This window comes from Elgaria multicarinata, chromosome 7 (genome assembly GCF_023053635.1).
Source record: "Elgaria multicarinata webbii isolate HBS135686 ecotype San Diego chromosome 7, rElgMul1.1.pri, whole genome shotgun sequence".
NCBI classification, from domain to species: domain Eukaryota; kingdom Metazoa; phylum Chordata; class Lepidosauria; order Squamata; family Anguidae; genus Elgaria; species Elgaria multicarinata.
The window spans coordinates 4,394,727-4,627,150 of NC_086177.1; the positions used below are offsets into that span (position 1 = coordinate 4,394,727).

The following is a 232,424-nucleotide window of genomic DNA, read 5'->3' on the forward strand; positions in this document are numbered from 1 at the left end:
CAATCTTGGATGAACCAATCTGAAATAATTAGGTTTTTGTAATCTTTGAAAACCACTTTAAATCTGGAAGGAGGTTAGTTCATACAACTTAAATTTCATTTTAATTTCTGTGACCTTTTTTGATGTTACGTTTTTATTTTATTAGTCTTTATTTAAAAACACTATTTCTCATGACAGGATGAATCCCAGGCTCTCAGAATTACAATTGACAACTCATTTTTAAAGTTGAACACAAAATATCTCATCTAATTTACTACTGGGAAACTATAAAAATCAAAAATTGCCAGATAAAGTGTGTAGAAGAGAAAGAGAATGATAAGGTTTTTGAAAATGCACTGATGTGTGTTATATTAAACCCAATTTAAAAAACTCAAAATATTTTTTAAAATGCATGTGTAGAAAATATTTGGCTGTATCTGCTGAACCAGATTCAAATAGATCTACAACACAATGTTATACAAAGATATATACAAACCTGGACTTGTCCACTCTGTCTTTGTGCTTTTAACACAAATGGGCAACTCTTTAAAACAACAATGACACCCAACCACATCCTTAATACTATAGTTCTTTACTGAAACTTTATTGAATTTTCCATGACAAAATGATAATTTGACTAAAGCTAACAGACAACTACTTATTCTATTATAATATAACGTATAAACTAAGAAGCCTCTCAACTCCTAAGCTTTCAGTAGGAATAGGTGATGAAAAAATCTCAAACTTAGTTCAACCAAATTAGAAGCAGTTATTTTTGTTTTGTGTGTGCTAAATTAGAATAAGTACTAATTTACCTTATTATTCTAATTACAAAATTTCATGCTGCAGATCTAGATTTTTAAAATGCAGAATATGAATAATAAAGCATATACAACCAGGGACTGGGGTGTGGGATGTGTTTATTGAACAAATAAGGTATATAACATTAAAACTGAAGAATAAAAAGTTCATTTTAGGAACATTTAAAAATACACAATGTTGACATGGCATCTAGAGTGACTTCAGGTTTCATAAATACAAAAATATATATCATTCAAACTTGTAATAAAAAACAAGACAATCCCATGATTGCATATGGTTCATAAAATATATTGCTGAGTTATTTGGGGGGGGGTTGCTTATTAACTTAGAAAATAAGCAGCATAAAACTGTATGGACTAAAAGTGCAATATTTAAGAACATAAATCTTTAAAGAGCTCACAGTTACTTTTGAAGTTTCAATGAAAATTAGATTTCTTAAAGGAACTTTGTCCCAGATCAACCAACTGGTGTGCAACTGAAGGAAAAGTTAAAGTAGCTCTGCTGAAATAAAAAGAAAATAAAGAGTCTCATAACACACTGATAGTTAATGTTATACTAAGGTCTAATTTTAAAATAGAAGAATGACTTGATTTCATGTACAGCCAACAAAAACTCCCCCCCCCACTAATAATAAAAAGTTCCAGTTGTTATAAAAGTAACAGATATTGTATGACATGTAGATTTGCAACTTTGCTAAAACAGAATGCCTTCAACAAGACATTACTAACTTATTCTAACCAGGATAGAATAAGTTAGTAAAATATATTTCTTTACTATGTTTGGCTTTAAAATGTTGATGTAAATGTAATACAATCAAGTTTTAATTTCAGAAATACTTGTAATTAATTTCTACACTGTAAAAATGTCACATACAAAACATTTTAATTTTCAATATTATTTGGAAAAGCTGATTTAAAATGTACTCTTATAGCCTTAATAACTCTTATAGGGTTATTAAGTAGAAGCCTGAACCCCTTAGATACTGGAAAAGAGTAGAAATTCCCAAATATTAGAATGTAGTAAAATGATTTAGTTCCACTAAGTTCCACTCTATCATTTTAAATCCTACAGTTTTACTGTGATCACAAACTACTTGAGATGTCTCACATCTTACAGATCTGGTAGGTTTTATAAAAGACAAATTCCTGTTGAGCCACCAAACATTGGTTTAAGACATGTTGTGATCCTAAACAAGTTTGCTTTGGAGTGAATTCTAGAGCACTGAACAGCTGACATGAACAAGCATCACTTAGGACCACCTTGCTAGTGGAAGTATATTTTTACCCATAAATACTGCTTTTATCAGAGTCAGTCTGAAAAGTTCAACAACTAATAAAATGTTTTATAGACCTGAATGAATGAATGCACTATTGAAAACAATTACAGAAAAGACTGAAAATTGACAGAGTGCATACTGTGCACTTTATTATAGTTACTTTATCTTGATAACTTGTATTTTTAGTTAAAGTAAGAGTAACATTTGAATGCCTTCAGCCTCAACATATAGTAGCACTAAACAGTCATCAGCAGGCAGTATTTCTCACAAGTGTAAATAAACTAAATTAAAAAGTTAGCAATCAGGACAAATAATTAAATTATTTTAACATGTTGAAGTAAATAAATTTACATTCCATTATTTGAGAAATTCCAGTTTCTCCTAGTATCTAAGGGGAACACGCTCTTGGGGAGGTTCATCAAATCTCTTTTATATGTTGGCTTTGAAGAATCAAATAGATTCAATTAAGAAATGATGGTAGAAGACCCATGATTCCCACAGCTGTGATATGTTCTGAAGACCCATGTTTCCCCACAGATCTGTCTGAAGTTTTCTTAACAGAACACTTACACTGATTACATTAAAAAAAAAAAAAAGCCCAGTACATCCAGGTCTCCTAAACATTAAAACTGGTACTTATGAACTACTTTTATATATTGTAGCCAAGACATTTAAATCCTTAAAAAAGCCCCTTTAAAATATCCAGCTCCTATCATCTTTGTAAAAACATATGAAAAGCTGTAGATGGGCACGAATTTGGTTGCAAACATTTCTGCCAGTATGAGGCACAGCGATGCAGAGGTTTGGGTGTGGGTGTGTGTGTGTGTGTGTGTGTGTGTGATATATATATATATATATATATATATATATATATATATATATATATCCACTTGCAACATTCTACCTTACCAAGGAAATGAATTCTTTTTATTATAATTGCCAGCATAAGCGTTGCCATTCTTACAAACCGATCCAATACATACTTACTCGGAAGTAAGCTCCATTGAATGCAATGGTACTTACTTCTTCCAAGGAAGTTGTAAAAGATTTTGGCAATTCTATGCATCGGCTGTCAATCACACTTAATCCCAGGAAAGTGTGTACAGGGTTGCAGTATTGATTTCTAGAACGCCAGATAATGACGGAGTCTGCCGTCTACATTAGGCTGCTCTGCCGAAAGTGACCAAAGGAAGCATGGCCAAATGCGATTCCTTCAGAAGAGGGGCGGAGGTTCCCTCGGGGCATTTCCCGCAGCCAGCCCTGCCCTGTCTGGATCGCCTGGCAGCTATCCGAGGGAGGCAATGCAGCACTTGCTTACCCCGGCTGGCGGGCTCACCAGCCGGCAGGGTTTTGGCGGCGGCGGCGGCAACAGCGGCGGCACGATTCCGTGAGCGTCCCTGCCTGCCCAGTCCAGCCAGAGAGTAGCGGAAAGGGAGCGCCGGCTGCCGAGCAGGCCTAGGCAGCCCTGGCCCTCCAGCTTACTGGGCTTAGTCCTCCTCCTCCTCCTCCTCCCAGCGAGTCGTGGCAGGCAGCGGGCAGCGTCACTCTGCGCGTAACCCGGCGCTTCGATCTTGACGCCGCCGTCAGCACGCGGCCTTCCGCTCCCTCCGCCCCGTTTCCAAGCTCGCCAGACGGTGTGTGCCGTAGTAGTGGCCGAACCCAGAAGTTCCGATTGGACGGAGCTGGCCCGGCCTGTCCACGGTCTGCGTCTCCGGGGTAAGGGGCCTCTGCCGCTGAGTAGCTGCTCCGGCCGCGCGCGCTCAGGGTTGCCGTGTTTGCCGGTCGGGAGCCAGGCCGCCGCGACGCGTCTCCTGTTACGCGCGGGCCAAGCCGGGCTCTCCGGCGCCCAGGGCCTTTGGGGGGAAGGCGAAAGAGGACGAACGTCGCCATGCAAGAAATGCCCGCAGCGGGGAGTTTGGCCTGGATTATGTGATGCGCGATTCTGATGAGGAGGTTCTGGGAGAGGTCCGACGCCTTCCCCGCTCCCCCCGGCCTGCCATTGTGACTGAGAGTGCAGGTGCGAGTGGCAGAGGCGCCTTTGGTGCACACTTCAGGTTGTATCCACTGTGAGCCCTACTTAGAGTAGAACCATTAAAATAAATGGGGCTTAAGTTACACTAGCATTGGATACAACCCGTCACTCCCTCATGCAGCGTTCTGTTTTTCGTTCTTTAAAATAATAAAAAAAATAGTTTTCAAGAGGCTTGGCACTCCCCACTATACCAGCAAGGCTGCCTCCCATATTTTTTCAGCCATGTTCTGTTGAGTAGAGGTTGGTGGCTCCGATGCCACTGGGGCAGTAAATCTGCTCTGGGGTTAAGTCAGAACCGTCAGAACTCTAAAAGCGCTTTCCAAGGTGTTCTGCAGACTCTAAAGGTGCTATCCAAGGTGTTCTGCAGAGCCTAAAGGCGCTATCCAAGGTGTTCTGTAGACCCTAAAGGCTCTATCCAAGGTGTTCTGCAGACTCTAAAGGCGTAATTCCAAGGTGTTCTGCAGAGCCTAAAGGCTCTATCCAAGGTGTTCTGCAGACCCTAAAGGCTCTATCCAAGGTGTTCTGCAGACTCCAAAGGTGCTATCCAAGGTGTTCTGCAGACTCTAAAGGCTCTATCCAAGGTGTTCTGCAGACCCTAAAGGTGCTATCCAAGGTCTTCTGCAGACTCTAAAGGTGCCATCCAAGGTGTTCTGCAGATTCTAAAGGTGCTATCCAAGGTGTTCTGTAGACCCTAAAGGCTCTATCCAAGGTGTTCTGCAGACTCTAAAGGCGTAATTCCAAGGTGTTCTGCAGAGCCTAAAGGCGCTATCCAAGGTGTTCTGCAGACCCTAAAGGCTCTATCCAAGGTGTTCTGCAGACTCTAAAGGCTCTATCCAAGGTGTTCTGCAGACTATAAAGGTGCTATCCGAGGTCTTCTGCAGACTCTAAAGGTGCTATCCAGGGTGTTCTGCAGACCCTAAAGGTGCTATCCAAGGTGTTCTGCAGACCCTAAAGGCTCTATCCAAGGTGTTCTGCAGACTCTAAAGGTGCTATCCAAGGTCTTCTGCAGACGCTAAAGGTGCTATCCAAGGTATTCTGCAGTCCCTAAAGGCGCTATCCAAGGTGTTCTGCAGAGCCTAAAGGTGCTATCCAAGGTGTTCTGCAGACTCTAAAGGCTCTATCCAAGGTGTTCTGCAGACCCTAAAGGCTCTATCCAAGGTGTTCTGCAGACCCTAAAGGCTCTATCCAAGGTGTTCTGCAGACCCTAAAGGCTCTATCCAAGGTGTTCTGCAGACTATAAAGATGCTATCAAAGGTGTTCTGCAGACTACAAAGGTGCTATCCAAGGTGTTCTGCAGACTATAAAGGTGCTATCCAAGGTGTTCTGCAGACTCTAAAGGCTCTATCCAAGGTGTTCTGCAGACCCTAAAGGCGCTATCCAAGGTGTTCTGCAGACCCTAAAGGCTCTATCCAAGGTGTTCTGCGGACTCTAAAGGTGCTATCCAAAGTGTTCTGCAGACTCTAAAGGTGCTATCCAAGGTGTTCTGCAGACCCTAAAGGCGCTAAAGGTGCTATCCAAGTTCTGTCACTTTCCAACTTTTTTAAAAGGCATAGAGGAGAGCAGCTGTTCTTTGCAGGCTGGTACCTCTCCTTTAGCAAGACAGAGCAAAGTGTCAACATGCAAGGCTCAAAGTTAGTTCATCACCACCATTTTGATCAGAACAGGCCATCAGAAACGGTACTGTGCCTTACCCTGCCAGAGTGAGGTTCTGGTAGACATTTTGCTTCAGTCTTATGGATGGGCAGACACATCTCTTGTAAACCAATTTGTTCAATCTCTTAATAATTATTGACAAGTAATACAAGGTTTTTTTTACACCGCTAATCTTTAGGACACATTAATATTCACTAGCAGTAACTTCTAAAGATGTAACGAAAGTGAAATATCCTTATTTCTAAGTCTTTCTTCCTTGTCTGTCCATACTCTAATTCTCATTGTTCAGTTCCAATATAGCTCTCTAACAGTACAATCATATGCATATCCACTCAAAAGTCAGATTCAGTGGAAGTTACTCCCAGGTAAGTGTATATCAGATTGTATACTAATTGACATTCCTAGCTATCAAAAGCAAACTCCATATTAGGCATTATTAGAAAAGGAATTGGGAATAAAACTGTTTTAACATGCCATCTTGTTACATTTAGTTTGAAAACTCCTGTGTCACAGGATAAAGGCTGACAGGGGAGCCTGGATTCTTAACCACTGAAGGTTGCTGGCATACATGTGTATTATCCTAACATCAAACAGAAGCACACAGGGTATGCCAAATTACCTGATGGCAATAGTCCATCAGGTAAAGTCACTTTCCTGGACAGTGATGAGTTTAGAAGGCCAGTCTCCTGGCCTGGGACCTAGCATTCTGTGTCCTCTCCATTCGTTCTCTCCTGATTGGGTGCTTGCAATGGGGGGGGGGCTGGTAGGGAGGTGGTTGATTTCTTAAGGGGTGTCAGGCTCAGGAATTGCAGCCTCTGGGGATCTCTGTTTAGAGTCCTGTTCTCTGGCAGGCTTTGGCTTAGGCCCAGTGACTGTGTCTTCGTCTTGCATGTCTCTGAGCTTCTAATCTGGTTGGCCCCAGCTCATGTAGACCAGGTCCTGGATTGCTGACTAGAGTGGTAGCATGACAGTACCAGACTAGAGATGTGGAGGCCCAGGAAAACAAACAAGTGAACAATTCAACACACCGCCCACCCCAGTTTTCCCCCAGGTTTTTTTCAAGGACTGTTTTTGTTTCATCCCGGAAAATTAGAATTTTTTTTAAACAACTTTGGATTAGTTGGCCAATTAGTTTCCAGGTGAAGTATAAAGTGTTGGTTATCACCTTTAAAGCCCTACATGGTTTGGGTCCAGGCTACCTGCGGGATCGCCTTCTCCCGTACAATCCGCCCCGCACACTCAGGTCCTCTGGGAAGAATTCACTCCAGCCAACAAAAACAAGGCTGACAACTATTACCCAGAGGACCTTTTCTTCTGCCGCTCCCAGTTTGTGGAATGGCCTGCCGGGAGAGATTCATCAACTTACCAGTCTTCCAGAATTTAAGAAAGCCATAAAGACTGATCTCTTCCGACAGGCCTACCCAGCTGAATTTTAAGATGCCTTTTTTAATGGTGTGCTGCTTTTAATGATGCACCGGTTTAAAATGTTTGAATTAGTTTTATGTACTTTATGTTATTTTTAATTGTGTTATACCCCATCTCGATCCAGAGGGAGAGGCGGGTAACAAATAAATATATTATTACTATTATTATTATGATTATTATTAAATATTTTCTTTTAAAATTTAAGACATGGGGTTATATATTTTTACCCAGGCTTTACTGCCCCCAAAATGATTTCTAAAAACCAATAAGAACGTTGTTATAGAACGTTTAGAGATCTACAATGTCTGGAAATAATGAATCCATGGGGAAACCGTTCTTTTTAATCCTCTCCGTAATATTCCCAGCATACTTATTTCTTCCTTTCCTTATTAAAATTTTTGATCCAATGTATCTTTTACTGATAGACTTTTAGGAATGCTCCAAGTCATGCTCAGTTTCCCAGCATGTGAGTAGAATCACTATATCATAATATGGAAAATGTACATTGTTGACAGTTTGGGTTCTGTTCTACAGAGTCTTGTGTTTCTGGGCTTGTTCTGGTTAGATGCTGTAGCAGTCAATTAATGTAGTTTATCCCACCACTGTCACCAGATGCAACAGGACACTATGTGGGTTATCTCACCTGGGTTACTTATCTTTTTTAAAATTAACTCTTAGGCTTGGGCCTACAGAACTCACTGCTCACTGCCAGTTTTTAATATGGTTTTCAATTAGACCTCCTCACTAGGGAACACTGCCTCAGCTATAAAGCCTTTTAACTGCTGCCTCTAGAATAAACTCTCCCTACTTAAAAGAAACTCAGTAACCTGGTTCCTGTGGCATTGGCATGGGATTGATACTTTTCAAAATAAACAGAAAATTATTTATTTATTTATTTATTTATTACATTTTTATACCGCCCAATATCCGAAGCTCTCTGGGCAGTTCACAAAAATTAAAATCATGAAGAGCATGAAAACAAGCAACAATCTAAAAACAGAAATACAAAATACAATATAAAAAGCACAACCAGGATAAAACCACACAGCAAAAATTGATATCGGTTAAAATATGGAATTAAAACAGCAAAGTTTAAATTTAAGTTAATAGATGTTAAAATACTGAGAGAATAAAAAGATCTTCAGCTGGCGATGAAAGGAGTACAGTGTAGGTGCCAGGCGGACCTCTCTGGGGAGCTCATTCCACAACCGGGGTGCCACAGCAGAGAAAGCCCTCCTCCTAGTAGCCACCTGCCTCACTTCCTTTGGCAGGGGCTTACGGAGAAGGGTCCCTGTGGATGACGTTAAGGTCTGCGCAGGCACGTATGGGAGGAGGCGTTCTTTCAAATAACCTGGCCCCAAACCGTTTAGGGCTTTAAATGTTAATACCAGCACTTTGAATCGGGCCCGGACCTGGACTGGCAGCCAATGAAGTTGTAGAAGGACTGGTGTGATGTGGTCTCGCTGGCCAGTCCCTGTTAGTAGGTGGGCTGCCCTGTTTTGTACCAGCTGAAGTTTCCGGACCATTTTCAAAGGCAGCCCCACATATAATGCATTGCAGTAATCCAAACGAGAGGTTATAAGAGCATGGATAACTGTAGCTAGGCTCTCTCTGTCCAGATAATGACACAGTTGGTATATCAGCCTAAGCTGATAAAAGGTGCTCTTTGCCGCTGAGTTCACCTGTGCCTCAAGTGACAGTTCTGGATCCAAGAGCACTCCCAAACTACGGACCCGATCCTTTAGGGAAAGTGCAACCCTGTCCAGGACAGGGTAAACATCACCTCACCGGACAGATGAACCACCCGCTAACAGTACCTCCGTCTTGTCTGGATTGAGTCTCAGTTTGTTAGCCCTCATCCAGTCCATTACCGTGCCCAGGCACTGGTTCAGAACAGCCACTGCCTCACCTGGGTTTGATGAAAAGGAAAGGTAGTGCTGGGTATCATCCGCATATTGATGACACCTCAGTCCACATCTCCGGATAACCTCCCCCAGTGGCTTCATGTATATGTTAAACAGCATAGGGTATAAAATTGAGCGCTATGGAACCCCATGACTTAGGTACCATGGCACAGAGCCATAATTCCTCAGCACCACCTTCTGAAAATGGCCATCCAAGTAGGAGCGGAACCACTGCAACGCAGTACCTCCAACTCCCAGCTCAGACAACCTGTCCAGAAGGATACCATGGTCAATCGAAAGCTGCTGAGAAGTCCAGGAGAACCAACAGGGTCACACTCCCCCTGTCTCTCTCCCAGCAGAGGGCATCCCACAGGGCGACCAAGGCAGTTTCTGTTCCAAAACCCAGCCTGAAACCCGATGGAAATGGATCTAGATAATCCGTTTCATTCAAGAGTGCCTGGAGTTGTCCTGCAACCACCCGCTCAAGCACCTTTCCCAGGAAGGGGATATTAGCCACTGGCCTGTAGTTGTTAGCATCTTCCCGGTCCAGGTTTGGCTTTTTTAGGAGTGGTCTGATTACCGCCTCTTTCAAAGAGGCCGGCACCACTCCCTCTCTCAAGGAGGCATTTACAACCTCCTGGACCCAGCTGGGGATCCCCTCCTTATTTGATGTAATAAGCCATAAAGGGCAAGGGTCAAGCACACAGGTGGTCGACCGGACTTGGCCAAGCACCTTGTCCACATCCTCAGACCTCAATAACTGAAACTCATCCAATAAAACTGGCCCAGACGGCACTCTGAACGCCTTTATTAGTGGAACTGCATTAAGCGTGGTGTCCAACTCAAGACGAATCTGAGCGACTTTATCTTCAAATTGCCGTGCAAACTCGTCACAGCGTGCTACCGAGGGTTCAACAGTCTCACGCCCAGACCCAGAGTGTAACAGGCCACAAACCACCCGGAAAAGATCCGCCAGGCAACACTGAGAAGATGCAATGCTGGTGGAAAATATGTTAATAACATAATTTGTAAATAACAAATTATTTACAAAAATAAATACAATTTTACTCTTTAAACAGTAGGTTGAGATTGCTTTAAGTTTCTTAAATTAAATATAATTGCTTACCATTCTTAAGCTGAGACTTTCCCAGTTACATAAAATCTCAATAGCTTTTCCATCAGAAAAGCTAAGCTCCACCCCACAAAGGGGAACAGGTTTAGGAATTTCCCTAAATTTTCTTCCAAATAGGAACAGATGCTGTAGATCAGTCTTCCTCTGCCTCCAATTTTTCCTGCTTCTTATTTATTTATTTATTTAGAATATTTATATACCGCTCCCCATTGAAAAATTTTGGAGCGGTGTACAAGGTAAAATGAAAATAAAAACAGAATAAAAACAGTTAAAACAAAATTTAAAAGAAGCAATAACAGAAATCCAAGGCTGCATGTTAGAGAAAGGCTTCTTGGAATAAAGATGTTTTCAGGAGGTGCCGAAAGGAGTACAAGGTTGGCGCCTGCCTGACCTTCAGAGGCAGGGAATTCCACAGGAGGGGCGCCACCATGCTGAAGGCTCTTCCCCTGGTGGATTCCAATCAGAGGATGGATCTATGTGGAACCACCAGGAGCAGGCCCTCGGGTGACCTCAGTGACCGGGCAGGTTGGAAAGGGAGAAGGCGCTCTCTCTTCTTCTGGCTTCCAGGATGCTTCAGATGTTCCTTGTGATCAGACATTAAATAGGAACCTAAAATATGTTATATTATCTTGGTTTGCTCATAAAATTATCAGGTTTAGTATATTAAATTTTAAAGTATAGGTTATTCAGACAATAATTACAAATGTACCATGTTTACTTTTTAAAGTTTTTAAATATGATAATTTTATGAGTAAACAAAGATATACGTAAGTTCAGGAACATGTTCATAAGGTAGCCTTTCTCAATTTGGTGACCTCCAGATGTTTTGGACTACAATGCCCAGCTTTCCTGACCATTGGTCATGCTGCCTGGGGCTGATGTGAGCTGAAGTCCAAAGTACCTGGAGGGCCCAAGGTTGGGGAAGGCTGTTCTAAAGAAACAAAGTGACTTCAAATTTGTGAAAAATACTGCGGCTTCAAAAATTTCTGGAAATTTTACATTTCTATACCAGACTGGTATCCCAGCTTGCTTGCTGAGCACTGTGGGAAGCAGCAAGAAGTGGTACCTCCTTCCTCACTCAAAGGAGGTGGCCCTTTGACAGCAGGCCCAGGAATCACTACATTAGTACGTAAGGCTTGCCTTGTATCAAACCAAGGCGTTCTGTCAGCTAAATGCCTCTGGCTGTCCCTACACAAAGGGCGATGTTTTCCATGCACACGGAGAATGATGAACTTCCAAGGGGAAGGCTCCATACAGCTTAGTAAACAGTTCAGTTAGCACCTAATTGGCTAGGGCTTGAGTCGGGTTACAGTAAGTACCACAAGCTCACTATGCGTTTTGGACTAGTAACCTCAAGAGAATCAGCTTATGTGGAGATTCAGCTTATGTGCCACTATCAGCTCTTGAAAAAAAGAGGGAACTACTAGGAGAGTTGCTCTTTCTAGTTATTATCCTTGGGTTCTATTTTCGTCTTTGCAAGAATTGGCTCTTAAACCAACAGAGAAGGTGAATGAGACCCTAATGTGGACAAAGCTGATATTAATGGTTTATTCACAGAGATGCAATTATTGTCTCCATTTCCTGACATGGAAGAACAGCCATTTTAGCCCCTGATACACACTGATGGCAGCCCAACACTCATTTGCAAGAAGTTCATGGGGCAGATTTTGTGTGATCCAGAGAGTTTAGGGGACATACCTTCATTGAATAAATGGTAAATAATGTCTGCTAATTGTGGTGAGGCCATGGCCACGAGAGGTTTGGGTGGAAACAGTTCCAGCAAGAGATGTCAAGTTGCTAGTGAGAGCAATGAATAAAGCAGTGACTGAGCCAAGGACTGATTACATGATGGCAAACATGGTGGTCAGTGAGAAGTTCAGCACCCTGGATAGATCTGTGAGAACAACTAACTTGCCACCAGACATCCTCTCCGCCTTCTCTGTCAATGTTCTGGTCACTGCTTGTGGCTGAGGGCCATGACAATGTCTGCTTAACTGGGTGGGGACCAATGACCATGAGCACAGGAGAAAGCTTACAGCTCATTATTCACGGAACCCTGGACTAGGAGCAGAGCCATTTATATATGGTATGTGTCCCTTGGAGGATGCAGTGGACATAGTTTGCACAAGGAAAGTTGCTTCTATGTGTCAATTGCTCCTTCGTCTACTGTATTCTTTGTACTAAAGGGGCAATTGAAATCAAGCTAGTCCAATATAGTAGTCATAATATATGCACTACAAAAGTCAAAGAAAGTAGGGAGTGGATTGTGAAACAAGCTTGTCTTCAGTAGTGCTTGCTTGCTAGAAACAAAATCCGCTCTATTGAGGCAACAGTGTCAGTTGAACCATATGCAGTTCTAGTGAAATTAGTGGCTAAATATGTAAAGGCATGTTGTTGAGAAACTCGTAAGATATAAAGCAGCAATATAAGTCTCTAGTCACACTCCTGTGGTACTAAGCATTTAACAGTGTTCAGGGGCGTATGCTTCTCAATTTCCAGGAGGGTGGGCATGGGGCTAAACCTGGAAAGGGGGCTAGGCTTATTTGTTTACATTTTTGTATATATATTTCTATTTATATTTCTGGAAACCTTTCAGCAATGGATCCTAGAGTGTTTAAAGCAACATATTAAATTAACCATTACTCAGCAAAAATATTACATTTTAATTATTTTATTCTTATAGTTTACACACTACCCCACCATCTATAGTCCTACACTATACCATCCAGGTATAAGATAAAAACCAACCAACTCTTTTTATGAATTAAAATAAATGTAGTATAGCTAACCAGAGGGAGCACTGAAGGGTAGATAACTAAACAAAACACCAACCAGAAGAAATACATACAGGTTATGCACTGCTAGGATTCTTCCACACTGGATGTATTTCTTCTGATTGGTGCTGCCTGGATGAATTCATTAGCTATAATGTTCAGATCCATCTCCAAACTGATCTCTTTATGTCCATGTAGAACAGACAGGTGATTGAGCTTGGCTTGCCCTATGCTTGGTTGCAGAAAGGTCTTTATTCTATGAAGGCATGAGAACAACCTTTCTGATGAACATGATGAAACAGGTATTGTAAGGCTGATTTTGATCAGCTTTGTCAATTCTGGTAGTAGGTGCTGCAGATGTTTGCCTTGCGTCCCACCACATCCTGAAGAGCTGAAACTTTAACTTTCCTCTCCCTTGCAATATCCAACAGCATATCATGATGAAACTGTAATCGAGAAGCATCCATGTCAGTTGGATGCATTGGATGTGCTATCAATCTCTCCAATGACAAACTTTTCAATTTTGCTTATGTATTTGCACACGTCTGAGAAAAAGCCATTGTGTAAACTGCTGCTGACATTATCAATCACATCATAAAATATTTTCCTGTAGAATCCTTCAGGAGTCTCAAACTGGTGAGGCTCACACCCAGCTCAGCATCAGTATGTTGTGGAGGGCCCACAGCGGGAGCAGAATCCCGCCTTCTTCTTTGCAAGAAGATTGGGATTACTCCCACCTCAGCTGCCCAGCCAACCCATGGTTTTCTCTCCAGCTTCTTTACTTACCCAGAGCGGTGGCGTTTCAGGGACACCAGAAAAAAAACTTCTCTCCAATTTTTCTGCTAGCAGGAAGGAACTGCGCCTCCTGCTGCCAGGGCAGGTCTTCTGGAGCCCAGACCTCGGTGATGGGTGGAATTCAACAGCTCTGTTTCCTCTTCCCTCCAGGTAATTCTCATTCCTCCATAATCTTTCTTCATAAAGATTTCCCCCAGAAGATCCCCCCTGGCCCCTCCCCCTCTTATCTGTGCATAAATTTCTTTCTTTCTTTCTTTCTTTCTTTCTTTCTTTCTTTCTTTCTTTCTTTCTTTCTTTCTTTCTTTCTTTCTTTCTTCCTTCCTTCCTTCCTTCCTTCCTTCCTTCCTTCCTTCCTTCCTTCCTTCCTTCCATTTTTATACTGCCCAATAGCCGAAGCTGTCTGGGCGGTTTACAAAACAAGCAAACAAACCCATTGGTGTGCCTCCAAAGAACCTGCTGCACATACAGACAACTGCAGACTGACTGATGAATCTGCCAGCCACGCCGTGAGCTTACTGATGTTACCGATGGTTCCTGCACCCCAGTCCTGGGAGGGGTGAACTTGCAGGGGCTTCAGCGGTTGCTCAGACTTTAGTTTCCTAGGAGGAGGACACTGGAGACTTGTGGTGTTTCTTTTATGAAGAGGTTTTTTTACACTCTGTTCAGATCAAGGCCTACAGCAACACAACTCCAAGCAAACCCTGCTTCCTCTTCAGCTGCCCAGCAGAACTCTTTTTGCAAGACAAAAGCCACTCTCCTTATCTGTCTGGTTCAGCCTTCCCAGATTCATTTCCTTCTACCCCCTCAGGCCTTGTAGGACAAAAGGTTGCCCATTTAGGAATTATAGGGAGGAGGGGAATCAATCTTTCTTACTCAGAGACACTGAGTTATAAGGGATCCCTGGAAGTAATTTAGACTGCTAACACATAACACCTAGTTGCCTGGAGGGGGCATTACCACCTCTGGGAAATCCTAGAGGAGGCACTTACTCCCCAGAAGGGGCTTGATAAATAATAGTTTATCTGAGATTTCAGAACACAGGTACCGTTTTTCTTTTAAAGGGACACTGTTCAAAGGAGCAAAAACAAAACAAAAAATCCCTTGAATCTCCAAGAGATATACCAATAGCAAACTTGGGTGCTGGCTACTATGCAATGTTTCTACATAATCATGATGGGATTCCTTGGGTATGCAGGAGTACATACATCATTAAAAACCACACATTTAAACAAAATAACAAAACCCAAAGGCCTGTGGGTTTCCTGGATGTATAGAATATTTATAGCAGTTGAGCCTGTAAGAATAAAAGAAAAGAAAAAAATAACTAACCCATAGGCAGGAGATGGAACGTCCAGATACACACTGAGGCAGGATCTACACTACTGCTTTAAAACAGTTTATAACAGTAGTGACAACTGTTGGGGCCCATGACACACTCCATAGACAGCTTTCAAACCATTTTCAAAGTGTCATATCCTGCTTGGTGTAGATCTGGCATGAGTGCCAAAGACAGGATTATCTATTATTATTATTATTATTATTATTATTATTATTATTATTATTATTATTTCTGCCTTTTAGTTGGGTGAACATTGCTGCTCAATCACACTACTCTAAAATCCTTGATTTCTTCATGATTTTCTTTGGGCATATCTCACTAGCATCCAGGGGGCAGGAAAGCAGAAGGCTACAAGTTAAGAAAGAAAAAAGCTTTAAAATGAAGGGGGGAGTCTTTGGAATCTCATATTTGATTTGAAATTAGGGTAACACCCCCACATCAGCAAAGGGTCATTAATCTTTAGAGGACATTTTTGCCCTGACCTCCCAACTCTGTAAATGGTTAAAAAAGCTGGGTTGAACCTTTCTAGTCCCTGCTATGGCACAGCCAGTAGCATTCCCGCTATTAACTCCTCAGGCACCCCCAACAGGCAGGGGGAATCAAATCTCCTTATGCTGGTCACAATCACTGTTTCCGTGAGCATAACACTCAAATGGGAGAAAAAGGAAGATACAGTGAATACATATCGTTCCCTGGGCAGGACAATTGCAGAGAGTACACACTGCCCCCTCAGACGCAGGTTCAAGAGCCGTGTGTGTATCTTGCCAAGCAGGCAAGGGGAGGAGCCAGAATGCACAACAACGAGAGACACAGACGGTTCTGCTCCAAGCTATGGCCAAAGCAGTTCTCTTCTCTTCTAAAGCAACTGCTCAGGTAGGGGAGGGTGTGTGTGTTTCACAGCAAGAGAATTCAAGTTCCAGCAAAGCAGAGCTAGGTGAAGAAAAGCCTGGCAAGGCAGATAGCACCCTGGACAGCACCATTGGGTAGTCATATCTGAGGGCAAATCTCTTCCATCTCTCTCTCTCTCTCTCTCTCTCTCTCTCTCTCTCTCTCTCTCTCACACACACACACACACACACACACACACACACACACACGCAACTTCCCATGGCTTCACTGCATGAGGGTTGGGAAACAGATGTGTATGTTCAAGCCCCATCAGAGGCAAATATATCCCATTCATCTTTTGCATGCTCCATAAAAATGTAATGTCAGGGGGGCTTGAACCCACACTGCAGAGAGTTTCATAATCACTCAGCCAAAGCAGGACACAGAAATCACTCAGATCATGGGGCTTTTGCCCTTGCTACAGCCTCTATGTCTGATCATAGATGGGACTACAGGTTAGAACAGCTCATGCAAGTATTCCCTGTTCAAATCCATGGTATACTACCACACAAGGAAAGATGGGGACAAGGCATGGGATGGATCCTGTACATGTGGGAGAGTAGCCTGTGCTGAGCATGGGAGACTCAGAGATAGAGCAATGAGCCATAGGCAACAGCTGGAACACATCATCTCTGAACCCACATGCCTTGTAGGTGCTTGTAAGGGAATTGGAGAGAAGAGGGAGTGTTGCCATTTGAGTGCTCAGGCACCCACCAACTGCCCAGGGCAGGGAGGGTGTGATGATAGTGATGGTGAGTATAATCCCATCTTCCTCCTTGAAGGTGGCCATGAAATCCTGTGCCTGTGGTGTCAGCTCGTTCTACTTCCTGCATCCAGGCTGCAGCCCTGAAACGCAAAAGCACTCATGAATGTTTGGCCAGCAGTGGCAATTGTTTGATTATTTATTTGTTGCATTTATATCCTGACTTTATTCCAAGGAGCTCAAGGGAGCATACACAGCCCACCTCCTGCTCTCCAATTTATTGTCATAACAGCCCTGTGAGTTAGGGTAGGCTCAGAGTCAGTGACTGTCCCGAAGCCACCATGGCTCATCCATGGCTGAGAGGGGACTAGAACCTGGGCCTCCCCAGTCCCAACCCAACACCCTAACCATTACACCACAGTGGTAGCAGCATATCTGGATTTCCATAGGTGTAGTGGGGCTTCCACCAAATCTCTAGTCTCTCAGCTGGTGAATCTTTCTTATATGATTCTACCCTGAAATACATATTCAATACCTATAAAGCTCTATATGGCCCGGGTCCAGGTTATTTGAAAGAACATATTCTCCCTTATGAGCCTGCCCATGCTTTGAGATCTTCTGGAGATCTTTCAGTCCCACCTTCTTCACAGGCACGCTTGGTGGGAATATGGGAGAGGGCCTTCTCGGTGGCTGCTCTGGTGCTCTGGAACTCTCTTCCCGGGGAAGCTAGGCTGGCTCCCTCCTTGATGGGCTTTCGGAAGCAGGCTAAAACTTGTTTGTTCCAGCAGGCCTTTGGAGAATAATCTGGCCCTCCATCTATGTTAATGTCTTATAATTTTGTTGTGTATTTTTTAAATGTTTATGGTTTTGTTCCCCCATTCCATGTATATTTTAAACTTTGTAATGCTGGGCCTTGAGGCCCTGCATTGGGCAAAAGGCGGGATACAAATAATAATAATAATAATAATAATAATAATAATAATAATAATAATAATAATAATAATTCTACTTTTCCTCCTGCTTCCATTTCAATCAAATATACACATCTTCATAAGGACCTAGCTAAAATCAGGTTTAGTGAGGAAGTAAACATTTAAAAAGGAAAAATTAAAAATATTATAGAGTAACTAATTTAATATGCCCAAAGCAGAACATAAATTGAAAACTGGAAATACATTTAGACCATGTACACTGATGGTGCTATATAAATAATAATAATAATAATAATAATAATAATAATAATAATAATAATAATTAGAAATAAAATGAATTGTTTATACTACCCTCTAGTGGTAGATTAAAGCAATTTCCATTATTAAAACATGAATGTCACAACAGAGCTGGAAATCATTTTCGTTTTGCTACTGCTGCAAAGTTCCTCTGTTGTTCAGTAGAAAAAGGAAAATTGGTGAGAGAGGCAGCTGAAGAAGATCTGGTGAAGAAGCCTGGTCCATTTGGACTCCCCCACCCCCATAGCATGCCTTGTGGGAGGAATCCTGTTGAGTTTTTATTTATTTTTTAAATATTGTTTATAGTTATTTTATTATTTTTATGTTACTTGTAAGCCACTTTGGTATGATTTATATCCTGAAAGGTATGTTATTATATAAGGAAAAATTCAAAATTCATAGTGTGACTATACCTGTATTAGAACCAACCACAATGTCATGAAATCGTGAGTTTTCCAGAACTCTTCATCAGGCTAGATATCAAGCAGCATCCAGGGTGCAGGTGTGTGTGTGTGCGTAAGTGTTGGCCTGGAGCTGAAGCCTTAACATCTGCATTGACCACTGTGTTAAGATGGAGTGGATGGAGGAAATGGCAGACTTTGGCCTAATCCACATCAAGCAGGATATAGCAGTATGAAAGTGGTATATGGCATGTGTCAATGGGCCCCAACTGTTGTTAGTGCACTTCAGTACCACTTTGAAGCTGTAGTGTGGCTCCTGCCTTTTATATACCACTTTCATAGTGCAATATCCTGCTTGGTGTAGATCAGGCCCAGGTCTGATTCAAACAAAGTAAGCCATGACGGTCTGTAAGAAAAAAAGCCAAAACCCCTTGTCAGGCAAAGCCTTCATTACAGCCTTCCCCCCAACTGACACCCTCCAAATATTCTGGACTACAACTCACAGCATTCACAGCCATTCCTGCTGAGTGGGACTGATGGGAGTTAAAATCCAAAACATCTGGAAGGCACCAGGTCGGCTGCTTTGTTAGAACCAGGGGCACAATATTGCGGGCAAGCTTTTAAGCACTCCAGAAGTCTTTCACAGGCTCCTACGTGTTAGACAAGTTTCAGACTATACTTGCTGGGACACAGGCGCAGAATGGCTAATTTCCCATTTTTAAAAATATAAAACCCACCTCTTACTTGTCTGTCTCCAGCCTTCAGTGAAAAAGTAAGGTTCCTTGTTAGGAACTGGAGATTAATTTTAGGTGGATACTACATAGAAACCAAATTGCATAGCAGTGGTTTGAGGGAATGAACCTGAAAGAATAAAGGCCTATTCAGGTGCTGGAAAACCCTTTCCCTCCAGTTTAAGAACCCCACTATTAACAAGGAGGACATGAATGGAATAGCATCGTAGCAACTTGCATTGAGAAGCATACTACCTCTGATACTGGAGGTAACATGTAGCCATCGATAGGCTTAGCTTTCACAAATTTGTCTAATCCCACTTTAAAGACATCCAAGTTGCTGGCCATCATTACATCTTTTGTGAATTTCATATGCACTGTGCATAGAAGAACTTTCTGCATCTCCCAGCAATAAGCTTCATTGGAAAACTCCAGGCTCTAGTATTAAAGTTCTCACTATCCATGTTGTCCACATGTTGCATAATTTTATACAGCTCTATCATGCTCCCCCTTTCTAAGCTAAACAGTCCCAGCCATTGTAAACTTTCTTCATGGAGAGATTGTTTTGGTTGCCCTTTTCTGCACCTTATCTAGCTCTACAGTATCCTTTTTGAGGTGAGGTAACCAGAACTGCACGCAGTATTCCAAGTGTGGTTGCACCATAGTTTTGTATAACGGTATTATGATATCCGCATACTGGGCTGATGTTCTCATCAAGCTATTCACCACAACCCTAAGATCCCTTTACTCCAGCTGCAGCTCAGACTCCATTAGCATACATGTGAAATTCGTATCTCCGACCTCATGTGCATCACATTACAGTTGCTTTTATTGAACTGCATTAGCCATTTGGATCCCTATCCCCCAAGTTTGGAGAGTTCCTTTGGGGGCTCTTCATTGTCCCTTTTTGTTCTAACCACCCTAAATATCTGGGTGTCATCAGCATACTTTGGCCATCTCACTCATAACTCCAGATCATTTATGAATACATTAAAAAGCATTGGTTCCAGTAGAGCTCCTTGGAGAATCTTTTGGTTTATACCCCTCAATTACAAAAACTGTCCATTGATGTCTCCTGTTCTTTAATCTTCCATAGACACCTCCCCACTTTTTCCATGGCCGCTCGGTTTGCTTAAGGAGTCTCTTTGGCGGGGGACTTTGTCAAAGCCTTTTGGAAGCCCAAGTAAATAATGTCTACCCGACCCTCAACCCCCATCCCATCTGCAAGCTTTTTGTCATCCCTCAAAGGTCTTTAAAAGGATGGTGAGACAAGACTTTTCTTTGCAGAAGCTATGTTGCTTCTCCTTCAGCAAGCCTTGTCTTTCTCTATAATTGATGTTATCCTTAATAATGCTTTCCACCATTTTACCCAGAACAGATCTTAAGCTAACCAGACCAAGACCACCTTCCCCCAGCAGCGATATTTCAGTCTTCGTCAGTAAACTCTTGACTAGTGTTTGTATATGCTAGTTTACGGCCTCCGATGGATGTTTACTTGAACACGAGTGCCACAAATCCCACTAAATTCAGTGGGGCTTACTCCACTTGCAGCCAAAATCTGGAGGACAGCCATGGGCTTTGTGTTGTTTTTTGTATCAGCTTTGTCTAATATGCCAGCTGCGCCCCTTCCTAGAGTTGGAAGACCTAAAGACGGTAGTGCACACACTGGTAACTTTGAGGCTCGACTTCTGCAATGTGCTCTACATAGGGCTTCCTTTGAGCCTAGTCTGTAAACTTCAGCTAGTGCAAAATATGGCAGCCAGGCTGGGAAACCGATACATCTAGGGGTGACCATATTACACCAGCTTTAAAATAATTACACTGGCTGCCAATTAGTTTCTGGGTGAAATATAAAGTGTTGGTTATTACCTTTAAAGCCCTACATGGTTTGGGTCCAGGTTACCTGGGGGATTGCCTTCTCCTGTACAATCCGCTCTGCACACTCAGGTCCTCTGGGAAGAATCTACTTCAGCCAGCAAAAACTAGATTAACAACTGTTACCCAGAGGACCTTCTCTGCTGCCATTCCCAGACTGTGGAATAGCCTGCCAGGAGAGATCCGCCAACTGAATAGCCTTTCTGAATATAAAAAAGCAATAACGACTGATCTCTTCCGGCAGGCCTGCCCAGTCAAATTTTAAGATGTCTGGCTGGCTGTTATTTAAATAATGTATTTGTTTTTATATGTTTTAATCAGTTTTATGTATTTTATAATATTTGGTATTCTATGTTGTTCCCCGCCTCAATCCAGAGGGAGAGGCGGTATACACATACACACACACACACACACCAGGGCCGGCACCAAATATTAGGCCAACTAGGCAGCCGCCTAGGGCGCAGACCTCAGAGGGGCACAGTACTGCCCTTTAAGGGTCACAGTTTTATACAAATGAACTGTTTTAAGAAAAACATAATAAAAGGAATATATAATAGGTCAGAAACTCTTCTTGAACAGCTGAATCGAAGTTGGCAATTTGGGGGTGGTGGTGCAAGTACCTTGCCTAGAGTGCAAAATAGTCTGGCACCAGCCCTGACACACACACACACACACTCACACCTATCCCTTTAGAATATTTCAGTGTTTTACACCTCCTGAGGCTACCAGACCGGGGGTTAAACTGTTATTCTCTGAAGCTTAAAAATAGGAGAAATCTAAAGGTACAGAAGGATGTATTTAGATTTCCAGAAACAAAGCTCTGCTCATAGCATTCATTTGCAAGCAGCTCCTGGTAGAAGAATAGCAACAAGGATTCCCCCTAAATCTCAGATTGCATTTTTAGTAGTTTACTCCACTAAGTAGCTCACCATTAGCTAGTGTTGTGGGGGTTTTTTTAGTCCAACATAAAGTATATTGTTCTAAAAACCTGTTTAAAGACGCAAAAATGCTCTCCCATTGGTTGAGGAGATTATGCCATCAGTAGTTCTCAACTCCATCACTCTCTCCTGCAGTGTATAGATAAGATTGGGCTGCAGGTGAGGCTTGCTCCTGAGGTGTTTTACGGTGATTCATTAAAATGACCAAGAAAGATTTATTAAAGGAAATTCAGAAAATCTGCTATTAGTAGCATTTTTCTTTACTGACAGTGAAGATTACATAGGAGTGGAGATGCGGGTAGTGAAGACCACAGGGTTGGTATTAAAGCTAGTTTTATCATTCAGATTAAAATTTCTCTCCCCCTTTTACAAAAGGAGTGACTGCATGGCGAAAGATTTTTTAACTTTAGCCCTGGGAAAAGCTAAGAACAGCTGCTGTAACAGCTGATGAAATCTCCCCCCCACCCCACACACACACCTGCAAGGGAAAGAGAAATGTCTTGAAAATGAAGGGCAACCATTACACTTGTGTCTGTAACTCATTTGTCTGAGGTAGATTAGGCTAGTTTCCTGCATAGGTCTTGTCTCTTAGCAGTCGTGGTGTGACTGCTTCTATTTGAGAGTGGTGGCTGCCTCCTTCCATTTGATGATAATGATGATGATGATGATGATGACCTCCAAATGGCTAGATCTACATTCTGATGTTTGGCTTTTGCAACCCTCCAAGCTTGTACTTCACAAAGGGAAGGGGCCGCTGAGTTCTTTTAAGGGGCAGTTAGAAGAGCAGTCACACTATTACTGCTAAGAGATGAAGCCTATGTCGGGAATTGGCCTAATCATAGAATCATAGAATAGCAGAGTTGGAAAGGGCCTACAAGGCCATTGAGTCCAACCCCTTGCTCAATGCAGTAATCCACCCTAAAGCATCCCTGACAGAGGGTTGTCCAGCTGCCTCTTGAAGGCCTCTAGTGTGGGAGAGCCCACAACCTCCCTAGGTAACTGATTCCATTGTTGTACTGCTCTAACAGTCAGGAAGTTTTAATCTACCTCAGACACATGAATTACACCAAATGTTTAGCCTGGAGAAGAGAAGATTGAGGAGAGACATGAGAGCACTCTTCAAATACTTAAAAGGTTGTGACACAGAGGAGGGCCAGGATCTCTTCTCGATCCTCTCAGAGTGCAGGACACGGAATAACAGGCTCAAGTTAAAGGAAGTCAGATTCCAGCTGGACTTCAGGAAAAACTTCCTGACTGTTAGAGCAGTACGACAATGGAACCAGTTCCCTAGGAAGGTTGTGGGCTCTCCCACACTAGAGGCCTTCAAGAGGCAGCTGGACAACCATCTGTCAGGTTGGTTGTCCAGGAATCCAGGGTGGATTCCTGCATTGAGCAGGGGGTTGGACTCGATGGCCTTATAGGCCCCTTCCAACTCTGCTATTCTATGATTCTATGATATCTCTCAGTGAGATCTGAGCATCATTCTCTCTCATAATGTTTAGATGAAGTTTTCATCAAACAAGCATAGATGCCTGTTTCCTGTTACTGCTCGAAATGCCACCCAATCTGAGTTTGATTCACTTGTAGGAAGCAGTAACTAAACTGGCCCAGACCAATATCGATACCATATGTGACTTAGCTCATTATGCACTGGGATGTGGTTCTATTTTGTTCTGACTGCGAGATACAAGACCGTCCCATTTTATCTAGGAATCTCAGCCCTCTACGACAATGGGATTGCTCCTCATTGAATATAAACCCGAATTCCCGTTTATTCAAACCTAGGCAAAGAGCATCACACTGCAGCAGCAGCAACAGCAATATATCGCCTGATTTTTTTTTAAGTGTAGTTATTAATGCGCACATAGAATGATATGGAGCACAGATGAGCGAAGCTATAAATTTTATCTGTGGAGCGCCGGGGTGGGTGGGGGTGGAAGGAATGAGGCAGCAGAGGAGGAAGCGAGAGGGGAGGAAAGCAGCGCGTTGCAAAGGACAACCCTCCGAAAAAAAAGGTTTCCCAAAGGCAGGAGAAGCGCAGGGCGCGGGTGGAGAGGCGGTCAGCTCAGGCGGGTGTAGCATTTAAACACACTGAGTTTTCTCCCATAAGTGAGAGCGGAACTGAACAGTCTCCTCTCTCTGGCTGCCCGTTCCCCCCCCCCCTTTGTTTTAATATTATAAGCTCTATCTGCGGCGCTCCGCAGAATCGTATAATTCAAACTGAAAACGGTGCGAAGGAACGAGGGAGCCAGAGGAGACGTGATAGGCGGGAAAGCAGCCAATCACTTTGTCCTGCCCTCAAAGCTATGCTCGCAAGTCAAAATGCGATTTATCTCCCCTCACACATAACTATAACCAGGTGTTGAACCAAAAGTCGTGGTAAATCGCAACTACGAATATGTGCATTATTGCGTTAAAAACCCAGCGCTGCAGGGAATGGAGGGCTGCGTCATGTGTCCTGAAACGCGGGTTTTGGTGGGGGGAAAGGACCCTCCAGACGTCCCCTCAGTATCTTGGGCCACGGATGCTTCAGTTTTGTTGGAGGCCTCTTGTACTTTGACCATGTGGGTGCTTTAAGACTAGGACAGTTCTCAGGTCGGACTTCCCCCTGAGCGAATCCCTGGGGAGGCGCGGAAGCCCCCGAGGCAACAGACCCAAAGAACGAGCCGCTCCCCGCGAGAGCAGCCCGAAGGCTTCCGCTCCGCTCCCAAGAAAATCACCGCCGCGGCCCGGCTCCAACCCGGCCAAGCCGGCGCGAGGCTTGCAGTGGCTCGACGGCCGCCCGCCCGGGGAAGGCCTCGCCCGCCGGGGCCAGGAGGTTCGGGGGCGCCCAAGGAGGGCCACTTGGCCTCGTGGCTGCCTTGCCCCGCCCTCGGCTTGGCGGTCTGCGCCCTCCCCGTCCGCCGCGCGTTGCTCCCCCTTCAGAAGGGAGCGAGCGGGACCCAGCCGGGACTTGTAGCAGCCCCCCCGCCGCCGCCTCCCGGGTGCAGGCACCTGCTCCTCGCCTTCTTCGTGCGGCAGCAGGCAGGCAGGCAGGCAGGCAGGCGTCGCCGCCACTCCGGCCGAGCAGATGGACTAGAGGTAGGTCCGGGGAGGGGGCGGGCAGTGGGCGCCTCGCCCCGCCCTCCCGCGAATCGTGAAGGGGGTCGGGACGGAGGGACTCCCCGCGTCCTGGGCGCAGGGCAGGGGTGGGGGAGGCCCCGCTGGGGCAGGGGCGCGCGCGCGCGCGGGGTGGCCTGCCCGCCCTGGCTGGAGCCCCGCGGCGGGAGGGTGTGGCGCGGGGAGGCGCTGGGCCTGAAGTCGCGCGCCCCGCCCCGCGGCGCAGGGGTGTCCCGGCCCGGCCGCGTGCGGCGGGGGAGGCTTCCGCAGCCCCTGCGTGGCGGAGCGGGCGGGAGGCCGGCCGAGCCCCGAGCTTACGCCGCTTCCGGTTTCGCAGCTGGCGCCTGGTCGCCCCCCAAATGGCCTGGCCAGATGCGGCAGGTCTGGTGGTGCCGCTCAGAGCCGCTCCTGGAGGAGGACGAGGACGGGCAGGCGCCGCGCAGCAGCAGCAGCACCGCCAGCAGCAGCCTCAGCCTCTAGCGGCATCGCGGCGGCGGCGGCGGCGGCGGCAGCCACAGCAGAGGCGCCCGGCCTGCTGCGTGCCCCGAGCAGGGCCGCGGGCCGCAGCAGCAGCAGCAGCAGCAGCAGCAGCACGAGCACGCGGCGGCGGCGGGGCCCACGGGCGAGGCGGGCCGGGCCCGGGCGGCTCTGGGGCTGCGGCTGACTCGGCATGAGGCGCGCTCCGACGGCGCCCGGCCTCTGCATGCTGCTCTTGGGCGTGTCGCTCGCCTGCTACTCGCCCAGCCTGCGCTCGGTGCAGGACCAGGCGTACTCGGCGGCCGTGGTGCTGGAGGGCAAGGTGCAGGCGCTGCCGCCCGCCGCCGCCGCCTCTCCATCTCCCACGGCGCCGGCGGGCGGCGTCAACGGCAGCCAGGCCGAGGGGGCGCCGGGCGTGGTGGTCAAGGTGCTGGACTTGTGGCCCTCGCACAGCGGCGGCCTGCAGCGGGAGCAGCTCATCCGCGTGGGCTCCGCGCCGGCGCCCTGCTTCCGAGTCAAGCGCAACCACCGCTACATCTTCTTCCTGGAGCCCACCGAGCAGCCGCTGGTCTTCAAGACCTCCTTCGCCCCGCTCGACACCAGCGGCAAGAACCTCAAGAAGGACGTGGGCAGGATCCTGTGCGCCGACTGCGGTGAGCGAGGCCGCCGGGGCGGAGCGGGGCGCGGGTGGGGGGCCGGGCGAGGGCCGTCCCGCCGTCTGGAAGCCGCGCTGGAGCAGGTCCTCGCGCGGTGCTCTGCATTGCTGCAGTCCCCCGGGAGGCGAACCTCGGCGGCGCCCTTCGTGCTGGGGACGCGCGAGCGGCTCCTGTGCCTCCGGCCGCGGCTCTCGACTCCTGGGCTCCTTGCGGGGGGCGGGAACGGAGGCGAGGGCCGGCCGGCTTACTCTGCCGCCGCTGCTTGGCCGGGGGCTGCTTGCTCTGCCGGCGGAACTCCGCGCGTCTGCGGTGTAAGGCAGCGCCAGGAGCAACTGCCTCGTGTAAACAACGCGCCCCTGCCCCCCGTCCCTTTTTAATTATTCCAAGTGGGGGTTGAGAGCTACATGGACCGGGTCCGTGGCAGCATATTTGGTATGCAAATCATTTCTGTGCGTTCTCAATGGGAAAAGCGCTTCTTGGTGTGCTTGTTTGCTGTGCAGATAGATGCTGACTTGTCATCCCGAATTCTATTTCCCAGATGCGTGTAAATTTTATGCTGGATTTTCCTGAAAAGAATTACTTGGGATGTTTCCCTGACGGATGTTGGATCATCCCACTGAAGAGTAAAGGGATGCTCTGATAATCCTTCTGTGGCAAAGTGTCCCCTCTCTGCTGGGCGCAGGTGATAAATAGGATAAAGTTACAGGGTTGATGTAGACCCAAGTATGTGGTTTTCAGAAAGTTCAAACAAGCACCTGAGTTCTGGGCCAAAAGAGATAAGATGCAGAAGATCTAGGACGAGGTCCTGGTGTTTTCTTAAATACCTAAAAGCAGTCATGATGTGCTGGTGGCTTCCAAATTTGGTTAGGGTATTAGAACTAGGAGAGTAGGGTTTCATTTTAACCTTTTCCCTCCGAGCTGTTTCTTCACTCTAAATCACACACTCGCAGAACCGTTATTTGCCCTGCAAAATATCAGTGACATGAACAGTGGCTTCAAGAGATTTACATCTAGGGAAACAGTGCTGTAGCAAAGGGGTGACCCCCTGCCAGTGCCATTGCTCTGATCAGATTTGGAGACCTTCCAGCTGCTTGTAGGCAGCAATGAAAAGATGGGGAGTTCTAAATGTTTTGGATTTAGTTGCTTCACTAAGATAGTTGGCTTCTGAAGATGTTTCAAAATTGGATTGCCTATTCTTTCAGATAAATTAGATAAGGGGTAAATATTGTTCATGTTGTATTTTCCCACACATATTCTCCTTTTCCTTGTTCTTGACCCCGACCCCCCCCCCACTACAATTCCAGTTAGGCTTGTTAAGAGACACATTTCGGTGGTATGCAATATAGATTATTTTCTTCTCTAACTCCAGCTGATGCATTGTATGTATGTAGCATTAAAAACCGTTAAAAAACTAAACATGTGGGTGATTAAGATGCGCCGCCATATGCCTGGGCAAAGAGGAAAGTCTTAACCTGGTGCCGGAAAGACAGCAGCGTTGGTGCCAGGCGAGCCTCGTCAGGGAGATCATTCCATAGTCTGGGGGCCACCACCGAAAAGGCCCTATCCCTCGTTGCCACACTCCGAGCCTCTCTCGGAGTAGGCACCCGGAAGAGGACCTTAGATGTTGAACGTTGTGACCGGTTATATTCACGTTGGGAGAGGCGTTCCGTCAGGTATTCTAAGGCTATCATCTTATGCATGCTTATTTGGAATAAGCCCTACTAAAACTAGTACGCCCTACTTCCATATAAATATGCATGGGCTTGGGCTGCAGCTTGGTTTGTTTGGGATTGGACTGCTGGCTTAGTTTTCATCTCTACTAACCTGAGGAAGCCCATGTGGCAAGGAAAAAAGCAACTTCACCAAGTAATTGAGAATGAACTCAGATGGTTCTCCTCTAACCAGTCCTTTGCAAACATGCCCAATGTAAAGCTCAAAATAACTGCTTTGTGGCTTGGTTACCACTTATGATTTGATTGATGAAAGTGTTGCCTTGTTTGTGGCACCCTGACTTTGGACTGTCCTTCCCTGGTAGACCTGCCTGAACCTGTCTTTGCAGAAATTTAAATATCAAGTGAAAAATGGTTTTATGTAGCCAGTGTAGGCTATGATATTTTTCAGCTGCTCTCATTCAAGTCTTGCTCTGATCTGATTTTGTGTGTGTGTGTTATGGTTCATTTTAGATTTGTTTATTGATGTTTGTTGTGAACTGCCTTATGCAAATAAATTGTTTAGGAAGGCAGGCTGCAATTTATTTTTTAATAATAAAGGGCAATTATCAAGCTAAAATTAAACAAATGCTTAACTCTGTCATATTAAAATAATGGGGCACAAATGATTTGACTTTGCTTTACATTGTGTTCATTATTAATTTGGGTTGGATTGCATTTATTATTACTTTCCAGCGTTTAACCACACCTTCCCAGTCATAAGTGATGTGTATCACTGTGATTGCCCATTACAGTCTTCACAGAGAAGTCAGTAATTTCTTTTCCTTGAATGGTTACTAGGAATAGCTTTGCAGATCAATAAGGAATTTTAAGCCTGCACTTTTATGAATATACTGCAAAAGTCCTTTAGAAAAAAATGGGTAATTCTATGGTGAGAAGCTTTATTACATACAGAATATGTGAACAAGTCCTTGTAACTGACAATATCGGCATTCATCATGGTAATGTTGTATGCATAATCAAACAATTCTCCACTTTTAAAAACCTAGATAATTTGGGGGCTAGCATTTTGCCATTTAAGAGGGTTGATCATAGAAACTGATACTTTAATAATAGTAAAAAAAGTATTCCCTTGGAATTTCAGAAGCAATAAGCGTGCATGCTTATACTTTTAAATTTATGCCTTGCCCCTAAAAGATAGGAGTAACATTCATAAGTGAGGTGCTTTATTTTCAGTTAGCAGTCTAGGATATTTAAAGAAGTAATTGCTTAATAAAGTTGAGAAGAGGTTTTAAAGTCTTATCAGTATTCCCATTTAGGATCCATAGTAAATTTATATAACTGGAAATGGTTCAACTTCAGGGATGAGCAGCAGATATCCTGAGAATAATCCATCTTTTTCCATCTTGAATGATTGAGATATCACTCAGGTCATACACATAAAACAGGATGCATTGACATAGCTGATAACATTAAGAAAAGCAGTGATAGATGGATCTGAAAGGACTAGAAACTGGGTGACATGACATCAGCCAACATATATTTTTTTGTCCTATATCTGGAAAAGAGTCTCATCCTGTGCAGTTTTTCTAAGAAATCACAGGAGAGTGCAGTGAAGGGTGCTCAGACTGAATTCTGAAGTGTGAAAAGCAAATGTGTGGCTGATACAGTTAGCAAGGGAAGAGCTGTAGTTCTGACCATGATACCTCAATGCAAACATGTTTATTTCTATATTTTAACAGGTTGAAGGAATGCCTCCTGGCTAAAACATTCTTTAGGATTGTCAGGAACACTTTATCATCACAGCTATGCTGCAGATTGCATCATCCTATCCCCCTATAACTGGCACTTTGCTAATTGTCACAAAAAAGGTGATATTAACCCATTTAAGGTGAATGGCAGCTTTGCCATACTGGGCTTCTGCGCTACCCTGGTTCTATTCCAGGACGTTCAGAACTTCAGGGTTATCCACATGTTCAGGGCTACCTATGATCCAGCCCTGCACAGGACTTGATCACTTCATGAAGCATGTGGTTAGGGATGCTTTCCCCATTTGAAAGATTCAGATTCTCCCTGACCCTGCAATGCTCCCTGACCCTTCACATCAGCGAGAAGACATGTCCTGTTACAGCAAATTCTGCAACAATCAAATAATATTTGTGTGTGTGTGTATATATAATTCCCACAACCCTGGTTATAGTGTTAACCTATTTTATATGTGTTGTGCTGTCCTTGTCTGGCTGGGGCCCACAAGGGGTTCAGATGATGCTTAGCAGGGATCCTAGCAGGGGAGCTGCACCATGGTCAGCTCACTGTGGACTCAGTAGGTCCACAGGATATAAGGAGAGCAGGACCATGGTCAGCTCACTCCAGAGCTGGGCAGAGTCAGTTGGATACCAAAAGCTAGGAGCTGCGTCAGCAACCATCTGGAACTGATTGAGCATAGTTCTGCTGTCAAGTTTGTGGTTCTAGTTCCATCCTCCTCAAAGTAAATGGTGCTGGCGCTTAAAGGGGCTTTGCAATTTCATAGGTACTGGCTCTGGGTTGCTTTCTGTTGCCCCTAGAGGTTGTTGCATAGACCCGATATGCTGTCATGGTGATGCACTAGAAAGGGTTCTGAAGAGGAGTCCTCGGAATTGGAGGAGAGAGGCATGGCCACCTCTGGCCATACAGGTGAAGACATCCTGGCTCCTGGTGCTCACCTTCCATGGGAGACTCTAGTGGGCTCTTTCCAGGGCTACTTCCTGCACTGCCAGGCTTCCCCGTTATCTGAATCATCACAGCCTTCTGATAGAAGGGGTTCCAATTTCTGGGTCTTGCTACTGAGCAACAGGAGTTATGGAAATGGAAATCTTTCTTGTGTGGGATTTTGTGTTACAAAGTGTTACAAAGAAAGACACAAACAAATATCTCATGTTTCTAGAGATGTGGACCAGATACTTCCAAGTCAGTGCTGATGTCTATGAAACAGCTATTTTCTTAAAAGACTGCTAACGGCTAGATTTCATTTCAGGTCCCAGATGATAGAATGCTAGTTTGTATTGTGCTCCTTATGAATGACTCTCAAAACACTGATCATGAGGATGGGCATTCTGTGCACAGGAAGATTAATTGCATTCTATGTGAGCTCCTGGTGGTCGAGTCCTGGGCTACTGGGCTGTGACAAATACAGTCTCCCCCCTCCCCTTTAGTGCATCACGGACATAAAAAGGAAACATGCTCAGACCTACACAGATGTTACCAGGCAGCCATAGGTGCTATCATCTGCATACTACACATCTAAGACTGATTCCCCACAACCCTGCAATTACTCAGCCTTACGTTAAATAAATATATGTAGGAATCACCTGGAAGACACATTATCATGTCATCACAGGCCATAGCTAGACCGAAGGTTTATCCCTGGATTGTCCAGGGGTCAAACCTATTCATCTAGGTGACACACAGGGGATCCAGTGCTCAGGCAGGGGCAAACCCTGGAGGATCCCAGAATAAACCTTAGGTCTAGCTGTGGCCTCAGGCTATTGATGGATCAATTTGAATTTCCAACCTCTCTTCCGGAGTTCCTCCCCCTCCATAGAAATACCTCTGCTTGTAAAATCTGGCTTTGTCTTTGAGCAGCTGACAAAGAGTCAAGACTAAATCATACTGTAGAGACCCCATGCCCCCACTCACCTGTAAGCTGCTTTGGTGAGTTATTCTTAGGATTTAGGTTTCTGATTATAAAGTTTCAGCTAGTTAGCAGTGCAATCCCAGTGCAATACATGTATACCCCAAACTAAGTCCCGTTGAATTCAATTGAGCTTACTCCAAGGTAAGTGGGTACAGGATTGCATCCTAATTCTATGATTCATTTTATTTTAAACCCAGTCAACAAATTCTGAACTTTCTTGAACAAATATATTCAATTGGAGACGAATTGATTTAGTTATTTTGCCTAACCTGAAGTTATCCTGCCTAGACTACTTGGTACATGCTGTCTCAGTTTTTAGGTGTTTAAAGGAAACTTTGGAAAAGGATGTGTGCACATGCTTTACTGTACAAGCCATCGGCCTGGATTTTCACTTGTCCAGGTTAAAAATTAGTAATCACATGGGAGGTGGCAGATATAGCTTTGAAATAGAAAACAGCTTGTCCTACCTTGCAGGGCTGGAGGTGCACACTCCCATTTGTCACATAGGCCCACAGCAACATTGTTACTAAGTTCAGTTATTTGCTCTCCCCGATATTAGTAAGTAGTTGACATTTATTCATATGGTAGAAATTAAAGTACTGCCCAAGAGGTCACTGTTGTGATAGGATTTGGTCATCCCGCCCCCCCCCCCCCGTGCCTCTGGTGATCCCTCTATTTGAGATAGGGTGCAGGTTTTCCCATTTCTCAACAGTGCCCCCAATAGTCCTGCAGTGGGAGTTACTGAAAACTGAGTCAACCCTTTCCTTTATAATGCTACCCCTTAATCTGCATTCCTTCATCTTGTGAAATTGAACCCATTCCTCTCTAGAAAGAGGGACAATTTTGAACACTAGCAAGTGTGGTGGTGGTCTGTCCCTGGTGATCACAGTGCCCATGCAATGCACCCTACCACTTGTCTACTTCACCTCATTGGGTGGTTGATAATATCTAATGGCAGGCAGGCAGATAGATGGGGGAAGGGGACCATCTAGGTCAAGAATGTGATAAATGCTTCAATGAAAGAGAGAGTACATCTGGCCACCCTGAGGGAGGCAGAAGTGTGACTTCACCTTAAGAAATCCTCCTTAGACCTAGATAAATATCACAACTTTGAGTTTAGCAATCAAAACGTTGAAGAGTATTGCGTCCAGTTCTGGGCTCCACAATTCAAGAAGGATGCAGACAAGCTGGAGCGTGTTCAGAGGAGGGCAACCAGGATGATCAGGGGTCGGGAAACAAAGCCCTATGAAGAGAGACTGAAAGAACTGGGCATGTTTAGCCTGGAGAAGAGAAGATTGAGGGGAGACATGATAGCACTCTTCAAAGGTTGTCACACAGAGGAGGGCCAGAATCTCTTCTTGATCCTCCCAGAGTGCAGGACACGGAATGACGGGCTCAAGTTAAAGGAAGCCAGATTCCAGCTGGACATCAGGAAAAACTTCCTGACTGTTAGAGCAGTACGACAATGGAATCAGTTACCTAGGGAGGTTGTGGGCTCTCCCACCCTAGAGGCCTTCAAGAGGCAGCTGGACAACCATCTGTCAGGGATGCTTTAGGGTGGATTCCTGCATTGAGCAGGGGGTTGGACTCGATGGCCTTGTAGGCCCCTTCCAACTCTGCTATTCTATGATTCTATAGAGAAATTTCCAGCCACTAATGAGTGCAAAGTTCCTTTGGCTAGCATCAAGAGCCAGGTTATGTAAAATATGTAGAGAGGCCCATTTTGAGTGATTAGGGTTTGAGTGTCAAATTGGAAACAGAAAATGGAAGGACAGAATGAGAATATGGAAGCAGTACCTGAAAGCACACTGGTCGCACCTGTGAGCTTAGGTCTCTTGTATTAGAAGGGAGAGGTTGACATGGGTAAGTACTAGGTATTTATTTTCTCACATTTTTTTTTGTTAGGCAGTAGTGATAATTGCGTTCTGTACATGGATGGTCCATTTTCAAAGAGATGTTTCTGTGACAATGCTTGGTGTGAAATGAAGTAGAGAAATTATAACATCCTTTGACTCCTAAGGAGGGCAACATGAAATGCAAAACAACATCCCAGTCAGGAACAACATATCCAAAGGGCAACACCCACTCCCCATAAACAGCTTAAAAACGAAATCAATCCCGGCTTGAAACTATTTGTGTCGTCTTCAAGCCAGCCACTGAGTGCAACTCAAACACTCAGAGAAGGTGCATGATTCAGTCTCCGTGGAGGTGTACCAGTTTAGAATGCCAATCGCGTTTTTATATTTTTGAATGCCGTCTTTGGTAAAATTCTTTGCATGTGGAAAGCTAGCTCCTCAGGAATACAAAATGCATACAAAATACATGTTTCAGGGTCATATGAGTACATAAATACATATCTTGTGAAAAATGTGTTTAAAATAATATGCATTTTTGTGTCTTTTAAAAAAAGTTGTTACAGGCTGAAAGTAGACTGTGCAGTCCATTCTTAGACCTTTGGTATGAGTTGAAATCAGAACTATGGATATAACAGAAACCTTATAGTCTCTGCAGTGCAGACTTTAGCTTGCATCTACAATGAAGCATCTCAATCTTCTAATCTATAAGGTATTTAGTTTCCAGCGATGTGCCTCTCAGTTATGAGGAGCAGGGCCCACATTTGGAGAGGGGTGATAGGTCTGTCCTGCCTTCACCATCTATGCAGCTGCACCATGGGAGAATCCTTGTTATGCTGCTGGTTGTAAGGTGGGGTGTGAAAGAATGTGATAACAAGGGTTTAGAAAGAGGGGCTGTGAGTTCAAATTGAAAAGGGTTTCTGCTTCACCATGCACTTGTTGGCTGGGCTAATGGTTTACTGTAGCCGCCAATGTAGCAAGATCCCAGGGTTGGACCTGTGACCTCAGCAACCTCTAGGCTCTCAGCTCAGTTGACTTAAAGCAAAGATGGTGGAAAACTTAGGAAGCTGGCAGCTTAATTAAAGCTTCAAGAGCTATAGTGGCAGCCAATAGATTTTGCCTCAAATGCAGCTTGAAACAGAGCAGGAACTAATAATATATGGGAAGAAAACCTTAAAGGCAAAAGTGTTGTAGCCAGCTGGGTCTTTTTGAAAAGGGAATTAAGGAGAGCACAGTCTCAAACAATACCAATGAGGAAGAAAATGAGACATCAGAAGAAGCCAATGTGGTTGAACAGACACCTCACGAAGTAGTTGATACTAAAGAAGGATGCTTACTGGAATGGAATGGCTTACAGCCAAGGAAGTCTACAAAGCTTTAGCCCTGAAATGTAGGAATGAAGTCAGGAAGGCAAAGGCAGAAAATGAGATAAGGCTAGCAAGGGCGGCAAAATCTAGCAAGAAGGGTTTCTTCAAATACGTGAACAGCAAGAGGAAGACAGTGGAGATGGTGGGCTCACTGCTTACACTAAATGGAGAAATCTTAACAGAAGCCAAGAGAAAGCAGAGGAACTCAACTACTATTTTGCCTCTGTTTTACATCCAAGGGAAATGATGAGTTGAGAGGAAAAGACTGGGAACAAATACAACAGGGGAGGATGTGGTACAGGAACTTCTGGCCAATTTGAATGCCTTCAAGTCTCCAGGCCCTGATGAAATGCACTCTAGACTATTGAAGGAACTGGCTGAAGAGTTGTCAGGAACTCTGGCCTTAGCTAGACCTAAGGTTTATCCCAGGGTCATCCCTGCTTGCTCCCAGGATATCCTGTGTGTCATTTACATAAACAGGGATGACCCTGGGACGATCCTGGGATAAACCTTAGGTCTAGCTAAGGCCTCTGTCAATTATCTTTGAGGAGTACTGGAGAGCTGGGGAAGTGCCAGAGGACTGGAGAAGAGCAAATGTATTCCCCCCTTCAAGAAAAAAGAAAAGAAAAAGAGGAACCCAGTAATTATTGACCAGTGAGCCTAACACCATTCTCTGGAAAGATGTTTGAGCAGGTAATACAGCAGGCCATTTGTAAGCATCTTGAAGACAATGCTGTGATTGCTAAGCATCAGCATGACTTTGTCAAAAATAGGTCATGTGAGAGAATTCTTGTCTCCTCCTTTGACAGAATAACTACTCTAGTGGACAAGGGAATGCTGTGCACATAATCTACCTTGATTTCAGCAAAGCTTTTGACAAGGTTCCACATGGCACTCTCATTGACAAGCTCCTAAAGTTTGGCTTGGATGGCATTACAGTAGGGTGGGTCCACAAATGGCTGGCTAACTGCACTCAGAGTCAGCATTAATGGCTATACATTGAGTTGGAGGGCAGTAACCAGCAGGGTACCACAGGTTTCTATCCCGGGGCCAGTATGTTAGCTGTTCTGTGCTTCCTTTTGGAGGTAAAAAGTAGTGTACAAATAAATTGTGATGGTTATGATGAGTAGCATGATATGAAAAATGACCAGCTCTTCCAGTTTAAAGAAGTGTTCCGCCTTGTTGCCTGAAAGTGATTTACAGACAACCATGTGGGTTGTTGTTTATAAGAATTGTCTTAAAAGACTTTCCATGTCCTGTTTCCCCATGGCTTCTCATCCAGGATCCTCACTCCCAAACCTCCTCCAAAGCATGCAATTTTTTTTAAGGAATCAGTATAACAGATGTAGCACAAAAGTTGTATCTAATGAAATATACAAATTACACGAAGGTAAGAAATGGGTTTGTGCCAACTACTGAATGTCAGATAATCAGCTATTTTGGAGGGAGTGTAAACTATTCCAGTGCAACAGCAGTAGTTAGCTGGTACACTGATTTCCCAGGGTAATCGATACAACAGCTAATGCTATTGGTGTTGTGCTAGAATAGTTTATGCTAGTAAAACACAATTTACATTAGTAGTTGCACCATGTTAGATACTGCCCCTTCATCTCACCTCTGAATCCCTGAATAGCTAGAATTTGAAATTTGGCAAATTTCTCTTCTAGTCAGAAATGAAAGAATTGGAGACTTATATTTAAGGATGCACAACAGTGCGTCCTTAATTAAGGTTCAAAAGGAAAAAGGTTCCACCATTGAAAAGAGGAATTGGGGCGTGTGTGTGGCTATTCTAACCTTAATAAAACAGAAAAGGTTTCAACTCTTTCTGAAATTTACATATGCCAGAAAAAAATGCCTATTTTACATAACCTGAAAATTTCAGGAAGATTGTTTAAAGATTGAGGGAGAAAGAGCAATTAACAGAAAGAGAAAAAAAATCTTGGTCACACAAAAGGGTTTCTGAAAACATGTTGGCAGCTGTTTCTGTCCATCTCTGGTGGGGCCAGGATGACTGCCTCGTGTTAACCATAATTGTTTCTGTATTCCTTTTCTACTCTAGTTGGTGGAATTGATTTTTTTTAATTCAGTTTACTTATTTTTAAAACATTTTTATTGCTAATAAAAGCCTATGGAAGCTCTGAAAGTGGCACTCGGAATGTTGAGGGTGGGGGGATAACTACCATCCAGAGCAAAAGCAGCAGAAGCAGCTGTGAATTTCTGGGGTGTGTGTGTGTGTGTGTGTGTACACATGGACAAGCAATCCCCTCAGCATGACCAGACCTTACCATAAGGAAACTATGGAACTGAATGGGAGTGAAACTGTAGTTCATAAGAAGGCCTGTCTTTCCTTGAGGGCAGAGAGTTTTGCTGCCTGCGGTCTGAGAAGCAGACTCAGCCTGGTTCTTGCCTCCCTTTTGATAGAAGAAGACTTCTCTTTCCTCTTTTGGAACATGTTTTCCCTTGGCTTTGAGACTATTTTGGGCTACCTTTTCCCAAATGCAGTTTCTCTGACCCAGGGACCTGGCACCTGAGCAGCTTGGTATAATTCCCCCCCCCCCCAATTTGATTTTACTCACAGGTGAAGGTTGGGCTTCACAGCACTTTTCATTTTAAAACATTTTCTTCACATTCTACCTGAGTTAATTTTCTGTACCTGGATTTTGCTGAGTTCTACACCCTGGATTCTAGGAGCGATTTCTTTCAACCTCCCTATGGATCCATGATAACCAGGTCTTTAGAGCTCTCCTTGGGGATAGGTAGTTATACATTCCTTTTAATTCCCCCTTTTTTCTAAAAGTTTGAACCATACTGCTATAAAGTTGAAAGCTTCAAACATGTCATTATCTAGTTTGGAAACTTTTGGAGTGCTTCTGGGCCTACAAAAATTGTTTTGGGCCTATTTACATCGGTTTTCTAATATGCCTTAGCAACAGTGTATTTTGCATAGTGTACAGAAGTATTTTCTTTCTAATCATAACATTTCACTTCTGTATCTGATAGTCTTTTGCATTTTTCTTTATAAACCATATCTTAAGACTTCTTGTGTGTCACGTTTTCATTGGTTTAACAATTTAAAAGGGGTATTCACTGTTTTCCTGCTTTTGTTTTAAAATCTATTTTCAAGTAACTTCAAGAGTTACTGAGTTGGGGGAAATCGTCAATGCCTTTACGATCAGAGGCACTGAGTAAGGGAGCCCTGGAGATAATTTAGATTGACCCCAACCACATAACACTATTTATTTATTTATTTATTACATTTTTATAATGCCCAATAGCCGAAGCTCTCTGGGCGGTTCACAAAAATTAAAACAATTAAGAACATAATAAAACATCCAACAATCTAAAAACCCAAATACAAAATACAATATAAAAAGCACAACCAGGATGAAATCACACAACAGAAATTGATATAGGATTAAAATACAGAATTTTTCCCCCTTCTGAAGGGGTCCGGACCACAGACTACTAAAGACAAATGAAGTGGCAGACCATAATAACAGTTTTCATGTGCCCATTTGCTTTATGAAGCAAGTGCTCCTGCAGGCTACCAAACAGAGGGATGAACAGGCCATAAAGTTGCCTAGCTGGGGTCTGCTAGAAACCCGGCCTCACCACTCCTGGCAGGTCCACGTTCTACAGCAACTGCTCTTAGCTGAATGTGATGGAGTCCCACCCACCACTCCTGGGTTTAATTTACTGACCTTGCCTGGCTGGGCCTTTCAGGGAACTATAGGGACAGATGGAGCAGGCATACATAGCACACATAGAGTGGCAAATCTAAAAGCAAGTATGTTGCTTTTCAAGAACCGAGGAAATTCAATCGGTCTTTCTTTTGAGTCTATTTTCCACCTATGGATGGAAATGCAGCCTGTGCAGGCTTGAAACTTGACCACAATCTACTACTTTAAGCTCAAAAGAGGAAGAAAAAGGATGTAGTATAAAATGAGCTATAATAATTAACATAGTAAACTCTAACTTATTCTAATATACAATATTTTCCTTTATCATCTTGTGTGCTTCCAGAATTAATCAGCAATTTTTAATTCCAATACAACAATTTTCCAAATTGTCTCCAAAACATACACAAACATTAAAAGCTTTTATCACTGGACACTGGCTATTGAAAAATTCAAATGAGTATCATCAGGTTGCAAGTCAGAGAGCATAACTTTTCGTACTCATTTATTAATTTGAAAAGTGGGTTCAGCACATAACACTAGCGTTGATTTTATATTGGATGTCAATCCAGGCTGACACTGGCTTGGCTGTCAACTGTATAATATCCAGTCATCCGTTATACAGAGGCATGCAATTCATTAAACAAAAACCCTACGGTTACAAAACAACGTTAAGGCTCTAGAGCTTTCAGGAAAGGAAAGGAAGCTCTCGTGCAAGCACTGAGTCATTACTGACTCTTGGAGGGACGCCAGCTTTCGCTGACATTTTCTTGGCAGGCCTTATAGCGGTGTGGTTTGCTGTTGCCTTCCCCGGCCATTATTACCTTTCCCCCAGCTAACTGGGTACTCATTTTACCGACCTCGGGAGGATGGAAGGCTGAGTCAACCCGAGCCGGCTGCCTGAAACCAGCTTCCGCTGGGATCGAACTCAGGCCGTGGGGAGAGTTTCAGCTGCAGAAACTGCTGCTTTACCGCTCTGCGCCACACAAGGCTCTTTCAACCAAGCACTAAAAAGCCGGGAAATTGAGTGTCAAGGCTCATAAGCCTTAACACCACATCCTCCCTAAGGAGGCAGAAAGTGCCAGTGAAATTCTCATTCTCCCAAAGCAGATATGAACCATGAGGACAGGATGGAGAATAGGATATGCAGAGGTGACTGTGGGGTTGTGGAAAACTGATGACGAACAACTTAGCACCACCTACTTTTCTTTTATTTTTTTAGAACAGTCCTCCCAAGCCGTCTAGGACCCGATCCATTAACCTTTGGAAGCAAGCCGGTGCAGATGAGAGCCCGAAAGGAAGAACCTTAAATTGGTAGTGACCCCGCGGAGTAGAGAAGGCGGATTTGGCGGCCGCGTCCTCATCCAGCGGCACTTGCCAATATCCCTTAGTTAAGTCTAACGTCGAGATAAACTTCGCTTTCCCCAAAGTTTCAATCAAATCATCAGTGCGAGGCATCGGATAAGCCTCCACGGTCGTCACACTGTTTAATTTTCTAAAATCCACGCAAAAATGGACAGAACCGTCCTTTTTTGCCACGAGCACAAGGGGAGAGGACCAAGAGCTCTGACTCTTTTCAATCACCCCCATAGCTAACATTTCCTCCACTTCCTTATTCACCACCTCCAACTGTCTTCCGTTTAACCGGTGAGGTGGCGTGTGGATCGGGGGGTGTTTCCCAGTATTAATGGAGTGTCTAGTCAATGATGTTTGCCCGGGCAATCCCGAGAACAACTCCCTAAACTTTCCAAGCCGCTGCCGCAACTGCTTCCCTTGCAGGGCGCTCAGCTCCCCGGGAACTTGAATTTCTTCTACCCCCTCCATTCGCCGATAATGGACCAATACATCCAGCCCGGCTCCATCTCCCCCTTCTTCCTCACTACCCACCTGACCAACGTGCACCCCACGCTCCCGAAACGGCTTCATCATGTTTACATGAAAGACAGGGCTCCTGCACCTTTAACAGTTGCATTGAAAAGGGAATTTCAGCAGGTGTCATTTGTATATATGGGGAACCTGGTGAAATTTCCTCTTCATCACAACAGTTAAAGCTGCAGGTGCCCTGCCCTCTTTTAAATCTGGTCACTCTACTATAGCTCCCCTTTATCTTGGAAATCAAAGGAACATTGAGCGGGAGTCAAAGCATGGCAAAGCAATCCAACTGCCAGGTTTTAAATCCAACTGCCAGGTTTTATCCTCTTAATACTACTCCATCCATTTCATGCCAGTTTCGTAAGTGTGAGCTTCTTTTTTTTCACCTAGCAGAGGGAGAGAAATATCAAAGGGTGGGTAAAGCAGCAGCAATTAAAGGGCTGCAGACATGGATTCTACACTCACCCCTCTCTCTCCCATAGTACCTACATGAGGGTTATGCTGCTGGTAAAAGCAGTGACTGGAGATGAGATCTGAGGCCAAGTGGACACTTGTTGGCCCTAGCATTTCCATTTGACATGTTTTGCCTGCCCCTCAAGAGGATGAAGCAGCAGCACACTGTAAAGAGACCCAGGAGGAATCATAGAATAGCAGAGTTGGAAGGGGCCTACAAGGCCATCGAGTCCAACCCCCTGCTCAATGCAGGAATCCACCCTAAAGCATCCCTGACAGATGGCTGTCCAGCTGCCTCTTGAATTCCTCTAGTGTGGGAGAGCCCACAACTTCCCTAGGTAACTGATTCCATTGTCGTACTGCTCTAACAGTCAGGAAGTTTTTCCTGAGAAGGGCTAAGTGTGGCCAACAGAATGGAGAACATGGGGAGGGCTCATTCTCTTCCCTCAGAAACCTAAGAGATGGAGAGGATATGAGAACCGTACCAACACAGACGGCTAAACTGGCCTGTCATGTCAATGTCCCTTTTCTACCCTCGGCAATTCTCTCACTTCTTACAGCTCGCTTGGACACCCAACAGGAGGCTTGGCCTGGGTAGCATTCTGGATTTCCCACAGGCCCAGCTCCTCCCACCACCCTGTCTCCCCTGCCCACTCCCCTGCACTCTGGGGCAGTCAGTCAGCTGCATTCCACAACACTCCTTACTCGTCCATCTGGGCCGCTGACAAAGAGCATCAAGCTCAATCAAGCACTGCGGTTCCCTAGGACTAGGGGGCAATCTACACAAGCAATTTAGTGTGGAGTGAAAGCAGTTTGAGGGTCGTTGTAATACATGATGCTGTCGCCAATTCGCAGCATCCTGCAGCTTCCCTCTGGGAAAGCCACCCTCTTCGGAAACTCCCTTTACTGTATTGCTTTACTTAAAGCAGCTCCCATGCAGGTCCGCTGCAGTGTGCTCAATTCCCCCGCATTAAGCCCTGAGTGTGCCTCTGTGACGTGGCTGTGACCTGGCAGTCAAGGGGTGGGACTGCCCTTCTCCCATTTCCTGTTTTTCCCCACAGAAGATTTTGCTTTTGTTTGCTTTGGAGGAGGTGCAGGTGCCCAGTGCATCCGCGCCTCCTCGCATCCAGGTTTGTTTTTGTTTTGTTCTTAACTTTTGGGGAGGCTTCTCCCTGTGCCAGAGAAGGGCAGCAGCTATTAGAATCATAGAATAGCAGAGTTGGAAGGGGCCTACAAGGCCATCGAGTCCAACCCCCTGCTCAATGCAGGAATCCACCCTAAAACATCCCTGACAGATGGCTGTCCAGCTGCCTCTTGAAGGCCTCCAGTGTGGGAGAGCCCACAACCTCCCTAGGTAACTAATTCCGTTGTCATACTGCTCTAACAGTCAGGAATGCTCCAACAGTCATTAAGCTCACTGGCCCACCCCTGCCCCCATCTGGGGAGATAGTGACCAATCAGCATTCACCATCTGCTCAGACACGCCTCGGAAGCAGCTCCAAAACAAGGTGACCGATGGCAAATGCACATCTGTAACTTGCTGAAAGGGAAAAGTCAGGGTAAGCGACTGACATTTTTAAAGCGGAGCTTCGGGGGTTTGCCCCTGGGTGCTTCGCAATGGCGGCTGCGTCATGTAGATGACCTGCCGCCATTCCAAATCCACCCCAGGGCAAACCCCTAGTTGATGGTCAGGAAGCAAAGGCAACACCAGCCATGCTGCTCCCACAGGGAAAATGATCAGATTACTTCCCCATGAAACATCCCCGAGCAGAAGAGCATGGAGAGGGGCAATGGAGCAAGCATTTTTCATTGGCTGAGCAGCATCAGTGGGGCTGGTGGCATTCACTTCTACTAGAGACTCTGCCCACTCTCCCCCTAAGTAAGGCAGTTTCAATGGCAATTTGACTGTTGTAAAGCGGGTTTTTAGGTATGGTTTACTCTGCTTTTCTTGCTTTGTATGCCATTGATGGACCTAAGCTGATTCCATGAATATCTGAATTATAAGCCAATGCAATTCTCATGTAGATACCCCCCACGACATTCCAAGCATGTAGATCCCTAATGGAGAGGACAAACCCATACACCTTTCTAAATACTCCTCCTCCAGGATGGCTAATATTACAACAATGTTTTTAATGTTTTAGTTGTTTCTTTGCTCTTAGAACTCTATACACAACATCATTTGCACTGAGAATATAATGAAGGGGCGGCTGTGCTTCTTAGCCTAGAGAAAGCTATTATTACTTGATGTGACTTAATATAGGACATACTAGAGCATCATAGTTTGTTGATCTGCAGATACAGCTTCAATAATCAGGATCATTATTTTTTAAAAAAACACGTTACTTTGTTTTGACAGTTAAAGTTATATGCATAGTAATGTTCACTAGAAAAAGGAACAACTTTCAGTATTCACAGAGGATGGTATTTCCAGGTCCGCTGGGAATAATAATCTTTCAAAGGAGCCTAAATCCAAAGAGGTGCATCCACATAGGTATCCTCAGCCTGATAAGAAACTGCGCACACAAATGGGTGCAGGCACATATTTCTCAGCCTTTTCCAGCTGCTGCAGCTGTGCATGTGTAGCCTCATCAGATTTTCTGTTTATTGAATATCAGATATATGTTGTTGGGGGACTAACATAAAGGATTTTTCTTACATGTTCAGCAATGTGAGATCAAAGGCAAAACTGGCACCTAATACTTTCATGCGTAAAGATTATTTTAAAATAAATGATGGAAAATATTTCTGTCTTCCCCATAACACATAACATGGGAGTTGCAGTGCAACACATCTGAAGAGCACCAGGCTGGAGAAGGTTGATTTGCACTTGGATCCTATACATATCTTCTCAGAAGTTAGTGCCAATAAGTTCAATAGGGTTTACTCCCAAGTAGTATAGAATTGCAAACTAATTTTATCTGAAAGGAGCTCTAGACAGCCAAACTAAAACTTTTCTGCTCCTCTGTCACTTTGATGAGATGATGTATTGTGGAGGAATTGTATATTTTGTATAAACACATTTTAAGGAGGGGAAAAACACCTTTGGCTCTTTGTAGAGCAGAGTATTGACCAAAATTTGAAAGTGCCTGGCACATGCTCTGGTTCTAGTTCTGTAATGAATAGTGCCCCTTTTGTCATCAATCCTGCTGCGATATGGGAGATGTATGTGAGAGAAAAGTATTGGGCAGACCCTATATTTGGTAAGAATATAGAACAGCGTCCCCCAACCTGCTGCCCTCCAGATGTTTGGGATTACGAGTCCCAGTGTTCCGGAACATGAATTTTCTAAAATCCACGCAAAAACGGACAGAACCGTCCTTTTTTGCTACGAGCACAAGGGGAGAGGACCAAGGGCTCTGACTCTTTTCAATCACCCCCATAGCTAACATTTCCTCCACTTCCTTATTCACCACCTCCAACTGTCGGTTTCCATGCGGCTGGTGACTCCAGCGCAGCTCCGGTGGAGTCGTCGCAAATTCTGTGAGTGCGTGGTGGTCAATGGGAAGACAATTCGGGCTCAGAGAGATACCGGCGCGGATTTAAGTTCGGCCCATGTAGGACTGCTGAAACCTGGACAAAGTTTGGTGGGCCGAACCATAAAAGTGACCCCGTATGGAGCACCTCCCTTTGAGGCGCCGCTGGCCCGAGTGAAATTGGAGTATCAGGGATGGAAGGGGGAGCTAATTATCCTTACGCATCAGGAAGGGCCAGCTTTCCTTCTGGGCAACGACTTGTGCTTTAAAGTAACCCAGCTAACGGTCACGACCCGGGGAAAAGTGGCCCGGGAGCGGAAGGATTCCCCGGGAAAGGAGGGAGCCCCTGCTACCCAGGGAGAACCGGCGCAGGAAGGCGGGGGGAAAGGGGAGGAGGTAACCCCAGAATTCCTCAAAGAAGTGCAACAGACCCCTCTCTGCAAGAGTGTCGGGATGCCACGGAAGGTCCCGGGGGAGAGAGAGGAAAAATGGGAAAAGCCACGTTTGTGTGGGAACGGGGCAGGCTATACCGCAGGTTTTCACCGAAAGGAGGAGGGGGAGCGGAACGAAAACAACTGGTGGTGCCCAAGTCAGAGCGCGGGAAGGTGCTGGAAATGGCCCATGAGAGGTTGGGGGGGGGGCATTTGGGAATCCGCCGCACACTGGAGCGGGTGAGCCAGGACTTTTACTGGCCAGGGGTGGCTCAGGAGGTAAAAGATTTTTGTAACTCCTGTGAAGTTTGCCAACGGGTGGACTTTCCTCGGGATCACCCGAAGGCCCCACTACACCCGTCCTTGATTATGGAAGTACCCTTCGAAAAGGTGGGGGTGGATATTTTGGGCCCCTTTAATCCAGCCATCCGAGGGGGAAAGAAATATATTTTAACCATGGTGGATTACGCCATGCAATATGCGGAGGCAGTGCCGCTCGCAGTTATTTCAGCCCCCCAGGTGGCCAAAGCCCTGATGTCTATATTTACCAGGGTGGGGGTCCCTAAAACATTGGTGCATGACCAGGGAGGAAATTTTATGTCAGCCCTGCTAAAAGAGCTGTGGCGGTTGGCGGGGGTGCAACAGTGTGTGGCGGCGGTGTATCATCATGAAGGGAATGGGTTGGTGGAACGGTTTAATCAGAGCCTGGGGAAAATGTTAAAGGCCTATGCGGTGAAGCACGCAGCTGACTGGGATCAGGCACTGCCCTACCTTCTCTTTGCCGCTCGGGACTCGAAAAGCGATAGCCTAGGGTTCTCGGAGAATGAATTGGTGTTTGGGAGGGAGTTGCGAGGAAGCTGTTGCGGGAGAAGTGGGAGGACGGTGCCTCCCCGGCCCCGGTGTCGGTAGTGGAGTATATGCAAAAGCTGCAGAATTTATTGAAGGAGGTAGGGGAAGCCGCACAGGAGAATTTGGAGCAGGCCCAGCAGACTCAGAAGCGGTGGTACGATCGGCAGGCCAGGCGGCGAGTGTTCCAAGTGGGAGAAAAGGTGTTGGTGTTGAAACCTGTAAAGCCCGAGAAATTGGCGGTGCTTTGGGAGGGGCCCTTAGTAGTGGAGAAGAAGTTGAACGAAGTGAACTATTTGTTGCGGGACGTAGATAAACAACGGTGGGCGAAAGTCTTTCATGTAAACATGATGAAGCCGTTTCGGGAGCGCGGGGTGCATGTGGGTAGTGAGGAAGAAGGGGGAGATGGAGCCGGGCTGGACGTATTGGCCCGTTATCGGCGAATGGAAGGGGTAGAAGAAATTCAAGTTCCCGGGGAGCTGAGCGCCCTGCAAGGGAAGCAGTTGCGGCAGCGGCTTGGAGAGTTTAGGGAGTTGTTCTCGGGATTGCCCGGGCGAACATCATTGACTAGACTCTCCATTAATACTGGGAAACACCCCCCGATCCACACGCCACCTCACCGGTTAAACGGAAGACAGTTGGAGGTGGTGAATAAGGAAGTGGAGGAAATGTTAGCTATGGGGGGGGTGATTGAAAAGAGTCAGAGCCCTTGGTCCCCTCCCCTTGTGCTCGTGGCAAAAAAGGACGGTTCTGTCCGTTTTTGCGTGGATTTTAGAAAATTCATGTTCCGGAACACTGGGACTCGTAATCCCAAACATCTGGAGGGCAGCAGGTTGGGGGACGCTGTTCTATATTCTTACCAAATATAGGGTCTGCCCAATACTTTTCTCACACATACATCTCCCATATCGCAGCAGGATTGATGACAAAAGGGGCACTATTCATTACAGAACTAGAACCAGAGCATGTGCCAGGCACTTTCAAATTTTGGTCAATACTCTGCTCTACAAAGAGCCAAAGGTGTTTTTCCCCTCCTTAAAATGTGTTTATACAAAATATACAATTCCTCCACAATACATCATCTCATCAAAGTGACAGAGGAGCAGAAAAGTTTTAGTTTGGCTGTCTAGAGCTCCTTTCAGATAAAATTAGTTTGCAATTCTATACTACTTGGGAGTAAACCCTATTGAACTTATTGGCACTAACTTCTGAGAAGATATGTATAGGATCCAAGTGCAAATCAACCTTCTCCAGCCTGGTGCTCTTCAGATGTGTTGCACTGCAACTCCCATGTTATGTGTTATGGGGAAGACAGAAATATTTTCCATCATTTATTTTAAAATAATCTTTACGCATGAAAGTATTAGGTGCCAGTTTTGCCTTTGATCTCACATTGCTGAACATGTAAGAAAAATCCTTTATGTTAGTCCCCCAACAACATATATCTGATATTCAATAAACAGAAAATCTGATGAGGCTACACATGCACAGCTGCAGCAGCTGGAAAAGGCTGAGAAATATGTGCCTGCACCCATTTGTGTGCGCAGTTTCTTATCAGGCTGAGGATACCTATGTGGATGCACCTCTTTGGATTTAGGCTCCTTTGAAAGATTATTATTCCCAGCGGACCTGGAAATACCATCCTCTGTGAATACTGAAAGTTGTTCCTTTTTCTAGTGAACATTACTATGCATATAACTTTAACTGTCAAAACAAAGTAACGTGTTTTTTTAAAAAATAATGATCCTGATTATTGAAGCTGTATCTGCAGATCAACAAACTATGATGCTCTAGTATGTCCTATATTAAGTCACATCAAGTAATAATAGCTTTCTCTAGGCTAAGAAGCACAGCCGCCCCTTCATTATATTCTCAGTGCAAATGATGTTGTGTATAGAGTTCTAAGAGCAAAGAAACAACTAAAACATTAAAAACATTGTTGTAATATTAGCCATCCTGGAGGAGGAGTATTTAGAAAGGTGTATGGGTTTGTCCTCTCCATTAGGGATCTACATGCTTGGAATGTCGTGGGGGGTATCTACATGAGAATTGCATTGGCTTATAATTCAGATATTCATGGAATCAGCTTAGGTCCATCAATGGCATACAAAGCAAGAAAAGCAGAGTAAACCATACCTAAAAACCCGCTTTACAACAGTCAAATTGCCATTGAAACTGCCTTACTTAGGGGGAGAGTGGGCAGAATCTCTAGTAGAAGTGAATGCCACCAGCCCCACTGATGCTGCTCAGCCAATGAAAAATGCTTGCTCCATTGCCCCTCTCCATGCTCTTCTGCTCGGGGATGTTTCATGGGGAAGTAATCTGATCATTTTCCCTGTGGGAGCAGCATGGCTGGTGTTGCCTTTGCTTCCTGACCATCAACTAGGGGTTTGCCCTGGGGTGGATTTGGAATGGCGGCAGGTCATCTACATGACGCAGCCGCCATTGCGAAGCACCCAGGGGCAAACCCCCGAAGCTCCGCTTTAAAAATGTCAGTCGCTTACCCTGACTTTTCCCTTTCAGCAAGGTACAGATGTGCATTTGCCATCGGTCACCTTGTTTTGGAGCTGCTTCCGAGGCGTGTCTGAGCAGATGGTGAATGCTGATTGGTCACTATCTCCCCAGATGGGGGCAGGGGTGGGCCAGTGAGCTTAATGACTGTTGGAGCATTCCTGACTGTTAGAGCAGTATGACAACGGAATTAGTTACCTAGGGAGGTTGTGGGCTCTCCCACACTGGAGGCCTTCAAGAGGCAGCTGGACAGCCATCTGTCAGGGATGTTTTAGGGTGGATTCCTGCATTGAGCAGGGGGTTGGACTCGATGGCCTTGTAGGCCCCTTCCAACTCTGCTATTCTATGATTCTAATAGCTGCTGCCCTTCTCTGGCACAGGGAGAAGCCTCCCCAAAAGTTAAGAACAAAACAAAAACAAACCTGGATGCGAGGAGGCGCGGATGCACTGGGCACCTGCACCTCCTCCAAAGCAAACAAAAGCAAAATCTTCTGTGGGGAAAAACAGGAAATGGGAGAAGGGCAGTCCCACCCCTTGACTGCCAGGTCACAGCCACGTCACAGAGGCACACTCAGGGCTTAATGCGGGGGAATTGAGCACACTGCAGCGGACCTGCATGGGAGCTGCTTTAAGTAAAGCAATACAGTAAAGGGAGTTTCCGAAGAGGGTGGCTTTCCCAGAGGGAAGCTGCAGGATGCTGCGAATTGGCGACAGCATCATGTATTACAATGACCCTCAAACTGCTTTCACTCCACACTAAATTGCTTGTGTAGATTGCCCCCTAGTCCTAGGGAACCGCAGTGCTTGATTGAGCTTGATGCTCTTTGTCAGCGGCCCAGATGGACGAGTAAGGAGTGTTGTGGAATGCAGCTGACTGACTGCCCCAGAGTGCAGGGGAGTGGGCAGGGGAGACAGGGTGGTGGGAGGAGCTGGGCCTGTGGGAAATCCAGAATGCTACCCAGGCCAAGCCTCCTGTTGGGTGTCCAAGCGAGCTGTAAGAAGTGAGAGAATTGCCGAGGGTAGAAAAGGGACATTGACATGACAGGCCAGTTTAGCCGTCTGTGTTGGTACGGTTCTCATATCCTCTCCATCTCTTAGGTTTCTGAGGGAAGAGAATGAGCCCTCCCCATGTTCTCCATTCTGTTGGCCACACTTAGCCCTTCTCAGGAAAAACTTCCTGACTGTTAGAGCAGTACGACAATGGAATCAGTTACCTAGGGAAGTTGTGGGCTCTCCCACACTAGAGGAATTCAAGAGGCAGCTGGACAGCCATCTGTCAGGGATGCTTTAGGGTGGATTCCTGCATTGAGCAGGGGGTTATTATTATTATTATTATTATTTATTTATATAGCACCATCGATGTACATGGTGCTGTACAGATAACACAGTAAATAGCAAGACCCTGCCGCATAGGCTTACAATCTAATAAAGTTGTAGTAAACAATAAGAAGGGAAGGAGAATGCAAACAGGCACAGGGAAGTGTAAACAGGCACCGGGAAGGGTGAAGCTAACAGTATAGAGTCAGAACAAACTCAAAGTTTAAAAGCTATAGGGAAAAGAAAAGTTTTTAGCTGTGTTTTAAAAGCTGTGATTGAGTTGGTAGTTCTCAGGTGTTCTGGAAGAGCATTCCAGGCATGAGGGGCAGCAGAGGAAAATGGACGAAGCCGAGCAAGGGAAGTAGAGACCCTTGGGCAGGCAAGAAGCATGGCATCAGAGGAGCGAAGAGCACGAGCGGGGCAATAGTGTGAGATGAGAGAGGAGAGATAGGCAGGAGCTAGACCGTGAAAAGCTTTGAAGGTCAACAGGAGAAGTTTATATTGGATTCTGGAATGAATTGGGAGCCAATGAAGAGATTTCAGAAGCGGAGTGACATGGTCAGAGCGGCGGGCCAGGAAGATGATCTTAGCAGCAGAGTGGTGGACAGAGACCAGCGGACTGATGTGAGATGAGGGGAGGCCAGAGAGGAGGAGGTTGCAGTAGTCCAACCGAGAGATAACCAGTGCGTGAACGAGAGTCTTGGCAGAAGAGACAGACAAAAATGGTCGAATCCTGGCAATATTATACAGGAAGAAACGACAAGATTTAGCTACTGCCTCGATATGAGGAATAAAGGAGAGCGAGGAATCAAATATAAAGCCAAGGCTACGAGTTTCCTTGACCGGAGTAAGCGTGACATCGTTGACAGTAAGAGAGAATGAGAGATGAGGAGAAGGTTTAGGAGGAAAAACAAGCAGTTCAGTTTTTGCCATATTGAGTTTCAAACGGCGATGAAGCAGCCAGGCTGAGATATCTGAAAGACATGCTGAGATACGATCGTGAACATCAGGAGAAAGTTCCGGAGATGAGAGGTATAGTTGTGTGTCATCGGCATACAGGTGATATTGGAGGCCATGAGATTGAATAAGTTTACCCAAGGGCAGCATGTATAGAGAAAACAGCAGCGGGCCAAGCACCGAGCCTTGCGGAACCCCTACTGAAAGGAGAAAGGAGGAGGACGAGCTGCCGTTAGCCGACACGCTGAAAGAGCGACCCTCTAGATAGGAGGCGAACCAGTTATAGACAGAGCCACAGAGTCCAAGGTCATGGAGGGAATCTAAGAGAAGATCGTGATCAACCGTGTCAAAGGCTGCAGTTAGATCAAGGAGAATAAGGACGGAATAATGGCCCTTAGACTTGGCAGTGAGAAGATCATTGGTGATCTTGGTAAGGGCTGTTTCAGTGGAATGCAAAGGACGGAATCCAGATTGAAAGGGATCCAGAGCAGAGTTACTAGAGAGAAAGTCAAGACAGCGAGAGTAGACCACACGTTCCAGAATCTTTGAGACAAGGGGCAACAGAGAGACAGGTCGGTAGTTAGACAGAGAAAGTCGATCAAGAGTGGGTTTTTTGAGAATGGGAGAGACAGTAGCATGTTTAAAAGCAGAGGGAAATGAGCCAGAGGACAGAGAAGAATTAATGATGTGAAGCAAGGACGGGAGGATAGCGGGGATAAGATTAATAAAGACGCGAGAGGGAATTGGATCACGGGAACAAGTGGAAGGCTTCGACGAGCGCAGTATTTTAGACAGTTCATCAGCTGAGACTGAGGGGAACGCCGAGAGAGTTGCAGGAGGAACTGACAGGTGAGGCACAGGAGCTGGGAGCGGAGCAGAGCTGGCCAGATCGGAGCGAATAGTTTGGATTTTAGCATTGAAGAAAGAGGCAAAGTCATTGGCAGACAGAGAGGCGGGGAGAGATGGTGGATTAGGTTTCAGGAGAGAATTGAAGGACTTGAAGAGCCGCTGAGGGTGTCTAGCATTTGACTGGATCAGCGTTGAGTAGTGCTGCTGTTTGGCCAGTGAAATGGCAGAAGAGAAAGAGGAGAGAACAAATTTGTAGTGGACAAAGTCCGCCAAGTCCCTGGTCTTACGCCACAGGCGTTCGGCTGCCCGGGAGCAAGAGCGAAGGTAGCGGAGGAAAGAGGTGAGCCACGGTTGGGGTTGAGAGGGGCGAATTATCCGAGTTGTAGATGGAGCAAGATTATCAAGAGTTGAAGACAATGTGGAGTTAAAGGAGGAGACGGCTGAGTCCAAGGAGACAGCTGTGAAGACAGAAGGAAGAGAGGAGGCTAGAGACTGAGAGAAAGCCTCATAGTTGATAGAATGCAGGTCACGACAAGGGCGTGAAGCAGGACGTGAAGGAGGGGGATTGTGAGTAATATTGAAAGAGACTAGATGATGATCTGACAGAGGAAAGTCAACAATAGAAAAGTCCAGGACAGAGCAGTTCCGAGTGAGGACAAGATCCAGACAGTGTCCAAGGGAATGTGTGGGTGCTTCAGAGCAGAGCTTGAGATCGTAAGAGGAAGATAAGGAGCGAAATCGTAGAGCTGCAGCATCGTGAGGGTCATCCACATGGATATTGAAGTCACCCAAGATCAGAGTAGGAGAGTTGTCAGAGAGGAGAAAGGACAGCCATGAGTCCAGATCAGAGAGAAATTTAGAGGATGAGCCAGGGGGGCGGTAGAGAACTGCAACCCGCAGTCGCAGCGGAGCGAAGAGTCTCACCACATGTGCCTCAAAGGAGGAGAAACAGTGTGAAGGTGGAATTGGAAGAGGCTGGAACTGGCAGAAACTCGATAATAAAAGACCCACACCACCACCTCGACTCGATGGCCTTGTAGGCCCCTTCCAACTCTGCTATTCTATGATTCCTCCTGGGTCTCTTTACAGTGTGCTGCTGCTTCATCCTCTTGAGGGGCAGGCAAAACATGTCAAATGGAAATGCTAGGGCCAACAAGTGTCCACTTGGCCTCAGATCTCATCTCCAGTCACTGCTTTTACCAGCAGCATAACCCTCATGTAGGTACTATGGGAGAGAGAGGGGTGAGTGTAGAATCCATGTCTGCAGCCCTTTAATTGCTGCTGCTTTACCCACCCTTTGATATTTCTCTCCCTCTGCTAGGTGAAAAAAAAGAAGCTCACACTTACGAAACTGGCATGAAATGGATGGAGTAGTATTAAGAGGATAAAACCTGGCAGTTGGATTTAAAACCTGGCAGTTGGATTGCTTTGCCATGCTTTGACTCCCGCTCAATGTTCCTTTGATTTCCAAGATAAAGGGGAGCTATAGTAGAGTGACCAGATTTAAAAGAGGGCAGGGCACCTGCAGCTTTAACTGTTGTGATGAAGAGGAAATTTCACCAGGTTCCCCATATATACAAATGACACCTGCTGAAATTCCCTTTTCAATGCAACTGTTAAAGGTGCAGGAGCCCTGTCCTCCTTTCCACAGGGCCACCCTAAACATTGCTAACTGGGCCTAATTGTGGTGGCACCTTAGTCATGGAATATTCTCCCCAGGAAGGCTTGCCTGCTGCCTACTTCAATATAATTTTGGTGCCATTCTAAGACCTTTTCATTCACCCAGGAATTTTAAATGTGAGTTTTATTTCTGATGAATGACGTTTTGTGATGATCTTTCTATCTACTGTTTTAGATTTTACTATTGTTCTATGCATTAAATGTTTGGCACTGGTTATGTATTTTATTTACACTGTAAAGCTGCCCTGAGATGATATTATTATTATTATTATTATTATTATTATTATTATTATTATTATTTATATAGCACCATCAATGTACATGGTGCTGTACAGATTGCACAGTAAATATTGTTTTGAAGAAAATGCTATAAGCACCTAAAACAAACAAACAACTCTGTAAATAAAATATTTATGAAAGGACTTGCCTTCACACAATAATGCTTGGATAACACATCAAAATGGATGTTTTGTTTGCATACCAACACTAGGTGGCAGTGTTGTTAGTGTTGTGAATCCACTTTCTGATCCGTTCTCTTTAAAATAAATACACAAGAATCTATTTGCCACATAGGTATCAGTGTCTTTTTCTCTTCTTTTGAAGTGTTCCAGTTCACTCATTGCATGAAGATACAATCAGTCAACTGTGATTTTAATTAAATTGTCTTCAGTTGTTCAGTTAGCCTGGTCTCATAATTAAAAGGATTTTAATAAACACCACAAAGCCTATTTAATTTTTCTGTCTCTAAATCTAAGCTTGAGTTCTCCAGCTCTGCTAGGAATGGAGAGGTTGTTTTTTCTCCATTCCCATACACCTGCTGCCTGTAGCTTGGCATATGCATTGTCTCTATCCCCTGGCTCCACTGTGCTATCGGGCGGTTAAATGCTGATGGAGTTGGAGCGCCTGTGGTTTTCTCTCTCCAGGGCTGTGCCTGCTTATGGTGTAAGCCAGACATCTCTGTAATTGCTCATACAGGCAATGTGCCCAGTGCTTTTCACTGCAGCCATCCACTTTACCCATTCTGGCCCTGGGGGAGTGTTTGCATTGAAACACCCACGTTACCAGGCCAGTCCTGACACCTCCCTTCGCACTTGTGCTTCTGTAGCAGGAAGGTCACATTTTCTCAGCCTTGGATGTGCTGAAAATTGAACCTGGAGGAGAATCATAGAATCATAGAATCATAGAATAGCAGAGTTGGAAGGGGCCTACAAGGCCATCAAGTCCAACCCCCTGCTCAATGCAGGAATCCACGCTAAAGCATCCCTGACAGATGGTTGTCCAGCTGCCTCTTGAATGCCTCTAGGGTGGGAGAGCCCACAACCTCCCTAGGTAACTGATTCCATTGTCGCACTGCTCTAACAGTCAAAGTTTTTCCTGATGTCCAGCTGGAATCTGGCTTCCTTTAACTTGAGCCCATTATTCCATGCCCTGCACTCTGGGAGGATGAAGAAGAGATCCTGGCCCTCCTCTGTGTGACAACCTTTTAAGTATTTGAAGAGTGCTATCATGTCTCCCCTCAATCTTCTCTTCTCCAGGCTAAACCATGCCCAGTTCTTTCAGTCTCTCTTCATAGAGCTTTGTTTCCAGACCCCTGATCATCCTGGTTGCCCTCCTTTGAACACGCTCCAGCTTGTCTGTGTCCTTCTTGTATTGTGGAGCCCAGAACTGGACACAATACTCTAGATGAGGCCTAACCAGGGCCGAATAGAGAGGAACCAGTACCTCACGTGATTTGGAAGCTATACTTCTATTAATGCAGCCCAAAATAGCATTGGCCTTTCTTGCAGCCATATCGCACTGTTGGCTCATATTCAGCTTGTGATCTACAACAATTCCAAGATCTTTCTCGTTTGTAGTATTGCTGAGCCAAGTATCCCCCATCTTGTAACTGTGCATTTGGTTTCTATTTCCTAAATGTAGAACTTGGCATTTATCCTTATTAAATTTCATTCTGTTGTTTTCAGCCCAGCACTCCAGCCTATCAAGATCACTTTGAAGTTTGTTTCTGTCTTCCAGGGTATTAGCTATCCCACCCAATTTTGTGTCATCTGCAAATTTGATCAGCGTTCCCTGCACCTCCTCTTCCAAATCATTAATAAAAGTGTTGAAGAGCACTGGGCCCAGGACTGAGCCCTGCGGCACCCCACTCGTTGCCTCTCCCCAGATTGAGAAGGTTCCATTGATAAGTACTCTTTGAGTCCAATTCTGTAGCCAACTGTGAATCCACCTAATAGTTGTTCCATCTAGTCCACTTTTAGCTAGTTTGTTAATCAGAATGTCATGGGGCACTTTATCAAAAGCTTGTGAACAGTCCACAAGGGAGGTTATCCTATCAAAAAATGAGATCAAATTAGTCTGACAGGATTTGTTCCTGACAAATCCATGTTGGCTTCTAGTAATCACTGCATTGATTTCAAGGTGTTTACAGATTGACTTCTTTATAATCTGCTCCAGAATTTTCCCAGGGATGGATGTCAGACTGACTGGTCTGTAGTTCCCAGGTTCCTCCTTTTTGCCCTTTTTGAAGATAGGGACAACGTTAGCCCTCCTCCAGTCGTCCGGCACCTCACCCGTCTTCCATGATTTTGCAAAGATAATAGACAAAGGTTCTGAGAGTTCTTCTGCCAGCTCCTTCATTACTCTAGGATGCAGTTCATCGGCCCCTGGAGATTTAAGTTCAAGGAAATTAGGTGTTCTTTGACCATTTGTTTATCAATCTCAAACTGCAATCCTGCCCCCTCAACTTCTGCTTCACTTTTTCCAGGGGGGTCATAGACCCGCTTTTGGGAGAAGACCGAGGCAAAGTAGGAATTGAGCACTTCAGCCTTTTCTTTGTCGTCTGTTATCAATTTGCCATCCTCATTAAGCAGTTGAACCACCATTTCTTTCTTCTGTCTTTTACTACTCATGTATCTGAAGAAAGCCTTTTTATTGCTTTCTGGTTCCCAGCCCCCAAATATAGACACAGTAGCAAAGAGTGGATGATGTGCCTGAGCATATCTGAAGAAGGCACTTATTAGTACATCAATTGCTACTTCTTTATATATAATATGTCAGATGGATTAATCCATCATAATTCCATGAATAGGGATTAATCAGGGACTATTCCCTGCCCACTTTTCCACTGTTTTGGAATGTTTTGTTTCTTAGTCGAGCCACACTTGAGACACTTCTGGATTTGAAGCCTCACCCTGGAATAAAAAGATGAGTCACTTGCCATTGGGTTAACTCTGTCTACAGGGCTTTGCAGTGCAGCTTGTGATTGTGCAGGGTACTATAATAATGCAAGAGCCACCAATGTGACTGTTCCTGAATTAACTGAGGGTGAGCCTTACCTGGGCCAGAGTGGGGGGAAGTCTGTTGTCCACCTCTTCTCCACCCAGCCACACCTTCTTGGTGTTGAGGGAGGTGTCTTCACCCCGCTTTCCCAAGAGATCGTCCTGCAGGCTCTGTGGCAGATCTCTCTTTTCCTTCAACAGGTAATCCCAACTCCCCTCTATAAGTGGTCCTTTTTATAGCCAAATGCCAGATAGCCACCTGACTCACCCACCATTGGTGACGGAATTTATCTATTTATGTCTCCCTTTCCTCAGGGGAGTTGCTCCAAGCCCTTTCCCACTGTGAGGAAGACAAAAGATAAAACATGGCACAGATATAATGTAGCTAATGGGGATAATCTGAAATCTAAATGTTTTGACTTTGAAGGAGGCATAAAATCCCCTCAGTACTTCTTCACACAGCGCATAGTTAAATTATGGAACTCACTACCACAGGATGTAGTGATGGCCACCAATTGGGATGGCTTTAAAAGGGGGTTGGATAAATTCCTGGAGGCAAAGGCTATCCATGGCTACTAGCCCTGATGGCAGTGGCTATCTCCAGTATTTGAGGCAGTAAGCCTGTGTGCACCAGATGCTGGGGAACATGGGTGGGAGGGTGCTGTTGTGCCATGTCCTGCCTTGTTGGTCCCTGGCCGATGGCTGGTTGGCCATCTAGTGCTAGACCAGATGGACCCTTGGTCTGATCCAGCATGGCACTGCTTATGTTCTTATTGTTTTTCTATGGATTCTTTATATATACACCCAAGTTCTATATTGTAGCTTTAATAATCTGCATGCTTTCTTTGGAGTAAGTTCCTTTGAAATTAATGGAATTTATTTCTGAATATATATGCATAGGGTTGGGCTGCATGTGGGTACTCAACTTCAGTTCATATGATTCTGGAAGATCTTTTTTAAAAAATCAGTGGAGGGCGACTTATCAAATGGGATAAAATTGTTTTAAATGGAATTTCACCAACATCTGTCTGATGGAGGCAGTTGTTCAAAATCAGTGTCACAGTTCACCTAACACAACAACTCACCATGGCTGATCACTCATGGTAAGTTGTCTTGTCATGCAAACCCGGCACGGTTTCTGCAGGGTGGCTTATTTTTCATGTACAAGCCACCCTGAGAAGCCATGGCTTGTTTTGCGGTTGTTGATACCCATGGTGGCTTGTCATGTTGACCAAATCTGGCAAGGCGACTTCATTATCGGTTGTCGGGAACAGCTACAGAGCCAGCTGGCCAGAGTGGCAAAACCCAAGATATGGACGGAGGAAACAGGGAGTAATGCTGTAAAGGCATCTGGAATACATGCTGGAGCCAGTGGGAGGACTGAAGGGGCGGGGAAACAAGCCACAGCAAGCCCAATTGTTTCCCAGATTAGCAAGCAAAAAACCAATCCATGGTGGTTTATTCACAGAGTGATTTAGGATGATGTGTAAACTCTCCCATTCAGTGTGCATTTGCAAGATTTATAGTTTTCTCAGAAGTGTGTGTGAGAGAAAGGCAGAGAGGGTGGGAGGGTGGTGTACGTCCTCAAAAATAACAACCTTCTGATCTCTGGGGAGGTTTAAAACAAACTTGGGCAGCATTTCTGCTGGCTTTATGGAAAGCAGTTGCGAGCAGCATATATAATGTCCTGGTTAGACAGTATATCTATTCCTTCCTCTGCCACAGTCCATCACAGCCCAATTCCTACTTTTAACCTCTGTCTCCACTAGATTATATGCAGGAATGAGATACTTTATTTATTATTGCATTTATATGATGCCTTTTTGCCTGCAAGGGACGCAAGTGGAGACCCTCCTCTCCACTTTATCCTCACAACAACAACCCTGTGAGGTGGGTTGGACTGAGAGTCTGTGACTGGCCCAAAGTCACCCAGTGGGTTTCCATGGCCGAGTGGGGACTAGAACCCGGAACTCCCGACTCCCAGTCCAACACTAGCCACTACATCACACTGGCTCTGATGGTGTCCTTTGCTTAAATGATATACTGTAACAGTATTTTAGCGTGTTTTTGCCAGTGGTGCAGCCAGATAATTTTAGATCTTATTGCTGGGGGGGACGGACTTTAAACAGTTGAAAAGCACATGACGAATACTTGTGCCCCCCCACTGCCATTCCATACTTCTTCTTCTTCTTCTTCTTATTATTATTATTATTATTATTATTATTATTTAGAATATTTATATACCGCTCCTCATTGAAAAAATTTCGGAGCGGTATACAAGGTAAAATGAAAATAAAAACAGAATAAAACAGTTAAAACAAAATTTAAAAAGAAGCAAAAGAACAACAACACAGAAATCTAAGGCTGCATGTTAAAGAAAGGCTTCAACTTTATGACCACTTTGACATTCCTGATGCGTTAGAGCAAACCAAACCAAAACTGCCAACCTTGATAAAAGAAGAAATACTCAGAGCATGTTCAGTTTCACGTTTTAATCTCACTTAAATCAACAACACCATCATGATTTCAGGAATAAAATGGTGTTTGCTTCTGCTGCCCTGATGCTAAACACATTGACTTGGGCATAAGCACCGTTTTGTTGCAGAAAAGGAGAATATATTTTAAAAGCAAAAGCAATAAAATGAGCAGCTGCAACCATGTACGTGCCTGGCCAATTGCCCCAGCTATAAAATGCTTTTTTAAAAAAGAAAAGCACGAGCAAGGATATGGCAGATGCTAAGGCCTGTTTGCTGCTGCTCTCATCACCAGCCATTTGGGGGCTCTGGACTTTGGAATGGAGGCGAGCTCTAGCTGCACCACTGTTTTTTTCAAAGGACTCGTATTCGATCTCTAACATCCATAATTAGAATTGCTAAAGATATCTCTGTAGGTTGACTATGGATAATGGCTACTTATTAAACAGCCTGTATTAGTTCTTGGTCATGTGGCTTTTGATACAGGTAATTCCCCCCCTCAATTTATAACAATCAGTTATAAATTTCTTTTGTTCATTTCTTTCCTATTTATTCTCTTTTTTCTTCTCTGCCCCCCCTTTCCTGTGCAAAACTTTATTTAGACATTCAGCAAAAGAAAGCACTAGTCTGGCTGAATGACTCTTAGGACAGTCAGAAGGGTCTTTGGTTCTTGCCGTGCATGGGAAAAGTTCTGGGGCACATCATTTCTTGTGGCTGCCTGTTAGATCTCTACATGGTTCAGATTTTGCCATCAATATCTGAAAATGAAGGAGATCTCCGGTTCAAGTAGCTTCCTGAATGTGGCTTCTTGCATAGTAATACAGTTAGCTTTCCCTGCTGTCATATATGATAACAGTAATCCTAGGCTTGAAATTGGCTTTCTTTCAGACATGTGCTGGGATTGTTGCTATTCAAGCCCAGGTTATAAACTAAATTTGGCAGGGGGCCATAAATCTCTTTCTTGTAGTGAGACAGAGAGGCGTCTGTTGTCAGGCTGACACAAACCATTTGACTGGAAACGGATTCTCCCCTCAAGAGGCTTCTAGGGGGCAGATCCTTGAAGCTGCATTAAAGGACACAGACAGTCTGATAACAGGTCCTGTTAATGTTTCTTGGGATTCCATTTCCCTTTGCACCTCTCCTCAGCCAGATTTGGTTTTTCTCCCACTGAGTGTCATGAGCACATCAGCAAGTTCAAGCTTGCATGGAGTGCAAGGTCTTTACGGGCCTTTGGAATGTGAAGCTGCAGCGATACTCATGCAGCTACAATGGCCTGCTTCGTTCGGCAGGCAGTTCTTGTCCAAATCTTTTCTCTGCTGGAGGGAAGTGGTTCAAAGGATCAGGTCAGAGGGTTTTGTATACCCCTTTCAGAGTTTGTATTTTATAGTATAAGCATTTGGTGTATTAAAGTAGGCATGCCTTCTGACTCTGACAAGCTGAAGAGGGAAAATTTTAAAAATGACTGCAGCGAAGCCTATTTGGGAGGGAGGGAAATTGCAGAATCATAGGACTGAATAGATAGTCGGACTAGAACAGCTCCCATCAGCTGCAGTCAGCATGGCAATGGTGAGGAATGCTGGGAGTTGTAGTCCAAAATATGTGGATGGCGCTAAGATGGGGAAGGGTGGGCTAGAATGTGCCTGAAGGCCACCCGGTCTGTTTTATTCATAGATGGCACAGGAGCACACATGAATAAAGAATCTCCTATAGATTATTTACAAGTTGAGCCCTGGAACAAAATGTTGCAGTGTGTCCCAGCTGTGTCTCTATTGCCTGAGCCTGAGGGGGTTGACCAGAGATTGGTGTCTCTGCTCCGCATCTTACTTCATGTACATTTTTTAAACAATTTCAAACATTCATAAATGCAACTAGTCTGCATGCAGTTGGGTGCTCCCAGTTTGGCCTGGGAGGACAATTTAAAAGGATGGACCTTTTCTACAACTTGAGAGGTCGAGGGGTGTGTGTGTTTCTGAATGGAAATCCAAACCAGCTCTAGCCCCACCTCTGGCCTGCAATGGATTTAACTACAGGGCTGCTGTGAGCTCCTCTCTTTTAGCAGAGCCTTCCTACCTGCAATAGGAATAGATCAGTGAACTATACTATAGGGTGTTGTAGGGTGACCATATGAAAAGAAGGACAAGGCTCCTGTATCCTTAACTGTTGTAGAGAAAAGGGATTTTCAGCAGGTGTCATTTGTATACATGCAGCACCTGGTGAAATTCCCTCTTCATCACAATAGTTAAAGCTGCAGGAGCCCTCCTCTCTTTTGTATCTGGTCAAGAAGGCAGGGCTCCTGCAGCTTTAACTGTTATGATGAAGATGAAATTTCACCAGGTGCTACATGTATTCAAATGAAACGTGTTAAAATTCCCTTTTCTATACAACTTTAAAGACACAGGAGCCCTGTCCACCTTTTCATATGGTCACCCTAGTTGTTGCATCCTATTCTTTGAGCCCAAACTACAGTCTGAAAATAAAAACAATAGATAACAATGCAAGTGGTACTAGGGTGACCCTATGAAAAGGAGGACATGGCTCCTGTATCTTTAACAATTGCATAGAAAAGGGAATTTCAGCAGGTATCATTTGTATATATGGAGAACCTGGTGAAATCCCCTCTTCATCACTGCAGTTAAAGTCTCAGGAGCTATACTAGAGTGACCAGATTTAAAAGAGGGCAGGGCACCTGCAGTTTTAACTGTTGTGATGAAGAGGAAATTCCCCCAGGTTCCCCTATATACAAATGACACCTGCTGAAATTCCTTTTTCAATACAACTGTTAAAGATACAGGAGTCCTGTCCTCCTTTTCATAGAGTCACCCTAAGTGATACACTATTCTCTCAACTTCAGCCCAACCCCCAACCTATGAGAGAGGTATGATCATGCCGCTGGACAATACTGCAGGGTTGTTGCAAACCATTCAGAGCCTGACCTGTAGTATCATAGAATCATAGAATAGCAGAGTTGGAAGGGGCCTACAAGGCCTTCGAGTCCAACCCCCTGCTCAATGCAGGAATCCACCCTAAAGCATCCTTGACAGATGGTTGTCCAGCTGCCTCTTGAATGCCTCCAGTGTGGGAGAGCCCACAACCTCCCCAGGTAGCTGATTCCACTGTCGCACTGCTCTAACAGTCAGGAAGTTTTTCCTGATGTCCAGCCGGAATCTGGCTTCCTTTAACTTGAGCCCATTATTCCGTGTCCTGCACTCTGGGACAATCGAGAAGAGATCCTGGCCCTCCTCTGTGTGACAACCTTTTAAGTATTTGAAGAGTGCTATCATGTCTCCCCTCAATCTTCTCTTCTCCAGGCTAAACATGCCCAGTTCTTTCAGTCTCTCTTCATAGGGCTTTGTTTCTAGACCTCTGATCATCCTCGTTGCCCTCTTCTGAACACGCTCCAGCTTGTCTGCGTCCTTCTTGAATTGTGGAGCCCAGAACTGGACGCAATACTCTAGATGAGGCCTAACCAGGGCCGAATAGAGAGGAACCAGTACCTCACGTGATTTGGAAGCTATACTTCTATTAATGCAGCCCAAAATAGCATTGGCCTTTCTTGCAGCCATATCGCACTGTTGGCTCATATTCAGCTTGTGATCTACAACAATTCCAAGATCTTTCTCATTTGTAGTATTGCTGAGCCAAGTGTCCCCCATCTTGTAACTGTGCTTTTGGTTTCTATTCCCTAAATGTAGAACTTGGCATTTATCCCTATTAAATTTCATTCTGTTGTTTTCAGCCCAGCACTCCAGCCTATCAAGATCACTTTGAAGTTTGTTTCTGTCTTCCAGGGTATTAGCTATCCCACCCAATTTTGTGTCATCTGCAAATTTGATCAGCGTTCCCTGCACCTCCTCGTCCAAATCATTAATAAAAATGTTGAAGAGCACTGGGCCCAGGACTGAGCCCTGCGGCACCCCACTCGTTGCCTCTCCCCAGTTTGAGAAGGTTCCATTGATAAGTACTCTTTGAGTCCGATTCTGTAGCCAACTGTGGATCCACCTAATAGTTGTTCCATCTAGCCCACTTTTAGCTAGTTTGTTAATCAGAATGTCATGTGGTACTTTGTCAAAAGCTTTGCTGAAGTCAAGATATATGACATCCACAGCATTCCCACAGTCCACAAGGGAGGTTATCCTATCAAAAAATGAGATCAAATTAGTCTGACAGGATTTGTTCCTGACAAATCCATGTTGGCTTCTAGTAATCACTGCATTGATTTCAAGGTGTTTACAGATTGACTTCTTTATAATCTGCTCCAGAATTTTCCCAGGGATGGATGTCAGGCTGACTGGTCTGTAGTTCCCAGGTTCCTCCTTTTTGCCCTTTTTGAAGATAGGGACAACGTTAGCCCTCCTCCAGTCGTCCGGCACCTCACCCGTCTTCCATGATTTTGCAAAGATAATAGACAAAGGTTCTGAGAGTTCTTCCGCTAGCTCCTTCATTACTCTTGGATGCAGTTCATCGGGCCCTGGGGATTTGAACTCATTCAAGGAAATTAGGTGTTCTTTGACCATTTGTTTATCAATCTCAAACTGCAATCCTGCCCCCTCAACTTCTGCTTCACTTTTTCCAGGGGGGTCATAGATCCGCTTTTGGGAGAAGACCGAGGCAAAGTAGGAATTGAGCACTTCAGCCTTTTGTTTGTCGTCTGTTATCAATTTGCCATCCTCATTAAGCAGTTGAACCACCATTTCTTTCCTCTGTCTTTTACTACTCACGTATCTGAAGAAAGCCTTTTTATTGCTTTTAGCATCCCTCGCTAATCTCAGCTCATTCACAGCTTTAGCCTTCCTGACGCCATTTCGGCACTTCTGCGCCACTTGTCTGTACTCTTCTTTTGTAGCCTGGCCTTCCTTCCACTTCCTATATGTATCCCTTTTTGTTTTCAGTTCATCAATAAGCTTTTTGTGGAGCCACATTGGTTTCCTCTGTTGTCTTCTATCTTTTCTCCTTGTTGGAATTGTTTGTAACTGTGCCTTTAAAATTTCATTTTTTAGATACTCCCACCCATCCTGCACTCCTTTTCTTTTTAGGCTCCCTTGCCACGGGACCTTACTTATTATAGTTCTGAGTTTATTAAAATCAGCTTTCCTAAAATCCAGAGTACGTGTATGGCTACGCTCGACTTTTGTCTCCTTCATAATCAAGAATTCAAGTATGACGTGGTCACTTTCCCCCAGAGTTCCCGTAACTGCCACTTTATCCACTAAGTCATCCCTATTGGTCAATAACAAGTCAAGGATTGCTGACCCTCTAGTTCCTTCCACCACTTTCTGTAGGAGAAAGTTATCACCCATACATGTCAGGAATTTCTTGGAAGGGCCGCTTTTGGCAGTAATGGTCTCCCAACAGATATCTGGGTAATTGAAGTCCCCCATCACTACTACATCACACTTCCTTGAAACACTGGCAATTTGTTTCTCAAAAGTTTCGTCCTCGTCTTCTCCTTGATTGGGTGGTCGGTAGTATGTGGTGTGAACTACCTTGGTGCCTGCCCTAAGCCATCTCCCTCCCAACCACTGATTAGAATCTTGGATTTCTCCACTGACGTTCACTTCTGACCCTGGGACATGTTTAAAAAAAGCTTCTCAGCATGAACCAAGAAATGAGGAATCCTGACAATGAGAAGGTTCTCTCTAGCCTTTGAAACAAAAATGTGTGTCTCCTCCTTCATCCCCCTTTTCCATCTGCTCTATTGCATTTCCCTCCCACCTGGTGTTCTGCTTTTTCTTCCAAGTCAGTCAACATTCCACAACTACTGAGGGCCAAAAGGAGATGACTTTTTATTTTTACTCTAGAGTAGGTGTAGGGAGACCCAGTTTCAATCAGTGCCCTAGTGTGGAGGGTAGGGGGACTTTAATCCTTTCCCCCCTGCCATGGGCCCAATCCGGAACAGGCCTCAGTACCTGCAATTTCTATTGAAAAATAGTGATCTATTTGCTTTATGGATGGCTATTTTGCAATAGGAATTTCAGGTGTGTCTGTGGGGAGAGGAGCTTGTCCAGATTAGATCCATAAAGGCACCCTACCCCTATCCTTGGGTCCTGATCTGGATCAGTTCCCGTTTGCCTACTCTAGAGAAAAAAGGGGGAATATTGTTGCTAGTTAGGTCTTTAAAATAAGATCTGTTTTGTCTTTGAGCCTGCATGCTTCTCATTGGGCTGTGTGTGGAATCCCTGCCTGTGTGGGGTTTCCCTCCCTAAAGATCTTATCTGCTTCTGCAAACTTCTGGGTTATCCTGAGTCTGCCAAAACCTCCCTCTTGTTCGTGGGTGGTTCAGTTTTGGCTAAATAATAATAAATGCAAACACCATAGAATATATATGTGTAGGCACTTGAAGACTTGAATTGGTATTAACATATAGATGATAACTTTGGGATGTGCCAAAAGAAGACCCTTAGGGGCCCATCAGACTTGGCTTCTAGAATATCTAGATGACGTTTATTATTTACATCTCCGGCAATAAGGGAATTCATTCAAAAATCCTTATCCTGCCCTCCTATCAGCATGGTTTTAATTAATTTGTGAACTTCTAGGGGCGTTCCTAGATGAGGCCTTAGCGTGCCTTGAAAGCTGGTTTCCCTGCTGTGCTTCCACATGACGCACAGGAGAATCCGGCTCCAGGCCGCACTGAAGCCTCCTCTAACACGCCATAAGCGAAGTCGCTTATGGCGCGCCTTTTCTTCAGCTCTGGCCTGAGGCTGGAGCTGCAGAACGTCTAGAGACTTCCGTGGCTTTTTGCGGCTACTCGCTTACTCGCGAGTAACCGCAAAAAGCCACGGACTGGGCACAGCGCTGAGCGCTGTGCCCATCGGGCCAGGAGGGAGGATCCCGGGGGCTGGCACAGGGCGATGACGGAGGAGGGTGGAGGGCGGCATGGGAGACGACGGGGGCTGGCACAGGGCGACGACGGAGGAGGGTGGAGGGCTGGCACAGGGGGCAAGGGAAAGGCAGCCGGGCATGGCACAGGGGGCGAGGGAAAAGCAGCTGGGCACACGGGGCTGGCACAGGGGTGAGGGGAGGCCACGCATCGGGCACGGGGGGGGAGGATGGGCGAGCGAGGGGGAAGGGGTCATCAGGCATTGGGAGGGGGGAGGGGGGCAGGCAGGGGGCCTTAATTTTTTGGAAAAAAAACCCTTACCTTGCCTTCCGGGCCACACGTGGCCCCTTTAACCAAAAACAAACAAACCATGGCCGACGCTGCAGGGCTTGCGTCATCCCTACGCGTCGGCCGTCTAGGAGGCTGGGCAGCGCGCTTTAAAGTTAGCGTGCCGTTGCCCCGCCTCCCTGCCGGCTTATCCCGGCAGGTCTAGCAAAGCCCTAGGTCTCATTAATGGCTTCGATGAGTAGTCAACATACCATTGGAGAGATGAGTGGAATCTTGTGTGAAATTTTCATTAAACCCATGGCAATTGTTCTTGTCATTGGTTAAATAGAATCAAAGCCATGAAAATAGGCAGACCGTAGCAAGTGTTTATATTGGATTGCATTCTGTAAGTGCCTGAACCTGCAGTTGTCATGGAAAGCAGCAGGAATTTTGCTTGACTAAGAACTACAGGATCAGAGCCTCCAGGGTTGGTTATGAACCCTTGGCACACCTCTGAACTTTCTGTCAAATTCCCCCTTTCCTCTAGACTCTCAGCAGGCTGTCAGATTCAGAAATAAAGGGAGATTGTTGTTTTTTATACTTTTGGTGGTTTTAAATTTTGTATATCTGTTTTTAATGTTCATTGTTTTTAACTTTTGAGATTGTTGTTTTTTATACTTTTGGTGGTTTAAAATTTTGTATATCTGTTTTTAATGTTCATTGTTTTTAACTTTTGTAAACCGCCCAGAGAGCTTTGGCTATGGGGTATAAATGTAATAGATAGATAGATAGATAGATAAGATGTAACTGCCTTAATCAAGAGGAAATTAGGAACAAAATGTAAGGTTTTATTATTTTTCTTCCCATGTACTCAATAGTAACAAAGCAAAACCAATGTGGGCAAAATTATGTTGCTAAGGTACAATAGAACAAGCTCATACTGATTGTTCTGGAAATTATTTTCTAAGGAACAATTATTACACTGCGTGGAGAGTTTCCAAGTAGTGGTATGTAATCCTGATAGCTCTTGTGCAGCAATTTTTGTAGGGCATGCAAGAAGCGGGAGCTGCTAGCCAGAATAGTGATGGTAGCCTTAAAGATGGAGGTGGATATAGTACAGCCTCGAACTACCAGTTCCAGCTATAGCCAGGAAGGGCCTTGTCCTTCCTTGGTCAGAGTTATCTTCCAGTGCTCCAAAAGCCACTGTATAGGCAATTTCCTGGGACACCACTCCCATGCCTGGCTCTAAGGAAGGACCCCTCAGAGCTAGGCATTTCAGCTTGGCCTGCTCTCTGAAGGACCACACGGGCTGCTTCCTTGGTCAGTGTGGCTCTTCAGAGAGGCTGCTCCAGAGAGCTCTGCTGGCTGCTCTCTTGCTGCAGCCGATGGGAAAGGACTCTCCAGGCAGGACTCTCCAGAGCACACGCTGGAAGCAGCGGCAGTGGGCCCTTCTGGTGGGTGTGAGGGGAGTGGTGCAACTTGCATCCCTCCCACTTTGCTACCTGAGGCGGGGATGTACAGTGTATGTTTTGTGCTTGATGTATGTGTTAGCAGGTTTGTTTGTTTTGATATGTGTTTTGCCTGGTGTGTTGGTATGTATGACACAGAGGAAAAATGGTATTTTGCCTTCTTTGAAATGGGTATTTTGTTGTGCTTTGTGGAGCAAAATAAGTGATTTGGCATTTGGAGTTCAGATATCAACTTGCCTTGCACTCAGTTTCTTGGACAGGTTACTTGTCTCTTTGTATCACCAGTTTGCCTTCTGTGAAATGGGTGTAGGCCCAGAAAACCATAGGTTCAAAGCTTTTGTGTTTTGGATTTCACACCACAGCTCTGCTTTGTACTTAAGTTTCTTGGGCAAATAACTTTTATTAGAGTTTCACCAGTTTGCCTTCTGGGTAATGAGTGTTTTGTGAGCAATGATGCCTACCATGATAGTCATTTTATGAATGGGCAAACCGCCCCCATGGCAGCCATTTTGTGTGTCCCCAGAGTCCTCTAGCAAAATTTCAAATGTATTGGGGACCCCATTATACATCACCCCCCCCCCATTGAGGCCTGTGCACAAAAATAAATAAAAATAAAGTTGCCATGGAACCCACCTCATTGGCTTGGATAGCTGTTCATCCTGGCTCAGAAGCTCACATCGCACTTTGGCTCAGATCCAAGACCTCACCCTGCCTCATTTTCCGTACCTTCGGATGATTTCCCCATTGACTATAATGGAAAAACCATCGAATGTCTGTAATCTTTTTATTTTGGGGCAGAATTGCATTACGTTTGCAAGCATAGTAACCCTTTCTGAGGGGCCAAGGTCTGCCAAATTTCAAATAAATAATGTGCAGACAACAGAATTATGAGTAAAAATATATTATCTAATAAATAATGAATAAATTTGGTACAGGGCTTTCTGTCTCTCAGGTGATGGCAAGCACCTTGTCTTCCAAATCAGTGGGTGTCAACTGATGGGCTGGGACTTACTACTGTGTTATACCCTGACTTAAGGCGAGTTGCAACAGCAATACTACCACCATACATATATATGGTGAAAAAGTTAAATGCACCTTTGAACTAACGTTAGGTCTTAGTTTTGAAAATGTTGGAGACTGTTGTTCTAAATTCCAGCCATGGTGTCAAACAGAGAATATAATCGTAGCCCTTTTGCTGTGTTGGTGTAGAGCATCATGTGGCCACAGTCTTTGTCAGCTTGTGTCTCTGCCGATGCTCAACCTGTATATTTGTAAAAAGAAAGAAAAAAGTCAAATATGGCAAAATACCAATTAGCCTCCATTGAGTTCTTTCCAAAGGAAATTAAACCCAGATGGTAACTGCTATGTCCCTGGAACTTTTCACTGCTCAGAGAAGTGGTGTAGAATCATAGAATTGGAGGAAGCAAGTATAATAATAATAAAATTGCTAAAACCAGCAATACAATAAAATAATTTTTAAAAATACAATATTAGCCCAATATCTATTGGCAGTCAAACCTAGACCAAACAACAGGTCAACTCAGAAAGCATTTTTCATAAAATGGATATGTAAACAAAATCATCTTTATCTGCCACCTGAATGCATCCAGAACAGCTGGGCTTCACAGAACAGAGAATTCCACAGTCTGGACACTGCTGACAGGAAACCCTGTCTGGCATCCACAGCCTCAAATACATACTGTATAGAGTAGCCTCTCCAGGGATCTTGCCCAGATTTTCAAGCTGCACACAAAATGGAATGTATTCATACAAAGCTGACAAGTTGGAGCCATGGTGCCATCCAGAATCAAATCTGTAATCAGTCTGGAGTCCAGGTCAGAATGGTCGTAAATGATTTTATCAGCAAAATGTTTTGAATGCTATGATTCTATGGCCCCTCCTCTCTCCCAAGGTGTGCTATAGGCCTTTGGGAAAACAAGGGGTCTTTCTCTCCTGGTTGGCATGAAATGAGAGACCCCTACTCCTCTGAATTCTCTGTGTTGTTTGAAGAACCTGAGGATCATGAACTGGTGGCCACAGTGGTGCAGCCCTGTCCTGCTCTGAAAAAAACCCCATTGGAACTGTTGTCCATGGGCAGCCATGACGGCTGTACCCTAGATCTCTTAACCATACCTGACTTTAGGGATACCCTCATTCTGGGAACCTATCACTATGGCTCCCCATTAGTGATTACTGCAATGTTAGTGGCTGAAAACACGTGGCTACCACTGCAGCAATTCCCCCTGGGAAGCTGTGCTTGTATTCACGAAGGACTCAGTTCTCACAGTGTGCTTCTCCATATGTGTTTATGTTCAGGGTACATCTTTGGGTGCTCCTTTGTAGTGCAACCTGGCCTTTGGGCTACTGATTGTTTAACACCTCTTACATGGACAAAATGTAGCCACATATTGTATTCAGAAAGTGGTGCTAGGGGACTCCTGTTCAGTGCCTTGAACTTTTGCTTATGGGGTCCCACAGAGTTCTATCTTATTCCCCATGCTACTTAAGGTCATTATGAAATTGCCAAGGAGGTCATACTGAGACTTGGAGTACAGTAACACTAGTATGTTGATAACACTAGACTCTCTCCCTCCTTCCCATCCTGTTCCAGGGAAGCTGTGGAGGTGTCTGAAGTTACTGGTGGACTGGATGTGAGCTAGCAAATTCAACTCTAATCCAGACAAGACAGAGGTGTGTTTGGCCAGTAGATTGGCTGCTCCAGGGATATCAGCCTGTTTTGAATGGGGATATAGGGCTCCATCATACCAGTGTTTTATTGAATGCTCATCATGCCTGGTTTGCCATTTTGCAGCACCATACTTACATGACATTGTGCCTGTTCTGCAGCCACCCTGCTTCTTCTGCTACATTTTCTGTGTTTTCCTGCAGCAGGTTCTGGTTTTGCTGTCTACTGTTTTAACAATTTAGCGTTTGAACAATTAGGTGCCGTTTCTGCATTTTGAGGGGGGAAAAGAGCAATGAGAGAGCAATGAGAGTGGGGTTGGAGCAGCAGAAGTACTGTATGTTCGAGTGACTGAGCACAAGTTCGGTCATTTGAGCAACTCAGCATGCCCTCCTCTTTCGACAGCAAGACTGATCTTCAATGCAGACACCCCCAAGAAGGGAGGTTCTGCGACATAGTGCAAGAACAGCAATACAAGGGGATGGGAAGGCAGTTCTATCTCACATGGAGAAAAAATGCCACACTTTCCCCGCCCTAGAAAAACATGAAAAATGGAGGGGAAGAGGCGAGATGTGCAGGACAGGGACAACGTCATATGAGGGTTGTGGGGCAAAAGGGTAAACAAGGCAGGATGACAATGCGATAAAACGTTGGTGTGATGGAGCTCATAGTGTAGCACTTGATGCTTTTAAGCTGTAAGTCAGAAGTGGGCAACTCTAGTGTGTCAGGGGCCATTTTCCACTCCTGATGCCACTACACCACCCAAATCTAGCAGCATGGCAGCGACACCAGCAAAAAGATTTGTTTCTTGTCACTGACCGAGGCTGAAAAGGAACACATTTAGCTTGTATTCAGGTTACATTTGTCACTGCCATTTATTTATTTTTACTGCTGTGAAGAGGCAGGAGCCATACTAGTGGCCAGGTGTGTGTGCATGTGGCCTGTGGGTCACATTTTGCCCAACCCTGCTGTAAATGATGGGAAAAGCAATAATCTATAATATCGATTCTATAGTCCAATATCTCTCCAAGTCTTTGAGTGCCATCGCTTAATTAGCCAACACTCCCATCATCCATGCAGAAGAAGGGAGGTATCAGCAGACTGATAATATGGAGGTTTCCAGATGTACAAAAAACCTTTAGGAGAAAAATCTAAATGGGGTGAGGGGTGGGGAACTCCAAAAACAGCCCAATGAGTGTGCTCAGTAGGCACAGAATGCTGCCTGACTATTACGGGGGTGGGGGAACAGAAAACCATTGTGGGAGGGGAAATGTGTTCCTGAAAAAAAGAGAATAGAAATAGAGACACATAGATATAAAAACTGTAGAGAGAACCATCTATTGGTTCTCCCTACCCTTACTAAGGGAGAGAGAGTATCTTATAGCAGCCCTGCAGTGCAGTCCACTGTTAATATTGCAGGCCACAAATGCGGCTGAAGCTGCTTCCCAGTCAGAAGTCCTCCGTACCTCTTACTTTGCAACGAACGTCAACCTACTTAAATTGTCCCCTCAGAACACCTTCCAGGCCAAATCAAGTACTGTTTGATTTGGCGAACTGGTTGTACTTTTAAATTATGAAAAATGTTCTAAAATATGCACAATGCAGGCACAAATTAGAGCAGGGATTCCTGTCTGTGATACCAACCTCAGGTTACACACACACACATCACATCAGGAATACACTCTGACATTTTTTTTTGTGGGTCCTACTTGTTATTATTGATTGTTCATTTATGTACTATTTATCTACTCTGTACAGCACCATGTACACTGATGGTGCTATATAAATAAATAAATAAATAAATAATAATAATAATAATAATAATAATAATAATAATAATAATATACTTACTTAACTTTTGCTGGCTTAATTATTTTCCACCATGTGATGGAGAAATACCTTTTGGGGGAGATAAATTTTGAGACTCTAGCTTAACTGTAAATTGCAACTGGCCCTGAGATGTACATGAGAGCAGGCTGATGAGTCACCTATCAGGAAACCACCCCTATGCCTGGGGGGCTCTCTCACACCCACTCCCACTCATACCCACATGATACATGTACATTAAGTGATGACAGTCAAAGAACATTGCTGTCTTGACAGATAAGTTATCACATTCCTTTCTCATTTGCCTTGGGTAACTAACAGCATTCAGGGACAGGCAAGCTTCAAAGCTAACTTCCCTATCAGCTAGTCCCTAATTTGCATAGAATACTAAGCTCCAACATTCAGTTTTCCTTGTTTCCTTTCCATCTCCAAAAATGTCCTTTTGGGGAAAAAAGAAGAAGTGCTGCCTTTCATGATTGCAGTCCAGTTCTTAGCATAGTATTTTAAGCCTTTTGTTCCAATTCACCAAATTACTATCAATGCAGAATTAGAGTAGAGAAGCTAGAATTATTGCTTAGAATGGCTGCTTTTTTAAAATGTCTTGCATCTAATGATATTTTAATCTGTGTGTTTCTCAATAAAAATGCTCTTTGGTTGTTTAAATGCTCTAGTTTAGTGTAGCTAACTTAATGTGCCCAGATGCTTGAGTAATGTTACCGGTTTGAAGAGATGAGTTCCGGGTGTGACTGGAATGGCCCCATGCTCATAGAGAGGGTGGGGTGGGGTTCATAGAACTGAATACACCTGCCCTCTAAAGCAGGAGTAAGCAACCTGGTGCCCCCCAGATATTTTGAATTACACCTCCCCCACCCCCATTGCATAATCAATAGTCAAGGATTATGGGAGTTATAGTCTAAAATGTGTGGAGGGTACTAGGTTGCCTACCTCTCCTCTAAAGGTAAGTAGATCCAATAAACCTGAAGTCTGCCTAGCCCTGCCCTAGACAATGATTGCTCCTTCAAAGAAGGGAGACTTTTGGAAGGTCTGTTTCAACCTGGGAAGCTGTGGAGAGGAGGGCTTCACAGTGCTACAAGCAGTTGCAAGACTGCTTTTTAAAAAATGAAAAGTCTAAAACAATCCTACCAAACAACAGCAAATACAAAAACCCATGAAGTTCAGTAAAGTAAGGGTTCCGCGTCCGTCATCAAGGGGGTAAGTGGAGGAGTTTCATGAGGATCATAGGGTAGTCATCCCATCAAATACTAGGAGGGGGGCCTTCTCCACTGTGGCACCCTGGCTGTGGAATGAGCTCCCCAGAAAGGTCCACCTGGCGCCTACACTGTACTCCTTTCGTTGCCCGTGGAAGACCTTTTTATTCTCTCAGTATTTTAACACTTAATTTTAACTTAAATTTAAATTTTACTGTTCTAATTCTGTATTTTAATCTTATATCAATTTCTGCTGCGTGGTTTTATCCTGGTTGTGCTTTTTATACTGTATTTTGTATTTGTGTTTTTAGACTGTCGGTTGTTTTATTATGGTTTTAATTTTTGTGAACCGCCCAGAGAGCTTCGGCCATTGGGCAGTATAAAAATGTAATAAATAAATAAGAAAGAAGTAAACACAGACAGCAGTGCTGGGGAATGGAGAAGTGGAAGAGCAGGGAAGAAAAGAGAGCAAGAGAAGTCAAAGCAGATTCAATTTTAGCATTGAAGCAGGAAGACAAACAAAATGCTAGTTAGATGCTTCTACTACAGTACAAATAGTAAAAGCATCTGTGTCTCTTGGGAGGAATTTTTGTTGGTCTCACATAGTCTAAAGAAGCTCAGAAAATTAATATTAGAAGGAAGGACAACAGATAGTAGATAAAGGAGTATGCATTATTTGGTGGGGAAACTTTCTGTCCTTGGTCAGACAAGTCAGAGAACTCCAGTTATTTATTTATTTTACTGCATTTAGTTATTTTATCTTACCTTTTCCCATCCAAGTAACCCAAGGCAGTGACACAGTGGTATAGAAATGTAATAAATAAATATAAATAAATCTAGGGTTTGTACCACTCTTCTCCCCATGTCCCCAGCTCTGAAGTTCCCGTGGGCTTGTGCACAATTACTTGAAGCCAGCGAAACCATAATTTGTTAGGTGTCTGCTTCATTTTGTCTGACCTAAGATTAGTGACTGGGATTTATACAAAAATAGATTTAAACTGAAACATATTCTAAATGGATTAAAGTACATTTAAAACAAACTAGGTTTAAATTAAACCACTATATTTTGAGCTGCAGGCAAACTCATTAGAGAAATGAAATTTGACTCAAGACATTGTAAGCCTGTGGGCAGGGACTGTCCTAAGAAATACTTTTGTAAGCCGCCTTGTGAGCCAATTTTGGCTAAAGGGAGGAATAAAAATGCTATAATAAAAATAATAAAATAAATAAATATGTTTTAGCAACTAAAGCTAGGCATTGAAACCCAAACCTGGCGACTGTGAACTTTGGAGACATGCAAACAGTTTGAATTCTTGCCAGGTAGTTAGGCTAGCAGCTATTAGCAAGGATGGCAACGTATGGACACTGAGGCTGAAGGTGTGCCTAAACCTTTGAGTGCTAGAAGCTGGAAGTGAGTTCAGAGGACGGAATGCTCCTTTATTGCACTGGAACATTCCCTTTTCACTTTTTGGCAGAGGTAGCACAATTGAAGACAGGGGGCAGCAGGACACATGCTATATCAGGGAGAGCGAAACTCTTGCCCTCAAGTCAGATATGGCCTGGGAGGCTTCCTCATTTGGCTTGCTGCCCTGCCCCCCCCCCCCGTCTTGATGGCGGTGCTTTGGCGCCACAAGGCTCCTGCACTTGCATTCCTTCCCAGCATCTGCACGGGAAGGAACACAAGTGTGAATTTTCCTGCTCTGTAAAAATTAAAAAACAGACAATCGGGGGTGGGGTGGGGGAGGAGAGGAACGGGGCTGTTCTTCCCTGCTTTTTTATTTTATTGTCTGTAACTGTGCACAGCTGCGCAGATACAGATAATACAAGTTTTTTAAAAATGGGGGGGGAATGAGGAGAGGAACTCTGGGCGAACCACCTCTTCTCCCTCTGGCTGCCCGTTGCTCTCCCCCTCCATTTATTTTTATTATCTGTGTCTGAGCAGCTGCGCAGATACAGATAATAAAACTTTCAAAAAGGAACGGCCCTGTTTGTCTCCCCCCCCTGACATTTTTTTACTTTTACAGAGCGCAGGGCCGCCCCCTTCCCTGTCCAGCCCATGGCAACCAATCAGGGGGCGCCATGGGCTGTGACATGCCTCCACTGCCAAAAAAGTCAGGGTAAGTGCCCAACTTTTTTGGAGCGGAGTTTCCAGGGTTTGCCCCCAGATGACTTTGCAATGGTGGCTGCGTCATGTAGGAGATGTGCTGCTACTGCGAAGCCACCCCGGGACAAACCCTTTGTGTAGACGTGCCCCTGGTCTCTCTTCTTGGTCCCCACCCCCTCTACCTTTGCCCAACCTCTCATTGGCCCCCTTCCCCCTTCTGCTCAGATGTTTTCCACCAACAGGCTGAGCAATGCGGACTGAAAGAAATCACAGGGAGGGGATGCTTAAAACCTTCCACATTCATGGGAAACAACTGAGCAGCAGGGAAGAGGATGGCTGGCTCTTGAGTCTCACTGTTGAGCAGTGACTTTGCAACCTCTGTTTCTCTGCTACTGAGCTGTTTCCCACCATTTAGCTGAGCAGTATTGGGGGGGGCAAGGGAAGATCACAGAGGAAAGGTGGTTTAAACTTTCTTGCCCTGTGTGAACTCCCCCCCCCCATTGATAACCTGGGTGTTCAGAAGATTGGCAGGAAACAGCTCTGCGTTGCTCCAGCCCTCTACTCCGCTGCTCAGCTGTTTCCAACCAATCAGCTGATCCGTGTGAGGGGGAAGAGATTGCAATTTAGACCTTCCCTCCCTGTGATCCCCCACCCTGTGCTGTTCAGCTGATGGAAGCTCCACAGATTTCAGTGAGACCGAGACCGTGTCTCTACGGCGGTGCTTTGGCATACTGTGAGGCGCCTTGCACCACCTGCACTTGTGTTCCTTCCCAGCCTCTGCATGGAAAGAAGGCAAGGGCAAATTTTCCAGCCTACACCTCTGGAAAAGGTTAAAAAAAAATGGGGGAGGAGAGGAATGAGGTTGTTCTGCCCCCCCCTTTTCAATTTTATGATCTATCTCTGCAGCGCTCCGCAGATACAGATAAGGAAAATAAAGAAGGGGGGGAGGAACAAGGCAGCCAGAGGAGGACATGAGCAGAGAGGGACTAGGTGAACAACCTCCCCTCCCTCTGGCTTCCCGTTCCAGCCTGTTTTTGTATTTTTCTTATCTCTAACTGCGGAGAGCCACAGATAGAGATCATATAATGAAAAAGAAACAAAAGGGGGCGAGGAATGGCCCGTTCCTCTCCTCTCCCCCCATTTTTTTTAAACTTACCAGAGGTGTGGGGTCAGGGTGCCATGGGCTCCACTGCCAAAAAAGTCGGGTTCAGTGCCCGATTTCTTTGGAGTGGAGTTTCCAGGTTTTGCCCCTGGATGGCTTCGCAATGGTGGCTGCCTCATGTAGATGACGTGCTGCTACTGCAAAGCCACCCCAGGGCAAACCCTTCGTGTAGATGTGCCCTTACCCCCAGATAACTGTGCATAGAATTGCTGTAGTTATGTTTCTAGGTGATGTCACCAGGACAACCAGTTTTAGGAACTGAACACCCTAGTCTCTGGAATTAAACTGTGAAACTACATCAACTGTTCAAACTACCCACATTGGCAGAAGATCAATTATATGCTTTTCACCGCCTTGCCTGCTGGGCAGGCTTTAGTACAGAGTTCTGATGGGATTCCTTGTAGCTCTGTTTTGGTTTAATTATCTAAATAATAATAATACACTAAAGGAGTTTGTGGTGATTGTTGCTTTGTGAAGTCTCTTGCAGTTATAATGCAACAAATCTGACATCACAGAGAGGCAGGGTGTTTGCCCTTCTCTGTTGCCATTGGCTGAGCAGCAGTGATGTCACAGACAGGCTGAACAGCAGAGAGACATGGAGCCCAAGGTTGGGGCTGCTGAAGAAAAGGCGTTGAGTCAGTCATGGGCTGGAATAGCCTGAAGAAAGGCCATGCAGAACCTTCCTTCAGGGAATGCCCTGAGGGGAAAAGAGCAACTAGGCTTTTAGGGAAGGATGGCCAACAAAAGCAGGGGGCTGAGAAAGGAAGAAGTAGCGGTCGGGCGAAGCAAGGGATCCCAGGACAGTCTGAGTGGGAAGAGAGAGTTCTTCAGCTTGAATGAAGAGTCTAAGGGGAGCAATTGCTATCATCAGTTGCGCCCCTGGGTATCTAATATGTAATGGCACTTCACAGTGGGCAGGGGGCAGTAAGCTGTTGATGTCATAGAATCATAGAATCATAGAAAAGCAGAGTTGGAAGGGGCCTACAAGGCCATCGAGTCCAACCCCCTGCTCAATGCAGGAATCCACCCTAAAGCATCCCTGACAGATGGTTGTCCAACTGCCTCTTGAAGGCCTGTAGCGTGGGAAAGCCCACAACCTCCCTAGGTGACTGGTTCCATTGTCGTACTGCTCTAACAGTCGGGAAGTTTTTCCTTATGTCCAGCTGGAATCTGGCTTCCTTTAACTTGAGCCTGTCATTCCGTGTCCTGCACTCTGGGAGGATTGGCCATCAGCTTTTCTATGGGAAGGAAATGAAGACATGATATTTTGTCTGTTTTATTATAATTTTGCCCATCTCTTCCTGTAGTGAACTTGTGACAGAATTCATGCCTCATCCCATTTTATCAGCAAGCAAGCCATGAGGTATGTTGAAGTCAGAGCCAGCTAGCAGCCAACACACACCTAGTGAGCTTTGTGGCCCAGCAGGGATTCCATAGAATCATAGAATAGTAGAGTTGGAAGGAGCCTACAAGGCCATCCAGTCCAACCCCCTGCTCAATGCAGGAATCCACCTTAAAGCATCCCTGACAGATGGTTGCCCAGCTGCCTCTTGAAGGCCTCTAGTGTGGGAGAGCCCACAACCTCCCCAGGTAACTGGTTCCATTGTTGTACTCCTCTAACAGTCAGGAAGTTTTTTTAAAAAATACATATTTTTAAACAGTAGAGACATTTGGACAAAGAGATTAAAATCTTTTCTACTTTTCAACACTAGAGTCTATCTCTCTTTTTTATTGGCCCATTTATTTTAATCCAGATGATGTTGATGGGACTACCAGGCTCATCCCCCTGTATTTCTGTGCAAGCCTTTGAACCGAGCTCTCCCCATTCAAGGCCATTGCTCTACCCACGATACCAGATTGGCCTTTTTTCTTTGAAAGCCACTATGTAGCACCACTTGTTGTGATATCTATAGCCTTTTGTACAAAGTATATAACATTTGCTGTAGTGCCTGCCAGGAAACTATCCAAGAGCGACAATAATTTCCTTCATACCTGAGTCTTCCTTCTCTCTCTAAGAACTTTAAAGCCATAAAACCATTTGCCCTGAATTGCTTCCCATTGTTGCTGCATTCAAGAATATCTCTCTATTATGTTGATTGCTTAAAGCCTTCTTTTTGGACTCCGTGGGTAGGGCAGTGACCCAGGTTGACCATGGGGTGAAGTGGGTCATTAGGCCCAGCCAACATGGCCCAGGGCATTCAGCATCATTTCAGGAAGCACACGGACCTTAGCAGTTTTCTGGCATCACTTGCCATTGACTTATCTGCTTTTGGGAGCTGCTCCAACTTTTTGCTTAAAATTCTAATTGCACCTGTAGATTAGCCAAGCCACGTGTTAACTCTTCCTGTGTAATTTTTATTGATGTACCTTTTCTGGCGCCAGGCTGTCCCTGTTCCATGAGCCTTAGCTGGCTCCTCCAGGAAGCCAGCTTGGGAGACATGGAACATAATGAAATGCCCAAGGGACTCTGCAGGCAGTATCGTTTGGGGAGGCGGGGTTGCCTTTTGTGGGAGGCTCTGTTGCATGCTGAAGAAAAGAAGGAAGGTGAGATATGGGCAGGAGTGGGAGAGAAAGTGCTTGTAGTGGGTTTCTGCTTGCATTTCCCTTGACATCTCTCTGACTTTCAAGCATTAAGTGCAAAATTGTGTACACATGAAGTATGAGCTCTTTGTTATGAATTTGCACTACTACTCACCCAAAGGACCCCTGTTCCATAAAATAAAAATGTGTTCTTTGTGGTTCTACAGAATCTCTCTTTTGCAATAAGAGTCCCCTTTGGGTATTTTATATTATTATTATTATTATTATTATTATTATTATTATTATTATTATTATTATATCTGTATCCCGCCTTTTGCCCAATGCTGGGCCTCAAGGCGGCCTTACAAAGTTTAAAATATACATGGGTGGGGGAGGGAAACAAAACCATAAACAATTAAAAAAATACACAACAAAATTATAAAACATTAACATAGATGGAGGGCTGGATTATTCTCAAAAGGCCTGCTTGAACAAAAAAGTTTTAGCCTGCTTCCGAAAGCCCATCAAGGAGGGAGCCAGCCTAGCTTCCCCGGGAAGAGAGTTCCAGAGCACCGGAGCAGCCACCGAGAAGGCCCTCTCCCATGTTCCCACCAAGCGTGCCTGTGAAGAAGGTGGGACTGAAAGAAGGGCCTCTCCAGAAGATCTCAAAGATCTCAAATTTAATGACACTCCCTGAAATGACAAAAGAAATGTGCTTTATTACTTTAGTTTTTCTCTCTCTCTTCTCCATTTCCACTCATCTAAGAAATTATGACTTGAAATTTGAGATGCGTCTTACTTCTTGGGGACAGAGGGTTAGAGGCCGCCTTCCAGCTCCACCCCTGTTAATATGGCAAAGGGGGCTAACAGTTTTTCCATACAAATGAGCAGGATTTGAAGCCAGGTTTTCTGGGTCCAAACTGATATTCTACTCCAGAGATCCCCAACCTTTTTGCACACATGGGCACATTTGGGAATTTGAGAAACCGCTGTGGGTACCGCCACAAAATGGTTCTCATGGAGGATGTACATAATCACATAATGGCTATGAGGACTTGGCTAGTTAAAGGATAAGTAATTCACTCAAGAAACAGTACAAACAGAGGACGGGTCTGAACTCCAAAGCCAATCCACATATTTGACCCCACAGAAGCACAAGAAAATATCCGTTTAAGGTTGCAGTCCTATGCATGCTTACATGGAACTCAATGGGAATTACTTCTGAGTAGGCCTACTGCTCTGCTCATCCTATCTCTGTGTGCACACTCACTCACACTTTCCCATCCCCAAAGGAAAGGAAAATGCCCCCAAACCAAAGGAAAGAAAACGTTTTCCACCTTGGTCCCAGGCTCAGCCACTGTGTTCTCCACTTTGCACTCCTCTGATGTCAGAGCCAGGAGCGCCTACCTGAGGAGCTCTGTGTGTGTGTGTGTGTGTGTGTATGTGTGCACACGTGTAGAACGAGAAAAGAGACTGGGGAGGGAAAGAAGAAGAGTAAGGCTTGGAGAAGGGGCAAATAGTAAGATAAAGGGCTGAGAGGTGGAGAAAGAGGAAGGCTAAAAGAGATGCCCTAGGTCTCTCCAGTCTTAAAAGCTCCATCAAACCGGGGGGGTTAATACGCTCCCTACTTTCGCTTTTCCGCCTGTGTTTTCGTTCCTCAGTTACTTCCTCTTTCAAAAGAGGAAGTACACAACGAGCACGAGGCCCATTGAGTCCGCTGCTCTAATGGCGCTGCTTCTCCGGCACACAGCAGGAGAGAGCAGCGATTCCGAGTTTAAAAATACATTGGACGTAATAAGGGTTTTTCTAGTGGCGCAAGGAAGGCCAGAAGGGGCGGAAGGCATGCGGTGAGACATCGTGTGAGGGCCCAGTCAGGAGCGTGCAATAAAACGCTCACCGGATAGAGCTCACAGTGAGGTAAAGAGGTGTGTGTGGGAGAGAAATACTTTGAGGCAATTGGCTGGAGGAAGGGGGCAATAGCAAGGCCAAGGGATAGAGGCGAGGGAAAAACTAGCAGCTAGGATGGGGAGGAGAAACATGAGACAAAGAGGCGTGGGAAGAGAAATAGGGGGCTGGAGGATAGAGGCTGGGGTGGGGGGAAGGGGAAGGCAAAGGGGTTGAAGGGAGAGGACAAGCAAGGATGGAGGCTTGGAGCCGGGGAGGGGAGAAATATCAAGGTAAAGAGGTGGGTGAGGAAACACCAGGCTAGAAGGGAGTGGAAAAGAAGAAGGCAAAAGTGGGAAAGGGCTGAAGAATAGCCAGGAAAGGAGTTGAGGGCAGGGAGAGAAACAGCAAGGCTAGAAGCAACTAATTGAATAATTAGCAATGCTTATTACATTTATATCCCACAGTGGCTTACAATAGAGCAATGAAGCAATTTAGTACAGTAAAAAAAAAATCAATTCTAATCCAATAACAACTTATCAACAGGACAGAAATAAGGACACGTGTTCCAGAACTATAAAAAGCCCATCAAAATGGGCATTTTCACCAATGCTTAAAAGTAGCAACAGCCTGACAGATCTCATCTGGGAGTGAGTTCTATAGTGCTAGGGCCATGAAAAACTCTCTCTCTTTTTTTTTTTTTTACTTCAGGACAATAGCACTGCACCAACAGTGCAGTGGGAGCACATTAGCAGGAATTTTCTAGCTGATCTTAATATGCAGACAGATCCTTATGGGAGAAGATGTTTCTTAATCTATCTTGGACTCAGGATTTTAGGGTTTGTAGGTCAAAACCAGCACCTTGAAATTTGGAAAGGAATTAGTAACCAATTGGTCCACTGAGGTTGTTGGCTACCAAGAGAAACTCCCCCCTCCCCCCCACCCCTGCATCACTTCACCAAATGGAATTAATTTTCTGAGCCCTTATCAATGTAATAATGTGTTCGCCAGCTTTTAATTCCCCTCCCCCCGCGACTTTCACTGTTACACAAGTGTACCTCTCTGATATTTAGCCAAGTACCACCGGTATTCCCCCTCTTCACTTCAATTACTAGCTAATAAACTCCCTCTGTTCCTAGCTGTTACATATTGATATGGGTTTCAGAGGAGTGAGTGGGGCTGGGAAACATACACTTATGTCATGGCAAAGCAGTAACACAGAGGGGGGAAATTGCTGAAACGTCAAGGCAGCTGTCAGTCGCTCCCATGCCCTTGTGCAGGACTGAAAATAAAAATAATTGTAAAAGTTGCAAACACATTTGCGACACTCTATGGTGTTCTTTCCTCACTCTTTGCCTGGGCACAGGCCAGAAAGTACTGAGAAGGGATGAACAGCAGGGAGTTGGGCCACTCCAGCTGGGCAGCTCTCTAGCTGTTCCCAGCAACCCAAGATAAAATTGCTCTGCCACGTTCGGGTGACACAACAAACTATCATGGATATGAACAACCCTTAAGGAAGACTTGGGTGCATGAAAAACAAAACTGCAGAAACCGTTCACATGACATGACAATCCACCATGGCTGATGACCTATGTTGGGTTGTAGTGTGGTGCAAAACAGGTCTTTATTTGCTAATATGGGTGTTGTTCTTGCAGGACACACCACCAGGGAGCATGCCTTGAATCTTCTGAGCAGTGCCCCGAAACTTTTGAGCAGCCATCTTTTGAGCTGACATCATCAGTCTTAATACAAGCCTGTCTCTTCTCTCTCTGAGATAGGAGCTTTCAAGTAAGTAGGATACCTTAGGACTTATTCTCTTAGGAGACTAGTAGGAGTGTAGCATGATTGCAACAGCCTTTTAACGGTCTACTCTTACATGCCCACTGCTCAGAGAGTGCTTGAAAGAAAAGTTTGAAAAGGGAGTGGGCGAAGGGCAGGAAGGAAGTTTCACACAGCCCTTGATTTTACTGCCTTGAACTGGAACTTTTGGGTTCTGTAGAAGCTCATTGACTTCAACATAGCAAAGGATTTAATTAGCCTCCACAGATGTCTCTCCCCCCTTCACTTTAACTGTTCCTACAAAGCTGCAGGCAAGAGATGATACCAAAAGGAAGGTTAGGGTTATGTGACTTCAAGTTCTAGGCATTGCTGGGGAAGCTGTGTGCAGAGGGCCTCGTGGCACTGCCAGCAGGCGCGTGCCTTTTAAATATGTATTATGGTTTTTTAAAAAACAAAAAACAAGGAAAAGCCCTCAGCTCATAAAGTTAATTAATATATTTACAACCTTCCCCAATTCCTTTGAAGTGCTACCCCATGAAAGAAGTTACTTGGCATGGGGAATTCTCTCTCCCCGCTCCATTTCCCGTCATCATTAACAAGAGGGTTGTTTTGGGGTGTGTGTGGAAAGATAAACACTGTTCACTTATATAATCCTATGTGTGTCTCCTCAGAAATGTGTACATAAGTTACTTTTGTGCATAGTATGCAGCCTCCTCTGTATGTTTACTCAGAAATAAATCTTGAGTTGTGAGTATGGTACCAGAAGTTTAATCAGCTGCCCACCCCATTCCATTCTATTGACTTGGCTACCCTTTCGCCCCAATCCAATTCATGTTTTGTCATTTGTGGGGGTTTTCCCCTCTCTTTGGCATCCACTCTAGCATCAGAAAAACAGATGTTTTGTTTTTTTGCAACTCTCCCATTGTCCATGACTTAATTTGTGCCAAGAGTTCACCAGAATTCAGCTAAGGGGTCTATTTTCAATACTAGTGCTAAGAACATAAGAAAAGCCACGCTGGATCAGACCAAGGGTCCATGTAGTCCAGAACTCTGCTTGACAGCTGGTTGGCCATTGTGTGAACAGAGTGCTGGACTAGATGGACCCTTGGGGCGTTACTAGACGGGGCTCTAGCGCGCGTTACCTTCCGCAGTCACGTCGAGGCTTCCAGATGACGTTCACCAGGATCCGCCGTTATCCTGCGGTGAAGACTCTTTCTCCCGACTTTAAAAAAGTGAGTTCTAGTGCGCCTTTTCCTGCCGTCCTGCGGTAATTTGGAGTACGTGTGGGAGGATGTGAGGTCACTGCGGTCCGCACTGGGCAGGAAAAGGCGTGCTAAGGGGGAGTGGTCAGCGGCTTCGGTCAAACCGCCTCCGCCATTTGCGCCCAGTCCGCCAGCTGGGGCAGCGCGGCAGAGCGGCTTTTTTTTTATTCCCCCAGTGACAGTTTGCGCAGGAACGGAGGAACGGAAAAGTGGCTGGTGACTCCTTGCGGTGGGCAGCTACCGTGGCCGCATAATGGCGGTGCTGTACGCTGCCTGTTAGTGTGGGTACCAGGCTGGCAGAGGGCAGAGCTGTTTGTGGGCTGCTGCCATGGCTACGGCCAGATGTGGGTTGGCTCCTTGGGATGGGGCACAGGGCACAGAGGCGGTCATCGCCGCCGACACCTCAGAGGCATGATGGGAGATGTAGGCACAGAGTGCCCATGCAGACGATTGACCTCGGGTCATATTACACCTGCCACAACCCCCATCAGGAAGTGAGCGCATCAATGTTGACCCTCAACAGCACCAGCAGCACTTCAGCTGGCACTGGCACTGCCGCCACCGGCGGCGCCGGCGGCATCGCTGACGGCTGCGCAAGTTTGCGGTCTTTCGGACTTGCGCAAACCGTGCAGCGAGCGGAAAAAAAAGCTGCGGCAATCAGGCCGGTGTGGCTGCGCAACCGTGCTCGCGGCGGTGGCAGCACAACCGGCGCAAACTTCCGCCACAAATCGAAGGCAGGTGTGGATCATGAGGCGTCACGGCTGAACGGGAAAATCCGCTTTCACGGCTCCTCAACGACGGAACACCCGGTAGGTCTAGCAAAGCCCTTGGTTGGATCCAGCATGGCTCATCTTATGTTTTTAGCTTTAGTGGTGAGGGAAAGGCACTTGGTACATGCTGAGAGGTACTTCCTCCATAACTTAGCACTAGTATTGAAAATAGACCCCTTCGCTGAATTCTGGTGAACTCTTAGCACAAATTAAGTTGTAGGAGGAGAAGACAAGTGCTTGCACATCACAAGGCATGGGAAAGTTGCAAAAAACCAAAACATCTGTTTTTATGAAGAGCTGCTGGAGGAAAGAAAAATGAGAAGGGACTGTTTTTTTTGTGGGGGTTAAAATTTATGTGATTGGGTTGTAATTGTCTTGTAACAGGTGTTATCAGTGCTTAATCTCTAAAAAGAATGCTGAGGCTCTAACCTATGTGGGATATATTCTATCACCATTAAGTGCAAGGACAGGAGGAGGCTGAAATTGCTCAGTAGAGAGAAAAGAATTCTGCAAATCAGAGCACTAAGGTCTAGTAATTCATATAGCTATCTATGCATGCAAATTTGTGTCATGGGCCCATGTCCCAGATATTTCAAGTACCTACTAATGCCCCTATTTGTTCAGTAATAGACTGTTGAGGTAGCCAACAGTAAGGTAATCCTGCCTTCTCTATGAAGACTTGTTTTTATATATCTTTTATAAATTTCTGTAATGTATGTAATTCATACATATCATTAAATAAAAAAAAACTTCTCTGTTTTTGGGAGCTATTCTGTTCTCAACAAAACAAGGTCTGGAAATAAGTTTTGACACACAAACTGGTACCCTCATAAGTGGCCATGAGCTATAAGAGACTTGATGACATGTACAGAAAGGGCTTCACGCAGAGTTCTAGAGCACACATACTTAGGCATAGCATTTCATGGTTCTTTGCTTCTGTAATTCGCTCCGTAGAGACAGGAACATAGAGGAACCTGTCAGACCTTTGGTCTATCTAGCCCAGTATTGTTGACACTTCTTGTATAAAATCTCTAGAATTCGCCCGTTCTTATTGGTCTCTTCCGCCAAGACACTCATTCATGCCTTGGTTATTTCCTGCGTGGACTATTGTAATCGCCTTTAATCTTCCTTCTTCTCATCTTTCTGTCAGGGCATAATAGCTCCCACCCTTCCCCCGATTATGCCCACTGTTCCATGAAGAACCAAATATCCCAAGGCAACATCTGAAGGCTTGTTACCTGCCCTTCTTCAGGCTCACCCTGCAAAGTTGTATGAATGGGAAGGAACTAATGCAGCAGATCCCTATTTTTAGAAACTGGAGATGGGCAGCTGTGCAACCGCAAACTAAAGAAGAAACACTCCCTGCAGAAGTGCACAGGTTCGGATATGGATTGGAGGGAACTAATGCAGCACCAGAGAAGCTAATTAATATAACATCAGAGAAGCTAAATAACAGAACAAGCTAGGAAAAGGAGTGTTTGGAGGGGAAGGGGCAACCCCACCCCTTGACAGCACCCCGCCACTCCAACTTTGCTCCATTTCCAGCAAACTGTCACTGAGCTATAGCTTAATTTACACAACATCAGAGAAGCGAAGTAGGCAGCAACAAGGAAGCATCTAATTACAGTTCTCAATGGAATGGGAAAAGGAGTAATGGGAGGGGCAGCCCCACCCTTGACCAGGTCACAGGCATATCCAGGATTTAATGCAGAACAACCGGGGTTACATTATAGAGTGAGCACAGAGGAGCTGCTTCAGCTGAAAAGAACACAGTAAATCAACTTTAAAATATTGTAATTTTCCAAGACAAAAGCAGCTGGTGAAGTGCACACTGGCTACAGCACCATCTGTTGCAAAGGACCTGATGATACACCAAAGCCACAGGAAAAACCCCATGAATATAGCCCCCCCCCCATCAACATTGTTTCCAAACAACTCTCTCAGCTTTATACTGTTGATTTTATGCAGAGGAAAAGGTCCTCCTTGTGAGCAAGCCCCCCTATGTGCAAATAGACCATTTCTCACAAGGAGGCCTCTGGCTCCATCTAGCACTCCTTCTAAATTCCTGTCTTTTTAGGCAATGTCTATTCCGTAGGAGTTGTTCCTCTGCCTCCAGCTCTGAGGTGGAGTTCTTGTCCTCCACAGGTGATGTCCTCATAGTAGTCACCCCTGAGGGCCCAGGCTTAGGGTGACCATATGGAAAGGAGGACAGGGCTCCTGTATCTTTAACAGTAATGTAGGAAAGGGAATTTCAGCAGGTGTCATTTGTATGCATGTCGCACCTGGTGAAACTTCCTCTTCATCACAACAGTTAAAGCTGCAGGAGCTATACTGCAGCTATACTGTGACCAGATTTAAAAGAGGGCAGGGCACCTGCAGCTTTAACTGGTGTGATGAAGAGGAAATTTCACCAGGTTCTCCATATATACAAATGACACCTGCTGAAATTTCCTTTTCAATACTATTGTTAAAGATACAGGAGCCCTGTCCTCCTTTTCATATGGTTACCCTACCCAGGCTCCCCTGGTCTACTGGCATATCCTGGCCATTGCTGGTGGCGGGTGGTTCCTGGTCCTTCAGTACTTCCTCCAAGGAAGAGTCTTCCCACAGGGGCGTGACAGATCAAGTACAGGAAATGCGGCCATGGGCTGGCCTTTGGCCTTCCCTACGCTATGTAAAGGCTGCAAGGGAGGAAAAGAGAGAAAGAAAGGAGAAAATGAAACAGGCTGACACGGCACGGAAACACAAGGAGCCATTTGGGGTTGCAGAAAGGAAAACTATTTAGAAAATGCAAGAGAGGATGCCACAGGCAGACATGCAATGAACTGGAATATTATCACATGGAATGACACAGTCTTAATTTTACTATTCTCTGAGGAATAGAGAACGTCTGTCATCTTTGCAACCTCTTTAAAATAAATAGGCAATTTAAGAACACACCTTTTACTGTTCCAGTTATTTGTTATGGTTTTTATTGATCTTATGTAAGCTGCTCAGGGAGCTGTGTCAGCAGGAGTGAGGTAAAATGCTTTAAAATAAACAATTAGTAAACATATAATTGCCAGGGCTCAGCAGCTCCTTTAAGACTCTTCTGCTGCCCTTGGATAGGGAGAAGAAGGAAGCCAGATTCCAGCTGGACATCAGGAAAAACTTCCTGACTGTTAGAGCAGTACGACGATGGAACCAGTTACCTAGGGAGGTTGTGGGCTCTCCCACACTAGAGGCCTTCAAGAGGCAGCTGGACAACCATCTGTCAGGGATGCTTCCTGCATTGAGCAGGGGGTTGGACTCGATGGCCTTGTAGGCCCCTTCCAACTCTGCAATTCTATGATTCTATGCACTAACTGAGAGATTGGTTGAAAGGCGGAGGGGGCAGAGCCACAATGTCCTCATGAAAATTGGGTTTTGGAGGGGGGAGCACATGCTGTCTCAGAACACTGCTATGGGGGTAGAAACCCCAGGGATGGATTTTATTATTGACAATGTCTTGGGAGTTCTTCCAGATCAAAAGGTGTGATAAGAAAGAAAGGAAATAAATGCAAGCCTATTGTTCAGGCTGGGCAAGATGAAGCCTTTTCTCTGAATAGCTGCGCTTTACTGTGACTGTGAGCTAGAGTCCAGTGTGGCTCACTTCAACTCACTTCAATTTCTTTTTCTGAAAGATGCCCTTATTGGGAAGAAAGCTGATATCTAAGGTTCATTGTCTCTCCAGTCTCAGACTAGAAGAAAGTTTTATTCCCCTCAAATAGATCTATTATCATGAATAGTTTTAAGGAGAATAAGTACAAAATGGATTCCAAAATATATTGCAGTCCTAGTTCCAATTTTGAACCAGCTTGTTGAAAGCACAAACGTCTAGCCACAATAGTATGCAGGATCTGAGCTTGGCTGTTGCCTAGAAGAATAACCACGTAGAGAGGGAGGGCGCTGTGTCCAACTACCACCAACCAATGAACTGTAGGGGGAGGTACAAAGGAGATCTGGCGAGGATGTGCAATGCATCTCAACGGAAGAACAGCGATACATTGGTGCACACGAGAGGAGAGGTGTAAAGATGAATGCGCAAAGGTGTGGTTGATCAGGCTTTCACATGCTATGTAAATGAGGGAGGATAATTAGAGGGTAAACCAGGGCAAATGTGCAGGTGTGACGGAGCTTTAAATCTTTGATTAGGAAAAAAATGGGGGAGGCTTCCTGCTGTCATTTAAATAACTTTAATTGCAATTGTAATTTTACATTTGGCTAGTATTGTAACCATTCCAGTTGCCAATTTGATTCAGTCATTGTGTTACTAATTAATCTTATGACACAATGCATTTTTGAAAATGGGAAATTTTCCATGGAAAAATATAGCAGTTGAATCCCCCCCCGCCCCCCCCCCCGCCAAATCTCTGAACTCCACTCTGCACTTTCACTCCTGCTTTTTGTGCAGGATTTGGAGATGCCATCCATACCTTGTCTCTCTTTCTGGTTTCCTAGAAGCCCTCCTCATGGAGATCCATCAGGCACCTTCTCTTTTGGCCTTCTGATGTTTGCTGAAGACCCTTTTATTTCAGTATGTTTTTAGTGTTTGATTTTAGGAATTGAGAAAAATGATACTGCTACCACCACCACCACCGAGAAAATATAAAAAGTCCCCTACTGGATCATACCCAACGTCCATCTAGTCCAGTGCCTAGGCAGACATCTCCAGGAAGCCCACAAGAAGGTCAGGAAGGCACAATGACCCAATAAGAAAGTAAATTTATAACCAAGTAATGCTTCCTCCTTGCCTGGTCCACTGTTAGCTGTATATTATGTGCGTATGTATGGGAATTCGATGACAACAGCCATGCATCATCAAGAAACTGGCAGAGCAGGAAACTGACCCTGATCCAACCATGGTTACTCACTCACCCTGCCAGTCAGGCACAGAAACAGACTTTAGATGGACCTTCTGGATTGGGGCCCTTGCATATAAGGGTGTTGTGTGAGATGAGATAACCCCATCCAGCTTCCAGGACAGTTGCCCTGTTCCAGAGATCTCTGCAGGAGGAGCAGGCAGCCTGCATGCTAGTGTGTGCCAGCGTCTCCTCTCCTTTCTCACTGACTGCGCTTGTTGACAAGGCAGGAGGGCACTGAGTGCAGACAGCGTGGGGAACTGTTCCCCCTGACTTTTCACTCCGTGTGCTATGAATGGCCGAGTCCCTCCGGCCCCATTAAAGGAGTTAATTCATACTCTGCGTCGATCACTAATGCTGATGAAATGCAAAGCTGCCCATAATTGGGTCGTCGTAGTCGTCCCCGCTCCCAAATTTGCTGTTCTATTTTTTCTCCTAGGGACTCCTGCAGTTTGTACCCTTCCTTTTTCCTTTTCCCCTTTCATGGTTGTGTGCCAAGGACAAGTGTGAGCATCGCCAGAGGAACCACATACCTTTTTTGTATTTGGGGAGGCTTGAGCAGCCATTTCCCTGACCTGGGGAGGGTCATCCTAATGAAGTTTGAAAAGCACTGGGCCAACTTGCTCTCCTTGGAACAGGACCAAATAATACGACATAGTAATTATGCTGAGAATGGCTCAGAGTAATCTCATGCGCAAGTCTTGCTCTGGGAAGGGATCACTTATTGATGGCACCGCTTTGCTTGCGCCACCTTACATGCCTTTTTGTCATGAGTATTATAAACATCCTTTTCCTTCACTCCCAAGGAATGTTTTGCTCAAGACGATGCCAGTGGAAGACAGCCATCGTGGGCTGGGCTCTTTTAGAGCAAGTTGGCTGCTGTTCCACTGCTGAACAGCTGCTTTGCGTCTGCAGCTCACTGGAGTAGCGTGACTTGTGCTTTCAGCTGCTGACAGGTCTCCGTTAACAACTGCCTTCTCCTTTTGTAAAAATGGGTTGCAGAGCAGCAAGTTAAGGCATGACCCACATTTTGAAAGAGGGAATTTTTGTTTCTCCTGTAGTTTCATGAGAAAGTCCCACTGTAAGTAAATAAACAGAGAAGCTTATCATCTGCGTCAGGAGGCAGGCAGTTTGTGTTGTGTGGGCGTGTATTTATATAGAGTTGTTTACATCTGCATTGCATTGGGTACTTCTGGGCAGCTCCAGCCTTATGTGGAACAATTAGAAATATATGTACAGAGCTTGTAGAAGCCCCTACGGACCAACTCATGTCCTTAGTATCCCCATGAGGTCTTCATCTCAGCCATACTATCAATTTCCCCTTTACTGATAGAAGTAGGACTGGAAACATTCTGACATCTTTGTTCCCTAAGCACTTGTAATGTTCATCAGTATTCAGTGCCATCACATCCCCTCAGCCAATTGGTGTTAGAGGCTTCACCACCAGCACACAGAGCAATTAATTAATAAAAGGCATTATCTTTTTTCTGCGGACAATCAAGGTAATGTACAGTAACTAACACAACACTACACAGAAGTAAACATATAATAAGAATAACTGTTTTTATGCTTTTGATGGGAAACATGCTCAGAGCTCAGGGAAAGCAGATTATAAAATACGAATGTGAGAAATTTGTCCATTTATTTTTGCTTTTCTCCCCCATAAACCTGGATACCCACACACATTCTGCAGAGTGTATTGGGTTTTGGAGTATCTTTCCTTTAGGCACCAGGGGTGTTATTTATTTATTTATTTATTTATTACATTTTTATACCACCCAATAGTCGAAGCTCTCTGGATGGTTCACAAAAATTAAAACCGTGAAGAGCATAAAAACAACCAACAAATTTAAAACACAAATACAATATAAAAAGCACAACCAGAGTAAAACCACACAGCAAAAATTAATATAGGTTAAAATATGAGATTAAAACAGCAAAGTTTAAATTTAAGTTAAATCAGGTGTTAAAATACTGAGAAAATAAAAAGGTCTTCAGCTGGTGATGGAAAGAATACAGTGTAGGCACCAGGCAGACCTCTCTGGGGAGCTCGTTCCACAACGGGGTGCCACAGCAGAGAAAGCCCTCCTCCTAGTAGCCACCTGCCTCACTTCCTTTGGCAGAAGCTCACGGAGAAAGACCCCTGAGGATGATCTATGTGTTACTAAGACACACATCCGAATAAGCATCTGAATGCAGGTGCCGGTGTCATATACCATTGTTTTCAATAAGATATACATCTGGTATAGAAAAACAAAATATAAAATGTTATTATGAATACATACATACAATTCCAGAACAAGGTTGCCATCACAGAGAAAACCCTACCCTAGGCATCACTACTAGATCTTACCTTTTTAACGAGGAGGAGGAGGAGGAGGCACCTTGTGGCAAGGCACCTTCAGCAACGCCTTCTTCAAATGTCCCAAGGATTGGGAGGTTTGTATGGGTGGGGGGCAACGCTGCTACAGGTAAGCTGGGCCCAGTCCATAGAACTTTAATGGAAATAACCAAAACTTTAAATTGGCTGCCAGAGCCTGGCAAGTAAGAATTGGTCTCTCTGGGCAGAATCCAACGGGGCGCTCATGCCCCCGCCGATTCTCTTATGCCCTGCCAATTTTGTTGTGCCAACACTGCCCACCACTTGCACAATGGAAATTTAGTGCTTCTGGGGCTACTTGCAATGAGCGGAAACACTCATTTTGGGAAGGAGGCAGGTCAGCAGAGTTTGCATAAGGGAGCTCCAGGGACCTGCTTCCTTCCCAAAACGAACCATTCCCTCATCTCAGGACTTTCCCTAAGGAAGTCTAAATCTCTCTTGAATAAGCAGTGGGTCCTGCTTCCACAATAGAATTGGTGGGACCCATCACTTGTGGGAAGGAATTGGTGGGGCATAAAGAAATCGGTAAGGCCATAAGTGCCCCACTGGATTCTGCAATCTCTATAAGGAGGTGAGTAGAAGAACTTTATACCGGATCATCTTCAAGGGCAGCCCAATGTGGAGCATATACCCCCTGTTTGTCCTGTTTTGCGACCCCCACCATTCTGAAGTTTCCAGTGCTGAATTGCCACTGAATTTTGGTGGTGCAGTGGCAAAAAAGGTGCATTTTCACTTTAAAACAGGGCTTGTGGGGTGGGGGGCACTGGGAGCATACACTTTGCTTTAATGCAAATTTGCACTCCCTTGGGACTTCCAGGAATGCGATTTTGGATTAAAACAAGGTGTGTGCTCCCCACATGCCTTGTTTTAAAGTGAAAACGTGGCTTTCTTTTTGCTTCTGCCAAAGTCAACAACAGTGTGCGTGTGTGTAGCCCCCAGTGTGTTCCAGCATTCAGAAATTGGCTCCCAGACACTCTGAGGTTGCCCACCCTGGTATAGTGGAGGCAGTGGGAGCCTGAGCAGGTAGCAAGAAGCAAACACTCAGGCACTGTTTAATAACTTAATAGGTCAAGAATTAGAACCTGGGAACAAGAATGGTCAGAGGTCTTTCAGAACCCTGGACAGGTCCTAAAGAGATGACTTGTGCCACCAAGTGCTAGGTGCTGCTGACTGAATCCTTCTATAGTCTGACCTTTCCTCCCAGGCTCCGCCCATTTCTGCTGGAGAATAGAGTCCTTAAATACCTATCCCTGCACAGAAATACAGGCGGATGAGATTGGGAGCCCCGTCGAGAGCGTCTGGATTAAAATAAATGGGGCTAGGAATAAAAAGAATATGATAATCGGAGTCTACTACCGACCACCCAATCAAGGAGAAGACGAGGACGAAACTTTTGAGAAACAAATTACCAGTGTTTCAAGGAAGTGTGATGTAGTAGTGATGGGGGACTTCAATTACCCTGATATCTGTTGGGAGACCATTACTGCCAAAAGCGGCCCTTCCAAGAAATTCCTGACATGTATGGGTGATAACTTTCTCCTACAGAAAGTGGTGGAAGGAACTAGAGGATCGGCAATCCTTGACTTGTTATTGACCAATAGGGATGACTTAGTGGATAAAGTGGCAGTTACGGGAACTCTGGGGGAAAGTGACCACGTCATACTTGAATTCTTGATTATGAAGGAGACAAAAGTTGAGCGCAGCCATACACGTACTCTGGATTTTAGGAAAGCTGATTTTAATAAACTCAGAACTATAATAAGTAAGGTCCCGTGGCAAGGGAGCCTAAAGAGAAAAGGAGTGCAGGATGGGTGGGAGTATCTAAAAAATGAAATTTTAAAGGCACAGTTACAAACAATTCCAACAAGGAGAAAAGATAGAAGACAACAGAGGAAACCAATGTGGCTCCACAAAAAGCTTATTGATGAACTGAAAACAAAAAGGGATACATATAGGAAGTGGAAGGAAGGCCAGGCTACAAAAGAAGAGTACAGACAAGTGGCGCAGAAGTGCCGAAATGGCGTCAGGAAGGCTAAAGCTGTGAATGAGCTGAGATTAGCGAGGGATGCTAAAAGCAATAAAAAGGCTTTCTTCAGATACGTGAGTAGTAAAAGACAGAGGAAAGAAATGGTGGTTCAACTGCTTAATGAGGATGGCAAATTGATAACAGATGACAAAGAAAAGGCTGAAGTGCTCAATTCCTACTTTGCCTCGGTCTTCTCCCAAAAGCGGGTCTATGACCCCCCTGGAAAAAGTGAAGCAGAAGTTGAGGGGGCAGGATTGCAGTTTGAGATTGATAAACAAATGGTCAAAGAACACCTAATTTCCTTGAATGAGTTCAAATCTCCAGGGCCCGATGAACTGCATCCAAGAGTAATGAAGGAGCTAGCGGAAGAACTCTCAGAACCTTTGTCTATTATCTTTGCAAAATCATGGAAGACGGGTGAGGTGCCGGATGACTGGAGAAGGGCTAACGTTGTCCCTATCTTCAAAAAGGGCAAAAAGGAGGAACCTGGGAACTACAGACCAGTCAGTCTGACATCCATCCCTGGGAAAATTCTGGAGCAGATTATAAAGAAGTCAATCTGTAAACACCTTGAAATCAATGCAGTGATTACTAGAAGCCAACATGGATTTATCAGGAACAAATCCTGTCAGACTAATTTGATCTCATTTTTTGATAGGATAACCTCCCTTGTGGACTGTGGGAATGCTGTGGACATCATATATCTTGACTTCAGCAAAGCTTTTGACAAAGTACCACATGACATTCTGATTAACAAACTAGCTAAAAGTGGGCTAGATGGAACAACTATTAGGTGGATCCACAGTTGGCTACAGAATCGGACTCAAAGAGTACTTATCAATGGAACCTTCTCAAACTGGGGAGAGGCAACGAGTGGGGTGCCGCAGGGCTCAGTCCTGGGCCCAGTACTCTTCAACATTTTTATTAATGATTTGGACGAGGAGGTGCAGGGAACGCTGATCAAATTTGCAGATGACACCAAATTGGGTGGGATAGCTAATACCCTGGAAGACAGAAACAAACTTCAAAGTGATCTTGATAGGCTGGAGTGCTGGGCTGAAAACAACAGAATGAAATTTAATAGGGATAAATGCCAAGTTCTACATTTAGGGAATAGAAACCAAATGCACAGTTACAAGATGGGGGACACTTGGCTCAGCAATACTACAAACGAGAAAGATCTTGGAATTGTTGTAGATCACAAGCTGAATATGAGCCAACAGTGCGATATGGCTGCAAGAAAGGCAAATGCTATTTTGGGCTGCATTAATAGAAGTATAGCTTCCAAATCACGTGAGGTACTGGTTCCTCTCTATTCGGCCCTGGTTAGGCCTCATCTAGAGTATTGCGTCCAGTTCTGGGCTCCACAATTCAAGAAGGACGCAGACAAGCTGGAGCGTGTTCAGAAGAGGGCAACCAGGATGATCAGAGGTCTAGAAACAAAGCCCTATGAAGAGAGACTGAAAGAACTGGGCATGTTTAGCCTGGAGAAGAGAAGATTGAGGGGAGACATGATAGCAGTCTTCAAATACTTAAAAGGTTGTCACACAGAGGAGGGCCAGGATCTCTTCTCGATCCTCCCAGAGTGCAGGACACGGAATAACGGGCTCAAGTTAAAGGAAGCCAGATTCCGGCTGGACATCAGGAAAAACTTCCTGACTGTTAGAGCAGTGCGACAATGGAATCCGCTACCTAGGGAGGTTGTGGGCTCTCCCACACTAGAGGCATTCAAGAGGCAGCTGGACAGCCATCTGTCAGGGATGCTTTAGGGTGGATTCCTGCATTGAGCAGGGGGTTGGACTCGATGGCCTTGTAGGCCCCTTCCAACTCTGCTATTCTATGATTCTATGATTCTATGATTCTAAGGGGCAGCTTTCTGGCCTTTAGCCTTTCGGTAAACTCCTGGGCATACTGCCTATGGTTGAGCACAGACTCCAGGGCATGCTGGTGAGGTTTGGCTCTGGGGCTGCAGTCACTGGTTTGGGAGTCTTGGGTTCAGAAAGTCACTGGCTGCTGAACCCAGGGTTCATAGTGCCAGGGTCCAGATCCAGGGCCACTGTTAAATGTGTTTCTGGCTTCCCTTGCTGATTCCAGGACCCCCTCTCTTTCCAAGTCACCACTGGAAGTCTGGTTGTGAGATCAGCTGCCAATTGTAGCACATGGAGGTGCAAAGCTGGGTGCAGGAGCATTCCTCGACTGCAAGCCTGATTCGACAGGAGGGAGATATGATGCTGTCTTAGAACAAGTGATCATTTGGACCACACTTTCAGCTTGTTAAGATTTCATTTTTTTCATCCTCATCCAGACTGTAGTAGCATTCAACTCTTGGTTTAAGGGTTTGGTTCCTCCTCCTAGGTTGGACGAAAAACCAAAATAGAGCTGAGTGTTACCACTATTTTACACGTGGGTTGATAATTGTCTTTTTTGCCTGCTTTATGTTGCCTTTCATTTAGGTGTTTAATAAGAAATAAATATTAACTGAAACTCATCCATGTAGTTTCAATGTGAGATTGTGCCACAGACATTCCTGGCTTCGATCTGAAATCAATAGAAGTGTCAGGGTTTGTTTTCTCCTTTCCTAACATCAGCTTTAAAGAGTATGACAAGTGAATCCACTGTCTGGCAACTCTGTAGAAAATAATGATTCAGTTAAAGCCTCCAGTAGCCCATATTCAAGCTGGTGGTATAGCTGTTGATGTTATATGACTACCTGACATGATGAAGCACTGAGAGAACACATTAAACATCCTGTACCTTTTGGGAAATTTGCATGAAAATTCATGAATGAAAGCTTATGTAACAATGTGTGTGTGCCAATAGAATCACAGCCCCTCCCTCCACTACCAGTACAAGTCTTTGCCGTGCAGCGTAAGTTTATTTCTAGACTACCTTATTCCCACAAGATTCACAGTGGATTATTGATATCACAGTAAGGAGGGGCGGGTTATATGCTTGCTTGTACCCCCTGAGTTCCCTCCAATATTTGGCCCCTATTTGTGCAATGTTTATTACATTATTACTTGTAAGAAAACAAGTAACGTAGGAAACATTAAAATTACATGATAATGTCACCATGATGTAATGGGGGAAATGGGAGCTGGTTTCATTCTCCCTACCACCACCTCTCGGTGCAGGCAGGTGACATTCTTCTATAGCACTGTGCTGAGAACTGGAGAGCTGGTTTTGGTCAACACAATCCCAGTTCCCAAACTCACGTAGAAACTGTCTGCTTCTCTGCACTGCCCTGACAAGTGACCTAACCCTGCCTTAAAACATGCCCAACACATCCTGGCCTGCCCAAATAACTTGGAATTTGGAAAAAGGGAAACAGAGCCCTAAAAGCATATTCAGGTCCAAATGAAGCATAATTTACATCTAATGGGACTGCCTGTTAATTTTTTTTATTTTTTTTTTTATATAATTTTTATTCATTTTCAACACTATATAAACATAGATAAACATTACCAAATATAACTAAAACAACACAATAAGAAAAAAAAATAACATCAAACATCTGTTACATACATCTTGAATAAATGTTGAGTACAATATCAAAAGCTATTACATATACCTTATCAAACTATAACATCTTCGCTCTTAACATAAAAGTGCACCCCCCCACCTCGGGATCATTCTTGAGTCCAAAATCTAATCGTTTCTTCTGCTGGTGGTTTCCCACTTCCCTTAGTAAACACAAACACTAGGAACTGTTTCCAAATTCCTTCGAACTCATTTATTTTAGTTATGCCTTTTCTCCACTTAATGTTACATGTCAATTTATCATTGATGGCTATATCCCATACTTCTTTATACCATTCTTCAATAGAATATTCCCCTTGGATCTTCCAGTTCCTAGCTACCATCAACCGTGCTGCTACCAACAAACTCGATATCAGCTCTATAGTTCCTTTTCCACACTTTATCTCTTCAAATAGTGACAGCAATGCTATTTTTGGTGTTTGTTCTATTTTCATTCCCACTATTTCTTCAATTTCTGAAAACACCATCTTCCGGGACTGCCTGTTAATTTCTCATGCCACCCACACATAAATAGCTGGAAGGAGCATTTGGTCACATAACCACTAAGTTTGCAAAGGCCAGTTCTCATGTAGGAACATGCAGAGGAATTTGCAAGAGGAAATTAGGCAACGAGGGATGAAAATCACCTTTGTTTTTCCTGCTGCTGCTGAAGTCTGCCCTGCACTTCTGTTCCACACCCTACCCAAGTGTCCACTGTGTGTGCAGCTATAGTGAATGAATTAGTGAGAAGAGAGAGGAAGCACCTGAACTAAAATTTCAAAATACAGTGATGTGAAATGATGAAATTATTTATCACACCTTGATTAAAATCTGGTAGATCACATCCTTGCAGAAGTGCTGGCTAAACTTCTGGAGGCTTATTTTAGCATTTACAGGATACAGTCTGAAGCACCACAGAACCCTACAAAACCAGAGACCATTGTAGGACACAAACAATGAACTCATGGGTACTTCACATGCGTAATCTAACAACTTCATAAAGAGGCCTCTAATTCTTGGAAGGTTTCTTCTGTCCACAGCCTTTGTTTCGTTATGGCAGACTATTTCTACACCATAGTCAATCTGTGTGATGAACCAACAGACACCAAACAGCTCTCTGCTTAGAGGCTCTCTGCCAGGGCCTTTCTTGAACTTGGTCCACAAAGCGATGTGAAGAAAGCCTTGGAAGCTTGATCCTGAAAAGACAGAGTTCCTGTTGGTGGTGGATCATTTGCTGGGGAGATGGTGATCAACCTATTCTAGACCAGGTTGCACGCCCCCTAAAGGATCAGGTTTGGAGTCTGGAGTGCTGACATCTAGTTTTGTCACTGGAGGTGAAGTGGTATCTCAGGCATGGAGCCCCTTTGGCCGGCTGAGACTTGTGCCTCAGCTAAAGGCTGTCCTGGGCAGAGTTAGCTTGGTCACCGTGATGCCCTGAAAATGTCCAGATTCGATGACTGCAATGTGTTGTACGTAAGGCTGCCTTTGAAAACCGCTTGGAAACCACAGTATAGTTCACCTCACAGCTGCTGGCCTAATGGCCAATGGGAACTTATCCCACCAGTTCTAAAACAAGTGCACTTGTGGCGGTGACTGTGTCTCGGAGATCTCTGAGTGCACTGCCTCCTGCTTGCTTTCAAAGCCCCACACAGTTTGAGATCCAGTGCCTGAAGGGTTGCCTTCATATGCTTGCTGCATATGGAGACCCTTCTTTGGAGACCCTATGAGGTCAGATGGGCGGCTACCAGGGAGAGAGAGCCTCTTTGGCTGTGGGAGCCTGCCTTAGGAATGGTTTCTCAATACCAGTGTTTTTGTCCTTTTGGCACCAGGCAAAGGTCCAACCACCCTGTTGAATTAGTTTTATTCTGCTACTGTTATTTCTGTACTGCAATTTTTTCATTGTTTATATGTAATATGATTGTCTGTTTTCTGATTTGTTAGCTGCCATGGCAGTGGTAATGCTGAAGGGTGGGCAAACCATTTCAGATGAATTTCCAGTGTGGGACGGGAGTGGAGGCAAAATCAGCAAGAATGCTGAGGAGCAATCAACGGAGCCTTTGCATGGTTGGGGAGGCCCTTGACCTAGAACCAATTGTGTGCTGCTGAGTGAAGAGAAACAGCAGTGCCTTGGCAGTGAGACACTTGAGCTGTAGCCAAAGGGCTGGATACCAGGTTGTCTATCTGCTGCATGGAGCTTTCATAAGGAAGAAGTCTGAAAAAAAGGGATGACCCTTGAAACATGCTTTTTTCTTTTTCTTTTTAGTTTTCCAAGCCCTTTGCATAGATTATCTCAGCAATCCTTACAAAAACCCTATAAGATGGATGAATATTATTATTTGGGCCCCTGAGACAATAATGGTTTGCCTATGGCCACCACGCCATGCAATCCTATGTCTGTCTCCTCATAACTAAATCACATTGCATTCAATGAGTCTTATTCGCAAGTATATGTGTATAGGATTGCAGCATAATTGAATTTGTGGCTGAGCAATAATTGAACTGGGGACTGTCCGGCTCCCACATCGGACACATGCTACACCCATTTTTGGAAGGAGGGGCTAGCAGTTGCCTTGTATTGGCTCTGGGTTGATGCAGCTCACTGCTAAAGGCACAGTCAGCCTCTGTCTTCTGTACTGACTGCCTTTGATGACATGGCAGAACCTTCTGCATCATTTATGGCCTGATGTGCTTGCAGCAGTTTCAGGGCAGGATGAGAACTATGCTTCGATTCCTTTGTAAACCTTGTAGCCTTGATGGTTGTTTAGTGACTAGAAATCTCAAAGCAAGCGTGCATTGCTCTATTTTCACGAAAACAGCATTTTGATGTGGAGATTTTATGTGATAGAATGAAAAGTATGTGGATGCAGATATAGCAGAACACATCTGTTTGAAATTTACATTTCTAACTAATAATGGAGAGGATGTATGAATCCCCAATTTTTGGAACCTCCCACTTTTGGAATTTCCATCACACAACACAAATGTGGTATTTTTTCTTTTCAAATGTTTGAAGATATGCATTGTAATATCTTACAGTATCACCAGTCTGCAGACATAGTGACACCTGGCAGTTGTTAGCAATTTGGGAATTAGTTATCCACCAGGGAATGGAAGGGAGGAGGAGCAAATGCACATTTAATTTTTCCAGTCCTCAGTAGAAGATTTCCACAATTCCATGCACCATCAACAATCTGTGGGCAAGGTAAAGCCAATGTTAAGTGTTTTTAAAGTCCCACTGTTTCCAGTGACAGAATTATGTATGTGAATAGATCTCTCCAATTGAAATAAATGGATTTAAAAGTGGTCGGGTTTGGCTGAATCATTGTGCATCATGAATCTTGTATGATGCATGAGATATTTCCCCTCACTAGTCAAACGTGGTTTTCTTAAACCTTTTGAGATTGTATTATTGACGTTCTAATCTAATATAAGCTGGCCAAGATTCTTTCTTTCTTTCTTTCTTTCTTTCTTTCTTTCTTTCTTCTGTCTTCCCCCTTGCCAATAAATAAATAAATAAATAAATAACCCTACCATCACATTAAACAGCGATGTGGCTGTTCACAGAAGCCCAGCCCCATTCCTGGACCAGAATGACCATGGGAACAAGGTTACATGATGATGCCATGACATCTTTCCCAGGAACCTTCTGGGGAGGGGGGAAAGGTGGCTGCTGTCATGGGTGGTCCATGTAACATCATTCCCATGGACATTCTGGCCCAGGGACACATCAAGACTGAAGAGCCAAGCCAGGGCTGGCTCTACCATCAGGCTGAGTGAGTCAGCTGCCTCAGGTGGGACATGTGAGTGTTGCAAGCTAATGTGGGATGCCAAACCACTGGAGTCTCATTTCTTACCGGCTGCATCCTTAGATATTCTCCCCCTTGAAAACTCACTTGCCTGGCTGCTATAAGCCAACCTGGGATATAGTAGCTGGCTGTGCAAATGCTGAGGCACGCCCCACTCCTGCCAGCCTGTTTGCTCCGTGCTTTAGCTGAGGAGTAAGAGCTGCACTGTCTCGGCAGAGGGAAATGTGTACATCATTCGCTAAAGCCTTGATACCAACAATAGCCTGTTGGTTGCCATGCAGCCACCCGCTTCAAGCAGCACCGTAACCTGGGAACAGAGGAAGGCACAAACTAGGATCTGAATGTGGCAGCAAGACTTTTTAAAGTGGCGAAGGCTTGGGTAGGCTGACATTTGGGTTCTGCTCAGGCAACCAGTATCTTGGACTAGCATTAGCCAAGCTGTCGCCTAAATCAATGGCAAGACGTTGTACCCGAAGGTTAATCAGGGAGACGTTTCCTCTTTAAATGTGCTGAAAAAAGCTGGGCCAAAAGAATGGGCCTGTTCAGAAAACACCTCAAAACCTGTTGGTTAGTTAAGCAGCAGGGTTTAAGGGGACTGAAGTGTTGTCTGAACAGGCCCATTGTCTTCTAAATGTTTCATTTTTAAATGATAATTCTGTTTGTCTGTGCAGGAAATTACCTATATGTGCACCCCTGAACCCTCTGAACACTCTCACCTCCAAGATCAACAAGTCAGGTGCAGGATTGCCATTTTCTAGTTGGGGGGGGGGGAAACCATTTAGTTATTGGTTTGAAATTTGTAATAAAATTGAAACTTTAGCTACATCTAAGGGGCTATGGGTGAACGATAAGTTCAGCTTCAAGGAAGTACTAGTCCTGCAAACAGGTGTAAATTGATCCCCAGAAAACTTATTTATAAATCTGACCCCACCGTATCACTGCTGTAGGGTGGTGGTGGAGGAGGCAGCAAAGGCTTTGCAGTGGCCATTCAGCTCACCGGGCTCATCCCCTGGCTTCCGGTGACCAATCAGAGGTCATATTCTGCCCAGGAATGCCCCCCCCTCAGTGTGAGACCAGAGGAAGGTCAGATGGTGCAAGAGCTGTAGTGACCTCGCTCTTGTGGGGAAAGCCCCATGGTGTACCCCAATTGCTGGCTAGCAAGGTCTGGCAGTCTGGCCTGCTGTCTCCAGCCAAAGACCTTGCATTAACAGAAGGTCCTCCTGGGGGACACCTACACAGAGCTTTTACTCCAGTTCTACTCCACCCTCCAAGTCAACTGGGTCAGATGACGCATGCCCCTTGCTATAGCTAGCACAGCATTTCTTGCCCTAAATCTCTCCCCCAAACTCACTTTGTGAAGGATTTTCTGGTGGAAGCAGGTGCTGATTGGCCAAAGGGAAAGTTGTGTGGGGCAGGGGCAGAGTGAGAACAGAGGGCTAAACGTGGCTACTCAGAAGTAACTCATTGCACTTTGTCGAGTACAGGAGTGGGGAGGGAGTCAGCCCTGCTGCTTTGAAACTGCACTATGGACTCAATTGCTGCATTTCCCCTCATTACTGCTGCACTATTTTGCAGTTGTGTAGCTGTGCACTTTCTATATGGGGTGCTTCAGGCTTTGCTACTTCACCCAGGCTTAGGGGCGCAGCCACCACCATGGAGAGAGAGAGAGAGAGGGTGGTGAGGGTGGATGTTTGCATGTCTACTCAGAAGTAACTCCTCTATTTCACTCTATAAGGATGCAAGTGAGGGGGGAGGCCTACTGATTCAAAGCTTTACAACTACGAAGGAGCATGCAGAGGTATCCTTTCACTGCTGTGGAGTTGAGCAGAAGTGGGAAAAATTTTTTACAGAGCCCCATCATTAGTCTCTATTTGTTGCGCATTGTGGCCATGTAACTGATCCCGCGAGTGGAGCAAGATATTCCACGTTCAATCCTGTCCATGTATCGCCATGGTTGTTGCTTTGCAACTGTGATGCTGCAGGTTTTTGAGGGGATCAGCAGTGAAAATGGTGCCGTGTAGATGGCCCCCTGCTCTCAAGTCAGAGAATAACCTGTTTCAGGGAATAACTATTTCATCAGCTTCACTGTAGTATCGTGTGTATATTCTGTGTATTCTACATATATTGTGCACACATTTTGCCATCTTGATTCCCTCCTCTGCCATTTTTAAATAAATTAGCTCTGTACACACCACCAGCAGAATAGGGTAACGAGGTGGTAAAGGTGTCAAAGAGGACTGTACCACTCAAAATTGCAGTTTGCATTTTTAAAATGTTCCCACATGTAAAGAACAACAGCAGCAGCAGCAACAACAGAAACACTACATTGTGGCAGCCTCACCAAGGCTGTGACTTGATGGCGGCATATAGGCACCGTAAGCCCTCAACTCTCCCCCCCCCCCCGGGCCAGTGCCAGACTATTTTGTGCCCTAGGCAAGGTGAGCTACTTTCACACACACCCCAAAAATGCCAACTTTGATTTTTAAGAACACATGTTTCCTGGAAAAAATAAGAAGCACAAAACTTGAAACTGCTACATTTATTTTAAAGCGCAAGAAATACGTCATGCCAATTATAGCAAACAAATTGGAAAGGAACGTTTATGGGTGTAAAATGCATTATTTAATAGGAATATCAGCTCCAAATCATCCCCCCCAACTCACACGCACGCGCGCACACACACTCCGCATCACTCACTCCAAACAAACACGCATGAACACATGCATTCACTCAAAGACCCCATGATGCACCCCATTCACCCATACATTCTCTCTCTCTTTCTTCCGGGCGCGTTCTGGAAGTCCAAACATGGAGCCGCCCCACCCCCACCCCAGTGTCCCTGGCCTCGCTTCGGCTGGGCAGGAGCGGGGCGCCATCTCGCCCGCCCAGGCCCAGCTGAATCCTCGGGCCGGGCCGGCTCACAGCCAACACGCGTGAGTGCTGCGCTGTGCCTGGCGCCCTTCTTAGCTTGGCACTCTAGGCGGCCGCCTGAGTGGCCTCATGGGTAGCACCAGCCCTGATCCCCCCTCATTTGTGCTCTTTTGCATTGTCCCAACGGCAAGGAGCACAAATGCGGGTTTTGAAACTTCACCAGGGGAGGAGGAGGAGGGGCTGTCGCTGCCCCATATGCCCTGTTCCTCCCCCCCCCCCCGGTTTTTCCCCTTTTCCCTGGGCAGGTTCTGGGACGGATCGAGTCCAGTGGTTGTTGCATTGAGGAAGGGTGACCATATGAAAAAGAGGACAGGGCTCTTGCATCTTTAACAGTTGCATCGAAAAGGGAATTTCAGCAAGTGTCATTTGTATATATGGAGAACCTGGTGAAATTCCCTCTTCATCACAACAGTTAAAGCTGCACGAGCCCTGACCTCTTTTAAATCTGGTCACTCTAGTATAGCTCCTGCACCTTTAACTGTTGTGATGAAGAGGGAATTTCACCATGTTCCCTATATATACAAAGGACACCTGCTGAAATGCGCTTTTCTATGCAACTGTTAAAGACACAGGAGCCCTGTCCTCCTTTCCATGTAGTCACCCTAATTGAGGGGAATACCCCACACTCACTGCTGAAGAGAAAGCAGTCACAGAGGGGGAAGATGGGCGGCCGCTCTCGCTCTCTCTTCCACAGCAGCGCTGCTACCAGCCGCCATGTTGCGGTTGGTGCCCTTAACTTTGGTGAGATTTGCAGTGCAGCGGGTGTAAAGAGTGGGCACTGATAGAGGACGCGCAGAGACATTCCAGCCCCCTTCTTCCTGTCTGGTGATGGTGACCAATCAGGTCATTGGCCGGGACACGCCTCCGGTGCAAAGCCAGAGGATGGCGACAGATGGCAGATGTGCGTCTGCACCTTGCTCGCATGAAAAAGTTGGGGGTCAGTCCCTGAGTTTTTTAAACCAGAGCTTCGGGGGGCGGGAGTGCCCTGGGATGGCTCCGCAATGGCTTCTGCATCATATAAATGACTTAGTGCCACTTTTAACCCATCCCGGGTCTTTCCCCTCATCCGGACAAACCCCAAGACATCAATTTAGGATTTTAAAACTGCAAAAATACCACCTATGAGTAAATTACAAACCAAAAAAGAAAGTTTGTGATTGAAGATTTCTTCTCTTTCAATTTTACAGAATGCTAAAAGACAGGATTCTAAAGAGGAGGCGCTCTTGGAGGAACACATGCTCATTGGCTGAAACTGTGACAACCCTCCTCTTAAGAGTTAAATGCTTGTAAATGGAATCCCCCCCCCAAATAAATGCTGGTGCATCCCTGAATAGATGAGCAGCAAAGTTTTCTTTCAGTCAAGCTTTGCTCAGAAAAAAAGGGCAACCCCGATCTGCACAGGTCATCTAGTCCAGTTAGCCTAGGAGCTAGTATGAGTTTCAAAATACAGTTTTAAAGGCATAGATTTAATGCTTTTGTTATACATCACCCCCTGCCCCACAACAAGAATGGAAATATGTCTGTTAGAAAGCCAGAAGAGTTGTACCAAGAACCATCCAGATCTGTGGAGTTTGTACTGCTGTTGCATCTTCTTTTCAGGCAAGCCAGATTTTCCACAGTCTGAGGAAAGGTGAAAGAAACACACAGGCAGGTGGCAATGCAATAACAATATCACGAGGATATCCCATATAAATGAGGCATCTCATCCAATGCATGAGCAATAAAACTATTCAGTGCAATATATATATATATATATATATATATATATATATATATATGGGGTGTGTGCGCATGCACACACACATACTGTATAAATATACATAGAGGAAGAGACTAGCAGGAATACCTTGAAAATATTTTAAAGGGTTTAAATCTTCAAGCCAAATTTGTTGCTATGGTTTGGGTGCTACACTTTATGGTCGCACAATAAAATTCCACTACTTCTATTGCTACTAGTAGTTCTATAGTTTGGCCAAGCTTGATATAGAACCTGGGAGGAGAGCCAGTCATTTACAAACATTTGGACTAGATTACAGCTTCTTGGTTGTGACCTGCTTTTTGCACTGGTGTAGTCGGGCAACAACATGCTGAAATACAACTTCAGAGACCACAATTGTGCACTCGCTGACCTTGGTATGGAATGCAGAATACAGAGCATGGAATTTATAAGATTTGTGTTTCAGTTCTTTCCTGTACCTCATATTCCTTGGGTGACATTTGGAAAGTCGGTGCGAGCCTGATCCTTAAAAGTGTCTCACTAATACTTCTGTACCTTCATTACCTAATTTAGAAACTGTGGAATCTAATATTTCTGTGCTTCCTGGGACACTGTGAACATTAGCTGAAGCATTCCAAATGATTTGTTATTGCAAGGAAGGATGAAGAGCAAACTATAACGGAAAACGATCTGATTGAGGAATAATCCTCATAGTGTTGGCACGCGCCCCTGGTTCCCCTGGCATCTTGTGCAGGTTTGTCTCTCCTTCCCAGACACACACACACACACACACACCAACATCACGAAGTCAGACTCCAGAAGGTCTCTTGGAGCACAGTCCCCACCTTCATTGGATCCTGCTGCCATTCCGGCATGTTTTATTACAGCTGGGGGATATGTATGGAAATAGTTAAAAACCACACTTATCCACCCAGAAGTGGGTGTTGCCTGTGTCAAAACAGTATAAGAACAGTCGGAAGTTTTAGCTGGCAAGCAAGCCTTGAAGCAGCACTGCTGGGGGATTTCCATCTGGCAGGAGTTGCCTTTTCCTTGGGATTGTAAATATTCTTGTCTGTGCAGGATGTCTGAGAACAAGAGGAAGGGCAGAGGAAGGGGCAAAAAGAACAAAGAAGGGAGGGAAAAGGCAAAAGAAGCAGGCCCCACAGAAGGTACTTTCAATTTTCGGCATGTTTTATTACATTGTAAAAGCTTCTAACCAGTGAACATTTCCAAGCTGTCTGAGCCAGTGCATATGTGTTGAGATACAGTTTCTGTCTCCTTCAAAAGCAGATTGCTCTGTAAAATCCTCTTCTGTTTCTGAAATATTTAAAATTAGCAACAAAAATTAATCCTGGCAAGAATCAAGGCAAGCTGTTTTCTGGGCAATATCCATAGTCACGACTCTGACATGCTGATTAGCTTTCATGCAAATAGGTTTTTTCTTGTGTAACATCCAGAAAGTCTCCGGTGTAGCCAAAAACAAGGAAAGCTGCTCCTTAAGAGAGAGGGACTATCAGAGAATGTGATCCAAGTCACTTGCTGTCAAAGCAGTTATTTTTGTGAGTGATGTGTGTATTATAATTCTACTGCTGTTAGTGTAATAATGATCTTTCCAGGTTGCTCTTATCTGTAACTTGTAGGTCTGTTAGAAACAGATTGCTCATTACTGGGCTAAAAAGGTCAGATAAGAGGACCTTGAAATGTATTTGGTGACGCTTGGAAGACCTCTGGGCACCTTTAATGCTTCCTCATTTACAAAAAGAACAAAGCAACAGATTCCCTGGTTGATGAATTCCAGTTTTATTTAAAGGGACTTTTTTGTGTGTGATGATGATGTAACAATACCTTTCTCTTTGTGATGCTTCTCTGTGCATACTGGTGTGATGCTTCTTTGCGGTTGTGGCTGTTGTTTTTAATATAGAGATGCATTTGAATGGCGAAGGAGCTTGCTTGTTTATATTGCTGTTTTATTTTTATTCTGCTGTTCTTCCAAAGAAGTAAGCATGGCAGACATGGTCCTTCCTCTCTTATCCTCCCATGTCTGTGAGGTAAACCAGGCTGAGACATAAAATGTTGGCCCAGGGTTACTCAATAAGCTTCATGGCTGAGTTGGGAATATGAAATTAGGCCCCCATTGTTCAAGACTGCCACACCACACTGCCTTTCTATTGTAAGAAACAAAGAGCTGTGCATTTCTAAGCTTTCAACCAGGTTAGGGGCACATCTGCACGAAGGGTTTGCGCCGGGGTTGCTTCGCACTATGGGCTCATCATCTACATGGATCTATAGATGCCCTTTTGCCTCGGCATGGTTCTCCCCAATGTGGAGAAAAAAGAGGCACATGTGAAGGAACCCTTAAACTGACACCCATCTGATTCCCGCTCCTGTTTCAGTGAGACCAGTGAAGTACTGGGGCCAGACTGGTGGCTAAAATATTGACTACAGAAGGATCACCCCCCCCCCGTTCCTATTTCTGCTGTGAGTGTAAAATCTGAGTGAACCCTTTATGTGACTCCTCTGCCCGGTTACTCCTCCCCCCCCCCCCATTCTGTGTGATTCTGCTGGGAATGCAGTAGGTCTTTGTATGTGGTATCAAGTCTCCACAGAAGTAGGCTGTGATTCTGGGAGTGAGAAGGTTCTGAATCATCTACAAGCCCTTCAGCAATTGGGGTGGGGGTGAAAAAAGCAGAGCAGCAGCTGTGCTAACGCCTAAGGAGGAGGCAGGGCAGGCATTTCTCAGCTGCAGAGGTGACTGGATTAGATGAAGGGCAGCTTGATGTTATTTGCCTCCAAAGTAGCTGTGCTGTGCAAACCCCAAGAGTATGATTAAAAGAAACAGAACAGAAACTGACTGGATTTAGCCCCAAGGAAAGTGGCTGTTCCAGCGGGCATGGGGGCTTGAGGCGTTGTTCTGTCGCTTTTATTTTTAAGTTCAGGAGCATCACAATTTAACAGAAAGAACTAGCTTGTTTTGTTTTTAAATTTCTTTTATCTCCTGGAGTGTGCTTCTATTTAGGGTGTCCAGATGCAAAAGAGGATTTTGCTAGTTGTAAAGGAGAGGGAATTTCAGCAGGCGGAACTAACAGACTACACCTGCTAAAACGCCTCTTCTACACTTCTATTAAATGTGCAGGAGTCTGGTCCTCTTTTGTTTTTGGCCACCCTTCAGCTATTTGATAAATGTCCCATTATATGTGGATTATTTGGTTAAAAACAATTTTCTGATTGTTTTTTAACTGAGCCTCAAGTAGATTTCTTTCCCTCTCCAAGCTATTAATTGAGTTAAGCAACAATGGATATTTGCTAGGGAAACAATCTTGCTTGGGGAAGACTGATGGAGTTTGAGAATAAACAAAACAAGGGGTGTGTCTTGGGGAAGGGGCCCGTGCGCATGCACACTGAGTAAACTAATTAGGTATTTGAAGGGTACAAGGACAGTGCATCTGATAAGGGAATGCCGAACCAGCCTTCCAGAGAAATGAGAACAGCTCATCACTGAAGCAGAAGATCATGAAATGCTTTTGAATGGAGAGAACTGTCAAGTGTTCTAGAAACTGCATTTCCTAATAATTCCAAGAATTCCTGGTAGTTAATACATGCTTAAAATGTATTCGCTCCTGTAAATTAGAGAAGTATAGACGATACCACTGCATTCTTTTAAATTGGGATTTAGTGTTTTATGTAATGGCAAATCAACTTTAATGGATGCTTAGAAGTCACAGTCCTCACTAGTTTCTAATCGCTGAGTCATAATACTAATTGGGTTGCACTACTACCGCAACCATGGCTTTCTGTCTGCTTCGGTGTTTTGTTTTTTTTCCTTAAGAGGAAGAAAAGAAGGTTTGGAGTGCCAGAGATGGTAATAAACATATGTCATGGTCAATGGTGCACCTAAAAAGACTGAAGGCTACTGTTCTTTAATGGGTATGCTCACCTTCATTCATTGTTAGTCTTGCCTCTTCTCTTACTCTTGGCCTGTACAGAATTCGGACTGCAGGCTCCGTGGTGCAGGGCCAAGGGCCAAAACTGATAAGAAGGATGGAATAATTTGGCTCAGCTTGGCTTTGTCATATTGCATTTCTTTTCTTTTCTTTATTTATTTATTGCATTTATATCCTGCCTTTTTCCCTCCAAGGAACCCAGGGCGGTGTACGTAATCCTCCTCCTCTCCATTTTATCCTCACAACAACAACCCTGTAAGGTGGGTTGGGCTGAGAGTCTGTGACTGGCCCAAAGTCACCCAGTGCGTTTTCATGGCTGAGTGGGGACTAGAACCCAGATCTCCTGACTCCCAGTCCAACACTTTAGCCACTACACCACACTGGCTCTTGCCTGATCTTAGCCATGTCCAGTCCAGAAAAGTTTAAATTGCTGACTGTGGGTGATCCATGTGAATCAAAGGGGATGGGACTGCTTGTTCTCACTAGAGATGTAAAATTTCTGGAAGTTTTGAAGCCATGGGGGAATCTCCCCCACCCCCAATGTGCTTTTCCGGGGGGAAATATTAGCACTTTTTACGGATTGGAAGTCACTTTGTTACTTTAGGGACATAAAATGTATATACGTACAAGTTGGTTTAGCATAAAATTATCACATTTGGTTCATTTAGAGTGCATTGTATTCAAACAATTATTACAAATTGAATTTACTTTTTATTTTTTTAAACCTTTTTTTTGTAACATATGGAGCTAAAAGCTCCTGAACTGTAAGGACACTTGAACTGTTAGGAACCTCTTTGGTTTTATCAGTTTATGAGGTGAAGGCAAAAAACAAAAAAACAAAAACAAAAAAACCAATTAAAAAAACCCAGAACATAAGAAGAGCCCTGATGCTGGATCAGACCGAGGGTCCATCTAGTCCAGCACTCTGCTCACACAGTGGCCCACCAGCCATCGGCCAGGGACCAACAAGGCAGGACATGGTGCAACAGCACCCTCCCACCCAGCAACTGGGGCACACAGGCTTACTGCCTCGAATACTGGAGATAGCACACAACCACCAGGGCTAGTTTGCCTCCAGGAATTTATCCAACCCCCTTTTAAAGCCATCCAAACTGGTGGCCATCACTACATCTAGTGGTAGTGAGATCCATAATTTCACTATGCACTGCATGAAGAACTCCTTCCTTTTATTTGTCCTGGATTTCCCACCCATCAGCTTCATAGGATGAACCCGAGTTCTAGTATTTTGAGTGATGGAGAAAAATGTTTCCCTATCCTCATTATCTACAACATGCATACGTTTCTACACCTCTATCATGTCTCCATCAACATTAATAACAAAGAGAATTATTTATGTTTCCGTAAGTTCTCCACAGTGTCAAGCAGACATAAAGCACCCATCCCCATAAAAAGAACTGAGAAAAGGGGCAACCAAGTTTCAATGCATTTGAGAGTTGTAGTCTCAGTTTGTAACCTGGGACTTGCTTGTCTTCAGTGCACAGAAATTGTAATAATCTGATACTGTACATAGTTTTTAGAAATCATTTGGAGAAGTAAATACATGAACACCTTGTCTTAAACATTTTATTCATCATGCTAAAATAAAATATCCCATAATCCATTTTTTCTTCATTTTTTTTTCAATTTTTCCATTTTTTTTCCAGAAAACACCAAGGCTTTGGGAAAAAATGGGAGAAGATTTTTTTTCTGTTTTAGTTTTTTCCAGGCCTTCACATCTCTAATTCTCACTAGGGCTCATCTCCTGCAAAGGAGGAGAGTCAGAGAAGGTAATAAATAATCGTTTAATAAATAAATAAAATCAAAGGGGGTGGGACTGCTTATTCTCAGTATCGCTCCTCTCCCCCAAAGGAGGAGAGCCAGACATGGTCATAAATAAATGTCATGGCAAAGAGTTTTGGAGTTAAAGGTGCATCTGAAAAGTCTAAAGACTTCTGTTCTTTAATGGGTACATATAACTGCATCATCCTTTGTTAGTCTTGGTTCCCCTCTTTCTCCCTTCCTGTTCTTGTCCCGTACACGATTAGGATTCAGACTGCAAGCTCCCTGGTGCAGGGACTTAATGGTTTTATACATTGATGGTGGTATCTTATCTCAATCTAATTGGCTTATAACGATCAAATGACTTACAGCGGATCTACACTATTGCTTTAAAGCTCTTTATAACAGTTTTATAGCGCTTTAAAGCAGTTAAAGCGCTTTATAACTGTTATAAAGCGCTTTAAAGCAGTGGTGTAGATCTGGCCTTACAAAGCTGTGGTCACAACCCCTGCTTACTCAAGACTTTCTGGCTCGACATTAAATTGTTTTCACCTTTTGCTTGAGTATGCAGAAAGCCTTGATTTGGCTATACCTTGTTTTTCAACATGGAACACTGGCAGCTTCATTTTCATAAGCAGATGGCATGTCCATTTTTGCAAAACGGAACCTGAGCCACCACTTAAGGAGACCAAGGCCATAGCTAGACCTAAGGTTTATCCTGGGATCATCCAGGGTTCGCCCCTACCTGAGCACTGGATCCCCTGTGTGTCACCTAGATGAACAGGTTTGACCCCTGGATGATCCAGGGATAAACCTTAGGTCTAGCTATGGCCCAAGGCCCCAAACTGGTAAGTGGGATGGAGTAATTCTGGCTTTGCCATACTGCATATTCCCTTTTGCCTGATCTTGGCCATGTTCAGTCCAGACAAGTTGGAAGTGCTGACGATGGGTGATCCATGTGAATCAAAGGGGGTGGGAGTGCTTGTTCTCACTAGAACTCCTCTCCCCCGAAGGACCATGTTTTGCAGTTTTGGGGCTCTCCTGAGCTCGGCTTTGCTCCTGGATGCTCAAGCTGTGGCTGTGTTTAGAAGTGCTTTTCATCTTCTAAAGCTGATATGCTAGCCGTGCCCCTTCATTTCACTTCATTCTCCATGTTCTAGTAACACGCTTGGCTCTAGTCTGCTTGGCTCTTGACTGGGACCGATTGCAGAGAACAGACTACACTGATTCTTTGTCTGCACTGGCTGCCTGTTGTTCCCAGGCCCAGTTTAAGGTGCTGGTCAAAGTGAGACTTTGGATTCTGCCCCCGCCCCACAGGAATTAGGTGTAGTAGAGCCTGGAGCAGGGTCTTCTCAGTAATAGTGTCACCACTGCGGAACACCTTTCCCCAAGAGTTCCCAGACTGCCTATTTTGGGAATGTCAGAGAAAGACTTGCTTCTTGTTGTTTTTAAAACATGTACATGAACACTTGAAGCTTCCTTATACTGAACCAGACCATTGGTTAATCTGTTTTACCCAGAATTCTCTCTTCTGACTGGCAGCAACTGTCCAGGGTCTCTGGCAGGGATCTTTCCCAACCCTTTTAACTGGAGATGATGGGGACTCAACCCAAGAATTTTTGTATACCAAGCTTGTGCTCTACAATGGAGTGATGGATCCTCCTCATTTATAAGACCTTAAGATGGGTGGACATGCTAGAGTCTGGAATTTCCACATTGCTGCTCATTTTTGAATTGGGGGATGTGTATGTGTTTATTGATGTATATTAAATGTATTTTCCAAATATTTGAACTCTATACATTTATTTTTCTATAAATTGCCCTGAGTATTTTGGTGTAGAAAGATAATTGATACATTTAAAATGAATAAATATAATCTTTATGGGTGCTGTCCAACTGGAGCCCATGTTAGTTGGATATATTCATTAAACAAAAAACCCACGGTTTACAAAACAACGTTAAGGCTCTAGAGCTTTCAACCAAGCACCCAAAAGCAGGGAAATTGGGAGTTAAGGCTCACAAGCCTTAACGCCACAGCCTCCTTAAGGAGGCAGAAAGTGCAAGGGAAATTCTCATTCTCCCAAAGCAGATAAACCATGAGGACAGGATGGAGAATAGGATATGCAGAGGTGACTGTGGGGTTGGGGAAACTGATGATAAACATCTTAGGGCCACCTTCTTCTCTTTTTTGTTTAGAGCAGCCCTTCCCCAACCTGGTGCCCGCCAAAGGTGTTGGACTACAACTCCTATCACTGCCAGTCAGTCTGTCCTATGGTCAGGAATGCTGGGACTTGTAATCTCAAACATCTGGAGGGCAGCGGTTATGTTATGCAGAGGTGACTGTTGTAGAAAACTGAATGATGAACAACTTCGGACCTTTTACTGCTCTTTTTTTAGAGCATCTCCTCATGTTGAGAGTTGCAACCCAACACATCTGATGAGCACCAGGTTGGGGAATGCTGTTTTGGAGTTCAACTCGTAAAAGACCCTATCAGCATGGGCAGTGTTCAGGAATGCTGGGAGTTGATATCCAAAACATCAGGATATATCTATTTTCTGGCCACATCTGTTTTAAAGTATGATATTTTCCGAGCATTAAAATATGTAATCCATCATGGAACTATAAAAGAACTGCATCACTTTAAACAGACTGTCTTAAACCAAATGAAGCTACAATGAATGAATCTTGAATACCTAATCCAGATAGTTCTTCAGATGTCAACATTAGTTTTCAACACATGTCACGTTGTCTGTTTATTGAATTTCAGATATATGGTGTTGGATGACTAACATAGAGGACTTTTCTTATGTGTTCAGCAGTGTGAGATCAAAGGCAGAGCTAGCACTTAATACTTCCATGTGTAAGGATTATTTTAAAATTATGATGAAAATTATTTTTTCTTCCCCATAACACATAACATGGGAATTGCAGCGCAACACATCTAGAGAGCATCAGGCTGGAGAAGGTTGGTTTACACTTGAATCCTATACGTGTCTTCTCAGAAGTCAGTGCCACTGAGTTCACTAGGGCTTCCTCCCAAGTAGTGTAGGATTTCAAACTAATCTCATATGAAAGGAGCGTAAGGCAGCCAAACTAAACCTTTTCAGCTCCTCTGTCACTTTGATGAGATGATGTATTGTGGAGTGATTGTGGGGAGTGAACAGCATATTTTGTTTAAACACATTTTAAGAAAAAAAATGGTTCTTTGAAGAGCAGGAAATTGACATATGCTCTGGTTCTAGATCTTTTGTTATCAGTCATAATACTATACGTGAGATGTGTGTGACAGCAAAGTACTGGGTAGACCATGTATTTGGTAAGCATATAGAACAGCGTTCCCCATTTTGCTGCCTTCCAGATGTTTGGGATTACAAGTCCCAGCATTCCTGACCATGGGACAAACTGAAAAGCAACATACTTGCTTTTAGATTTGCCAGTCTCAGCACTCTATGTGTGTTGTGTGTGCCTGCTCTGCCTGTCCCTATAGTTTCCTGCAAGGCCCAGCCAGGGGAGGTCAGTAAATTAAACCCAGGGGTGGAGGGTTGGATTCTACCATGTTAAGCTGAGAGTGGTTGTTGTAGAACATGGACCTGCCAGAAGTGGTGTAGGATTGTGTTGGGAAGGAGAGAACCTTCTCAGTAGCAACTCTCACTCTCCCTTGCCAAGGTTCCAGGCAGTTTTAAAAAGGCTACAGTCCTCTACATACTTACCTGGGAGTAAGTCCATTACACTCAATGGAACTTACTTCTGAGAAGTCACTAATTATTCCACTAAGAAAATGTCTTTGCTGCAGGAGGCAGCCATTTCTCCTCAAGGTTCCAATCTAGCTGAGGCAGGAGGGAGTGGGAGAGAGAGACGCTACTGAGTATGCATGCACTATCCACTGTAATGGCTGCCATATACACTCTAAAGGAATGAACAAATATTATTTAAAGATCAACTAAAGGGATTTTTTTAAAAAAAGAAAAGCTATTCCAAAGGAAATGGGAATCATCAGGATTTTAATTAGGTAAGGTCTAATTTCCTCACAAAATGTGGATATAAATAATCAGTAATGTAAATCTTCAGATACATTTTGATTGAGAGAGGGTTTTCCCCCCTACTTTAAACTGCCCTCCTTATTTCAGTCTTTCACCAATCTTCTTGAAATTTTCAGATTAAGTAAAACCAGCATTTCTTTCTGGCAAATTTAAATTTCAGGAAGATTGGTGAAACAGTTTTGATTTTATAAATGTTAGAATGACCAACCCCCCAATTACCCCTTTATAATGGTAGAATGCTTTTTTCCTGTTGAGCCTTAACTAAACACGCACAGCCATGCATGCTTAAATACCTCTGTAGCAGCCGAGCATCGACCCTGCTTAGGGTAGTTGGTTATTCCTTGGTACAGCTTGAAGTGCTACAAAAAACTGTGAAACCAGCTTGAACAGTGACCATAAGATACAAAACATTTAGCTTAGTCAACAAGTGGAATAAAGGACCACCTCAGGTCTCTGAAAAGCTAGAGAGCACAACTCAGCGAAGGGACTTAGTCATGACTAATTTCACTGGATTGTGCCCAGTGCCTGCACACAGCCTTAAAGAGCTAATGTTCTCTCTTCTTCAAGGCTATGGAAATTCCTGTGCAGTACACAACTATCCCAGAGCCCTACATGAAGCTATCAATTATGCCATCGTGTCTGGCTGAGATCATTAATACCTGATCAAATGAGATACATTTGCAGAGTTGAAGTGCACGTGATTTTCTGAATGTCTAAAACAACTGTGCAGCCCAGGAGGTTTCAGCTAGACCGGAGTGAAATAAAAGAGAGAGAAAATAGTAGAAGTGGAGATGTTTGCAGTATTGCTTTCCCCACATCCATGTTAGGGCTCAACATGCTTCCGCCCTTGCTCTAAATTGACTTTATGACTTTGAGCATCTCTATATTAAGGGGAAATCACATTGCTTACCTAGGGCTTTATGTTTCCTGTTTCTTTGGCACGACTGTTACGGACTGCATTACATGGGCGGAGAGGGGCAATCACGTGGTTTGCTTTGAATATTTCCCCTCCATTCACTTCCATTGAGACAGGACCATCTAGTGGCAGAAGATCTCACATTTTTCCAGATATTACTACAGTAAAAGTTGTTCTTTTAATAGTGAGATTTCCAGGGTATAGCATGGGAGATGTCCTAGTAGTTGACAATGTCATGTAATGGACCCACAACTACAAGTGTGCAATTACTTGCTTGTTTACAGGATCCCTTTGTTATTTAGTCAAAAGCCATTTCAGAGCAAGGGCAGAAAGCATAGCTTTCTCTGAATTGACTTCATAAGATTATAGCATAGCCAACTCTGGCTACATGATAACATCACAATGTCATCACATCATCATACTGGTTGTGTCTGGGATCATATAGCTGGTGTTCAGGAACATTTTGTGGTTCCTGGAGCTATCTTTCACATTGAAAATGATTGACAAAAAAAAATCTGGTAGAGCTGGACAGGGTTAGGTGTCATGCCACCTACTTCATTCAGTGTTGTCTTAAGCAGTCAGTTGGATGACCAGCTGTCAACTAGGAAAACGTACATTTCTTAAATAGAACTGGAACACTTAGGTTGGGTATTGGTGATAATTTACCTATGAGTAGGCTGACCATACCACCCAGAGAAGTCTGGACTTCTCCGGGAAGGTTCCTCCTACCGGAGGAACCGGCGCTAAGGGGCAAATCTCCGGTAAAACGGAGACGCCCTGGCCGACTGCGGTTGCAGTATGCCATTTTTCAAGGAAATGGGAAATCTTGCAAGACTTCCAGCGAGATTTCTGGGCCAGGAGCTGAGATCTCGTGTAAGCGCGCCGAAGACACGGCTGCCTGGCCAGCAACAGCTCTCATTTGTTGTTGTTGGTGGAATGAGCAGCAGCAGAGGGCAGACGCTGGACTACGATGATGACTCCACCACCACCACAGGGAAGGTATGTGGCCCGGGCGGCTGGGGGGCTGGGCCTGGGGTCAGCAGCACGGGCGCAGCCATCCATCCTCCAACCCATCTTCAGCTGTGCTGCGCGGCTGGGAGCTGGGCCTGCTTGCGCCCTCCGCGCGCCTTAGTACACGGCCCAGCCGTGCGGCTGGGAGTTAGGCTTGGGTCAGCAGCGGCAGCGCAACCATCCTCCGGGCGGCTGAGGTGGGGGGCTGCATGGCTGGGCCTGCCACCAGCAGCGCGGCCGTGGCCATCCTCTGACCTCCATCCCATCTTCAGCCATGTGTCACTGCCCAGCCGAGTGGCTTGGGGCTGGGGCTGGGCTCGATTTGTCTGGGCTGATGCACCTAGCACGCACGGGGCTGGAGTCGGCTAGGGCCAGGCTTCCTGACACCGCCTGGGCCTGCAGCCACGCCCAGCGCGCATGGGGCTGGAGTCGGCCAGGTCCAGGCTTCCTCCCAGTGCCCAGGCCTGCAGCCGCACCTGACTCGCAGAGCTGGAGTCGGCTGGGCCCATCATCATCATCATCATCATCATCATCGTCTCTTTTCTTGCTCGTGGTGTTTTTTCTAGATGAACATGATGGGCTTTGCCCAGTCACACTGTATTTTACTGATTCAGAAATTTCCTGACTATTGAACATGTTTTAAGTATGACTGCTTTCTGGATGTTGGCGTGCATGCATTTTGGTAGGCCTAATTTCTGAAGGTTTTCTGTAAAAAAATAATAATAATGAAGTGATGCTGGTGACTGATGCGACTAACAGAATAATTGTAACTTTTTCCTGTTGCCATAGTTCTTTAACTTCCATAGCCAGTGGTGTATATTTTTCTCTCTTTTCAATGAGGTACGTGTGTTTTTCTTAGTTGTTTTTGACTGTTATTTCTGGTTGAAGTTGAAACAAGAGCAAGGAAAGGTGAAATCCTTAACAAACAACCATATAATACTCAACAAAAAACTAAGGATATATATACAGTGAAACCATAATATTTAATATAAAAAATAAAATAAAGATTTACAGTAACATTGCATTAAAAGTGCACTAACATATTGCACAGACCAATGTATAACTAGAACAACTTAGAAAAAGGCCAAATGCATTTCGACAACAGGTCTTAGTCAGTGGCCAATGCTAAAATTTAATATACAAAAAGAACATGTTACATGAATATACATACATGGGCAAATGGACCAAACACAGATTACTGATTGTTATTTTGAATGTAGACACAAGGATGTGTATATAGGACAGAGCAATTAACATACTGGGCTGCTGTGTACTCCCTGAAGATTTATTGGGGCTACCTTTACAATTCCCACAATTATGTGGTATAGGGTGTCACTTCCCTTTGAAAATATGCCAGGCCCCTTAAAAGGAATAATAAAATATTTACACAATAATACATGTAGCAGTCCCATGCTGTTAATGAGAATTTCTTATAAATTTGCCTAATGGAAGAATGGAAGAAATACATCAAAATACATCCCCCCTTAAACCCTTTTCCTGATAGTCCGCCAGTGCGAAAGTCCACCTGTTTGCAATTATGAAGGGTCTATTTTGCTTTACTTTGATCATGCAAAGCTGTGCATCTTCAGTTCATAAAATAGAGATCTGCTGGTTCCCTTACTCAAGAGTAAATCCCATTGGTTTCAGCTGCATTTATATCCAAGTCATACTAAAATCCCATGCATTCTTATCTTTGAGTAAACCCCATTGAACAGACTGAGACTTACTTTTAAGTAAACACATATAGAACTGACTTTTAATAGTGTGGTCACTCAGAAGCTTTTTTTTTTTTAAGTCTAAAACATCAAACTGGAAAGAAGTGCTCTGCAACCCTATGCTTCTGAGGTCTTACTTCTCTTTACTCAGAAGTAAGTCTCTCTCAGTTAAATGGGGTTTACTCAAAGGTAAGCATGCATGGGATTTTCACTTCTCCTCCCCATAGCTTTTGCTATGCTCTGTGTGATACAGTCTCCCCTTTCCTCAGATATCTTTTCTGACTGCAAATCCTTCACTGGATGATCATAGCCTCACCTTTCCTAACATTTAACACTCTTTTCCCAATCACCTTTCTCGTATCCAATAATAGAAAAAAAAACCTCTGAGGAAACAGATAAGGCTTTTACAAATGCCATCATATATGCCCTGGATTACTGCAGCATCCTCTCAAGCTATGGAATGGGTGGGTTTTAATAAAACAGCAAATTTATATAACTAGCTTATAAAAATCAGGTACAAACAGAGAAGGGAAATGGGTTCTAAAATGTACAATGTGCATGTATCTTATAATTAAAACATTCAGCTTCACACCAGATAAATGGCTTTTAAGAGACCTACTTTTTTCTCTGTGTTCAAATTGAAAACACACGCACAAATGCATAAGACAAGGCATATCCTTAAATGGAAGCAGTTGGTAGCTATATGTTTGTTTATTTGTCACATGCTGGTTGTAGGACTTTTCTCTCTCTCCTGATCCCATGTATGGATTTGTAGTGGCCAAAAATGCCACTACAATGACATGCAAATGAGTTGGCCACAGATTACACATGACAATGTAATCATAAACACATCTACTAAAAAATAAGGCCCATTGAATTCAATAGGACTTACTGTCACAGGATTGCAGCCTTAATCTGCCAAATTCTATCTCTAAACATTTCTTTGTCAAATAACAGCTTATGCTATGATGATGTGTGGGGTTTTTAAAAATCCTGACCTGAAAACTATGATTTTTAACCCTTATTCTCTGGCTCTTTACATCTTATCCTGAGCACTCCTTTGCCAGTTTAGCAGCCTGTAGCATCACACAATAAACCTACAATCTTACCTGAAACCATGTAGGTGGAACAAACTTTCTTGAAATAAATGAGACTTCCTTTCAAGTAAATTAATTTAGAATTGGATCAGTGCCATTCTAAAGTGCGGAAGTATTACTTTCATTTCATACGAAAGCAATACTTTTAAAAATAGCTCAGTTGTGGCACTAGTTCGCACTGATGCTGGCCTGTCCCTGTCCCCACTGCTTTTACTTGCTTTACCTTCCTTGCTCGCAGTGTTGCTTCTGGCTGCTCCTGTTGCGGTGGCGGCAGCAGCGCAGTGAAGGAGTTGGCAGCAGCCAGCTGCCATGAGGCTGGGGATGGTGAGCTGCAGCTGGGCCTGCACAGGAGGGGCTTGGAGGCTGCGTACTCGGAAGTGCGGGAACGCAGCCCTCAGTCCCTCGCAGCTCGTCAATCTGAGGCTTACCTTGGTCGGCACCGTTGTGCTGGCCAAGAAAAGTCCCGGACGTGCGACGGGAGGCGAGGTGAGGGGCTGGAGGCCACATTCCTGGAAGTGTGGGAATGCAGACTCCAGTTCCTCACAGCACCTTGATCCAGGGCTTTTCTTGGATGGCACCATTGTGCCACACAAGATATGTTCCGAATATGCAAGGGGAGGCGGGGGAGGGGCTGGAGGCCGCGTTCCCGGAAGTGCGGGAACACGCCCCCCCCCAGTCCCTTGTAGCGCGTCGATCCGGGGCTTTTCTTTGTCGGCGCCATTGCGACGATCAAGAAAAATCCCAGATGTGTGACAGGAAGGGCTGGAGGCTGCATTCCCAGAAGTGCGGGAACACGTCCTTTCCAGGCCTTTCCCTGGTAAATTGGGGGCCAGTCCTGGTTGTCCCGGGTTTTTCCAGAGGTCTCCAAGGTTTTCTGGGCCATCTGGTCACCCTAAGCTCCATATCTCCCCACCACTACCACAACTTAATTGGTGTGTAAGTTTGCTTGGTCTGCTTATTTTAGACATCACACCAAATCATGATTAAGGTAGCGTATGTATATTGTATATTGTATGATTTTGTATATTGACAAAATCAGATTCTGAAATCGTAGTTTGAAGTGGGTTTACAAACCGTGGTTTATCAGCCATCAATTTATTTTAACTATGTTATGCTCTGATGTTTGAATTGACAAGCCATAATGATAGCTATTTAGAGTTATGTAAACTATGGTTAGTAGAAAACCATGGTTTGAAATGGTATTTTAATTACATATATAATACTAGCTTCATATAAATCTATATGAGACTCCCATATTTGTCCTTTACCGAGGCTGTCTTACAGAGAGGATTAAAAAACATTTTCCCCATGGTTTCATGTTTTCCAGATATTTACATCTTTCTATAAAAGTGTTCTTATTACATAGTTTTTAAAAATCATTTGGGGGGGGAGTAAAAGCTGGATAATAATATATAAATAACCCAAAGCTGTTCAGTTATTCCATTTTTTCAGAAAACCCCCAAAAACAATTCTCGGGGGGTAGGGGGATGGGAAAAAAAACTTTTCCACAATGTTTTCTATTTTTTTCTGGGCCTTCACATCTCTAGTCCCGACTATGCACAGAAACCCTGACCATCATTGATGGATATGCCCTTTTGTCCTCCAATATTAGAATATGGTTGAGGAAAATATGTACGTTCAAAGAAAAGCAATTTCAGTGCTGAATTGAGGGTTGGTTTTGTTGTACAAGGTCGAAATATAAACTCAAATCTTAAGGATTTTGAATATGAGTTTCAACTAGAGTTGCTGTCAGAGGTGATGTTTGTGTTTTTGTGTTTGATGGCTATGTAAACTGCCTTCCTGTCCTTGGCAAACTGCCATAAACTAGTTAATAAGATTCCTAAAATGCAACTCTATTTCTCTGAAACCCCATTCACAGTTAAATTGAAAATCTCTAAATATACTGAGGTCTGTCTATACGCCATCTTTGCCCTGGGGTAGCTCTGAATTTATGCTGTGTTGGTTATATTCGGAGCCAGAGATCCACAGCTGAAAAATTGGGGACGTACCCCGACTTTTCCTGCTTGAATGAGGCCAGCGCGGGTCTTCTGCCGTCTGTCCTTGCTCCAGTGCTGTGCCAGGGGCCTTCCTGGGCAGACGGCAACTTCCCATTGGTTGCTGGAAGCTGCGGTAGGGGGAGGAGGGGCTGGGTAAGCCAAATGGCTGCTGGAAAGCTCGTGCTGCCTCCCCGGGATTATTCGCCACCATCCCACGGCAGCGATACCATGGTGTTTGGCGTCGGAGCAGTGCCAATGCAGCGCCATGAAGGCAGCCTACTGGTCCAAATTGCTTTAGCCATTTTCAAAGGTGGTGTCACTCTTTAGAGAAGAGTCTCCATGTGGCTAAAACATGGCTACATGGGTGACCTTTCTGTTGTCATGCGAACTGACAAAACAGCAATAAACTTCTACGAATCTTGGATAAGTTGCAAGATTCCAAACAGAGAGAACTACCCAATAAAACAAACACCAGTAAACTTGGACTTCTAAACAACCATCACAGTTTGCTGCCATTCTGAATATTCAGGGGCTGTCTATATGTCCTCTAAACTCCGCAGTGGCTGTGCAGTGGCGCTGGGTCAGTTCTACAACACAGGTGCCAACTTGCAGCCACTGTGGGGCTTTTTGTCAAGCTGCCCAGTAAAAAAGTTGGGAACTTGCCCTGACTGTTTTCTTCAAAGCAAGGTCACCAGGGCTCTTCCGCCATGTGACCTTGCTCTGGGGTCCAGCCAGGGGTAGACAGTGACCCGATTGGTTGCCGGAAGCCAGGCAGAAAGCAAGGTTGTGTTAATTAACTTCTCTGATGCTGTGTTAATTCACCCCAATTTATATCTGAAACTGCGCATTTGTAGAGGGAGCTTTCATTCATTACTTTGCTGATGCGCAGCTGTGCATCTCCAGTTTATAAAAATAGAGATCTGGTGTTCCCTGACAGATTGCTGGAATGGGGTGAGATGGCCTACATTCAGACTTAAACGTAGCGAGGATTATTATGCCTCGTTATCTCAGGAATATCTCTGATCCGAGTTTACAAAGACAGCCATGCTGATTGACTAGATGTCGTTCCATGGAGGGGGCTCTTCAGCACTCTCCTTCCACTGGACACCTGTCTTTAGTGCTCACATGGGGCTTTCCAGCTTCCTCCTGGCTGCTTACTTTGTCTTTTAACTTCTCGATCAGATCTGGACAATTCTCAGTCTTTAGTACAGATGGGTCATCTGGATCCCTTCTATGGCATCCAAAGTTCAGCTTTTCACATGTGCCGCTTGGACCTTGGGCTAACAGTCTGTGTAGGTTTAGAACACAACAGATTATTTCCTCCCTGGTAAAGACAGTCCCATAGCTATAGACTCTCCAAACACTTTGTATATGTGTTGGGACAGTCAAATACTTGCCAATTGTTCATGTGCTAGAACAATCACAGTGGTCAGTCAGGAACAAGGGTCTAAACTCTCTTGCTTCTAGCTTCTAGCGTCTGTTGTCCAGCACGCAGCAGACCTGTGGAAAACTGATTTTGCTAAAAATTAATTATGCAATAGTCTTTGATTTGTTCACCACGTGACAGCAAAGCTGTATCTGTATTAGCTTGCTCACTTTATTTGAGCTGATGAACTTCTTCTCTAGGTCTGTTGCTGCGAAAAACCTGTGAAGAAACTTTCTTACACACTCATTAGTTTGGGGTTTCTTATCAAACAATTTCATAGTTTTAATTGTAAATCACTCTGTCTATTTCTAAGACTCATTAATACTCAGGGAAGAATTAAGACTAGTTCTTTAGATTCAAGGTGTTACTAAAGATGTGGAATTCCATTCTAATTCTTAGCAAGGTGATACCAAAAATCTCTTCGTACAAAGGTCCCTCTCCCTTGGCGATGTAAAGGAAAAGGCTTAGAGCAGAAGTTTACATTTCATTCTATACAGGGGGAAACATTGTATGTAAATAATTGGTTGCTTGCCCAGATCGTCACAGCTGATCTTCCTCCCTGTTTTCTTGACATGCCCAGATGGGTGAGAGACCCTATTGACTTTGCAAACTCTATTATCACATTATTATTTTTTTATTTTTTTAGTAATGAATGCTGGGACTTTCTTGTCACATATTCCATTGTCTTTAACTAATTTCTCTGTTCACCCCTATTTCTCTGGTTCCCCTCCCTTTTGGTGCTTGACATTCCTTTCAATGGGCGAGTTTCCCACCTCTTATTTCTCACCCTGGTTTCCCACTGAACTGTGGGAAACGAGAAACAAGAGGTGTGTGTGTGTGTGTCAAGCGCCTGGTGATTTAACCAGCGGTTAGGGCTCGTCTTTACCTCTGAGCAAGCAACCTTACCTAAATAGGTAAATGGGACTTTTTCTCTCCTACTCAGGAGTAGAGAGTCTATCCTACTCATCTAAATCACTTAGAAATCACCCAAGGGTGGCATTTTGGGAAAGGGAAATGAGGAATTTTGGAAGAAGGATGGGAGAGAAGAGATGGGGCAAAGGGAGTAGTGGGAAATCAGTTATTTCCCCTTTAACAAAAGTAGCCAAGGTAACTGCTTCTTTTATTAGACATTTTACATTAGACTCTGCAGTCACATGTTGTTACAGGCTTTATAGGAAATGCATTAGTACTGATGTTGTAGCTCTACAGCATTAGAAATTTCAATTACTTTTGAAAATTCTATATATGTTACACAATTCTTAACTAAGTCTCAGGGTGCAATTGGCTTAGCACTATAAGACATCCACATTTTATTTTTCAACTTCTCTATCTTTTCTTTGACAGCTATATTTTTGAAATTAAGCTTTTTTCAAACAATTTCTCAATGAGAGGGCTATTTGGCTACTGGGCTTCTTACAGCTGTCACGAAATTCAAATCAGTTTACAAATAGGTTTACAAATCAGTCTAGCTTCGCAGCAAATTGAAAAAGGAACTCTGAACACTAGTGTGGATATCTATAGATAAGCCCTTTGCTCATCAAAACAATCTATTTTATTCTTCATACCTGGACAGAACAAACACAGCTTCTATTAGAGAGGTTGTGGGCTCTCTCACACTAGAGGCTTTCAAAAGGCAGCTGGACAACTATCCGTCAGGGATGCTCCAGGGTGGATTCCTGCATTGAGCAGGGGGTTGGACTCGATGACCTTGCAGGCTCCTTCTAACTCTGCCATTCTACGATTCTATGAAAACTTTCCTATTACAAATATTTACTTCCTCTTTTCTGTCGGTTTTACATGAAATTACAACACACTTCTTGTTACAAATTTTTTTTCTCTGCGTATTCTTTTTGTAATTTAGAGTTGTTAAAGCAACTCCAGTCTTGCCTGGGAGTGGCTAACTCCTGAGTTTCAACTTTTCAATCATGTGGATCTCAGATATGTTGTCTTCAACAAACAAAACAAGATACTTGGATTCAAGGTATTCTCTATGCAATATTTATTCATATCAAGTCAATCTTTGATTTGATAGGTACTTTTTCTACATACAAAGCAGACGCAACACTCGCTCCCAGATAAGGTGGAAATATGCCACTGGCTGCTGCTGAACAATCACACTACAGTCAGCCATGTCAATACAAAAGAAATCATTTTTCTTTTGTAAGTTGGCAAGCTCAACGCAGGGGTTTGGGGTGTTTTACTTCAACCACAAATCTACTCCAACCACGCCAAATGCTAACACTCTAAACTGGAGGGTGTAGTCCCTGGGGCTCGGGACTGCTCATCTCCTGGCCCTGGAACCTGTGTCTCAGGACAGCCTCCACCTTGACTCCACTTCTCTGCCCCAGCCAGCACTGGTTTCGGAAATGGCTTTTCTTTTTACAGTAATAACATTTAGGTCTATCTCCTCGGCTTCTTTGAGGCCCCTCCCAAAAGGCCCGAAGCCGCTGCAACCGTCTAGTTCACAGCTCTGTTTCTAACTGTTCCCTCTCTCCTCGCATGTCATCCCAGCACCTGGGCAGGATCTACACCACTGCTCTAAAGCACTCCAAAGTGCCCCCTAACAGTTCTGACAACTGTTGGGGCCTAGGACATACTGCATATACAGTTTTCAAAAAAAAAACATTTTTAAAGTGCTTCAAAGCGCTTTAAAAGCAGCAGTGCAGATTTCTCTAGAATTTCACTGAGAAGCTCATTCAGGAGCAAATCAGTTATTTGCCAGTTGTTTGCCAGAACAGTTATTTGCCAGAACAGTTGTTCTGTGGATCACCTGATAGCACATTTCATCCAGATCTGTTCTTAGATGTGCTTTCACCTTTAAATTGTTTTGTATCTAGTCATTTCTTAACTATCTCATCCAAGGTGTTTATCATGATTTTGGCTTCTTGTTTACATTTTTCTTCTTCTCTCCTGACAAACACTTTTTGTGCTTCCCTTAATAATTCCTCAAGAGGTTTCTCATTCCATCCTTCAATTTTCTGTAATTTCTTAGCCACGTCTGGCCAACTCTTAGTGACAAAATTAAATTTAAAAGACCCTGTGTCACTGAATCATCTGGAGACAATCCAGAATATTGTCTCATTCTTTCTCTCAAACGCTGGAGAAATTTTGGGTTTTAGGTGTGGCATTTTTATTCCTCTTTTCACAAATCTGACAACTGGTCTGACATAGGATTTCTCTTTCTTGTCTTACCACGCTGGAGGTCTGCTTCTTCTTGAAGCAAGTTCTCCAGTGGGGAAGGGTTTTCTAGCTAGACTGTAAGGCCTAAGTAATCTCTGTTTTATTTTCTCCCTCCTCCTCTGCCCCACCCTCTACTCATGGTGCATTTGGCACTATGTTACCAGCTTGGTTAGGTAGAGGTACATAAGGAGGAGGCAGGCAATTTAAGGGTTCCTATTTTAAATTCAGGATTTTAAATTCAGGTGTCTTTGGTATTTTGACTTGCTTCTTCTTCCTGTGGATTTTTAGGGGTATTAACTGCACATTATCATCCTTGGCCATCCAACAGGAGGCACACCTTTTCTTGTGATCCTGGAGTTTTATTGTTAACATAGAAGTTTAAAGTCTGACACAATCAGGCTTCATCAGATCCATATTTTGGCTAGAAAACAGTAGGTGGTTTTATACTTTTCTTTGGCCATTCAACACAACAATATTTAATCATTTATTTATTTTTTTATCCTTTCCCCTTGTACAAGATAAATATTCCTAGGATTTCAACATCCTCCCCAACTGAATCTGGAGGTCTGTCATAGAAGGATTCACTGAAACCAGGTCCTTCCTTACTCTTGGCCAATTTATTTCCCATTGTGGACTCTGGGGCTATGTGTGAACCGCAAAACGTCTACCCAAAAACTATTTGGGGCTATGAGAGAACCACAAAACGTCTACCCAGGGTGTGGATTTTCCTTGGGGCTAAGCAACAAATGCAAACCGTCTACCCGACCGTCAACCCAAGATATGGATGTTTCACACGATATTTCACCCTTCAATCACTTCGTCTGTCTCCGGCCGTTCTCGCTAAGAAAACGGAAACGCGGATTCGAGACTCCACGCTCGCTTCGTGCCTCTTGGGCATGTCTCAAACATCAGCCAACACACTCCACTCCACAGTCCACTCCGGACCACCAAGGTAATACTTAATAGTCAATTTTCTTAACTTGGTTCGTGCACGAAGTTGCCTGGTCGCTGCGCGGTGTCTACGTGTTTTTTTTTTTTTTTTTTTGAATCCCTGAGTGGTTTCACCAGTTCAGATTGGTCCAGGAATTTGGGCAGTCACCCTACTGACACCCGGTGTCCCCAAGGGACTGCCAGAAGTTGGCAGGACGCGTCCTCCCCGTGTCTGGCACCGGCTGGCAGCGATTGTGATGGCCAGGATCCCAGACGAGCCCCCAAATTGTTAGAAACGTGATTTTGAAATGAAATTGCTTGGACAAAAATGGTGAAAGTTTAAACACTCTGTTTTATTGAGCAAACTTGCAAGTTTGGGTGTCTAGGCAGGTAGGCACACCCACCAGTTAGTGCATAGTCTTTTTATCCCTTAGCCCAGCTGAAGCGGTCCCTCCCCAGTCTCTCTATTGGTCAGAGACTCAAGGGGTTACAGCCTATCCCGGTACGCCTGTTGGTCCCTCCTCTGTTTACCTCTCTGATTCCCTCATTAGATAGTCCACCCACTTCTGTTTACACACTTCCATATTTGGTTTTCATTCCTAAAAACACACCTTCTTAATCCCTCTTCATCACTTCCCCCCCCCATAAGGTCATGAGTTCAAACAACAGATTTGTTTCTCTTCCCCTATCATAACCACAAGGCCATAAATCCTGAGGGGCTCCAGTAAGTCTAACACACAATTCCGTTGCTCTTGTTATTTTTGTTATAAAAATATGACCTTCCCTCTGCTAGGTCACATCCCCCTGCCCCTCACCGTCTTCACCATCCTCAGCTGAAAAGACCAACATTCTTTTTAGCTGACCCATTTCAGAAATCCTTACAAAATTGTTTTGATAATACATTTGCCATTATATTTCCCTTATAACATCTATATAATCCATTGGTTATATCTCTTTACAACATAACACTGAAAAAGTAACATGTTTATCTATTTCTAACAGCCGCCACTCCGAAGCAATCCAGAGGCAAAGCCCCAAGGCTTCACACTAAAAAAGTCAGGTACTTACCCCGACTTCTTTAGCTTGGAGCTAGGATCTGCACCTCTGTGGAGCCTTGTTAAGATTTTTTTTTTTTAAGGGGGTGGTGGAAATCCCGCCAGGGAGGGAGCACCCCTTTCCTCCCCTCGTTTAGCTGTAATGCGAAGGATCGCATTTACTTTTTAAAAAACAAAGAAACAACACAAGTCAGTCCAATTATTTTAAAAACAACAACCCTAACCCTAGAAGAGTGGGCGCGGATGCTCCCAGGCGTCCCCGGACCTGCCGCATGAGTGTTCGGGTGGGCGGGTGCAGTGGTGGCAGTGCCGCCACCCAGAAAGCCCACAACTGCACTCCTTCCGATGTGGACAGTTGGCAGGAGTGTCAACACGCGGTGCTGCGCCTCGTGTGCACCATTCCCAACGTCGTCAAGACGAGGGCCTGATCTTTATAGTGCTAAACTGCTCGGGCTCCGGGGTAACTGCTGGCTCTGAAGTTGAGCATTTAATTGTTAAATAGCTGGGGTGGTAGGTTGCAAGAATTTGGGGCGAAGCGGTTTTTAATCCCCCGTGGCTATTATTTATTGTTAAATATATACATTCTATTAAACAACATGTTTACATCACATTTAGTTTGCCCTTTTGTTTTCACTTATATGATTCACTTATAAGACTTGTATGATTCACTTATAAGCAGCAGCAAAAGTCCTGCTTCTCAGTGCAATGGGCTTCTGTTCCTCTTCTTTTGTCCTTTAATTTGTTACTTCCTGTTCACTCACATAGCTATATCATTCCTGAACTAGCCCTTAATTAGTCAGTTCCTGTATCCTCAAGAAGGAGGTTTTAATTACAGGTTTCTTCTTTGTAGCGAGAGCAATTGAACATTATTTTATTTTGTAAAGATGGCAATTGTGAAATTACTCTCATAAAAACACAATTACAAAAATAGTGATGTTTGGATTCTCTGCAGACAACAGCCAAGTTAATATATGATGATCACTGTAGAAAAGATTACTAAATTGAAAGCAATATAAAAATCAGTAAACACCACAGCATTGTTTACTTTAGAAAAGAAGGTACATCTTCAGGGAAGCAGTTTGTAAGAATACAAATAGTTTGGTGTTTGGAGGAATAGATCATTAGTGACTGCAAGTTAGGACATTGCATGGCCATCAGCTCATCTCCTCTGTGTATTGCTGTGGCATAGGCTATCTGCCTTTCTCCCTCTGATCAGAAAAGAGAGAAACTGGTTCTCAGGAAGCAAATTATTTATTTTCACGAAGCCCAACGCGTTTCGGCTCGTATTCTATTCAAAGGCCTTCCTTAGGGAGTTGTGTCTCCAGAATTTCCTCTAGCAAAATAATTGTCTTCTGTGATAATCTATGGTGACTGATTATCACAGGAGACAATGGTCTTTTCCCCCTCTGTTTTCTCAGAAACTGGGGGAAGTGCACACACAGCCTTCATCCTTAAGAGGAATGGAGGAAAGGGAAGCACTCTGTGCATGTTCAGAAATAGGCTCAGTGAAGGGGGGCAAGTAGGGGGGCTGGCCCCGACCCTTCAGTACAAGCTCCTGGTGGAGCACGTGGTGGGCAATAATTGCAGGCTGGGGCAGCTGAGGCAGGACTTGGCTGGAGCTGGGTGCAGCCACTGACAGCCACTTACTCCCTCTCCTTCACAATACTCCTCCTCAATCCTCTATCAAAGAGCAGCATTGGCAATGAGAGGAGGGACGTGCCTCTCAGAGGACGCGGGCACCAGTGTAGTACTGGTGTAGTATGCTGGGAGGTGTAGTACTGGCAGGTAGAGAGGCTGATTTTAAATAAAGCGTGGGTTAGAAAACCAGGTCAGTATGTGCAAACCACGTCACCATCTCTCAGTCCTAACTCAGACCCCACTTTCCTGACGTCTTGTTAACTGTCTTTGTTCTCCTTCTACCTGACTTTCCCCAACTGCCACTAACCCCGCCCACCACTCCATTCTAGCCTCAGCTGTCAGTCATTCCTCCATTCACCCTCCTGTTTAAATAGTAAAGTTAGTAATAGGTAATAGTCAAGCTTTTACATAAAAATCATAAGCTTTATTCAGTAATTCTTGCACCTGTCTTGGAATGTTGTGGTTTAGTTATAGCAGAAAAAAAACCCTGCACATAAAATAATCTCATCAAGTTAAAAGTCCTTCGATTTTTTTTAAAAAAAAATTCACTTGGCACTTAAAAGCCATTAATGCAGTCAATAGGCAAGCCTGCCTGGGAAAAAGAAATCCATAAGCAGGGTGCCACAACTAAAAAGGCCCGCTCTCCAGTTGTCTTCCAGTACACCTCAGACAATGTTCATCAATTAACACATTATTCAGGGACTTAAGCTTATGCCTACAACTCCCAGCATGCCTTAGGCGGGAGGGAAGATTTATCCGGCTTTGGCAGCCATCATCTGGAAGTGGCTGGCCATCCTGGGCCTGGGGCCAGCTGCTTTGGTTGCTAGGCCCCATCAGGAGCAGTAGGGAAGGAGGGTGCAGCTCCAAGCCTGTCACCAATGGCAACAACCAAGCTAACCGTCAGTCAGCCAGCCTGCTCCCTCACGGCCTACCTACGGGCACAGCCTGCGCAGTGCAGCATGGCCTGGATTCTCCAGACTTCACTTCCCATGAGTCTCGGTGGCAGGAGTCCCATTGGGCAAGTCAGGCACAGTGGCAAAAAGCATGCTGGGAGTTGTAGTTTTTGTTTTCTATGGGGACAAGGAAAATCATGGCGATGGCTTCTTCCCCAGGCCCGAGTAGGCCCGACAAAGAGGATCAAGTGCCGAGGCAGGCCTCAGCGCTTTGGTACAGCCTCCTGCTGGAGCACTTGGTTGGCGAGAAGTGCGGGCCGAGGCAGGAGCAGGCCTTCGACCCAGCCGCCCACCAAGAGCCTCAAGCAGAAGATGGTCAAGTGGGCCCAGAGCTGCAGCTTCAAAGTGGCCCTGGCCTGCGTCAGGGGTGAGAGAGAGAGAAAAGAGGAAAGAAATGAATTTAATTCATTTAAAGTTACCTCACATGCCTAGCTCCGTCCTACCTTGCAGGTTTGTTGTGAGGGTGAGAGAGGAAAAAAGAAACAAATTTAATTTGTTTAAAAGTTAACTCACAGGCTTAGCACCAGCCTAACTTTAGGAGGATTACCTTGCAAACATATATCTTGGGGGGCCTGAGCAATGCCGGTAGAAACTTGAAATTTGGCATGCTGATAGGTCTGGCTGTAAAATGTACCAGAAAAAGTATTTTTAAAAGAATTTAATAAAAAACAGAGGCTTATGCCTACAATTCCCAGCATGCCTTGGGTGGAACTCCTCTTGCCACCAAACTATGACTTATGGTCATGACCAGTACAAATTGCTATTATTCCTTCAGGACTTTCCATAAATAAAATCTCTTCAGCAGGAGATATTGAAAATTCCTTTATCCTCCATGTGGTTCCACAGCAGTGGCATAATGCCACCAGCACCATAAAGTGGTGGGTTGACCATTAACCAGGCTCATGTGCTGTTTGCTGTTCATGACACTATCTGGGTCAAATAGCAGCTTTGGGGAAATTTGAACCAGGAAAACAGCATGGATGGGTGCGTGGGGGAGTTAAATCCCCCCCTGCTACAGCCCTGGTCACAACTGGGTCCCCACAGCTGCTTTTTGTTAAGAAAGAGCTATGGTCAATCTTAAGCATGCTAATTAAGCACAATTGTTGTTGTTGTTGTTGTTGTTGTTGTTGTTGTTATTATTATATTTATTTGTATCCCGCCTTTTGCCCAATTCAAGCCACATGCAGTTTGGCTTTTAATCAGCGGCTGTATCATTCTTTGTGTCTTCACTTCCTTATGCATGCACACTGTAGTGCAGATGGTTAATTTATACATGAGTTCATTTAACTAAAAAAAAATAAAGTGCTATGGTGTTTCTTCAGAACACAGGTATGTCAGATAAAAGGCCCAAGTTACGAAAGGCCTTGACCATCCTGGCTCTCTGCCAAAACCTGTTAAATGTAGATATTATACAGTAAATTATGCAATAAAGTATTCTGTGTTCTGGCTGCTTTCCTTTTTTCATAATAATAACTTCAGAGCACTTGCATACAACAGTTCCCTGCATCCACTGAGATCCACTTCTCTACCATATGTTATTCAGATATCTGGGCAATGCCAGGTATATTTTGAAAACGTATTTTTAGGTTTGCATCTTTTTTAGCTGGTAGAAAGGGTGTTGTGTGTCCTGATTGTTTTTGAAGTTTAGACAGCTGCTCCGGCCAAGGCATGATGGGAGGTGTAGGCATTTCAGGTAAAGCAAAAAATGTGGTTTATCACGAAGCTCCAATTTAAAGCACAGTTCGTAGTAACACAATTTCCCATTTATTCTAGCAAAACAATTTACTAACTCAACCAAACTAAAAAGACCAACCAACCTAAAGATGAATAAGTTGCAGAGAAATGTATAAACATTATTCAAGGACCCGAGCAATGCTGGGCATATATCAGCTAGTAAGGGAGACAAGGTGAAGTGTGAACAGAGTAAATGGGATGGAAGACAGTTTGGGGTTTTCACTAGGTACATCACGATGACTTACTTCAATTGATGTAGACTGTTTTTGTGTATCTGGAGATCTATCTAAGCCCATTCAAATAATTTCCCTGCATTCACTGCAGGATGTTTCTATATTTCTATGTTTCAAGGGGACAGGAGCAGGCAGAAGAAACATCACGGCCTGCTCCTGTTGGACTCTTCCCCCACCCCCATGGGGCAAACTGTCATCTTGGCCCTGTGGGGAAGAAGAAAGAGCAAGGGGACAGGAGCAGGCAGAAGAAACATCATGGCCTGCTCCTGTTGGACTCTTCCCCCACCCCCGCAGGGCAAACTGTCATCTTGGCCCTGTGGGGAAGAAGAAAGAACAAGGGGACAGGAGCAGGCAGAAGAAACATCATGGCCTGCTCCTGTTGGACTCTTCCCCCACCCCCATGGGGCAAACTGTCATCTTGGCCCTGTGGGGAAGAAGAAAGAGCAAGGGGACAGGAGCAGGCAGAAGAAACATCATGGCCTGCTCCTGTTGGACTCTTCCCCCACCCCCATGGGGCAAACTGTCATCTTGGCCCTGTGGGGAAGAAGAAAGAACAAGGGGACAGGAGCAGGCAGAAGAAACATCATGGCCTGCTCCTGTTGGAGTCTTCCCCCACCCCCATGGGGCAAACTGTCATCTTGGCCCTGTGGGGAAGAAGAAAGAACAAAGGGGACAGGAGCAGGCCGAGGAAATATCGGGGCCTGCTCCTGTCGGACTCTCTCTCTCTCCTCCCCCCCCCCCTCCCTCCTGAACTCCTGTTCCTTGTGTGTCATGTCTTTATTAGACTGTAAGCCTGAGGACAGGGACTGTCTTTTTTGCTAAGTGTAAGCCGCTCTGAGAGCCTTTTTTGGCTGAGGAGCGGGGTATAAGTATGATAAATAAATAAATAAATGGCCACGCCTAGGAACCTGATTGCAACTAAGAACATTCCACTGAATTCTAAGAGTTTGCCCATTTATTACGGTGAATGGAGAACCTTTGCTCCTTGTGATGCTGTTTTAGATTCTGTTTATTTATTTATTTGTTATATTTATATCCTTCCTTTTCCTTTAAGGAGCCCAAGGACCCTCCTTCTCTCCATTTTATAGGCACAACAACCCTGTGAGGTAGGTTAAATTGAGAGCTAGTGACTGGTCCAAAACTTCATGGCTGAGTGGGACTAGAATGTGGGTCCCCCTAGCCCCACTCCAGCTTTCCAACACCCTCACCACCACAATGGCTTTCACTGGCTGATTTTTTGGCGGTGGGGTGGGGTGGGGGGAACCAAACCAACTGTGGCCAGCTGGCAGGACTTCTGTTATCATATTGAATTCAGAAGAGACTTTACTGGTTTTCCTCCCCTCTCTTTTGGCATATGGGAAAGAAGCTATTCCCGTCTGACCATGTTTTCATATATTGTGGTTCATATAAAATTGCAATGTGGTGTGTGTATTAGTGGTAGTAGTAGTAGTGGAATTCAGAAAGAAAGAATATTCACGTGCAGAGAGGGCCACAGGCAAGGAGAAATGACTTCAGTTTCTTTTTAAAGCAGAAATAATAGGTGAACTTACTTTCCACATGTTGGTTTTCCCCTCTAGCTCCCTCTGCTGATTCTTGTTTACAATACTTTTCCTTCCTTAATTTCATGCCATATTTCCAGACAACATATTTACTTTTACTAACACTGAACTGAAAATGCCTCTTCACTTTTTATGCCCCCATTCTCAGGCTTCAAAAGGGAGGTGGTTGGGAGGTCAATGACTTTCATGGGGGCAGGAGAAATTATCAGGGACTTACTAGGAAAACAGCAGTGTCATTGCAATGTGGTGAATCTTCTTTTGTAAATTTAGATGCTGGCTACGGAGCTGCAACCCTTGGCAGCCAGTGCAGGTGCCATATTTTCCCCTAACTACGTCTAGATGTATGAATGTTTCAAGTAAGACATGGGAGGCGGGGAATGAAGCCCTGCTCACTGCCAATAACCGTGGAGCAACTTAGTTGAAGAGACAAGATTTATTAGAAAAACGAATGAATGAATGAATGAATAGCATTTATTGCAATAGTCCTTAGATCATAGCAGCACAAAACCAGTAAACAAAAATTACATAAACTTACATAACAATACAATAATCACCAATTAAAATTAGTCGTTAAAATGGTTAGGGTTAAAACTTATTCTTAAAATAGCAAGCAGGTTCATGTATTTGTAGGTGGAGATCACTATCTCCTGCTGCGCAGGTGGGCTGAAGTCAGGTGTGGTCCACAGATAGACAACTGACCAATTATCAGGTCAGGACTCTTGTAAGTAAACCTACATAAAAATACAATAATCATGATTTAAAATCAGTCATTAAGATGATTAAAGTTAAAACATATTCCTAAAATAACAAGCTTTATTTATAAAATACATAACATTATAAACGTGTATTAGAAGAATACATTTCTCATACTTCAGAATCTCCCAGCCAATTCACAGCAGTGCTGCTTTTGTGATCAGCCCGTTCCCCTGAAATGTTGAGAATTTCTTCTCTTTCGAGTTTTGAGTTTTTCCTTCCCCATTTCTTCGTAGAGAAAAAACTTTCTGAGAGGACTTTTTGGACTTTTCGTTCTCTTCCCCCATCCCCTGCTATTTGTATCACCTAGCCTGATGAAGAGTTCTGGACAACTTGAAAGCTTGCACATTTTTATGGGATTTTGGTTGGTCCTAATAAAGGTATTGCTAAGCTATAGATAAAATTGGATATTGTGACTTTCTGGATATTGTTCGTTTTCACCAGTTTACTTATCTGAATTGATTAGTTGTTTCCTGGGGCACCATGCTGCCTACACCTGGGTTACGTTTTGTAATTGCTAGCATTGCAGGCACAGTTAGGAAAACTTCAGTATGTTTTAATTAGAAGACTTAATGAGGAGGATAGAAGACCTATCAGTCACCAAATTCGCCCTTCAAAAGTTATAGTCTGAGCTGGCCTTTCTCCCAATGTTGCGCTACCTGAACATGATTATGGAAATAGTCGAGGGCACAATGCCAGGGACACCCAGCAACTCCAAGCTGCTGAGACCACTATATATATATAGTATGGGAGAGTTAGACAGGAGTGGAACAGGGAAGAATGAGAGCTAGAAGTCCAAGTGGTGGAGATTGGTGAACACCAAGACAAGTTTTGTCTCCTGTAGTCTGGCGGAGGTCACAGTGATAGGAGATAGATTTATTGAGCTGGGGAGAGGTATAGTAAAAGTGTTGACCTCTGTGATGAGTTCGCCTCACTAGGCCAAGGTTGAGGCTTGGACATATTTAGCTCTTTCAAGGTTTTGCAGGGGTGCTACGTTGGCTCTGAGTTGGTCTTATCAAGTATGGGAGTTTATCCCTCGGGATGTATGAGAAATTTGTTTCAATTCATTTTTTGTTCAGGATTTACCCAGTTCTCACCTTCCAGACATGCAAACTGATGTCAAAGTCTGTGCATTTCTAAGCTTGCAGTGTGATTCATGGACCAAAACAATGTGCTTGGCGGCACGTGTACATTTGAAAACAAGCATCGAGAAATGTGTGCTTTTGAAAAATGTGTGCAAATACACTTATATCAATGGGAGAAAAAAGTGTACATTTCAAAGAACTATTTGGAGAAATAAGCACAAATGGACGGATTTTCATGCAACCCACCCCCCTCCCAAGCTCGCAATCTGATGAGGTCTTGAATCAGAACAAGCTTCAAGATGGAATCCGGAGAACTTCAGTGAGCTGATTCGCAGATCCCTGTAAATAAGCTCTTCAATTTTATGAACATACTAGGGGTTGTTTGTTTTTATAGTCAAGAAACCTAAAAGAATAGGACTGAGTATTTCATGAGTTGTTTGGGTAATACTGCAGATCTGTGAAAAATGTCATGGTTTGAAAAAACAAAGTTTAACTGTCACTTCAAAAATAAAAAGAGATTAAAATAGAACTTCTATTTTATGGAAGCTGGAATTTCACAATAGTCATATACTTATGCTACTTAGAAAAAACATAATTTTGGGAACCGTAATTAGTCTAATCTGATGTTCCTGGTGTCTTCCCCCTCATCCAGATTGCCCAGTGTTAGTGTGAATAATACTTCTTTCATCCAAACATCTGTCTTTTATGAATAAATCTTGCTGGGTGAGATGTACCCTCTGATACTCTTCCCATCATTAGACAATATATAGGCAGATTGCCCATTTAGGGTTAATTATGTTTTTAAGTAAAAACACCTAAATGATGCCCCAAAGCACCTACATTATAATATTTTTTGTCATTAAAGCAGTTGCATTCAGTACCAAGTGTAATCAAAGGTACACTAATTAAATCCATAAAAGTCTTCTAAGATAGATCTTAAAGTAATATACATAGAGGTAGTTGTTTAGTTTTGCAGTTCATTACCTCTGCCCCTTGCAACAAACAAAGTCTGGAGGCGTCGCTTCTTTGAGTGTCTCTATGGTGCCCAGGAACACAGGTCAACTCCAAGAAAAAAACCCAGAAGGCACACAGGTCAGCTGCAAGGGGGAAAAATCAGGAAAGAAACTAGCATGCCTGGAAATGAAGGCACCAGCCATTTTAGTTAGTTTTAGGCAACTGCTTTGTATCTTCTTACACAAATAAGAGACATTCCATGACCATTTTATGGGGGAAAACATATGACAGTTGGTTTGTCAGCTTCTGAAAATCCTGTACAAAATTGGGCTGTTGTCAGCAGGGCAGAAGTAGTGATAGAAGTGATTTTTGCCTCCCCACCTTCCTAAAAGCTTGCCTTAGCTGGCCAGGCCTCTGAGCCTGTCTAGCTGGGTTGTGCTTCCAGGCAGGGCAGGCCTGGAGCTTGAGATGTCCTTGGATTCTCAGCCCCTCCTCTTTTGAAATCTGCATATCAAAGGGAGGAAGAGCTTCAGGGCAAGGGGTCCTATAGAGCAAAACATTACTTTGAACAGTGTCAATTCATATTTGTATTGGATAATTTCTGGCCAGTCTCCAATATTCTATTCTGGATGAGAGAAATTATTTAGATCCATTTTAATTTAACTTCAGGCTTGATTATATGACAGATACTGCTTTGACCACCTTGGTGGATGGTTTTCATCTGGAGCCAGACCAGGGGAATGTGTGTCTGTTGGTTCTGCAGGACATATGAGTGGCTTTTGAAACTATCATCCACGGTACTTCTCTGATGCATCTGTCTGGGATGGGGCTTGGAAGTACCATTGTAAGGTGGGTCTGTCTTTGAGAGGGTATTACAGAAGGTGGTGGTGGGGGACTCCTGTTTGATGCCATGGCCATTGGCCTGTGGTGTCCCTCAGGCTTGCATGTTGGCCTCCATGATATTTAACAAATACATGAAACCACTGGGAGAGTTTGTCTGGAGTTTTGGGGTTCTGTGGCACCAGTATAGTGTACTTCTGGATTCAGTCCTGAACATGGATGCATAGAGCTGGATTAAGGAGACTTGAGGTACGAACTCACTGGATCTTCTCACCAGAAGAAATCAAACTATCAAAGAAAAACTGGGAGGTATGCAGGCTGGTCATGTAAAGGTCAAAGGTATAGAATCCTAGCCCTAAGTTCAGCTAGTTCTAATTAAAATTTTAAAATCTTCCAATTTATTTGCTAGTTGGAACCATTGAAAATTTGTGGTTCAAATGCACGTGAAATGTAGCAAACTTAGAAACATTAAAAGAAAATAGCTCTGGTTAATGGAAGTGGATTTGGAGTTTCAGAACTGCAGTACTGATGTCATAATTTAAAAGCTTGGCTCAAACCAGGCATTTTTAGTGCCTTTACAACAAGAAATAGTTGGGACTCCATTTCAATATATGTTATATAGGCTCAAAAAAAGGATAAGGCTCCTTGTAGCACGTGGCATACAACTATTAATTATTTGCTATTTGTGATACATTTAAATGGTTATTTACACTTGAATTCTTCTGCTGTAGTCTCAGTTACATCCGTTTCTAATACCACGCTCCTATGTGCAATCACTTGGAAGCAAAGCTCATTTAACTCAATGGGAGTTGCTGCCACACAAGTAGGCGTAGGAGCAGGTTGCATGGGTGGGTTTGGACATTGAAAAGAGGATGCATGAGTGACTTGTGCTTCCTCTTTCCACAGTTCCATATAATGTCTAAAGTGGTGGTTCGTGCTTCTTCCCCATTAGGCCATCAGGTGAGAACCCTTTTTGTGTTATTTTTTATGCTACTGCTTGGGAATGACTTTATCTCAATCAATTTATTACTAATATAGCACTATCAATGTATATTTTGCTTTACAGTGAAACAGAAGCAACAAAAAAAAAGTCAGATCAGTGATTTGAGAAATGTATGATCTAAATTTTGGCAGAGGGGGAGACAATTGAGAGAGAGGGCAGAGAGAGACAAAGAGAGCAAGCGGATGCTCCTACAAAGAGTAGCAAGGGTACACGCTTACCTATACTTTGGGTCAGTTTCATAGCTCTACTTGCTTTGGGCTATTCCCCCCCCCCCAAGATTTGCTGTACTTTATTTTAGTAAGGAGAATTTAAAGCAGCGGTCCCCAACATTTTTGGCACCAGGGACCAGTTTCGTGGAAGACAATCTTTCCACGGACCAGGGGGGGGGGGGATTGAGGGGATGGTTTTGGGAAGCCCCACCCCACCCCGCTCCCACTCCAGTGTCCTGGCTTCACTTCGGCTGGGCAGGTGAGATGGTGCCCCGCGCCCAGGTACACTGGGGTGGGGTGGGGGGTGAAAGCAGCTCACCTGCGCGGTACCGGTCCGTGGCCCGGGGGTTGGGGACCCCTGATTTAAAGGATGTTCACAATCTACTGGTTTTTAGAAGTGGGCTTATTAACTACATAAATCCATCAGGAAAGTAGTTCTAAGGAAAATCGCATCTTGAGCACGTTTTTCAGTGTGCATCTAGTTTGTACAGCTCTTGGTGAGATGCACAAGTCACAACTTTGGTGTAACCCAGAAGCGTGGAAAGAGAATAATTCACTCATGCATTCCTCTTTTAACACTTCTAGGTAAGGTCTGAAAGCAGAAGGTTTTAAAAGTACTGGTGGAATAGATTTCCCTTCCCCCAAATATTCTTCAGAGTTTTGGGGGACCCTCCGATGCAGATTTGGATGCAGGGAGAAGTCCTGTTCTGCACATGGACGTGCGCTCGCGCAATGCTGGATGTAATGCTCCACAGGGTTACATTGTATAAGGAACCTCTTATAGAAGTTGTTGGATGCAAACTGGGTGTCTTTTGATATTTTCAAAGTAGAAAAGAGGTTTAGGCTGCACTCCTATGCATGCTTATCCAGGAGTAGGCCCCACTGAACACAACAGAACTTACTTCAGAGGCATTGTTAGGCTCTTGATTACATCAGCGTAATAATAATAATAATAATAATAATAATAATAATAATAATAATAGCAGCAGCAGCAGCAGCAGCAATAAATGAAACAGACAGAATTTTATTTAAGGTCTTTTGTATTAAAGTTTATGTCAGAAAACATTTGGCGATCATCATAACTAAGGGGCCTTACATCACTCCAATCTGATTAGATGGAATAAAGATTTAGGTTTGCTGGCTTATTTCTTTGTTTTTATGTGTTGTTGTTTTACTATATTTGCAAGGTACCTTGAATTATATAGTGGGGTATAAATACGTTAAATAAACAAATAAGGTTCTGATAAACCACATGAATTTTGACAGACCCCACATTTGCAATCTATACCACTTTAAGCGACGTTGCTGACATTTATCTCAGATTAAAAAAGATTTCTAGACTGACATGTTGAAAAGGCTGTGACAATCAGGCAATTTTAAATAATTTTTGGTGGGATTTTATTGCTGCTATTTTTGCTGCTATTTTATTGTGTTTATGTTTTTATTGCTTTTAATATTTTTTTATGTATTTTATTGCTGTAAACCGCCTTTGGAGGGCTTCTGTCCTAAAAGGTGGCCAAGAAAGGTTTTAAATAAATAAATGTTGAAGATTAAGCTCTGATCACCTTGGGACCAACTTACCTGGCAGATGACATTCCCCAATACAGACCTGTGTGATCATTAAGATCATCAGAGGAGGCCTTGCTGGTTGTATAACAGCCTGCAGGTTGCTATCTCACAGCAACTAGGAAGTGGGCCTTCTCTGTGGTGGCACCAACTTTGTGGAATGAGCTCCCTCCTGATATTTCAGAGGCGCCAACCATCGCATGCTTTAGGCACCAACTGAAGATCCATTTCTTCATCCAGGCCTTTCCTGAGTGAATGTACTGCCAAGTCTGTTTGTTTGTAATTATGGTATTGCATTGGTTTTAACTGGGTTTTATTAATGATTTATATAAATGTTTTGATATTTTTATGTATTTTAATTGTATTTTAATACATATCATGAATTTTAATATATTTAAATTTCTTGTAAACCGCTTAGAGATATTTTAAAATATAGTACACCATTTCAAAATCCTTCTTGTGCATCCTTTTCATTTATGCTGAAGGTAGTATATTAAAAAAGAGATAACTGAAGCTGAATTTATTGATAACAATGAAATCGGTTCTTGATAAGCAGGAGCGTCTTCAGAGGAGGGCAACCAGGATGATCAGGGGTCTGGAAACAAAACCCTATGAAGAGAGACTGAAAGAACTGGGCATGTTTAGCCTGGAAAATAGACGATTGAGGCGAGACATGAGAGCACTCTTCAAATACTTGCAAGGTTGTCACACAGAGGAGGGCCAGGATCTCTTCTTGATCCTCCCAGAATGCAGGACACAGAATAACGGGCTCAAGTTACAGGAAGCCAGATTCCGGCTGGACATCAGGAAAAACTTCCTGACTGTTAGAGCAGTATGACAATGGAACCAGTTACCTGGGGAGGTTGTGGGCTCTCCCAGACTAAAGGCATTCAAGAGGCAGCTGGACAACCATCTGTCAGGTATGCTTTAGGGTGGATTCCTGCATTGAGCAGGGGGTTGGACTGGATGGCCTTTAGGCCCCTTCCAACTCTACTATTCTATGATAAGTACTGAGAAAAAACCTAAGCTACATTACCCAGGACAAATGGCAATACAGTAGTTCCTGTATTGGTTAAGTTTACAGACTTTATTGAACAGCATGATGCCAGAATTAAAAGTATCACTGATTTTATGCTTTCCTCAGTAAAATTTACTGGGACAGGAATTGAATCGTATTTGACATATTTGAGCTTACTTCTGAGTAGGATTATGCTACACACGATGAAATGTCACATATTTCATAGTGGGGTTGCAGTCCTATTCAGAGTTACCTGGGAATAAGTCCTATTAAACACAGTGAGGCTTGCTTTTGATTAGAAGTCATGCACGAGGTTTCACTTGATCAGGCTGTATTGGATAGAAAAAAATGAATCTGAGTGTTAAAAGTTGAAATTGTAAGTAAACTTCATTGATAATATTTAGAAGTTTTCTCGGTCCTTGTGCTTAGGGTTTGGGTAAGAATCAGTTTAGGGCGCAATCATATGTGTTCTGCCTGTAGAATGCTGGGAGCTGTAGGACTTTTTTTCTGTCTAAACATACACAGGATTGCACCTTTTGCCTCCCTGTCTAATCTTTCTTTATCACATATTTCCCATTTTCTGCTTAGTCTAGCACTGGTGTACCCCCTCCAAACCACAGTGTTCCTTAACTATTTGGTTTTTTTCTAATCCAGGACCTGTGCTTTTGTTTTGTTTTTCAGAAAAATGGAAAATAGATTTTCCTTTTTTATTTCTCTTTTATAAGGACAGCAAAAAGATGTACCACAAAGAAATCAGTACAGCAACTAAAAACACATGTTAATTTCAGGTACATTTAATGTCTCACTTGTTCTTTATTTCAGTGATTTTAACATTAACATATTATGTAGAAGAGGTTTGTCTTAATTGTGAGCTGTAGAATCATGTGACCATGGCCACACCCCTTGGGTGTCAGGATGGACCCCCTTAGGGGCTGGACATTTTGGGGTGGGCATGTCTCCTTGAGGGCCGGCCATGATGTCCTCCTTTTTGGTTTACAAAATATGGTCACCCTAGTTTGTGTGACTTCCACTTGTGATGCTGGCTTCTGTGCCACCTGTGGGGAGCAGCACTGATGGGAGAAAGGGGAAGTTGCATCATCTGGGCCTATTCAGAGGAGCACACATTTGCAAAAGGGCAATGACTTTACAAGGTGCTTTGTTTTTCCTCAAACGAGCCTTTAGCATGTTGCTTTTGGGATGACTGTAGTTCACTTTCTCAGCATAGAGAAGCCTGTTGTTTTAAATCTGGACTTATTCAAAGGAGCACATGTTTACAGGCCTTCGAATAAAGTACAGGCCGAAATGTGTCAGGCTTCGTGAAAATAAATTATTTGCATCCTGAGAACCCATTTCTTTTTTGGGGGGGTGGGGGGGACCTGGTTTGGATGCTCTCCTCCTTTTGTTTTTCGTTTCATTGTAGATGGACCCTTATTTTGTTGACATCTCCAGCACTTTCCACCTAGGTTTTGGAATTTCCTTTTTTTTTTTTACTTTCAAAATATAATTTTTTCCTGTAGTGAAATTATTTCATAGTGAATTTTAGCTATTATCATACATAGGGAGGTTATCTTTGCAATATGCATTATTGTAAACACATTGTGAGGAAGCTAGAGATATCCTTTCCACATTTTAAATAGAGTAATATTCTGCAAAGCTTATTGTTGTTGGCAATTTTTTTAATCCTTTCTCAGAATCTTTTTTATGTGGCGTGGTAAATAGTATTTTATGTTATGAGGAGTATTCATAAGACTGCCTTTCCATGCAAAATTTCCAGAAAAGAATCAACTTGTGCTAAATTGCCCAGCTCAGAAATGGTCATGTGACTTGGACCTACCTAATGACACTCTACAGGGCAATTCTTTGCCTTCCAACAGCTGCAGCTTCATTTCCATGGGCAGCTCCCAAGTGAAAGAACGCATGTTTTCCTTGCTGACTGTAATAATACCAGTCAATATGGTTTCATTCCTGGCCAAACTTTTTCTTTCCTCTCATGCCTGAAATTTTTAGTCTGAACAAAATGGGCTCAGGTTCATTTGTTCATGGTCCAGCTGTGTGCAAATGGCCTTTCAAAATCCCCCCCTCCCTGTTTGTTGGCAGAGAAATTAAGGAGACCATTTCACCAAATTTCACCAGGGGAAGGAGAAATTCTCCAACACTTTCTCAGTGGTAGGACTCACCGTTAGCAATGGCACTTCTTTCTACATTGTAAATGCCAAAGATCTGGCAGAATTTTCCAGGCTGTATGTATTTTTGTATATGACAGCATTTTTGTAACAGAAATATCTTTTAAGCAATAAACAAGTAGAGAGCTATGCTAAGCTATAACTAACGTAAATAGCACGATCATGATGATATATTTAATTTTAGATTATATTTTTATATCCTCCAGGTCATTCATATAAGTAAGACTACATTTAATTCAGAATGTCATTACATTAGTGAAGAGTAATATCAAGAAGGTTGTTGTGCTTCATCTCATGTGGCAGTGACACATCGGTTAGGAAGCATTGGCTATGCGCTACAGTGTTAATCTTTCCTTCGTGGTGCAGAATGGGTTAAATTCCCTTGACACTTAAGCATCCAGTAAAGGTCATCGTCCCGGTGGCAACCCCAGATACCTGATGGCTGGGGCTGTTTATCTGGTGGTTGTGGTTGTGTGGGGACTTCTAATTATCTGCTTGCTGAATTTTCACTCTGTTGTGGCCCAGACTTGTGCTTCTCTGCCCTGTTTATCCTTTTTCACAGGTTGATTTTCCTTTTGGGGGGGGGTCTGGCTCCTACTGTTCGGGAGTGAAAACTCATTTTGAGTAGCTGAATGACCTTCTGTATTCCCAGTTGTTTTCTCTATGGAGATGTGTTTTAGCGTTTTTCCTCTTGGCAGCAGAAAAGCGAGCGTACAGTACATTCCCAGAACAAATAGGCAGGCACAGGAGCATAAAAAAAACCCTGCAGTGATTGTGGCTGAACTGAAAGGAAGAGAGTCGTCCTCCTCTTCCCTTCCGATAGCCAAATGCTACCATTCAGATCAGCACAGGCTGTGGAATCAACAGCATGTCTGTCAACCGCAGCAAAGGTAAGAGAGACAATGAACGAGGAGCAAAGGAGTTTGTGACAGCGGCACCAGAATAAAGGCAAGATGCATCCCTTGCCTGAGCTGAAGCTGCCATTTAGCTTCCCACTTAGATGCGCATTTGTGTCTCTTGTGTTTGGGGAGGAAGGGGTGCTGGCATCCAGTGCTTAAGGGAAGTGGGGAGGTGTAGGGAAAATGTGCAGCAGGGAATACCGCGGGGAAGGGCTGCAGAACGGGGACTTGATTTTCTCTCGGTGCCAAAGACAAAAAGCTGATTGTGGGAGGCACCTGCTCTTCTCTGCTTTGACATTTTGAAACCAGCAGTCAGTGGTATTCAGGGCTTGTGTTTAAATAAGGAATCAGCTGCTCACCGTAGGAGTAGAGGAAGGCGTGACGCCTTTACGTTTGCCGAGAGCAAGCCAAGAGGGCTTCTCTTGTCCTTTCCTAATGCTATACGCAGTTGGAGGACTGGCGGCTTGGTTGGCCTGACATTGCTTTCTCATCTCTTTTCAGCTGTCCCTCCCAAACTCAAAAAACTGAAGAGTCTGACCGCGGATGTGGGAGCGAAGGTTTCTTTGAAATGTGAAGCAAGTGCTGGGAATCCCCAGCCCTCCTACAAATGGTTCAAAGATGGCAAAGAACTGAAAAAGAGCAAAGATATCAGAATAAAATATGGGAATGGGAAGTAAGTATAAAGCAGCTGCTTTCCACCGTAAAAGAAATTGAAAAAATGACTGTAGCTTCTGTTTTAAAAACACATTGTTCCTATAATTGTCACCGTATACGTGCATTCTCTGAAAAATGGTTAGCAGTAATTAATTTCTGAATAAAAAGGTGCCCCGGCTTAAGTCCTTTCCCACATCACCCTGTACTAGATGGCTCTGGATACTGGTGGTGAGAGAGATGCCTTTGGAACATGCTCAGATACAATTTTTTTGTTATTAACATCAGTCTCCCAAGGCTCAGTTTGGGCGCAAAGGAAGAAGATATATATCTTCGCTATGCACCAAGAAACAAGGCCCCCGGCAGCACAAGAAAAGGGGAGAGTTCCATACATGCAAATATGCATTGTACAACTCTCTGTTTCATGCCTCTGGCTCTGATGAATTAAACATGCTGTTTGCAGCTCAGCATGTTCCTGGGCTTGGTAGGTAGAGAATCCATTCTCCCTCAAATGATATACCCTAGATATTTATTTATCTGTTTCTCTAATGCATTAGTTGGATTCAGATTTAGGCACACGCAACAAATGGGGCTGATGGAAGCAGACTTCTCTATCTCTCCCTTCCCACGGCAGCCCCTTTGGCCGCTCGGAAATGCTGCCAAGGGTTGGAGGGTCCTGCCTGGTTTTGCAGGGTTCCTCCTTCCCTCCCTGCCCTTTGCACCACGTCATGTCCCATTCAGCAGGTGCCATCCACTGTCTGTGGGGTATTTGGGGGTTCCTGGAGAAGCTGCCAAGGCAGAGAAGGATGCAGAGAGCTCTGCTTCCACCAGCCCAATTCTATGCCCTTGAAACTGGATCCAGCTCAATATCCAAATGCATTCAACTGAAGAAAATAAGAAGAATTAGATGTCATTAGATGTACATTGATGGTGCTATATAAATAAAAAATCATCATCATCATCATCATCATCATCATCATCTTTCTGAAACTACCAATGATCATTCTATATCCAGTAACTTGATTATTTGGACTAATGATAACGGTGCATAAGGTTAGTTAGTGCTCGCTAACTTGTTTCGAAAAGTTCCAAATAATAGCCAACTTTGTAAACATTTATTCTATGATGTCATGCCTTTTTGAATTTGAAGACACATTTCATTCCAGCAGGATTGGAAAAGGAAAGGAACCTCTCGTGCAAGCACTGAGTCATTACTGACTCTTGGAGGGACGCCAGCTTTCGCTGACGTTTTCTTGGCGGGGTGGTTTGCCGTTGCCTTCCCCGGCCGTTATTACCTTTCCCCCAGCTAACTGGGTACTCATTTTACCAACCTCGGGAGGATGGAAGGCTGAGTCGACCCGAGCCGGCTGCCTGAAACCAGCTTCCGCTGGGATCGAACTCAGGCTGTGGGGAGAGTTTCAATTGCAGAAACTGCTGCTTTACCGGTCTGCGCCACATGAGGCTCTTTCCAGCAAGATTACAACACCCTAAATCCTGTGAAACCATCCCAGCACTGGTGAAACACCACTAGTGCTCTCTGTTGGAGAGCAGAAATAAAGGCTGTGTCAAACTGCATGCTTCAATTCTAGAATTAATTTTTGAAAATCGAGTTAAAACATAATTCAAGAGTGGATCAAAGGATGGAACAAACCCATGAAACAATAAAGAAGTGGAACTGGGCAAATCCACTCATCTCTAATTAGTGCCACACCCTAATGCATGTGATGTTGAGGAGAAACTACAGGAGATGGCTCTCTCCATGTTCCTCTATTTGGAGCTTCTGAGGGGCATGTTGTTGGCTGAGTACTGGGCTAGATGAATATTTGGTCTGCTCCATTAAAGTAGTTTTTATGTTGTTGTAATTTTAAACAGAAGAAAGCTGGAGAACCTAAGTAAGAGACAAAATACAGAGGACATCAGCTGTGAGAACTTGAGGGTGAGGCAGGATACTATAGGCAGTATCCTATTCAACACTACCTGCCACGTAAATTACATTGTGCTAGCATACGCAAACTAGCACAACATCAGTAGCGTATACTGGCACAATGGGTTTTCTGAGGAAAATGCCCTCGGGGTTGTGCTAGAGGTGGCTTATACTAGCACAATATAATTTTCATCAGTGGTAGTTTTAAATAGAATACTGCCCTGTGTCCAGTACTTGCTCTGTGTTGCCATTTGGGATAATATGTGTACAACTGAAGATTTAGCCCTATATCTTTGGTGGTGGCCCTTCTTCTGGCAGTTTGTGCAGTAATTCTCAGCTGTCATCTCTGGCTGAAAACCATTGCAGATACAATGTTGAACTGGGCCAGCTGAGCTCTTCTTATGTCCTTCTCAACAAGACTTCTCTGCACACCTCTGCGCTCTACAGTTCCGCCCAGCTCTTGTATGTAATATTGGAACCCAGGAGGGTGGAGCTCTAGTGGCCAGAATCAGTCTCCACTCTATTCAGAGGTCATTCAGATTATCTGTTAACAGGATCATCCCATCATGTATGACAGCCAACGTAACTCTTTTCCTGCTACATAATTTCTGCTAGGTTTGCTCTATTCCTGTCAGTTCTGCAAGCAAACCTTGGGGCTGTCTTCACGACGACGCATTGGTGCTGTGAGTCCCCCAAACCCCATGCTTGCGGTTCTGCGGGTTGTCCCCACGCTCAGAAGAAAGTGCGAGGTTTGCACCGAAGGAGCTACTGCCATGCCTGTGCACCACTGTGCAACTGCATAGGCACTGCTGCACATCCGCGTGCCCCTTTTTTAACCCTTACTTTTCACCTTCCCAAGCTGGGGAAGTGCGGAGGTGTTCCAGCGGCCATTTGGCTAGCTGGCCTGCCTCCTCCTCCCTGTCCAGGCAGATGGTGACCAATCAGGGGTCCCCATCTGCTTGGCCACGCCCCCTGCCACGACTCTGGCACAGCGACAGATGCAAATGCGCCATCGTCACCTTGCTGCATCGGAAAAAGTCAGGGTAAGTCCCTGACTTTTTTATTTCTGAGCTTTGGGGGAAAGCCCTGAGATGGCTCCACAATGGCTTCTGTGTCATATAAACCAGCCTTCCCCAACCTTTTGCCTTCTAGATCTTTTGGACCACAACTCCCAGCATTCCTCACTATTGGTTCTGCTAGCTAGGGCTGATGGGAGTTGAAGTCCAAGACATCTTGAACGCATGAGGTTGGGGAACCCTGATATAAACAACATAGCACCACTGCAGAGACACCCCGGGGCTTTCCCCTCGTATGGACTCCCCCCATGGGTTGTATCCAATGTTAGTCCTACTTAGAGTAGACCCAGTAAAATGAATGGGTTTAGGCTAGCATTGGAAATCTTTTTGGTTTCTTGAAATACAACACGATTATTACCCACAATTATATACTAACTAGAACAGATTAATTGAATTAATAATAGCAGCTACCCCCACAGCCATTGCCTGTAACAAATGCTTATCTGAATTTCTCTTATTGTAAACTGTAAACGGTGAGGCCACATTTAAACGCTGGCTGATTCCAGGGAATGTTACATGTCAATTAAGGCCCAAGTGCTGTTCTTATTAAATAGCCGTCTCTATTTCCTATTTCCTAAGCCAAATGATTTTTCCCCCCAGTGATGATGGGTCATAATGAACCTGAGTAGGCTGTGCTGCAGAAAGTAGCAATTACCTGTATGTCAAATCATCCACTTTCCCATCAATTTATTTCACCCCAAACTACTTGCACAGCCTCCTGGCGCCACTGGGCACGGGAGTTGTCCTTTTCAATGAACATTTACTGGAGTAGAGGGGAAAACTCCTCTAACTTGCAAACTGCATGTTCTGTCATTAATTAGAAACAGGCAGGGGCAAGTCTGCTTCTCTCAGAAAAGAAACAGAACTTGGAAGGAAAATACTCCCTTCTGCTCAATTTACCTCCTGTGAATGAGATGGCAAAAGGTTTTAGCAATAATACCATAAGAGAAGCATTCCTCTCTCATTGAGTATTGGCATACTTTTAATCATAGGGCATTATTATTGGAACTCACAAAAATTTGAGTTGATTCACTGAGTTGAAGCAGAATGCCCTTTTATCAGGAATAAATATTATCTTTGTCAGCCCCACTGCATCTCAAAATGGGCTGTGAGAAAGCTCCATGCTTGTTGCTATTGGGGAATTAGGACTCAGACGCCATTCATTGAGTCCTCCTAGTCTTTTACTAGCCCTGCCTGGTAAATATGTGTTTGTAGCAGTGCATATTCTAAACCCAGACCCCTCTGAAGAGTGAAAGAAGAAGAATGAAAAAACAAAACCTGTTGTCAGAATGGAAGGCGAAATAAGGAGACGAGACAAGAAGTTGGATTTAAATAGGGCCACATTTATTTGTAATTCTGCAGAAGAAGATGGAGGCCTAGGTTGGCATCCTATCTTGGTCAACGTCTTGGCCATAATTGGGATCAGGCTAGCCATTCATATCCTGAAAGGTGATGCATGTGTATCACCGCCCATCAGAATTCCCCTTTTGGGGTAGGTAGGCATTCCGATGTCACTCCTCCTCAAGTTGCAAAACTCTGAGTGAGTAAGGTTGGCCTCAGAGATAACCCTTATCCCATCATCTGGTGCCACAGGACTTCCAGCTTAGGGCCTCAGGTGTTACCATCACCACAATGGTGCCTAGGAATGCTCACCAACCTTATCCTTGCTCCTGATGCCTGCACACCTGCCCCAATTAAATGTGACCAAGCTCAACCAATTAGCCTACTTAATACTCCCCCGTTGTCTTACAGTGTGAAGTAGGCAGGGGGGAAACCAATAGGAAGTGATTGGGAGCAAAAAGGACAACCGGCAAGCCCACACTGTCTCCAGGGAGGGAGGGAGCTGCAAAGCAAAGAGGTGGCTGGGAGGGGCGCCGATCCCTAAAATAAGCTACCAGCCCCTCCTAGCTCCAATAAGGAGCCACCACATGTCTCTCGTCGCCTCCACCCACAACTGCCCTCTAATGCCCAGGCACACTGGGCGTGGTTGTAAGGCCTTTGTCTTCCTAGAACCAGCACCTCACAGCTGGCTAGCTGATGTTCAGATGATTTTATCTATGATAGTGCCCCAGAATGTTAATAATAATAATATAATAATATATTTATTTATTACCCGCCTCTCCCTCTGGATCGAGGCGGGGTACAACACAAATGCAAATGCCATAAAATACACATAATTGAGTAGAACATTTAAAACGAATACATTATTAAAAGCAGCACAGTATTAAAAGGCATCTTAAAATTCAACTGGGTAGGCCTGCCGGAAGAGATCAGTCTTGGAGGGGATTCTTGGGCACAGGAACATATATACATATGTGGTGGTCTTGCCCTAAGGTAAACATTTTTTGGAAATTAGTGTTTCAAGAGATTAGCTCAATAACTAGACAATGGGTTCATCCATCTTATCATCTAGCCCTGTTAAATTTATATAGAGGATCAGATTGTAATTTGGCAAATAAGGAATTAATAAGCCATCTCCTGTTAGTGGCTAGATGATTGATAGCCAAGCATTGGAAAGATGGTAAAGGGCTCCATATTGATAACTGGTACCAGAGGGTATGCCAGTTTGCTCTCTTAGAAAGACTGACACAAAAATTAAGGATAATACGAGGCCAACTAAGCAAAGCCAAATTTGAAGGGGTATGGAAGAAATGTATTGACTTTGTAAATAAAGAAAAAGATAGGAGAACAACTCCATTGGTATATACGGAATTATGGAAAGTATAGGTAGTGGGGGAAAGGAAATTAAGTATCTTAAGTAAGTTAACGATCCATAAAACTAAGTCCAGGTGGATCTGTATTGAAATCTGTATTGAAACTGATTGTTCATATATGATGTAATACTTGACTGATGAAACCGTCATCATCATCATCATCATCATCTGTGATAGTGAAAGAAACATGCATGCATGAAAATGCATTCTACCCTCAGGCTGTGGATGAACAAACATTGCTTGAGTGGAGTGGCCGTCCTGCATGCACAGCCGGTGCAATTTTTTTCTCATAGTGTTCATCATCCAGTGCCTATGCAACAGAAACCTATTCCCCCACCCCCTCCTGCCTTCCCAAAGCCAATTTATAACTTTTGTTTTTTTAAAGATAGGAATACTTGTTTAACTGAATAATCATGCAAACTGTGCTTGGGCTGAAGTGTCATCAATATGCAAATGATGCACTCAGCTCGACTTTTCATTTCCATCTACTCATCCCAGAGAGGCTAGTGTCTGGAGGTAGGTTTGAGATGGATGAGGGCAAACAAGCCGCTTGATCCATGCAAGATGGAGGTTCTGTGGGCAGGGATACCGATTACTCTGGATGGAGGCTTGCAACTGGCCCTAGATGGGGTTGCACTCCCCCTGAGGGTGTTTGGGAATTCTCCTGGACTCAACATTAACTGGTGGCCAGGAAAGCATTTTACTAGCTGAGGCTGGTATGCCAACTGTGACCATATCTGGAGAGAACAGACCTTGCTTCAGTTATCCATGTTGTAGTGACATCCAGACTGGCTTAATGTAATACGTGCTATGTGGGTCTGCCTTTAAAGCTGGTTTGGAAACTTTGATTGGTACAAAATGTAGCTGTTCAAAGTTTTCTTGCCAGTATCTGATGGTCATTTTGCCAAAGAGTTCCCTTCCTTGTAGCATCAGAAAGTTTGGATGAAATCTGGTATCTAAGGCTTTCCCGGGGCCCCCTGTTGAGTCACAGTGACTTGTTGACCATTGAGGTGAGGGACACAGTGCCAGTTCCCAACTTTCCATTACATGGTGTGCCCCATGGTAAGCCCAGCAAAGTTGTGTTCTAACCATCAAGTTGTGGCAGGAATGCTCTTTTGTGTTCAGAATTATTCTTAGAGCAGACACACACAGCGTCGTCAGACGAGTGTTTTATTGCATGCGCGCTACTGCCCACTTACGGATGTTTGAGCATCCTTTAGACGATGACATCCGCCTCCCGTGTGCCTCCTGCTCCTTCTGCTTGTTTTTCCGTCGCAGAATAGACCCCATCTTTTTTTCTTCTCTTTTTTTTAAAGAATGTGTTGCCATTTCCTGCTGGGTGCAGGAAAAGCATCACGATATAAACGCCCCATGAATGGGCCACGTGGCCATTGCTGCTTCCTCTTTCTCTCCCCATGTAAAGAGACGGGCACTATTGTGGTACAGCAGCAGGAGGCCATAATGACAATAGGGAAACCCAAAAATCCATCCATCTGTGGCAGTAATGGAAGCTTTTATTCAGTGATGCAAGGTAGGATAAGTTGTGAGGATCCGTTGGTGCTTCACTGGTCAGTGCTGCTGTTGCGATTGTGTGAGCACATCAAGATTCCATTTTGCCCACCCAAATTAATTTTACTAATTCTCCAAGTTAAATTACTGAACAATAAAAGAATGGAATGGGTGGGATCCCCCTCGTCGCTATAATGCATCCTTTACTGTCTCCCTGGTACCATGAGAGGTGCCAAAATGTCCTCGGTGAGTGTTGCGGATGAATCCCTGCAAATAACGTTTACCAGTAAGGGAATGTTTATGGTTTGGGTGTGAGTAATTAATACATGTGAGTGGTTCCACCGGAGTGCCACTGTCCCAGAACACAAGTCTCTAGTCTAGCTGGGCCAGGGAACAATGCTCAATTGGGTCTTTTGTGTCTAACTCAGGGACTGTACTACTTCTGAAAGGCTACACAGACTTCTCAGCATGTCCCTTTATGATTCACTGGGAGCTGGGCATATTAGCAGATAAAAATGCACACCTTCCTGTTCATGCACAGACTTGCACCTGCACAGGTCTTTCAGATGAGTTCCCCCCACCCAACTTCTTCTTTTATGGCTTGCATGGACAATGCTGATTCCTTGAAAATTAACAAAGGTTTTTGAGAGGGTGTCAAAACCCAACCGATTACGCCCCCTCCCACCACCACACATAGATTTGTTTTATGCACAAATGAGAGAAGCTGTTTCAAAGCTTTGGTTCCAGTCAAATGGGTAGGAAGTGCTCATAAGGATAGAAGTGTGAATCATTTAGAAAGACAAACTTTGTTGCGAAGAATCAGCATAGCTTCTGCAAAGGCAATTCTTTATTCACCAACTTCTTAGAGTTCTTGCAGTAAATCCAAATTTCTACATAGGGGCCATTTGACAGAGATTATATACTTTGACTTTTATTATATTTTGGCATCTTTTTTCACCAAAAGTAGTTAAGAACATGTATTAGTCATGGAATAAGAGGGGAGGCCCTGGATGAGTTAAAACAAGAAAGAGTAGAGCGGAATAAAGTGACAGTATTCATAATAGGGAAATAAGCAGCGGAGACATCCAAGGGTCTGTATTGGAACTATTGCTATGTAACTTTGAACAAGATTAGATGTTACTGTCAAGGTCCTGCTGTGACAGGATTGCATTTAGTCAGTTGGAAGGCCAGAAGCTGGAGCCGAGTACATAGTCCAGCACATGGGGATTTACTCCCATTCTACTGTGCCTCCGAGACAATCATGGCACATGCCCCTCTCTGCAGCAAGCATGGGGTTTCATGCTGTAAAACCTGTTTTCTTTTGCAAACTTGCATGGCAGCTTCAGCACAGTTTGGGAGTCTGTGTGACTTCAGCTGCCTTTGGTGTGGGCTGGGGGGAGCAGCGCTGACGGGCAGAAGAGAAAGTTGTGTTACGAAATGGTGGAGACGAGGGGGTTGTCTTCATGATGCTGAGTTGGTGCCATGTTCCCCCTAACCCCTATGGTTTCACTCCTGTGAGGTGGCATCAGGTAATCCCCATGCCAAGGAGGGAGTGCAGGGTTTCTGGCAGTTATCTGGGTACTGGAGCCAACCTCACCCTCTTCCTGCCTCCTAGCAAGTATGGCGCCATCCTCCAGAATGCCCCTGAATCAACCATGAAGCGAAGTCAGATGGCGGAAGAGCTGGGGTGACCATGCTCCCACTGGAAAAGTCAGGGCAAGTCCCTGACTTTTTTACTGTTCAGCTTTGCAGAAAAGCCCCATGGTGGTTGTGAATCTGTGGCCCCAAGGAGAGGAGTGGGCAAAACATGTCTACTCGGAAGTAACTCATTGCCTTCAATCAGGGCTGGTGCTACCATAGAGGCCACTCAGGCGGCTGCCTAGAGCGCCAAGCTAAGAGGGGCGCCGGGAGCAGCGCAGCACTCACACGCGTTGGCTCTGAGCCGGCCCGGCCCAAGGACTCAGCTGGGCCTGGGCAGGCAAGATGGCACCCTGCACCCGCCCAGCCTAAGCGAAGCCAGAGACGCTGGGGTGGGGGTGGGGGTGGGGCTCCACGTTCGGACTTCCTCCCGGAAGCCACAATGTGAAGCCGCCCCACCCCACCCCAGCGTCCCTGGCTTCGCTTTGGCTGGGCGGGCGCGGGGCGCCATCTCGCCCACCTAAGTGGGCGAGATGGCACCCCGTGTGTGTGTGTGTGTGTGTGTGTGTGTGTGTGAGAGAGAGAGAGAGAGAGAGAGAGAGAGAGAGAGAGAATGTATGGGTGAATGGGGAGCATGGGGTCTTTGAGTAAATGCGTATGTTCATGCGTGTGTTTGTTTGGAGTTGGGGGGGATGATTTGGAGGTGATATTCCTATTCAATAATGCATTTTAGACCCACAGACATTCCTTTCCAATTTGTTTGCTCTAATTGGCATGACGTATTTCTTGCATTTTAAAATAATTTAGCAGTTTCAAGTTTTGTGCTTATTTTTTCTACGAAATATATGTTCTCAAAAATCAAAATTGGTATTTTGTGGGTTGGTGGTGAAAGTAGCTCACCTTGCCTAAGGTGCAAAATAGTCTGGCACCAGCTCTGCCTTTAATTGCACTTTACAGAGTACGAATAAAGAGAGGGGTTGGAGTAATCTCTTTGCCTTCTGTTTTTTAAATCTCTGGACCAGTGAATGTGCCCTTAGGTTTAATGAGTGTAAAGGGTGATTCTCCCCTCAAATGACCCTTATTCCTGCCCAGAAAGGGTAGACACGAGTAGAGCTTTGGCTAAATATGTCTACTTGGAGTAACTCCTTGCCTTCCATTGAACTTCAGGGAGACAGGAAGTGAGCAGATGGTCAGGGAGCAAACCTTTGCCCATTTGCTGCCCTGCACCTGCACAGTTCATGATGTTCAGTTTCTCATGGAACTCTGACCACCCAACCCCAACTAATGTGGTTTCAGGTGCTGTTTGCCTTTTTGTTTTAATGCATACACCTTTTTACTGACTACACTCTCCATCACACATGGGAAAACACGCTCCCTACCGTCGCTTCTCCGCTCCTGGTTTCGTTGCTCAGTTACTTTCTGTTTCAAAACAGGAAGTAAACAACGAGCACGAGGCCCATTCAGTCGGGCGTTCTAATCCCGCTGCTTCTCCTGCACACTGCAGGGAGAGCCGCAACTTCTGGTTTTAAAAATATTTCAGACTTTCTGAGGTTTTTCTTGTGGCGCAAGGAAGGCCAGAAGGGGCGGAAGGCGCGCGGGAGGCAGACAAGGTCATGTGAGGGACCTGAGCAAACTCCGTGAGTGCCCAGTAATGAGTGTGCAATAAAACGCTCGTTGGATGGAGCTCTGCGTTTGCCCCAGTAGGAGAAAACCCAATTTCATGAAAATACTGACTTAAATGGAATCACCTCAGATGAGCCCAGGTCAGTCCGAGCAAATAGAAATCAGAATAATTCCTGTCCTCCAGAAGCTGGCATTGGGGAATTTTCCAGTTTCAGTGCTGCGTTCACAGTCTTTTAAAATATATCAAATTCAAAAACACACCAAGAACCACGTTATGAGGAATCTGAAATGCTTTTCAATGCCTTTCCTACCATATGGGTTGCAACTAAAATGTCTCTCTTTTATTTGTTTTTTGTTTTACAGAAAAAATTCCAGACTGCAATTCAATAAATTGAAAATGGAAGATACAGGGGAATACAGCTGCGAAGCAGAGAATGTGCTGGGCATAGACACGGTCCAAGGCAGCCTCAGCGTGAGAAGTGGTGAGTTAGAAATGAGAACCAAACTGATCTATTTAGGCTGCAATCTTACACAAAGCTTCTTAAGAGTAAGCCCCATTGAACTTCATTGGACTTCCGTCCCAGTATTATTTATTTATTTATTACATTTCTATGCCACCCAATAGCCGGAGCTCACTGGGCGGTTCACAAAAATTAAAACCATTCAAAATATAAAACAACAGTATAAAACCATAATATAAAATACAATATAAAAGCTCAACCAGATAAAAACAGCAGCAATGCAAAATTACAAATTTAAAACATCAAGTTAAAATGTATTTATAGACTGTTAAAATGCTGGGAGAATAAAAAGAATAAATGCATCTAAAAGCATATAATGTAGGTGCCAAGCAAACCTCCTTAGGGAGCTCATTCCACAGCCGGGGTGCCACAGCAGAGAAGGCCCTCCTCCTGGTAGCCACCTGCCTCACTTCCTTTGGCAGGGGCTCACAGAGAAGGGCCCCTGTAGATGACCTTAGGGTCCGGGCAGGTACATACGAGAGGAGGCGTTGCTTCAAATAACCTGGCCCCAAACCGTTTAGGGCTTTAAATGTCAATACCAGCACTTTGAATCGGGCCCGGACCTGGACTGGCAGCCAATGAAGCTGGGAAAGGACTGGCATGATGTGGACTCGCCAGCCAGTCCCTGTTAGTAACCGTGCTGCCCCGTTTTGTACCAGTTGAAGTTTCTGGACCATTTTCAAAGGCAGCCCCACGTATAACGCATTGCAGTAATCCAAACCAGAGGTTATCAGAGCATGGATTGCTGTAGCTAGGCTATCTCTGTCCAGATAAGGGCGCAGTTGGTATATCAGCCTAAGCTGATAAAAGTAGATCTATGTGGTATTGCACTGTGAGTTTCAGTGTTGCTTGTGCTATAGTTAGAAAATGACATAATTGTAGGGCATTTGAGAGCCCCCTTGAAATTTCATATCATTTTATCTGAGTCCCGGATGTCAGGAATTACTTGTGCAAAAAACCCAACAGCTGGTTTTTAGGGATAAATGATGTATTCCCTGAAGCTTCTGAGACTTGGGAACAGGAGAGAAGTGCAATCTCCACACATGTCTGACCAAGCTAACCCTGAGGCAGAGGCCAGATTTACACCAAGCAGGATATAACACTTTGAAAGCGTTTTGAAAAGTGTCTGTGGCATGTGTCCTGGGCCCCAGCAGTTGTCACGACTGTTATGAACCATTTTAAAGCAGTAGTGAAGATCCTGCCAGAGTCTCTCCTCCTAAGCTCCTGTGAGTGTTCACCTGCCTACAGTCACATAGGCTGGGGGAAGGGCATACACAGAGTAGCGGCCAGGACTTGGATAAAACCCGAGAAATACTTTTGATGTTTGCGCAATTTTCTTAGGTGACTGAATGAAACATTCTTTCTCAAATATACAGATCTTTATTTATTTTATTTTAATTTTATTTAAAGTTTTTTTACACTGGCTTTCAGGACAAAGCCCTCCTGAGGCAGCTTACAAAAGATAATTACTTTCATACAAATGGCAGGCTAATTTAGCTTCATGTACAAAGCAGGCATATTATGCTTCCAGTTGATTTAGAGTACAATCCACTTGCAATGCTTCCAGTCCAGGACCCCAATCCACATTCCTCTAGTGGTGGAAAGATTTTTTAGAGTCTGAACAGCACTCGCTTTCAGGTCTGGCTTCGACTGTCTGGACTTGCTGTTCTCCAAGAGTCTCTACATCTGTGTGACAGGCAGTAATTCAGCAGGTCATGGGCCTGGATCTAAGCGTAGTGGAGGGGCTGCTGCTCCCCCCCTCCCTTACTCTCTCTTCCTGTCCCTCTGAATTGGGCTTAACAATGGGAACTACTCGCAGGAGGGAGGAGGGAGGCTCTCTGTTGGGGTGCGCGTTTCCTGACCTCTCCTTTTGACACGAGAAATCAAAATAAATAAATCGCAGCACTAATTTTAAGGCTTGTGTTTTGTAGCCTTGTTACAGAGGGAAGCCTGACTTCAGTGAAAATGCCTAACTGGCAGAGTTCTTATCTTTATTTTAAATTAAACTGAAATCTGAATCTTTTTTAAAACAGAAAGAAATGAGGGGAAGGGAATGCTGTACACAAAATGTGTATATTAGGGAAAGTTGCATGAGAAATGAGATGGTTAGGGAACATTGCATATGGAAATAAATGCAAATTTGTGTGCATTTAAAACAACAACAGAATGATGAAGAAATTGGGTAGAATGCATTTATGACTGAATACATGCAAAGCTGACACGGACCACGTGTGGACTAATCCTTCTCTCCCTGGGGTGCCTGGGCATCTTTTCCCATCCTGTGTGATTGTATTCTGTTTGTGAAGCAAATCACTTTCTTGTTTTGAGGAGCCACAGTGGTTCAAAAACATGTTGCTATATTTTGGACAAATATGAATGTGTATTTTTCTTTTCTTTCGACAAACAAAAATATACATAGTCATTGCAGTCCTAATTTGTGTTAATTCTCAAGACATTTAAAACTTATTTTAATATAAACCCCTGCCCCTATCCCCCAAAGCTGGGTGCATGAGTGTAAAAGCTTCATCCCACGTACCTGTTTCCCTCGAATTATCCCCTACAGCACTAAGCTGTCGCCGTTGTTGCTGTTGTTGTTACTAAATCACACCCTGGGCGGCAGCGCTCCTAAGATCCTTTGCTTACCAGGAAATGGATTTATGGAGGGAAATGTAAAAAATCTTTAAAAATCAACGGATGACCCAATCCGATTCAAATTTGGTATGCTTAAAGCTCTCCTTAATATCTGTTACTGTGTCAATTGTGATGTCTTTATCTTTAAAACTTATGCAGCTGTAAGCATTTGTTTAATTTTTCTTTAAACATGATCCTGCGCCCCCAGTGGCCGCTCGGAAAACAACAAATGATTCGCTCGAAATCTAGTAGCTAAATACCTCGATTCTTTTCCCTTTATAGCACAATTAAAGCAGGATGCCTGGGAGTACTTCACAGTCAAAGCAGATTATAAACTGGAAAACTTCAGAGTACTTCACAATAAAAGCAGATTATAAACTGGAAAACTTCAAAGTACTTCACAATAAAAGCAGATTATAAAATGGAAAACTTCAGAGTACTTCACAATAAAAGCAGATTATAAGATGGAAAACTTCGGAGTCCCTTGCACGCAATTTGCAGTGATTTGCACCAGTATAATGCTAGTGTGATAAAGCTCTTAGTAAGCTTGTTGCAGAAGCAGAAAGGAAAAAAGAAGGAGAGGGTGTAGGAGAAAGGAAACGGATCAAGTTACAGGGCAACAAGATGGAGGAACAACACACGTGGCTGTTGATACAACACATACTCTAATGCCCCCTACTGTTTAGAAGCATGCAGAGTTGTTCCTGTTATAACCAACATTTACTCTGTGTGGTTTCAGAACTCCTGAATAGGTCCTATGACCCAGACTGAACTGTTGGCTGCAGCTGTGCCAGAAGCTTCAATATGCCTACCTACCCTCCCAGGATATTTTGCTTAGGTAGGGTGACCATATGAAAAGGAGGACAGGGATCCTGTATCTTTAGCAGTTGCATATAAAAGGGAATTTCAGCAGGTGCCATTTGTATGCATGCAGCGCCTGGTGATATCCCCTCTTCATCACAACAGTTAAAGCTGTGATGAAGAGGGTATATCACCAGGCGCTGCATGCATACAAATGACACCTGCTGAAATTCCCTTTTATATGCAACTGCTAAAGATACAGGATCCCTGTCCTCCTTTCCATATGGTCACCCTAGCTAACAGAATTTACCAAGAGCTTTGGGCTGGGGTTTGCAGTTGTTCCATGGAACAACAGGCCTGAGTCATTCAAGCAAGACAACTTCAGCCAGTACACTGCAAGTGCAGCATGAGCACATGCTTCTATAGAGAGTATTCTTGTTTCCACCCTTAGAAGAGGTGTGGGTGCGCCTGATTATACAAATGGCTTAACTAGAGGCAAATTCACTAGACACATTCAAAACTTCTTCAGAGTTCCTGTGCCCTGCAAACACTCTTCTCCCAACCTACGTAACTAACTGGACCAATATCTTCTACTCCACTAAAGGAGGTTTTTTTAAACTGCTTTCTTACCTTAATTTCCCTAGGAGCAACAAATGTACTCCAAGTTTTACCTGCTTCAGAATCTAAATTAGTTGTTATAAAAGAAAAGTGTAAGTACTCTTTCCCCTGAGATTCTGTTTCTTTAATACATTATTGTTTATTTTGTTTTTACCATACATCTCATTTTAGGTTTTTATTATTTCTTGACATATTCTTCACAAAGGAGTTTTTATGTCTCTGACATCCAAGATGCAGATGTAGATAAAGAAAATAAGGAGTATTTAATGAATGCAGATACCTTCACTTGGGGAATGGTCCTTAAATTTTATAGCTTCCATTGAAGTTTCATTATTTAAATAGCTTGTACATGAGTAGTCTCTTCTCATTTATGGACCTTCTCCAAAGGATATGGTTTTAGGATCACAGTTCTGAGCTCTCTTTCAGAGATAGATCTTACTTCCATTAATAAAATACAGGATTCATACTTTTTTATCTTCACACACACACACTCCTCAGCAAGGAATAAGCAAACAGGGCCAACACAGTAGCAAAACCTAAACTGCACAATATCTGAGAAAAAGTCCCACTGACATCAGTGGGCTTATGTAGGAGTAGACATATAGAGAGTTGTTTGGTTAAAGCAGGATTCCTTTGCCATGTATAGTACAAGCAAGTGAGATGAACAGTATCATTTCATTATACTGCATCGCCACATTTTTATCTTGAAATTTCCAGCAAACCAATTGATTCACTGAAATCTAGCATTTGATTTTGGTTGCTGACACGGACCTTGTTCACATATAATGCTAAACATTTAATCTATGGTTAATCCAGGATTTGGTGTTTGTTTGGCAGATGATCGAACAAATCACGGTTTGTTTTCTCAGTCCCTGTGTGTTTGTTTCCCTTCCCTGTTTCCTCCCTGAATCCCAAATGCTTTTGTGGTGCTGTAGCACAGGCATGTAGAGTGGCTGCTTTTCTTTTCTTTTATTACTCTTGCCCCCTGCCTCTGTAGTCTGGCATGAACAACCCATGGTTCTGAGTTTGCACATAATGACAACAAATCAGAGTTCGCAACGCAACAAATAAACCATGGGTTCTTTTTCTGAGTTGCTCATGGTTAACAAATCATAGTTAGTTAGTGTGGCTGGGTTCATACATACTCCTGGTTGTCATTACATGTGAACCACACATAGTCCAGAATTCAACAACCCATGGGTTAAATATAACATGGGTTAGCATTGTGTGTGAACCAAGTCAATGTGCTTTTTATTTGGTTTTATCATTTTTAATTGGGAAAGAGTAAAAATAGCAGAAATGCAAAACTGATGTGTGAAGATCTAATTGTCAGCCAGATTTTGGAGTAAACAGTTTTAGGCATCTTAATCATACATCTTGCTTCCACAATCCTGGCAATCAAGAGAAGGAGGGCACCCAGAGGTTATGCCAGGGTACATGATTTTAGCTAATCTCCAGACTTTCTGGACTATAGAACACTACTACTGCTGCTACTACTATTACTACTACTACTAATGTCTTGCATTTTTATAGGACTTCTGAGTGCACCATGTATTTCACATACATTATCTTGTATGTGACCCAAGGCCACCCTAGAACTTTGTGTTATTTTTGCCTCCTGTAAACTTGTCTAAGCCATACTTTGTCTAAGCTAGTACAAGAGCTGTTCTGGCTGGCTACAGATTCCCTTTGCCCTGTTTCCCCTCTGCCTTGTCTTACAGACAGTAGGTGGCTAAGCCCCTATTGACTATGAGAGTTCTTATACCCCTTGCTATCATTACTCTGTTTTTTTGTCTGGATTCAACTGGCTGGCTTATTTGCCCTTGTGGAAAGGGGTAGAATGAACAGACTGTGACATTACCAATGCCTACAAGTATGTGAAATGTTGGGGTTTAGTAGTCAAAAGATTGCATTGTAGATTCTACATCTGCACTAGGGTTGCTGCTTTACAACCCAGAGATTTACAACTCAGAAATATTTAAAAGCTTGGCCCTTTGGCTTGACTTACAATACATGCTGCAATTTTTTAAAAAAAATTGTAACTCGAAAGGTTGCCACACAGAGGAGGGCCAGGATCCCAGAGTGCAGGACACAGAATAATGGGCTCAAGTTACAGGAATCCAGGTTCTAGCTGGACATCAGGAAAAACTTCCTGACTGTTAGAGCAGTATGACAATGGAACCAATTCCCTAGCCCTCTGTCAGGTATGCTTTAAGGTGGATTCCTGCATTGAGCAGGGGGGTCAGACGATGGCCTTATAGGCCCCTTCCAACTTTACTATTCTATGATTCTAAGGCATTATCCCGTTGATGTTTTAATCTAATGGACCAATGTGGCAGCAAACACTTTATAAATGGACACAGTTTTAAATTGAAATAATTTTCATCATGTTTTTGTTCATCTGCATCCCTAATTGGTGTATTATTTGAGCCACACTTCAAAAAGAAGGCCTTGTCAGTTTTCAAAAACTGGAGGATTGTCCTGTGACTTCTTTTTGTTCTCTTTGATGAACTGCTGGATTTGTAGTTATAGCCAGACATGGTGAGATATTGTCCGGAGTTTTGGGGTTTAGTGCCACCAAGTATGCCAATGACACCCAACTTTACCTCTCCTTTCCATCTAAATCCAAGGAAGCTGTTCTGATTCTAAATTGGTGCCCGATGTCGGTAATGAACTTGAGGAAGATTTAATCCAGACAAACAGAGGTGCTTTTGGTTAATTGAGAGGCAGACCAGGAAACAGGGATGCAGCCTGTGTTGGGTGGGGTTACATTCTCCCTGAAGACTCAGGCTCACGGTTTGGGTATACTCCTGGACTGAGCCTTGAGCAGTGGCCAGGAATTACATTTGCACAGCTAAGGCTAGTGCGCTAAATGTGCCTATTCCAAATGTGACTACAGTCACAGATGCCTTTGTTACATCCCGTGCTGATTACTGTACCACATTCTATATGGGGCTGCTTTCAAAAACTGATCAGAAACTTCAGCTGCTCCAGAATGCTGCAGCCAGATTGTTGACCAGGGCTGGTTACAGGGAGCACACAACTCTGTTGTTACAGCAGCTTCACTAGACATCAGTATACTTCTGGGTAGGTAATTCAAAGTTCTGGCTATGTCCTATGAAGCCCTATATGCTTGGGACCAGGTTACTTGAAAAGCCTCCTTTTCCCACATGAGCCTGCCTGGTTCTTAAGACCTTCTTTCCTTTGAGACTGCTGCCTTCAGAGACAACCCAAGAGAGGGCCTTTTCAGTGGCCGCTCCTAAGCTGTGGAACTTCTTTCCAAGGGAGGCTAAGTTTGCTCCCTCTCTGCTGTCCTTCTGCCAGTAGGCAAAGACCACTTTATTTAAGAAGGCCTTTAGCCTACAAGTGGGTCTGTTGCATTGGGAGCTTTTTTAAAATAATACATTTTCTATCATTGTTATGTTTTTATTATATTTTAATGTAATTTTTATTGTTTTAATCAATATTAATTGTTTCTGTAAGCCACCTTAAGTGCCAGTTTTGTGGGGTAAAAATAAAATAGATAAAATAAGCAGCATAGGCTTCCATCATCCCTGGGGTTACTTTGCTGATGATCAGCACTATGTTAAAAAAACAACACCATGCACCATGTTCCATTCTCAGGGTATAGCAGTAGAATGCTCTGTTTCTAAGGAACATTTTAAAGGAAAAACCAAACATTTTGTTTAAAAGTTTACAAAATGGCACAAGAATCGAGGTAAGAGTTTGGTTGGTTGTCACAAGTGATGCCACAACCACTATCCAGTAGGTGAGTGTGACACATGCAACCATGTCTCACACAACACTCACTATCATACTAATGACATGGCTCTGGGGATACAGGGAAAATGAAGCTCCTTTGCAGGAGATGCACCACCAGAGAAGACAGCTGGATTATATACAACTTGGCAAGAATGGCACAATTCTGCATTCCAAAAATGCCTGTGGAAAAGCCCTTTGAAGGCAATCTCTTGTTCTTTTTGTGTGTGTTTTTAGCCTTCAGCAAATACGGCTTACATATTTTCCTCCTCAGTTAGGAGGTTAAGAAATGCCCTCTCCTGAGGTACTTAGGATCCTCAATATGTGCCAGACTCCCATGCTATTCCAGAGGGTTGGGGCTGCAGGGGGAGGGAGCGTCAGCAGAAACCACCTCTCTCCTTCCGCTAGTGGAAGCCTCTGATGAATCAAACGCCCTTCTGTGAATAGAAGGGCACTGTTGGATGCCACTTAATATACTGGCGGTAATGGTTTTCTGTTAATTCAAGGTCTTTGGACAACTAGGGAGGCACAGAAAATGCAATCTCATCAAAACACCATGCCAGCGCCATCCTCATACTTCCATTCCAGCCGCAGGGGACTAGCTTTGTGCCATGGTTATCTTGGCAGGATCTACACTACTGCTTTAAAGTGCTTTACAACAGTTTGACAACTGTTGGGGCCCAGGACACACACTCCATAGACAGTTTTCAAAGTGCTTCATAGCAGCTGCAGACATTCAAGAGATATGTAATGAGGGAAACTAAAAAGGATTAGACATGCTTGATTAAAATATTCTCAAAAAAGAAGAAACTCTCAGTTTGCTTCTTTCAGGCAAGTCCTCCGATATAGCACAACTTGAGAATGGAATATCTCAAGGTGCGTCTCCGTGAGGAGAATATACCATAGGGCACCGTCACTTGGAAAGGGTCTTTTGGGTGTTGGTGTCTCAGCTGTGGACGACTCTCCACAGGGAAGCTCTCCTGAGATCTACATTGATGTATTTTCAGGCTGGGTAAAGGCTTTTTAAAAATTTTCTCTGACTACCGTATTTCTTTGATTCTAAGACGCCATCGATTCTAAGATGCACCCCATTTTTAGAGATGTTTATTTGGGGGGAAAGGGCATCTTAGAATCAAAGAAATACTTCCTTCACCGCCCAGCCAACTTCCTCCACCCCCACCCCCCGTGCTTTCTTCTAATGGTTGTGTCCTTTTCTTTTTTCCCTCTGTGCCGTTTGCGGGGGAAGAATGGGGGGGCATTGAAACAAAGAGTAAACTTAACTCTCCAGTCCCGCTCTTTACTTGTCTGTGCACCAGGGGACTACGACACGTGAGTAAGTCCCATGGAAATCGATGGCACTTACAAATAAATTTGCCTAACAAAAAACCAGGCGCTTACCCAACCAGCTCCTCGCTCGCATGGCTCGAGGCTGCTGCAGGAGCTTCATCTTTGCTTCGATTCTAAGACGCCATCGATTCTAAGACGCAGTCCATTTTTAGAGCTGTTTATTTAGGGGAAAAAGTGCGTCTTAGAATCGAAGAAATACGGTAGTTTTATCTTGCTGTTCTTTGTTGAGCTCCCCTCTTAATGAAGAGCTGTAATTTGGGGAGGTGTGCAGGCTGGCAGCCAGGGGAGAAAGGCTGGTGAGGAGTGTTTGCACAACTTCAGCAGGAGCATCTTCCTCCTAAGGGGACTGCTGAGCCAATCAGTGCTTTGATGTGGTGAGGCTAAAGAGGCGGCACCAGCAAAGTGAGGTCTCTCCTTTGTTCTGCCTCCAGTTCAGCCTGAGGCTCCCAAAGGCAGACCTCTCGTGCGGCTCCAGGATTGCTGTTGCTGCCTTCCCCACCCACCCACTCACTCCTGGTGATAAGACGTCTTGCAGTGGCAGAAGTAGTCACCAGTTAGGGGCGTGGAAGGAATTTTTCCCTTCATCCACACTTGGCAAAGACTATGCAGGGTTTTTGCCTTCCCAATTGCAAGATTAATTCCAATGTAAATAAGTTGATCTGGACTATCGGTAAACTCTTTGTGAATGCTTCATTTTATAACATGCGTCACAACTTACGTAGGCGTAGAGCCTACTTTCCCCCTGCTTTGAGTCCGTGGTTTCCCCCTCCATTTCCTTAGCGAGTTGAACGTCGGACACTTTCACATCTCTGCATTGTTGTGCTCTTTCAGCTCATGTATCTTTTCACCTGTATTGCTACTGTGCCAGCGAAATCTCCTGCCCCAACCCCTCTGTTCTCCTTCCCCATGCAGTTAATTTTTTATATATTTGTAATGGTTTTTTTTTATATTTCTGTGCAAATACAATAGTACGGCAGCCTGAAACTGTGCAATTACAGTAAAGCAACACACTGTGCTTTCCCCTAAGAGCATATTAAACAATGTACATGAAGAGAAAGTATTACAATTAGTTTTCTGAGTAGCTTGTGGTCAATGTTGGCATGGCAATGGGAAGCCAACATCGTTCTGGTCAGGAAACCTAGACATACCTACTTAGGAGAAAGAACCATAGAGTTGAATGGGACCTAGTCCTAGCACAGGCAGCGGCGGCCTCGCTTGCGCACTCCCCCTCCCCCTTCATGGTTGAGCAGTTGAGTGGAGAAACACCCCACCCTCCTCTTTTGTCAGCGAGACCGTCCTTCGACACACACTCCCCCAACAAAAAAAGGGATGGTCCGATATAGCGAAAGGACAGCAATACAAGGGATGGAGGAGCGACTTTATTGTGCATGGAAGGGAAAAAACGGACTCCCCACTCCAAAATAACACTGAAAAGGGAGGGGAAGCGGTGAGATGAGCACAGGACAGGGATGATGTCATATACTGTAAGTACCACGCTGCAAAAACACACACCAGGCATGGAGAGAGTGTGATAAATCGCTAGTGTGATGGAGTTCAGAATAGGCATTGAGCTGGATCCATTGGTGAGGAGGAGCAGGACTGGGCTGCCTGCTAACCCATGGTGAGAATTCATGTAAGGAACCTTGGGGACGTGGCACCAAGACCAGACTAGCATAAGGGGCTATGAGCTGGCCACTTCCATGGTGGAAAGGAGTTCACATTAGCAGTCTGCACTGTGGTATGCCCCTGCCATCCACCACCAGTGCTCCTGGCATGCGGGCCAGGAAGGGGAATCGGCCAGCAGGCAGGCGGGCCAATTACAGGACACATGCCCTATGCTGCCACCAAGCCCATTCAAGTGAGTCACTAAAAGTTGTGGCTAATTTATTATCCCAGCTATGCCTGTGTGTCTAATTTGTTTTCTTCACCAGCCGGGCCCAATTAAGCACTGCCCACGTAATACATTTTGCTTTTAGCATGTTGTTATTTGTACACTTTAATTGTTTTTATTTGTAAATCGCCCTGGTAATTTGCTGGAGGGCACAGTAGAAATCCCAGTAATAAATAAATAAATAAATAAATCTATAAACCTCAGGCTATATAGTCCAACGTTGGCTCTTTTAGAAGTTTCCCCTCTAGCAGCTCCTTCGCCTAACGGGGGGCATATGGCAAAATAAGCATTTAACCTGTCCTTTCCCCCCCATACAGTAACCACAACTCTGTCCTCTGGGCCTGGACATACTAGACAATGCAATGAAACCGTCAAGTCCTATTGTGTCAACGGTGGAGTGTGCTACTACATTGAGGGCATAAATCAGCTGTCCTGCAGGTAAGTGAACAGGTTTCTTTTCTTCATCACAAAAGAGAAGCATTGGATTCCAACATGGTAAGTGCTCTGTGGAAGAAGGCCCTGTTAGTCCCTTGGCAATGACAGTGGCTCAGAAGAGGAGCAGGCATAGCTGGCGGCTGGTTGTGGCAGAAGGGCTTTTGTTTCCATTATCCTCAGCGTCTTATGCATCAACTTTTTAGAAGTGCTTTTTTGACAATCCATTTATGATTGATACTTGAAAGCAGTCCTTCCTGCTCATTCCCCTTTCCCCTGAAGCCTAGATTTATAATCACTACTACCACCCTTCTAGGAGGAAAAGCCTGGATAGTAAGAGTCAGAAGTCTAGTGTCACTCAAAGATGCCATCAGTAAAAGGAATGGGTGGCTTATGTTTGTATCTCTAGTGGTCTATGGTGAAACCTGGGTAATTCTCAAGTAAACCTGGAGTTTCCTTTGGTGGATGGAGAGTGAAAATCACAACATTCCAATGTTTATCTGACAAAGAATTAAAAGCAATTGCTTCTAAATCACTGCTTGAAACATAGCTAAGGCAGTTTCTTGTGGCTTGAAATAGGGATAGGGTATATTTCATTGATGAGGGGTCTACACAAAAAAAGATCCCTGGCATTACAGAGAGGTCATCAAGTAAAAGGGCTATGGAGACTGAGGCTGCAATCCTATGCACACCTTCCTGGGAATAAATCCCATGAAACACAGTGGGATTTACTTCCAATAAACCTGCATAGGTTTGCACTGTAAACCATTTGGAAAAGCTGACAGATCACATTCTTTTGGCAGGGCATTAATTAGGAGGCTTTCCCGCTGGGTGTTGCTGCACTTGTTGTACCGTCATGGTAGAACAAGGGGCAGGCAGTGGTTCCTCATTCACTAGGATTGTCACCAACCTCTGCCTCCATGCATGTTCGTAATCATGTTTTAATTTCCACAGCAGGAAAGACAATCCCACACACATTCTCACCATGTCAAGAGAGCCTTGCAGTTATCCCACCCCCACAAAGGTGTGTCCATACTGCTGAAGTATGTTTGTGCCAATTTTAAACCCACCAGTCAGTCCTGAGTCCTCTAACAAATGACCATGTGGAGCAGTGCCCTCATGGTTTTCAGTCTCAGTGGCATCGATGCTAACAGAGGTACCACAGAGCAGGAGAATGCATGTGCTTTGTGATGTTTACAACATGTGGCCACTTCATTTCTGGATGCAGTGGCAGATCATGAAATCTGATTTCAGGCTTCCTTTACTTCTGAGCATCGGGACAGGAACCTCCAAGGCAGATTGTTATGCAGGATGCATTTATGCTGCTGGAGTCCAAACTAGTTGCACTGCACTACTAAACTGAACGGAGGGACATTTGTATATTTGGAAAAGAAGACAGGACAAGGGTGACCACAAGCAAAGCACCTTCTCATCCTTATGTCATTTCTGTATGTAACACTTTAAAACATTTCTACAAGCAAAACGTTTGTGATTCTGAAAAATTAATGAATAAAATGTTTAATTTTTTTTAAAAAAAATCTAGCACAAAATCAGATTTGATTTAAACATCACTGAGATTATTTATTTTATTTAGTTAGTAGATTTATATCCTCCCTTTCTTCCATGGAATTAAGGCAATGTGTGTGGCATTCCCAGCCAGTCTCCCATCTAGGCATTGACCCAACCCAGATTTGCTTATCTTCAACATGGTTGTAGCATCACATGCCTCCAGACCATGTTCACATTATTTATTTATCTATCTATCTATCTATCTATTGCATTTTTATACCGCCCAATAGCCGAAGCTCTCTGGGCGGTTCACAAAAATGAAAACCATTCAAAGTATAAAACAACAGCATAAAAACATGATATAAAATACAATATAAAAGCACAACCAGGATAAAATCAGCAGCAGTGCAGAAATACAAATTTTAAACAGCAAAGTTAAAATTACCATACCATACATCTTTATTGCGATCCATAGATCCATGAAAAAACAAGAATCAAACATGAAACATCAGACAGTTAGAGCTATTGTCAACTTTCGTCTAATACACAGAGAGCTCTAATCCTGGCCGCCACTGTAAGAAATTTAGCAACAGCCAAAGTTACTTTTGAGGACTTATCTTCCAACAGAAACTAAACATGAAATTTGTCTGAACTTCTGGACAGTTTACTCAACAATGGGGTGATCATAAGATGACGGGCCTGATTATAAAAGCTAAAGGACAGAAGGATATGCTCCATCGTCTCCACTTCCATATTCTTACAGGGGCACCGTCATTCCTGATAAGGGACACTAGCAAAACTTAAAATTAATTTATAGACTGTTAAAATACTGAGAGAATAAAAAGGTCTTTACCTGGCATCTGAAAGAATATAGTGTAGATGCCAGGCGAACCTCCTTAGGGAGCTCATTCAACAGCCAGGGTGCCACAGCAGAGAAGGCCCTCCTCCTGGTAGCTACCTGCCTCCCTTCCTTTGGCAGGGGCTCGCGGAGAAGGACCCCTGAGGATGACCTTAGGTTCCAGGCAGGTACATATGGGAGGAGGCGTTCCTTCAGATAGCCTGGCCCCAAGCCGTTTAGGGCTTTAAATGTTAATACCAGCACTTTGAATTGGGCCCAGACCTGGACTGGTAGCCAAGGAAGCTGGAAAAGCACTGGCATGATGTGATCTCATTGGCCAGTCCCTGTTAGTAAATGTGCTGTCCTGTTTCCGGACCGTTTTCGAAGGCAGCCCCACGTATAACGCATTGCAGTAATCCAAACGAGAGGTTATCAGAGCATGGATAACTGTAGCTAGGCTATCTCCAGCCAGATAAGAGCATAGTTGGTATATCAGCCTAAGCTGATAAAAGGTGCTCTTTGCCACTGAGTTCACCTGTGCCTCAAGTGGCGGTTCTGGATCCAAGGGCACCTCCAAACTACAAAGCCGATCCTTTAGGGGGAGTGCAACCCCATCCAGGACAGGGTGAACATCACCTAGCTGGACAGATGAACCACCCTCTAACTGTACCTCCGTCTTGTCTGGATTGAGTCTCAGTTTATTGGCCCTCATTCAGTCCATTACTGTGCCCAGACACTGATTCAGATCAGCCACTGCCTCACCTGGGTTTGATGAAAAGGAGAGTTAGAGCTGGGTGTCATCCACATATTAATGACACCTCAACCCACATCTCTGGATAACCTCTCCCAGTGGTTTCATGTAAATGTTAAACAGCATAGGGGATAAACTAGAGCCCTGTGGAACCCCATGGCCTAAATGCCACGGCACAGAGCAATAATCCCCCAGCACCACCTTCTGGAATCGGCCATCCAAGTAGGAGCGGAACCACTGCAACACAGTGCCTCCAATTCCCAGCCCAGACAACCTATCCAGAAAGATACCATGGTCGATGGTATCAAAAGCCGCTGAAAGGTCCAAGAGAACCAACAGGATTGCACTCCCCCTGTCCCCCTCCTGGCAAAGGTCATCCCACAGGGAGACCAAGGCAGTTTCCATTCCAAAACCAGGCCTGAAGCCCGATTGAAATGGATCTACATAATCTGTTTCATTCAAGAGTGCCTGGAGTTGTTCCGCAACCACCCGCTTAAGCACCTTGCCCAGGAAGGGGATATTAGCCACTGGCCTGTAATTGTTAACATTCTCTGGGTCTAGGTTAGGCTTCTTCAGGAGTGGTCTGATTACCACCTCTTTTAAAGAGGCCGGCACCACTCCTTCTCTCAGGGAGGCATTTACAACCTCCTGGACCCAGCCGGCGATCCCCTCCTTACTTGATGTAATGAGCCATGAGGGGCAAGAGTCGAGCACACAGGTGGTCGACCGGACTTGGCCAAGCACCTTGTCCACATCCTTAGGCCTCACTAACTGAAACTGGACCAGACAGCGCTCTGAATGCCTCTACTAGTGGAGCTGCATTAAACATGGTGTCCAATTCATGATGCATCTGAGCGACTTTATCTTTAAAGTGCTGTGCAAATTTGTCACAGTATGCTACTGAAGGTTCCACCATCTCTCACACTGGCCCAGAGTGTAATAGGCCATGAACCACCCAGTGGACAACACTGAGAAGATGCAATGCTGGTGGGAAAGAACTGTCTCTTTGCCACCCTCACCGCCACAGAGTAGGCGCGATAGTGAGCTCTAACCCATGTTCGATCAGACTCAGCATGAGTTTTCCTCCACCTGTGTTCTAGCCGTCTCCCCTCTTGCTTCATTGCCCTCAGCTCAGGTGTAGACCAAGGAGCTGGCCGGGCTCTGCTCAGAGGGAGAGGCTGTTTGGGTGCGATCATATCAACTGCCTGAGTCATCTCTGCATTCCACAGAGCAACCTGGGCTTCGACAGGAGCACCAGCTGTACCAGTGGGAAAATCCCCCAGAGCCCTCTGGAATCCATTGGAGTCCATTAGTACATATGCAGTTGAATATGGCTGCTGTGGGTTTACGTTCATCCAAGAAAATAATAAATCCCATGTTCAGATAATAAAATGTATATATTCTAAGAGAGTTCACTGTCCCAAAGTTTTATGAGTTAAGTCAGTGATCTAGAATTGCCGTCACACCTGCAGCTATTACCTCCTGCCCTTTTAAAAGGGGTGTGATTTTGAATCAAAATGTCAGGAAGACAAAGGGCTGCTTCATGTGTTACAACACTTCCCCATGGAAAAATATGTAGGAATTAACATGTTGCTTATTTGGAGGTCCACATATGTGAGGATCCGCCATGTGAGTAAGTGGCTGTGTGTAGTTATAATGTGCATGTTCTGAAATGCCAGAGCTATGTAGACAAGCTGGTCAAATGCTAGTGATATTCTTTATAGACTTGGACAAATTACCTTATGGAAACTCATAATAGTTTCATTATTTTGATATTCTTTGTTCTAGCATCTCCTTTCATAGAATCATAGAATAGCAGAGCTGGAAGGGGCCTACAAGGCTATCGAGTCCAACCCCCTGCTCAGTGCAGGAATGCACCCTAAAGCATCCCTGACAGATGGTTGTCCAGCTGCCTCTGGAATGCCTCTAGTGTGGGAGAGCCCACAACCTCCCTCGGTAACTGATTCCACTGCCGTACTGCTCTAACGGTCAGGAAGTTTTTCCTGACGTCCAGCGGGAATCTGACTCCCTGTAACTGGTTGTTTTCATATCAGGAGCAAATATAAAGTGGTGAATAGAGGTTGGACTTGAAATAGTGAGATCTGGATTCAGTTTCCCATTGAGCCATATAGCTCATTTGCCTTGGGCCTGTCAAACTGAGCCAAAAGCAGTGTGGGGCAGGAGAGGGGCACCCATCTTGGCTCTGGCTCGCCGTTGCTGGCATTGTGCCTCCTGGGAGGTTCGTTATCAAACACACACACCCCCGGGGTGAAAAGTGCTCTCTGCTCCTGCTTTAGGATAATAATCCAGAAGTAGTTGTCGCAGGTTAATGCATCCACAGCTGCTAAGAATTCATGTATTTACTTTTAAAATGTATGGATTGCCCTTTACACACAAGGGATTAATTTTTTTTAAAAAAATCCATGATTAAAAAAACCCCATATATTTACACATTAAATGTCTAACGAGTGGTAAGAATTCTTACATATGTAAGAATTGGCTTACATAACTGTGGTAACTTCCATGTATTCGGTGAATGCCACTTTCATTCAGCCAGCCAGCGATCATTCACTCAGTTTATATCCTTATCCATCCCAAAGGCTTTGAGAATTTTATACAGACTTTGAAATGTTATATTCACAAAGAAAAAGGTGTGTGGTGTTGGTGTTGGTGTTGGTGTTGGGGCTGGGTGGGTCATTCACCCTCTAGCTAGTGAATGGGACCAGATTGTCTTTTGTCTGCCTCTGCTGCATGTAAGCCAATGGGCCAGCCATTGCAGGAGAGCTTTCCGGAAGGGAGGGGGGAAGCAGACTCCCACCAGCTGTTGATTGACAGGGCAGCAGCCGGGGCTGGGAAGGAGAAGGTGACCTACATTTTATGTGTGCAGCTGAGACACAAAAACACTTGCAAATTAAGTCTTTCATTCTCTCCCAATGTCTTCCTTCTCTCCCGCAAGGAAAGTCCCACATCAATGCTTAATAGTGTGTGAGGGTTGTCGGGAATGCCCGATTAGGTATGGAAGGCACTTGCGTTCCTTTCAGTTTTAGGCTGGTGTACTCCAGAGCACTCCAGACGAAGGCTGAGGTACAAATAGTCACTGTGTTTGGGGATAATATGCCAAAAAAGGCTTCTTTCAACAATTTTCCAGTAATACCTGCAAAAAGGTTGGCATATTCATTTACGTTCTTTTCTCTTTATTTCCTACCTCTCTGCCTGTATGTCATTTGCTCTTAATGACATCATTACATTGCCAAATATTATGAGGCTATCCCATCCACTGTATGCCCCCTGGCATGACTAATCCAGGGGAAATTGCTCTCACTCTCAGATGACCATTTGTTTGCAGGGGTGTCAAAATGAAGCCCGGTCAACCTGGCTGTTCACTACCTGATTCCTGATTGGCTGGTATCTCCTATGTGACTAATCCAGGGAGGATGTAGGCGGGGAAAATATAGTGTCACAGCTGGGAGCTGTCTTCATGGCGCGAGGTTCATGCCGCCTCCCCCTCAAACCCCACACTGTCCCTCTCCCAGGGCAACGGTGGGTACTCCTGACGCCAAGAAAGGAGTGCAGGGTTTCTGGGTGGCAATCTGGGTGCCGGAGCCACCGCTACCCTCTTCCTGGTGGAAGGCGATCAATTGCTGGTCACCTTTCACCAGGCACCGCCTCCCGGGCTGACTCTGGATTGGCCCCGGAGCGACGTCAGGCGGCGGAAACACCATGTTGACATTGCTCCATTTGAAAAAGTCAGGGTAAATCCCTGACTTTTTCAAATTGCAGCATTGTAGGGAAGCCTCATGGTGGCTGCGAAGCTGCACTTGCGTCGTCTAACCAGTGCAGATCCACAGCTGCCATGAGGCTTTCTCTGCATATACAGTAGATCTGCAAGGCACTGGATAGGACTGAAAAAGAACAGGCTCTTCTGTCCCTATATTTTTTTTCAAGAAAGATTTCTATCCCCATTCTCCAGGGTCGCTATTTTTGGCCTGAAAACTGAAGCAGGAGAATATTTACCGCCACCTTACTTCAGATAAACTTGGATTTTTTAATTTATTTTTTAGCAAAGATAGCCAAAAGAGAGAAAAGGAAGGGAATTCCTTCCTTTTCATCAAGCCAGGCCTTTATTTGACTCCTGCAAGTTTTCTCTGGAGTTCTGGATTACTCTACATCAGTTGTTGACACAGTTATTTTATGCAGCTTTATGCATTCTTAGTAAAGCATCTCTCTTAATATATTTGGTCTGGCTTGATAATTTACAATGGTCAGTGGTGACTCATTGAGCTGTTCCATGTAACTGAAATACAAGAGGTGTCTACTTGACAGGGTGGCCAGTTTCCTGGATGAGATAGGATATATGAGGAGAGATAAAAGAGTTTTATGATAATGTGTGGCCATGTATGCCCACTGAGTGCCCTTTGACTGTCATTGATGGCATTTTGCCACCTCTTGGGGACTGAATGTTGATCCCTTTCCTACCCATTCCCCTCCATACCTTCCCTTTCCCATTTCCTGTTTCTGCTTTTGTTGCTGTAAAGTCTGTTATGAATTTGAAAAATGCTATTCTGATAAACAATACTTTTTATGATTGTGATGTCAGAGAGAGAGAGAGAGAAGGCAGTTATAAGATTCTGAAGCTGCTTTGCAGACAATATCTTGGAACTTTGAGTCTGTTTCTTTGGGGCTGAGACTGCTTTGGGATAGAACTACCTCTCTGTTCACTTGCTATTTCATCCTGAAGTTGTAAATTTATAGTCAGAATAGATAGCTATTACAAAAACACCACAAATCTCCAGGTTCCCACCATGTTGGCGAAGGGATGTGTGTGAAACAGAGCGAATGCAATACTTGTGTCTATCTTTAAAAATAAGGAAGAACATCCCTCCCACCCACTCCTTCCAACAAGAGGTGTGAAAAGACATAAAACATGGCTGGTTTTATAAATACATTTCATCCATCCCAAATATCTGTTTTGTTTTTATTCATTTGCCACTACCTGAAGGCCGCCAGTGGGATAGGCTTGGCTTGCATTGTGGTCTTTGTGATGCAGAACCAAGTTCGCTTCATGTGGAGAAATCAGACTGTTGATTATGGGTGGGGATATCTGTGAGCATTTTCTAATGGCCTCATATCATGGTGCCCCCGGATACTTTGGATTGGGTCAGCAGGCAGCGTGTTGGACTTGGAAGGGGCAATGGGAGTATGGACTCAAGTAGAGTTAACAGTGAGTTTTATTCTAAAGGCAAAATTCAAGGTGAATTTCATTCTTCTTCAGGCAAAACATCTATGCCAAAAGACTTTTGATAAGATTAGTGAAATTTCTCTGTTTCTTCTGGAAGGTGTGAACTGATGTAGGTTCCTAAAAGATACATCCAGAATTTCCAAGTGCTTCCTGTCTAGCCCAGTCCTCAAATCTTTCCCAGGTTCTTCCTGCTCCAGATTAAAAAAAAATGGGGAGCCGCCAGATCTCGACGATCCGTCAAGGCTTATGGCTTTCTACGCAATCTCCAATTCCAGTCTGTGCCTCACCTCATGTTTTGCTTACTGATTAGTAGTCCTCCATTTCCTGCCCTTTCACACATATTCGTATCTCATTAAGAAGATTCAAACTTTTTCAGTAGCATTACAGTTTCCCTTTTCTGGCCAGTCCTATCCTCTCCCCCACTTTTTAAACAAAACCCTAAGTTGTTTCTGTGCAAATATAGCCTCCCCGCCTTTCTTCTTTGCTAATTTCTTGGAGGGGGGATACAAATGTTGTTTACTTGACACAATTCCAGATGCTTCACAATTCAGTTTCAGGTTTGGCCCTCCTTTATGGCATCCTGCTTCAAATGTGTACTGGTTCACAGGTGCAGTGATTCAAACTCACCTTTATTTCATAGTCAGAGCCAGCAATCCTAGGAGGAGGAAGTATAGATAAAAGGATACCAGAAATAAGGAGGAACTACCCTATTTCTTCGATTCTACGACACACTTTTCCCCCATATAAACATCTCTAAAAACGGGGTGCGTCTTAGAATTGCGGGTGTGTCTTAGGGGTTTTTTTTTCCCTGTTGGTGGTACTGAAATTAGTGTGCGTCTTACAATCAAAGAAATACGGTAGAAGAAGGGATGCTTTACAGAACAAGGAAAAAAGAGAGACAAGTCTCTGCCCCAAGATGCTTGTAGTCAAAAATATTACAGGTGTGTGTGTGTGGGAGAGGGTGAGAATCAAGGGTAACAAGACAACAGAGAGGAATGGGGAAAATAAAGGCAAGCAGAGAAGAACATGAGCCAGCACAGTAACATATATTTAGGCTTCCTTTCAGTTGAGGATGAGGATTGCGGGATAAGGCAAGTGCTTCAAAGAGGTGAGTTCTGAGGAGGAATCTGAAGGAAGCACGATTCAGAATTGTTTGCAAATATTCTTCCTGACCTCAAGTGCCCGCTCTCCCTCATCATATGTACAAAGTTAATTGCAGTTCCAAGTGAAATAATTTTGTCCCAGCACTTGTATTAACATTAGTCATTTTCAAGATTGCTCTGATTTGGTCTCCAGTATTCAGGATTGCTCTGTAGCTTTATTTAGTCCTGGATCTGCCATGGAACCCTCTTAATTATATACAGTACACATGTCCAGAGAGTTCGCTTGAAGTTTGTATGTGTTCCAGGCCCATGTAGAAAAACATTTAACTTGGGTAGGAAGCTCGTTCTGGTGCATGAATTCTGCAGCTGCAATTTTCCAGGATGGCTGCTAGGTGAATGAGAGTATGAGTAACTCATGAATAAATGCATATAGAAAGATAATTTTGGTGGCAAAATATAGTTTTCTTTTAAAAAAATCAAGTTTGGTAGAAGAACTAAACTTAACTACTGTTACTATTAACAGGGTGTAGTGGATAGAAGATTTTATTTATTTATTTATTTATTTGTTTATTTATTTATTACATTTTTATACCGCCCAATAGCCGAAGCTCTCTGGGCAGTTGACAAAAAGATCAGACTAGGAGCAGGAAGACCTGGGTTCAAATCCCTGCTCAGCTGTGAAGGTCCCTGGGTGCCCTTTGGCTATTCACCGTCTCTGAGCCTAGCCTAGCTCAGCAGGGTTGTGGCAAGGATAAGAGGAGGGAGGGTACATGTATACTACCCTGAGTTCCTTGGAGGAAGGATCAAATAAAAATGAAGTTTAAAAATATTGATTTAATAAACATTTTATTAGAAACATTCAGACAATGGCATACATTGTTGACTGATAAATGCAAGTAGGATTTTGAATTGGATTTGTTATTTAAGATGCATCGTGACATAGCTTTTCACATTTGCATAAAGTACAGCAAATAATTGAACACTTCTTGCATTTACATATTCTTGTGTGTCATGTTTTGCACATGGACATCAGTTCTTCTGGCCAGCCATCACATTTCAGCCAACTTCAAAAAAAGGCAGCTACAGAATTTATGCACCAGATGTCCAAGTTAAATGTGTTCCTACATGGGTGTTGTTAGCACACAAACGTCAAGGTTCTTTGCACGTAGTGTTTGTTTTTTATGGGGATCTATGGCAGATCCTGGACTAATTCTGGAAAACAGAATCCATACATTCAAGCCATTTGACACCCTTTTGCATTTTGAATACTGAGTTTGCTCTCCCTGTTTCTCACATGCTGTTGCAGTTGCTTTCTATAGGGATGCAAGATCAAATTTATATGCATGAATAATTTTATATCTTCATAGCTATGAAGCTGCTGGTTCTTTTCAATGTCTTTTTAAAGATGAAGAACACTTTTAAAAATGTATTTGAGATTTTGTAATCCTGAATAATTTGAGAGATCCCCTTCCTTACTTTCCACTCAGATGTCCTTAATACAACTGCAATTGGTTTGGCAAAAAAGCCAAATTCTATTGCTTTCCTCCGGGCGTCTCTGCCAGTATGCTTTGTGACTAGAACTTAATAAGCCAATAAATATTGTATGCAATTAAAAAAATAACCAAGAACATTTTGTTCCTTCCAGTTTATCTTTTGCCCCTATTCTGTGTTATATGCAAATTGGAGGAGGACTTTGTATTTTCTCTACAATCTGAACAAAAGTCTTTACAATTAAATTTGTCTACAAATAAACTAAGCAAATGGAAATATAATCATTCAGGCAATATTAAAATTCAATGAATTTGCAGCTGGTGATACATATTTGATCTTGATATATATCCACTGATAAAAGAGAGGAGAAATGAATTTAGTCCAAAAGCATAACTGGTGCAATTAGTAACACATAGTGCAGTCGTTCCCAAAGTGGGCGGTACTGCCCCCTTTGGGGGGGGATTCCATGGGGGGGCGTTAAGAGGCAAGGGGGCAGCATGGAGTGCTAAGAGGCAAAGGGGCGGCAGGGAGGCGCTCAAGGTGGTCTTTTCCGAGAAGCGCCTCTCCAGAAGGTCTTAAAACCCAGGGACATTTTTATGGGAGAAGGTAGTTTGGTCCCAAGCCATATAGGGGAAGAATCCGCACATGTATTAATACTGTTTAAGACAAGTCCTTTTAACAGTGAATTGAAATGTTTCAAAAGCACCAAAATGCTAATGAAGAGACATACTCTGCTTGGTGTGCCCCGCCATGCCGGCTGCAAAACAGAGGTGTTCGCTCTCCTTTCACTCCCTCGGCAAGCCTGCGGTGGTTGCTTCCCATGCACTGCCCCTTTTTCATTCTCAGCTCCTCAGCTCAGCTCCTCCACCCGGCTGACGCCGCTGCTGCTGCTCAGCCCGGGCGCCCAGACCAGCAGGATCCAGAGGAGCACAGCCCCTTTAAATGGGAAGCACCCACCCCAGGCTTGCCGAGGGAGGGAAAAGATGTAATTGGATTTTGAATAAATATTCAATTAATTGTTACGGTTTTGAATTTTATTATTATCTTCCTTAGTGGGTCGTTGAAAACCACTATTCTGAATAATGATTTTTGTAGTGTAGGGTAGGGGGCACTGGGCATGAGTTTGTGGAACCAAGGGGGCGGTTACCTGAAAAAGTTTGGGAACCACTGACATAGGGTCTCACTTGATGAAGGAGAAGGTTCCCTGGGTTTTGTCTTAAATGGTGCCAAAACCTTTCAAAAGAAATCCTGGTCATAGTGCAACTTCTTCCTCAGAATTTGCTAATGTGGGCGGGTCCACACTGGGGAATGTAATTGGGTGGCTTGAAGTGGGAAGAAATGTGTAGCTAGACCTTCTCTTTGTTATGGCTGGAGCTGATGTGGTAGCATAAAACTGGAGAAAACAACCTACAAGGGTTTATGGGATAGCCTACCACAGTATGTATGCAATCAGAGAGGAAGGCCAGAGAAATGGAGGAATAATAACTTTTGCTAAGAACCATTATATTCATATGGTACAGAAATAAAATAGTATGGAAAGTGGAGTAGGTGTATATTCAGCACTATTTTGAAGGAAGTCCTATGTCTAAAAGATTATGCAAGCCTGCCCAGCTGTTAGTCAGCTGGTGGTGTCTGTCTAGCCTTGCTACATTTGGATTTTCTGCTTGCCCAAGGCATGCCTTTTAACATGTGTCCGAGCAATGCAACACAATTCTATGCATGTTTACTTAGAAGTAAATCCTGATTTCAATGGGACATACTCTGGTAAGTGTGAACAGGATTGCAATCTTCAGGATAGAAGAGATGCCTATTAAAAATACTGACATTTCTATCCAACCATGTATTTTCTTTGTTAAATCGCTTTTGGCCAAAGGAGATTCCAGCTGGCTTTATGGCTCTCACATATGCCTTTCAATTGCTAGATAATGGCTGAGGAGAGGCATTTAGCTCTGTGTTACTGATTGGAGAAACTTTTATTCCTTTGTTTATACTTTCCTTAGTCCACTGATTACATTGATGATTTGAAATCCATCATCAAACACCATGAGTGACAGACTGGCAGTCCCAGGGGTCATGATTACATCACACATGATTTCGATGAAAAATTGGAAACCGCACCAAACACCATTGCATGCCCCATCTAGAAACTGGAGTCATTTAAATCCCTAGACATGAGTTAGTGACCAGTATCCCATTTCTCGTCTGAAGCAGATTGCCCTAAGCTTATTGGTGACGAGGAGGATTACAAACTCAGAAAGCTTGGGGAAGGGATGGAGCAATTGCACAGAACAGGAGCTAGGAAGCCCCCTCTAACACAGCAAAGATTAAAACCAGGTAGCTTACATGAGATGCTTTTTTTTATTATTCATCGCTGTGCACTTTTATTTCTAACCATAGCCTCAAGGATGATGCCAGCCTTGTTCTGTGATTTGTCCCCTTTTCCTCCTCCAGATGTCCAAATGGATTCTTCGGACAGAGATGTTTGGAGAAACTGCCTTTGCGATTGTACATGCCAGATCCTAAGCAAAGTATGTTTGAAGACAAAAAATTGCACCATACTACTTAAAATCTCCTGGGTACAGCGCTGGATTTAGAGTGGTTTAGTGAGGGTGTTCTCTTGAGTTAATATCTGGGTTAAGGTTTAGAGAAGACAGGTAAGGGACCAGCCAAAAGCACATCAGGAGAAATCTTGAAAGAGAACTAAGTTGGCATCAGAAAGGGCCTTTGTTTCTGTCTGTTTGGATATCATGCTATCTTGTTTCTCTCTTTCTGGTTTTCTTTCTTTCGTTAGGTGTCCGAATGAATTCACAGGAGACCAGTGTCAGAACTTCGCAATGGCCAGCTTTTCCAGTATGTCTCTTTCCACTTCTCTCTTCTGGTTTATCATAGCACACTGTGTGACACCTTTAAAGCATCTCTTTTCTGATTTGAAGCCTTCGTTCTCCTGCCGTGTGATTGAATGGTTATTGATAAACAGTTCTAATCTGAACAGAAGTTACTAGTGGTGTATAGTCTAGGCAAAATCTAAATCTAGCAAAGATTGAGTCAGCTTAAGACACTAGTTCTGTTGAACACCCACCCCAGTTCATAGCTCATGAGATCACATAACATAATGCAAGGGAATTTTTGTCTTTGTCTTTGGAGCTATAGCAGTTTGGTCATTAGAGGAAGTCTGCACTTAGTTTTGAATTAATAAATGGCCACATTTGATCCTCTAAGGGCCCACCATAGTGGCACTGGAGCAAACAGTGCACAGCGTAACAGCGAGGCATAAAGTAACACTGCAGTGTGCCAGGGCTGTAAACCTAGGACCCACATAATGGCATTTTAGACCAAAATTACAGCACTGTTGCTAGGCCCAGTGCCTAGATATTCCTGCGCTGACTCACCCAAGCCTAAATACCCCTTTGGTAGCACAAAGTGTGCTGTGCAGATGCTTGGAGACAGTGTTAACCCCTTGGACACCCAGCCTTTCAGTAACCTGCATAGCAGCATATTCACTTAGGCTTTTCACGGTATTTGCTTTTTCAGAAGTGACATTCACCCTGAAGCACATGTTTGTACTCAGTGATGGTTTTGAGTCCAATTTGGAACCTTTTGCTTTGGGACCAAGTTTGTAGTTAGTTCAAAAATGCTGGATTAAGAAAGGCATTTGGGGTTTGTTTGTTTTTTAATGCAAAGGTGCCTGCTGAAATAGAGATGTAATAACCAAATAATCTTTTGATAGCATTTTTCATAAACGTTGTAATAGGTGAAACTATACTCTGCCTCTGTTTCTTTAATTTCAACATGAAGTCTACATTTACTAAACTGTAGCTCAAGAAAAGCTGATGAGCTCTATCAGATGAGTGTTTTATTGCACGCTCATTATTGGGCACTCTAGACTTATTCGTGCAACAAAAAAAACAATCCCAGTAAGTCCAACTTATTTTTAAAGACAGAAATTGCCACTATCTCCTGCTATGTGCAGGAGAAGCAGCGTGATCAAAACGGCCCTCTGAATGGGCCATGTGCACATTGTTTACTTCCTCTTTCAAAAAAGGAAGTAATGAGGAACAAATGCATAGGCAGAGAACCAATGGTAAGCAAATGTGATTTTCCTCCAATCTTCTTAGTTAACAAATGGTTGTCCCAAAATATTTTGCCAAGGTAATCTAGGGCTATATCTCTCTTCAGTGTTTATTACAATTTTTTTAAAAAATGCCTTGTTTGTAATTAAAAGATACAAAAGCAAGCAAAATAAAAAGGCCAGAAATGAAAATATAAATATAAATCAGAATTTAATACATGATGTAAGCAGACAAAATGAACTACATCTACTTAGTGCTTCCACGATCAACATATACTACTGGGACAGTAGATTCCAGAAGTAAGTTTTACAAAAATGAGAGTCATATCTGGGTAGAGAAAACATCAAACAACAAGAATAAAATTGAAATGAAAAAATAATTCTTATGCAGAGAATTTTTTTTAAAAAAGAACTGTATTTTTGGTTTCCCCTACTCCTCTCTCTCTAGGTAGCACACCTCTATCCAGATTTGAATACTGGGAGATGGCTGGGCTTCCAGGATCCATAACATAATTGATATGGCCATCACATGTCTTCTGTGTGGCCAAGCTTTTGTTATTTCATCAATGGCCATACAAATGGGAAAGAACCTAAAAGTGTATATATAAATGGGAACCAAGCAAATTGTTCCCTACACAAGCGTGATGATTAGTTGACAAATGTAGCAAGAAGAGTGTTGCCATCAGTGCTGAAGATGCAGAAGATCCAATCTTTCTTCTAATTGGACAAGAATGCCTTGCAGAATAATTTATTTATTTATTTATTTATTTATTACATTTATATACCGCCCCACAGCCGAAGCTCTCTGGGCGGTTCACAAAAGCTAAAAACAGTAAACATTAAAAGTATACAAAATTTAAAAACCATCAGAGATATAAAAACAACAGCATAAAAACAGCAGCATCCATTTAAAACAACAGTTCTGGGGTCCATTAAAAAACAAACTTAGCATTGTTCAATGCTGTTAAATGCCTCGGAGAAGAGAAAAGTCTTGACCTGGCGCCTGAAAGATAACAATGTTGGTGCCAGGCGAGCCTCATAGGGGAGATCATTCCACAGTCAGGGGACCACCACCGAAAAGGCCCTCTCCCTTGTTGCCATCCTCCAAGCTTCCCTATATCAGCCTAAGAAATAAAGTATGGGAAACCTGGAGCCTATGCGCACACACACACATTCTAGATACAGTTTTTTAATGCTTCAGTATTAAAATTCAACATTCACAAAAGGATTCACTCGGAGGAGGACCTTAGATGTTGAGCGCAGTGTACGGGTAGGTTCATAGAATCATAGAATCATAGAATAGCAGAGTTGGAAGGGGCCTATAAGGCCATCAAGTCCAACCCCCTGCTCAATGCAGGAAGAGCATTGTCGGGAGAGGCAGCCCAAATGGCTCATAACTATTTATGAGCTGCTTTGGAAATGTCTGTGGCAATTCTTTTCCAACATCTGACTGAGAGCAAATGAGGTATTCCATGGCAGGCCAGGGGATGTTCAGGGACTGGCTGTAGATCCTGCAGAGAGCGGCAGGGTTTGGGTACCTCAGCGATTCAGGCACTGGGACTCGCTGAGATGCAGCTTAGGGTTGTTCTGTAAATGTGATTGGGCAACTATCAGCTACTTGAGATAGAGAATGGGGCAGCTAGATTTTGTTATCTAAACTTTAGTATGGGTTGCACATTGGAATCACTGAAGTTTAATTATGTAATAATCCTCAGGTTGAAACTAATATTATTCTCTTTATGAGCTAACTTGCTGTGTGATTAAGAAGATATTATTGGATAATTGCATCCTGAGAATTGATGTATATCCCATTATTCTCTTCTACTAACAGCAAAGGAAGAGGAGTGTGTGTGTGTGTGTGTGTGTGTGTGTGTGTGTGTGTGTGAAATCAAGGGCAAGGGCAGGTGCCTGGAAGATAAGTTCTAAACAAGCACAATATGTGAGCCTGTAGAGTGTGTTTACTGCTAAATTGACAGGGCACCCTAACATAGCATTTCCAAGACTTCTGCTGCATGAGTCAATTTGTAAATGACATGAATCCTTTTTTAAACAGCGGGAGGAGTTGAGTCTAGAATTTCTTTAAAACAAAATTCACTGAATTACATAACCCTTCTCTGGGGGATGGCAGCAGGTTTTCTAATAGTTTGCATTTATGTTGAATGTTAAAGTCTTGAAAGCACCTCACATATATTATGCCAATAACCTTTACGTAAACCTTATAAGACTGGCCATTTATTAATAGTCCTATACCATCCTCATTTCTTGTCTTCATGTCTTATCCAATGGTTTATTTATTTATATTTATTTATTTATTTGTTACATTTATATACCGCCCATAGCCGAAGCTCTCTGGGCGGTTTACAAAAGTTAAGAACAGTAAACGTTAAAAGTATACAAAGTTTTAAAACATAAAAACAGTATAAAAACAACAGTATCCATTTAAAAACAACAGTTCTGGGGGTCCGTTAAAAAACAAACTTAGCATTGTTAAATGATTTTAAATGCCTGGGAGAAGAGAAAAGTCTTGACCTGGTGCCTAAAAGATAACAGTGTTGGTGCCAGGCGAGCCTCATCAGGGAGATCATTCCACAGTTGGGGGGCCATCACCGAAAAGGCCCTCTCCCTTGTTGCCATCCTCCAAGCTTCCCTCAGAGGAGGCACTCGGAGGAGGACCTTAGATGTTGAGCGCAGTGTACAGGTAGGTTCATGTCGGGAGAGGCGTTCCATCAGGTATTGTGGTTCAAGAAGTGTGCTAGGCATAGAACATAGTCCATTATTCTTACAAGCAAACAGTGTTGCCCTGCCATTAGGCAGAATGAGGCAGCCACTTCAAGGGCAGAGAGGGGTGGCAAAGACACCATTCTCTGCCTTGTTGAAGGACAGAGCTGTGTGTGTGTTGTGCAACATGCCCTGTATCCACTAAGCTGCCCTGCTGCCCTCAGGTGTGGTAGACCTTGTTGCCTCTCCAGTGCTGAAGTTAAGATTCAACTGCCGGTCCAGTTAGCTTCTGCAAATGGAATGGAGCGTGATGCCATTTTGTCTTTTACCTCAGGCTGCAAAATGCCTTGGGAGAGCCATGCAAGGAACTAGGGGGAACCTAAAGCTGAGACAGTGTGGCGTACACTTTCCCTCGCTTTTTATCTCAGACTGATATCAAATCTGTGGATAAGATCTGAAAAAAATGCAGGGGAGATCACTTGAGGAGGGAAGCAAGCCACAGACTACAACTAGTCACAATAGGGATTATGTATGCATTATATAACTTGAGAGAATTAAACATATCAAAAACAATGAAGAGAGATTATTTGAACAATGTGAAGTCATCCTCTCTCTCTCTCTTTCTCTCTTTCTTTCTCTCTCTCTCTCTCTCTCTCTCTCTCTCTCTCTCTCTCTCTCTCACACACACACACACACACCAGTATCTGTCCCTCCCTCCCTCCCTCTTTCACACACAATATAAGTTATAAAAGATCCCCTCAAGTTTCAAGTGTTATCCCTTCATAATGAAAATGTTCCAGACTGCTGTGATGTTCTTCCTATGAGGATGCCTGAAGTTTGGGAACAACTACTGGAAACATTGCCTCTTTCCACAGGCTGTACCATAGTGCCTTGGGGTACTGGCTACTTTTTGCATGACATTTTAGATGTGCTAACCCACTTGTGATATTTCTGTGGTACAAATGTACCCTCAGGCCATGTTTTCCAAACATTTAGTGTGTACAATTAGGGCTAAACATATTTTTAATCCTGTTCTTGGATCCTCTTTTTAAAAACTAAACTAAATTAACAACAGCCATTTGGGGGTTGGGGAGGATCCAGATTGGGAATGTAGGGGGAGGGAGATCTTCCCCTTTTCAATTTCCTGCTGAAAATGTCCCCAGCTGCTATTTGTAGCAATTAGCAAATAGCAGGTTTGGTGGGGGTGGGGTGTCAGTAGGAAAACAGTAGGCCGATAACAAAATAGCCAAGATAACCTCCAAAGGAGGTTGTGTTTTAGTTAAATATATCGGCCACAATCAAACAAAGTCTATGTCTGCAGGATGGTTCTGCTTTTTAAGATCATTTAGGACAGGGGCTTGCGGGTAGTGGCCTCATCTTGGTTGCTATTGTTGGAGGGAAACTGGCTAACCTTTTGTTTCTGCAAGGTGTTTCCTTTGTCTTGTGGTCTCTCTTGTTTGTTTCTCTTGTGGTGTGGATAATGCAGAATGCTATTTATCGGAGACAACACCCATTCTTTTAACGACTCTAGGTTTAGTCAACAAATTGATTTCTTCATTCAGTATAGATTGTGAAAGATGCCTTACAGCCTGATCTTCGTAGGCATATTATCTCTCAGAAGTAAGTCCCTTTGATCTCAAGAGGACAAATGTGTTTAGGATATGGCTGAAAATCTGTCTCCTATCAGTTTTGTTTTGCTACAGATGCAACTGTTCAGATGTCAAGTTCAGTTATCCTCCAGAAGTTGTTCAGGGGTTGTACTTTAATATTTGTGCTTGACATAACCAGACTCTTGTGTATATACAGATCCACTACCTGGATTTGTAAAACAGACTTGCATGTACAAATCCTGTCCTTCAGTTTTGCAAGAATAGTGAGCAGCTAAGATCTGTCTAGTAAAAATAACTCTGGGTATGTGTGTTTTCCACCCACCCACTCAAACTCTTAAAATCACCATCCAGATCCTATTAGAGGTGCCTCTTCTTGATAAAAGTTCCTAATTAACTGCCATTAATCTATGCAAATCTGTCTAGACATTCCTTTATATAATGTTGGTGTTTTTTATACTGATGACAATACAGTATTCTTTGTTATTGCTCCGGTGATAGTAAACAGAGAAAGCAAAACTGCGCTAACTACAAAGCATGGTTTATGTTTTTTTAAAAATATTTGGAAATCTCTTTCTTACAAATGTGTTTCTCTTTTCTCTTTTTCTTCTTTGTTCTTTTTCTGCATTGGCAGAGCATCTTGGATTAGAATTAAAGGGTATGGAATAAACCATTCATTTGTTAATCAGACACCATTAAGAACTGCTTACAGTCTTTCACATTGTATTTTTACAGCTTTAATGGGATGACTAAAAAATCAGCTGTTCTGTTCTTTATTCTGGCACGATTTGGACAAAGAATATTTCCTAAATTTGTATTATTTATAATATTTATATTGCTTGTAAAAACAATATGTATATTGTATCTAAATGAAAGATCTGCAAGTATTTATTGCAGCACTTTTTTACTAGCTTTCATGGGAAACACAGCTCGCTCGTGGGGCACTACTAGGCTGTAATAGGAACTGATCTGTGGCACTTTTCACTTCAGGCCCTGCATCCTGCTTGGAAACTGAAAAGTTGGCCAGGTCAGTTTGAAAGATCACCAACTGGTGCAGTCATTGTAGTGGGCGAACACTCCAGTAAAGAACAGGGTAGTATTCAGGGAATTAGGAAATTGCAGTAATTCTACTGAGCCAGCCTGGCTCTGAAGCAATAAACATCACAACCAGGTCAAATTTTCTCTCCCCCTTTGCCCCACCTTAATTAATGTCATGTTGGTTTGGAAGAAATTAATTGCAAGGAGAAGTCCAGGTGGGTAGGTATATTGAGTTTATGGCACAGCAGCAGCTAGACTAGAGCATATGCACCAGTGAGGAGTTCAGTGAAGTTTACGACGAGTTTTTCTACCCATGATGCAAAATGAGCTGGCAGGCCTTGGTCACAGACTTCCAGATTATACAGCCTCCAAGCGGAAGTGAGGTGGGTGTCATCTTGAATATTCTCATATTAAAATCAACAACCACCTCATTGTATGTAGTAGACTGAAGGAGAAACCACATTTTATCCATTATTGGATCTTCCAACATGCACTTTTACTTATATGTTAGGGTGCAGATTGGATCAGAAGAGCAGCACTACAGGAAGATATATCTAACCTTCCCCAGACACCATTTTCATTATATATATTGCCCCCCTCCTCACCCAGGGCTAAGACTGTCAAGAAAAGGCTATGCTAAGCCTTTCTGTCTGATGTGCAGGCCCCCGTCTTTATGGAGGCACTTTGGCGCCAGCAGGTGCCTTGCACCCACACTTGCCTTCCTTCCCAGCATCTGTACGGGAAGGAAGGCAAGTGCGAATTTTCCAGCCTGGTGCCTCTTGAAAAGTTAAAAAACAAAAACAAACCAGGGGGAGGAAAGAAACAGGGCTGTTCCTCCGCCCCCTTTTTAAAAAATTTAATGAGCTCTATCTGCAGAGCTCCACAGATTGATATAACGTGGAAACCAGAGGAAAGGAACAAGGCAGCAGAGGAGGACACGAGAGGGACTGAATACGTCTCCTCCCTCTGGCTGCCCATTACCCTTTGTTTTAATTTTATGAGCTCTATCTGCGGAGCTCTGCAGATTCATATAATTAAAAATAAAAATGGGGGGAAGGAATGAGGCAGCAGAGGAAGACACGAGAGGGACTGGAGACCAAGCAGTGCCTCCTTCCTCTGGCTGCCCATTCCTCCCCACCCACGTGCATTTATTATTGTTATTTATTTCTGCGGAGCTCCGCAGATAGAGATAATAAAATTAAAAAGGGGGAGGAACAGCACTGTTCCTCTCCTCCCCCCTTTTTATGTTTTTTTTTTCTTTACTGTTTTTAGAGCCACGGGGCTGCCTCCACTGCCAAAAAAAGTCTGGGTAAATGCCCCTGGATGGCTTCTCAATAGCGGCTGCATCATGTAGATGACCTGCCGCTACTCCGAAGCAACCCTGGGGCAAACCCTTCATGTAGATGTGTCCCTGGTCTAGAATGTGCAGGGAGTTCTTTTACATGGGGGTACATTCAAAAATATCCCCCAGCTGGGGTCTGTAGTGGTACAGTCCAGGATCATACCACCTCAGTCTGCCACAGGGGTGCCAAAGGAGCATTCTCATGCGTTCATTGAACACATGATGGAGTAGTGGGAAAAGCGCCCACTGTCCATGTCCTCAAATGGCTGAATTTTCGATGTTAATGGCAAAAGGTTTCCTATGTGTACACAGCCAGCCAATGAGGGGTCCCAGTTGGGTGGTGAAGCCCTGTGTCTGTACAGCTGTGTATGTACGCACCCTTTCCCATTAAGACTGTATGTATGGCCACTGGGGGAATGGCCAGCAGGCACACTGGCATCAAGGGAGCATTCCCAGTGGATACATTTCTGCTACCCTGGATCTCATTGAATGTATGAGGAGGCTCATTTGAACTCCCATTATACCATCTACTAAAAATGTTTACTGTCCATATTGGTTTCAGTAGGAACCTAGCAACGCCTGATTATTATCAACCCTATATACTAGCTCCCAGTCCATTTCCTGCCCCTTTCTCAATTTCCACAATATAACACCCACTGAATACTCACTGAAAAGTGTACCAGTTTTAAGAAGGGACAAATATCCACATGTTAACTTCGCAAAGAATAAAATATGTATGCACATATTCAAACCTGGATCTTCTGAATATCTCCTCCTAAGGCTAGAGTCTCGGGTATCTTACTTACCTCCTGTGCTCTTCTTGCTTCAAGCTGAGGTGTTTTTTAAAAAAATTACGTCTTTTTAAAATTACATCTTTCACTAGAACAGCCATGATAATAATGCTGCTATCCATGCCTGATCTCTTTGGATGTGTTATAAAACATTTTAAAATAGCAAAAATTGTGTCAATGCCTAAATCTTGCAAGAAGGACTGATGGATGAGGATCGTGAAAGCCAGACCATCTCAGTGTTATGCTGGCCAAACACCCCAGAATAATCGAACAGCTGTGTGTTTTTTAATCCAGCAGCATCAGAAAGACAACTGTGCCACAGACATGGCCTAAGACTAATTGAATTCAAGCACATCTGGTGTTGGTCCAAGACATTTTCCTACCTCAATGGAGCCCAAACAGCAGCCCCTCCACTCACTAGGGCCAATACTTTGAAAGGTTTTGCTGCACCATTCAGGCATCAGTTCCTACTTTCATCTATCCCCCATCACAATGCTGCCTGAAGCAGCTTGCCTGACACTGCTACATGGCAAGGCCAGCCCTGAATACATCCACTTAAATGGATTCTGGATCACAGAATGGATTCTGGATCACAGAATCACAGAATGTTGAAACAGAAATGGATTTTGTTTCAACTACCTTCCTCCATACATTTCCCCTACATTTTATTTCATATATTAGGCAAAGTGCTAAATATGTAGTTCATTTTAAGACCCTTTCTCTGCATACACCACAAAGACCCATTTGACCTTTGATACTAACAAATACTTCATTCTTTTACAAAGTGACATTGCATGGATGGGGTTCATATACTGTACCTGGGCAGCCCAGGACACAGCTCTGAGCTATCCCAGCATCTGCAGACCTCAGGGTTTACTTTGTGGCAGTGTCACAAAGCTTCAGCCCCAGAATCTGCTTTTTACACCAAGACATTAGTCATGTAAAGCAACGAGAAAGAAAATTCCGAGTAGCGTTCCCTCAATAATTGTTTATTAACTAGCTAGCAAAAAGGTTTGAAAGCCAGAGACCCTGCTTTCTGGGGCTGCTTGAGTCCCTGGTATCACTCTTAAGACATGACAGACCTGCAAGGAAATTGGACTGAAGGTCCCTCCAAAGCCACCTGTGCCATGTCTTCTCACTGGTTCTAAGGGATGCAGCAGGGATGGGCAGTAGTTGGACAGGGACATCCTAAAGTCCCTTCTCCCCGATCTTGCAGCTGATCTACATCCTTGCCAGAGGTTCTCACATACTTTCTCCACCTCCAGGTCTGCAAATGAACCCAGCAAAGCAATGCAGGGGTAGAAGTATGTAGGAAAAGAAGTATATAGAAAAGGGATTCTGGAACATCCAGTGTCTAAGAAAACCCCGTCATTGATGACAGTGAAATCCAAACGCTTGTGTTCCAAGCAGGCTTGCAGTAATACCACTGCCTGTCCTTTCACTTCTGTGTAACGTGGTTAGAGCTTGGTCATAGTGTTTGACTCTTATTTACCAAGACACTGAGCATGCAGGAATTTGCATGTCCTGAGCTCCCATTTATAAGGAAGTAAGGTGAGTGCTTTCCAGAAGCAGGGGGTATAGTACTAGTAGGCCTTGTAGAACCAGCCAAGTTCTTTTGGAGTGTTTGCCCATGTTTCCAAATTGCTACAAAATCAGCCAATATTTAATAATAATAACTTCAAACTGACCCCTCCCAGCAACAAGAACGGGTTATTCCCAGTACCTCCCCACCAGTCCCTTCTTTTTGATGGGAACTGAGGGCTTCTTCCTGCATTTAATTTTTTGTGTTCATAGGAAGGCCACCTCCCACTCTGTGTCCTGTGCTGACAAAAGTTCTGCAATTGACTTCGTCTGCAATCCTATATCCATTTACCTAGGAATGAGTCCTAATTAATTCAATGGGACTTACTTCTGAGTAGATATGCATAGGACTGCACTGTAAATTATCAGACCTTCACAAGGAGGCACTTTTCTGTGAATGAAAAGCGTAGTGTGAAAAGTGCCCTTGAACTGACAGTAGAATCAAACCAGTTCTGCTGATTTAAATACATTTTGAAATGACATTTGGAATTGAGGATTTTTGACATCCCTTCTTAGCTTACACTTGTGTTGCTTTTAAAAAAACAAACCTGTTTCTTTCTAGGCTCACTGTTATGCAATAAACATCTTTTGCCATCCTGTTTCTTCTTTTCACCCTTCTCCGTAGCCATGTGTTTCCTGTAGTACCCATGGATGACATTACTTCACATGCTCTTAACACAATAATTGATATATGTGTATATAACAATATCAGATATATCCATCACATGAATAGAAGTGTTACCAGACTGTTGTCTGAATTTCTTCCTACCTAAGTGAATTTTAGGGGGGAAGTTTTTTGCATTGCCTTATGCTCTTACTGTCATTGTCCAAATTCATGTAAATATGCATGTTATAAAATTGTCTCAGGGCCAACCAATATAATTTTTGCTAAAGATTTCTGTTTCTACTACCGAATAGTATCTTGCTCTTTCAAAGTATCATCACTACGTGGTAACAGATGCAACAGCAATGGAGATTTAGTCACGAGTCTTTTATTGTTGAAAATTGTTGAAGATTGATGGATTTATCAGTCCATACATACAACTATTTATTTAATTTATTTATTTTAAAAATTGTATTTCACCCTATTTCACTGGGATCTCAGGGCGGTGTGCAGATAAAATCAGAACAATGTAACTATGGTTCATGTCAGATAATGTGGGAGAAATAAATTCACAAAGAAAAATATGAACATAATAGTTTTGCTCCTCCAAGTTAAGCAACTAATTTCCAGTGGTAAATTCATTCTTGGTGCGGACAAAGTTTTTCAGCATCAAGAACTATATTCACCAATTTGAGAATTAACCCTTAGACACATTCTTAAAGAATTGTATTACGTTTGGCTACTTTTGTGTAGAATCCAGCTTCATTTGTATATCACGCCATGATAACAATTCACCATAGTAAAGGTTTACTTGCTATTTGTTGAGATGCAGCATTCCCAGCTGTAAAATATAGGTTGCCTGACATTTAGAAATTTTCTCAAATGCAGTAAATTGATTACTAATATACTAGTTAGTTTCTGTGCCAAAAGCAATATTGCATTTCCTATGCAGATTATGATATAGACGCTGGCAGTCTGAATATGAGTCTGTTTTGTATGTGTTTTTTAAGAAATGTGTGATATATGTGATAGACTAAAAAATGTTCAGTACTACCTCGAATCCATTAATTTCTGAAGAAATCAATGAGAGAGTCTTTACACTAGGGACTTGCGTCAGTCTTACATGGGAAGGAGGCTCTTTAGACAGCATGTTGTAAAATGGAGGGTGCAAAATGGGAGCCATCTTTTATAGTGCAAGCTGTTATCCATTCAGATTTCTAGGTTTTGCAAGCAACATTTCATACAATTTAATTCATGGGAATGCTCCCACCATCTTAAAACCATAACTTGCACTGGGTTCATGTACACATGTCTAATATTGAGAATATGGTTGCAGCATGGCCTGCTTGTGTGTCTCTCAACAGGCAACATCTACATGAGACTGTCTCTCAGGAGCATTGTCCAGATTTTAAATTGTAATGCAAGTGTGACCCATACGCACTTCAAGGGAATCCGATGGGTCTCCAATGTACATCTCAGCTGTGCAGGATGGATCTATTAACAGCACAGTTCAGAGTGCAGGGGAAGAGTTCTGGGGCTGGCATGGGACACATGGTCTGCACAGTTGGTGAAAAGGCTTTTGCTTTTTTTTTTATGCACAGAAAACTGACAAGGAGATATTGCTTAAACCTTAGTACAAAGGGAGACTCCAACAGCTCAGTTGAAATGAGACAAATGGCTTTTAATAAAATACTGGTGCTTCGGCTGCCTGATCTCATTGAAAGTCGCTGTGATTTGCCTCCTTAGGGTTAGATTTACACTCCTTACACACTCCCATTTTCAAAAGCAAGGTATGTATTTGTGAGCCTTATGCATCTGCCAGTTCTGGCAGGTGAAGTATAAACTTTTTGGAAAGGTAGCACAGTAGTTATGCTGCTAATCTCCAGGCATTTTCACATTTGAGGTTGACACTGACTCTTGCTTTAATAGAGTTTGTAATGAGGATGTAAGATCTACATTGTTTAGAAAGTTTATTCACATAATAAATACCTCTGATTGACTTTCTCTTCTGCACAGTGTTCTAACGTTAGCAGGAAGGAGGCTCAAGGGAGAGTTAAGCCAGATACATGAAAATGTTCTTAAAGCTAGGGTTGACATCCACTTTTTTGGAATGGAATTTGAGCTGTAAATTGTTTAGGACATCTTGGGAAATCTTGGCAGTCATAAATGTCACTATTGCTATAGATCTCCCAGGTCATAAAGTGTAGAAGGATCTTTCATCATATGTCAAGCAGAAGCTGCCAATAGTGTCAACTGGTGAGAATCTCCTGGGTTTTGAGCTACTTACCTTCCTGAAGGTCAGGTCCTGATCTGTACATCGCCTCCACTTATTTGGATGACTTGAAAACGACTCTGGAGGTTGAAAGAGTGCTGAATGCTGAATTTTTCATGAACCTCTAAAGACATGAGTTGCATGTGACAAGATTGAAATTTGGCCTGTCAAAGTATTGAAACATCAGACGTCCTCTGTTTTTCAGCAGTATGCCTGTGTGTTTGAAATATGTATAGCCAATAAATAAATAAATAAATAAGCATAACTGAATGGGGAAGGCAAAAGGCCACAAAGAAATGCCTCTCCTGAAAGCTCCGATCTGCAGAAACCTTCCTATTGACTTCATGTTGGATCAGGCATAAAACAGAACACCAGATCAGCCATCAAGAGCTATAAAAGGTGCCTCTTTACCAAAAAAAAAAGTATCACTCCTGTTGATATGCTGCATTTTAAACTTTCCAGTCCCACAAGGAGTTAGTTACAGTCCATTGCTGGCAATAATAATAATAATAATAATAATAATAATAATAATAATATATTTATTTATTTATTTGTTACCCGCCTCTCCCTCTGGATCGAGGCGGGGTACAACACAAATAAAAACACTGTAAAATACATACAACTAATTCAAACGTTTAAAAACAGTGCATCATTAAAAGCAGCACACCGTTAAAAAAAGGCACCTTAAATAGGCAGGATGGCAAACAGCAGCAGCTATGCCAGGGCAGGATCTACACTACTGCTTTAAAGCGCTTTATAACAGTTATAAAGCGCTTTAACTGCCTTAAAGCACTATAAAACTGTTATAAAGCGCTTTAAAGCAGTAGTGTAGATCCAGCTCAGGAGAACAGGGCAATGCCTTGCCATCATTATAGCAGCCTCACCAACAAATCCACAGTGCCGCACAAATATTTAGTTCTCTCTTTAAGAAGTGGAGAAAAATCATGCTGGCCATTTGCAACAGGTGTATTTGGCCTCAATTAAAAGTCTTTAAGAATGAGCGTACCTGAGCACTTGTATGCATCCCTGTAGAAAGCATTTAGACGGCACAAACCTTAGGACATCTTCCATTGTCATTCTCTAATGAATGGTGAAAGAAGAGCTATTCTCTTCTCTCTTCTGGCAAACATGAGTAAGTCAAAGGTCGGAATAGACACAAACTTTTCCATTCGCATCACAGCAACATTTACAGTTCCTCAGAAGCAAGAGCCACTCAGTTCAGTCAGTAAAGGTGCAATCCTATGCATGTTTAGACAGAAAAATGTCCTACAACTCCCACCATACTGGCTGGGGCAAGCTGGGAGTTGTAGGACTTTTCTCGCATCTAAACAGGTGTAGAATTATACCCTAAGTGTATTTAGGCGTGCACCCTAAATGTGCTATAGTATGTCTTTTGTCAAAACAGTTTTCTTGGTACTGAAAGATACTGGTTGCACTTTATTTATTTATTTATTTATATAGCACCATCAGTGTACATGGTGCTGTACAGAGTAAAACAATAAAATAGCAAAACCCTGACGCATAGGCTTACATTGTAATAGAATCATAATAAATCAATAAGAAGAGGAAGAGAATGCACCAAACAGGCACAGGGTAGAGTAAAACTAACAGTATAAAAGTAAGCTCAAAATCAAGTTTTAAAAGCTTTAGAAAAAAGAAAAGTTTTTAGCTGAACTTTAAAAACTGCGATTGAACTTGTAGTTCGCAAATGTTCTGGAAGAGCGTTCCAGGCATAAGGGGCAGCGGAAGAAAATGGACGAAGCCGAGCAAGGGAAGTAGAGACCCTTGGGCAGGTGAGAAACATGGCCTCAGAGGAGCGAAGAGCACGAGCGGGGCAATAATGTGAGTTGAGAGAGGAAAGATAGGAAGGAGCTAGACTGTGAAAAGCTTTGTAGGTCAACAGGAGAAGTTTATATTGGATTCTGAGGTGAATTGGAAGCCAATGAAGAGATTTCAGAAGTGGAGTAACATGGTCAGAGCAGCGAGCCAAGAAGATGATCTTAGCAGCAGAGTGGTGAACAGAAACCAACAAACTGATGTGAGAAGAATTTGCATTTGCCCATGCTTAGACTTTATGGCAGCTCTGGATAAGACACAGGCAAATTCTGTAGTAGAGCAGACCCGGGCAGGGGAGACCTCTTGACTTCTTTTCCAACCTTTTTACTGAATACTGTGTATAACCTGTGTAAAGTGGAATATTTTAACATATCAGTGATTAAAGGCAGAAGGCAATTTCCTAGACCTTCCCAGCTTCACAGTTATATATAATTTAGGCCCTAAATTTTAGGGTGAACATAATGAAATTGATTTAGAGCATGTTATTTCTTTTATTTGTTCAAATTATTCACAATATTAAATTCCACAGCACAGCATCTTTCAGACTCTTAATGTCATGACTGTTTCATTTGTATAAGTGTGGACAAATAAAGGTGTTCTTAGGCTCTTATCGTGGAATAATAATTTAAAAGTCCATGGGTAGCAATCCCTCATTTCATGTTGGCCTCCCTATTAGTTCACACAGCTTTTCTGCCCAAGTTCCTTCAAGGAAAAGATTTCAAAGAATTGAAGTCGTCTGGAAGACTAATTGGGCATTTTATCTTTCTTAAATTATTTGCAAAATGAAAAACAGAAAAAAGAGATACAAAATGTATATGTTGCTCTATTTGTATATCTAAATAATTATTGTATTTAGGAATATTTTTGAGAAACTGGAACCTTCAATGTTCCAATAAACTAAAATGTGCTATTGTTTCATATAGTGAGGGGCAGAGAAAGACTGATAGACTTTGTACAAAGTTTCTGTTTGGGAAGGAGTCTTCCCACTTTCGGCATATTCAGTGGCATAATTCTTTTCTCTTATATGCAATTATAACTGAATATTATGCATGTGTACCTAACAAGTGTAACTTGAGAACTATTTGAAACAGGAGAAGAACCCAATGACTTCATTAATTTTAAAATTTATAATGCCTTCTCTGTAGCCTTTGCTAATTTACATACCCTACTCAGACACTCCATTCACAAACAGACCATTCACGCTCTAACCCCTTTTCACATCTGTTGTCCAAACACCTACCATTATTACACCACTTGTACGATTCACACAGCCTAGCAGATGATCCGTGCTTTGATTTTGCTGCACTCTGTCATAACTTCTCCCCACCCCCACAGATTGTCTTTCGAGTACATGCCAAGGAAATAAAAAGAATCCAAGTTAGTCTTGATTATTTTAAGTTAACTTTTTAAAGTGTCCTTTAAAAGACCCATGCCCACCATCACTTATTTAAATGGCTTGCCTGTTTTTCAGACTTTAAATAGCCCCTATAGCAGAGCTTTCCAAACTGTGTGTCGCGACACATTAGTGTGTCAGCTGTAGTGTGTAGGTGTGTCACGTGAAAGTAACAAGAAACCTCTGAGGCCACAGCTAGACCTAAGGTATATCCTGGGATCATCCAGGTTTCACCCCTGCCTGAGCACTGGATCCCCTGTGTGTCACCTAGATGAACAGGTTTGACACATGGATGATCCAGGGATAAACCTTAGGTCTAGCTATGGCCTGAGTCTATGTGAAATAAGCAATACCAACTTGCATGCATTTTTACGCAGCAAAGGTGCCGATCAGTAAGGTGCATGAGTATATTCCCCTTCCGTCGTATCCGTGTATGCACACCGCGGTCGAGGGATCATACAGGTACTGCGCATGCGCAGTATGCATAATCGGGTCAAAACAGCTGATTCCGCATCACTTCCGGTGACACAGCTGCACCTGAAGTGACGCATTCGAGAAATTCCATGGGTCCAGTTTTTTGATAGAACACCGTCTCAACCGCCGCTCGATCACAGCTCGACAAAATTGGTTCAATGTGAAAAGTCTTGGAAATGTACGTTATTTTCTTGCAAGTCATATATTTTTTAAAATATAAATGAAAGGTTTTCATGAGATATGTTGTGTCCCCATACATTTTGTTATTACAATTTATGTATGTGTCCGTATCTCTTATAAGGGGTGAGTTTAACCTCTGGTTTGCTAGTAAAACTGAATTACTGTGTTGTGAAATGATGCATGTCTAGAAAGTGTGTCACCAACATGAAAAGTTTGGAAAGCTCTGCCCTATAGGTTCACTTTCTGACATATCTGCCTTTATCTAGCCAGAAATAATAAGATCTAAAATATGTACCTGAACTTAAGCAGTCAATGTTTAAGCAGTTTTGAAATGTATTTATTTATTCATTTATTCAAGTTATTTACACCCTTCCCTTCAAAATACTTTCCCAGGATAGCTTTACAATAAAAAATACAGTAGAACCAAAATAACAAAAGAATGCAACAAAATATCAGTGATAAAACCTAAAAACTGATGACAGAGCAGCATAAAAATCTATCACTGGAGATAAACCAGGGGTGCAATGAGAGCAAATGTGCTATCAAATTTCCAGTTTGTGGATAGGGACAACGGACAAGTTCTAATGGAGCCATTCAGTGGGAGTATATCCCACTGATTCGTAAATATCTTCACTAGTAACCATCGGTTTGCCAGGTACAATTGAAGGTGCTAGTGCTTATTGCTTAACCTTAAAGCCATATATATTTTGGGACAAGTGGCATGTCTAGATGAGGGCTTATCCCAGGGATCACCCAGGATCATCCCTGTGCATCCACATGATGCACAGGGGATCCCAGGGCAGGGAGAGATGATCCCTCCATTTCCCCGGGATAACCTGGACGGCTTTTCCCCCATTTTTCCCCCACAGTCTTGGGATCATCCCGAGACCGTAGGACTTGTGGGCAGCCATCCCGGTTTCGTCCCAGCTCCTCGCAAGTAAATGCAAGGAGCTGGGGACCAGGCATGGAGCTCTTCAAGCACTCCATGCCCATCGGGGGTGGGGAGGGGAGCGGGGGAGGGTTTTTTTAAAAAAACAAAATAAAAAAATCCTTACCTTTGCGCTGGAGTGCTGGTGCACTCCAGGTCCAGTTCTTTTTTAAAGAAATGACAGGCGCGGCGTCCTCCTTCCTCCCTAGGCACAGAATTCCACAGCCAAGGCAACATCACCAGGAAGGCCCTTTCCCTAGTCACCACTCATTGTATCTGTGGTGGTGTGGGAACATGGGGCAGCGCCTCCAAAGATCTTCATATGAACCAGGTGACCCATTAGGGACCCTGGTCCCAAGCTGTAAAGGTAAGCACTCACACTTTGAATTGGACCTTGACATGTACCTGTATAGATGTTTCATCCCTAGCAAAACAGGTTCCGAACACCTTGTTCCACTTAGCACTCTCACAGTGCTATTTTGCAAGAACTGCAATTTCTGAGCCACCTTCCATTTCAGTCAGATATTAAATAAATAATATCAGCAACCAGTTCCTGAAAAGTGCCATGTACAGGAGAGGGCAGCCAGATGTCTTACAAATACCCAAATAAAAGTGTGAGAGGCAGAGGTAAAAACAACAACAGCAACAATCATTGCTTAAGGATAATAGAAGGATCATCTACACCTAGTCCAGAAATTTCTGAAAGCCAGCACACTTGGGTGGACCCTTCTAAACAACCAGGCCTTATGAACAGCCATTTCACACCCAGCAGCCCACATAACTCATCAGGAGAGACATTTGTATATTTTCCTTCACCCCCTCCATTGCTCTCACAGCAACAAGAGAGGAGCAAGGGCTAGATGGTAGATTCACTACATGTTCCTCTCTCCTCTCAGCTGCTCCATGATCTTTCACATGCCCCACTGTCTGTTATTCACTCTACTGTACTTCTTAGAGGTACAGATATGGAGTTGTGGGGACAGGAAGTCTCCGGTCTTTTCCCTTGTGCTGCAGGTGTTCTGGCAGATTATGCGGCTTCTGTGACTTCCGAACGCTGTCAGAAAGTTAGGAGATGTTGAACTATAATATTAGACTCAGAGAAAAGTGTACGTCATTGATTCGGCGATAAAGTTAGATCTCAACAAGTGTTTCCACCGTCGGGTAAAATGGATTTTCTGTAATATTTGCAGGGCATTTATGAGCCTGAAAAGACCTGCTAAATATGTGAACAGTGCTTCAACCAATCATTGTATCATGAGAAGCAGCTCTTAGTTTGGACTACTATTATATATAAGGATGTGTACAAAGTGTGTTGTACCCAAAAGTAAGTGATATGTGGGACTATTGGAAAACATCTCAAGAGAACTCAAGAAGGAAAAGGATCCCGAAGTGGGTTGTGTTTTGTTTTGTTTTTTGAATTCACAGGTACAGGAAGTAGTGAAAGGAAAGGTTCGGACAGTAGAAAAGAGCATCTTCAGCTAATATTGAGACAGACGTATGAATTTTAGAGTATAGCTTAGCAAAAGAACTTGTTAGATTTTATTTCCTAGTATGAGGCTCGGTAGTTGTATATTCAGAATTTGCAGCTCTTATTTGAAATATATTTTAATTGCTCACTATTTTTATGTCCTTTGCAGAAGCTGAGGAGCTGTATCAGAAGAGAGTTCTAACCATCACTGGGATTTGTGTTGCATTGCTAGTTGTGGGAATAGTGTGTGTAGTAGCTTACTGTAAAACCAAGTGAGTGACTTTTATTCATACTAAAGAGAGCTATATACACATTGAAAGTTTGTGTCATTCTTAAGGTTCTAAAGGTTACTAGCCTAAGATACTTACTGTACAACAAAGTTCAACTTCCTTGTACACAGAGAAGTAAGAACAGAGTAGAGCAAAGGAAGACTAATCCCTTTGGCACTAAACATGCATATTGACTCGGAGCACTGAATCTGGAATGACATAATATGGCAGCCGGGTAGTCTGTATCAGCATCTAGTAAGCCAAGTATGACTTAAGAGTGCCACCACTTCTGATTTATCTCAGAGGCTACTGCATGCTAGGGCAGAGGAAAGCTTGTAGTACAAAATATACATTTTACCTTACTAAAAGTAGAAGAGGAGAGGAGGAAGAGGGGTGGTGGCTTGTGTTTTACTGGGTCTGTGCAGTGAATGAACAAACCAGACATGCAGACTTAGATAGGTTACTTAATGGCCAAAACTCGATTGAATTTGCCTGAATAGGATTGCTGGAGGCATAGGACATACTCCTTAGACAGCCCACCTGCCATCCAATTCCCCTTCCTGGCCTTCCTGCCTGGACCGTTGTTGGTGGATGGCAAGGTCAGGGCCCACCATGGCACAGACTGCTAACATGAAACCCTTTCCTGGATGTAGCAGGTTCACAGCCACCGAGCTGGCCTGGACTTAATGCCAAAGCCAGAAGATCCCTTAAGGGTATCCACACTGAGGGGCAGCAGGGATCCCAAACCCACTGAGCCTTGATTGGCTCAGCAGAGGTAGGGCTAGAAGGCAGCAAGGACGGCAATGGCCGTACGCTGCTGAGGCCCCTCATTTCAAGGGCCTTAAGCAGGCCAGAGTGAATGTTATCCCCCTCGCCCCTCTTTACTGGCCCTACTCTCACTGAGCCAATCAGAAGATGTCCTGCTGGGCAGCGCCATTTTTCCTGTGCTGGCACCAGCACCCACTTTCATCTGCCTCAGGCCCCACCACATATGCAGAATCTGTGGCTCCTTGGTAAGCAAGGGAACTTGGCTTTGGGGAGCAGCACACAGCAGCCGTAATAGACAGTTCCAGGCTGCTTCCAGATGGGTAGCTCCTAGTGCCGCCCAGCCTTCCATTGCAAGTTACAGGTACAGTTGCAATTGACCTTCTACACACCCACAATGAAGCTCGTTTTTCTCTGTGTACGTCCCACTGTTTGATCCACACTGATGGGTGTGACCTGGCCATGTGAGCGTGGAAGAAACAATAAAGCTGAACATCCACTTCTAAACCAATTTTTAAATCAGTTTCTTAAACTTGTGCTAAAACATTTCTTTATTCAGGCACTGTTGCACAAACATTTCATTGTTGTTTTAAGGAGCTAGGCTGAAATGTGTTTTAGCATCAGTTTAAAGAACAGAAGGATGTGGGGAATCAAACTTCTAAAATGGCATCAGCCAGAAAGGTTGCTCTACTGTCCCCCCCCCCATTTCAGACAAATATTTTAATAATTTAACACACACACACGTTCATGGAAAGTCACTCTGATGTAAATTACAACATGCGGAGAAAATGGGGCTAAGCAGAATGGTCATACTGAAGGGGGGGGCTGAATCACAGCTCTGAAGCAACAGGCGGCCCGGCCCAATATGTCCGTGCAGATGTAAAAACCCCACCTTTCAAAAAGCCAGAAGAGTTCTACCTACCAATAATGATCCTTCACCTGTGGCGATTGTGGTATGGTTCTGTGCACACATAGCCTACTTTGGCCAAGCTGCAAATCCAGATGAGAAATGGTAGAGAGAAACTGCTCAAATGCAGATGTTGCCCAAGACCAGGCAATTTTCCAGCCAAAGTTGTCTGAACAACTTTGCTCAATAGGAGGGTGCAGCAAATAGGGCCCGTCACAGTAAAACTGTAAACCTATTCCTGTCTGGATGTCTTTTCTGAAAGAATCCAAATGTAAGTGAATGTGTTAATCTGCTTATTCTTTAGAAAACAGAGAAATCAAATGCATAATCATTTGCGACAAAATATGTGTCCAGCCCATCAGAACAGGAGCCTTGCGAATGGCCCTAGCCACCCACGGCTAGACCCTGAGGAAATTCAGATGGCTGATGTAAGTAGCCTTTCTCGTGTGGGGACCACTGAGAAAATGCAGCAGGCGGAGAGGCTAGGAAAAAGGGAGGCTGGGAAGAAAGGGACCCACCTTCATTCCCTCTCCTCCATTTCCTTCTTCCCTCTCCTCCCCCCCTCCTCTCTCCTTTCCTATTTTCCTTCATTTCTAACCCTTCTTCCCTTCCTCAGCTTGGGCAGTGATAGTATCCTGGTGGTGCTCAGAGCCACTTATGTTGGGGAGGGAGACCAGATGTCTTTATGGGAGGACCTCACAGTCCAGAGCCGCAGAAGCTGCTCCTTCGACACCCTGCAGGTGTGTGGCTGCTGAGTGGGTAAGCAGCGCTTGGAGCGGGCTGCTCACATCATAACCCGCGCTGGGCCTGTGACCTGCTTAACAGCAACCTCATGCCTTCACAGGGTGGACGTAGCCGCCCCTGTGACTGCTGCTGCCTTCTGCTGCCTTTGGTCAAGTTCATGGCCTGGACCCCTCCCTCATGCAGCAACAGCAGAAGCCACAACTTATCACACTACCTGCTGCTGGGGCTTAAGTTTCCATCCTGTCTTTCTTTCCATTCATTCGCCCCCACTCTTCCTTGCAAACTTATTTGGTAGGGATGGAACAGACTCCTGCCCAACCAGAATCCAGGCTGGAACTACAGCTGTACCGGAAGCATATCTGGGCTTAGCCCAGAACCAGCTGGGTATGGTGGGTTCTAGTCGTGTTCTGGAAATATCAGTGTTCCGTGGGCCCTGCAATGCCCATCTCCCATAATTGAAGGCCTTCAGTTCCCCCGAGGGAACAGTGGTATTATGTACTCCCCATGCTAGAGGCGTCAAGGTAGGCAAAGCATGGCCATGCAGGCTGGGCCTCAACCCCATCTGCCCTAAGGCTTCCCACATGCCATTGCGCCTTTGTGTATGGAAGATCTCGGAGCATCCTCACCGTCCTTTTGTGTTTTGTTGGTTGGAAGAAACGCCTCGAACCTCCATCCCAATGGGTAGGTTTCCTGGAATGGTTCAATAAAGCAGCTTTTTCAGGACGCTACTTCCCTCCTGCCACTGGAGGGCAAAAGGGGGAAGGCTGTTGAAGTGTTTGGAGACATGGGGGTGGGAGTGACAGCCTCGCCCCACTCCTTGCCTTCCCTGACCAACTCCAGTCCTTCCCCAAACAGTGCTTCGATGCGAGCATGCTGACGAACCCTGACAGGCCTCCCCGTCTCCAGGCGTCATGGCGCATCACGAAGACATTTCTGTTTTTAAAAGCTTTTGGTTAAATTAATTGTTTTATGTTGTTGGCGTTCAATTTGTTTTGATGTTTGTATTTTAAGTTGTTAGTAAGTGTTCGCTTCAGTGGCCAGAACAGCTTGGGCTAGGCCACCTGGTGCCCTCTGGATGTTGTTGGACTCTAGTTCCCATCAACCCTGACCATTGGCCATGATGGAGCCCAACAATCTCTGTAGGGCACCTGGTCGCAAAGGCATTTCATTTGGTGCTGTTTGATTGGTGGAAAGGAATTTGGTGTGCGTCCCGCCACCTGTTATCCTTCAGAAAACCTTAAACATCTCTAAAGAGATCCTGCACCTGCCTGGGCGGTCCCACCCCAAATTATGCAGAAGGAATACCTGCATGGTGTCATCTTTGATCATGTGTGTTGGGATGCTTCTTTGCTACTCTGTGTTTTGCTGCTAGTCCTGGTCCTCAAATGGGGGAGGCCTGCCCAGAGTTTGGGATTATGAGGTCGTAGGCTTTCATAAGCATCACTTGTTGGCAATGTAATTTTTTCTGGAGGTTCTGAAACTGAAGAATGAAAGTCAAGCATATTTAGGACAATCTGAATTGACTAACCTAATTGTTATCCTCTGAAAATGGAAACCTAACATGCTAGAATTTATCTCAATCCTATAAACAAAGCAATATTATCATCTTAAAATTAATGTCCAGCAATTTGTGACTTTTCCCAGTATATGTCTAAAAATGTTCCTGCCACTGAGCACGTCATACGAAGAGAAACAGAGACCACCTTTTCAGGGAGCCGTTCCTGCTCACCATCACATCCCTGTTCCACAGGAACTCCAACTTCAAGCCAAAGGTACTGGATGCCAGTGCTCCATAGCTCCATTTTCTTCCTGGGTCATCTGTGTAGTTGTGGCCAGTGCTGTTATTATCTGGGAGGGCACAGAAGCCCTTCAGGAAATGGCATTAAGAAAATCCACCTGTAGTTTGGCCCTTGCAGACTTGTGGCCTCATTGCAGTGGCTCAGTTTCAGCAATTGACCTCTGCTTGTCCCCCGTGCTCCCAGGGACCTCTGATCTTTCCAGAGGCAGTTCGGGATGAGTGAGCACACTGATTACACACACTCTCTCTCTCTCTCTCTCTCTCTCTCTCTCTCTCTCTCTCTCTCTCTCTCTCTCTCAAGCTATCTCTTCAAATATTTCCGTTGAACTGTCAAAAAACCTGGCACCAATGGGAGCTTCCTCCCACTGCAAATAGAAGCCATGCCCCCCTCCCTCCCCCCACCAGTCTGGGTTAGAATTGCAGTGTCTCAAATGGTTAAATTGCCCCCTCTGCCTAGCACAGCCCTGTTCCTGGCTGAGGCCTCCCACAGTTGCTATTTACTTTCTATATATATATATATATATAGTCATATGATTAGCAATTGTGTGAGTAACCTCACATATAGTTTGGCCCTAAGCAGCATTTGAGAGTGAGCGGGCAGGGAGGAAGTTCGGCTTTCACATTAAAATACTAGATCAAAGAGATCCCATGCCCATGACTGTCTGAAAACTTAGAGCTACACTGGTAAACCTAAATCCGAAAAGTGGGTTAATATAGGTCTATTTTCGGACTTTCACGAAATTCACCTGGGATTGTCAGCACATGAAGCTTAACATTCACCCAATTTTAGATGTTGTCCCGATGTCGCACCCCCTGGCACTCTGGCTGGTTGATCAGGGAGCCGACTGGCGCACATTCCCTGGTTGCTCCCGTTTGGCTCTCCTTGCAAGCGGGTGCGGCCAAACAAACTGCAACACCTCCATCCACGGTTGGTTTGTTTATTATGATGACTGAACAGGGGATTCTGGGTGGTCTCTTCCTAAAGAAGGCAGAGCCATAAGCCAGTAACAAACCATGGCCCAGGAGGAATGATCTGGCAGTGTGCACTAGCACGTTTGCTTGATCAGGATAAGACAGGATTCTCCAGAAGCAGGCCATTCCCTGTAACATAAAATTGCAATATGTTAACATGGAGCCCATCCCACCTGAATGTTTGCCCTTGTATTATCCCCCTCCATTTAATTAGCGTTTGAAAGCCTTACGTTTCATTCATCTTCACACCTCTCTTTGGAATCGCTGTTTCCCCCCATCCTACAGGTCTCATTTGTACCTCCCCTTACACTCTATTGGTTGTTTGCAGGGACACCTCGCCCTGGCACGCCCCCTCCCTTTCATCAGCAATGCCGCCCGCCCTCAGAACATCGGATTGAGTCTGATGGGATAAAAATATATGCAGAGGGTTGAGCGCATTGCTGGAAAAACTGTTCCTTCCCCACACTAGGAAACCTCGCAAAGAGGGGGGGATGAGGCGAGATCAGGGCAGGACATGGACGGCATCGTCTGAGTCCTTTGTATGCAACGCACTGTAACAGCAGGCTATAACACTGGTGTGATGGAGCTCATGCATAGAGGTCCTTATCACTAGGGATGAGCAAACAGTGACGTTCCTGTTCACCCAGATTCTCTGAATATCGACTTGCTGCTCATCTCTCCTCGGTTTGTGCTCATAGCTGCTATCTCTGGTCATTCAATGCGAACAGGAAAATTGTGCAAAATGAATGTGATCAAACATAAAAGTTGCACAAAAAACCTCAAATTTGCACACATTCCATAAAGCATGAAATGGCACATTTTTAAAGTTGCACAATTGCCATTTTTCTCATTGCGATTTGTGCATTATTCGAACACAAGCGGATGTTCAGGAATTTTGCAAACATTTTGGGAGAACACATTCTTGTGCTCACACTCATGTTTGGGGTTGTGATCAGGGCACGCTGACGTGTTTTGTGAGCAGAAACGAAATCCTTGTACTTCCCTACTCATCGCAGGTACCCTTACAAGCCCACAAACAGAATTTTGCAACCCTTCTTTTGTGAGCTCCCCTTGGCATGTGAGTGGTTTGTATGGATCTGTGTGCTATGAGAGGCATCTATTCCAGCTAAGGGCCAACACCTGTTTGTTGCTTGGCTTGATCTACAGACATGAAAGCCACACCTGGAGCCTGGAAAGAACAGAAAGCCTGACTTCCGATTGTCAGTCTGGAATTATGTTGTCTTCAGTGGGAACCAGCAAATGCAATAGCCCTGCCTGCGTGGAAGCACGTGCTCGGCGGGAGGCTGCGTACTCCACTGACGGACAGAGGAGGCCAAGGATGCAGTACAGAGACTCCGTGGATTCCCTCCGAGACTCGCCACATAGTGAGAGGTCTCGTTTTCTGTCATTATTACCGCTTTACTACTTACCCTGATGTGTCAAGACGGAGTGCTTTGCAGACCTGAAAAGAAAAGAAAAGCTACCCCCTCTCTCTTACACACACGCACACACACACAGCATGTCTACTCCAGCCATTAAATCTTGGCTGGTCATTAAATCCCGGGGGCAAGCGGAATGGCCATGGGCTTTCTGTGGGATCCTGGGACCCACGGGAAACCCAATGTTTCCCGTGGTTCTGGGAGTATCTCATGGGCTGCAGGCAGTGTGACCTGCACTCCTGCATCTTCCTTTCCTCCCTGCAAGTAGCAGGGCTCTGAAAATGGGCCCGGAGCTGTACGGGGAGGCTCCATTCCTTGGTCTGGCCCTCCGCTATCAAGAGGCTGCCATTTGCCTGTTTCTCTGACTCCTGATACCTCTTCACCACTGATCTCTTGTCCCATTTTAGACTGTTGGTTGTTTTATTATGGTTTTAATTTTTGTGGAAACCCCCCCCCCATTCCTATTCAATTTGCTAGAAAAGAAATTGCTTTAGAAAAGAAAGTCAAAGGAGAAGACATTTTTGGAGAATTTCTCAAGGATGGGGCACAGGGTTCTTGTGCTTACCTTACTTATGAGGTGGCTGAGGAGTGTGCACAAGTACCTTGTCTTTCATTGTACAATCATCTCTCCAGCAGCTTGTAGCTTCCTCAGCTTCCAACACTTCAATTAATTTCATACAGTGGCCACCATCCCTTTCTTCTCACACAATGCTCCCAAATGAGCAAACTTGCTAGGTATGGAACACTGTGGAGGATGTAAAATCGGGGACAGACTGCTAAGACAGTTACTGCTGTTGCAATTTTCCTCCTCCCCAAAACCCTTAAGAAAGGAGAAGTAGCCTAAAGCAGTAAGGTGCTGGTGCTCATAATGGCTTTGCAAGTAGGTCGGGTTTTAACAGTGTCTCTGTGCCACACCACACCCTACAACAAAGAATATAGCAAAACCATGGGGTTTCCCTTTAAGGAAAGACCCACACTTTAAAGTTTTCCCTTATACCTATCTATCTGAAATCTGGCAGGCTACATCCCCTCAGAAGGGGATAATATGCCTAAAAATGCCATCCAATTCTGCTCCCCAAATTAAGAAGTTGTAGATATTTGATATTCCTGTTCTAGTCAATGGGATGACAGGCTTCAGAAAATGAGGTGAGCTGAGGCGCCATCTCCGTTGCAAAATGAAACTCAACATCAGTCCATGGCCCTGCCTTCACGGTGCTGGGTTGGTGATGCATTCCTCCAAAACCCGGCAGTTTTACTCCTGCGGGGTGGCGTTGGGTAATCCCGACACTAGGATGGAGCAAGGGGTTTCTGGCAGTCATCCAGGTACTGGAGCCATCCGCCACCTTCTTCCTGGCTTCTGGCGACCAGTCGCCGGTCGCCATCCACCTGGAATGCCCCCCAGATCAACCATGGAGTGAGGTCAGATGGCGGAAGAGCTGCGGTGACCTCACTCCCAATGAAAAAGTTGGGGTAGGTCCCTGACTTTTTAACAGCGTCAGCTTCGTGGAAAAGCCCTGGGGTGGCTGTGAATCTCCAGCTGCATCATATAACTGATGCAGCACTGATTCACAGCCACTGTGCGGTTTTGAAAATAGGGGTGTGCACGGACCCCCCGCTCCGCTTCTCTTCCAGATCCGCGATTTGTGGATTGGGCTGCTCCGCTCCGCCCCCGCTCCGCCTATGTCCGCTCCGCTCCGCTGCGAAGCTCCGGATCTGGATCGAAGCTCCGTTTTTTCCCCCCATAGGCTTGCATTGAAAGCTAAAAAAGTATACAACTTTTTTTCTGTTAAAGTTAGAAACCTCATGGAAATATACACACGCAAGCCAATCCCATCATCCCCTGATTTTTGGGGAATTTTTGAAAATCGGGCACCCCATTCACACCCCTTTCGATAGCTCCGTCAATTTGCACGTTAGAAACCTCAAACTCGGCACCATGATAGCTTATCCAGGGATACACATGCACACCAAGACTAAGGCAATCCCATCATCCCCTGATTTTTGGCGGGGCTCTAACCTTTTAACTCACCCCAAATCAAGTCCCATTTTACAACTACATCAATTTGCATGTCAGAAACCTCACCTTCAGTCCCATGACAGTGTATCCATGTGTCCACATGGACGCCAAGTTTCAAGCCAATCCCATCATCCCCTGATTTTGGGGGGATTTTTGAAAATCGGGCACCCCATTCACACCCTTTTCGATAGCTCCATCAATTTGCACGTTAGAAACCTCAAACTCGGCACCATGATAGCTTATCCAGGGATACACATGCACGCCAAGACTCAAGGCAATCCCATCATCCCCTGATTTTTGGCGGGGCTCTAACCTTTTAACTCACCCCAAATCAAGTCCCATTTTACAACTACGTCAATTTGCATGTCAGAAACCTCACCTTCGGTCCCGTGACAGCTTATCCATGTGTTCACATGGACGCCAAGTTTCAAGCCAATCTCATCATCCCCTGATTTTGGGGGAATTTTTGAAAATCGGGCACCCCATTCACACCCCTTTCGATAGCTCCGTCAATTTGCACGTTAGAAACCTCAAACTCGGCACCATGATAGCTTATCCAGGGATACACATGCACACCAAGACTAAGGCAATCCCATCATCCCCTGATTTTTGGCGGGGCTTAAACCTTTTAACTCACCCCAAATCAAGTCCCATTTTACAACTACATCAATTTGCACGTCAGAAACCTCACCTTCGGTATGACAGCTAATCCATGTGTCCACATGGACGCCAAGTTTCAAGCTAATCTCATCATCCCCTGATTTGGGGGGAATTTTTGAAAATCGGGCACCCCATTCACACCCCTTTCGATAGCTCCGTCAATTTGCATGTTAGAAACCTCAAACTTGGCACCATGATAGCTTATCCAGGGATACACATGCACGCCAAGACACAAGGCAATCCCATCATCCCCTGATTTTTGGCGGGGGTCTAACCTTTTAACTCACCCCAAATCAAGTCCCATTTTACAACTACGTCAGTTTGCATGTCAGAAACCTCACCTTCGGTCCCATGACAGCTTACCCATGTGTCCACATGGACGCCAAGTTTCAAGCCAATCCCATCATCCCCGGATTTTTGGGGAATTTATGAAAGTTGGACACCCCAGTATCTGCAGACAGCACAATGGGCCCATTTCAAAGGAAATCCCAACATGCCATGAATTGGGGAGTAGAGATAAACCTAAATATGAATCTTCTTCCACACTTGAAAAATTGATTTGGAACTTGAGCACAGGAAGGACTTCTCCCCTGAGTCAAAACAAGACACACAAAAACCATCCGTGCAAGGTGGGCAGGGGAGGAGGGAGGGAAGGCAGGCAGGCAGCAGACATTTCTGGGGGCACAAGGAAGTGAGCCAAGGATAGTTTCAAAGCCAGTAATGCATATAAAATGGAATAAATAAATAAACAAATAAACAAAGGAGGGGTGGAATTAAAAGCAGCAGTGTTGCTGAATAAACAACAAGAAGAATTTTTTTAAAAAGGCTATATCTGTCTTTTACCAGTAAGAGAGGAGTGGACGTGCCCAAGAGGAGGGGGAATCATCTGCCAATTTGACTGGTCCTGTCTAGGTACAAGTCTTTAAGAAGCAAACGATCACTTCAACTCATGATAAGCATTCTCTGATTTATCTTTGGAGGGCTCTGATGGCCCTCCAAGGACAGGAGAGTGCACAGGGCATGTCCACATGCCCTAGGGGAGCTCATCCCCTTGCACCACATCTATTCAGTTGTTCCCCAAAGTTAGGGTGGGTAGCAGTGCTGTGTTTTTTCTATCTCTTATTATTGGCTTAGTATATGATTTCAGGTTGTGGGGACTCTTGGTGTCAGCAAAACACTGAACAAACAGCATGAGCAAACAATGTAGCGAAATGGAAAAAATAATTCTGTGTAAAGTGTGCCATTGGTAAGGACGGAAAGGCTTTTGCTAACGGTGCAAAAGTTCTTCTTCCTACCATTTAAGCTTGATCTCAGTGCCCTTGTTTCTTCTAGGTACGTGTCTGCCTTGACCACGCCAGCACGCCTGTCACCTGTTGACTTCCATTGCCCGGCTTCCGCCCACATGCCCACTTTTGAGATCACCTCGCCTAACTCCGCTCATGCCGTCTCACTGCCCCCTGCCGCATCCATTAGCTTCCAGGTGGAGGAGCAGCAGCCATTGCTCCGAAGGTACCAGGTCCCTTTCCAAGATGTGCAGCGGTACGATAGTTACTACCAAAGAAGGAACTACCTGAATGAGAGCACGGGGAGCTTGCCCTCCAGTCCCTTCCGCATCACAGAGGACGACGAGTACGAGACCACTCATGAGTACGTCACTGCACTAGAACAGCCAAAGAGAACAGGCAGCAGCAACAGGCGGTGGAGGAAATCAAAACTAAATGGGCATCTGTCACACAAGGGCAAAATGCTCAGAGACTCCTTTTCAGTGAGCAGTGCCTCATACAGCGAATCTGATGAGGAGCTGGTGGCTGAGAGCACCCCCTTCCTAAATCTTCGGGACACTGAGGTGATGGACGTGGATTCACCCCCTCTGTATCGTCTGGCTGAGAGCAGGACTTTCTATTCTTTCGACAGATGCAGCACACAGGGAGACAGTCGGTTGACACATACTCGGTCCAACCAAGATTCAGCACCACCTTAGATGCCGCACAAAGTCGTGCTCAGGCCCACTCCCATGAAAACACTGAGGAGGGATTAAAAAAAATAACAACAGAAAAGACAAATTTTTATTTTATATATAAAAAGGAAAAATATAACAAATGAAATGTTTTATTTTCATTTTAGCAATGATGTCTTATAATAGCTAATGGCAAAGACCGTTTTATAAGGAGTCTCTATTTATATGTAACACCTTGATTTACAGCTGATGAGAAATGAAGAAATCAACAAAATAAAAATTTAAAAAATGAGATGGGCCAATTTTTGACTACTTACAAATCATTAAAAATATCGTGGTGCCTTTTGCTATATGCTAATGCCAGAGTCCACACAAGTAATTATGTTTAAGCATTCTTTGGCTTTATGTTCAGGACAACTTGTTATGGAATATTTTAATGGGCACTTTTCCACTTGAACAAGACCCTTTTAAATTGCTTGATATTTGGATGTTGGTAATCTAGTACTTTTAATGTATTGCACACACTCTTTCTCTCTCTCTTACACCCACCCACCACGACATACATCTCAATGTTTTCATAGATAAGAAGGAAGTGAAAAAAGCACACAGTAGCAATAGCCCTTATGATGTATCTCTTGCCCTGAACAGATCTATAAAAATGGGGGGACCAAATAACCAAACAAATTAAACATTTCCAATTAATGTGGTTAAATAACACTTATTTAAGTAAAGCTACTTTTAAAATCTGGTTCAACATCATGATTGGAGACAAGCTCTAGCTATTTATTAGCGACTCTGAGCAACCACTGTGCATTTCACAGAGCAAAAAAATGGGCAGTCCAGATGCTGAGGCTGGCTTGATCATAAGCCCACAGTGGGACGTTCAGGACATTCAGGATGTACAAGGTGCTGTTGATGAGGTGTGGACGTTGCACATGTTCTGAAAGTCCCGATATACCTTCCCCCACACACACTCCTCCTCCTCTTTATCTCTAATATAGTGCCACCAGCATGGTAGCCCTGGCCTCTACCTTCCTCCAGTGGAAAGGAACAACAAAGGAAATGCCTTTGTGTACTGCAATTTGTTAAGATCGTTGTTACAGTGACTTTCTGTTTTGTTTTTAAAGCCACAAGGCACCCCATGTCTCTAGCTTTGATTGTACAGGTGGCGAGAAAATTCCCCTGAAAGAGAGAGCGCTTTTCCTTCCATCATAGCCTGCCTCTTTCTTTTTCTATTTTGACTTTTGCATGTCCTTCGCATTTCAGATACTGTAGATTGGATGCATGGAGAAGCTGTGATTGAGAAGATAAAATAAAATTGCCAGTGTATTTAATTTAACTTTTAGCAATAAAGTTCTTCATACTCTTTGTTCCTCCTCCACAACAGGGTCCAATAGAAGCGCTGCTAATTTGTCATAGATGATTGTAAAAATTTGCTCTGGATTGTCTGAATGTCAGAACTCTTGACTGTTTAACACTTGAACTTTTTTTAACATTATGAATAAAACTAAGAAATGATGACCATGATTCTAAAATCAATTTTACATTCAGTGGTGTGTGAGAGAGAGAGGCACTGAAGAAATGGGAACCCCCTCAGACTGTGCCCACCATGGCTAGCCTCGCTTGGATCCGTAGAGTATATATGCCAGCTAACGTTCTCCGATATGCCATAGCAGACCAATTGCAATTGCTTTCCTTCAGTTCATTGCTGAGATTAATGAGGCAAGATTTCTTTCCTGGGTTGTTACAGCCGGTTCAGACCCCATCAATAAATATGTGATGTTACAATACTTTGTCCCAAAGGGGAATAACTTTGCACTTACACTAATGCTGCAGGTGATGCACCAGTGGAGGCTGGTGGCTCCTATTTCAGTGGGGCTGTGAATCTGCTCTGGTTTTCAGCCAGAGCCAGTCATCACTCTAAAGTCCTAGGAGCTGAACTCACTTTGGGGGTAGGGCTCAGCACTTTGGACAGCTCCTTTAAAGTTCTGACTGAAACCTAGAGCGGATTCACTGCCCCACAGAAATAGGAGCCACTAGCCTCTACTGCTATGCACATTTACTTTAGAGTAAGCTCGACTTTATGAGTTGGACTACTTCTGAATAAACATGTATAGGACTGGGATGTACCTTTGATTTTATTGTTTTTTCAATCAGATTCTTTTAGAGCTCTTCACAGGCCTTAGCTAGACCTAAGGTTTATCCCGGGGTCGTCCCTGCCTGCTCCCAGGATATCCTGTGTGTCATTTACGTGAACAGGAATGACCCCGGGATGATCCCGGGATAAACCTTAGGTCTAGCTAAGGCCACAGTCTGCTTAGGATCTCACCCTCCTGAATAAACATGGATACTTCACTGGTCTATCCCTGAATACAGACCCTATAATTCTGGAACCAGTACAGATTCTTTGCGAATCCCTGCTTTCCACTGTTATGAAAACTGTCACTATAGGCCAACCATAGGAAGCTGCTTGGTCCATCTGTCCCAGTACTGTCGACATGGGCTGACAGTGGCTCTCCAGGGTTTCATGCAGTGTTTTTTCCAGTCCTACCTAGAGATGCCAAAGATTGAACCTGGGACCAGTATGCCAAGCATGTGCTCTGTCACTGAGCCACGCCCCCTCCCTGTTCTTTAACAAGGCACTGAGCCATAAGGAGATCTGCCTTCATATCCCTTGACTGCTAAGCTTACTTAGGAGTCTTTGAGGAGGGACATTGTCAAAAGCTTTTTGAATATTCACTTACTAATTAGACAGTCCAATACTTGATGACAGGCATTGGATACTTAAAAGTAGGGGTGTGCTCTGCTCCAATCGGATAAGCAAATCCGGAGCGGATTGGGTCGGGGGAGCTGCGGATTGAGGCAAAGCAGTTCGCCTCGATCCGGAGCTCTGGACGCAGGTAAGTGGGGGGAGGGGGCTTACCTTGCGCCGCCGCCACAGTCCATGCAGCGATGGCGGTGGAGCCAGGTAAGGAGGCAGGGAGGAGGGGGGCTTGCCTGCCTCCGTCACCAGCTTCAACTGACGCCGCGGGCTCAAGCCGGAAGACCAGGCCACAGCCTGGTCTGGTTTGAGCCCACGGCATCAGTTGAAGCCAACGACAGAGGCAGGGGGGGGGGGGCTTACCTGGAGACGGCACCGCTGTCCGTGGGGCGACGACAACGGAGCCAGGTAAGTGGCAAGGGGGAGGGGGCTTACCTGCCTCCATCGCTGGGTTCAACTGAGACCCCGGCTTCAAACTGGAAGAGGCTGCGGCCTCCTCTTCCAGGTTGAAGCCAGGGCTTCAGTTGAAGCTGGCGACGGACCATGATGGACGCAGGTAAGTGGGAGGCTTACCTGGATCCACCGCCGTGGTCCATGGGGCAGCGGACAGCAGAGCCAGGTAAGGGGGGAAGGGGATTCGGACCCCACTTTGTCCCCCCTTCCCCACTTACCTGCCTCTGCCATCCGCCACAGAAGCAAGTAAACTGCCCAGAGAGCTTCGGCTATAGAAATGCAATAAAAAAATAAGTGGGGGGGGGAAATCTCGATCTGCCCCTCCGGATCTCGCTCTGCGGATCTCACTCGCTCCTACTTAAGAGGTTGTTGATGCAGGACTTGTTTTTACAGAAGCTATCATGATTCTTCTTCAGCAAGGCCTTTTTCTATTATACTTTTCTTTATTCCTCTTTTAATAATATTTCCAACCTGGGCTAGGACCAATAATTAGGCACTGTAATTTCCTGGATCCCTCCAAATCTTTTTTTTTTTTTTAAACCCGCTGATATTACAATGGCTGTCTTACAGTCTTTTAGTAAGAAACCTAATTTTAGTGATGAATTATATAATTTTAATACCTCCCTTTGAGTTCTTTACATACTCTCAACAAGATATCATCCAGTCCTGATGATTTCTTGCACAACACTCAGAAATATGACAATTAAAAATGTGTAGTTGGGTTTTAATGCAGTTTCAATCCACAGGAAGAATTGGTGCCACAGAATCTACCTCCTTCCTCTCCACTCACATAATTCCAGGAAAGGAGCATACATAAGGAAGAGGCTTATAGACATTCCTCTGTCCTCTGCTTCTCTGCAATGACTGACTTACAGAGTTGAGTGGCTGTGAGGGCTGCCATGTCAGCTGAGCAGTCATGTTAGGGACATTCTGATAGTAAGTGAATAGAAAAAGAGTTTCCAAGTGAGCAATAAAAGAACTCTTAGAATGACAAGGAATAAAAAGTTAAGAGGTCGGCTGACATGTTCTGGTACAGGATAATGTATCATAGAATCATAGAATAGCAGAGTTGGAAGGGGCCTATAAGGGCATCAAGTCCAACCCCCTGCTCAATGCAGGAATCCACCCTAAAGCATCCCTGACAGATGGTTGTCCAGCTGCCTCCTGAAGACCTCTAGTGTGGGAGAGCCCACAACCTCCCTAGGTCACTGGTTCCATTGTCGTACTGCTCTAACAGTCAGGAAGTTTTTCCTGATGTCCAGCCGGAATCTGGCTTCCTTTAACTTGAGCCCGTTATTCCGTGTCCTGCACTCTGGGAGGATCGAGAAGAGATCCTGACCCTCCTCTGTGTGACAACCTTGCAAGTATTTGAAGAGTGCTATCATGTCTCGCCTCAATCTTCTCTTCTCCAGGCTAAACATGCCCAGTTCTTTCAGTCTCTCTTCATAGGGCTTTGTTTCCAGACCCCTGATCATCCTGGTTGCCCTCCTCTGAACACGCTCCAGCTTGTCTGCGTCCTTCTTGAATTGTGGAGCCCAGAACTGGATGCAATACTCTAGATGAGGCCTAACCAGGGCCGAATAGAGAGGAACCAGGACCTCACGTGATTTGGAAGCTATACTTCTATTAATGCAGCCCAAAATAGCATTGGCCTTTCTTGCAGCCATATCGCACTGTCGGCTCATATTCAGCTTGTGATCTACAACAATTTCAGACTAGCTTTCTTCAGCTCCGGAAACATTTCCCCGTACAGCACACGTATAAGCTTCACTTCCAGTGCATCTCCTGCTCCTCTTTCTCACTTTTAATTTGGGCCTGTTTAGCTTCAGACTATTTGAGTTTGAGACACCCTGTGACGTAATCAAACCAAGTTCAAAGAGACATTTAATTGAAAGGTATTAAATGCTTTATTTAAGAAGATTGCAACATTGACTAGTCATAATGGTGGTTTCATGAGCATAATTTGAAAGGATTGCTGTAAACATGTTCTTAGCAGTGAGAGAAAATATAACATAAATGTGAGATTAACAAAAGGAATGCAATTGACAAAACTGGTACTATAAATGTAGCACGCAAGATAGCTAATTTGGGCTGATAGTGCTGCCATTTTAACAACGTAACACTCACCTACACTCCACTTGCACCTTAAAAGCTAAATTAAAGAATGTGAAATACTCAAACTTCCACTTGACTTCTTCTTGCATGATGTGGCAACGCTAAGCTAAAACATTATTATGTGCCAACTTCAGAAATAAGAGTATGAGCTATGTTACGAAAAAACTTTTAAGTTCTATCTTCAGAAGATAATAGGGCTAAAGAAGTCCACAGTTACTCAGATAACTCAGTCCAATGATCCAGTGGAGATCAGAAGTGAAGGAGTGCTGGCCAAGTTGAGAGCAAGGACATGACAAGACAGCAAAGCTACCCGTCCAGTCGAGTGTCTATCAGCCTCGTGGCACGTACTTTTACACTCTTGCTCTAGTGAGGTGGGACCGATCAGAAATTCACTGTCCCACTGTCCAACATGTAACCCCACTTTGTTCTAGAAATAACTCATTGTTTTCTTTGACGTTCCTTTGTTTGGGTATCTTATTTGGCGGGTACGGAACTTTACCTGTTATCGGGTTGGCACATTTCCCATAGGTAAAGCTTCTTTAAGCTTGAGGTCATTTGGCCGTTATTCCTGCTATTGCTGTGATTTCCCCTGAAGTAGGAGGCATCAAATGAGAACACTCTCTGTCTTCTTCTCAGCACAGGTGCCCAACCACAAGCGACAAAACCCCACCTTCTTCTCCTATTTAAGCTGTATTCTTTTCCATGCTGCTTCTTACCAGCAACTGTAATGTCTTGATCCAAACAACTTTTTCTTATTCTTTCTCTGATCTTGCAGAAAGCAACATTAAAGCATAACAAGCTGCACTGTGATTTTCCAATGCAAGCTCTTTCAAAGCCTTTGTTTTAGGGAAGTTATATTGCCATAACATCAAGCATGAGGGATCAAAAGGCCAAAGTCTTCTTGCACATGAGTCTGGTCTATAACCCAGAAGTCTGATAATTTCTTTAAATCTGAGTCTGGGGACTTCTTCCGTGGGATCATCTACACCAAGCAGGATAATCCACTATGAAAGTGGTATGAAAGTGGCATACAAAAGGCAGGAGCCACACTACTGCTTTATAGTGGTAATGAAGTGCACTGACAACTGTTGGGGCCCATAACACATCTACACTAAGCAGGCTATAACACTATGAAAGCAGTATATGGTCTGTGTCAATGGGCCCCAACAGTTGCAGTGCACTTCAATACCGCTGTAAAGCAGAAGTATGGTTCCTGCCTTTTATATACTGCTTTCATACTGCTTTCATAGTGGAATATCCTGCTTGGTGTAGATGAGCCCCAGGTCTCCATACATATCTTCTCCAGACTCTTTTCCAGGCCATTTGATCATAAAACTTTTCAGCTTCTAAGGATCCAGTCAACAATATTAATATTTAATCCCATTTAGTACCAGATTAACTCTCACCACCACCACTGTCTGGTGGTCCAGAGTGAGAGGCAGATGAACAAACAGGTTACAGTGGTGAAGAGGAGAAGCAACTCTTGTCAGTAGGTCTCTGCTAGGCGTGAGATACTTTTGACACCGGCTCAGGCAATAAGCCTTCCTGTTGGAAAAACGAAAGGAGCAATAGTGCACATGTGAGAACCTCATTTTTGTGAACCGCCCAGAGAGCTTCAGCTACTGGGTGGTATAGAAATACAATAAATAAATAAAACCTTTGCTAGTCTTAGTGGAGTTCAAGCAGGGCTACTTTTTATTGTAGAACATGTTTGGGAAAGGAATTTGGGAAGAGACTTGGCTGTTGAGTGGGCAGTTTTGTTTTGTTTGTTTAAATTCTCGGGCCATTGCTGGGGTACCCAAAGATCAAGGTGTTGGAGAAGAACTTAGTAACCCTTGCAAGAGTATCTCTTCCCTTGCTTTCTGTAGCGGTGTGCATTTGTTTGGGGACAAATGGAAAATCAAGCCAAGGAGTATTGAGTGGGAGGAATGGGCACAAGTGGAAAGGCGTAGCTATCTTTTCTGGTGGCAGGAACTGCCTTTGGCTTTCCCCCCTCTTTCTTAAAGAAACTCTCTTCTATCACCACTAGTGGAATGAGTTGGCATCAGCAGCTGTTGCGGATTTTCTAGGATGCCCCGGAGTGAACTAATCCCCAAAGGCCTGGGGCCTCAGGGAAATGTGCCAACATATCACAATAATGGGAACCCACGCTGTGGAGAGGGACTCTACATATCAGCAGGATTAGCCGATTTCAGATGAAAGTTCTTGCCTATTCTGTAGCCCAGAAAGGAGTGCCTGATCGCTGTGTGAAAAAACATTTATCTTCTTGCACACCCGTGGGGTTTTTTTTTTACTTACAATACTTTACTAGCCTTGTTTTTAAGCCCCAGCTCCGTAGCAGAAATAAACTTGTCAAGAAGTGATTTGTTCATTTTTCTCCTTCCCTTTGCCCAAAAAAAACTTGAAGGAAATTGATTTGTGTTCATTTCATAGATTGCAGATTTGCTTTTCGCAGGGCATTCTTGCAGCTCCTCTGGTCCCTTTTAAAGCTTTGATGAGTGGTATTGAGTCCCAGTCTTCAACTAAAGTTTTATAAAACACATGAGTTGCTCTTCACCATAAATGCCTTTGTCCCTTGGGTATTTACGCATGCTTTCATGGATGTTTTATCAACAATTCAAAGATTTATACAACAGAGAAACAGTTTTATTTCTACTTTATTTAGTAAATATTTCTTACAAGGAACAATAAACAGACAGAAGTGGAGTGAAGCTGGCAAGAAAAGTTTAAACGAGTATAAAGTTTCAAGCATCTTTACTTTTGATGTTACCGGTCAACTCCTCAAGGATTATTCTGAAGATAAACTGACTTTGCTTCCAAAAACCACTTCTTCATTGCAAATTTCAATGTTGACTATTCTCCAGATATTTTCTGAATATTTAGCAGATATTGGATATGAGTATCTGACACCCAATGACATTTGATTTCAATATTTGATATCTGGCAGCTGAGATTTTGCAGTATTTGATTGTTGACCTCTGTTGGAATTTTACATTTGATAGTATCAATAGCTGATGTACAATGATGTATCATGCTTTTTGCCAAAGATTCTCTGCCCATGTCTCACAGATCCTCCCAGAGTGCAGGACACGGAATAATGGACTCAAGTTAAAGGAAGCCAGATTCCAGCTGGACATCAGGAAAAACTTCCTGACTGTTAGAGCAGTGCGACAATGGAATCAGTTACCTAGGGAGGTTGTGGGCTCTCCCACACAAGAGGCCTTCAAGAGGCAGCTGGACAACCATCTGTCAGGGATGCTTTCGGGTGGATTCCTGCATTGAGCAGGGGGTTGGACTCGATGGCCTTGTAGGCCCCTTCCAACTCTGCTATTCTATGATTCTGTGATTCTATGAAACCCTACATATTGAAGAGGATGCTGAATAATTGCATTAGTTGCACTCTCAGTTCATATGGGGCACTCTGAGGTCTCATTATCACCTATTGTGAATGGGGTTTATGCCCTATCTCTACCTCTTAAATGAAATAACACATTTTCTTATTGGCAGCTGGGATCACTATGAAATAGGGATTGTTTAGTGTGTTGGGGCTCAGACTGCTAATGATGATTTATTTTCTTTCTTATGCCCCCATATTGGGGGGATTTGAGGGAGAAGCTGCTGGTGGGCCTGATCCAAAGCAAATGGCAATGGTAGGATCGCCGTGCTGCTACACATTTAACATAATATCTATTTTAGCCCTCATCTATTTTTTAGACCTCTGCCTTGTGCACCGCCTTTTGGGCAGCCTATTTGTCCTTTGCCATGCCTCTCATTGCAGCCATTTTGTGGTGATGCCTAGCAGAGTTTTTCAAATTGTCAAATGTACTCCCTGACCCAAAAAGGTGGCCACCCCTGTCCTAAAGGATGTACAACCTTCCCATATAAATATGCATTGCAGAGGAAAACTGGGGGTACACTGTCTTTCAGCTGTTCTTTTTAATGGGACCCCCGGCTGAGCTTCCAAAGATTCCCTGGAACTGAGTTTGAAAGCCACTGGTATACCATATTTGACAATATCCATGCAAAAGTATTTAACATTTAATCATTGATATGTAATGTTTTGTTTTTTTATCTTACAGCATTTTCTAAATAACATGCAATGGGTTTTTTTAGTATGTGACAGCATTTGGTGAATAACATACACAATACTTGAGAGCTGGTTAGAGTGCTGGGATGGAAAGAACAGAATGAAATTTAATAGGGATAAATGCCAAGTTCTACATCTAGGAAATAGAAACCAAATGCACAGTTACAAGATGGGGGATACTTGGCTCAGCAATACTACAAGTGTGCCTATGTGATTTCATAAACAAGGGCTGCCCAAATCTCACCCCCCCACCCCCCCGTGCGCAGTTCTATTGTGTATAACCTTAGGTCATCACAACATTACGCCATATAAAATATCCAGAATATTACAGAAGTAAAAACAAACAAGTTAACCATAGAGCAACATCAGACGGGGGTAGGGGATCGCAGTTCCCTACTGTTGCTTCTGCACCCTTGCTCCTGTCCCACAATACTTCCCCTTTCTACCTTGAGAAGAAAGAGGAAATAAACAAAGACCATGTGACCCATTCAGGGGGCGTTTTTCCTGCACACAGCAGGAAATGGCGGCACATTCCATTTTTTAAAAAAAGTTGGATTAAAAGGGATCCATTTTGTGACAGAAAACAGGCGAGAAGGAGCGGGAGTTGTGCGGGAGGCAAATGTTGTCGTTGAAAGGATGTGCTAACTAACATCCATAAGTTGGCAGTAGCAAGTGTGAAATAAAACACTCATCTGATGATGCTCATAGATCAAAGAAAATGATAATTGAGGGATGACAAACTAAAATTAAGGTTAAAAATTCCCTACTACTGATTTCCAAGTTTTATAAAAGTGCCTTTTAAGAAAACAAATCCAAAACATAGAAGGCTTAAAATTAAATATCAAACAATCATTTTTTTTCTAATACAAACTATTTCATTTGCCTTATTAAATCTGGTGTGGGCATTAGTGCCATTAAGAAAGTGACTCTTCTTGAGATCTTTATATCCTTGTTATAGAGCAAACTGACTGATTTGTTCCTATTTTTAGCAAGCCAGCAAGGTATTTTCCCCTAATGTCTTGAACAAGTACACGAATAATGAGGAAGGTCCTCAACTGCATCTGAACTGCAATGACAATTACGCAAGGAGTAAGATTTTGGAAAGAGCGATCCTATGCCCCCTAGACAGAATCTGGGGGCCATAGCATAGTTGGGATTCCTGGATCCAAGGTTGGAGAACCCACTCTACCCTACTCCGGCCCCTCACAGCTGGAGTGGAGAGAACTGTGCCCGGCCGCCTCTCCAAGGCCGCAAAGGCAGAACTTTTCAATTTTAGATAAATAATCTTCTGGTCCTAGAATATATTTGAGGTTATACCAGGGGGATATCCAGCAACTATTCAGCTCACGGAGCCTGCCCCCTGCCCTCTTCTTAGATTCTGGCAACCAATTAGCGGTCACCATCCACCTAAGAAGGCCTTTGGCTCAACACCGGAGCAAGGTCATATGGCAGAAGGGCTGTGGTGACCTCGCTTCAAAGGGAAAAGTCGGGGTAAATCCGTAACTTTTCTAATGCGCAGCTTCAAGGAAAAGTCCATGGTGATTGAGAATTGGCGGCTGCATTGTATAACCGATGTAGCACCAATTCGCAGCCACCACAGGGCAAAGTAGCCATATAGACAGCCCCCAGGCCTTCTTTCCAAATGTAAATCCACTTCCTATTTCTAGATCTGATCTTGGCAGAATGCTTTGATGAAGTTGCAAATGCTACTGACATCACCCAGCATCCACTAAAGTGGCTAACAGACCTTCTCATCCTGTTTCTTATCTGTTTTAAAACCATGGTATTATGTTCATATGAGATGTCCAGATAAAATGTTAAGTTCTGCAGTTTCTCTCCAGATGCTCTAGGAGCAAAATAATTGACTTGTCCCACTGGCTAAACAGCTGTAGAAAGCAAAGACTCATGGGTGTCGATCTGGGTGTGTAGGGACTCCAGTTTCCTTGGTGCCGGGAAGTCTAGGGAAAAGGGCTTGCAGAGACAAAGTTGGCATTTTAGGGCCCTGCAGCTGAGGCAGTGCTAGCGATAATTTTTCCCAGGATGGAAAGGGAAGTAGGGAAGGGGTGGGTGGGTGTGCACGCGCGCGCGCGCGCGCGCGGTGGGTGGGAGGGTGGGTAAGATAGATCTAAGATGGAAACAATTCAGACGCTTGGGTGTGAGAAATCTGGGGACGGCATATTTGTTGAGAGTTTCGAAGCTTGAGAATTTGGGCAAGACGATGAGAGTGCCTGAAGGGACTCTGTGCGATTCCTCTACTGCATCCAAATATTTTCCAGTATTTCAAAACAAGGAAGCCACCACTTCTCCTATGGCAGCGACAATTGATACGTCGGGAAAGGATTTGAGGTAACTTGCTAATGTTGTAATCAGAAGTAAGACACAAGATAAGATAAAGCAGAAGGGAAGGTAACTAGAGTACACATGATGCTCGATGTAACCAAGGTGAATGATGCAGGATAGAGAGTTTTCTAAAGACTGATGACCTGTATGGCAATTGATACTAGCAGAGGTACATTCAGCATTAGGCAGGATGTCAACAAAAATAGACTGACATGAGATCAACCTTTTGAAAATATTGTATAGAAGTAGTAGTGATAAGGCAAATGAAAAAAGATCGCAGAAACACTGTAGAACAACAGTCCAGTAAATTCAAGCCTAATAATGCCTATGCAGGACTTTCATAATATAACAAGGAGTTCCATCACACCAGTGTTTTATCGCACTCTCATCATGCCTGGTTTGTGGTTTTTTCAACATGGTACTCACATGACGTCGTCACTGTTCTGCACGCCTTTCACCTCTTCTCCTCCCTTTTCCTTCTTATTTTGGAGTGGTGAAAGTCTGGTTTATTTCCTTCATGCGGGATTAAAGCGCCCTTCCACCGCCATGTATTGCCATCCTTGCGTTATGTCCTTTGTTGGGTGTGTGTGTGTGCTTTGAACATGTGCTTGCTGGTGAAAGAGGAGGGCAGGGCAGTTCTGAGCCAGTTGAACGGGCTTTTGCTGCTCCAACCCCACCTTCCCTGCCTCCTTACCTGCAGAAATGGCGCCCAGCCGATTAAACACCGAATTGGTAAAATGCTAGACATCCAAGCCAGAGCAAGGGGGGTGGAGGGGCTCCCATGTTCATCACCCGACAAGAACCAATGAAGTGGAGTGGGAAGGAGAAGGGGCAGGGTGGGGCGGATGCAATAACAGGAGAGCAAACAAGTGAAAAGAGAGTCCCCCAGTATAGCTACGATCATGTAAGGGACTGGCGCTTGCTGCGCTAAAGAAACGTAGGTCAAAATGGCAGGTGCATGCAAGGATAAAAAAGTAGGTGTGATGGAGCTGAAGGAAACAGTACAGACTTACAGCATGTGGACTGTGGCTTGTCTACACAAAGGGTTTGCCCTGGGGTGGCTTTGCATTAGCAGCATGTCATCTACATGACGCAGCTGCCATTGCAAAGCCATCCGGGGGCAAACCCTGGAAACTCCACTCCAAAAAGTGGGGTACTTACCCTGTCTTTTTTGGCAGCGGATCCCATGGCGCCCCCTGATAGATCGCCATGGGTGGCCCTGTGCCTGTAAAAGTTAAGAAACAACAACACAGGAGGAGGAGAGGAATGGGGCTGTTCCTCCCTCCCCCTTTTTAAAAAATTATCTGTATCTCCACAGCTGCGCAGGTGCAAATCATAAAAAGAAAAAGAAATGGGGGGAGGAACAGGCAGCCAGAGAGAGTAGAGGGAGTTTGCTCTGAGTCCCTGCCCCCTTTCCTCACGTCCTCCTTTGGCTGCCTCATTCCTCCCCCCCCCCATTTTTATTTTTTTATTATCTGTATCTCTGCAGCTGCGGAGATACAGACATTTTTTAAAAAGGGGGGGGGAATGGCCCCGTTCCTCTCCTCCCCCCCTTTTAACTTTTAAAGAGGGGAAGTTTGCACTTGCGTTCCTTCCCGTGTACATGCTGGGAAGGAACGCAAGTGCGGGAGCCAGGCGCCTCGCAGCACCAAATCGCCGCCGTAAAGACGGGGGAGCCTGGTCTCCCAGTTCCAAAGAGAGGCTGATGCACTGACTAATTTCAAACTGGATTTTCCCTTATAGAGACTCTATTCCATATGTGGGGAGACTGATATAAAGATTTCTTCTCAGAAGTAAATCCCATTGATTCAATTGGAGATTATTCCCAAGTAAGTGGGTATAGGATTGCAGCCAAAAGCCCCAACCATGTGGTTCCTTTCACTGAAAAAACCTTTTCCTATTCAGAAAAAAACTTCTGTGTAAGGAATAGTGACCCTTTTCTCTCCTTAATCTATACTGTAACTGAATCTAAACAGCAAAGACATTCAAATCCAAGCACGAAGAGATCCAATTTTTATGGTATATCCTAGGGCTGTGCACGGACCCCCCCCCCAATCTGCTTCGGATTCTGATCCGCAACTTCTGGATCGGTTCCTCTCTGCGCCAATTCGCGGAGTAAGGCACCCCTCCCTCCCCCCCTTACCTGCGTCCGTCTGAGGTCTGGTGGCTGCTTCAACTGAGCCCGAGCTCGGGCTCAGTTGAAGCTGCTGCCGGACTGTGGATGGACACAGGTAAGACCCTTCCCCCCTGCCCCCTTACCTGGCTCTGCCGCCATCGCTGCACGGGCGGTGGTGGCACAGCCAAGTAACACACACCCCCGCGCACACCACTTACTTGGTCCGTCATGGCCCATCGCCGGCTTCACTAGAGCCCGCGGCTCAACCCGGAACTGTAGGCCTACACTTGTGAAGCCGGTGATGGGCTGCGACGGACCAGGTAAAACCCCCTCCACCCTCCCCCTTACCTGGTCGCCACACGGGCAGCGGCAGCACTAGGTAAGGCCCCCTTACCTTTTTTCGGAGCTCCGGATCAAGGCGAAGGATCCGCCTTCATCTCGATCCGCTCCGCAATGCTCCGCTGCCCCCCAGATCCTCTTCACCTACGCCTTAAGGGTAGGCAAAGCACCCCGATCCACTTCTGCTTCTTCGACCCGAAGTGAAGTGGAGCACAGCCCTAGTATATCCTGGTCTGTAAGAGGAGAACCTGTTCTCAGAAACCCTTCTTGTATAGCAAAACACCCTTTTTGGTAGGTGTGTATTTGTTGAATGACATTTTAGTGGGGTTCAGCTTTCCCTCTTTCTTTCTTTCTTTCTTTCTTTCTTTCTTTCTATATTTATTTTTACACTTACATCCCACCATTTTTCTTCTTGCAAGGAACCCAAGTCGGCTTACCTGGTCATCCTCTCCATTTTATCCTCACAACAATCCTGTGAGGTAGGTTAGGCTGAGAGTCAGTGACTGGCCCAAAGTCACCCAGTGAGCTTCATGGCTAGGGTGACCATTGGCACCAAAAAATTCCGGAAACCTCCAGGGGGCACGCGGGAACCGGAGTAACCGGAGTGGGCCACCAAAATACTGGGCCGGGGTGGGGTGGGGGGTTGCAATCACAGCTGAACCACATCCCAGATCTCCTGAGTCTCAATCTAGCATTCTAACCTCTACACCACACTGGTTCTTCCATTGACTTGTCTGGCTGTGGCAGAAGCCTTGAAATCTTTCCTTTTAGATGTGGTTGCTTCTGCAAAATGCCATCTAGTGAAACTCTTCTGCATGGAGATGGCCTAGTAAATCTAAGCTGTCCCTTTCAGAGGTGTTGTTCTCATCCCACTATAATAATGAATTTGTTGTTATTGCATCTGACACTACTTGTGCTAGGATGGGGATGGGGATGGGGGTGAAAATGTGCACCAAATTGAAAGTTATGCAGCTTCCAGTAAAGAACATCTGCACTCAGATGAGCATAAAAATGAACATTCAATTCACACCCCACTTCCCAATCCAGTAAACAGCACTTGTGCGGAAGCCTGGTTCTGAGCTAGGATCTTTGTATATGAACCAAATGTTTCATATGTTTCATAGAATCATAGAATAGCAGAGTTGGAAGGGGCCTACAAGGCCATCGAGTCCAACCCCCTGCTCAATGCAGGAATCCACCCTAAAGCATCCCTGACAGATGGTTGTCCAGCTGCCTCTTGAAGGCCCCTAGTGTGGGAGAGCCCACAAGCTCCCTAGGTAACTGATTCCACTGCCGTACTGCTCTAACGGTCAGGAAGTTTTTCCTGACGTCCAGCTAGAATCTGGCTTCCTTTCACTTGAGCCCGTTATTCCGTGTCCTGCACTCTGGGAGGATCGAGAAGAGATCCTGGCCCTCCTCTGTGTGACAACCTTTTAAGTATTTGAAGAGTGCTCTCATGTCTCCCCTCAATCTTCTCTTCTCCAGGCTAAACATGCCCAGTTCTTTCAGTCTCTCTTCATAGGGCTTTGTTTCCAGACCCCTGATCATCCTGGTTGCCCTCCTCTGAACACACTCCAGCTTGTCTGCATCCTTCTTGAATTGTACCTCGCCTTGATCCAGAGGGAGAGGTGGGTAACAAATAAATAAATAAAATTATTATTTTTATTATTTGCATTCACTAAATTTAGAGTTTTACAAGGATGCAAAATTAATTTAAATAAGTTATATGCACACACATACATACATATATATATATATATATATATATATATATATTATTTAACCATTTTATATAAACCTTTGTATAATTAGATTTTATAAGGCAGCTATATTTATTGTAATTCTATTTATTTAATTTCTTACAGGAATCTTTATAAATAAAACAAAATACAAAATAAAATAATTTGACTACTGAAATATCTTATGGTCTTCAGGAAAGGCACGTGTTTTGTAAAAGAGGTAATAAGGTAAAAAGGAATTTCTCTCTTAGGCCAGGTTATTTGTCTTTTAAAGGAGAATTAACAGAGGAATTCGCAAACATGCCCACAAAATCCTTGTGGTTGCACAAAGGTAGTCCTACAAGGTGCATGCAAGTTTAAGTCGTAATTGAAAAAGTAGAGATGACTCTGTGATAAGGTGTCTCTTTGCATCCTTTTTAACCCTCGGGGAGATCCTTTCCTGGAAGCTTAGGACCTGTTATTCCGGGTAATAAATGCTGCTTCACTAAAGCTCTCAGCTAAACATTTATCTTCATTTTGAAGGCTCTTAATCAAATGTTTTTCTCATAAACTATATCCAGCTGCCTTTGGTTCTACACGAGGATAGTTCCCAAATGATGCCCTGCATTCTACTGATATTTGGGGCTTGAATAACATAGACACTTTGGTCTGTCTCACAGGTGTGTCTCGCCCTATATCTTGGTTCCAACAGTGGCTGGCCAGATGCTGAAAATGGGATGCCCACAAGCAGAGCCTGAAGGCAACAGCTCTCCCTCCTGCTTGCGCCTCAGCAGTTCGTGTTCACAGAGACTTGGAGGTTCCAGTTAACTATCAGGGCTAAGAGCCATTGATAGATCGAGCAATCTGAATGTGTTTAATACACGTTTAAAGCCATCTAAGCCAGTGACCACCATTCCTTGGGGCAGCAAATTCCATAACTTAATTATGTATTGTGCATTCCGAATTTATTGGCAATCAATGTCATTGGGCGACCTCATTCAGAAGACACCTCAAACCATGGCTTTAACCAGGGTGAATAAGGCTTTTTGCCTTATTCACTGTGGTTAGAGCTGTGTTTTAAGGTGTCTTCTGAACAGGGCCAATGTTGTACATGATGCTATCATATCACAGACTCTCATCCCAGGAGCACTGCCCGTTTTTGTGGTATGATGTATTTTCAGCTATGCAGTTTGATCCTTCAGGCTGCTGTGGATGCGGGCTACATCTGACTCTAGTTATACCGTATAGCCAGTATCTCAGCCATATTTGCAAAATGATTTGTTAGGGCTCAGCAGAGTAGCGTAGATACAGCACTCAACAATTCAGTCATCTGTGGTCTGTATTCAGTGGCTCCAAGTATGTATGGCTTTGGGAGATTCACACTTAAGAACGTAAGAGGTGTTGTGTTGGATCAAACCAAAGCCCTCTCTAGACCAGCTTTCTGATCACACAGTGGCCAATCAGATCCCTATTGGGAGATCACAAAAAGGACATGAATGCAAGAGCAGCACCTGCTCCTCATCAGCTGGTATTTTGAGGTATACTCTGATAATAGAGGTAATACATAGCCAATAATAGCCAACCTTACCCTCCCTTAATTTGTCTAATCTCCCTTTAAAGCCATCCAAATTGGTGGCTGCCACTACAGCTTGTGGTAGCGAATTCCATAGTTTAACATTGTGGGAAGAAGAAGTACTTCTTTTTATCTTTCCTGAATTTCCTACCAATCAGCTTCATGGAATTACTCCGGAGTCTAGTATCAATCTACTTTCTCACTTTCAGCATAATTTTATTTATTTATTTATTTATTTATTTATTATTTAGTATATTTATATACCGCTCCTCATTGAAAAAATTTCGGAGCGGTGTACAAGGTAAAATGAAAATAAATATATCTCTGTCATGCCTTCCCCCGCACACCACTTCCTCGCCTTTTTTCTAAGCTAAAAAATCCCAGATATCACAAGAGGCATTGGAGGTTGATGGAATTGTGAAAAGGACCCACGAACTTTCATGAATGAACAGTCATGAGTGCACCCTACGCTTCGTGTAGAGATGCTCAGTATCCATGCAACAGCCTTCAGGATGAGGTCAAACTTCTCATTTAGTAAAGATGTAAATGATTGCAGTAGTAAACGTGGCTGTGGTTAGGGCCACCCAAAAATATTTGGAAGACTCCTTAGGTATGTAGACATATATATGTTTGTACAATAAAAGAAAACATTTAAGCACCACTCAGTGGCAGTGGTGCCTTTGAATCTCAGGCAGAGAAGGTCTTTCACATCACCTTCTGCCATTTAGCACAGTTAGGAAATGTCTTGAGAGGGTCTGGTTGGAAAAGAGAAAAGAGAAACCTCTTTTCTCTTTCCCACCTCTTAAAACTCTGCCTCCCATCTCTCTTCCCGTCCTGAACAGGCTACAAGACGCCTTTGCTAGGCTGGATCCCTGAAGAGTAGCACTCATGGAGTTTGCTCAGGTCCCTCACAAGGAATAATCCGCCATTTTAAAAGTCACCAAAAATGCAGTAATAAACCTCAATTGCATGCTAAAGCTAGGGTGACCATATGAAAAGGAGGACAGGGCTCCTGTATCTTTAACAGTTGCATAGAAAAGGGAATTTAAGCAGGTGGCATTTGTGTATATGGAGAACCTGGTGAAATTCCCTCTTCGTCACAACAGTTAAAGCTGCAGGAGCTATACTAGAGTGACCAGATTTAAGAAGGGCAGGGCACCTGCAGCCTAAACTGTTGTGATGAAGAGGGGATTTCACCAGGTTCTCCATATATACAAATGACACCTGCTGAAATTCCCTTTTCAATACTACTGTTAAAGATACAGGAGCCCTGACCTCCTTTTCATATGGTCACCCTAGCTAAAGCTGTGCCATCTGGTGAAACGTATGGGAGGGAACTGGCAAAAACAAGGTGGCAGGGAGCATGTGCATTTATTTTGCCTGTTGTAAAGCAAGGAAAGACTACAGAAGAGATAGCTATGGTAAGGCTGCAGGATTTTCACTTAATGTGGAGAAGCCCACTTTTTGCTAGGCCTCATTGCAGGCTGAACTGAAAGGATTACTGGATCCAGATGGCATTTTCTAGGCCTGAGGTTCCTCGGCCCACCTTAAACAAAAACATTTGCAGTTTTCTCCACTGTGGGTAGTTTGTGCATTCGGATTTGTTAGGAAAAACATGCACCCATATTGATATAGTTTCTTGTGCTGAGCTGTTGAAAGTCACCAGACAGAGCTTTGAATTAATCCTCTTTATTAACAGGTTCATTATCATTATTATTTATTTGTACATGATTCTTAGTGCATCCTTTCAAAAAAAAACTATCAAACTGTACAAAAAACAAAGAGA

General features: G+C 44.1%; 1 protein-coding gene across 2 annotated transcripts; it reads left to right on the forward strand.

The window, feature by feature from the left end:
- The first annotated feature begins 25,665 nt into the window (after positions 1-25,665).
- Positions 25,666-214,007, forward strand: NRG2 (neuregulin 2). 2 transcript variants are annotated; one of them, XM_063130135.1, is made up of 10 exons: positions 25,666-26,125; positions 145,743-145,914; positions 156,740-156,858; positions 168,262-168,382; positions 181,759-181,835; positions 201,778-201,880; positions 203,854-203,977; positions 205,938-206,065; positions 208,231-208,455; positions 212,512-214,007. In XM_063130135.1, the coding sequence occupies exons 1-10, from the start codon at positions 25,666-25,668 to the stop codon at positions 213,158-213,160; spliced, it is 2,178 nt and encodes a 725-aa protein (XP_062986205.1). In that variant the 3' UTR covers positions 213,161-214,007. The 2 variants fall into 2 exon arrangements, with proteins under 2 accessions (XP_062986205.1, XP_062986206.1); XM_063130136.1 differs by lacking the exon at positions 25,666-26,125 and adding an exon at positions 106,557-106,695.
- The last annotated feature ends 18,417 nt before the right edge of the window (positions 214,008-232,424 follow it).

Excerpts from the sequence above, each read along its gene's own strand:
- NRG2 (XM_063130135.1), top strand. The coding sequence starts at position 25,666 with ATGAGGCGCGCTCCGACGGCGCCCGGCCTCTGCATGCTGCTCTTGGGC. Across the intron at positions 168,383-181,758 it reads ATAAATCAGCTGTCCTGCAG|ATGTCCAAATGGATTCTTCG; the intron begins GTAAGTGAACAG and ends TTCCTCCTCCAG. Across the intron at positions 201,881-203,853 it reads GTAGCTTACTGTAAAACCAA|AAAACAGAGAAATCAAATGC; the intron begins GTGAGTGACTTT and ends CTTATTCTTTAG.